The 268,462-nt window shown below is 32.2% G+C and overlaps 9 protein-coding genes and 1 long non-coding RNA gene across 17 annotated transcripts; 3 read left to right on the top strand and 7 right to left on the bottom strand.

Annotated features, from left to right (window-relative positions):
* Window positions 1–42,895: 42,895 nt before the first annotated feature.
* su(f) (cleavage stimulation factor subunit su(f)) lies at window positions 42,896–99,601 on the bottom strand. Of its 2 annotated transcripts, XM_067264810.1 has the most exons (23): window positions 99,469–99,601; window positions 81,466–81,513; window positions 80,541–80,651; window positions 77,327–77,422; window positions 51,716–51,748; window positions 51,521–51,618; window positions 50,805–50,906; window positions 50,609–50,735; window positions 50,380–50,538; window positions 50,080–50,161; window positions 49,887–49,996; window positions 49,426–49,542; window positions 48,663–48,737; window positions 48,438–48,581; window positions 48,262–48,364; window positions 48,121–48,190; window positions 47,157–47,210; window positions 44,118–44,214; window positions 43,943–44,047; window positions 43,717–43,870; window positions 43,480–43,574; window positions 43,345–43,408; window positions 42,896–43,271 (listed from the first exon to the last, which is right to left on the bottom strand). In XM_067264810.1, the coding sequence occupies exons 1-23, from the start codon at window positions 99,481–99,483 to the stop codon at window positions 43,060–43,062; spliced, it is 2,271 nt and encodes a 756-aa protein (XP_067120911.1). In that variant the 5' UTR covers window positions 99,484–99,601; the 3' UTR covers window positions 42,896–43,059. The 2 variants fall into 2 exon arrangements, with proteins under 2 accessions (XP_067120911.1, XP_067120913.1); XM_067264812.1 differs by lacking the exon at window positions 47,157–47,210.
* A 6,955-nt stretch (window positions 99,602–106,556) lies between these two features.
* Window positions 106,557–116,495, bottom strand: Hn (phenylalanine-4-hydroxylase). The gene is made up of 13 exons (XM_067264809.1): window positions 116,337–116,495; window positions 115,405–115,530; window positions 110,685–110,859; window positions 110,393–110,487; window positions 110,245–110,312; window positions 109,828–109,878; window positions 109,618–109,763; window positions 109,062–109,197; window positions 108,853–108,979; window positions 108,684–108,779; window positions 107,700–107,833; window positions 107,511–107,626; window positions 106,557–106,854 (listed from the first exon to the last, which is right to left on the bottom strand). The coding sequence occupies exons 1-13, from the start codon at window positions 116,388–116,390 to the stop codon at window positions 106,811–106,813; spliced, it is 1,368 nt and encodes a 455-aa protein (XP_067120910.1). The 5' UTR covers window positions 116,391–116,495; the 3' UTR covers window positions 106,557–106,810.
* A 4,155-nt stretch (window positions 116,496–120,650) lies between these two features.
* Window positions 120,651–125,420, top strand: LOC136970373 (synaptotagmin-C-like). 2 transcript variants are annotated; one of them, XM_067264808.1, is made up of 8 exons: window positions 120,651–120,964; window positions 121,065–121,099; window positions 122,412–122,563; window positions 122,634–122,803; window positions 122,869–122,982; window positions 124,248–124,604; window positions 124,734–124,848; window positions 124,929–125,420. In XM_067264808.1, the coding sequence occupies exons 1-8, from the start codon at window positions 120,959–120,961 to the stop codon at window positions 125,267–125,269; spliced, it is 1,290 nt and encodes a 429-aa protein (XP_067120909.1). In that variant the 5' UTR covers window positions 120,651–120,958; the 3' UTR covers window positions 125,270–125,420. The 2 variants fall into 2 exon arrangements, with proteins under 2 accessions (XP_067120909.1, XP_067120908.1); XM_067264807.1 differs by having other exon boundaries at window positions 120,652–120,964; window positions 122,412–122,569.
* nclb (no child left behind) lies at window positions 124,528–151,592 on the bottom strand. 2 transcript variants are annotated; one of them, XM_067264806.1, is made up of 16 exons: window positions 151,461–151,592; window positions 132,979–133,037; window positions 132,776–132,903; window positions 131,472–131,557; window positions 129,405–129,507; window positions 129,213–129,320; window positions 129,017–129,138; window positions 128,873–128,931; window positions 128,707–128,803; window positions 127,195–127,256; window positions 126,856–126,967; window positions 126,689–126,779; window positions 126,496–126,617; window positions 126,307–126,418; window positions 126,051–126,231; window positions 124,528–124,596 (listed from the first exon to the last, which is right to left on the bottom strand). In XM_067264806.1, the coding sequence occupies exons 1-15, from the start codon at window positions 151,521–151,523 to the stop codon at window positions 126,053–126,055; spliced, it is 1,503 nt and encodes a 500-aa protein (XP_067120907.1). In that variant the 5' UTR covers window positions 151,524–151,592; the 3' UTR covers window positions 124,528–124,596; window positions 126,051–126,052. The 2 variants fall into 2 exon arrangements, with proteins under 2 accessions (XP_067120907.1, XP_067120906.1); XM_067264805.1 differs by having other exon boundaries at window positions 124,528–126,231.
* A 4,641-nt stretch (window positions 151,593–156,233) lies between these two features.
* LOC136970391 (glutamate receptor ionotropic, kainate 5-like) lies at window positions 156,234–164,489 on the bottom strand. The gene is made up of 10 exons (XM_067264830.1): window positions 164,416–164,489; window positions 160,653–160,723; window positions 160,490–160,587; window positions 159,824–159,923; window positions 159,590–159,748; window positions 158,262–158,418; window positions 157,970–158,184; window positions 157,789–157,894; window positions 156,669–156,834; window positions 156,234–156,598 (listed from the first exon to the last, which is right to left on the bottom strand). Exons 1-10 carry the CDS (start codon window positions 164,483–164,485, stop codon window positions 156,301–156,303), a joined length of 1,440 nt encoding a protein of 479 aa, XP_067120931.1. The 5' UTR covers window positions 164,486–164,489; the 3' UTR covers window positions 156,234–156,300.
* Window positions 164,490–166,118: 1,629 nt separating this feature from the next.
* On the bottom strand, window positions 166,119–187,806 carry LOC136970368 (uncharacterized). Its single transcript, XM_067264801.1, has 5 exons — window positions 187,608–187,806; window positions 168,217–168,297; window positions 166,830–167,032; window positions 166,509–166,759; window positions 166,119–166,412 (listed from the first exon to the last, which is right to left on the bottom strand). Exons 1-5 carry the CDS (start codon window positions 187,663–187,665, stop codon window positions 166,235–166,237), a joined length of 771 nt encoding a protein of 256 aa, XP_067120902.1. The 5' UTR covers window positions 187,666–187,806; the 3' UTR covers window positions 166,119–166,234.
* LOC136970371 (uncharacterized) lies at window positions 177,957–234,005 on the top strand. Its single transcript, XR_010879974.1, has 3 exons — window positions 177,957–178,106; window positions 206,743–206,891; window positions 233,890–234,005. It is a non-coding gene; the product is annotated as an uncharacterized lncRNA (long non-coding RNA).
* Window positions 196,687–233,907, bottom strand: ktub (Tub domain-containing protein ktub). 4 transcript variants are annotated; one of them, XM_067264799.1, is made up of 13 exons: window positions 233,735–233,907; window positions 229,160–229,207; window positions 208,892–208,982; window positions 206,674–206,842; window positions 206,466–206,591; window positions 206,147–206,361; window positions 205,839–206,072; window positions 205,559–205,671; window positions 205,348–205,462; window positions 205,174–205,272; window positions 204,991–205,078; window positions 197,570–197,653; window positions 196,687–197,497 (listed from the first exon to the last, which is right to left on the bottom strand). In XM_067264799.1, exons 3-13 carry the CDS (start codon window positions 208,949–208,951, stop codon window positions 197,364–197,366), a joined length of 1,437 nt encoding a protein of 478 aa, XP_067120900.1. In that variant the 5' UTR covers window positions 208,952–208,982; window positions 229,160–229,207; window positions 233,735–233,907; the 3' UTR covers window positions 196,687–197,363. The 4 variants fall into 4 exon arrangements, with proteins under 4 accessions (XP_067120900.1, XP_067120899.1, XP_067120898.1 ...); XM_067264798.1 differs by lacking the exons at window positions 229,160–229,207; window positions 233,735–233,907 and adding an exon at window positions 228,756–228,828; XM_067264797.1 differs by lacking the exons at window positions 229,160–229,207; window positions 233,735–233,907 and adding an exon at window positions 211,520–212,018.
* Window positions 234,006–235,444: 1,439 nt separating the features above from the next.
* Window positions 235,445–244,952, bottom strand: LOC136970365 (BAG domain-containing protein Samui-like). Its single transcript, XM_067264796.1, has 2 exons — window positions 244,700–244,952; window positions 235,445–237,584 (listed from the first exon to the last, which is right to left on the bottom strand). Exons 1-2 carry the CDS (start codon window positions 244,838–244,840, stop codon window positions 236,025–236,027), a joined length of 1,701 nt encoding a protein of 566 aa, XP_067120897.1. The 5' UTR covers window positions 244,841–244,952; the 3' UTR covers window positions 235,445–236,024.
* Window positions 244,953–257,718: 12,766 nt separating this feature from the next.
* LOC136970369 (ras-related protein Rap-1b-like protein) lies at window positions 257,719–259,664 on the top strand. Of its 2 annotated transcripts, none has more exons than XM_067264802.1 (2): window positions 257,719–257,956; window positions 258,742–259,664. In XM_067264802.1, the coding sequence occupies exon 2, from the start codon at window positions 258,797–258,799 to the stop codon at window positions 259,478–259,480; it is 684 nt and encodes a 227-aa protein (XP_067120903.1). In that variant the 5' UTR covers window positions 257,719–257,956; window positions 258,742–258,796; the 3' UTR covers window positions 259,481–259,664. The 2 variants fall into 2 exon arrangements, with proteins under 2 accessions (XP_067120903.1, XP_067120905.1); XM_067264804.1 differs by lacking the exon at window positions 257,719–257,956 and adding an exon at window positions 258,433–258,539.
* Window positions 259,665–268,462: the final 8,798 nt, after the last annotated feature.

Genomic DNA, 268,462 nt, shown 5'->3' with positions numbered 1-268,462 from the left:
TTTCATCTTTCCTGCTTATACGTTTGAACGGTTTGGAAGAAGAAGGGGAAAAAATATATAAGAAGAAAAAAAATAAACGGGAGGACATTGAAGGAAATGTCACTTCTTTAGCTGAACCTATCACCTGGCAGCATAGTGACCTGCATCGACATGTAGCAGCTGCTGCGAACTGCTCTGATGGAAAATCAATCTGCTCTTTTCCACCTTCCATTTTGAGTGTTAAAAGTTTAGCTACCTGAAGGGAAGAAATACGTTTGACTGTTACTTTTATAGAAAAAAAAAGGGTAGAAAAAAAACTATTTCTAAACTAATTTTATAACTTTCCTTGCAATTTTTCAGCAATTAACTTAATTTTATGTTTTTATCCATAAATATACCCTAATTGGTTAGTTTAAAAAATCTATCACGCTTGATTGGATCATTTTAAATAACGTAAGCCGTGAATTGATCATAATTGGTTAATTTAAAACATTTGTCACACTTCATTGGATGATTTTAAATTTTTTAAAAATAACGTAATAAATGAATCGATGTTACTTGGTTAGTTTAAAAAAATTGCCGCGCTTCATTGGATGATTTTTAAGTTTTCGAAAAACGTAATAAATGAATCGATCTAATTGGTTAATTTAAATTAATTCACGCCATTAATTAAATACGCTAGCATGTACTGTACTGTAGTGTTGACGTGTTTATTATCAATTTATGATTGGCTAATTTCGAAATAAATTTGGAAGTGTCTTTTTCAAAAGTTTCTATACCTCAAAAACATGAAAAAATATTTTTTCGCGCATAATTCAGGAGATTTTTTCCCCCATTCCTATAAATTAGCCATTTTCCCTCTCGTAGCTCACCCCTTACCTGGTAAAAATGTTGGTGGAAGTGTGTAATGATTTGGAAAAAATATTCAATAACAGTTTGTAAATGTAGCCCTCATATTACCTGATTAAGTTGCAGGTTGGCTTCTGGGTAGGTAGGGAGACGTCTGCACCAAACCAGGCAAATGTAATGGGCCTCTAATTTTCCTGCAGGTCTAGTTTTCCACGAATAATAAAACGATGTTAAGGAGAACGTAAAATATGACGTAGTGAACATTATGGCGTTAACATTGATGTAAAGTGTCTGGATGAATGTAACCAGATTTTTGTGAACATCAAATGTACTCGCGCGCTTAATTCCCACTGTGTTATTAATAACTATGCTATAAATTTAAGATTAAGCCAAATTTGTTGTTCGTCCAATTCTTTTAATTATTTTACTCTAAAAAAATTTATTTTTAAAGCTTTTAATCGTTTTAATTTGCTAATAACTTCCATTCTCCTGGCGTTCGAATTTTAAAGCCAATTATTGGTCAGTTTGAATTTCGAAATTGAAATTATTCTTCCTAATTGGTTAGAAGTTTGAATTTTTAAAATTTCCTGCTCTGTAATTGGTTCATTTAAATATTTCAAGCTTTTGAAAGTACTTAAATAGATTTTTTTGTTTTATACTTGTCCTGGTTTTTTTGCAAAAGTCTTTTATTTTATTAAAAGAAAATAGAAAACATTTATTACAAATTTAACCGACTTTGATTAGAATTGCTTTGAGATATTGTACAGTACAATGGATAATTTGCCGTTGCAGCAATAATAAAGCTGTAGTAACACGCAACTATAGTAACAATACAGTTCAGTAAATGGAAATAGGCTAACAATCGTCAACAATGTTGCGGCATACTTATTATTACTGCGATAAAGCTTTGAACAAGTTCAAATAACATATTTATCATCAAACAGTAAAGATGCAAAATGGCCGAAAATTATACATTAAGGTTTGTTTATAATTATATACTTGGCATTCCGAAAATCAAGCACACGTCTGAAAATCAATACTGCTAAACTACAATCCATAGAATCTTCTACAAATCTATAAAATGGCAGGGAAAAAGTAAGAAATTCAATCGTGACAAACGCCTGAAGTGACAGAGTACAAACTAGCTAAGAAAAAATAAAAAAAAAGTGAGAACAGACTTCATATCTGCAGTAACTCTGTGGGGTGTATATAACAAAATCAAGATTTTTCGACAAACCCTCATGATATAATTTAAGATATAGAAGAAAGCTTACTGCCTACTTTGGATGCAATGCTTTTTTAAACAATTTACTGTATGTAAAAGTAGTTTTGACTACCTTTACACAATGAAAATTTATATTATTGTGAAATATACTGACCCTGATATATATATAGGAATATATATTATAGACTCACGCACTCATATATATATAAAAGAGTTAATTTTAGAAGTAACTGCTCAGGCAAAACAATTAATATTAAGTCTAAAAATTACAAAAATTGAATTAAAAATAATGTAAAATTTATCCTTCCTTACTTGAAATGGCACTATATTTGCTCAATTTTTCTTGCTTGGTCCGCAAAATTTCACCGAACACGCTACATAAGTCTATATAAACTACAAGCGCGCACACCTCTTTCAGTGCTGTCTACACCTCCGCACCCATAACTATACAGTATACTTTATAGAGGGTCAATTTTGTGAATGGCCGACCACCTTTGGAGTCTGGAGGGTGGAAAGGAACATTTATAAATGGGTGTTAAGTTTTGGGTGGATTGTCCTTGAGACTTTGGGTCTGCAGCAAACTATGCAAACCCACCTTTCCTTAAGAACAAAATATATATAAATCTCTATTAATAACATACTTTTAAGCGAAACGTGTACAGTACAATCGATTAAACAAGAATTTTTGATGCAATAATTTCCTGCAACTTCTACTAAAATAAAACTGATAGCGTGCGAGAAAAGAGGGCGGTTTAATTAAAAATAATAATAATTATTATTATTACAAGGTATTGGTAAACAAGGAAGTGTAACCTTAATTATTTGGTCTCACCTCTGTCTGGTTCTTAAGTTGCGTTAAGGTGAAGGTAGCTTGCTTAATCCTATCACCCAACATAGAGATACTACTAACGTAATATAGATGTAAAGGTGCTTTTAACCACTAATTCACCGAACCTCGGCGAAAGTCACATGATTTCCGCCTACACCGTGACGTCACGGAGATTCGGTGCGTGACGCGATCACCTGTCTTTTTTATATCCTAGTATTATTCGAACTCTAATGAGCATGCGCTGAATGTATTTACCTGGAAGGTAATTCCTAGAATAAAATACAAAGAAAAACGAATCCGTGATTGTTAAAATGTCCTCGATACGTTTAATTAGTTACGAGGTTTTTTTCTGTTATTGTGACATGAAGGGTGACGTCAACATCTACAACCCCTGAGAAAAAAAAAACACGGATATTTCGCTTTTGTTGCGTGCTTATCTCAAAATTTTATTGTTTTCCCCCTAGCTTAGTTGAAATTCCAGTTTTTTTTATTAAAATTTCTTCCGTTAAAACATATTTCAAATTTCCTCTTATACTATTGGCACTTTTTAAAAAATTTCTCGTCTCTCATTTGTTAATTAACTACTGACGTATTTCGAATCTCATTCCTGTAATTGGTAAATTATGTTATGACGAAATTTAAATATTAATCATTTCATTGGCGGCTTTGCTATTGAAATTTTTAAAATAACTTTCTACAATTGGCGGCGTTGCATTTTAAATTTTTGAAGTATTACCTGTCATTGGTTAATTTTGCATGATGCAATAAATTTAAATTATTCGAGTCATTCGTAATGATTTAACAGAGTAAATCACTATCGAGAACATTAAAGCAAACGACTGCAAATATTCTGCATTAGGAATCGGCTGTTAATTCAAGTTTTATGGGCTGTCGAGCCAACATATTTTAAAACAAGTAAGGTTTCTGGTCGACTAGCGATGCAATTCGACTTCCCTGAATATTTTTCGTGTAAACGACAATGCTCACGTGATATTGACAGTACTTCCGGTCGTGTAATGCTTTCTAATTCCGCTCGTAACAACAGCAAGACTCGACTTTGTTTACATCATATATCAGCTCAGATATTACGTCTTTCGTGTTAGCTATCATAAATATTTTACATTATTATTAATAATCTGTTAATGGAAAACTATAACACAAGCTCCATTAAATGAAAACAAAGCAATTTTATATTCATCCACTGAATGTTTTTGAATAATTTAGACTTAATAGTTCTTTCGTTCTTCCATCTTCATTAATTATTTAAAATTTTTAAATTTTAAATGCAATTATTGGTCATTTCGAATTACGAAACTGAAATCGTCTTGCCCGATTGGTTAAAAATTTGAACTTTTAAAATTTCGTGCTCTACGATTGGTTAATTTAAATATACATTTCAAAATGCGAATACAAAATATTCAAGTTTAATAATACTTTCACGTTATTGGTTAATTATATTACGTAAAAAAATTTTAAAAATTATTATTGGCTTCTCTCTTTTTTACGTAATGGATTACTTTACGATTATTGGTTATTGGAAGTTTTCGAAATGTTCTCTTGTCCTATTTGATAATTTCAAATTACGTCACAGTAGTCTTTTTTCTTTCCTGTTTTGAATTCGTTATTATGAAGTTTTTTGAAAAAATTCTTAATTTACCAACTCGGAATCGATTTAATTAAGTAATTTTTTCCACGTTTAATGGAGTGACATTTCATAATAAGTGAATAATGCGATAAAGGACGAAACACAAGAGTTAATTCTGTTGAATTTACTTTTACTGCATTAAATTTAATGAAAGTTGTTATGCTATCTTCGTACTTAGTCGACGATAAGAGTTCGTGTTTAATTTTTAGCCATGAGAAATCTTCAGTCACTTTAATTAAAGAATGTATTGTGGCAGATAAATTGCGCCTTTGGGAAGATACAAAACCATGAATATTTAACACAATAGGAGGTAAGAAAAGTCTTAACCTCATGTTATTTGAACACCACAACACAAATACTAACGACTTTCTTGTTTACTTTGGTAGAACTGTAAAATTTAAATGAAGAAAATGAAGAAACTTTGTTCAAATACATTAAAATAATCACGAATTTCCACTTAAAATATTGAAAAAACAAGAAAGTAATTGCTTAGCGTCTTGGATTTCACTTTAAAATTCAAATTATTTAAATTAGCCAATAACGAAAACGATTTGATTCAAATTATTTAAATTAGCCAATAACGAAAACGATTTGAATTCCATCTTTCCTCTCATTGGATATCGAAATTTAAAATTTGTGTCGATTGAATAAAATAATTCCAATTTACCAATAGTACATTGGGCGTAAACAATTCTAAACTAGTTTAATATAAATTATTTTCTGTTTTAAATTAAAAAAAAAAAAAAAAATGTTAAGAATTGAATAATTGGAATTTAAATATTTAAAATTCTAAACGCTGATTGGATAACGTTTCAATTTCAATTAAAGCCATTGGTTAATAAGAAAATTTTGAGTTTAATGTTTTGTATTGCAGTTTGACTAACAATTCGAATTTTATTTATATTTCACTGGTCGAATGTTTTATTATTTTTTCTAACTAAACTTAGTCGGGATTTCGTGTCTTCAGTTCAACTCCACCCAATCCAGTTCATACAGGTAAACAAGGTTCCTTCATGAAGCTCACGTTGTGTTGTGCGTGAAGACTTTCATTACTACTTTTTCTATAGGGGGTTGGCCTTTTGATGATTTTCTCGTAACAAAACATCTGTTTATGTTATTGATCTTCACTCGCACGTACCACAAAAAAATCACGTAACAAAATCGAATTTATCGCATGGCTCCGTCCCAAATCAGATAAAAACCATGCTGCTCCGCCCGATACCATATAAAAAAAATACTGCAATAAATGATAAGATAGATCAGTCCTAGAGGGAACGACAAGGAAAAATGGGAATAAAATTGGATGACGAATGTCATTCAATTGGGATGATTATGGAGCGTCAGAACGTCTGTCATGTGGCTGGACACATCATTCCCGCATCTTCTACCATAATTCATGTTGGTCACACGTCACACCATCGACTTTTCTCCAGTTCTGGATGTACAGTACAGTACACTCATTACTGTCCGTGACTCACGGCGCGCCTTTGACTGCATCTTCACCTTCTGGCCTCACTGCCCCTCACTGAAAACCTGTTACAGGTTTCAGGCGTGATGCGATTCAGTTAAGGCTGTTAGATAATTGCTAGGTTAAGAGATAGTAAACCAATGATTTTGAACAATTTAATCGGCGATTAAAGGTCGTTAGGTCACTCGAATTAAGAGAAATAAGTGAAGACACTTAAACTGAACTAATGATAATGCCACTTAGCTAAGTAACGCTGTGTTAACTAATCGATAAGAGGAGTTGCAGTAACCTTATTTCTATAAATAAATTAATCTATCATCGTTATGTGACGATTGTGTTTTTAGCCTCCTATCCTTAAGAAACGGGGTGTAAGGTCGTGATGATAAGTAGAAGCAACTTGCAATTACACAATCCTCATCATTATGTTAACATTATTTAACACGAAAAAATATTTCGAAACTACCTTACTACGTTGTAAGATGATGATGATGATAATGGGGAAGAAGAGGAGGAATGTAGACGATTAAATTATAATTAAAAATGGCTTTTTTTTTATAAACAGTCCACGTTTAACAGAGATAGAAAGAAAGTAACGTCAATCACCTGTCATACGATTAAGAACACAGCTCAAGAAGAATCACACAAGCTGCAACATCCAGATAGAGGAGGAGGGAAGAAAAGGTATTACAGGAAGCAAGGCAAAACCGTTATCCCCGAATGGTATCTTAAGAAAAGCAATTTTTGTCTGGAAAGATTTATCGATTGCGGAATATAAGACGGTGCAACACAAACTGATTACGTCGCTCCGCATCAATCGATTCAAGTCGGATGATAGGTAACCACAGGTCAGTGGGACTTCCCACAAAAGGCCCGGAGCGCCCACATTCAATGTATGTTGAATAAGTTCCGCTTAAACATGGCCCCCGTCGCCCCGAGGAGTTTTCTGCCAGATGTCATTGACACACACATTCACACTTGTGTGAAGCTTATGGTCGTAATTGAGGAAGCAGAACGTTTTCATCTTTCACCAAAAAATAAATTGACTTGTTTTAAAGATTCCTCTTTCACAAACTCGTTTTTTATAAATGCATCGATTTCCTACCCCCCTTTTTAATATTCTTTTCTTTTATGTATTGTTTGTAAAACGACAACTTGTCGATTCCTTAAGTTTTAACCTCGTGTTTAGTGAAACTGAACAGTAATTTTTGTTATTCTTGTTTCTTTTAACACGTTAAATTTGTTAATTTCCAATTATTCAATTTCACTAAAATTTTAACCACGTGCTATACTGAAACTGAGTAATATTCTTAATGAAAAACAGTCAATGCCTGACCACGTGTTGAATGAAACCGAACAATTATTTTAAAATAAAAATAATTAATCAATTTCTTAAACATCGATCACGTGTCTAATGAAACTGAACAATAATAATAAACAGAAAATTAATCAAATTTATTAAATTTTAACCACGTGCTTTATTTAAAAACACGAGTATTTTCTTTTCCTAATTCACAAACTGATAAAACATAAACATAATTATTATTATGAACTATATTACCTGCACGCAAAATTTATGCATTTTCCACAGTTTGCGCCAAGTTCAATTAGCGTGACGAACATTTTGATATATATTCAAAGTATGGCCATTTGCTCGTATATTAAAGGCTATTTAATTGCAAATTTAACGTATGATGGTGGCATATAATATTCGGTAAATTCGTCATAATTTGCAAAACTTGGTAGGATAATGCCAGGAAAATACTTTAAGAATAACAAATCGACATCATTGAGAGATGGCGCATTCTCTCTCTGTTTTTTTTTTTTTCTTTCAGTCTGTGTGTCTGTACGTTTGTAAGGTTTCAAAATAATTGCAAGGTTTCATACCAGTTCGTGAGGTTGTTTTTTTTCCCGTTGCATTTTGGAAGGCGTTTTTTGTGGTCGTTTGTTTTTCTAATTGCTCATTCCAAGATTCTGCTCTCGTTCCTGAGAGTTTAAGCGATTGTTTATGCATTTTTTAAGCTTCCTTCGTAAGTTTTCCTGCCTTAAATTGATGACTAAGTTGCTCTTACAATGTTGTTTTTTCGAATTAATTAAAATAAATTTCTAAAACACAATTTACTAACAATCATCGTAATTATGTTTTGGAAATGAAAAATAATTACCTGGCAAAATAAAAAAATAATTAATTTTCAGTTGTATATCATTAAGAATTTCTCAGATATTCTTAAATTGTTGTTGTTTCAAGGGGGTGCAACTTCTGCTTAAAGTTATAAACAGCTTAATTAGAATTTTTGCGTTAAGTTGCAATTAGTGACGAGATAAATTTAGATGAAGTCTCTTAAATTACGTTGCAATTAAACATTTGGATAAATCTAGTCACAGATTAAATTAAGCAAGTAATTAATGCTCACACTTAATTACGGAAATCCTATATATTTTGGCCACTGCCGAATATCTTAATTTGTAACAGAATATCAAATGCTGTGAAGATGATTTAATGTAGTTTTAGTCGAAGTGTATATGATTTTAGATCAGATTTACCCGCAATTCTGCCCCTAAAACTAGCACAGGAACTCGTAGAATAATAAAAAAACACGGTTTTTTAAATAAAATATACTATAATTTACTAAAAAAAAAAAAATTAAACAGAGCAATTAAATTTGAAGCTTGCATTTGCATAAAAATGCAATTTGTGGAGGAGAGAATGTAATTTGCACAGAGATACGAAGCCATAACGTGTGCAAGTACGTAGTTTGTAACGAGATATATGCGAGAGAAATAAAGTTTGTACGAAAATTTAGTATACAAGATTACATTACATCAATAGAAAATGGTGTTTTATACCAAGAAACACGGATTGCGGCTATAAAAAGCTGCATAGTTTGCACAGAATGTAGGTTAGTATAGTTTACAGAGAGCTGGATTACAGAAATAAAAACTAATATTTGTATAGGGATGTAGTAAGAAAACATGGTTTTATAGAAAGTAATTTAGATTGCAGTAACAGAAAGGCATATGGTTTGTATATAAATGTACAAAAAATAGCTTGCATAACATAGTGAACGTAGATTGCAGCGCGTTAGTTTGCACAGGGATGCAGATTTTATCGACATAAATGCAGAATTATAACAGAAAAACGTAGTTTGCGCAGAGATTAAAGAGAGGAAAATGCAGTTTGCAAACACCTGCAGTTCATAGGAGGAAAAAAAATCAGCTGTAGAGGGAGAGAAAGAAAGATCTGCAATGAAAAACATGATCCAGGTTGCAACATATGAAATTTTTTACAAAGGTAATATGCAAATTGTGGTGAAGACGTAGTTGCAAAAAGCTTAAAAAATGCGTGAACTGGGTCAAACCTTACAGCAGCAATTGAATCAGATAAGCTGGATGATGCGACTGCTCGCGTTATTTAGTTAACAACGAGCAGATACAAACGTATCAGAATCGTTTACTGTAAATCGTTGATCTTTGCACGATCTGTGACGATAATGTAACGTGATATCCAATGAATGAAACATTTTAGTACAGTGGAGCGCAGTTCAAGGTCATCCGGGAAGTGGCACCCTCCCAAAACAAAGACTTTTTTTTGCAGGGCTGATACACATCTACTTGACATTAGCAGCTAGGTTAAGTACCTGAGGTTGACCAGATACTCGGCTTTGCAGCCCCCACAGCAAAATTAGCGAATATTCTTCAGTGTCTTCATCGATTAATCCTCCTCCGTGGCTCTTGAGGATCAATTGCATTCGTCCACTAATTACTTTGCAATTCGGTCTGAAGTGTGGTTTTGGGGGTTAAGAATTTCTAAAAACTAGAAATAAAGTCGCCAGCGCATCGACGTCCCTCCATTGCTTCGGGCATTCTCTATACGTAATCGAGTTAAGATATGCAAATGAGAGAGAAAACTAGTTGCGGCGCGAGTAGAAAAAAACCGTTCCTACCTTTCGCTTCCAGTTTCTAGCAGCATTGTAATGAACCCTCCTATACAAAGTAGATGACATCTGTTGAACTACGACCTGCCCTTCCTGACATTACTGGGATCGAAGCGAAATGCCTCACTTGTGATCAGCCGGACTGCTTTAGCGTTTGACGTGACATCATTCATCCAATAACGTTCAATAAGAACTTTGTTCTAGAAATTTTCTCTTTAATAACTCTACCAGGATTGGTTAAAAACGGGGGACGACTACGTCATTCCCCCTGTATTAATAATAATTACCTCTCAAGAGTCCATTAACAACGCTACGTTGATTAGTGTTAAACAATTGATAAGTTTTTGATGAAAAATGCACATATTTGAGGGTGATTAACGTTATTTTTTTTTTACATGGAAGGACCAAGTAATGAAGATTCTGTTGAAATTTATATGAAAAATCGACTGGTAGGAAGATATGTATTATTAATGGAAAGATCTTTTCTTAGAATTATAAATGATCTCTTCGGGTTTTTCTGTACGATGATATCTTCAGGTTTCCTGCAATGTTTTCTCGAAGTAAGAGTAAATTAATAATTAAAGATGTACTTTGCAAGGTACGATGCTGCGTGCTGATAGAAGAGAAAAATTCAGCTCTGAACAGAAAAATATGTATTCTTACAGTTAAATTTAGCATTTCGAGGCAATAAAATATGCAATTGTAAGAGCAGAAACGCAGTTTTCTTGAGGGGAAAAACCGAAGGAAAAAGATGCAGCTCAAGAGAAAACAAAATGCACATCTAGCAACAGAAAAATGCAACTCGCAAGGGAAAAAGATGCAGCTACCGGGGAAAAAAGACGCAGTAACGGGGCTAGCTGGATCTCACAGGGGAAAAGATGCAGCTAATAGAAAAAAATGCACTCCACAGAAAACAAAAGATATATTCTAACAGAAGAAGAAGTGGAAAGTTTCAATTTGCGGAAGAAATAGGGCATTTTATAAAGGAAAGATGCATTTTTACCATGGAGCAGAACCATAAACCGTAATTCATGGTATCAAACAAGAAAATATCCGACTTTTCGGGCAATGAGATGCACTCAGCAGGGACAGAAATGTATAGAAAAATGAAATTTTACAAGAGCAGGAAGCAACTCATACACACGACCCGTTGAAGGAACTTTGCAATCTACGATTTAAGAGCCAGCAAGGATCTCTTCCCTTTCAAGAAATTTGCAAATGAAAAAAACAAAAAAACAAAATTTACAAGTTTGTAATAATAAAATATGGCAGAATTAAATTAAAATTTAAGAATTCTTCATAGATTTAAGGCATTTTCAAAGAGCCGCAATCAGAATTTATGCGTTTTTGCAGCTCGTTTGCAATAATTCAAAAGAAAAAGTAAATTAGTACAGATGAGAAGGAAGAGCAAAATGAAGGAAATATATAATCCCCAGTCGGGCAATCGGTAAATCAAGCAAAAAGCTTTAAAGGAAGATAAGAAGGTACCATCTGCCAAAAATCACAAATCAATCCATCGGTTGTCACGTGACGTTTCTATTACACTCTAACAGACATTGTAATGAAAAATAAATGCTTTAGTAATTGCTGTAATATTTCATAACAGATCATTCTTTGCTCGAACGTGGCAGGGAGAGCAAGCGGATGCACAGAAATCAATTTCCTTTCTATCAGCTGATTGGACGGAAACGGGGGGGTGGACTGCTGAAAGGAAGGGAGGGTGAGCGGGCGCATTTCCCCTCTCGAATCTTAAATGAACAAATTTCTCATACTGTTGATTTGTACTAAATTACTTTTAAAAATTATAATTTTTTCTTTTTTTTCGTCGAGGAGGGCTTTACGCGGATCGGAAACCTTTTATTCCAAGTAAACCGGTGGAAAATCCTGCAAGCTTTTATATTCGATTCAAAATTTTCTAAATTTACGCTTAAAATTATTTTTAAACGTTTTTTTATCGTTTCAAAGTTGCAAGGAAGTTAGACGTAGGGAAATTACAGTAAAGCGCCACCCAGCGGAATTTTTTAAAACTTTTTTGTAGGCGGCGCTATATGTTAGAATTTAAAATTTTAAAAATCGTAACATATAGCGCCACCTAAAAGAAAAAAATATATATATACAGTGCCATCTAGAATATTAAACATTTAACTTTTTAAAAATTATATTTTATTAACGCCATTTACAAAAAAATAAATAAATAAAATAAAATAAAATTCCTCTTGGAGGCGCCTCGAAGCGATTTTAAATGTTTTAGTTCTTCGAATTACAGCGCCGCCTTTAAATGCAGAAGCGTTATTTTTTCTACGGATTACGGTTAAAATTCTCAAATATTTCTCGTAGGCAGGTGTGAGAGACCGTAAAGTTAGAGGATCAAAATTTCTGGCATAACACTTAGATTAACACTGGAGCATATTGGTGTTAAGCAGCCGCTCAGATTACCCTTACGCTTGAATTGTCGCAGGGATGGAGAGAAGCGTTAAGCCCTATGGGTAAAAGGACGCATGTGGGCTTTGCAAAGCGCTGGCAGACATATAGATAAATGGTTACAGAATAAAAGTTCAGCCACACGGAAGGGCGTGCCACCCTAAAGATCCTCTGTGGTCATAACTCAAGGATAGTTCCCTGCCCGTGGTAAATTATGAAGAAGGGAGAACGGTAAATAGCTCGTTACGATTTCAAACGTTTTCATCTTCACTCCTCTATAGTACTTGGGACATCCTCGGTTTTTAAAGTATAAATATGTTATAAGACAAGATTGATGAACATTCTTCGGTTCCTCGGCGACTGAAGAATGCAGTTTTAGGTGTCGAAACCGGAAATTATGTCAACTGCCACGCGGATGGGCGAGAGCATTTGTGCCATCTAAAAGTAAGATATCTTACCTGAAATATTTTAAGGCCCACACAAATTCGATATAACTGACGCAAGCCGGAAATCCTCTGTTCATTGGCAGGCACGCGACATAGCTTTTCGTTATACCGAGGGATTATTTCTCTAATCCCGCGTTTATTTTTCAACTTTCTGGCGCTGTTCCAGGATATCAAAGAGCATCCGATGGGATTAAGATTATCGAATATTGTAAAATAATATGGAGAATCTGGGAGTGTTTGGAAGTAAGAGAACAATTGAATCTTAAGAAAAACTCTTATTCAATTTCACAAGTAAATATTATTATTCAATGGAAGAGAAGGTTAGACTAGGATGTAGCTAAATATATCAAGATAAAAACTAGTGGCGCGTTATCCTATAGGCAATTACCTGGGCCCCACCAACAGGGGGCTAAACCAATGTTTTATAAGAAAATATTTCCCCAAAAAATTCCCCAAGAAAAATATCTGAAGACAATACTGTACACGGGACCCTCTAATTCAAATTCGCCTGGGTCCTATAAAGTTGTAATGCGCCAGCGATGAAAACACCACTTAATGCGCTCCATTGGGGAATGATCTAGTAAAATGTGGATATCAAAGAAAAATATTGACTAGTGTATCTCCTGGAATTAGAATTACGTGACAATGACAGCGGGCAGATACCCCACAACACTGAAATATTATTCTACTGACAGTGGATATATTTAATGGAGTCAGAATATGAACCAATAGCATTAAAGGAATTCAATGAATCCAGGATATCCGATAACATTAAAGAATCTACTAGCATAACAGGTATTACTCTATTGGCATAAGGATATTAGCCTACCCTATTGGGGTATCAAATGGCATTACTGCTATAATAACAGAAACATGGCAGATAATTCTAGGAACGTTGGGGTGAGTATCCTTAGGGGAATCATCCCAAAACCACCGGAATGATCAATTATACTGTTAGAGCCGTCATAATCGAGTGTAATATAAACAATACACGACGTTACCTGAATTTCGTTTCCGACAAGTGTCTTCCTCCCGTCTTGAACCATTGTCAACAAGATAACATTCCACTCGACAAAGTGATAAAGGCAAAATAACGATAGTGATATCAGCTAAACACGTGAAAACAATCTACACTTGACACATCACTTCAATAACTGAGTCACAGGAAAAAGGAGTTCGTAGGCACAAGTGACGTCATAGAAGCCAGAAAGGATGATCTGTTTGGCCAAGGTCTTCTTCTAGGTAAATCGACTAAATTATTACGTACACACAAGGTCACGTGCTGGTTCCCTAGTGATGTCATTAGTTACTTCCGACGTAACTTTTAATTACAGATGATCTCATTAGTGATAAAAATTTAAAACAAGTGGAATATTTTTGCATATATTTTGGTGTCGTTTCAAGGGTGTAGTTAGACTCGCGCCATGTTTTTTTAAAATCAATTTGCGGGTAATTTCTTTATAAAAAAATTATGTTTTAGTTAATTGAATTAGAGTTTAAATTCGAGGAAATTAATTAATTTTTCTAATAATTAAACTGCAGAAAATTACAGAAAAATTTCAAGTGTACTTTATTACTGTGTTGAAATATTTATTTATTTATTTAACAGGAAATTATTCAAATAATTTCTCTTGGATAAATTTTTTTAAGAGGAAGTTTTTAAAATTAGAAATATTTTAATTGAAGGTCATTTTATTATTATTATTATCAAGGATCATTGGCCATTTTATGAGATATCCTGTTTAATTAAGTGAATTTTAATTTTAAAATTGCTTAAATTTATTTATTTTTAAATTATTTTTAATGAGTTTAAGGAAGTTAATTTAATTATTTATGAAATAATTATGGAAATTTATATTTTAAAGCGGTTTTAAGGGTTACTTTCTCGAGGTTACGCTTATGTAACTTACTTAAAATTCTATTTTTAAAATAATTCTGCAGCAAAATTATAATTTAAAATGAAAGTATTATGTGAAATATGGAGTAAAGATATTAGAAATGTTATAAATAAAAACATTTGCTGCTTCTAAGTCACAAACAGCTTTGAAAATGATTCATTGGTCAATTTAAAATGCTTAATTTATGATAAAAAAATTCTATTGGTTAGTTTGAATTACGTAATTTCAGTGAGGTAACGTATTGGTCAATAATATATTCGAATAATTTGAAATTATTAATTGTGATTTCTTAATTTATGAAGGAAAATTAATTTATCAACGTAAATTATAAAATTTGTAAAAATAAAATTATTTTATTGGTCAATTTATTGTGTAATTTACGATGGAAACGTTTCCTTTTCTCCAATAAAATTGTAATTTATAAGGGAAATGTATGAAATATCAATAAGAAATTTTTAAAATATTTAAATTTATACATTTTTCTAAATAAAAATATCGATATTCAGTTTGATTTATATTCAAACCTAAGAACGTAGTTCATTGGTCGATTTAAAATACGTAATCCATGATCAAAAAGTTTTATTGGCTAATTTGAATTTCGTAATTTCTGATAAAATAATATATTGGTCAATTTAAATACGCAATTTGTGAGGAAAAATGCTAATTGGTAAATTTGAATTACGCAGTTTATGAGCAATAATATAATTGGTAATTTCGAACTACGCAATTTATGAGGAAAAATGCTGATTGGATAAATTCGATTTACCTAATTTCGAATAGAATAAATCTATTAAATATGCAATTTTAATGCTAGGAAATACTTTCAGAAAGCTGCATTAAGCAATTTTATTCAGAAATAAATATAAAACCGACTGGAGTAAGATCCAAGTTTAATAAAGACAGGGAAGTACACAAAGATGTACAGATGTTTAAATAATATTCCCAACCAATAACCAAGATTTTTCCAACAATGCTTGCTCTTTCTTATGCAAATACTCCAAACTGAATGAAAATCTAGAATGTTTTTCCCCCTTATCCCGCGTTTCTGACATAGAAATCAATAGGTTGGAGGTATATTAAAGAAGAGAGGGGGAGATCCAGCGTAACGTTATATTGCTGGGGTTTGCTTGAGGTAGATATATAATTACCACTAGATTGCCAACAATATGATCATACTCTCACAATAGCAACCATATCCTCCTTCGGTTTAAGGAAGATAGCAGCTGTGTAAACAAAGATAGTATTGCGCTTTGTTGTGGACTTGCCGCTAAATTATGTACAGAAGTTGTACAGCAGTCGGATAAAGTATCTTTTTTTAAAATCGACATGCAGGAATTCCTGCAGAAACTTTTTCCTTCAAAGCTTCTCTATGCAAATCTATGCAATGGGATTTCACGTGTACAGCATAGAGACTATAAATGGAAGAATTTATTTTTTTTTCCGCTTCAGGGCTCGTAAATTATGAAACTAAAATATATTTTATGATGGTGTAAACCATTCTGAGTCGTGTTGATAATGTTATAAGTTTATACATATGAATAAAAGATAAATTAAAAATTATCTATTTAAATTTTAAAAAAGTTAATATAAATTAAATTAAATAATGTTATACCAAGAAAATAAAATGTTCATGTAATTATCTTACATATAAACCGTAAATATAATATTTAGTTTTCATTATTCAACAAGAAAACAGCCATATTTAATTCGAAATATTCAAATAACTTTTAAATATTCCGTTTGTAAAATTCTTAAACATTATTGGAGAGTTACGGGCACGTGATCTAAGAAAATGAAAATTATTAGTCTATTTGAATTTTGTCACATCGATAACAACCAATAATCATCAGAGTTTAAACTATCGATTATTGGATATTATAAATTGACGTAAAACATACGAAAGATGATATTGCTTAATTTAAAACACGTCATTCACCAAACAGGATATTATTGGACAGTTTAAAATTTAAATTAACTGATAAGTTTCGACTTTATTATCACGAAGTTTTGAAGAGATAAAGGAATGTAATAATTTGAAAACAGTTTTGTGAGAAAATGTTTAACGGATAGGTAAGAAAATGACGTAATTCGGGAAGCTCAAAGAATATTACCCATTCAAAACCCGTAATTTGCATCATTCGTTTCTACATACATCTTGTCAGAGATATCAAATGTCATTAGTAACTTGGGAGTAATTTTGCTACGTTTTACCCCCCTCCCCACAGAAACTCGAAATTACCATTTAGCATTTCCTTAAGCAGCGATTATGGTTCATTAACCAAGCAAACCTCCTGTGCCAGAACTAAACTGTTGGAGATTTTTTTCCCCTCCCTTCCTTCCTCCATTTTGAAAACGTCCTTCGCTTTACTAATCCATCATGTCACGTCTGTAATCGTTACTTATGCAATCTTCTCATTCAACACGGAAAACAATGAAAGTAAATGTTTATGATGAATGGATTATCTCATCCTTTATTCTTGTTTTTGTTCGGAAACAGCTTTTTTGTCATTTTTTTTTTTTAATAAATTTTTTTAACAGGTAGGCTGTATGATGAGTGTAGAATGTGGTATACAAGAGCTACATCAAGTTGAAGGATCACGTGAAGGCTCTTCAAGGAGTCTTGCATAATTGAGGAGGTTTATAAAATAGTTAAAACTTGAAGAAGTCTCTCGAAAGTTGAACGAGAGAATCTTTCTTTGGTGATAAATCTCCTGCTTACTTTCAAAGACTTTCCACAGGTTTTACCTTTAGGGAGAAATCGCCTATCCAGTTCCAAAGACTCTTTCCACGGGGTTTTACCTTTAGAGATGAGCATCCTGTTGAAAGAACTTATCAGTAGTTGATCAAGCTTAAAAACGTCTTTGGATAGGAATAGCAGTTTCAACTTCAAAGCCGAATCTCCCGTTGAAACATTCCTTCAAGATTATTCATCTCAAAATATTTAATCCCAATAAATCTGGAAGAAGAGCAGTTTAAAATTCCGGAACCTTGTGAAGCTCCTTCAAGATTCTTCAATTCCAAATGCTTCAAGAATATTCAAAAGCATCAACAAAATTCCAAAGATCCTTTGAGATTCTGAAAGCATTTGAAATGTGTCAACTTTAATTACAAGAAACAAAAAAAAAAAAACTTTATCAACATTTTGTAATAAGGCTTTTGGACTCCGCCCAAAGTTTTATATTGCAAAATTTAATGTTATAATTAAATATTTAAATACTTTTTCAGCGAAATATTTAATGAAAATGTTGCAAATTTCTTCATATTTTTTTCTTCATGATGTTTATATTAGTATGGGCATTATGAGGCAATACTTTACATTTCCGCTCAATTTTTTAAATTAGGTTATAATTGGTACTAGAATTCTGCAATATTAATTAGTTACCCTTTAAAATCTCCACCCAATTTATTTATAATCGTCACATAAGAATTTCAAGAAGCTTGCGAACGAAGTCATACGAAACTAAATGCAAACTAATGTATCCAATACTTCAAATTTACATAAAACTCCTCCCAATTTACGGCAAGAGGAAACGTAAAAGAACAAGCTCTGCCCAATTTACGGCAGGAGAAACCTTAGAACTCAATCAAACTTACAGTAAAAAACGTAACAAGAGCTTAAACAGCTTTGAAACGAACAATTCCATTGGTTCCCTTACTTATCCATTATAAATTAATTTAGTTTGTAATAAAATTCAAGAAAATGATTTATTGGTCAATTTAAAATGCTTAATTTATGATAAAAAATTCTATTGGTTAGTTTGAATTACGTAATTTCAGTGAGGTAACGTATTGGTCAATAATATATTCGAATAATTTAAAACAATTAATTGTGATTACGTAATTTTTACACAGAAGGTAAATTTCCTCCATTTTTTATATATACTTCTAAACAGTGGGAGGGAGCATCCATCACAGGCAGCAACACAGTGATTCACATAACTCAATCAAAGCGACATACATATTTACTTACGTAGCAATGGTCCAAATGACTCAAACTCTAACCACATTAAGGAGTGAATAACTCTTGAGTGACAAATGATGCTGGGCCCTTCCATTAGTACCACCTGTTAGGATCGAGAACAATTAGAAAGATAACTTTCCTATCTTAATGGCAGCCATCGAAGGGGGTGGTGAGAGTCGTGTTGGTTCCTCCGCGCGTTATCTTCACTTAATTCTATTATCTACTTGGCATTTACTTTAATAAATACTTTACTCAATATTGGGTTCGAGTTCCTTAAAGCCGATAAGCAACTTTCTACTTTTTTTGGGGGAGGGAGGTCTTAAAAAATAAGATTAATAGAATGCAACGTAACGATTATTGGAAGAAACTGTCAAGTGCAAAAGGTTTTTTAAACAGGACAGATGATCTTTATTAAGTTTTTTGGAAGCGTATCGGCGGTGTTTTTGAAGTAAATAAGTAGGGAAAAAAGCGTACAGACATACGCACGCACTCTTACCGCCAAGATTAACGTTGCCGCGATGATCAATTGAATGTCCATTACGATAAAGAAGCGAATATTGTGCCACGTGGGATGATAAGTTCGGAGGGGGTTTTCCTGGAAGAAAGTTAAGTTAATAATCTGCAGATTTTTTAGTTTCCTGAAAAAAAATCCGGACTTCTCTGTTGGCATTTGAAGTGTTTTAATGATGTGTATTGATTGGAATCTCAGGAAACGAGAGCCTCGTATGCTGGTGTGTAGATGAAAGTAAACAGATCAGATGTTTATTGTTTTCGTGAAATATTTTTAAGGGAAACACTTTTGACATTCGATACAGAACACGTGGTTGTATACACGTGAAAAATGCTTCGAACAATGAGTCATGTAGGCGCAATTCAAGTGTTTGTACTTATGCTGAAGAATGTGCAATTTGAGAACTTTTGATATCTATACAATAGTGGGAACGATAATGTGTTTGTTTAACTGATTGAACATGATTTTGAAACAGTTGCGGTTTGCTGGATGTGAAACAGTAATGAGCTTATTAACTGTGGAATATTAGAACTGTGAAAGAATAGTGAACTTACTGGCTATGGAACAGTAATGGACTTTCCGGCATTAGAGTCTGGAAATTCATTAATATCCCACATTCTATCAAACTGTGAAACAAGAATCGAGTCAGCTTTCCTTTCCCGAAACTAAGTTGAGGCCGCATTTATAAATTTTAAAAGGGAATTCTGTCGATACAGAAAACACAAACATCCCACCGAATGCGGCAGTAAGACATTACTAGAATAAATGTTTATATGGTTTTATATTGTGACATTTCCATTACTGTAAAGTAGTAAATATTGAGATATGAAAGTGTTTATTTCGGTTTCTATTTTCAGAAGAAGACGTTAGTAAATTTACTTTCATTTTTCTCGATTTTCAAAAAAATGGCACTCGAAGCGCCAACTTATCTCGCAACCAGGAAAGGAAAGAAAATATTTTTGAGTAAAGTCACGTCAAAATCGGATCGTCTCTTCTCTGACATCTGAAACACGGATAAGATATGACTTTTTCTTTAGAATTTCCACCCCCAATCTAGAAATCTTATATACACCGAAGTATCGTAAACAAACTCCTTCGAAGAGTTATATAACACCAATTTTTCGTGATGACCTGCTGACTGTGAAACAGTAATGAGCTATCTAATGTGGAATATTATTGGGCTACTGACTAAAGAAGCCTGGCTTACTGGCTGTGAAACAGTAATGGATATATACTACAGACTGAGCTTACTAGCTGTGGAACAGTAATGGGCTTACGGGATGTAAAACAATGGCTTATTGGGTGTGGAATAGTAAAGTGCTTACTGGTTATAGAACAGGAGCTTATTGGAGTTGAACAGTAATGGGATGTTGAGTACAGAATGGGCTTACTGACTGTAGAAAGTTAATACGCTTTCCGAGGATTTTCGAGTAAAGTGTCATCAAAATCGAGTCGTCTTCTCTTCTCTGACATCTGAAACACGGATAAAATATGATATTTTTTCTTTATAATTTCTATCCCCAACGTAGAAACATCATTGCACTAAAGTACCATAAACAACACCCCTTTAAAGAGTTATACACCACCATTTCTCCAGACATTTCTTGTGCAAACAACTAAAATACGTGGGCAGGTAAGTGCTTAATCCGCGAAAAGTAGATAATCCCGGATAAAAGAAAAATACTTTATGAGCACCCCCGAGTAAAAGAGAAAAAATGTTTCATTCCTCGAGAGACTTACAAGACCACAACTTCGTTCATTGATTGTCGGATGGAAGAAAGAAATACGAAGCTGTAACGGGGGGAGGGGGTGGAAGAAGAGGGACAAACCAAAAATCGTCTAAACTTAGCTTTTAAATCATTGGATCCACACCAGAACGATAATTTAGACGCCTGATAAAATTGCTATCTCCTTAGGACGTTAGAGATGATGCTCACTCCATCCAAAGATCAAGTGTAAGAGGACTTACAGTGAGGTAAGAGAAGCTCTAACGACGTAAAAGGAACATTACAGAAGTGAAGTAGATTGACCACTTGTCTGAACAATTTTCTTTCTAGTACAATTCACCTAAGCCTGTGTGCCTCTAACAAAACATCACACCCCTCTACACAATGACCTCTTCGATGTATGTAAACACGCGCCTACTTCACTCCTTCACCCCCAAACACCAGATGTAGTGATACGTGCCTTCTTGCTGCGCGCTTCTTCCCTTTAGTGTGGCACGTAATTAATGTGCTAATTCGTTACTCCTCCTTAATTGTTGCACATTAACCGAATCTATGCGTTAATTGCTTTACTTGATCAATAATTCATTCGGTTTACTTCCTTTTTTCGTTACCAACTTAATCCAATTATTGTAAATATTAATGTTTTTCTGGATTTATATTGCCGCTTGTCACCTTTTTATGACCTCCCCATATTGCAGCTCACCCCATCTTTGATGTATTGTGTTTGTGCATTACGTCCTCGTGTATTTTCGCTCCCTTTTCTCGCTCGTTCCTCCCCCTTCTTTTAGCATAACAATTAACTAAGCGATGACTCTCACTCGATTGTTACTTCCAGTGTAATTCGAGACTCTTACGCAATGTTACGTTAGGTGTAATAAATAACTCAAAATTGATTGTTACGTAGTATATACATTATGTTTCTTTACTTGTAATTTCACTTAGCAAATCATTATTTTTGTGTTAGGAAATGATAACTGTGTAAGTTTTATTCGAATATACATTTGTTACGATTGTTACGTTGAATGTAACATAATTTTATTCTGTTTTGCTGTTTGTAATAGAGCATTGTTACGTTCGGTGTTATATATGCCTTCACTCGATTGTTACGTCGAGTGTAACAGATTCGATGTTAAGTTGAATTTAATTGATTTTCTATTAAATTGTTACGTTGTTTGTAGTAGATGATTTTAATCAATTGTTACATTCAATGTTACGTATGCATTTCCATGATTGTTACGTCGAGTGTAATAAATAACTCTATCCGAGTTACGTCGAGAGTAACAGATTTTCTATTGAATTGTTACGTTATTTGTAATAGATGATTTTAACCAATTGTTACGTTCAGTGTAATATATGCCTTTATTCGATTGTTACGTCTAGTATAATAGATATGTTACGTTAAATTTAACACAATTTTATTCCATTTTCTTCGTAATAGATAATTTTAACCAATAGTTATGTTCAGTGTAAGGCACACTTTTATTCTTTCGAGTGTAACAGACAATTTTATTCGGTTGTTACGTTGATATAATAAATGACTCGATTGTTACGTTGGGTATAACAGATGATTCTTAATCGACTGCTAACGACGGGTGTAGACGACGAATGAGACTGAATTTTAAGTCGAAAGTGAGTGATGAGTTACACATAACTTTACTTTCACACGGCGACTCTAGCTGAATTGTTACGTATGAACCCTGATTCCGCATCTCAATATACTAATGTATTTTCTGTATCACGTAATCTAATTAAGTCGCATCTAATTGAAACTTCTTTAATGAATTCTCTAAAAGTACATGATATACCCTTCAACACATTAACTGCTTAATTACTCTTTTTTCTCTTATTTGGTGACGCCAAGAAGAAACGTAATAAACCCAATTAAATCTTCAATAGACTTAATAACATGATAATTATCTAATGCCTTTCTTAATTACCTTACATTAATTATAATTAAAGTGCGAGTTCTATTTTCAATAAACCTTAGCAGGGATACGATCGTACTGTACATTTCATCTGTCTGCGCTAAGCAAATTTAGGAAAGATGCCTCGAGGACGACGTGCCCATTATTGAAACTTTCAAGTGTGATGATGTCTCTCGTCTTTATAATTATATTAGAAAACAGCTAAATGTTAAACCTTCAAAAAATCCCAAAGCCTAAATCTTTAGGGTTTTTCATCATACTACAAAGTGAGGCGTTCAAAAAAATCCATCAAAATTAAAAATGGGTTTTCTTTACACTTTAAAATGACCCCGCACATAAATCCTCCAAAACTAAGAAAGCCTTCGATAAGAAGCCCAATTTTGAAGCCCACACTACAATATGAGCCTTCATAAAAATCCCTTAAAACTAGGAAAGCCTAACTTCGAAGGAATTTCATTACACTTTAAATAGAACCTTCTATAAAATTATAAATGCCTTAGACTAGAAAATCTAATTCGGAACGGTTTACATCACATTTTAAATTCAGAAAATTTAAAAATTGAAAATAAATCATTAAAAAAGTAGTTAAAGTACAATAAGAATAGGGTGACGAGAGGACGAGCATCTTGTGTAATCAGAAAAAGTCGAGACTTTCATGCAATAATTCTTAAACTGTCAAAGAAGAAAGGCAATAAAGCACTTATTATTTCCCGTAGACTTGAAACAGAGGAGGAAGAAAGTCATGGCGAATCGTAAATCTGTAAAAGTTAAGCAACCATCCTAATGCCATTCAACAGCTCTTATCGGTCCAATGGAAAGAATCTTCTCTTTTTCTTTTTGGAAATGGCAAAGATAACCATTTACCAGTTGTCATGGTTACGCAACAATTTCTACGGCTAATGTTGGCCCCGAAGATGGTCAAGAGCTTTGTCTAGGAGTTTCCTCCATCCAAACCATTCTTTTGGGAAAGGCAAGGTTATTAAGAAGTTTCCGTTTTTTGTGGCCCCTCCATTCCTTTTTATTGCTTTCTCTTTTCACTTTCTCTTCCAGGAATTCCATCGGTATCAAGCGATTAACAGTGGCGTAGTGTTAATGATGGAGTGTTACTCGCAGGGGGGGTGTTTTAACAAGCCAGTTTACACGCTCCCAAATTTGCCTGGCGGCCTACTACGGATGGTGATTAACAACAAATATCATTATCAGATTAAACGATACTGATGCAAGGAGTGAATCAAAACCTTTGTTTATATATACAAAGGTGTGATTTATGTTGATAGACCCTTAAGGTTTATCACATTTTTAGCTCCTTTGGTGCTCTCTTACCCTAGAGTGGATCAATAAGATGCTCTTTCTCTTTTCTAATAATGGAAGAAATCCCATTATCTCGTTATCTTTTACCCTTATTCCTGTGTACATTGAGCAAAGTGTCTGGATTTCTGCTACTTTCTTCTTCTTCTTCCCACTTTCACTTTCCTCCTCCTCAAAATTCCATTATAACTTTTTAAGAAGATTAATAAGGGATACGACGATGCTACTGTAGCAATAAAATCGCGTTACGTATGCACTCGATCCTCTCAAGTGTCCTTTTGAGTGAAGAGGGATGAAAAATTTAGACGAGTAATTATTAAAGATATTCTTGGAGACGAGTGGAATGCCGAAGTATACCCCTATACAGATCAATAAAAAGATGCTGCGGAATTCATAAAAGGGACAATTTGTACATATTTTTTTCTACCAGAAGCGTTACGATTTAGTGGGGGAGGCATATAGATCCTTAAAATTGTATCAGAAACTTTTGTAGGGTCGTCACGTGAGCGAAAACACCCCTCTTGCAGTACGTTCTATCCACCCTTCGTTCGAATAATCCAGCTTTACTTTTGCCAAAATTTTATATAGTACAATCATCTTTAAGCATATACAACATAACAAGGACCTTTATCTAAGACCTCGCGGTTTTGTGCCATAGATAACTCTTGAAATTCCAGTAGGATCCAAGGCCTTGTACAGTATCAAATCCTGCGATACAGGCTTAATTTTGCGTTTAAAAAAGACCTTATACGTTATGCATGCCTAGGTAGGGCCTTGCATGAACTGAAATTACCACTGCGTGCAGCATATATATTTTCATAGATAAATGCTCAATCCCCCACACACACACGAAAAGAGGTTCGAGTACAACAAATCGATAGAACCTCATCAGAAGGAAAAATTCTATATATATATAAAATCTCATTATGTGAGGGGGATTACAATGTGGTAGATGCAATAATAGAACAATCACTGGTTCAATGGAATGGACGTTATAATCCGATTTGACTCTGTCTAACTTTCACTTTGTTCGATTTCCGTTTCGTCTTTCACTGATCTTCAGCAGGATTGTCAAGCTCTGTTGATCTTCTGCACTGAACACGCACGCTCCAATATTTCAACCCACTGTCAAGTTGTTGATTCGAAGTCCTTTTCCTACCCCTCTTAAAGAACCACCCCCAATAACTTTATTAAATTAACTCCAAATTAACTTACGTCTTGATTAATATTTATTTTCAATTCTCATAAATTTAATTCATTAATTTTGTACCCTATTTACATTCTTAATCTGTTAATTCCACCCCATCCACAAACTGATTTTTTAAAAAAATTCAAAATTAATCACATGACAGAAAAATTAAACTTTCTGACCAATAAAATTCAAAATAAATTCGCTACGTCATTGGCAAAACCGAAATTTAGCCAATCGACGAGCGGTCGAAATGTTTATCGAGCCGATTGGCTAAGAAATCGATTTTAATTATTGCGTAATTTAAAAAAAATAGCTGATGAAAGTCGAGTACGGTATGACGTCATGGTAAACAAACCAATGGGGAGAGATAAGATGATTTAAATACGTTACATTTTATTACGTGGTCACCAATTCAATTAAAACTAAGCTCGTAACCAATAAGAGACAAATATAAAATTAAGTCACGCGGTTAGCTTAATTAATCCAACAATAATATTATTTTAATTTGATAATGACGTCAATAAAATGTAAGGATGGCGCAATCAATATAAGTGACGTAAATTCCAATAATAAATTTTTGATAACGTCACTGATTAAATTAACCAATTAGTTAATTAGATTATAATACGCAATCACGAACGTAACAATGATAAATATTTCTATAACAGTGACGCAAAATCAAAATTATCCAATAAAGATCATAAGATTTAACGATTTATAAATTCAACAAATGAGAGACGATTATATCAATTTTAAATTCAAATTTAACCAATAATGCATAACAAACAGTTTAAAAATTTAAATTTAACCAATAATCTCCACAGGTGACATCTGACTTAATTTAAAATCGACAAATAAGAGACGATTATGCGCATTTTTAAATTTAAATAGGCCAATAACAGTAAAGTATAGCTTAAAACGACGAAAATCGATCAAAGAGAGAAAAGAATTAACAGTTTGTAAGGCAATTGATACTTTTATCGATCGAAAAGTGTTCTAATTTGCCTTTCTTTTTTAGTAAAAAGTCTGAAAAAATGAGAACTTTTTCTCCAAGGGAGGAATTGTACAGAAAATAAACTAAACATTTAATTAAGTAAGATGATGTTGATTCTGTCTTAAGTAAATCCTATAAGATTAATTAAGAAAGATCCAAGTGACGTGCAGGATCAACGTAGAGCGCTTTTGACTCCTTGGAAAGTGCAGCCTAACCGAGCTTGATTTATGTCTCTCGCTAAACTTGTCAATTAAGTTTAAATCCTTGTCATTTATCTCGAGTTAGAGAACTGAATTGGAAAATTAGCGCTAACTTTGTTAAAGTAAATCAACGTCTCACCTGTAATTTCTTCATAATAATTTCTGATAACAGCCCTCTTCATCTCACCCCCTCTAAGAAAGAAGTTCCCTGTACAACATCTTGGCTACTCAAGGGATAAATTCTCTATCTAAATTTATTTTTCCTCCCTCCTCATCTATCCATACTCTCTCCTCCACACTACCTGGAAGAGTGATGATATAATCAAATTTTATATATATATATATATATATCTTCACCTACCTTAGTTGTTCTACTCGGACGTCGTTGCCATCTGGTTTTAGGATCACACATATTCGTTGATACGTCACATTCCAACATCCATCCTGACTCACATCAACCACGTGACTGCCCCCGACTTCGGGGACAACACGTGAAGCAGCGATGTGAGAAGCAACAGAGCATGCGCCTCTCTCTCGTCCACCTGTCCCCTTTCCCCAACCCCTGAATATATTGGAAGAGGAAGTCAGTCATTGGGACAGATGCTGCTAATGAGGATAACTGCTATTATCACGTGACGAACGAATGTCACGCACATGCAATAAGAGCTAGAAGGTAAAGTTGTTGAATTTTTATAACACCCCCCTCATGATGAGAATTTGAATCTCTTTTACATTCTAATTAGTTAATTATTTCACTTAATCGACCAGGCAGAGAAAAAAATACCACGCGACGTTCCTACAGTCGAAATAATGGCGCTATTTGAATTTTAAATTGTAAAAATATCCAATAGAAAGAAACAACAACAATGACGCATTCGATTAAAGCAATTAAGAATTACAATTTTTAAAATTTAAAAATGACCAATCGGTGGCGAGTAACGAATTTCAAATTAACCAATTAAACTGTAAAAATTCAAAACTAGTTAAAAGACGTCATGAATAATTTAACCAATCATACGGAAGTGAATTTCTAATCTGCGACAGAAACCAATAACGCGTGAGAAACGTCTGTAATTTGAATTTAAATTAACAAATAGGAGAAGTTTGTTTAATAATTCATTATTATTTGAAAATAAAAGAAAATTTTCTATTGATAAGGCCCATCTGAAGTTTTAATTAAGTATAAATTTTGAATTTCACTGGTTGTAGCTATCATGAAAGCGATCAAAGACTGGAAGGCAGTTAGAGAAACTACAGTAAATCTTTTATGAAATCCACTATATGCTAGCTTGTGACAACAAAATAGGCTTATCTCTCACTAGAGTTAAACACGATTGTGATTGGTAGATACTTTTGTCATGTGACTCTCCCAAGAGTGAGTGTAAAATTCAACAGTATTGCTTTAGGGACAGAATGTCTTTCAATTAAGGAAGCAATATGTTTCATTATAAGATGTTGCAGGAAAGCAACATGCAGGGGGAGAACAGTAGCTCACTCGGTGGTCGCTTTTTTCTTCTACCTTTGGGATTTTTCTTTCATGATCGAATGACACGTGATTCATCAAGAGTCGATTGTGTTTAAATTTATTGTTTCCTACTAAACTTAGGTATGTCAAGTGTTGGAAAATTTACTACCATCCCATGTATTAATGCTATTCAAATATAAATGAATTTGGAGGGAAAATATTAAATTTCTACAACTAATTTCTGTCTAAATTCTGCTGTAGTAAGTATACTAGATTGCTTTGTATCAATTTAAATATTTAAATTAACCAATTAGCTTTTAATATTCGATCAATTTAAAAATCGTCTCTTTCATTGGTTGGATTTGAATTTCGTCATTCTGATATTCAAAATTAACCAATAATTGTTATTATTGTTTCTGACGTCATCAGTCATTTTAAATACGTTTTCTTTATAGTTAATAACATTTCTAACGTCATTATTAATATTTAATCAATTTAACGATTTCATTAAGGAACCACAAAAGTAACGATGGCAATTAAATTAAATCAAACGAAAAAATTGTAATTTATTTAAATTAACCAATTAGGACGGATATAAATTTAAATTGACCAATTAAAGGGCTTTTTATTTACGTTTATTAAAGATCGTGAGAAAAATAGAGCCACACACATACACACGTATTACGTCACTATTAATTCAAAAAGTAATCAAAAACGTCACCGTTAATATTTATTAACGTCACGAAAATTTTAAAAAATCACACGACCACAGCGTCACATTAAATTACAACGAAATCATACACAAAGTTCGAAGAGACGTCACAATTAATTTTAAAAGAATCGTGACGCGTCGGTAGACGTCACGACCGACGAATTTCCTCAAATAACCAATAAAGAAACAACAAAACAAACACGTAGTAACGTTTCTAACCAATAAACGAGAGAAGTCTAAACAACGTCATCAAAATTTAACAAATCGGAGTAACCGAAAAATTTAAAAACCGGCCAACGGCTTTTTTTAATTTTGCAATTTAAATAATAATAATAATAATAATAATAATGATTTTAAAAATATCCATTCGCTCTCAATCTCGAATTAAGTGGAATTAATAAATTTTAATGCGACGAATATAAAACTTTTTCCCTACTTTAAGGTGTACGAATCGATTTTAATCCATATTCATGCGTTAGAAAAATGCAACAAATCTATTTCCTGGGTACCATTTCCATTTTCTGAAATGGCACACACGATATTTATTTTTAGGACAAAGGGGGCACGGGGGAGGGGGAGAAGGATAGAAAGGAAACGGTTTTCCCGGGAATGAGTATTGTTTTACAAATGGAAATAGAAAAAATAGATGATGCTTAGGTACATATATATTTCATAACGGTGTTTTCTATATCACCCCGCGGGGTTGGGAACATACATCATTATTGACGTCTACTACACAAATCACTGTTTTCCATTTAACCCAACAACACCAAACTCCTCCTTCCGGAGTCACGCAGCTATATTCTCCTCCTCCTCCTCCCCCACCGAAATTTCGCCGGGGAGGCGAGCAAAACTAAGCACCAAACCGCCCACTCGGGTTGCACTCCCATCGCAGCCAGACGGCTTGGCTTCTCCTCGTCACTTAACAATCGAACGAAGAAGCGACCTTTACAGGGGCTCTCCCCTTCTCTGCGGCTATCCTACGCGCGACTATAAAAGAAAAAAAAAAAAGAAACTGCGTGCCGCCGTTTGCACGCGCGGTTCCATTTCCGGTCGGATGAGGGTGCACCCACTTACCTGTACCGTTTCCGTCGTTTGCTTATTCTTACGAGCTTCCGGATCGTAACACTCTTCCATTCCGAACAGGGGCACCGGACGAGCGTCATGCGACTCGCTCACGGACGTAACAGAACAAAACAAGACACTAGAGAAGTTATCCCATTCAGGACGTATATCTCAGACGCAGGAGCTGGTCGGCCCCTTACACAAAACTATCGATTACGTAGTTCCGGTGTCCGACATTCCACGACACGTTGCTCTTCGCCTCCAGCTTTTGCACCCAGCGACTGCGTGGTATCTGGGTCACGTGACTGGCGGCGCCTCGCTCTGGTTTTCCGGTCAATTGACCCTTTAGGCAACTTTATCGCGCGCCGACCTTTGACCTTACCGTTTCTCTTCGGGTCGTAGGGAAATCTCATCGATTCCTATTTTCCTTTCGAACAAAAGCCCTCGTGAACTTTATCGATTTTCTTGTTGAATGTTACGCTTAATGAATACCGCTTATTTTGTGTAACGTGTCGTGTTACTTCGAAAGCGTTCGACACGCTAGATCGGTTAAGAGACGAAATATTTTCTTTAATTTTCTTCCTTTTTTCTTCTTAACATTTTCTCGATAACGCCGACGTCACGGGCGTAACACCGGCACTGTTACGAAAAAGTTTAATTAAGAAGATTAAAACTAAAGGAGGATACTTTATTCCTATTCAAATTTATTTTTATCTCTTTCTGCTTCTGCATCTCCTCCACATTTTCTTAAACTAAACAGTCGGCTCTTTTCTTTTCATGCATTTTCTTTATGCAGCAGCTTAACAAGAGTGTTCTTTGATTGTTGAATTCCTAAGAGAAATCATGTTCTTCGAAAATAAAAAGAAAAAAGACGAAGAAAAACAGCAGAACTCTTCCTTTTGTAGCATTTTTCTTAGCGAGGAAACTTGTGTACGTCGTGACATTAATGATTGTATTTTATAAATTTACTTATCTTCTCTACGTGTATGCATTATTTATTTATTTATTTTTTATTTTTAAACTGTATACTCTGATGTGTTTTCTCCTATTATATCTTTTTAAAACTTGTCAGTTTTGATTTATTTTATTTATTTATTTATTACTTGAAATTACGTTAATACCTGAAAAAAATTGAAAAATATTCAAAGGGAAATAGAAAATATAATCAGTCTTTATCTTGTTTTTTAATCAATTTCTGAAATTGATATATATTTTAAAACGGTCTTTTTTACTTGTCATTGTTTGAAATTGATTAAATTACTTTTTATATTTTGTTAAAATTTAATTGTTGTTATTTTTTTCTTGAAATTGATTGCCATTGTTGAAATTGATTAAAATATACACGTGTTTTGCTTTTTTATGAAATTGATTAAATTTTTTATTTTTATTTTTATGAAATTGATTAAAATAAATTTTGTCTTTTTACGAAATTGATGAGAATAATTCTTTGCATTTTTATGATATTTAACAGTGATTTTTTAATTGCTTAAAATAAAACTGATTTTTCTTTTAATAATGGCGATTATTGATTTTTTTTTAAAATAAAATTTTCGAACTGATTAATTAAAATATAACAAAAAATACAATTATTACTATTTTAAACGGTTATAGATGATTAAATTCAAATAAAATTAATACATTTAATGTAACTATTTTTTTAAATTTAATGTAACTTTTTTTTTTAAATTTAAAAATCAGTTAAAACTATTTATATATGAAGTTAATTTTTAGAGTTAATTAAAACAAATCGAAATAGGAAAAAAGTGCAAATTCTTAAAAATAAATGTTATTTCCGTGTTCAAAAATAACACACACACACAACACACACATCACATATAGGCCTATATATTAGAACAGTACTTTTTAAAAATAGGACACAAGCAATCATTACTCATCGCGATTAAAGGGAAGGATAAAATTTACATCACTCGATAAGAAAAATATGGAGAATTTTTATACTTAAGAGGAAACAGAGATTCGATTAGAGATAAATATTGTGTGGGTGTGCGCGCGCGCGGTTTTTCGGTTTAGTGTTAGGTGGAAATCATTAAAGAAATTAGAAAGAAGGGTGGAAGAAATATGGAAGTGTAGCGGGTTCTGCATTAAAGATATTGGCCTCATATCGTGGAACAGTAACCGAGTTACTCCATCACTGGCATCTCGTAAAAATCGCAACTTGGCCCTACGTCTGAAGGCGGGAGAAGAAGTCGTTTTAAGAACTGTAAATCGTTGGGCTTGATATTCTATGTCAGATTGATTCGATTTAACATTCGAACATTTTGCATGGCAGCACTTTCCCATCTATAATTGAATAGTTTTTATCCAAATCTCTATGGTATACCTGACAGTGTGGTACGGTACCGTACGTCAGCTTAGGCTAATACGATAGTACTTTCTTGTCACTACTGTATTTTTTTTATGCCCCTTTCTACTTACTTTCTTATCAGTAGCTCCTGTGCTCTCTGATGGTGTACTGTACTGTAGGTAATTATTAATATTACACGACTGACGTTGTGACGTCGCTGTTATTGTTTATTGTTATGGTCTCTCTATCGTAATGGTTAACCATTGCTTTTAATATTGATGATACGACTTGAACTATTGCGTGTTGTCGTAATTAACGATGCTTTTGTGTTAGAACTGCTGTCATCGTTCGTCTCGGCTGCCTTTACTGCTTCTGTTTCTGTTGTAGCACTCCCCATAGACTCGCAGGCGATATTGAACCCCGGTTTCTACCCACCGAGGCACATCTTCATCACTTGTTATTACCGTAACAGACAGCAGATCAGTATAAAGTCAGCACGCGCGAGGTGTGGGTTCGAACCCCTATAAGTAAAAGAATAATAGATACTGCAAAATCGATAAATAGGGGGAAACTTTATCAGCCGATCGATAGACCTTAATTAGGAGCAATCGAGCGCTGATCGGATTGTCATTTCTGACTAACCAGATATAAACGCGATCACGTGACAGGGGCAGCACTCCTTTGACCTACTCAGTTAACCGCAAACCACCAGGGACAGCCACCAGTATAAAAAAGGGGGCGAGTAATTGTCTGTAAGAGCGCATGGGAATCTAATAAACTGGAAACACATGGACACGAAGATGATTAAATTTTCTTTGCCTGAAGTGAATTTCCGTCCCCTTTCTTAAATATACTTTTTTTTAAAGGTTTTGATGGGATCGATGACGAAAATGGGATTTTAAAAAATGCTGTTTTTAATACAGAATTTTAAGGGGAAAATTCAAAAGTGACAAACAATTGAATGCAGAAAAAGTAATCCATTTTGTCCTGTAATTGATCTCTTTCAGCTTGAAAGGGAAAATTGATTGATTTCTTAAACAATCGATTTTAAAATGTACTCGATTTCTGTCTGAAATAGACAAAAATCGAGTACGTTGTCGAAATTCATATAAATTATTAAATAATCGATTATTTGAAAAGAATCTATTTTTTACATTTAACTCGAATTTATATGATTGTTGTATTTATAGTATTTTATCGATTTTACGAATTAATCGAGTATTCCGAGAAATGTGTGAGAATTATTAAGAACGTTTGCTTGTGTTATAATTCTTCTAACAATAATTCGTTAGCGCCATAATTATTTAGAATAATTGAATAATTAATCGATTATTCTAAAGAATTATCACGCGAAAGCCTTTAAAAATACAATTTTCTAAGATATTTACGACTTATTTTATAAACTTACTGATTGATTATCGATTAAATCACTTCTAAATAGATTATTCTTGCAAAAATCATTACATTCTGACTTATAATAAAATCGAAATTCCTCCAAATAAACGGCAACGTCATTAGCCGATTAAAAGAGGAATGAAAAGGACTTAGTTAAGTAAATACAACGAATTAACGACCGAGGAAGACTATAATGCGAGTTTTTGGTCGTTACCGTCGTCGCAGCAACGAAATTTTAAGTTTTGTAGAGAAATTTATCTCTTCTCATAACAGAATTAAAAGAACTTCCTGTAGCAGACCGAGCAGAGTTGGAATACAAAATGAAAGAAGTAAATGGGATGTAAATCAATCTTTGATACTCGTTAAGTCTCTCTGAGGAAACTCAATCAGTAAGAAACGTCTGACCAATTACAGAAGTCATCTTAAATCTTGATAGAAGATGCACGTTTGCTGTACTAAAACATCACGATTCCCCCTTTCGGACGCTAATAGCTATTTTTTTTTTTTGGCGTGTTTTTTAAAATTATTACGTCGAGTTTTTGAATTATAAAATGTATAACTGCGGTACCATTTATTGTTAGGCAATTAAATGCAAAATTCTAGCATATTAACAAGAGGCGCATCTGCAGAACGAGTGAAAAGAGATGGCCATTGAAGTGAAATGTCCTACATTTTAGTTACTTGTAAAAGTAAATTTCTTTTGATGCCAGCTTGAAACGGGAAGAGAAGAGATGTGTTGAGTTTTACGTCCTTAAAAACAACGAGGAATCTCATCATCTTCCTAGATTTAAAATAATCTAACCTTAGTGTGAACCTACTTTACAGAAAATGCTTAGTTATACATTTGTCTTTAAATCTGGGCGTGAATGATGTTTGTAAGTGCAGAATGGCCCAAAAGCCAGTTCGCTCGGTTAACCGACGTTTGGGTCGTTTTGTGCCTTATATTATGCAAATATCATAGGATCGGTTCGTCCCACAGAGGAGCAGAAACGGTAGACACGCGATTGATTTCAATAACGAAACTTCTAATCTCTTTATTAATAAAGGGGAAAAAATGGATGGCACATTCACATGATCGATTTATGTTATTATCTCTCGCAGGATAATATTGTGTTATATTTATGAGGCGTTTAATAAAGATATCGAATCGCTAAACACGTTGATCATTACCGTAATTGAAAAAAAAAAAATTCATAACTTAATCGAAAAAATTGCCGCAAATCTTTCAAATTTTATGGCTTAAATAATCGATTACATCGAAATTAATAAATTAATCAAAAATGTACTTTTTAATTAACAATTGATGTTTTTCTGAATTAAAACTGAAAACACGTCATCAATTACTTAACAATTATTCTCGAAACCACGTGTTTGACACGTGTTTATTTAAAAAATAATCCCTCTCTGAAATTGAACGTTTCATCGAATGTCAATTCCATCAATTAAAAATTATTTTAAAAAAACAATTAATTAATTTCGATCGACACGTGCTTATTTAAATATCAATTTCGGAAAGCGATATTTAAATAACTATGTGGCAATTGAAATTGAAATATTTATATTAAAATCGATACGATCTAAACACGTGTATAAGTAATTGAGTTTTTTTTTCTGATTTTAATTAACTGGAAGCCAAAAATATCAATTTTTAAAATTAAGGATAGTAAAAAAAATTAATAAACGTAAATAGTCAATTATTTTATAAATCTTTCGATTATTTTTTTCGATTAATAGTATCGATTATTATCAGAAAATTGCAACGATACTTCACAATCATCATTCGAAGTGATTAATCTCTGTTAGAAATAAAACGGGTTGAATGATGAGTGTGAACAATTCTACTCGACAACAGATGTTACCCACAAGAGAATTGTGTGCGACTTAAAACCAATCGATAATTGAAATCGTATTCGATACCTCATTTTAGAACTTGTAGTACGGTGGGTAACAGAAGAAATCACGAAAAGGGCGTATCGAACAGGATGTTAAACCGTGTTACTCTTCTATATTTTGTATAAGACACACACACACACACAAAAAATGTCAGCCTGACACTAATGACACTTCTGATATTCTTACACTAGACTAATTAGAGCGGGATGGACACAATAATATTTCTTGCAGCGTCGAGTGCATAAATGGAGACAATGGATGGCTTCCGGGGTTGCATGACTAATGATGATGTAGGAAGGAGGATTCGTTTGCCCAACACCTTACTCCACGTCCACAAAGAAAAATTGAGTTTTCTTTTTATAATTCAACATTCCTTTATGTAAATGATCAATGTTCGATCGCTGTGATCCTCGTGGGATGATCGATCTTCCGAGTTGTTTCGAACGGCTTTAGTGTTAACGCTTTCTACACCTTTGAAAAGTATCTTGAATGCAAATACTCTTATTGATCAAAAATACAATTTAAGGCGTTGTAAACACATTAAAAAACATTAAAAATCTATGAGTTGTGTTGAAAAATTTAAATTATCAAAAGGTTTAATTGAAAGAATGATTTAACCAATGAAATTGCACCGTTTTATTCACGTTTGTTCTGTTTAAATTTCGTCACACGTTCGTGTGACGAAATTTAAACAGAACAACAGAAGCAGAAAATAAATCGTCCGTTTAAAGCGTTAACAGAAAATAATCTTAAAATAAGATTTAATTTTAAAATAATTAAATATAAACACTTTAAAAAGAAACTTTTAAACTTTTTGCTTGTTTAATATTCAATTAAATTCCAATAAATTACATTTAAAACGTTTTTAAAACTCACGAGTATTATTGGATAATGAAAACAAACAACCCTCCATTGGTAGCATTTAAAACACGTAATTCAAATCGATTCCAAATATGGAAATTTATTCCTTACCGGTAAACATTACGTGAGGAAATTTAAACTCATTCAACTTAACGCTGACGTCAATAAAGTTAATGAATTCTATTGGATATTTACAAATTTAAAAATCGAAAACGTACGCTCTAATTGGCTACGATAATTCAATTCGTTTCCTTTCGTAGATTTATGGATCCGGAACATTCCGATAGGTCGGGATCGATCGAACAAAAATTTCTGATCGATACACTATCGGATCTTCGAGAATTAGCCATGATAATCGGGATAAGAATCGCCATTTATGACAGATATTGATCGTTCCAACAGGAAACATTTAAAGACCATTTCACCACTCTTCTGTGAAGAATTTCGAGTTATTAAAAAGAAAATAAAGAAGAAAAGTAGTTGGCAATCGATAAATTTTTGAAGATGAAACGATAATATCCAGTGTTGAACCTCATTTACTGTAAACTCTTTGACTTCATCTATCAAGAACGTTTACTTAACGCCACATTGTGTCTGGTAACATCGATGGCAGATGGAGTGAAGAGGAGGATGAATGAAGAAAATCGATAAGAAAGGGAGTGGAACAAAAAGTTACAGCTTGCGGATTAGATCAAGTAAACACCGAGTAGAAAGGTGGACTTTAAAAAAATGAGACAAGGACGCCATTTTTTTTTAAAAAAAAACTTAAACAAGAATATCAGAAACATCAATTTGTTACTTTTTTTCCCCTTTATTTTTCTGTGACTTGTATCGATTTGTGTCTTGTTTTATTAGACTGACTTAACGTGACTGGAATAAACTCGCACTCTTGATAAGGGAATCGTCGATGGAATTGTAAAAATTTGTTCGATCGTATTCTATCTATCTCCAGTATTATATTTTTCTACCAGGTTTTTTATAACCCCTGGCACGAGAATTACGTATTTATACTTAAATTTCTGTAGGAGGAAAAAAAATTCAGAAAAATTAATTCGATTTACCTCTTAATAAATATAATTTTCTCTAATTAAATTAAGGAAGGAAAAAATAACATTAATTTGAGTTAAAATTTAAATTAAAGTCACCTTATTAGGAAATCATTCGAATTACTTCGAAGTTAATCTAATCAATAGAAGAGAGCCATTTTCTAATTGAAATCTATCATCCAATAACATTCGAAACTTTTAATTTGCGTCATTTTGACTTCATTTTAAGGAAATGACTTTTAAATTTGACCCTATTTCGTTTCAATTCGAATAATCTAACCTAATGATTCGAAATCCGTATTAAAATACGTCATCTCTGCTTTAGCCAATAAAAAAAGTATACAGGTTTTTTAAATTTTGAATTAACTAATCAGAGAAACGAATTTATTTCAACCGAAACGAGACACGAATGCATTAACCAATTAAAACAAACGTATAGATTTTAATACAAATTTAGTATTACACATTTAGTACACATCATTACAAAAACTGATAAATTTTTTGAATTAAATCTATATTTGCAATCATTTTAAAATACGTCACAGATCTTAACCAACTAGAGCTAACAATAATCTTTAAGCGTCTAATCATATTTAAGAAATTCAATGACGAAACAATTACAATTCCATTTAAGGTATTATTTTAAATTTCGTCATTAACGAAGGTATAAAATTAATTACGAAACCAGAGTAGGTATTTCCCCCCTCTACTTTTTAATGAAGTTTAACCAATTTAAAATTAATCTCGAGTGATTTCTTCCCCCGTAGTCAATCGAAATCAATTTTTCGAACAATTTATGCACCTGGGTCTTATATATCCCAGAATTCTCTCTTGCCAGAGACTATTTCTGGGATTGAAAAAAAGGGAAAATCTCACCCCTGAGACAGACTGATCTCTATTAAGCTGCCGAAAGCTGGTGTAAAAAAAGGGGAATAGTAAATTATACCCCTAAAGAAGATATATCCAAAGCATAGCAAAAATTAAATTTAGGATACAATCCGGTAAGAGTTACCGGTATTGCGTGTTAAAATGCCATTAAACCGGGGTCTTTTATGTTTCAAATCGCTTCACTTTGTAAGTCTAACATCATTAAGTGAGTAGAAAAGGTGTTTGACATCAAAAGTCGTGTTTTAACTGCGTTTTATTTCGTCAGATCACACTTTCGACGATGGCTTCATTCTTTGGAGATAATAACTCATAATTTCCGTTTACATAGCGCATATCGGAGAAGTTAATTACCTCCGTTTTAATGAAACGCGTCAAACTACACCAAATTTATAACATTTGGGCGAAAAAAAGATTCTAATATTGTCAGCTAAGTCGTTGGCATTTAATCTTATTAATTAAATTGCCTTTTTTTTTTAAATAAAATACTCACATTATTATTTGCTATCTGTTCAAAGTCGCGTTTTTTTTTTACGTTTCAAATTCATCGCTCTCAAGATTGATTAATTTAATAATGAAATATTTTAAATTTCCCGCAATTAAAACACAATTGGCTCGTTTTACGATGACGTATTTTAAACTTTCCATAATTAGCCAATCACGTTATGAGTATTGGAAAATTTGAAATAACGTCATTTTAAAATTGTTAAAGTAACAAATTATATATTTTTAAGTTTTCTATAATTGTAATTTCATTGACGGTGATGGCAATATTAAATTTTCATACCTAGAACGTCATTGGCTAATTTAATTGTGACGTATTTTAAATTTTCTACGATTTAAAACGCGTTTGGTGAATAAACGAAACGAATTTTAAACATTTCGTAGTTGCAACGCGATTGGTTAATTTAACAATGACGTATTTTAAACTTTTAAATCAGTTACAAATTTCAATGATTGAACGATTTGAAACGACCGTTTTTTTTTTTAAACGATACCATATAAGGAGATTTTAAAAACTACAATCACTTCCCATTCGCTAATCGTATAGTACGTCAGGATAATCGCTTCCTTATATGGAATTATGTAAATATTATAACGTAGTCGCGCCATCTATTAGACGTTTGGTGGATATTTCGAAGGAAAAGTATATTTTTGCTCAATTCTGGAGCTTTAAGTAAACAGACGAGTCGAGTTTCATCTGGAGACGTTATGTATTTGTTAGAAAATTCGTTTTATCACAAAGATACGAGTCGCCTGTTTACAGAGCGCGTTTAATTAACATGAAGAGTAGATTGCTATTTTCGTTAAAGTGGATGCACTTGCTCCAGTAATTATCTAATCCTGATTCTCTCGAGTTGTATATGAAGATACCTAATAGGAATTACGACTTAATTCATTCTTCTCTCGCCGGATTCACTCCATTATATTGCTTAAGACGGAAATAATTAATTTCCGACCATTGTCTTTATGCAAAACTCATGCTAAATTCCAAACCGGATTTACGAGTGCGTCCATTTCTAATTTGATAAAAATCTACGAAAATAGAGAATTTCAAGAGTTTGGCAAACGAAAAAAAGGTTAATTAAATGCCGAACCGATCCAAAATTCGGCTAATTTTCGGGGAGCGGGGAGTATAAACTTACTTGATAGACAAAGAAAGGATCTGTAGAACGGCCGCCATTCTTTTTTATGATGGCAGCAATTTTTTATCGTTAGTAGCGTAAAATGACCAATTTTTTTTTTTCTAAAGCTAAAAAGACCGGGCCATTTTAGGCAATTACTTTTCATAATGGCCGATTTTTTTTTCAGTGCAACACTGAAAAAATGAACACAGCACGGCCATTTTGTACTACTATTGTGTTTAGGTGTCGGTGAAAAAAAATTAAACAATGCAAGGGCCTAAAATAGCCGCCATTTTGTTTAGTTTGCTGTTGAAACTAAACGTTTCGTTACGCTTTATATCACGCGCAAAATCGAATTATTATTCAAATTTTTGGATTGTTACGTTTGCAATTTTCCTAATTTTTATGTAATTAAATAATAACGCATGTGACACATATTTTGGGAAGATTAAGCCCTGACGTAAGCCAAATTTCTATTCAAATCGTTCGAAATACTTTGTTTCCTGTCAGTGTAGAGAATTTCACAGCTGCCATATTGAAACAAAATGGCGCACTTAATGATTCGTGCAAAAATTACACAAAAAAAAATCTACAAATTTTAATAAAAATATTCAGAAGTAACAGAAATTAACTTCTTACTTAAGCCAAAGTCTGAGGCCTCACACTAAAAAGGCCTTCAGGGCCTCGCTTTTAAATTTATTATTATTTGGTGAAGGTAAAGGCCCTTATATACATTACAGCTGGTGACTGCTATAAGTGTAAATTTAACCCACGAAAAAACAGAACTTTGTACGTTCAAATAAGCTTACAAAACCGTTCACCAGGGGAGACCAGGTTCGATTCTGCTAGTTCCATTTGAAATGGGCGAAACTACTTTAAAAACTTGAAGAATTTTAAAAATGTGTAGTAGTAAACACTAAAAATCGGTGTTTACAGGGTGGAAGTTACGCTTACTGAATACTAATCAAGGCAGCTACTGAATAGGAGTGGATAAGTAATGGACAGATAAGTAATAATTCATACAGATGAAAAATATTTATTTTTTTATTCCGGAAATAGTAAAAAAATCTGCTCTAAAGACTCGAATCTCTCATGAATAAGAAGAAAAACGGAAAACTTTTCCGAAGTTTCGCGGTAGAAAACTGTCTTTTGTGTGTTTGTAAGGACAAGTGTACCAGGCATAAAAGTAGTTCCCCAAGAGGCATAAAAAAAAAGATGTTTTTGACATCAATCATCGACCCGGGCAGCCTTACAATAACAACAATGCTGCTTTTACAAGAGCACTGCTGGCAATTTAAATAAAAATCCTCCGCAATTCACCATCCTCGGCGCGACTTGTCTTAAAGAAACCAAGCCGGTGACGTCACACGGTATCCAAATTACGTCAATATTTGACCGAGTGAATAGAAATGTCAACGTTTGCTTTAACTAGGACGGTAAACTCTGCCCAGATACATCGAGATAATCTTTAAAGATAATCTTGATGAAAGCTTCTAAGATTGGGTATCTTGTTTATATAAAGAAGACGTGGGTTCAGTTTCCGCTTTATCCCGTAAAGTCTTTAATGTACTGCGTCGTAGATACTGTAAATAGTGTGGAACCTTATCTATATCCTCTCAATTCCGCCAGAGATTGATAAATCCCGTACTTTTCACGGGGCGTAAAAAGTGGCACGTGACTAATCTTAATAAATCTCGGACACGTGGACATTTTTTTTTGTTACATTTCGTGTGAGGAATTCGCGAAGAATCTTTAAACTATTGATCACAAGTCAGGAAAAGCGAAAAAATCTAACAGAAAAGCATTATTTCTAGAACACAACTTCGCAACTCTCACCCCCTGATCTAGATCAATATTCCGCGTGTGAAGTGGAACCTTTTAGATGGTCTCTCTTCTTTTTTTCATGTGGAAATCATAGATCAGAATTTCTCCTTTAAATGTACCAATTCGGTAATTTTGAAAGCCAGTCACGTGACTCGGGCGAGACCGGGCTCTCTGCAGTTACAGCCCCTTTAAAGAATTCTTACAGGGGAAAAAAAAGAAAGAAAACTGCGTCTGATTTCTCCTGGTGTTTGCAACCTCTGCTCTCTTCAAGGTTGATCAATTATTTAAGGAGTATCTTGAAGAGAAAGAGGAAAAAAATCTGGTTTATTTTCAAATAAAACTTGTTTCTTCCATTTTACATGAATTGAGTGCTTTGTAAATAAGAAAAAAAGGTAAGCTGCTTTATCCTATATTTCTTTCAAAATTGCCTTTTTTTTTTGGTTGCAACTTGTTGCAATGTCTGAATCCCTGTGAAGGTGAAGTGTGTTACATGCTGATTGTTTCTCACTAAGCTAAACTGTTAAAATTTAGAGAGGTGCTCGGAAGATAGGGATTAAAACTGCAATCTTATATCCAATTACAAGAAAGGTTTGGTCGGGATCGGAGCCTTGGTGCAAACTGCTGATTAATATGCAACAGTCAGAATGATATTGGTTTGTTTCTCCTCTTCAGACATCTTTTGTTACCTATAGTACTATAGTATATTGTACACTACTTAGCCATATCATTTTGGCCATGACAAAATGATATGGCTAAGTAGTGAGGAATGGGTTGGTTTGATGGGATATGGTGATGCAATGTTTGGGTGATGTCTCCCAGGAGGACTTTCTATGGGAAACTGGCATTGTTTGAGTGCTAGACGCATGAAGAAAACCTGGAAAACTCCACAGGACAGCTTGTTAGTTGGGTGCAAGTTTGCACCCAACTAACAAGCTGTCCTGTGGAGTTTTCCACACCTGTTTTAACCAGTGGGGCATAGCCCGCTTGCACTTAATTTAACGCACTCTGTCCCTTGCCTGGGTGAAATCATCCAAGGAAATTTGAGAATTTGACCTGGATTCAAACCTGGTGATACACTGTCTTTACTCTTTGGCCATCTGCAAGCAGCAAATTTTGTGTAGATTCAAATATCACACAATGATCTGTGGATCTTGAAAATTTAAATTATGTAATTAATGCTAGGTGATATTTGGATGTATATGAACTTTTAGTTTTGGTTCCCATCCCTTTGGTACCAGATATGCATCCATCAAATTTATAAGTTAGTATAGTTACAGAGGATTTTTAACATGTAGAGAAGAAGAATTGATAAATATACAAAACCTTTTTATTTGTATCATTTTCAAATTTTACCTATACAGAAATGAAAAAATGAATTTACAGTAGAATGGAAACAATCAGGATGATTCAATGTTATCTGTCCATGATGATATGGTGCAATAAAAGCATAAAACTGAATAGTCTCACTTCCATCTATTTAACTCTTTTCTGTTGTCTGCTTCTATAAATATCTTTGATGGGTGGCACCATGCCTCCGTCTTCTTCTTCGCTTTCTTCATTAGCGCCGTCCTCTCCCACTTTCCTCTTCTTGGTTGCACTGGATGTGGAATTTCCCATTGCTTGAATTGCATGTTCAAATAATTTTTCTCCATCTTTGATTATACCATTTTCTGCAGGTATGGGAGCTAAAAAATTCGAAAATTTCCATTAGAAATCGTTTGCTTGCATGTAAATTTTCTCATTGGATCTCATACTTACGACTTTCTGGAAGAGTGCAGTTCTTGAATATCTCTATAAGGCTATCTACACCGACAAATGGACCCTATGAGATGCATTGTAAAATATCAATATCTAGTATTTACAATGGTATAAAAACAGTAAGCATAAACTTACGTGAAAGCATGTTGGTGGAGGTAAAAGAGTAAGAAGATAGGAAGCTGCTGGAGGAACAGGGAAAACACCTCCCGCGACAGGATGAGCTAAGGTAGCTGGAATATTCATACAAATGAAATTTGTTTTATAAGCTTGTCTACACTAACCAAAGTAATCTTTATACTTCTATATGGGTGTAAAGTTTCCATAAACCCAATTTCAAGTAATGCAAATAAACTTTTGTAAGAAAAAACTTACGATATATCTGCCTGGGTTTGAAAGGAATCATCTGATTAGTGTCGGGACGAGGGAATGCCGGCTTTCTTCCATTCTCGTCGTCGTCGTCCAGAATGGCTTCTCGTTTTACTACTGACGTGGCCGGTAAACTAACTACGTGCTGCTTTGCTAATTCCTAATAAGGAAAGAAACACTGCATCGTAACATAATTCAATAGTAAAGCTCATTCTAAAATTAATATACTCACTCTATAACCTATCGCTTTTAATTCCGACGGAGAACAGGGGTAGAGGTCTAGAAATTTATACCTGTCGACGAGAAGTGCAGTCTCTTTGCCTTCAAACTCTTTCAGCTGGTAGATTCAAGTGGTAAATTAGATATACTTTGAATTGTAGTGAATAATTAAAAGTCGGGTTACTTACGCTTTCAATTATCGCAGCCCTCCTCTTCTCGACTTTTAATATACTAGACAGATCTCCAATGTTAGATTCAAACTCTAGAAATTTATTCCATATTTCTCTGAAAATTAATAAAAAAAACATCTTTAATAAGTTACAAGAATTTATTGGAGAACATGGAAATTAATGAAAATAAGTTCAAAATTAATAATAAACAATAGAGAAAAACTGTTTCCTTCTCATCATTAATTTGTCTGCACACCGGACTGGTCAAATTTCACCAAATTAAATCAATTAGTGTTGAGTAAGTGTTTGCCTTTTTCCTAGTTAAATCATAAACAGTCTAGTAGTTGTACAGTACAGTACAGTACATATGATATAATACTACTTTAACTTATTAAAAGTAGTATCATATGTACTGTACTGTAACAACTACTAGACTGTTTATGATTTAAGTAGGAAAAAGGCGAACACTTACTCAACACTAATTGATTTAATTTGGTGAAATTTATCAAAATGTCTACCAGTAAGTTTTGACGATATATGACCAGCCTCAATTTTCACCAATTGTGGATTAGTCCGACCGACAATGAAGTTGATTATCACGGGCAACAGAGGAGAATGATACTAGTAACCAAATTTCTCATAATACAGAGTCCATAACAGATTTAATCTGGATAAAATATGCTTTGATTGATCCATCAGCAACAATTTGGAGGCTGTCCATAAATTACAAATATAGGTAGTAGTGAGTGGGTGTTCAGGTAATCACTATGACGTGTTACAAAGGGTGATGAATTTACAAAAATGCTACATAATGCTAGAGTCTTGACCTGGGGTAATGGAACATTATCTGGGGTAATACATCATTGCTTTGTACTTTATACCCATAATTAATAAAATAATGTAATGTGTATTACTCTGTGTTGTATCTGGCCTTTTTGTGCTCTCTGAGTGGTAAATGGCCTAAAACCACAAATAAAAAAAACTCTGTGTTGTGTATTATTCCATAGTATAATTAAATGGATTGCTTGACAATATGCATTGTGTAATTTTGAGGGTAGATGTGGTTGGCAGCATCACAGAACATTATAGTGGTATTGAAAAATATAAAAATAGTGCTCTACTTTATGCTTTCTTAGATAGAATAAGAATATCTATGAGCAGGATTCGAATTTATCAAACACTATTTAGATGAGAGAGACTCATACCTTCTGATATAAAGTTAATTTATTTATTTTAGATATTTAATATTAATGTAATTGTCAAAAGCATATTTTAATTACTCCAAATTGATTGATATATATTTACATAGCCTTATCCTATCAATCAATCAATCAATGGGATTATTACGTGACACTACAAGAAGATGACTGGCCTCATTTGCACACAAACACGTTCTTAATTTGCTGTATTCGGCTTGTCGATGGACTTTGCCGTGGTATTGCATTTGAAAAACAGAGATCCATCAAAAAATTTTCACTGTGTTTTAAGATGAAATTACGTAAAAATTTCACAATTTCATTCAATTTACCACTCTTTAACTTGGTTCAAACAAGAAGTTGGCTTACGTCAAACTTGTAAAGAAATATTAAGTTACATCTAATAATTTTTTTCAACATTAATTGATTCTACTTATTATTTATATGATATGCTTTTAAAATTTATGTTAGAAAACTTTAACATTTAGGAGTAGGAAATAAACTCCCGCTGTAGCTACACACACTTGTCTGAATTCATACCACTTGTCAAAGCAGTCCTAGAAGTTACATTTGCCTTTATAGGCTTTCTTTGCTGCTGTTTCCATCTTCATTGCAACCCTTCAAATTCTTTTTCATTTTACCGAATGGATAAAAGTCTCGGAGGCCAAGATCGAGAAATAAAAAGGTCGAGGAAGCATGGTTATGCCGTTTGTAATCAGATATTCACAAACTGAGATACCATATAAATTTTATGCTGCTTGCCTTGTTCTTTGTTCCCCCTTTCTCTAATTGTTCTATTTTTTCTAAACTTAGTGACTGTTTTGGTTTTGGTTATATGGAATATAGCAATGAAATATATGGATGATCAATCTGAAAAGGGGAATGCCTCCCGGGAGGAGTTTCTTGGAAAACTGACCTCTATTTAGGTGTTAGACATGTGAAGAAAATAGAAAACTCCACATGACCAGCCCAATTGGTGAGGTACAAACCTGCGACAGACTACTGGCGTCCAGTGGTTTGATATGCTCAGCCATTGGTGGGTCTAAACTTGTTGACATCTTAAGAGGAAATTTAAAAACCATGTATTTATATATTGTAAGTTATATCAATTCTTACGTACTAAATACACTGTTTGGAAAATTAATTTAGAAACCAGGAATCTTTGACTTCGCTACACAGAACTATTTGGGTTATAGCTAACAGATATTAAGTGTATGTTCCCACAAGTAAATGAGATAAATAAGATAATAAATTAAACATCTATTCAAAACTATAAGCTAAATTATCAACCAAATTCATGGTTGATTTTTATACATATTACCACAAATTACAGTTGGAGTCAATACTGTAGAAGGTTATGCTAAAGTCTAATTTGTATAGTGAAAATATAACTTATTTTGCTTTTGATTCAATTTTAACCTCCCTCTTACATACCGCATTTTACGGACTATAAGACGCACCTTAATTTTTAAGCAATTTTTAAAAAAAATACTTATAAGATGCTATGGACTATAAGACGCACCTCAGTTTTGACCTGACTCAGTTTTGACCTTTCCAGACCTGAATTTTGGAGGCAATTTTTCGAAGAAAAAAGTGTGTCTTATAGTCCGTAAAATACGATAATTAAGAGAAACAGAGAAGTCTATTCCGAGTGCAAATATACTATAAATCTAGTCTTCTTTGGTAATTAGTCGCCAGTTATTTACATATTTATACAAACGACTTGAGACAAAGCACTTTAGAGTGTTCACGTTTATACAAACAGTAACGTAACAGGTTTGGCTATATAATTATTCTAAATTACTTAAATGTCTAGAGAAAAGATTGGTTCGAAGCTCGGAAAGCGTAACTAGTAACATACCTGACGGCCTGCGAGTGTTGCAGATTGGAATCCCGGTCCGAGCCGATCTTCTCTCTAGACATTTTCAAAGTTATTAATTAAGAAAATCGACAATTCTAGTTATTAAATTTTTCACGAGATGGCAACTTTGTCCACCAAATTTTGTTAATCAAGTAATTAAAAACAAGTAAAAAAATCTAGAAGCTTTGGTTATGTAACCAAATTTAAAGTATTCATGTGTGTAGTGTGTACAATTTAATTTAATTTAGCTCATTTGCATAAATGTTAATTACTATATCATCATATTTCTGAATATTGCATTGAACTTTATTAGAAGTGGCTTATGGGATAGGACCGGCGTGTTTGCACGGAGCTCCACACTTAGAGGAATCGAGGTAACCCCATTCAGTAAATGGTCCTTGGTGTCTTGAAAAGGTTAAAATAGTAGCAATAATAAAACTATTTCACAAAAATATTTGATTCTCTAATGTGTGAAAACATAAAATATACACCTTAGGGTGTGTAAAGGGTAAATATGGTCACATATATATGTACAGGTGTACATTTAACTTTAAATTTTGTATATTCTACACTCGTTTTTGTTCTCCAACCAAAGAAGATCCATTAAACGGAATCGAAAACATAGTTGAAATCACTAAAATTTAATTGCTGGAGTGATATAAAATTGTGTTTTGTGTTTATAAATTCTTTTCCGCAGTTGTTTATTACTCCCTCAGGTGGCTGGGAAACATTAAAGAAATATTTTGTGTACTATCGTCTACCATTTTTGCTAAAGAACATCTACCAATCTGGCATAGAATAAGTTAATGTTTTGTTATCATTTTGCAGATCACAATGAATGAATATTGCAGTTAAGAAAGTGTGCTGTAGCATTTGTGATATTGTGCTCAATCAAAAGTTTGAATGAAGAGTATAAAAACTATGCAAGATACTACACTATTGTAGATTTAAGAACCAAACTTACACGGAACGTTCTGCTGCTAGACTCCCCGAAGTCAGGACACGTTCAAATAATACCCTCGTATTATTATCCTCTGGAATAAAGATAATCGTTTGAATAAAGTGATCACAAAATATAATAAACTGCATACAAATGCACACTTACCATTTAAATGTGAAAGATAATCAATATATGCAAGAATGTAGTCTGGATTGTCTGCATACTTTTTTAATCCTAGCTCAAATATTTTGAAAGCGACATTCTTATCCTGTTAGAAGAACACCATGCCGATGAAATATTTTAAAAAATAAAACGAAATTATTCCCGGTGTATCTATTTACCTTACTGCAATAATACTCCATGAGTGCGGCAGAAACGAATATGTGATACTTTGTGCGATTTTCTTCTCTCGCTTTCTTAAACACCGCTCTCGCCGCTTTAATACCTTCCGCCCTCCTCGCAAACTTCATATACTGAATATAAGCCTGTAAAATGTTACATCATTTAATTAAATGTTCTGTTTCCATATTTGTAAAGTCACATTCCACAAAAGGTACGCTACCTACCAAAGTCGGATCGATGTCTGGAATGTCTATAAATTTATTATAAATCTGGTGAACTTTATCATATTTCATTCGTCCCTGAAATTCACAAACATATTTGATTCAGTTCTTCATTACTGAAGTGAACATGTTATTGAAGACGTAATGTTTTGTAATACAGGGTGTCTGAAAAGTTACCATGCAGTGGAAAAGATTTAAGTAAAACTCTTCAGCATCATGTTGCAGATCTCAAACTTCTTCTGAAATTGAGGGCCTACCAGTTTGAGGAGTGTCTGCAACACTGTCCATTTCACAAAATTTGGCTATCAAATTTGGCGTTACTGTGGGGGACTCGTGCATCCGGAAATTGCCGAAACCTTTGTTGCATGGTATCCGTGAAGTTCCCATCATTATGGAACACAAGCTCCACAGGGAATATTTGTTGCTCAATTATCAAAACCTCCATCACTTGGCCAATATGGGCTTGTATCTCACTCTCAGTGAACCAAGTCTGGGCAAATGTGGGTAGGCAATTCCAGTAATGCCATCTACTGCAGAGTAAGTGAACAGTAACATCATCTACTACAAAGTGGAAATGTAGGACATACAACTTACAGATCTTGTACGCAATGCTACACATATAACTTTAATGTCATTACAAATTTCTCACTGCACAGTAACTTTCTGGACACAATGTATATCTTCCAGTTCTACAAACACAGGTAGAAAAGTATTGCAATGTGTGTTCTAAACATAAGTCAATACTTCTGCCGCAAACAAATCTTACCTCCTCAAAATCAGCATAGGCAAAGTACAAAAGTGTGTTTTTCTTAAGAAGTGTAGTCGTCGCTCTTTCGTATATTGCAGCAGCTTCGTCGCTAAACAGTTTGCCGGCATTCATATCCTTTAAAAGACATTTTCAAATATTAGATTTATCTTAATGTAAATAATTGAATTTATAATTTTACAAATGAATGAGATTCCTACAAATCTGCTCTTGTACAGTACATTTAAATACAAATTGTAAGTCAAATTCAGTCAGAGAGATGATTTTGTTAAGTATTCCAAAGGAAATAAAAGTTTAAAAATTGCTGTAAGTCTGAATGTTAGAATCATTCTGTGTGTACATTAAAGTGTTTACAACCTATACATTCGTTAAAATTAAAAACATAACTATAACTTAACCACATAAATATAAATTATAGAAACACGGATCTATAATGAAAATGATTTAAATGTATAACCTACCCCTTTTTCTATTAATAATTTACTTGACATTTCTAGAAAGAGTGCAGCTTCATACCAGATGTCGGGATGATGACCCAAGCACAAAAGGCACTGCTCGTATGCAAACATGACTGTAATAAAATGAACAAACCTATTTATTAATGAACGAATTGCTAGAAATGATTTTCAAAATTGTGCAAACAAAAAATGTTACCTCTTTTAGTAATTGTTGCATGATCTTCTGTTCTTAGAGGATTACTTTTCTCCCAAGCTATATATTTTTTCCATAGTTCAACCTGTATATAGTAGATGGGCATTTCAAAATTTAATAACGAAAAACAAGATACTGTTGTTACTTAGCCAAATTAATCAATACACCTTTATCATTGGATTGAAGTTTAAATAATGCTAATGTTTTTGATCCGCGTATTGGGACAGCTTCGGGCATGGAACGGTCAAAAGCGGAACCGATTAATTTAACTCCAAAATTTGATAAATGTAAGGAAAAACCTACCTGTTTGGACTCTTCGGGAATTCCCTGGGGCGGAACGGAAGGAGCGTTACGATTTAGTCCCCTCGTCACCGCCTCGTATTCCTTCGCCACTCTCCTGGCATTCATGTAGTCTCTACTTCTGTCGGCAACCATCTTATCGGCAATGATGGAATTTATTCCCTGAAACACAGTTTAATTTTTAGGCATGTAAGGTTAACGAAGCTTAAGATACAAAACAATAGGTGCTCACCTGCTCGTAAGAGACATAATCTTTCCATAATTGCTCAATATTGATCATAGGGTTGATGATGCCTCTTTGATATACTTTTCTGACAGCCGTAATTCTCTGGTTCTCGGCATAAGAACCGACGGCTTCACTGAAATTTAAGCAAAGTTATAAGATAATCATTTGTACATGATATTTAAAATCTAAGTCGCATACTTACACACTCTTTAGAAAGTTAACATAATCATTCCAAATAGGATAAGACATAATATCCATCCCCATTTTGTCTAGTGCGAAATCGTATGCTTGTGCCATTTTCTCTCTATATGAAAATTAGTTACAATTAATTCTGTTATTAGTTTAATTTGACAGTTCTTTTAAATCTCCATAAAAGATTCTAAGGTCTAATCATTCGTAGACACAAAGAGGAAGGAGATTGGTTCTCTTAACCAATCTCCGAAGCCTAATGAGAAGTTACGAAAGATATTGTGATCCCAAGAGACTTGTAACTGGCTTCTAAAGTGTATTCATTAATTATGAGAGATTTTGCAGCGGGGACACAACTAGGAGGCAAGCAGTGCATCTGCCCAGGATTCCAGGGAAGGGGTATGTGATTACAGGGAATACGGATGATAACTTATTGGAGCCAGGTAAGAGAGAACCAAGAGGAAAAGATGTATAAGAAGGAAGGCAAACTAGTGGTTGCACGAACCAACTCATCACGTGCCATCAACATGCCAAGATGTTTCTGGTGGTGATGTCAAGATGCAACTAAACTCTGTCACCGGGTGGACCCGGGCAACAGTCTAGGTTCACCCATTGCTCTGTATGCACAAAGAGTCTTTCTCGGAGATAGAAGAACCGTCGTCAGAAAATTCTTTGCGATTAGATCGCAACTTTAAATTCAAAATTCACTACATTAAATCAATACGTTACCTGTACGAGGGTAGAGACATCTTTGTCTCCTTGACATATCCCAAATAGCAACGCCACAAGTCAATGTTAAGCACTCTCATGAGACATCTTTGAAATAGCTGAATTTTATATAGAACACGAGTTAAAAAATGTTATAAGGACGAGGTTTAGTGTTTTATAAGTCAGTAAGACAACAAGAATTGTTACAGAACTTACCTTCTCTACTCTATCAAAATTCCGAGACTTCATCTGTAACATAAAAAGTTTAGAATTAATTACAGATGACGATGATAAATGAATGCACAATCAATTAAATCAGTAATTCTGTGAATGAGGGATTATAAGATACAATACAATAATTTAAAAAGTCCAAAAATTATTATAAAAAATTCCTTTAAAGCTTCCCTGCAGTTACTCTTACCACATTTTTATAGAAGAAAAATAATTTTTCTGGAATTTAAATAAAACATTTCAGCAGATGAACAAACAATTTCCTTTCTAAAACTGGTTAACGAAGCAGAAAAGTCGATTAATTTAACTAAAATCGACAGGAAATCGTCCATCCTCCGATTTTTAAGCGCAATTTCAGCTTTAAAGATTGATATTTTAAATGAAATGCATAAAATAGTCACATCGGCAGTCAAAAATCATATAAAACTTCACCAACACGCGAAACTTTCAAGGTTATTGGAGGAATTCGTCGATGGTTAGGGACGTGATTCAATAGAGGATGCATCGCAGTGTGTAGATAGTGGCAAAACTTCTCCAGATAAAGCTACCCCCCTGTAGAGTCGTCACATCAATCAATCCACCAATAAATCAAAGTAAACTTTTGCTTACGAGGTAAATGGGGAAACACGATTTTCCACTTTGCAGTGATTTGTTATATACACACGTTTCCCCCTTAAGATTCCTCTCCGAAATATGTCAAATAAATCGCCAGAAATTTGATATTATCACTTATCAAAACATAACCTTTCATTATTTCTAACATTTATGCGTCGTCTGACCGTTACCGATAGCGGAAATCCGGTGGTAACCTCGTTCGTCCGGAAATTCGCCGCCTTTACCTTGTATAATGCGTACGTCTCCTTTGCTTATAAGCGAGAAATTCGTGTGATAAATTGCTACTTTTGTGCGGGAAATGCTTCTAGAAAACTGCGTTTTCTATAAAAGAATAAAGATTTCAATCATTTGTTTAATAGTTTATTGATAAAACAGTGTTCTCGCCACGTGTTGAATCTATCACCTCGGAGATGAAAACATTTAACTGTATTTTACACAGTAAAAACACAGTTTCTTTCGAAAATTCTCGGTAATTTTACGTGTATAATTACGTCTGTACAAGTGTATTAATTATCTACACACTATCTCGAACGTAGCGCGTGTTCGAGATAAACAGATCATCCTAATTAAATGTTAACCCCAATTAAAATTTAGTTAAATAATTCGTAAAATTGATAAAAATAACAATAAAATATTCAATTAAGTAATTGCAGTTTGAAGTTTTAATAGAAATTTACATTCGTCCATTGCGTTGGATCCACGTTCAATCACACTCAGTTATATAAGCTATACAATTGTTATGCTTGAGTAAGTTGATGAACACGTTCACATTATATTCAATAGATACGTTCAATCAGTAGTATAGTACACCATTGTTTTACTCGGAGTAACTGGAGCTCAGATTATGGGATCATCTTTAGTGCAAGACGGGTGTTCAATGGTCTTTGAACTCTTTCTGAACAATTTTGTTATAGATTTTCTTCCTAAACGTTACACTTTCGTGCTAATTTCCTAGTAAAATATATTCTGTAGAAATATATACACCCTTAAAGGATATACGCGAAGTCTTCAACAGGCTCTCGTGATGGTCATCATAATCACCATCAGTTAATTATTAAAATTAAAAAAAAAAAAAAAAATGTAGTTTTTAAATTTTGAAATGTTAGGATGATAGAAACCGTTACTACGAAAATTACGAATATTTTTGACACCAAAACCATTATTTTAACGTGTTTTATTGTTGTGGTAGGCACACTGAAATCAATCATGGACACGATGACCTCGATTTAAAGACATTTTCAAACGAACGTGTTAAGATTCCTTCACGGATGATAATTATTCACGAAAGTATCCCCGAAGTGAATAATTATGGGTAAGGTAATATAGGATAAGATAGGATTGATGGAATAAGGCGATCTGTCAAGAGAAGGTGCCTCAAGAAAAGACTGGGCCCCATTTAGGTGTTACACACGTGAAAATATCCCGGAAAACTCCACGTGATCAGGTGTGAACTGCAACTAATACCCCAAGAGTAAGGTATGAAATATCCACGAACGTGAGAAAATTAATTTAAGAATGGTGTTAACTCGGAAATTCCAATGGTGTTACTCATTAAATGTGAAAATTGCACTGTGGGATATTCACGAATCTTGTTGGAGATAATTTGATTTCTTAAAATTCACGACAAGTAGCGAAATTGTTTGTGTAAGAAGCTTAAAAATTCGAAGGTCATCATTCTTTTACTATGTTTTAACATTAAGTGTCATGGATAAAGATGTATCAAGCTATAATCCTTAAGCACTCTGCATCAATACGTAATCAGCACACGAGCTTGACTTCGGGATCATGAGAAACAGGCCATTATTCCAGGATTCAATTGTGTGTGTAGGCTTATATTTACGAATTCTAATTTAAAAAATAAAATGCGCCCGAGAGCCTCAACAGGGAATTTTATCTTGAACAATAGCAAAGATGTAGGCCTATCTTGTTCAATTAATCAATGATTTTTATGTGAATAATTATACAACTATAATTATTTAGCCGTGTCTAGATTATAATTTGTCATCACTGATGAAGGAAATATCGATTAAATTTTTATTATTTTTTCGTGTTACTCCCTTTGCAAAATAAGCAAATAAGTTGCTTAAAATGTAACTAATGATACATTCCGATATATTAGGAATATTTATTGGATTAAACAAAGAATTTGATGGTTATTAACATGAAAAATACTTGTTTAGTTAGTGATGATAGAGGAAATGAAGCATTCATCTTTTGAAAAGGTATCTTCAGTCCATGTATGTTTAAAAATCATATAACTATATGTTATGTTATGCAATTACTTCTGTACCATAGCGTAACAACATGAAATGTTCTCAAGAAATTCATGCATCAGTGTACATTGATCGTAGTGGTACTATACATCAACTAAGACTGTAAATAACGAAACTGTAAATCAATTGAATCTATCTTGCCCTAATTTTTCTCATTTTTTTATCTCCACGGTAAATTAATAACAAAATGTTTTGTATATTACCATTTCATTCTGTCTTCTATATATTGTATCCCCAGGAAGTAATTCTTTAACATATTGTTAGGATTCTTTCCAACTGTGTCTAATCATTATTTTTCTTTTCATTTTCCTCTTTTTTTTGCCCCACGAGCAGTAAGAAGACCTTTAAAATCATACTCGTTGTGGGTTGGTTGAGACACGAGGGGAGTGACCGAGTGGCTGGGCCCAACATACGTGGATAGACCCTCCTCAAAAAATTCCCATTGCTCGTCGGATACAATCCTGGAGCCCGAGGCCGTAGGCTGGCAATTTGTTCCATTAAAACTGAATAAGTTCTACTATATTACTTTGCCAGTAGGTTCAAATGCACAGACTCCAATTACTGATCTTAGCGTTTTAACATTAACAAAATTCAATTGGCTCGAGACATTTGCCTTTCCATTTGCTATAGCAGCTGGATGGCCAAGGTGATAATTGCAACTGCTTACCATTCTAGATGACTTGAGTTTGAGTCTGGGTTGGCTTAGAAATATTCTTGATGGACTGACTTGCATATATGAGGTCCCCTTGTTTGCCACCAGATGCTCTTGTTATGGGTATGACTAAAACCAAAATCGGCTCTCTTGGTACTCATAAAGTTGAAAAATGAACACCAAAAAATGTTCTCAATTATTTTTAATGCTATTATTTAACTCGCATTGTATGATGTCCTCAAAATTTTCATCTGCTTCTAATTAAAAATGAATGCTGAAACTTTGGGGAATAACTGATCCTGACAGCAATGCATTTTAATGTTTTAAGGGAGAGGCCAGACCCCAAAACCCAATAAACAATATGCAAATGCCTGTGTGTAAATGCATTGTAGTGACATAAACAATGGAGCGAGGTCACACCACCATTCCTCACCTCCAATCTTAAAAAAATGCTTTAGTTGGTCATGTTTTTCAAGTTTAAATATTAAAATTATTTCTATTAGTAGTTTAGTTTCTGTTTATGGATTTACTGTATGTTATATGAGTCATTTTACTCAGTTCATTAACATTTATTTATCACACATACATTCCACGTCAGTCACTAGCAGCCCACAACCCTTGAAGCATTGGCAACATAATTTTATTTTCCCGTTTTCTGTCTTGTGCTATTATGCAACCCTAAGTCAATATTCACGACGAAGAACACTCAAACTAAACTTGACCAGTGAAAACACGAGAATAAACTATACATTACTAGTCTGAATATACTGTATTATTTTAATACCTAGCATACCAGAGTTATGGAGGATGTTGTTACTCGGCAAGCTTAAAGACTATAACTCCATAACAAAAAATATATGCAACCAGCGTCGTAACTAGTCTTTTATGCACCCGGTGCGAGCTTCTGTAACTACGCCCCAAAACTATGATATAAAACTTGGTCCAAGTCATTTCTACGCCCTGTGCCCGAGCACCGCCCTAGTTACGGCACTGTATGCAACCCACCTTACCATCAATCTGTGTGATTGTTTCAAGCCTTCTGATCTCATTACAGTTTCCCTATTTCGTACGATAATCTCCCTTCTGTGTCTTGAATAATTATTATACATTAAAATTGTTATTAAATAAAATATTTACAATGTTCACAGAATGTTCTTGTTATAGAAAATTTTGAAAGTTTCAATGTAATTATTTAACTGAATGATCTAGATTGTTTACAACTAAGAAGGTATCTTTTAAACAAAACTGTATTAAAAAAACTGAACACGAAACATCCAAATTAAATGAATTTAATGGACTAATGGTTAATATGACGCATTGGCTAATCAAGAGTGTATAGCAGATTGCAATTTCATTACAATCTGCTATACACTCTGTTTAGTTTGGGTGAGAGAGAATGGTATTTTGATTTATACTCTTCGTAACATATTAAAGAGAGTGAGTTGGATTAAACTTACGACAACCATTTCTAAACTTCCAAAAGGAGGGTATCGTGATCGTATCAACAAACTATTACATATATCAGGGGTGGCCAAACCTGGTCACTATAAGAGACATATCAGAAATATGAGAACTGCAATCTATATTGGAGTATTTTATATATAATCTATATACATAGAGAAATAGCAACCCCTATTAATGAAACCCCTTTATTACCTAGAAGTAGGGATCCAATATAAAGAAGCTGCAGTTCTGGCCACCTTAGACACACACATTACCCAAAATATAGATTTTTCAAATTCCTTGTTAGTTTGAGTATTTAGGATTCAGACAAAATTTATTCAGGGCACTCTATGCCTTACCACCATTGTCATAAAGCAAGTACCTTGCTGCATCACTAAATTCCTCCTAGTAACTACCCAGTATAAAAGACTAGATTTTGCAGATTTTTCTCATACAGATGGGTGTTTCTTGACAGGGAATCTTGCTCTAAAACCACTGTCCTCCTGTATGTTTCGTTTAGTCAAGCTATTGAAAAACTTTAACTTACATGTAATTTTTTTTGATATGCTACATAATTGTTTTCAGACAGACCAGGAAAAGGAAGACAAATTAACTTCAACTTTGAAGTGCCACCCAACAGAGGAGAGAGGCCTCAAAAACCAGATTTCTTGCCATCCTATTTGGGTGTAAGCTTCCCACACCATTAGGCCGACACTCGTGACTAACCGATTTGCATGGATTTTTAGTTTTAATCAATCTAAAATTTATCTGAGATAATTATAACAATTGTATTTGTACCTTTCTTTATATTTAAACAGTTACACTTTTATTTGTCCAGTTAATTTAAATACAAATTTATGCTGTAACTTTGAAAGTAGTCTATGCAGATAAAATTAAACAAGTTCAAGTTACCCTAATGTAGTTTAATGTAAAATTAATTCAGAAATTGATACAAAAGTAACAATCGATCGTAACGGCCTACTTAGTATTGGACAAAACACTTGCCAATATTTTTCTTTTATCATATTTCAAGCCGACAGTGTCCATAGTATTGGATTTGTTTGTATCGTGTTGAATTTCAAGGGGCTATATTTTGTCCATTATGTGCAGACATGACTTGCATGACTGGCCTAAGTGAGAAATGAAAACAATACTTTTGGCCAAACTGCCCGTAAAAATGAGCATGGCATTTCAAATCGAGCCGAATCTGAACGAGAAAAACACCCGAACTACTCTCAATGGGTACTATACCTTAAATTGAAATTAGGAAGATCCACATATCCTAAATCTTCCAATTGAAGAATATCCTGATAAATTCAATAAATCACAAACTGAAGATTGACACGATGTGACTTCAAAAAGATTTAACAGCATCGATAATAGTAAAAGACTAAAAACAGCTATTAGGAAGTGCCTTAGCAATTTATAACAGTCGACACCAGAGACAACATAGCGGAGAATATAGGAAATTAATGGAGAGAACGAAGGAGCTTCACAAGATAACTTCCAATTAACACACAGAGATGCCATGATCATTTTGTACAGTACATACAATACAAAGAAAACATTTTTGAACTTTCTAAAACTGAATTATTCTTTCACCAAAATCATTTACTCATACAATGCTTTCCATTTCTGAAATTAATTTATCTACTTTGCCTTCTTTGAGAAAAACTAAAGATAAATTCATACAACTGATTACAATTGTAATGATCTAACACAGTGCAAAGAATTATAGTCTAATCTGAGCCGAATCAGTAGTATCAATAGTTAAACTAATGCCCGAAAAATAAAAAAAAACATTAAATTTGACTAAAAATCAAAAATTTGTGTAGGCAGGGAGATAATTTTTAATGCTTTTATCTCAAATGTATTCTATAGTTGTGTGTTATTTATCATTAGACTGGGCTAGGACTATTTAATTATCTTAAGCATTAAGAAGTCTCTCAAGTTATCATCAAGTGCACTTAAACAGATAGTAAAAGTATGTTAGTGTGCTTTAAGAATGAATTTTAGCAATGTTTTTTAATCTTTATAAATTAACATTATCGTCCAAACAAAATGACTACAGTCTATTTATTCACTGTAACTTTGTGCTTGAAAGAAAACAGTGGACAAAATGTATCTTTTCACACTACCCATCTCATTGTAGAAGCAACAGTAGCGTTCTAATAAATAGGTTAATATCGTTAATCATTATAAATTTAGTCTCAGAGACAAGCTGTAGCAAAGAATACTGCTTTCGCAAACTATTTCTTGCACAAGTTAGAGCAAATAGACTGTAATTTCAAAAATATCAGAAAGACTACAGATAATGATGTTATTCAAAGACAATTCGCTAGATACGGTTGCTTGACTTTTTTAAAATGGAACTACCATAAGATACATATTTGATGATTGTGAACTTGGGAAAAAGTACAAACAAAAAGTTATACAAGCAAATGAGAACGAGTGTATGGTTTAATGTTCCTTAAATATAATACACAATGCACTGGTGATATTTAAACATACCTTTTATTACACTTTAACCAATCAAAGATAATGCTCGATTTAGCACAACCTTATTTCACCATCCTTTCGCTTTATTATAGATAGAAGAAATTTTTGTGGTTGCAGTCAGAATCATCATCTGTTCTTCAACTAGAAACCTGTTTAACCGTTCCAAGTCTGCATTGTGGATAGTTTCCTCTAAGATGTGCCAGATACTTTGCACAGGAAATAAATTGAGACTGCAAACAGGTAATGGGAAAAACATTTATTCGGTTTTCCTCATAAAATGGGACCCAGAATTATACCACCAAAAAATGCTTGGGGCACATCCAAAGACTTTGACGGCAAGGACGGGACACAGATTTAGACATTATGCATTGAAATGTACAGTATTGTTGCAGAAATGTAGCTGCCTCATTCTGTGTGTTCCTGCAGTTTGTGAGCATAACGATCTGGATGGTTTTGTTCCGCATTGATCCAGATTACATATCTATTTTTCCATATTTAAAATGAAACTTCCTACCATAAAATGCAATTCCATTTTGCTAATGCTCACTTCAAGAGGTCTCTGGGTCACAAGATGCAGTGGCACTTATGAGGTTTAGGTATGCATTCTTTTAGCTTTGTAAATTCTGAACTTCAATCTTCTGACACATCTTCATACTGTACTTTAAGATCTTTATCAAACCTTTCTTTAACCCAAGTGCAAAAATGCATATGGTTACTAGAATACAGCAATGCAACTGGCACATTTTGCATGCAGTAATAATCTGTTTCTTGCCTAGAGTCTTTGCCAGATGTATAATTCAAGTTTCTCTTAATGCTCGATAAAATTTCAGATTACGGACTTGGACAAATGCAGTTCAACATTGACGGTGTGCTCCGATGCCCCTTCAACAATGAAGTAAACGTTCACATCTCTCTACACCAATCGCTCTTTCCACTTGGCATTTGAGTGGCAAGATTATATTTTGTGTTCTGTTTTTTTTTTTATACATAGCACATCTAGTAATATGCAAACTTTGGATAAATTTATATATTTAGATGTGCTATTATATAGACAAACACCCCCCACTGCACATGACCAAGTCTAGTGAAATGTGTCGGGACAGAAATAAATTATGTTTATGTTAAAATATCACCCAAAGTGCATTGTATTCTACATTTTTCATTCATATCTTTTCCTCGCAAACATTGGAATGGTTGAACCAGGATTGTAAATAATGATTTTTAAGAGCGACTGAATTGGATTAACGGAATAATGCAACTCAACCTTTGGGCAATTTGCCACGGGAGGATACTTCTAGGAAGGATTTTCTATGGGAAATGCCAAAGATGATGTCTCTTGAAAGGATTTTTTATGAGAAACTGGACCTAGGTAGGTGTTAAGCAAAAGAAGGCTGGGAAAACACCAGTGGTGTAGCGAGGGGGGCAAGGGGCTGTATCATGCCCTGGGCGCCACTTGCAAAGGGGTGCTCAAACGGTCTCCAAGACAAACTATATGTGTTTCTGGAGGGGCGCCAATAAAGTGTTGTGCCCCGGGCACCAGTTATGTTCACTACACCACTAGAAAACACAGTGAAGTGCAAATCCACAACCAACTACCAGCATTCGGGTTTCATTTACTCAAATTTTTACGAGAGATATTTTAAAATTTTAGTAGTAGTATCAGTATATTTTTACATTATTAAAACTTAAAAAGAAAAAAAACTGAGTCAAGACAGACTATAATAGACCAGTTAAGTAATGCTAAAATCCCAAAACTTTCACTATGGTGCTGCCCTCTATTAGTAATAACATAAACTACCCATAGAAATTTTAATATATTATATTTAAAATTTATGATTATATTGTTTTTGTAAAACTGCCTTTTCTTTCTATAACAATTTAAAATAATTTGTAATTCCAAAAATGAATTCAAAATAAAAAACCGGCTGATCATTTTAAATTTATATAAAATTAAATATTCACGTAAGGAAAGAAAATTTGTTCCCCAAAACTTGGGTGAAGCGGGTGTCAAGATGATCTGAAATTCTGAAAACTGAAGAACTTTCGCCTTTTAAATTTATCATCATATGGGTGTATCAAAAATTAATGTTTCCTAATCTTTTTTTGGGGACGATGCAAGGATTTTCGAGATTCCGCGGGCCCTCTGCACAAGCTGGTCCTGTCACTTAACAGCTGGCCCGAGCATAAGATTCATTCGTGAAAAGCACGCACGAGTGATTATGTCTAAAGTGATTACCGAATACTCAAAGTATGAAGTGTGATTTGAAGCAGGAATCATATGAAATTTATTGAGAGCTGGCAACTGTGTGTGGAAATGCTGTAATGCATGTGTAGCAAGTGTGACTTTAGTGAAAATTTGATTCTGAATGGCTAATGTGTGATAAGGAAAAACGTGGTCATCTGTCAACTTCACGCAAACGCATTCCCTGTGTTCGTGAAGCTGTTCAAGCAACTGGAAGAGTCACCATAAACAAACTGAAGGATATGTTCAGATGTTCGTACAAGATGGAGCGGAACATTATCCATAAGCTTTAAACTAATCTCGTCTACTAGTACTTTATCAATTAACAGGACTTATTATACTGGATTTATGGATGCAGCAATTAGGTCTTACAGATCAGAAATAATATTGTTTATTTAAATCACATACACTTTAACATTGTGTTTCGGACCTGTTTGTCCCTTGTCGGCAGGCATTTAAAAGACATTTTAAATTCTGGGTTTTTAAACACGTTCCTAATTCCGAGCATATTCAAAATTGATATTAATCAAATAATTCCATACGTATTCATCATTGATTGTTCACGTTCACATTCACTTAAACTTCTGAAGTTTAACTGCACGTCGAACAACAGTAGCAACAAGTTAACATTATCTCTGGGTCTAGGAAGCAAACCATTAATTGACCGTTGCTACACACTCAATTACATAAGTGGATCTAATTCTTGCCGATCTTGTGCAAGCCAGACTCACAACAGGGTCAGCTAGCATGGTGAGAAGTAGGTAACTCAAATTATTCATGACAAACTTCACCATGAGCTCTACAGTTGCATTACGTATATTCTTCCTTATCATACAGGCATTAATAACAACAGTGCAAAGATTAGTAAATCAAATAGTAGTAATGTACACATTGTATCTGGCAGCTTTCTATAATATTATGTAACCAGATTAATACAATAATAAGTGTCATTTTTTTTAATAAAATAAAATCTAAAAACCTACATCATGGGTCAGAAGCTTCAAAAACATCAATATTTTATATCCGAACCATATATAATTCTGTTCGATAGTTTGTTAGGAGCCGAAAATATCTTGACTTTTGTCTAACTCAGTACATTCAATCAATTGACTCTTTCCATAAAATTGATGATTGTCAATGAAAATTTTTTGATCAATCATATTCTAACTCTATTTCTGTCACAGAGTATGACAAGGACAACATTTCCCTTCGGTTAATATTCATTTCATTTATCTGTAGTAATTTGTACATTAATGTAAACCTAACTTTAAAATTAACTTTTCCTTCCTACTTTACAAAAGTCACACAGGTATTTTGTGCTTAGTGGCAGGTATTTCAATTCTACTGCACATATATTAGTACATTCAAGAATAAATCAATTTTTCTCGTAAATAATCAAGTGTAAAAGTGAAATGCCAAATGCTATTTTGTCAAGTATACTCTAAATCTAAGGGTATGTCTCATTGACAGTGTCTGGCAACCACAGGCATGAATGTGCTTCCAAGCGAAGGGGGACAAACTGATTGAAGCAAATGTGCATGGCTGGAGTAAAAGCATTTAGTGTGCAAACGTGCAGGAAGCAGCTACCAAGCAAGTTGATCGCCACTTCCAAAGTAGAAAATAGCTGATTTTGTAGATGAATGAAAACAGAATGACAAATTGTGTATACACTTTAATAATGTTTTACATAATTTAATAATTTCTGATTTTGTAAATGCAACATTTTAAAAATAAAACTTTTTTTAAAACTTATTCTATGAAGATTCTTTATATTTGTTGTGTATCTAGTTAGTGATAATATTTACCTTTCTCAAATTTAACATTTTAATGTTTGTCATATTTTCCATAGCAAGCATTTGACAAAGTCATCTTGCTGCCATTTTGTAAACACGTGTCCACCCCGGACAGAGGTTGCTCGCAAATTGGAAGCGTATACAAAGATTCTTTCTGCTCACAGTCTCTGGATGTTACCATGTAGGACATACCGTAAGTCTAAATTGAAATTTTCGACCGAGAAACCAATCTGTACCGAGCATAAGAAATATACTTTAGTCTATTTCTAAACGTGCTTTTAACTTCGAGTTTGGACTTCTTTTCCAGATCAAACATGGCAGTCCGATAAGTGACAAGAAATGCCATATCTGCTAAAAACTTGACCAATTTTGACCCCGAGTCAGTTGGAACAGCAGGGCAAAGTCTTTACTGCATCATTCAAATTATAAATCGGTTACTGAAATTGTCAATTTTTATTACTGAAAAGTTTAACTAAGGGGTAAGGGACAGTCAGTAATTAATGTAACGAAAATGTGGGTGTGTGAGCTAGCAGGTAATCATTATAATGTGATGAGGGATGGGGTGTTAATAAAAAACATTATGTAATGTTAGGGTCAACTGGCATTGTTTCTTAAATAGTTAGGGATTAAGTTACTGCTAACTTAGCAATAATTTTTCAAATCTGGCTATAACAAATACAAAAAGTATTGCATAGCAAATTGTACAGTTTATGTTATCACTTTGTATGTTTTATGTATATTTAATTAATAATGTAATGTTTGGTACTTGATGCCACACACTATCCCCTAGTATAATTAACACGTAACTTTGAGGGCAGGTATGTGTAATGGCATTAGGAAGCATTACGGGAAGGTGGGATGTAGTCGAAAAGCATAAAAATAGCATTACGTAATTTACGAACAATCCCCTTAACGATAAAATCAAAAGCCATGCTATAATTAGAAAACTGATATTGATAATATAGTTTAACAAAGTAATTCTTGAATACAATGATTCAAAAACTGTGTGTTAATTTGTTTAGTTGTCATTACATTCTTAATTGTTTGACTATCCTTGACTATCATAGACAAATTTATAATAATGGATTTGGTCTAAAGTATAAAATCTACAGCTACTCAATAGTGTAACTGAATAAGCACCAATTACAGTTACTAACAGATATAGTTGTTTGATACTTTTGTTAGGTTATATAATTCTGCAATAGGCAAAGTTAGATAGCAAAAGCTATATACTCACAGCAGTTACTTCCTGTAAAACTGCCAGGTATATGGAAAATACAAGTATGAAAATGAGAAGTAACAATAATAGGGAAATCAGAAAATAAAAACAGTTTGTGAAGAAATTTTGCTACCACATTTTGAATTGCTACCTTTTTTCTTTACCTTGTAGTACAGGGTGCCGTAATTAGTTTCCCTATTCTGCTCAAAACTTCTGCTAGGGGGTGCTTTACAGGAAAATACACAAAACAAAACAACAAAGATGTGAAGAAAATGCATTTGTTTGTTTCACAAGGGACGTGTCTTCTGCATAGGCTGTTTACTGACATAAAGAACATGGAAATAAGACAGTTTGGCAAACTGAATGACAAGTCTGATGGTTAAAAATAAATCATTGGAAGATGCAGAAAGTGTGAATTTAGTATGTTTGGTCTTGAGCAGTATTATGTGATATTTTCTGGTTGTGTTTGACATCATACCGTGTCCGCAAAATCTTAACCGCTATATTTTTGTGTGTATAATCCACAAGTTATCTGCACAAAAGACAATTTGAGAGAGGATAATGGGCCAATTTTAAATTGCAATTAGGAATTCGGGCCTACAGAGTAATGGCCGTTCTCATAGGCATAGGGTACACCAGGAATGGGCAACACATGGCCTGCATGGCATAAAATATGAATAAATATACCAAATTTTCCAGCTTAAGGAAGTATTCAACAAAAATTCAAATGTTATTTTCTACAACTTATGTTTGTGAATAGTTTTTTCGCAATGAATTTAGTAAAAATTAAAACAAGAAACTGGCTAACAGACACATCAAAACTAATTTAAAACTAACAGTGACTAATATTTAACCAAATATTTCCGATATATTGCGTTTAGATCAGTGCCAGAAGCCATATTAAATATACCTATGCTAATTTATAATTATATGTGAATAAATAATTGTGATTAACCAACATTTCCCCCCCTCTTTTCTCTTGTGTGTGACCTGCGTCAGTTCAAGTTTTGAAATGCGGCCCTTACGTAGAAAAAGGTTGCCCATCCCTGGCATAACGGTAGGGTGGGGGTTTATGAAAAGTTTCTATTTTTGTTCTAGAAATTTCCTATGGATTATACACTTCTATAAGCAATGAGCAAAACTTATTCTGAGCCGGGCTGCAATTTTCATTTATTTAATTTAAAATATATGCTCTTGATCTCAAATTAGTAGTGTCTTGTCCCTGTCATCACCTTTTTCCCAACGATAACAGTCATTTATCTAACTCTTTTCACAGAAAAATTTTTGAATGGAAATCGCATAACTTCGAGTCTATACCGAAGTCTGTATATAGTTGATTGCCGCCTCCTACCCCTAATCGTTCCATATCTGGTCTCGACTTTCATCTAACACCATTCTCAAGCTTAAGGAAGGACAGATAGGACGGCAGTGAGAATTTATAAGTCTACAATTTTTTCAAACTGCAGTTCAATTATGCACAGAAGTATGGTATTTTACTTTTGAAATATTTTTTGGTAATGCTAACCATTCTTATTGCTTTCAAATGTAATATTGCATGTATAATTTCACAATTTTATGTCTAGATCAAATGTGGATATTACTGACTTATAAAGTTTCACAATCAATTTTGGATTTGTAAGTGAAATGAATATAACCAAAAATATTAAACTAAAAGTATTAATTAACTGAACAGTTAACACCAAGAAATGCTAATTCATATACAGAAATTTTTTTTTTAGTTCCCTTGAATAAAATGCTTTTCAAGCAAGATCGACTCTGTCGGATATCTTCCTAATGTCGTTAATCGAACAACTAAACCAAAAGAACTTCCAGAATAACGTTCTATCGTTCAAAACAAATTTTCTATAGAATGTCAGAACAATTTACACAACTAACTTTTTGAACATTTAAATTCCAAACACCATTACGACAAACATTAATTGATCTTTGAATTAATAACTAGTTGCAAAAGAATAAACAAATACCGTATTTTACAGACTATAAGACGCACCTTAAATTTTATAGGTATATTTTTAAAAAATTGCTTAAGACGCTACGGACTATAAGACGCACCTCAATTTTGGAGGCAATTTTTCGAAGAAAAAAGTGCGTCTTATAGTCCGTAAAATATGGTATTACTTGCACGATACAAAGCGTGTCTTGTAATTTCACGTAACATTACGGTAAGATTCACACGTCTATGTCTTAATTTGAGCTATGGGGCCAGAGATAATCTATCTCTGACCCCAGTCTGTTAACAGTGTTAATTTACATTATTATTATGTTGGGTTAAGTTAGATATACTCGGTTAACACCGGTGGCTAAGTACTATGCCAGACCAAAGTCAAGGCATAGTAACCAAAACAGAAATTAAAGAAGTGTATCAGTGTGTGTGGTATGACACCTGTAGAGGAGAGAACAACAGATACAATAAGCACCCTATCCATCCTCCACAGATGCCTTATTTCCTGGGCGAGTTCTATGTACTTGCTAATTTTTTCAGTGCATGCGTTTTGTATATTGTGAGTGTTTGGAGTGGATATGTCTATAATGTATGTGATTTTATTGTGTTTGTCAATGAGTGTGATGTCTGGTCTGTTGTGGTAAATTGTTTTATCTGTGATTATGGCTCTGTCGTAGTACATTTTGTGCGTGTTGTTTTCCAATACTGTCTGTGGAATGTATTTGTAGTACGGTTCGTGGATGTCTACTAATTTGTGTTTCTTTGCAAGCTCTTGGTGTATTATATTTGCTACTTGGTTATGTCTGTGTAAATAATCTGTCTGTGCCAAGAGCTTGCAACCAGAGGTGATGTGTTGTATAGTTTCTGGCATGACGTGACATTTTCTGCATGTGTCATTTGTGAGTGTTGCATCTTTGAGTATGTGTTTTCTGTAGTTTTTAGTATTTATGACCTGATCCTGTATGGCAATCATGAATCCTTCCGTCTCCCCAAAGAGGCATCCCCGAGCTAACCAGCTGTTTGACGCAGTTTTGTCAACAAAATCCTGGGCCAGATCGTAAGGATGCCTGCCATGAAGTGCCTTTCGAGCCCACGATTGCTTAATGGTGTCTATGCTTTTTATATGTTGCGTTGTGTCCATATGATATGAGTGTAAGCTTAATGGTGTGTTATTTGAGTCTGCTAGAGTTACTGCTTTATGTAATTGTGATGTTTCTTGTTTTTTGTAGAAAAACTCTCGCAGTGACTGTATTTGTTTGTAGTGAAGGTTAACTATGTCAATCAGGCCACGTCCGCCATCTTTACGTGGAAGGGTTAATCTTTCTGTGGCAGATTTAGGATGATGTTGTTTATGCTTAGTAAGTGTAGTTCTTGTTTTCCTTTGGAGTTGCTCGAGATCAGTGTGAGTCCAATGTATAACTCCAAAAGAATATGTGAGTACTGGGATGACATATGTGTTTATTGCTTTAACTGTGTGTTTTGCATTTAATTGTGTTCTGAGAATAGCATTTAACCTACTTTGGTATTCTTTAATTAATCTTTGCTTTATTTGTGTATGTTCTGTTAGTTTGGCCTGTTGGAATCCTAAATACTTGTAGAACTCGCCCTCTTCCATGGATTCAATAATGTCTCCATTTCCAAGTGCAAAATCTTCTTTCTTCAGGATTCCTTTTTCTCTGTGAACTGTTTTGCATTTATCTAGGCCAAATTCCATTTGTATGTCCTTGGTGTATGAATGTGTGATTTGTAGGAGTTGATGAAGTTGTTTTTGTGTGGATGCATAAAGTTTTATGTCATCCATGTACACGAGATGTGACAGTGTAAACTGTGTTGTTTTTTTGTGTCTGATATTGTAACCATATTGCGTGTTGTTTAACATGTTGGATAATGGGTTCAGGGCTAAGCAGAACCAGAGAGGACTCAAGGAATCTCCTTGAAAAATTCCTCGCCTAATAAAAATTTGCTTTGTTTGTATGGAAGTGTTACTAACCCTGAGATGTAAAGTTGTTCTCCAGTGCTGCATAGTGTTTTGAAAGAATGCAATGAGTGATGGATGTATTTTGTACATGTGTAGAATATGTAGCAGCCAACTGTGTGGAACACTGTCGAATGCTTTTCTGTAGTCTATATATGCCATGTGTATGTTTCTGTGTTGTCTGTGTGCTTGCCGTAGAATGACTGAATCTATGAGTAACTGTTCTTTGCATCCCTGTGGTTTCTACGACAACCTTTTTGTTGTTCTGTTAGAATGTCGTGTTCTTCAACATGTTTGTATATTTTGTTTGCAATACAGGATGTCAATAATTTGTAGAGTGTTGGAAGACATGTAATTGGTCTGTATTGTGTGGGGTCCGTGGTATTGTTGTTTTTAGGTTTCATGTAGGTGATGCCCTGAGTAAGAAAATTTGGCATGTCTTGTGGATTGATGATGATGTGTGTTAGATGTTTAGCTAGTTCCTGGTGCAGTGATGTAAACTTTTTGTACCAGAAATTGTGAATGTTATCTACACCAGGTGTCTTCCAGTTGTGTGTTCTGTTAACAGTGTATTGGAAATCATGTATGTTTATTTCAACACAGGGCATAGTTGGTATGTTGTGCAAGTTTCTGTTCTCCTCCTCGATCCAGCCTGCATCAGCATTGTGCGTGACAGCACTGGACCAAAGAGAAGACCAATATGTCGTGAGTTCTTCTTCTGTTGGTGTGCCACTGTGCTGTGTATCAGTGTTTGCTTTGTTATTAATTTGTCTGTAAAAGAGTTTTTCATTGTTTGTAAATAATTTATTTTGTTGTTTTCGTAGTGTACATGTTTTGTATCGTTTGAGTCTACGTGCTTTGGCAGCAAGTTTTTGTTTTAGTGTATCAATGTATTCTGTAATGCGTGTGTTGTGATGTTCATGTTTTGTGTGTGTTTTTATTTTCTTGAAAATGTTTTTGAGCTGTTTCCTTAATTTGGGTGTTATGTTGTTTTTAGTGTATTGTGTTAGCCTGCCTAATTGCTGTCTAATGTCATTTATTTGTGTTTCTATTCTTCTCTGCCAGGCAGGCTTGTGATAGAATTGTGTTTTCTGTGTATTTGTCTGTGATTGTACTTTCAGTCCGTGATGTGTCACTACTGTGACTGCCCCAGCATAAACTAATGTATGAATGTCTGCGAGTGTAGAAATTGAATGAATGTAGTGTGGTAGTAAGTGAGTGTTTACATAATTTAGTGTTTTTCCTACTTCCTTCGATGTGTTGATTTTTGGTATTCGTGGTCTTTGTGTGGGATCTGTGTCTGTATATTTAGTGAGTGTTTCCTGAAATATAAGTGAGAGCGTATTAACTAAATCCAAGTCTATGATATCAGTGATGGATGAGGAAGTGTCTGTAGTATCATTAGTGGTAATTGTTGTGTGTGTATTATTATCAATGCTTGTTGCTGGATTATCCTGACAGGTTATATGATCTTGATTAATGTTAGATGTTTCTGTCTGTTGATGTATTTGATCAGCAACCTGTTGTTTGATAAGTTCAAGTGTTGTTTGTGAGATAAGGTTGTTGTGTATAATTGTTCTTTTTTGATCAACAACCCTTTGTTCGGTAACAGTGAGGTGAGGATATTGTTGTGTGAATTTATGATGTAGTTGTTGTCTGTATGCTGTCATGTTTGTTTCGAGTTTTGTGATAATGTAATAATTACGGATGATAAACTCGTTCATTTCTACTGTCCATTTCATCCGTTGGCGTGGTTTTCCAGCCTTTGTGGTCTGTGGATGCATTGCCACAGAAACACCAAGGCTGGGTTGGTTCCTCACATTTGTTGAGGGCATTGCAGTAGCCATGCTTGGGCCGGTGCTGCTTTCGCCACCGGTAACCAGGGGAGACTGTGGCCTATTTTTCGAACGTGAGCCTCTGCCTAACTCATGAACGCGGACCTTGTTAACCCGGGTGACGTCCGAGCCGGTATCACATTTAGATCTGGTTACTACCATGATATATATCTCCACAGAATGTGGGTGTGTGGTCACTCTTAGCTTCATTTCTCCCCATAGACCTCACTGGCATGGGTGTCCCTACCAGGAGCTTGTGCTCCAGCCTGCATTGCCCTATGGATCAGTAAAATTACTGGGCTCTCCCACCACTACCAGGTGGTGACCACAGGAGAGTTATTATTATTATTATTATTAAGACTATGAAAATTAACAGGATGGACAACCTAAGTTACTTCCGACACGTTATACTCTTGCTAATCTGCATCTCGGTTATCTGGCATAGCATCACATCATCATCTGTGCACTTCTGTTTCCATTCATCCCATTCCCGTTTACTTGGTTATGTTTCTGTGTACAATATTGCACATCAGCAATACATATTATTTCCCCATTTAATGTAATTAAGTAAAATTGTTATAATAGTAGGCCTAATAAATCAATAGTGCACAAATGAATGTGCTATTTAATCCCAAATTTAGTTTTCATTGTCATTAACCTTTATCTAATTATCTAATGGATGGAGGATCTTTCACCCTCACTTATTCTAATCTAATCACACCTCATGTGTGATTCAAACCTGCAACCTACTGACAAAGTATGATTTCCCCAAACAGCCAGACAATAATAATTTCTAAAATATGGCTTTGTGAAGAATTGGTAATTTATTACATTGATTATTAATATAAAACATTTATTCTGGAGTGATTTGTAACTAAGCAAGCATAAAGTATTGTTATCAACTTACAGCCCTAAGTTCTGTGTGTTACAGTTTAAGTAGGCACCACAAAAATAGTGGGTTTGTGGCAATGGTTATAGTCTGTTGCAGTGACGCTTGGCAAAGTAGATGACAATCCAACTTTTGCAGCTTGACGGCCACTAGTAACATTGATTCATTAAGTGCAATCTGACATTTTACATTAATACGTGCGACTTGCCAAGCAGGTGACCACTCTCCCGCAGGTGGCATTGTGATTTTAATGCCCACTTTCCCTTTCCTTGGTGCATCCTCCTTTACACCCTTTTTGCCATAAACTACAAATGAACATTGAAAATATAGTTTATTGACGACTAAAAAGTGATAATATGGGATACAGTGAAAAAAATCACTATGTCAATAGTAGTAGTAATACTGTATGTATTTTAATACTAAACTATAAATTATAATTATTAGTAAAGATATTATGTAATTTGGACTAACGATAGACAATTCTGCCACATTATCAGTATGATTTGGGCTCAATTTTTTACATAGTAATATATATTGCTTCATTACATGCAGTGAATAAATGTAAAATAACATATGCAAAAAAATTACTATTTCTAAGTTTTAGATAAAGAAATGTTTCTATAAACACTTTCATATACTTCTTTTATCAGATCAAAATGTTTTAAAATTTAAAAAAAATATATTGTAAAGTTTTAAATAGTAAGTTCTGTTAAAGGATTGGATTGATAAAAGTTAGCAATGCAACACTCGGGCAATCTGTCGAGGGGTAACCACACTTCTTTGGAAAGACTTTCTACACGAAATTGGCCCATTTAGTTATGTATGTGAAAACACGCGTGGCTAGCCTCTTTTTTGGGCATAAACCCCCAACCGACCACCAATGTTCCATTAAAGAAACAAGGATTTTATGACAATGGAAGATTACCATTTTAATCGAGAATATTTTGTGAAATTTGTACTTTTAAAAACTTCTAGATCATTTAGTTTTTCTCATTATATTTAATAAATTTTTATTTTAAAAGTAAAGCAAGTTTTAAATGTTTTTACTTATATACTATTATGTAATTCTATAAATTTGAAATGTTTCATAGCATGCACTAAAAATTGCATTTTATAATTTTTGTTTAATAACTCCAATGCTCAAAATCAACTTGTAATAAATTGATGTTAAATGTTTAGAATTGATATCTTACTTTATAAAGAGCGAGAATTCTTATTATTGAAAATATTTGTATAATTATACTTTGGGGTATCGTCTTAATCATTTTTAATAATTCATTACCCCTCTCCTACCTTTTCTGTCGTTTCAATTACCAAAATATCACGAGCACGTAAGCCTCTCCTCAATAACGTGACAATAATTAATGCATGCTTAATAATGGTATATCTGTCACCAAATACCGACAACGAAATCAATATCGTTGCCGATCATGATGTCTCGATCGTACCGGAAATATATATATATACACATATATATATTTTTAATACATTAAATTCAAAATATATAGCGAATTTTTAAAAAATATTATCTCATCAGTGTTTCCGTTTATTGCCGATAGTTTTTGGCATCCGATCCGTTTGTCGAGATCTCTAAAACACTTTAAAATATTTTTCCTGTTTACTAATCTAACAAAACACGAATCCTTTGTAACCCATAAGAATGGTCTCGGATAGTTTTTGATCAAATCTCGTGTCTTCAAGTAAAACTTTCAAGGAAGATTTACTAATTCTATACAGTTTTACAGATTTAAAGCAGTGATAGCTTACATTTTCTGAAATATTGCAGTGTATTAAGATGATTCATTAGTAAATATGTAAGTTAAAGAAACAGTAAATTATCATTTAAACATAGATAACACTTTTACAACTAAATTTGTTTTGACAGAATCAAGAAGCATCACAAATTAGAAATTTTACCTGATTTTTAGTGATAATCATTTACATAATTAGACCCGAACCGAAATGAAATATTTTACACGTAAATTTATATTGTCGTCATCTAGAAATTCACTTAAATTTTAGATCTCTCGGCCAAAGCGCAAATCGGAGTGCCAAAATTCAATTTTCGATTCGACCAGAATTTCAAAATGTTATAATTAATGTTAATACTTAAAAACTAAAAATAATTCACACCAATAATGTACAAGCCACCAAACAAATTACATTGCAAGCAGCTTTTATTTATACTGCCCTGTATGAGCAAAAAACAAAGAGACTGCTATTAATAACAATTTCTTTTTTTATTTTACACACTCAACCTTAATATGTATGTAATACAATAATTCAAACAAGATGAGTATTTTTTTTTTAAATACCATATTTATTTTAATTTATCCATAAATGAAAAAAAAATCTTGTTTTTGCATTCATTCCTCACACGCACACATTACTCACTCCAATCTGCACACAATCAATCACGAGTGGTGTGTGTTAAGTATAAATTTTGATAACTAAAAAATTGATCGTCAGTCCTCAAATAATTTAATATTAAATTTTTTAAAGCTGAAAGTTCCAAGTATATTAATACAAGTAACTTTAAGACAGAATTCTAAAGTAGCTTAACTGTGTATAGAGTTTATACCTAGCTCCTTGACTTACGTGTAAATTTACGGAACAGAATGTTTATATACATTGAATTTCACCTAATTCAAAAGCATTTGTAAAGAATATATTTGGATTCTTAGTGTAAATTACTCTCTAATATGAAGCGTTAGATGAAAAAAGTAAGAAAACTGGCAATACTGTAAAAATGCTGATTAGTATACACAGAAGAAACTCCATTAACTGAAGTAATGATGAGGTAGTGTTTCCAATTGAAAAATGTGGATTATAGAGTAGGCCTTTACATTACTGTATTTTCAATTATATATAAGTTATAATTGATGTTTTATGAAAGAGAAAGCTGAGATATCTTTTCATTATTTTGAATAATGCTGTAACTGCAACTGCAGCAAAATCAGAAGAAAAAAAATTTTATATACTGAATTCAAGAAACTTTTCTTAATGTTCTCATCTTCATCCATTGCACAATTTATTAAAGACATGTTTTTGCTGTAATAATCATATAGCATAAATCATAGTAGCCATTCTTCCTAAATGAAAGCGAAATTTGAAGAAACTGAAGAAAGGTGAGACTACATACTGTCCTACTATGAACACTAGTCCATAATGACTAAATTTTTCATATTCCACATTACTATATCGTTTAAAATTTATTTACACGTAATCCACACTCTCTCTTTGAATATCAAAATTCTGGCTTCAGTTAATACAGTTTCTACTGTGTTTAGAGCATTGACATCTATATGCATTTTTATATTATATATATGCATGTAGATATAATCAACAGAGTCCATGTTATTAACTCTCTATTTACTTATCAAATTAATTTATTTTAAGAGAAAAGATTTTGTGTAAGTGTGAATTTGTGTGTAGGATGTCTGTGTGCATACTTTATCAACATAAAATAATAGTAGTAATAATTATAATTTTTAAAATGAGAAGAAATTAACTTTGTGTTCAACTGTAATTATGGAAAATTTAAAATAGGATAACATGAAAAATTTGTATGCATGCATTTTATAAAAATATAGTAATCTATCAAACCCAATAACATCAGCTCTAAGTTAATAATTTGTATTAGATTCTAGTATTAAAGTTGTATTTTTGTAGTATTGCCCACAGAATATAAATTAATATATTTAAGAAATATGAAGCTAAAAGTTTTTGAACACTTTAATTCATATAAAAAAATATTTGAGTATTTATAATGTGCAATTCATTTGGTTCATTTATGCAATCATTAACTCAAGTACACAAACACTCTCCAGTACTTAACATTCCATGTCATTGATGAATATCAGAGGATAAGCCAAAGATTACTTCAAAAATTGGAATGCACGTGTACTTTTTTTACATTAAAATTTTGGGATGCCCATTCTGTAGAATTCTCAAAATTATACAAATTTTGAAGTCATTTCTTCAATAAAATGAAATTTCTATAGTTATTTTAAGATCTTATGATTAATTACTACTATATTTATTAAAAAAATTATTCTTAATTTTTGATTTATCCTCTTGCCCATGCATTCAAAATCAAATATTACTTAAAGGTGTGGTAATTTGTGCTTTCATTTTAATATATAAATGCATTTAGCTTAGAAAATTGTAAAATTCAATTTTACAATTTTGACAAGCATATAATGTTCAATTAAAAAATTTCAATAAATTTTAATCTAAAATAGCATCATTCTTATTTGATGATGTATTATTAATACTATGAATAATATCAGAAGTTTCATAGGTTATATATTTTTCTCTCTGTTTTTTATCAAATTATGAGTGTTTATGTTAAATTGAAGAATGATAGTATGATCACATCAATATTGTACAAAATTTTAAATTTATCTGTATCTTTTGCTGTCTTTGTAGTACCACGAGCATTAACAAATGACCATATTCCCAAACTGATAAAATAATTGTAAAGAAAATTCTTCACTATCTACTGTAACAAATATTCAGAAAATAATAATCTGCCCTTTGCAACTATTATTATGATGATGTTAAGAGATTCCTAAACCTGAGGTATGAATAATCTTTTTAGAATTACCATATTTCCTCGACAAGCACAAACTATGAGCTTGCAATAAAATTTTAAGGGTTTTCAACATAAGGAAAAAGAATTAAGTAACAATTTAGAAAAACAATGTAGCCAAACATCTGTTAATAATGTATAAAACATTGTATAGTCTGCTTGCAAGGACTGCAAATGTAAGATACATTTATATTTTGTAAAAGCACATCCTAGAATTCAGGAAATACGGTAAAAGCATATAATCATAAACTAACAATTTTTCTTCAATCTTAAAGATCAAACTAATTTCAACAAATATTGTCACGTATTAGAGGCAAACATTAAACTTTATTAAATATGGACAATATAAAACAGCAAAAGATTCAAGATCATAATTTATTACAAATACTAGTAGATAAATTTCAGCCACTGTTTCAATTACACATACTTTTCATATTTCCTATTTTTCAAACAAAAATTTCTAATATCATCATTTATATACATACTACTACACTGGAAATTTGTTCTGGTTAAATACTGTATGTATAACATACCATAACCAAATTTAATCATTCAAAATTAAGGTTTAAAAATTTATTTTATTAAAAAAAAGAAGCCAGTTTAAATTATGTCGTTAATATAAAATGTTTGCCCATTAATTTATTTATAAATAAATTAACAAACAAATATCGAAAACATCTTTCAATCTGTAAATATACACGCAAAAAACTTTTAACAAAAATTAAAACTTTTTTTGTGATGTTTGTGAAGGAAATTTTATCAATATAATTCAATAATTATGAAATTTATTAGCTGATTACTACATTCTACTGAATAGATATTGAGAGAGAGATCTGATGTAGTTAAACTCATTTACATAAGCAGATAAAAAGAAACTGATAATAGTTGTCGGTAATTACAGCATCTTATGGATAAGATAAAACTGCATCTTTCATGATTTTTGTAATTAGAATATTTTTAAAAATCTAATCTGTAATTGAAGACAGGAAAGCTTTTCAAACAGGTTTAAGAATTTTCTTACATTCTTTAGAAATGTACACAAAATAAAAATAACTATCATAGTTCAATTTATTTTGATTTGTGTATCTTGATTTCATGTATGCGTTCACAAATATAACAACTTAATTGCACGACTCGCCACTCTCACACTTCACACTATCATTCAATCATCATATATTCGATCAAAATTCATAATGGAATAAAGAAATAAAGACACTGGACTCAAATAATGAGACAAGACACCTAACCGTTATATGTTGATTCACTATGAATTAAGAACTTGATTTTTTAAAATATATTTATTTCAGTTTTATGCTAATATAAAAAAATTCTAAAATAAATATGATAACACCCAATTAACTCCCCCCAGGCAATAAATATTTTTTATTATATTAAAATGATTTTATATATAACAACAAGAATATAAAAATTTCATCACATTTTTAGGAAAACAACACGTGTGTGTCAATATGTGACCGATGTGAAGAAATGTACCTTTCTAATTTACAATAATACTTATAATATAACAATCCTATCAAACTACAATGGAAATTATTTAAAAATAAACCTAATATGGTCAGGATCATATAGTGAATATACAAAACCTCATGTTCTATGTATAGCTTCCAGTACCGTCCGGCATTAGGAAATTGTGCCACGAGTTTTTCGTAAAACGGTCGAGCTTCTTCTATCTTCTTATTCTACATTAAAAATGAATTATTATTACTACCAATGAAACTTTGTAAAAACTAGAAATATGATAAATTCTGATATCAATTTTCATTCATTTAAATAATCATTTAGAAAATATAGAATTCATCACTTCACTATGAAACCACTAAATCATAAAATAAAGATTACATTTATAAAATTAATTTGTTCAATTTAGAAGCTGTATTTAAAATGACTAGCTAATACAGAAACGTAAAGTTCCGAAGTTTCCCTGCTACAAAAAATTTCATAATTTATCTTTGTTTATTCTTTCTTTAATAAAATAAAATGTCTTTTTTTTATTAATGAAGACAAAAATGTTATCAACAATTTTAATTGTCATCAACAGACTGCAGAACTGATTTATTTCTGTAAGAAATTCTGTTTGTAGACAAGATTAAGAAATTAAACAATAAAACAAAAATCACAACTGCATTCAATACAATAAAGACTATTCTTTTTATGATGAAATTAGATGAATTTTGAATCCAATGTTACAACTTAAACAACAAATTTAATTTATTTTTTAACATAAAGACATTTTTTAATCCCATATTAATGGCTACATGGCAAGCCACAATTTCATCCATTCTAACAAACCTTGCAGTGAGGTCAGCCAGTTTGCACAGTTTGAAAGGGAAAAATGAAACCCTAATCCATACGCCATAATAAATAGTAAAGGTGTGGATCAGATTCAAGCATAGATCTCCACAACAAGCCAATAAATTGAGTCAGATAGCATTAATTCATCACAGAAATTCGATCATCATCATATTGAAACAAATAGCTAAAATAATACCACAGTACAGGAAATTTACTCACTACTTTTTAAGTATGTGATAAATTTGTATAGATGCTAATATATTTTATTTCTAGAAAACAAATAACATGCATTGCTGTAGGGTTGAAGAAGTCATAAAATGCCAAAATTCTCTATTGAAATGTAATGTAAAATTTAACGTTACTAAAGAATGTAATTTTTAAGTAAATTATTCCATTGAAAATTAACATTAATAACTGATATGACAAATGTTTTTGAGCAGTTTGCTTCAAGTCAGGGTGGTGGTCAAGTTCCTCAAAAACATCTGCCATATTTATTAAGTTGCTAGAATAAAGAAAAGATTATGTAGCTGACTAGTGTATTATAATAATAATAATTTTTATTGAACATATTAAGTATATGCTTGTTATAGAGATTAGTTATTTACGTAAATATATTGGTAAACTTTTTAACATCAATCTATCAACATAAATTTATTAGTAAGTTAATACTAGTGTATTATAAATTGATTTAAGTGATATTTTTGGTTATAAAGTCTGACATACTTTTTGATTTTTCTTGAAATGTGGTAGAATTATTACCTGGAATCATTTTGAATATGTATTATAATCTGTTCTAATAGGATATTTCAAATAAAATCATTTTTTAATGTATTACTTTGTTCTAAATTTGCTTGTATTAATTTTGAGCAAAGTAGTATATCAAAATAAGAAAATTTCTCTTCTTGCTGCACTTAAATACTTAAACAACACCTAGAACTAGCTAATAATTAAAATGACAAGCACTAAAATAAAGACTGCTCAATTTTACACAATACCTGACCTCAGATAGAAATTACTTGATTCTCAAAAGGTTTAACTTTCCAGTTGGAGAAGAACATTAATAATCTCTGGTACAATATGAGAAAAGGGGCATATCTTTTTTTCCTGAACTTGCATTGAACTTGAAGTATCAATGCCAAATATGTTATCCATAAATAAGGTATTACTACTATAAATTTATCAAACAATTTCTTTCAGCATTATTATTTTGTCTAGACAAAAACATCAATCTATTTTCACAATAAGAAGGTAAAGAAAAATATTAACTTCTCACTTACTTGACACAATGTTAATTCCAAACATATTGATTGAAAACAAATAATTATATGTCCATTCATTAATGTATAATTATGAAAGATTGATATTTTAACCATTTAGATACTTGCAGCATCAAGTATATATAAGATTGTTTCGCCTTCAAATTGTATGCTATCATATCTGATGCAACCTCAGAGAGATTTCTTTAACAGGGATACAGAAATGCCAGATAAATATTAATTAACCCTTTCCATGCGGGCAATCTACAGCAAATAATTGAGTGGAATTCGTCATGCGGCGCATTTTTTGCAGTTTTTGGATGATTTTTAAATCGCGATATTTCGCTTTAAAATCACGTTATGTTTAATCTGTTTTTTTTGCGTTTGATTAAGAACATATTACAGTTTACGATTGTATAATTTTTAGTTTTATACATATTTAAAATAATATGAAGTTTACGAACAAATTTGAAAGTTACGAACAAAAAAAAAAAAAAATTAATCTACAGAGAATCGCTGAACATTGTCGAATTAGCTAATTTAATGTCTAAGTGCATTAAATTAGTTAATTAGAATTAAAAATCGATTTAAAAAGCTAATTTACAGTGATTGTTTACATTTTACTTCGAAGGTTGGAGGCGGGGCTTTTCGCGGCAATTTTTTCGTTTCATAAGTCTGTGATTAGTTAAAGTAACGTCAACAAAGACAGAAGAGACTCAATAAAACTGTAGAAGGAGTTTCCCTTTGATTGTTTTCAGCCAACTGTGTAGTTAACTGCAAAGATTTACTGTAGAATAGTAGGAGATGTATTTACCAAAATATTTATGGCCCAGGGGTGGTAACAAAACGTTTATTGGCTTAAACAAAGTCAATCGACCTACAGAATAGCGAATCAAAGCTAAGATCGCTGGAAAATCGAATATAACGCAAAATAATCGAATTTTTTGATTAATTACGCCGAAAGGCATATGCCGCATGGAAAGGGTTAAAAAGCATTTTAAATATTTTTCCATCATTTCCCTAAAATTTAGTAATTAGTGCATTTGTCATTTTCAATAGATAAAATTTTATAAAGTTTTCACTGGTGAAACTTTATTTGTGATCAAATTTGAATACATTATCCTATGTAAATTTTACATTGATATCCTAAACAAAATGAACCTTTGTTAAATTTTAAAATATTTTATAATGTTTTACCATTATTCAATATAATTCAACATATAATTCATATGCTACTTAAAACGAGTACCTGTGCATCTCGAACAAGCACGCTCCACGCTTCTACGTCGTAAATGTTCTGTTCCAATCTTTTCTCGGCCTTCTTAACTCTGTCTGGAATATATCCTTGTTGTCTTGGATCCTACATTATTAAAATAAATAAAGTAAGTAAGTAATTAAATTGAAAATATTATTTAAATAATTTATATATATATATATTTATCTTAACTATGTTTCCAACAAATGTAAAAAGAGTTAAGAGATTGATGTTCAAATGTTTTTATTAATACAGCATACTCTTGCTAATCTGGCCTCTCAATTATCTGGCATACCCTAGTGTGACAAATCATTGCCTAAGCACTTCTGTTTCCATGAAAATGTTATTCACACCACACATCTCATTTTCCTGTTTACTCAAGTTTTATTTCTGTTTACAGTATTGCACGATGGGTGGTACCATATTACCCACCCACTAAAAAAATATAGGTACCACAGAATCATGTCATTCATTCCCTTAAGAAGGTTTTCGGCCCATAAACACTTAATCTGACATCTCTGTACCAAGGAATGGCTGGAATAACAAGAGTTTAGTGTGTTTAGATTAATTTATTTGCTAATAATTGAATGCTATAATCTTTTAATAGGATAAAATAATTTGCACATGTATGATTAAAAAAATAAAATTGTTGTTTAATTCTAATAGTCAAAACTCAAAATAATTATATTTATATCAATTAATAATTTACATAACTTAGCATTAAATAATTTGTATATATTTAAATTTTAAATAGATTTAGATTTAATTTACAATATAGACTTATTACGTTAATTATAATCAGGAAAGTCTGCATAACCTATAAATCAATTTCAGATTAACAATTTGATTTTAATTCATTATAAACAACAAATATGCTGTATTAACGGAATAAATTTTACATTTAAATAATATGATTTACCTCAAATTCACCATGAAATATTTGCTTCTCCGCAAAAATCTCGCTAACCTGAAAGAAAAATAAACGTTTATTTATTTTATTTGAAAAGAATTTTAATATCTTAAGACATCAAAATATATATGAACTTCATTTCTGACCAGGCAATGTCAAAGTAACTAATTTTCTGAATATCAAAACTTGAAGTCAAAAACAGTCAAACCTCAACATAATGCAAATAAATATGTACAGTACAAATGTATTGTCCTCTTAACTACTTAATAGAAACCGCTTCTGCCTCTGTCAATTATTAAATGTGCAACTTCACATGGCAACACGCATTTTTATTACCAAATCGGGTGACTTTCGGACTTCAAATCTGTGCACAGACCTTGTTGTTTTATATAATTCTTATCGTTCGAGGTCCTTCTGTTTAGCACCCGATTTGATCCAATGCCATTTTCGGTGGCAAACAAATGGTAACTTTACATCGAGGTTTGAATGTATATTTAAGATATTCCTCTTAAATCTAATTAATTTTTAAGGAAATTTTCCATTAAAGGCATTTTTTATGAAATATATATTTTGTACAAAGTGTAAGTATTTATAACTCAAACACTTATTTAATTATTATTAATAAAAATCTAGCAAAATACAAAAGACAGCAACAAGAATTTAAAGTCTATCAAGCTACACGTGCAATTTTAAAACGCCATTCAAGATAAAATACAATTGAGATTACTTAAGTATAAGTGCAAAAATAAATGCGATGCCTTATTAAAAAAATATTTCCACTTCATATTTTTTCTAGAGAACATCTTTTATAAACAACGGTTCTACGAAAAGAATATAAAAATATTATATTTTCAAAATAATTGCCACCGTAACGACAATCAGATTTTGCTATATTTAAATGCGAATGTTAACGTATCACTCAATTATATCAGAATTATTTCTAATAATATAAATACTAAACAAACATTTCACTACACTAAATTAAAAATGCTTGCAATGTGATTATTATTATACGCATTAAGTGATGTAATTGTTACATTATTAGATATTTTTTGTCTAAATCACATTATCTTAAACTCTGAAGCAAAACAGATTTAAACTGACTACTTTATGATATGTTCAAAGCATCTCCTAATCAATTGCTATACTTGATAAATGTAGGACTTGCCATACAGAATATGGTTTTAAAAGAGAACAACCTAAATTAATTGCTTCAAATTGACTCTTTTTTGTATGCATTTTGGGTCCGAACAATTCTTAAAAACCATTCCTGAGTAAAGTCACAAGCAAAGTCCATTTTTAGTTTAAGAATTGCCAACTGCCAAAGAATATATACAAAATTTCGGACCCAGAATGTATACAAAAAGAGACAATTCAAGGTAATTAATTTTGCTGTGCTCTTTCAAAACCATGACCTGTATGGTAAGTCCTATATTTGTAAAGTTTTAAAAAGTGCATTGATTAATTTGGCTGAGTAACCACAATGACTAGTTTGTCCGTATCGAAATGACTTATTGGTAAAAGAATCTGGTCCGACAGACATTTAACAAAGATATTCGTAAACAAACAGAAGTTTAAAAGTAACATTAAAATATTAACACTTACAACTTTAATATTTACTTAATCATATCAATATAAAATGTTTCCTTAAAAATTATCCAGTATGGTAAAATCTCGATTTAATGGACTAATATGAGGAAGGAGGTGTCCATTATGGGCAAAAGTTTGTTACATAATTAAACAGGTAATTAGGACTTAAAATATTTGAGATTTTAAGCCAAGGATGGTCGGATTTTAACTGAAAACTTTTCTTTTATTTAATAAAATCTATCTGTTTGTTAAATTTGCATAATTCTGTATCCATACAGAGTAATAACATCACATTAAAATAAATACAATGTGCAAGTGTATACAGTTCGCACATACAGATACCGTCTGAATTCCAGATTGAATCTCTTTCTAATTTAGCATTCAAACTCCAGAACATTCGATATAGGAAACATCACCGTATGCGATATCGAGCCTGTGATATGATCAATGAACTAATAAGGCTCTTCCTATTAGTATCGGTCTGATAATGCAGATTGTCCACTGTATCAAAATATTTATTATAAAACGAATTTTACACGACATTCCACGCACCAACAACACAATCCAACATTCTAACACACTATATTTTCATTCTAACAACTTGAAATAAGTGTTTCTGAAATTCATTATATCAGGGTCTATAAAATTAAGGACCGACAGTATACAAGTTTATATTATTAGCCAACATTAATAATCAGTCAATAATATAAAACTTACCTAAAAATAATATGATGTATTAAATGTGTAACAGAAAATTAATCTATCTCAACTAATTGAACTATAAAACTTACACTGATATCAAAGAGAAATCTATTGGGTATCATAATTTTCCATTCTCGCGCAAATTCTGACATTCTGTCACCATTGGACATTCTAACATTGGAGATAAATTCAGTAAGTGTTACTCAATTACTATGGAAACTAAACTTATCATGAAACTATGTGCATTAAATGAAAAAAAAACATTTGAACATCCACTACTAGAAAGTAATGAGTGGGTAAATGAGATTAAACCCTTGGTAACCTCACTTGTTTGTAAGTAGGGGAGCACTTGTTCAGAGTTATGTTTTACCCAGTTGTCTTAAACTCAGTTTAATCTTTTACATTAGTAATCTGTTCCATATATTTAAAATTTATTTTGAAATATATAAAAATAGACTTCTTATCAATGACGACATTGACCAACTTCCTAGACCAGTGATGAGTTTTTCCTAACAAGGGTTAAAAATGAAACAAACAGTAAGTAAAAAAAAAAAATAAATAAAAAATGATGATAATTTCATTAAAATGGAAAAACGTAACTTGTTTAATGGAAAATATGATTTATTTGATGATTCTTCTTCTATCCAAGGTTCACAATGACCTTTAAGATTTTTCACAACAGCTTTGTTCTCCGATTTGCCGACAAGTAGGTAAAGCATTTCTCCAATTATGTAATTTTTCATACCATCATTCTTTAATTTTAAGATCTGCTCCACAATAGCAGATCTTAAAATCATGAAATAAAACAATAAACCAAGTGAGAGAGAATGTTTACTTTGTCCTGTGTACTTAATTCAATCCTCCTGCTATCTCATCCCTACCATGCATTGTTCTTGAAGTCGTGTTAGTGTGAATGGTCAATCTTATGACTACATACAGTAAACAAGGTTGGTACTCTGGAGAACGAAGACCGAGAACTACTGTTGTAACATATTTTGCACGCTAGCATACAAAAGAAAACATTGTACAAAGGAATTAATAATAATTAGTACATAGTTTGAAACATTCTAATTAAACCATGCAAACATTTAAAAGGTCAATTGTACAATTTTTTGCATTACATTAAACTGATAAATAAATGTAAAAATTTTTTAAATTAAAAGTACTCGATTTAAGCACATCATCATACCGATAGGATAACATACAGAATGTTGTTGATGGAAATAAAACAAGTGGAACACAACAGACATTGTCCCGAATACCATGGATAGTCTATTCTTGGCATGGAGCACTAATTAATGGTCTCCTTAAAGTCTAAAAATGCAAAATTTATGATCATCGTGCAATAATTTCAAAATAATTCAAAAGTAATTTTTTACTGTGAATTTTCCTGGGACCTCTTTAATTTCCCCCAACCTCATTAGCACATTCTGCATCACTGGAGAATATGCCCAACACCATCAAAAACAATACCAAAGTACAGAACAACCTGAATTTAATAACAACAAACACAGCAATGACAAAAATTAATTTTATAAATTATTCATTCAAAAATTACAAACATCACTGTATCTTAAGATTTCCATCAAGGTATGATTATGCGTTTTCTTAAAATTATCAAATTAACTGCTTAAATTAACACAAATTACAAATCCCAACAATTTGAAATGTAGTCTCAAGCATATTTATTTAGAGAATTGGAACTACATAGTTAACTCTTAAAAATTCAGCAATGAGTTGCATGACTTTCCTGGCAAAACACTTAAAATTGTGTGTAGTGACATCTGTTATGAGATTTTATTCAAAAAGTTTTTATATTATTAATTATATTAAAATTTTTAAAAGCTTAATTTTGAGGATAGAGAAGAGTTTCATAAAAAACTGTAAATGCTAATAAAATCTTCATTAAGTCCGTCCCCACTCAATATATGATGTACGACTCCCCTTCTATCTCCTCATCACTCAACCTCTAACTATCAAAACTTAATAAAAAAAATTCCCCTAATACACAATCATTCCTGCAAAACTTCAGATATTTTCAACAAAAGACACAGGAGTTATTAAGTTTCAAAGTGCATGAGCAAAATTGTGCCTACACAGAGATACACACTAGGAACTGTGTGTGGACACAATTTACACAAACCTCCCCAAAAGATTTTTGGCTTTTCTCAACATTTCAAGTTCTCAAATCTAAAAATTTAGAAATCTCGGAAAGGCCATTTTTTGACATATTGCCGTACTTTCCCTCTGTTAAATAAAACAGCCAGGAAAGTAATAAATAAATACATTAAAAAATATTTTATACTAAAAATTTCAGAAATATGTTCATATCCTTTTGTCACAATCCCAAAATTTAATTAACTTTATTTATCCAACATTTGTGAATTTGTTTCCGACATCTCCATTTTAACATTGAATTTGGAAATAAAAGAAGCATTTATATAGTAGGTCGTCCTACTCTAATGACTGGTATAAATTCTATATTATGATTCATCAAATGTCTTTAATTTAAAATTGTTGTTTGAATATGTATCAAATATATATCTGTCTTTTTCTTTCTTTTATTGGATATATTTCTAACAATTTCTTTTAAAATTACTGGCATGACGAGTTTGACTTAGCAAGTATTTTTTCATTATTACTCAAGTAAATTCCTTTATTACATTGAATTTTCTATAATCTGAAGAGAATTAGATTGTAAATTATGCTATTGAATGAAACTATTTTTAACACAGTTAAGATGATTAAGATGACAACATAATTTAAGCATAAAATAAACATTAAGAGTGCACAGCTGTATGAAAAAGTTCTAATACCCTACAATAGTAAGAGCACTGTCTATCAGAAGATACAGCTTATTTTAAACTGAAAAGTTAAGTTTATTCAGCATTGTTGCTCTTATAGTATGTTGAAGGGAGTGAGTGTTGCATAGTAGTAATAGCAAAAAAATCACCAGATTTATTCCATAATAGTTGCCCTAAAATACTTTTGTTAAAGTAATTTGGTTTGTTTGGTAATTATTGGTGGGCCCAGTTCTGTTCCATAATGACCACCCACCACCAACATTAAGCGAGGTTGAGGGCGAAGGTTTAAATGCGAAAACGTGTACGTCGGACGTTCGGCGCCTCTTTCCTGTTTGCCTAGTAGTTTGACAATGGCATTTGGAACGTCGAGCACGATTCTACCGACTTTCCAAACACCATTGTCAAACTTCTAAACTTACAGGAAAGTGGCGCTAAATGTCCGACGTACACGTTTTTGCGTTTAAAACTTTGGCCTCAACCTCACTATCGACCGTATTTTCTTAGTTAAACCAAATTATCAAAAAACAACTTAACTGACAAGTCTCCATAAAATTTAATACATTTTATTTAGCCATAACTATTTCTCAATTTGATTCTGCTGAGTAATCAAAAACTTTTTTTCAGACCTTATTTTAAAATTAAGATATAATAATAATAAAGTGAAAAAATGTGCCAGACCAATAAAATTCTTTATACTAAGTGAGTGATTCTTAACGTACATTCAACTTAAATTTTCTTTATAGGATTCTACTTTAACAAATTAATAAAAAGAAAAAAAAAATCAACAGACTTAAAAATATAAAGCTTATGATTATAAAACATCCATTTAATATTTGAGGAGAGAGAGATGAAGTTTATTTTCTTTAAAATTTAACAGTAATGTCTATTTGACACTTCAACCATAATCCTCCATCACTTCCATAACATTGTAAATAGGATCATTTAGTTGAAAGCATTCAACATTAAAAAAATAACAAGAACTTAGGATTAAAAAAAATCAGAAAAGTCTTTGTTAAAATTTTGATGTCAATAACAACAATTAATTTGCTTTTCCCTCCTCTTCAAATGAATGTTTTATTCATAAGCTTGTGTATACAAGAAGTCTTCAACATTCAAACAGATCATTCTTTTGTTGGTAATCCTTTTATACACTTATATCACATTTCACACATCTGGTTGACAGACAAATATTTGAACTATTGTGTAATGGTTGCTCAAAATGTAACAGTGCTGCATGTTTTACGTTTGGCAACAAAATCACATGTAGACACCAAATTTTAATGCCTGTTTTCTGTTTAATCTATAGTTTTAACAATGTAAGAGTTTATGCAATGTTATACATTCACTGTAATACTTGTGTACTTTAATAATTTTGCTTTTTTAATCATCTTGTATGAGAACAGAACTTCTTTTATAACATGCAACTCTATACTTCATTCAATGTTATTAAACATTTTTAGGAATGCATTATGCCTAAAAGTCAGTGACTGCCTACAGGCCTATTTTTATTGTTTGAAATTAGCAACGCTTAGTAATTTATAGTTATGAAATTAGTTTTGAATGATTTATAATTTTTTTTAGATCAGCAATAATTAATCAGGGTTAAACAAACTAGACCAAAATCTATTTTATGAAAAGTTTAAGAAGTAAACCTTGCTATGTCAGTAATAATTGAGACTATTCTTCCAAAACTTGTCCGCAAACAAGCTTTGTAATATTTTTACTTAATATATTATGATTATCCAATAAAAAATTGATAACTGATACATAAACGACAGATTCTATCAGCAAATAAATTAAAATTAATTAGCAGTAGGAAAACTATAATAAACTGGTTTGCCGAGAATTAATACGGTGACTTGCTCGATCGTGACCTATTTACACGCAAACTGAACTGTAGCAATTGCTTTCTTTAGCAACAATGATTATATCCTCAAACTATAATAAAATTCCAAACTTATGTCTAACAACAACTCTCTTTGTCCTAAATTAGAAGGATTGTCAGGCTTAACAAAAAATATATCTTCGTCCTATAAGTATAGACTAATATATTAATATATAAATTTGAATTTACGCTTATTCTAACTTACAATCAATTTTTGTCCGTCATTCTATAGCTAGCTGCTGTCTACGATAGATCTATGGGGGGTGGTAGCGAGCAACTGTCATTAAACTAAAATTTTTTAAAGACAATTTCTAGTTATAAATCATTTTACAAACATTCAGACTGACTTGCATTGCTGAATAGATTTATATGATTAAATTTAATCAATCCTATACTTTTTACTGTTTTTAGTTGTCAGTAAAATAAGATCACCCTGTTCGTAAAAGTTTTACCCGTTAAGTCCGAAGAGGTCCTCTTAATTAAAAATGAAAACAATTGCCGAGATTAAAGGAAAGTCTTAAATTTTTATAATTTTTATAATTGCCATTGTGTTAATTTTATCATAACTTACTGCAGATTAAACAGTTTACATCTACATAAAATTTCAAGTCTAACATTTTAGTAATATAGCCAAGTTGAGCAGATAATGTGATCAATTTTCTTTTCAAAAATGAAAGTTTGCTCATACAAGATGCATCAGCAGTAGCAGGAAGTTTGAAATGCTGCAATATTAATAATGTTAGTTTTATTTATATGAATTAGATATCAATTAATAAGCCTTTGCATGGTTTTTCCATCTCGCGGTCAACCTATGCAACACCAATATTGATGCACACTTGAAACTATTTTTGAAGTGCTCCACAGCATTTATAATATTGTACTATCTATAACCATGTATTATCTAATTTGATTTGTAATTTATTAATACAATCATTATTTTAGCCCCGACAACTGTTGCTTAAAAAAGTAAATAAACTAAAACATATCATAGACTCAAAAATTGTGCCATTATTGTTAAGGGAGATAATTTAAGTTTAAATTAGAGATTCAGATTATCAGAGAAAACAGAGTTCAAGCAATTTTCCCAAGTTGTATTCCAGATAACTTAAATACTCAGTAATTTTAACTTTGATATTTCTGATCTTTCAGTCAATTAATAGCCCTTCTATACACTCAAACCTGTTTTTGTGCAGTCTTTTTTTGTGCGATTTGTTTTGTGTGCGGTATATGAATTTCAATCAAATTGGTGTACTGCACAAAACACATTACACACACAAAAAATCGTACAAAAACAGGTTTGAGTGTACAGTTTTTAATACATATTTATTGTTAAATACTTCAAATTGAAAATAATAAATAATGATTCTAATTGATGACTAACCAAATAGAAACTTCGAATAACCCAAATCTTGATTAATACCAAACAATCTGAAATATGGTAGGGGCTAAATTATGGCTACATTTAATAATTAGATATGGAGTAATTTTCCCAAGAGGTAAGCAATTAAATAACCATCTCATAATAAATTTAATAATTATAAATAAATCAGTATTTAATGTTTAATTTATAAATTTCTGGAAGAAAAGAATCGACCCGGAGTAATAATTCTGGAGGCAAAGATTAGACCGAGATACAGGTAGCATAACTGGAAACGCATCTGCATGGTAAGAGGGAGTTGACAGTTTGAGTCCTGCTCCGGACCAAATCTTTTCTCCCAGAACTTTCTGTATTAAATATTAACTTATAATTATTAAATTTATTACAAGATGGAAACTTCATCACCTACCTCTAGGCAAAATTACTTTATATCTAATTATTAAATGTAGCCATAATACAGGACGATACAATCCACTAAATTGTTTGACATTAAAGACTAACCACAGGTAATCCTAATATATATAAAAAGAAATGGTATAGAGATTGTCTAAACAAAGAATTATGGAAGTTGTTAGGTAATCAAGTAACAGAATATATTCACATGAATAACTTATTTGATATCCTGACATTAAAGAATAACTTACAAATTCACGAATTCTGGTATAAATACTATATTTTCATGGCACATAAGATGCAATTTTTCTAAAAATCTTCATCTTCTTTGTGGAATTGCAATCTCCTGTAGATTAATGAATTCCCTGAATGGCCTTTAGTTGGCTACAGATAACTTCCTAACCCAATTCAAATAATAATATAATGTTATTGTTTAATTAAACATATTTTTACTTTCATTAACCAGAATACAGTAAAAAACTTTGGGACCAAGCGTCTCTAATATGCTGTAAAATAAGGTAAAATTTGTATTGTTTTTATAATGCAATCAATTAAGCTTTTGCTTTAATTTTGTAATGAGTAATGCTAATAAATTCAAATGCCAAGTTAGTATTACAGTGCTGTTTTGTTAAGTAAATCATCATTTTGTGTTCAAAAAATAATGTACTGTGAAATTATTTTCCTTAATGTAACAGAAATTGCATCATTTTCTTAAACTCTTGATCTGAATAAATGTCCATAAAATAAGTACAGTAGAACTCCAATTATCTGAACCGATTCATTCTGATGATTTGTATAAGTGAATTAACAGGTGAATAATGAAACTGCAGTGTAATAGCACAGTATTGTACTGTACATATACACTGGATTGGATTATTGTTTAATGGCATAAGGGCCTCACATCCGACGTACACGTTTTTGCATTGAAAACGTCGGCCGCAACCTCGCTAATAACTTTAGTTCTCTAATTATAAAGAAAATTTTATTAAAACATTGGTAAAGTATGGATGTATTTCCATAATAAAAATCTGAAATCTAGTTTTCCTAGTTAAACTATATGGAAATTAACACCATGAAACACAATATTTAGCAGCAAATAACTTGTTTTACAAAAAAACAAAAAATTATTTGATTGATGAATTGAAGTATGCATGATCATCTTATACTAAGAAATTATTCAGAAAAATCAATAAAATTTAATAGGAAATTATCATCAAAGCTCCACTTTGTCTCGTCTCCTAAGAATGCATTCAAAGCGTATATGAACGACACACGACATAGAAGGCTGCTACATCCAAATGAATAGAACAGTTCGTGTCTACTTAACTTGTATATTAATGAAATTGAATGAAAAACTAAATCAAAATTTGCCACATTTCAAGGATAAAAAAGCTAATAAATTTTGGGTTAGACAATTAAAATGCATTAGCATAAAACATTTCTTTAAAAATGTTAACTTTAATTATTTTTTTAATGTTAAAAAACACACATTTTCATATTTTAAAGAATAAACTTGACATATGGGCCAGAAAGTGAGGTTAAACTTTCTTACTTTATTCAAATAATAAAATTTTAACAATAGAAAACTGAATCAAAACTTACTATAAATATTACATAGTATAACAACTCAACAAATACAATAACAACTAAATTAATATAATTCTGATCATTAATTCATTTTTTGGATTATTTGATATAAAAATACAAAAAAATGTCATTGTATAAATATTTATTAATTTTCTTTATGAAATCCAATTCGACCTTATACATTAAATGAATCCAAGAAAATTATTTGAGAATACTGTTAAATTACAGCGTCTTTATTGCTACTTCAAGTGCTCTGTTTACTTTATCTTCATTGACCAATGAAGATAAAACATTTTGTCTCGCACCGAATTTTGAGCTAGTGTAGAAAACTTTACACCGACGAATCAGACCCGCGCCGACAGATCGAACTTGGTGCAAGAGAGAAATCTGGAATTGATGTCAAAGCTTATAGTTATTATTTAATTTTCCTTATTAAATGAAAAGATTGTTTCATTAACTGTAGTTTATCAAATTCTTATCGAGGAAGAGGAATTATAGTAAAATATTTAAATAAATAACTCCAAAGTTCATAGAAACAAAATTAAATGAAGTCTAGTTCTAAATCAAACATAAAATATAGTTCTTTTTGTTTAACTGAGTACAAGGACTGTTTAACAGAAAAAAGTCAAATCTTTTAACTATATTGTAGTGAATTAATAAAAAAAACTTTATTCATTAATAATGTTTAAAATTTCTAAATACTTTAGAGTTTGACACACCCATCTTCAGGTGTTGGTCTCAAACATAATGGAAGTTTCCAAAATAAAATATTTAGAGCAAGTTTTTATATTGAGTAACTATTATGCTATTTATTCAGTTCTGTAATATTTTTTGAACAGTTTTTATCAGTTTAGTCATAAGCAATCCTAACATTCTTAAAAATTATAGTCATTTTTACTTTCCTGGTTGTTATGTATACATAACAAAGGATATTGGAATTGTTTCAAATTTGACCCTCCGAGTTTTTTGCAAATATCCACATTTGAAGAGCTTCTGAATCCAAAAAAATCCGTGAATATGTATGTGTATGTTGGTGTCTATTTTGCTTAATATCTCAGGATGGGGTAAAGATTAAGAAATGAAATTTGGCATGACGGCTTGTATACGAGGGCATCAATGCTATTAAATTTTGGTGGCGAAAGATTGAAAGGGGTAGGACTTAAGATTTTATTCATTATTAACATTTACACATTTTTTTTTTTTTTATAAAACCCACTCCTACCCTCAAAATTAAGGCTTTTGTCATTTTATTAAAATTATAAAAAGTTTTCATAAGAAGATCTGATAACAGATGACATCACACACAATTTTATGTTTGCTTAATAACATAAAATTTTTTTCTAAATAAAAACTCAACAGCTGAGAAAGTTATGCACCTCTTGTTACTAGATTTTTTTGTTGAAATTTAAATGTTCCACATTTGGAAACCAAGAGGAAAATTCCAACTAGTTCTAGCTGTGTTTGAACTTTAGTATTAAGTGCAGACGACACACTAAAAAATCTAGGAATGAGTTGCATAACTTTCCTGGCTGTTATAAAACTTATTTTCTGCATAAGATCTTGTAACTTTAATTACAATATAACTTAATAAAATTGTGTGTGATGCCATCTGTTACAAGTTTTTTTTTTTTTTTACCTTTTTAATTCCTATAAAATAGCAAAAAGCTTAATTATATCCCCACCCCTTCGACCTTTAAACACCAAAATTTATCACCCCACTGCCCCTCATATACAAGCCACCATGTCACATTTCGTTACTTATCTTTACCCCAGCCTGAGATATTAAGGAAAATAGATGCCAACACATACACAGAATACATTTCCCATTATTTGACTTTTTAGATTCAGGAAGTCTCAAAACGTGGAGATTTGCAAAAAACTCTGAGGGGGAAATTTGACACAATTCTAACACTTTCCCTTGTTGCGTATACATAACAGTTGGGAAAGTAAAACGCAACAAACCTAAGCAATATGAAGGGCAGTATCTTTTAAAGATAACTCTTTTTTTGTCCTGAAAAGACTCCATTTTGCATTTCTTCGAAAGGTCTAGTATTATTTTTTTTTTGTGAAAATTACTTTTATAATACCACCTCTTCACAGATGGTAAAAAATATTTCACATTCTAATCTAAAGTAGATTAATTCTATATTCTTGTTTCAAAATTATTCAGAAAAACTATTAAATTCTGAATATAGTCTAAAGAGATTTGGTTATTAAAATAAATAATTTAATTTATTTTAATAACCAGAGCTTAATAATTATAATCACATTGCTTAAATGATCACCACTTTATTAAATTTCATGAATGAATAATTTAGTTAATTATAAGTATTTTTTATGATGGAATTTTTAGACCTAACTTTTATACTTAACTGAATTGTGTTTACTTTTAATTCATAAGGTTTTCTAAGAATATTAAATTGCATATATCTTTGACTTTTAACTCAAATTTTTATTAAAAAATTGGTCAATATAGTATTTTCAGGTCCAAAATCATACTTTGTATTTTCAGTACACTAGGACAGTGAGCATAAAGACATTAAAGAAGAATAAATACAAAAACTGTATACTTCTTGTACTGTATTTGTGGTAAAAACATTTTATTTTTGATTCAGATAATTTTACTTAGTGAAATTATTATTAGTACTACTACTACTACTGACAGCTAGTTTATTTCTGTTTTGTCACAGAACAATACAGTGCATAAGGGAAAAGAAATAGCTTAAAAATTATAGTACACATTGGAAAATGAGAAGTTATCTTAAAAATGATAGTAGTAATATTTAATTTTCAAAAAACAACACTGCAATTACAGCATGGTTTTAATTATATTAGAAAATATAAGAATATTCTTACAGGTAATAACAATTATACACATTTTTTCATTGAAAATTTACTACAGTAATATGGAATATCTTTAAAATCAATACAACTTACATATTCATTAGCTGTAAGCTCTTTTCATTTACTTAATTTCTATTGAGGTAGTAGTAGTTGTATTTGTTGAAGTTAAAAATGATATCACACACTTTCAAAGTAATTTTTATTAATCAAATAATTTTGTTTGGCTACAGTTTCACTTCTTTCATTTCAACACAGAATTCATAAATTCTAACAGTTTTCAATGATCATTTGACTGGAAAATTTCTCTTGCTGCAAGAACTGCTTTATTGATATTCATGAATAGATAGTGGGCAAGAGATAAGGAATACAGTGAATGAATGTTGCAAATTTAATCTCCTGAAATTTATGATACATCATTCACACTACATGTTGTATATCTCCTTTTCTGTTGATTAAAAATGACTGTTATTTGCCAATTTCAGCTTGACTACATCAAGTACCAAACAGTACTTTTCTGCACTGATTGATTCTTTATTTCCAAGAGGATTTATGTGAACCAAGTCTTGCATTGTGTATTATGCACAGTTACTGTGATCATTTTTGTAATATGAGTTTTGTTTTGACAATTTTGAAGTCTTAGAATGATCTCAATAACAAAGTGACTGAGATCATTCAATCACATTAATGAAACATTTATCATATAGATTAAAATCTGATTGAAAAATGATTTACATTCATTACATATAAGCAGAACACTTAAAATGTACCATAATTTTCACCACTTTATTTTGCATAAGTTGTCATCTCCAGCAGACAAATTGCTGGAGATGCCTGTTTTATCCCTGTAGAATGAGTAATGAATATCCGATAAAAATGATAATACATGCATTTGTGACAGAATGTCTCTATACAAGTGTCTATAATGTGCAGTACATAGATCATTATAGACACTTGTATAGAGACATCATAAGATTAGTTCTAACCAAATAAAACACAATTTAAGAAAGCATCATAGAAAAATGACAAGCCTTAAACTAATACTTTATTGTAATTTTTTTACACTATGTTATAAGGATAAAGCTGTAGCTTTTAACAGAATAATGCATTCATTATTATACAAGAAATACTGAATGCATTATTCTATTTTTCATTTTTCTAAACTTATAAAATAATTTATAATTTTAAATGTAGCTTTATATGTTACTTCACAAGTTAGGAAAAAAACTTACATCACTAATTGATATAAAATCATATTTTAAAAATTAAACTTACATCCAATGATATTTGTCTTGTACATACATTCATGTAAAAAAAAAAAAAACTAAAATTATGTATACATTAGAAATTATTTTTCATATGTTAAAATTTGCCTGGAATGACATCTGTAAAAAATGACTATCTGCCACTTAAATCTAGACTTTGTATTATTAAATTATAATAAAGCAAAATAAAACCATAACAAACTTTTACCTAACAATATAAATCTGACATTAAATATTCTTAAAGGATTTATCTAACACAGTATGGGTTAGACTTAATTATCTAACAGTTGCTAACTTTTACCCATTCTGGTGAGATATTCTAACTGATCATATTCTTAGAGAAAGTGAAAAATGAAGAATAAATTGTAAACATTGTATCTAGATGAGCTTTCAAATCTGGATTATTACAATATCATCCCATTGTGTTATCTAGTAAAGCTGTATAAAGATGGATTTACACTAGAACCACTGAGCTGTCATATCAGTGAGAATCATCCAATTGTATTTCATAGTGCAGACTGCAAAAAACCAAATGGCCTGATCTTAATAAAAGACCATCACTGATGCCTCACCAGTGCAAACAACAATTGAACAATTGTGTTCATTCTTCTGTAAAATTTCATTAAGAAAACAAAAGAACTCCTTTTGTTGATTATGACATTTACAGTTTCACCAATTGGCTGATTTCTTTAAGCTATCTACTATAATGTGAAAAAGTTTGATAAGATTAATATCACCTTTGCTTTATGTATTGCTTGTTATCAACAGTGGGTTGCTAGGCAACCCAACTGCAATAGAAGACCATATAAACTTCCACTGTGAATCATCTTTAAGACAGCTTTCTTAAAAGACTTTTGAGAATTTTAGCAACTGCAGTACTAACATAGCAACTTCAGAAGAGCATTTAAGACAAAATTCAAGATGTACACAAACAACAAAGTAATTGTAAAATCTGTTAAACTAAGTCATCAACTGCTTGCAATATTAAATTTTAAATCAGATACAATTCTGCCTTGTCTCTAAATATTGATTTATATAATATCATCAAAGCAACAGTGTATTTCTTTCAAAAGCAGAAATAATTTAAAGCAACATCCAGTAGCATAACTAAAAACAGCTTTACCAGGAAATACATCCAATGCCTTAGTTTTTAAAAATACGACAAATATCCCTGGATGACAATTCAATTTCACATTATAATACACACAGCATGTTAAGGGTCTATCTGGAAATCGGTTCATTTACCAAGACCAACATCATTCAAAAATATTACCTATAGAATTTCCAGTAATTTACCAGCTGCTACCAGACTCACTGATCTTTGAGGATGTGTTAGAGCAGTAATTCTCAATGTTTCTGAGGCTGCAGAACATCATTCATATATTTTTCATCACATGGATCATTAGCAACAATATCTTCAAAAATCCATAAGAATTCTATATTTACTATTTTCACAAAACAATAAAGCAATACATTAATAAACTTTATTGTATTGAATAAAATAGTAAACATGGAAGCATCTACAAATAACCTAACATAGAGATTTGCAATAAAATCTTTTTTAATGGAGCAGTTGGGCAAGTTTACAGAAGACCTACATTCCATAAACCACAGTAGTGAGAACCATAATTCACTACTGTGAACATATCTCCCTTTAAGCCAACTACACACGTATTAATATACCTGAACACGTGAATGGCAGTAGAATTACACCCCGGAATGAGACAGTTGGGACCATGTCAGAGCTATAGACCATATCATACTCATAAAAACAAAACAAAGGAACCATACCTGTAAATGTGACCCTTCACTAGATGTAGCCCCTAAAATCATGTTGCTCTGCCTCCACAAAGACTACTGCATTTAACTACTTAGCCCCATCCCAGAAGTCCCACCACTCCCCCCTTGCTGTACCTGCCATAGGCTTACTGGCAAGCCACTTCTTATTCCTCCAAAACACCATTTTACAAACAATTTAAACATCAAATATATTAACATATACGATAAACATAATATAGACTATACATAGAATCTAATCTAATATAATCAAGATGGGTTGATGATAATAAGTGCAGAGCCTAAATGATTAGGAGTTGAAAGTTGAAATTTGGCACACAGTTAGGGTACATCATGAGAATGCACACTAAGGGATTTTTTTGAAATTCCCCCTGCAGGGAGAGGAAGAGGGTTAACAATTATCCTGAAGAACCTACTGTACTATTTTAGATACGATTTTTTGCATTTTTGTGGAAAATCAAACATTTTTAGATCCATCTAAAAATTCTCCAATTAGCCTCGAAAGAGGGGTACCCAATTCTTGCATCTGGTGGAAACAGATAAGGTTGGCCATGTAAAATAACCTTTGTAGTTATATAAACCAAATTCTATAATATAATACAACGTAAGGGTTAGAAGTATAAAATTAGCCAATTTTAATGTTTCTTATTATTTTTTGCCTGGGCAACACCAGACTTACCTGCTAGTTAAAAATAAATTAACTATTTAGCACATGAAACTATGCTAACTTCAAGTAGCCCTCTTGACTATAGAATACTTGATGTTATTTAGTTTTAGAGGGGGTGGGGACTCACCCCCCACATGGGCACAGAGGTGCAAGTGACAGCGAGCATCAAAGTGCACGACTACATGAGAAATGTTGGTCAAGGCAAGAGATGGCAAGCTTGGACAACACGGAGCACAAGCAGTATACCGATACATGGTAAAAACTAACCTTTGGAGACAAATTTCTAATCAGAGGTTGCATACAGATTTGGTTCCTTTGACTTTTTTGCTTGTACAGGGGCCTACAACTCTAGGGGTGAGAAACCCCTCATTTAGAGTTCACATCTTAAGGTGTGGATGAAACACTGTTGGCTTTTTCATCCACACCTTCAGGTATACCAATATGCATACAGCCAGTTTTAAAATGCTCACTAATCAATTGATTGGAAAGCACTTCCAAACAGACCTTAAGCAACAACTAAATTTATCATAATTTCACTCAGAATCAAACAAATTTCAAATAATACAAGCACACTATTTTATTTTCAAAATACAATAAAACTCATTAATTTATTTCATACTTTATTTCTAATTTTACAATCTCTTACAGTACAACCGATTTATTGAAAAAGTAAGCTTTATAAATGTTTATTATTTATGTATAATTTCAACATAATTAAAGTTTACAATTAAAATTAATGTTTATATAAAGTACACTTTCCATAAACACTAATTCATTGTTTTTACAGCAGAAAACAATAAAAAAAAAACCACGAGAATCACGTGTATTAATTATTGTTTTAGTATCAACATACAAAACTGAAAAATGTTAACATAAATGCTTAAATAAACCATTTTTTAATAATTAAAACAACGATTTAATAGGCAATTAACTTAAAATTTGAATATTTAATTGTATTAATAAGGCATTTATCAAAACACAGAACGGAACTACTAGGACTCGTTAGGCCTAATGTTAAAGACAATAACAAGACTTTTGACGTCTTTTTTTTTATTAATTAACGTAATGAAAGATCGTTTCGCAATCTTCGGCCGAAAACTCACCTCTTTCGCAGCCATTATTTATTAAATACGAAAAGAAAAATAAACTCTTATTGTTCCTATCTAACTAGTACATTACCGAACGACAAAATGGCAGCCAACTAATATTTGCGCGTGCGCATATCACACTACATACGAGCAGTGGCGCCTCCTAATGATTCTTTTATGAGGAATATTTAAAAAAAAAGAAAAAAACAAAACATTAATTTTATATTTATAAATGATAAAATTTCTAAACATTCTTTAAGAGTAATAAATTTTATTGCGTTTAGAAAATCAATATAATTTCAAATTAATACAATGTACACGTGATTATTACTATTTTTTTTAAAACTCTTTCCCCCATGTAGGCACTAAGAGGACCTTTTTTTAACAAGCCCATTATGGGTTCGGTCAGGGCCACAATGGGACAACCGGGTGGTGAAGGAAAGGCCTGACATATCCGGACGGACCATTCCCCGAAAAATTCCTGGGGATTTTTCGACCCGGGTTCCCAGAGCGGTAGGCTACCACCTCGACCGCTCGGCCATCTGGCCACGTGATTATTACTAGTTGATAGCACCGAGTGGTTAAAGTAATCTGCCCCTCTGGAAATCCGGAATCGAATCTAGACAGGGCGAAAAGTTCCAGGAATTTTTTGAGGTTGGTTATTATATGGATATTTCTAGTCTCGTCCTTTCCATCTAATCGCTCCATTGTGAGTCTGAACTCATAACGGGCTTGCTAAAAGGCCCTTGCTATAACTATTAGTGGTTGAATATTTTTATCCACTCAACCACTATTACAAACAAAAATTATAATTTAATGTTTTTGTTCAGTTAATATTGTTTATTTATTTCTGTTTTTAGAGAAAATAAACGAAAAATAAAGAAATTCACTCATGGTACTGTAGGTACAGGTACATAATAATGATTAATATTAAACATAGATTCTAATACATATATTGATTTTATTCTCTACGCTTGAACAAATATGTAAACAAACATTAAAATTTATTGTTTTAATCATATTTTATCTATATTTATTCCAACAGACGTTGTTCTGTTTTGGCTAAACACACATTATTCTTCCATTATATTATTCAAAGTATAGGTCCAGCAAGTGTCATCAATAAATTAATAAATCCATTTACTTTATTTCTTAACACTTAAGTAGGGGCCATTTTCCATAGAATTCTTCCGAGAGTCATTTCCTTCTTGGCACATTATCCACGTGTTGCGTGCCTCATACCAAGCAATAAAGAGAAGTCGGTTACATTCAATTTACATTGAATGTAATTGATATCTCTGTTGTTTAAATAGTTCAAGGTCTTACAACATCAGATATGTAAATTTATTCAATGTAAACATCACATTTGTTGAACATACTTTATTTATGTCCAGTAAATACGCTTAGATACTGGTTACGTTAGCATTTCTTGCATAATTTTGGCACGTTTTCCTATTGCTGTTCCTCAATTGAATTAACGATGATAAAATGGAATAGAAACTTTCTAACATCTGCAAAAGTAAAAATATACGTTAAGTTATAACTATTATAAAAAATATCCTTAATAATAGCAATTTTTTATTTTAATAAGGCTTATATACACTAGACTTCCGATTATCCCGAATAATGTAGATCGGGGATGTCTCGATTAACAGTGACAAAGTGGTCGACAAAGTGTATGTACTCCTCTATGCTTCACTTCGGATAATGCGGAAATTCGGTATAATGGATCTCGGTTAATCGGAACTCTACTATATTTTCAATATAATATTAGCTCATGAATCTTTTAAGAAAGAAAGAAGTATCAAACAAAGTACCCTAATAGGAAAATTTTTCTTAATTGAAAAGAAACCTCCAATAGTAATTCCAATCGGAGTTTTTCCAAATTTTTTCATAAAATTCAATAACTGTAAAAAATATCAATTTAATAAAAATGACAATTAAAAGTAATTTAGGGTAATCGTAATTAAAGAGCGGAATCCTCTGTAATTAGAACAATTGGGTAAATCTCAACTAAATTTGGCATACACACAAACTTGGCTCCCGAGTATCCGGGAAAATATTTTACTTCAAAATTCAGGCGGTAAGGATTCAACAGCGCCAAATTTTACCCTGTAGCTGAATTTTGAAGTACAATTTTTTCCCGAAACTTTAAACTGCATACTCGGGGCAGTTTGTATGCCAAATTTGGTTGAGATTTGCCCAATAGTTCTTTTAACCGACAGCTCTGAACACCTACTCTTTAATTACGACTGTCTTGTATTTCAACTTACCTTCAGTTTAAACTCTATTGGTAATTTCGAGGAGGAGAACTTGTTCATTGAGTTGAAATTATCATATAACTGTATATAAAATAGTTACAATGATTAAAATATATACCTTATTATATTGATTTATAACATATATGACATACCAAAGAAGTAAATCTTGACAATTCAAAAGCGAAGCAAAATGCAGAAAAGGTTACCATAAATGCGAATATTGACAAAAGGAAAAGGTAAATGGGAGGAAATTCAAAAAATAAAATCGTAGAAATGCAGAAGCACATTATATAAAGGAAAAAACAATACATGATAGGAAAATATAATTTTCCTTCATCGTCGACAGACCGAATATACTCTAGAATGTCGGCATGTTTTGTAACGATATCTTCAATTCTTTCACGCAAATTACTACAGGCTAATGTAATACAGTTGAAGCTGTAAGACAATTGATCTAACCTAAATATTATTAAATAAGCTAAGGTGATGAAAAATGCTACTATTGAAATCGAATGACCAATTATTAATAATGCCAGCAACGTAAAGTCTATGTTACAAATTAGAATTTCGTGTTTGGAAGCTCCTTCTAGTGCCGGATACAAGAAAAAATCGTAAAAGGTAACAATTGACAAATAAAATGACAATAATATATTCAATTGAATAATATAGAACAGCTGCAATACTTTAAATTTCTTCATTTCTCCAACGTAACTGCTTCGGTTGTTGGGAAAATGAAAATTTGCCCTCTTCAATAAGCTGTATTGAACAGTGAAGAATGTAGAAACGACTAACGTGAAGGATCTCACATCTAGTTCTTTTCCAGGAAACATCCTGATCCATCTTTCGCAGATTATACCTTGTTTAAATATCATTAACAGCATAGAGAAGTTGTTAATGTATAAAAATACTTCAATTGTACTGGAATACAACTGGAACAACTTGGCTTTAATTGTGCTTTGCTCTCCTTCTCTAATTAACCTTAATCCGTACACTCTAATACTACGTAATACAGGTCGTATCATACTAACAGATGTAGAGAAATCTTCGTGAGACATTGCAGTTTTGTTATACCGTTTTTAAATTTAAAACAGCAACGTCCAGTCCTTCATCCAGTAGAGATCTCACATAAAGAGAAATGACACAACGTCTAGGTTAAATCATATTGGCTGATTGCCGGCCAATAGGATTTAACTGGACGCCATTATTGCCCGCGGCAGTTATTTTGTTTTTTAAATTAAATTTTCGATTAATTTACATTTAAAGTTGCCATTTGAGACAAAAAAAACTTAACTGTGGTCAAATTATATTAAAGTTTTCATGATAAAATGCATTGGACGCATGGAAAGTGAAGTACAGAATCGTCTGACTATCGATTTATACTTTGCATTATTTTACTTATTCATACGATCTTGTGTAAATGTTAAAACAAATATACTAACGTTTATACAATATCACATGAATAAGTAAAATAATATAAACATTTCATATTTCTATTTTATTCCTTTTGCATTTGCGTATAATAAATACTAAATTATTTCGTTCTGTTTTGAAAACAATAAAACCACGAACCAGTGGTGAATGAAGAAAAACAGAAGAAAACCACAAACCAGGGTTCGCGCCTCACTAATGGGCTGATCACGTGGATTTTTCGGATTTTCTTCACGTATCTAGCTGTTAAATAGGTGCCAGTTTCCCATGAAAATTCTCCACGGAGGCACCTCCATGGCTTATCACCCATATATTGAGTTGCCTTATAATATCAAACCTTGTTTATTATTTTGCTCTTGATCCAAGGAAGTACAATTTACTCGTAACGTGTATCATCCAATAGATGATTTGAATCGTATTTATTGATAAAATTGTCCTGACATACAAGTTATTGATTATTTCGTTCAATAACGTGAAAGCTTAATTAAATTCCACCAATTTCAATTAGCTTAATGGCAATAGTACGTACGAAAATGTTTTTTCTATAATAAATAATTCCGAATTAATTGACTATTATAATCTATTAATATTGATGGATAAACCAGATTTATTGCAGTTTGCCCTTGTGACTATAAACTTAATTTATTAATGAAAGTAATGGTAAGCAGCGATGCAATTTAAATAATTGTTTCCCGAATTTATATTCGAGTTATTTAGATTTTTTAATAAACTTTTTGTTCTGTTGGCATTAAAAGAGCCTTTTTAAATTATACTCATCATAAATGGGGGCCTGCAGAAACTTTTCCAGGAGCCAAGCCTTGGAGACAGATAATTAAATCAATAAATGTTTATTTAATTCCTTTTTGGGGGTTTCACGAAAAGATTATAGAATACAGCATTGTACCAAAGCGTTCCATGGTCGAGAGTGTACTTTGCGCACGAGGAAAACGTTATAAAAAGGTCTGTTATAACGCACCAGAATAAGCATAAGAAAAGGTTCACGTTAGGAGTTTATTTTATAAAATTGTGAAACTGATCATATTTAATCCTTTATTGACGTCAATGCATCGCCATCATTACGCAAACCCACATAAGAATGCGTTTTTCGGCCATACTGCTTTTATTTCGGTACGTGTGTTTGCAATCTTGCGTTTAGTTATCGTTTGTTAATTATTTAATTGTTAATGAGACGACATAATCTTCGATATCCCCGAGAGAAAACAAAGCGAGAGTTTCAATGGCGCCGTGTTTGTTTTTACAACATAACGTTAGATGGCGTTTGCGCATCCGAGCCCGTTATGTGTTTATAATTATATCGTCGGTTAAATATAATGTAAAATACGTCGTGAGCAAATTCTGTAGTCACTTTTACGATTTATAATTCGTGGAATTTTTATTCGATTCCAGGGGAGGGCAAGTAATCCGTTTGTTCCCCTCTGCGGACGCCCATGATGACATGGGCGTCTAAGTGTGTAGGCGCTACATCAGGCCTACAATGATGGCGGTTGGGTGGTAGGATGGGCTTAACATATCTAGGACAGATTACTACTGAAAAATTTCTGAAAGTACCAACTTGAACACTATCAGGTCACTAGAGCAACAGCTTGACAACATTCTGTTCATCACCACTAGTCCAGACAACGTTCTGTTCATTTGAACTAGTGATTCAAATATCTCCCTTGTACCTTTTTTACATTTTTGACTATGTGCTGTAATTTGCTAAGGCACTAGAAGGACCTTTTTCTTGTCCACTTAATGCCTTAGTTCGTCCAGGCTTTTTAATGGGGGCAGCTGAACGATGAAGGATTGGAACCTGAAGTATCCGCGACAAGCTGACCCATGAAAACTTCCAGGGGTTGCTCGCTCGAATTCGATTTCAGGCCCTTAGATCAGTAGGCTGCCATCTTAATGGCGGCCATCCTGCCTTCCACTCTCAAATATTCACAAATGAGACCTTTTCCGGTTTAAAACTGCTAAGAGGCTTTCTTTTATGCGCAGGGACGTATATAAGGAATATGCAGGGCGCAGCTGCATTCCTTCTGAGAGTTTTTCCCGAGTAAAGCTAGGGATCTTAGGTAGTAAAAATCTTTTGTGAGAATTATTATTTCTTTTGTACATCTTCCGCTAAAAATTTCTGGATTCGCAATTGTCTACGCCAGTAATTCTCAACCACTGTGCCGCGAAATTTTTGAAGTGTGCCGCCGCTGCAAATACTCATGCATAAGCGACATCAGACGAGTAGTTCAATCGGTTCTACTAGAGAACCTAGCTATCGAGAGTAGCGACACACGAGTCATCGCCGCCATGTTCTGTCGACTGTCATCACGCGGTCTATGGGTTTACATTAAGAAATGACGATTCTTTTTAGTTTAATAAAGCATTTTATTCGTAAAAATGCTTTATTAAACTAAAAAAAATCGTCATTTCTTAATGTAAACCCATAGACCGCGTGATGACAGTCGACAGAACATGGCGGCGATGACTCGTGTATCGCTACTCTGATATCTAGGTACTTTAGGTTCTACCTTCCTAGGGCGAGTTTGGAAATTGTAACCAGTGTTACCAGTAACTGTCTGTAGTTACTAAGGCGTTTAGAAAATGTGACCTAAATAACCAACCGGTGACGTCATAACAGTGATTTAAAAAAAACCGTTATGACGTCACCTGTTGCCCTGCAGTATTTACTGAAGTAACCGTGTGTGCTGACAAATTTTTAAATTATTGAGTGTATTGTGACCAAAAAAAAAATTGAGATTCACTGGTCTAAGCCTTGTGCACAAAGAGAGACACACAATAGACAATAAAACTATCTGGGGCAGTTTACCTATGCAAATTTCTAAGCTACACCGATTTGGTTTTATCGCATAGTATCTATGCAAGAGGGGACGTCTTGCAAAATGAGAATTTAGGCCATCTTTTTTAATATCGCATAGCAAACACCCTCCATTTTGACTTAAAAAAATGTCCCCTCTATTCAAATACATGGTTCACTTGCAGAACAATTCGTCCTCCATTTATTTTCATAATTTTTCGTCCGGTAAGTTTAATCCTGACTCGGACCCCGATCCTCCAGAATTGAAAATAAGGCTTCTGTGGAGAATCCAGAATCGGCTTATTATAAACATTTTAAAGCCGATTCGGGTCCGAATCGGCTTTAAAATGTTTATAATAAAACAATTTTATGGCAAAAATTTTATTATAAAACACAAACAATTTTGATTGAAAAGAATTTTTAATACAAAAATATAAAGATTACATACAAAAAAAAAAAAAAAAGGAAAATTACAGGTCATATAAACAAATCACAATGATAATCCATTAAGATAATATCTTTATCAAAAACAATAATGATTTTACAAGCCAACAAGAAATCGCTCTGTTGATGAGTCCGGATCCTTCATATTCCTCATAAACAGTTTTGATTGTGGCACCTTCCCTAAACTTCATCTACGTTAAAGATGTGAGAAACGAGTTATGAAGCCGAAGCCAAATACAATTACGAGTACAAATCGTATATGCCATTAATGGAAAAGTTATTAAAAAAATATAAATGTACAAGCTTCTACACAACGAAATACACGCAGTGATATTAAAAACTTGAATTAAAACGAAGCATAACCCAAATATGCAAATGTGTGGCCAAAATAGGCTGACATATCTGTCAGAAGTTATTTGAGTTTTTTCAGAGCATCGGTCAGTAGTTGCATTTCGGCTGAAAATACAAAGAATATACAATGTTATATTTTGAATTTTGTATCTTTTTACACGTAAACTACTTATAATGTATAACTTTGATTTCATTTACACATGATCCATCAATGGTCGTCATAGATTGCCATACAGGCTAAGCCCGTTTCACACTGCACGAAAATCGCAGTGTGAATGAAGCTTTACTGAGATGCATCAGATTTCCATTAACAGATTGGACTGATAGGATGAGGAAACGTAACACAACAATGCGCATGCGATCTGCCAAAGTGGGTTAACTCCCAGGAGGATTTTCTATAGGAAACTTGTCCCTATTTACGTGTTAGACACGTAAAGAAAACCCGGAAGACTCCACGTACTGTACAACTCGTTGATGCGGCGCGAATCCGTATCCAACTACCAGTGTTCAATGGTTTATCCATTCGACCACAGGTGGGCAAGCGAACACTTGGCATTGAAATGTTACAAACGAAAAGCAAACAGCATACAGAGTATGGCTAATTGGGATAGAAGAATGGCACGGAGCCATCTTATACAGAAACAAGAAGACATGGAGAGAGGTTATAACAAAGGCATCAGGGACATAAGGGTGCTGAGCTCAAGGTTACTGATAATCACTCTCTCAGAAGCGTTTCTTTTAAAATTAGAAACAGAACTTACCTTGTATATCCCTAGCCAGAATTTCCATCTGTGATTTCGTATCGATGATTTCCACACTTTGAGTGTAAGGATTGTAACGAACCGTAAAAGGCCGTGGTATAGATAAAGCAAATTCTCTACAAATAAAAATACAAAATTTATTTTATTTCAAAAACGTTTACTAATTATTTAATTATATTTCCATCACACCTCATTTTTTGCTGAGCATCCTCAAAACTCTCTGCTAAAAAGTATACAGGTTGATATTCTGTAATTGGGTACTTCTGCACGCCAGTCGTGTAAGGATCAAAGGGTCTTATGTCTGGTTTATCACTTAAACAATACTGTAAATATTGTAAAGGTAAATATTTGAATTTTTGATAAAAATACAACAAAATATATAATTTTATACAATATTCTTAAACAATACAATATGTTCTTAAACACGGAGAGTAGAGAAATCTATACTTAAGTTATAGTCCAGAAAACGTTTTCCAAATTTTAAATTACATGTAGTGATAATAATTAATACCTGAAGTATCAGTCGTGGTTTTAGTTAGACAAACCGGGCTTTCAGGGCCTCGCGCTTCCATAATTTACGCTTGTCAATAACCAGAGTTGTAACTCTGTACTGTTCGATAAAAATATGGCAAGCGCGACACATAGGCAATCTGCTAGGGGAGATGCCTCCAGGGAGGACGTTCTACACGCAACGTAACGGCAGAAGCAACAGTTGTCAGATACGTAAAGTTTACTTTACGTATCTAACACCGTTTGATCAGGGCGAACCCACGGCCACTACCAGTGTTCAGTGGTTTTTATCCACTCGGCCACTAGTGTGCCCTATCCAGTACAAGCTCGGATAGTAGCCCTTATAGAGTATCATGTATTGGCATTATATTATATAAACTTATATAAAGATGGGCCTCATAATTTAACGCTTCTAGAATCGCGCATAATCTAAAATTGCTTTTGGACATCATGACGAAAAAAATGAGTACCACCCGAAAAGAAATTTTTAATCATATTTTAATCTGTGAAATCCATAGTGTAATTCGATTTCAGGTTGGTTACAGGTGAGATTCACACATTAAAAGTCAATTATCAGATGTAAACAGTAAATAAAACGAAAATATAAATCACAACTCTAGTTTTCACTTAACACATGAAAAAATATCAGCTTAAAGTACTCACTTCAAGTTCTCCATAAGAAGAAAGAAGTCCAGCACCAAACGCTCGAATCTGCCCATGCTGTTTGCATAACCCAAACTCCACAGTGAACCAATAACACTAAAAACAAAAGAGAAATGGTATTATTTTTATGTTCATATTTAATAAATTCAACTTTAATTTAAAAAATTACCGTGGCTAATTTTTCGATATATTCATCGGGTGCACCTAACGATGCTAATCCTATTTCTTGAGAGAATCTGGCAAAACCGGGATCTGCAAAGAGTGGTGCGTGGCCCAATAACTCGTGGCATATGTCTCTGCAATAACAGTATTGACAAACTCGGCTTCGATGTATACGAAAATGGAAAGAAAACGCGTGATTTATAATGGTATACTAACGGTTCGGGAGTGTACAGGGGTTTCGACGGATGCCTGATGTACTGGGTAGAGTGGAAAACTCTAAAGGCCAATCCTGCCAAAAAGTCTCGAGAACTCAGAAGACCAGCAACGGGACGTAATTGAAATCCTGTACAAGCTACAAAATGAGATAAATTCGTTATTTATCAAAGAACATATTCAAACAAATAAGAGTGGATCTATTGCAACGACGAGTTTCTCTATTTACAAGATCCATTTCCATGGATTTTTGCCATTTTTTAAGTTAACTATAAAATTTTGCATCAAATTTTTAAATTTATGTACGTAAACTCGTCAGAATTCAGTGGTGTTACCCATTTGGTCCACTGGTAAACGAAATTTTTATCGATTCGTTAGTTAAAATATTATCTACGAAATTAGACAGGGTGGCCCAAAAATTAATTAATCGAGAAATACTCTAATAACAGTTGGAAAACCGGTTTCGAACTGGTGCATATTTAAAGTTCTTTCAAACCAGTTTTAATTGTTTTTAACCGACTTTTGGACCGACGAATTTGCGAATTACCGCAAGATTCACCTTTCAAAAAGTTAGAAACGTCTTCTAATTGAGGAATATTATCTTCTCGATAGCCACAATTTTCGATCATCAAACGGAAAATATGATTATGTTCTCGACAGGCATGAGTCGGGTAAAGTTTCGTCACTTCTTTAAAAACAGTTCCCCTGCAAGAAAGAATTGTTGTTACGTAAAATAATATAAGATCATAAAATTATATATTAAATTTACCAAGTGCTGATTTCTTCGGGTGTATATTCTACTCTTGGAATGGGTTTCCCACTGAAAAATTAAGGTAAAGTTATTCAGTCATTCAAAAACACATTGCAACCCTAATAAGTTGATTAACCGTGTTTTTTTTTCAAGTAATTTTACAATTTGGACAGCCCACCGATAACCGGTTTGATAAAACCACAAAAAACTAGTAGTTAGTGGCGGCTTTGCTACGGCACTTGCAGGTTTCTGGGATGGACCTTATTCACGTGTCTAACACGTAAATAAGGGCCATTGAAATAGAAGTAGATCGCCTGTGTTGCATTAATTCAATCCACTTTGAAAAGCTTGCAAGTAACAAAAGTATTTGAATAAGGAACCAAACAGCAGTTAACCGGCTTTTTGGCAACACTGTAGACACGAAATGTCACTTACTGTCGATAAAAGTACGCGATATCAGCGAAATATTTCCTTCTGGCTCTGTAAGTTGCATCTTTAAATCCCTGAAAAAAAATTTACGTCCTTAGTTCGGTAAACTGTAACCATAAATGGAAGAGGTGATGAATTGGGTTTGGTTACTCACCGGATGATCCGCGTCGAGCTCGGAACCATATGACAAAATGTGATTAGCAAATTTATCTAAATCGGCTATTTTACCTGGAAACCATGGCACAGTATCTGAAAGAAACAGTTTGGATATTTTAAATGGATAAATACGGCGGCTCAAAACTAAATTTCAACACGTTACACAGTTTCACATATCATTAAATTACTTATAAACAACCCGGTCAATTGTCTTTTGGATCTTTGCCAGATATTTCACAATATTGGCAACATCTGTAATGTCCTTTGAGTAATTGTTTTTCTATACTCACCATTATTTTCCATTTGATCTCTAGCGATGACTTGCATGTACTGAGAACTCTGACGAAGGCAATCGAGAGCTTTCGTTATGTCTCCGGTATTTTCGCATTCTACAATGCATTCGTATTGGTCTGCCATTCTTTTCGAAGATCTCGATTCGATGTGATTCAAATTGACTTTATTTTCCTGCCAAACAAAAGTCGCGGTCAAATTAAACGCGACAGGAAATTCGAAACAGAAAAAATGAAGTACAGAAAACATTTTCATTCCTCATAGGTTTAGAATACGGACACGAGTTTTATACAATACGAATACATAGTTCAAAGTTGCCAACTTTTTGTCGTGAAAACTCCTATTAGTCGCTTCAACACTGCTAATCAATACGGACAGACTTTACTTTCCCCCTATTAAATTAAATTTCACCCTATTCTATTTCTCCCCAAATTTCCCAATCTTAGGACTAAAACACCTAAGTTGGCATCACTGAAATAGTGTTGTAAAATTAAATATTTGTATAATGTTGTATAATTTTCAATATAATTTCACGTAATTACAGTACCTTCATCTACGTCATAACTATATCCTGACATTAATTTCCTATCAATTCTATAATAATATATTTTTATCCTGTTATTATAACATACGAAATGTTTAGCTTATATAAAACTGTAATCAAAGAAAAAAAATCAAATTTTATTTTATTGACCATAAATTATTATTTTATTGTCTTGTAATTGCGTGAATGACGTTTAATTTCTGTACATCTCTACTCAATGTTTATTAATTTCCGTAAAAAATTAAATTTACTTGTTAAAATACAATACTTTTCCCGTTTATAAGTACAGTGTATTGTTTTATCGCTCATTCACCTCATTTGCATACAATAGCGTAACATATGTCTATGCAAATTACATGAATAGACGTCACACTTTCTGATTGGTTGAGATGGTAAACACTTTTTACCTAAATTTGACGTCATTTTTAGAATTTATTATTATAAAACGGAAGAGATGACGTCAAACTGATGTAAAAATTCCAAACGAACATTACAAAATACTTATTTCTGTATCCTGTTTTTGGTATTTGGTATATATATTTAACCAAACAAATAATGATCAAACTACTAAGGAGTGTGAGATGGAGTCCTCCTGACCCGTGAGAAATGCGAGGCCTTCCTTCCTCCCTCTAAAGTCATAAAAATAATAGATTTTACACCACAACAAAAGAAACTTTGTCTTACACCATGTTCCTATAGAGTGGTTTAACTAAAACAAGGACCCCATGAGCAAGGTACGCCAATCATATACATGGGCATCCGCAAAGGGAAACAAACGAGACACGTGCCCCTTACTGGTATCGAATAAATAGTACCACTAATTATAATCGTAAAAGTGATCACGATATGAAACCTTAAATCCTTCACCGTTTATCTTAAAAAACCCCAAATTAAATATTAAACATTTATTGGTATAATTATTTGTCTCCAAGCGTTGCCCCCATCAGGAAAATTTTCTGAGGATACTCATGCCCACATAGTTATAAATGGAAGAGACGACAAAGACTTGTATCACGAATCACCTTAAAGGCTATATTTTGAGGAGTCCCAAAATTTAGTTTGGTTTAATTCGTATTAGGCAACGCGACACATGGGCGATCTGCCGTGGGAAGATTCTTCCGGGAGGACTGTCTACGGGAAATTGGCTCTTATTTAAGTATTACTAATGTGAAGAAACAAGGAAAACTCCACGTGAACAGCCCGGTGGCCAGGCGCGAACCCACGACCAACTTCCAGAGTTGGGTGGTTTTATCCACAAGGCCACTGGTGGGACAAAAAACTTAATTTTTATATAAAAACAATTGTGGGCCCAAATAGAGAGGTCCACCGAGAACAAATAACCATACTGTTCTTTTTTAGCGGGATCTGTAAAATTACAAATCTCTGATGTGCCAATACCATCAAGTAAAAATGTACTTTCATTCCTTAATTTCTTTGCCTACTGAATTAATTTTAATTTTAGTATTAATTAAACAAGTATTTCAGTTGCAGAAAATTCAAAAATTTTAAATTTACACATATACAAACACAAGAAGTTGCTGACACAATTAAATACAAGATTGCTATTCGAAAATTTATCTATCATTTAATTATTGCATCATACTAAAAATTTACTTTAAATTTATATGAAAAAATAGAAAAATCCACAAAATCCTTTTTAAATATTAAATAAAATTCAGACAAGTAATGGCCAGTCTGTTGCCCTGGAGGACCCGGAATCGAATCCAAGGATCGAAAAATCCTCAGGAATTTGTCAGGGGGCTGGTATTTACCGAAAACGGTTTAAAAGGCCCTGTTAGAGTGGAGTGGAGTAAGAAAAGTTTAATGACTTAACGATTTAAAGACTGGCCGAGCGGTAAAGGTGGCAGCCTACCGCTCTGGGGGACCCGGGATCGAACCCGAACGGGTCGAATAATCCCCAGGAATTTTTTTCGGGGGGTGGTCCGTTCGGATATGTCGGGCCCCGTCCCTCACCACCCGGTCGCCCCATTGTGGGCCTGGCCGAACCCATAATGGGCCTACTAAAAGAGGCCCTCTTAGTGCCCACAGGGCGGAAAGAGAGCGGCCGGATGGCCGAGCGGTCAAGGTTAGCAGCCTGCCGCCCTGGGGGACACGGGATCGAATCCGGACGGGTCGAAAAATTCCTGGGAATTTTTCGGGGGGGTGGTCCTCATAAGGAAACTCTTTTCCCCTGCTCCGCCACCAGGCACTACAGGGTTCGAGAGACTATGCCTTAATCATGGGCCTTGGTCTCTTACCCGAAGGTAGTCACAGACTCTTTTACTTTTAGTTGGGGCACCAACGGCTTCTCCTGAGCTGTCATCCGCCCTCTTAGCCCCAACTCACTAACTTTGGCATAACTTTTATGTGTTTGTGCGGTTTACACCGCATAGATCTTGCTCTGTCATGTAGTGTTGCGGCATCCACCTTTGCCGCGACCGTTAGCTCGTACGGCCTAATAATAAAGATATTCCCAAGCATTAAATAGGGCACCCTTCCCTACAAGAAGGGAGTGCCCAGCCCAATGCGTCCATTGGGCTCATAGATCGAAAAGATCTGAGACTTTAACCATCAATTCCTTTAGTTTCAATAAGTTTCCTTCACTTGCTGCTAGCGTTCGAAGTACTTGTTCAGGCGGCTTGGACCAGTCGACTTGGTCAGCCCCTCGGCGGAAATCCTCTGTAAGAGGACAGTCAAGTACATAGTGTCTCGCGTCACCGCGAGGACACCCACAGGAGCAGCAACCATCTCCTTGTCCAAGAATGGACTTGAAATGGGGAAACCTCCCGTGTCCGGTCAGTATCTGCGTAAGCAACCTACAACAACTCACTGGGGTAAGGCCAACGTCAGGCACGAAGGCGTGGGTCGACCTACCCACCGTACTCTGAGTCCAGCTCTCTTGCCAACTCCTCATCGACCACTGCAGTAGAGTACCTTTTATGTATGTTGCCGAGGGTTCTACCGTCCTCGTTACAAATGGGCCCCTGGCCCCCGCCTTGGCCAGTTGGTCGGCACGTTCGTTGCCCGGGATCCCGATGTGGCCTCGGACCCACCGCAGGGCAACGTGTCGCTCGTGCCTCGCCCTCAGTACCCTACCTCTGATCTCTCGTACCAACTCATCTCTATGGTACCCGTCGCTTAATGCCTGAAGCGACGATTGGCTGTCAGAGTAAACCGTGACAGGCTCAGGACCCGGATGTAATAGGATCCACTGGGACGCCCCCGCCAGAGCCACCAGTTCTGCCTGAAACACGGAAGCCTCCTCATTCAATCTGACTGATTGAGAGTACACATGTACCCCACCAGAATAGACACAAAACGCAGCACCTACTAAGCCACCGTCTTTAGAGCCGTCGGTGTATATTTCAACACCGATGCCTGTCGGTTCACTGACATCCCAGTCTAGTCCGATCCTATGGGCCGGATGGACTTTCAAGACGTCTGCCAAACGTCTCGGTCTGGCTGGGCACATCTGATTACAATGCTTTGCCTCAATGCCCTCCACAGTTGTCCTGTAGAAGGCCGCCTCTTGGCTGACGACCAAGGGCAACGGGAGCAGCCCGGCCAAGACCAGGGCCGCCTCCGTAGACACAGTTCCGTACGCTCTTGTGATCCGCAATGCAGCGGGTCTCTGAATCGAAAGCAGCGTCCTGCTCTGACAGACGTTGGCAGATTCCGTCCGTCCGGATATGTCGATCCCCGTCCCTCACCACCCGGCCGCCCCATTGTGGGCCTGGCCGAACCCATAATGGGCTTGCTATAAGAGGCCCTCTTAGTGCCCACTGGGCGGAAAGAGTTACAAAAAAAAAAAAAAAAAAAAAAAAAAGGCGGAAAGAGTGAAAAAAAAGATTTAAAGACGACGCATTAATCAATTTAATCGTCTGTAATAAAATAAATAATTTATGCAGCTTTCGTGAAAGATCAACGATAACATCGGCACGATAAATGATAAATATTATCATTACTTTTACAAAAAAATTTTGATATTTATATTGCGGAAACGTATGATGCAACATTGACATTCAAACAGGTTTTTTTTTGTCTTTACTTTAAAGTCAATCGGAGCGATTATTCTCTCTTTAACTGCGACCTTGCTCCATTTATGCAAATGACTACACGAGCAGACACAATAGAAAGAAAGAAATAACCGAGAAATTAGCATTTCAAGTTCATACCTTGAAGACATTCAAGGCCTCAGCCAACGCACCGACCTCTTCCTTCAGTGAGAAGATGACGCAAATGCCATTTTTCTTGCGATCTTCGTCTTCCATCATGCGATGCTTTCCGGAATGAATTGAAAACTGCAAAAAACAATAAAGACGTTTGACACTGAAACGAAACACTCGGCGGCATAAGCAGGATCGTTTATATTTATAGAGAGGACGTGCCGCAACAATCTGTAAGTCATCCAATTTCATATAATTTAACGCGCGTATTGGGAGGAAATTAATTTGACATTACTTTCTACCTTGCAATAAATTTTATTGCGTAGAAATGAATTTAAGTTATTTTAAAGTAGAAGCAATAAAATCTCGTGAAGAAATTAGCATAATTAAACCGGAATCATTGCTAAACACGCGAGGAAAAAACCAAAAAAAAAAAAAAAAAAACAATGCGTTTTTAGATGTCAATACCAAGCCGTGACTAGCGGAAAACTTAGATCTTGCAAACGTTAATATCAATTTAATAAATCTGAACAAATATTTAATTTATTTCTACGGTTTTAAAAAGAGAAAGCTCTGTTAACCATGAATTCCACTTGATTTCATTAAGAGAATTAGCACGTTTTAAAGAGGAATCCAATGGCAATCCGATTGGAGTGGAGTGAATTGCGATCCGATTGGAGTGGAATTTTTATTAATTTATGCGCGAATTAGTGTAATTATCAGAACTTTACAGGTCCTACACTTTGCAAAAATTTTCGTTAATTTAAATTTATCAGGGGGTGTGAAAGAGCAATGCGCGTAACTGTTATCGGAAAGAGTGCGCTACGTCGTACAAGAAATAAAACTTTAAAGGTAATTTTACGGCTTTTACGAACAGCGCATAGTCTAATATAATCAAGAAAAAACATTTAAGCGGCAAGAATTTATTTGAATTTACTTACGCCATCTCCATCTTGCAATGCGGTACAGAACTGTTTCAGATCAGTAGCTTCCATTTCTCCTGGTCGAGTGCTCGAGTATTATTAATTTAATTGAAGTAAATTCCCCGTTTCTTATCTTTCAGAGCAATTTCCTTTCGTCCAATAAAAGTTAAGTGGCCAGACTCGTATCTGATGACACAAGGTCAAAGTATTGCCTCAGCTCAAGACCCGATTATTAACATGAACTTATTATCTTTGTTTTATTTAAATTCGTGTCCTGATATTTAAAAACTTCTAATTGAATATATTAAATTTTTATTACCAATAACACGGATAATTAATTTTACAAAGGGAGTAAAAAAAAAATTATTATATAACTGTGACTGTAAAATATTTCCAATAGATGGAAGCATAATAGAACTTTAACCGAAAATAATTTTTTTAAATTAAAATTTAGGCTGTTTTGTAATAAAATACTAAAAATTAAATACTTTTGTTAAGAATTAAAACATTAATTTTGAGTAAATAATCATTTTTTTTTTTAGCGATAAGACTCTGGAATTTATACACGTTAGACCCAAAATGGCGGATCTAATGTTAATCTAGTATAGACACATGAATATGCATCAATTGTATGATTATTGAAATTCGCGTGAGTTTGTACATTTGATAGATAACCTACATAAAAATTGTTTATTCATCATCCTGTTTTTACTAGATACACAGTTATCTACTCAACTAATCCCTTATCAAAGTCTTGGAACAGTATAAACAAATTACCGTGTTTCCATACTTCTTCCGGGTTATCACAGATTCATCTTCTCTGTCCTTGTAAAGTGATGTTTTCGCAAATTGTAAACTCTATTACAATGTATCTCTCTTAATTAAACGCGGTTTTTTTATTTATTTATAACGTGTAAAATTACTATTGTTTTATGTTTATAACATATTGCATCACTCCAAATTTTTCTAGTGTCGTATATCGCTAGTAAGGTTATCAATTTTCAGTTGTATGCATAGTTTCTATGTAAAAATATATAGTCTACAGAAAACATAATAGAATTTTCTCAAAGAATATTCTAACAGAATTTACGAATTGTTCTGTATGACTGACACAAAGTCGATAGAAGTTGGGGCAACGCTCTCAGAAATCATGAAGGGAATTTTATTTTGAAATTAAAAAGAAAAGAAAAAAAAAGGTTGTTTTCCATCAGTAGAGCATCTACTCTGAATACTGTTTGTTTATTAACAAAAGTGTATTATTTATTTACTAACAAATAGCGCACTTTGTATAACATTCTCCTATATAAATCACGTGTATTTCTCACATAAATCACATACAACACGTGTTTATTCAACCAAGGCATTCAAGATTCAGGCAAATATTTGGCCTTGATCCAAATTCACGTCCGGAACACTTAGATCCGAGTTCGTATTTAAATATTCAAAGTGTGGAGAGTTATAAAATACTTTTTAAAGTCACCCCATAGAAAAAATACAATACAACAACTGTTAATAGGAAGGTGTGTAAAATCAACACAGCTGTAACAAAGTAGAAGGGTGACAAATCGAATTTGGATATTGTAGCTCTGTTTTATGCGAATCTGTCCTTCAACTAGAGCTTTCGATTTAGAGGACCGGGTTTCAGGAGGGTTAAAATGACATATAAATCTATCTCCACCCTCATCACTAGATCGACCCGATACAACAGACTATGTGATCAAAGTTAACTCTAAATTTATATTTTGTCAAAAGTTTTTAAAAGTAACATTCTATATATACACAGAATTATATAAAGTCTCACGAACTTTGACATTTGAAAAATAGTTTTTTGAAAGCTATCAAAACAATATTATCAGTTTAAAAATGTTATTAAAAAAGATGACTCGATTAGTCATCACGAAGAATTCTATATATTAAAGCTATATGGCTCATCTGGACATATTTGATACGAGTTATGATAATGATATGGGCAGATTTAGGGGATGTGGAGGGTGCAGCTGCACCCCTTCTGAGGGTTTTTCCAGAGTAAAGCCAATAATAGAAATTTTGCAAGGCACATTGTTTCCTTTATGCATCTCCCTCAAAAGATGTCTGGATCCGCTATTAGAGGGGAAGAACAAGATTTGAACCGAAACCTTTCATGGTTAAGTTGAAATTGAGCCACTTATTAAATAAGAACACATTATTCATTTCTTCTTCTGGGAATAACCTAAGATACATAAAAATTCGTGGCATTCTCAGATATATAGACCTAAAGTAACGGCTCTAGAGAACGTTTGCTACGTTATGCGTCTAATTTTGTAGGCGGGACTAGTTAAAATAACTGAACTTTGCATAAACTAGCAAAATATCCCAACACCATACGTAATGGCGATTACTTATAATGTCTATTATATTTATACCAAGATGAAAAATACAATTATAAATTCTGTATTAACGGTTCACCTACACGGAACATTCTTGGCTAGTGCCAATAATACATACCTTTTATTTTAACTGAATTTCTATGGAACTGATGATATGATAGTTTTTTCACAAGCTATGGTACATTGGTATAAGCGAATTATAACACCGAAGAGAGAAATTTCGTGTGTAACAAATTATGGGGTGAAATTCTGTTAACATTACACCTATTATATAAAGATTACAATTATAAACTTTATTTGTTAAGTGTCATTATTGGAGAGGTTAATAGGAAGATTATGCAATACGAGTTGCCTCAGATCTGAGAGATTTACAAATCCATAAATCCACTTTTAAAACATTTCCAAATATGTGATTTCACAAAGTTCCAATATGTGATTTTGAAATGATTAATTAGGTAAGGGGCCGTCCATTAATTACGTGTACAGTTTTTGATCCAGATCTGATTATCTCTCTCTCCTAGTTGTTTGCAACGATGCACGTTTGGTAAACCCTCCTTTAATTGCGTGTACAATAGTTTATAGACCCGACATTGAACAAATGACGTAAACAAGCTCTGTTACGTTACCCACGTGACTATTACGTTCGTATAACAGAAGAGTATGCCACTAATACCACTGATAATCCACGTAGACATCACTCCTTTCCTTGAAACGTGCACGTTATTATGAGCAGCCCATACGCGCAAGATTGAATTATTAGGGTCGAGAACAGTGTAATGGCTTCAGTGGGTGCGGCTATGGTTGCCCAGAATACAGTTTGAATATCAATAATTTAAACTTTAAAGGAACAACACAGGATCGAAAACCTCCTCAAGACTTTATCGGGTGGTGGTATCTCACGGATATGTCAGGTACTCTCTCTTATCCAGGTCCACGATGGGGACCTGGCCGAATCCACGATTAGTAAAAAGGCCCTCTTAATGTCTACAGAAGAGTGAGAGAAACGGAAAAAAATAAATAAGTTGCAGGCACCAACTCCACCAAATCAGACTACTTTAGTCAACTTTTACTTTGTTAATTGGGATGTGTTACTTCTATTTACTTTCACAACACTCAATTGAGATTAAATCCAATTACGTTCAATTTTACTAAATTACAACTCGACTATAAAAGCTTTTTACTTCCTCCGCAACATGTCGGTAAATTCTCTATTTACGACCACCACCCCCGCTTTTACTCCTGGTAAACATTTTCTGACGAATGCCACATTTTCCTGGATCATCTCTATACATTATGTATCATATTTATTCGAATACAACACACCTTAATTTTTACATGCTCACCTTTTTCCTGACTACGAAATTTCATTAAGAGGGTAGTTTGAAAGTTAACTAAGGGGCGTATCCGGGAGAGGTGCTTATGGTGCTGCAACATCCTCTTAATAAGAAAGCAGTTTTACTTTAAAAATGTTTATTTCTGTTTATTATAATTTATGAAATCTTCCAAACTAAACACCGAGTAATTAAATATAAAATGCATTTTAAAAAAAGCAATTAACCTTAATAGCTCGTAACACTCGAAGTGAACGTAACATACACTTCATGTATTCAAGTACTGTTGTACTGTACCTTAGTATAGAAATAGGCCCATTTTTCTGTCTAATCTTGGCAATGTACAGTGTAATGTGCAAAATTTAGTGTCCCTGTGTATGGAGCAGAGTTTTTGCTGAATAAATTAGTTTTTATGTTAATTTTCTTCATTAATCGCTGCATAATTTTAATTAATAAGTCGGTGTGTGTGTGTGACAACACGTGCAATATCTGTTCGACTATAAAAGAGCCTTACAGGACAATTTACGCCATCATATTCTAATTATACGTGCATTAAAGTGCTGTGATTCATATAATTTTTCGAAAAACATATGCAGGATGTGTGTGTGTGTTTGCAGCAACGTCATCCAGAGCCCCACGTGCTTTATACGTCCCACCTGTCGATGCTATAATGGCCACTTGCATAGAACGGAATTGCTGTTTTTAAAGTCTCCGCAGACATCACGATTTAAAATAATTTTTTGTGAAATTTCGCTTTTCCGGTGCAAAGAAGTCCCTCTATTTAAGTTTAAATTATATTTTAAAGTTAATATTGTTCTGGTGTCCTTAGTTATATCCCTTCTACACGGCACCATTTCAATATGTGATCTTTGTATGGAAGCTGCAGCATGAAGACGGTACGTCCCACATTATATGGCTGTTTGACGGTTGAAAATGGATAATTATGAATGTAAGATAAGTTCTCTCTGATCTAAATCATACTTTAAATCATTAAAACAATGGTAGATTATAATTATTGGTCTTGATATAATTGGAGTACCCTTTAACAGGCAACTGAAGTTACTGAAGACATAACTTCTGGAGTGTAAGTTACATTCTTATAATTATTCAAACTAATTCCTATATAAAATTTCCTGTATAGCTATGGAGAATTACACACTTAATATGATTCTAGAATATGTATAAATGTTTTCTAAATTCTTATTTTTACAAAATCTACGCAAACATAGAAAGATTTTAGAAAGACGTGCTTGCTGCATTTGCTAGACATCTGATGACCTAAAAATGCCAAACGTGGGTTGATGGATTTACACTTAAACTGTATGGAGTTTTCAATGTTTTCTTCATATGTCTAACATGTAAATAAGGGCCAATTTTTCCCATAGAAAATCCTCCCTGAAGGTACTCTCTTGGCACCTCATTGCATTGTGTTATTCCATGTGATCAATATGTTTAAAATTACACTGCTGCAACAGCATTGCAATTCTCCAAGATCCTCATCACCACGATCAGGGTCAAGCAGAATAAAAAAAGTAATGATTTTTCATGAGAAAAACAATTATTTTTCCAAAACTGCTCTTCACAATAACTATTTTAGTTCATAGTACAAATCTTAGTATCGCTGATGACAAACTTTACATTTACAGACATTAGAGGTAAACAGAAGGGTGCCAGATTACTGTATGTACAGGCTAGTCTGCACATAGGAAATGGAGTGATGTGACTTGTCACCCTTTGGTACAGATTCTTTCTAGAGGCAGGCAAATAATACAGTGCACTGATGTGTAACACAGTACATAGAAATGAAAATGCATAAGTGATCACACTAGAGGGTATGCCAGATAATTTAAACTTTACTAAATTAACTTTGTCTCTTATATGATGACTTAATTCAATGACTACTGGATATTTTTTGATTAATCTTTGTATAGATTACTACTTTTTCCTAAGAATATTCAGATTATTTTATTGGTATTATTAAAACAGCTTGCTATATTTGGGTTAAATACACCAATTTTGTAACACTTTCAGTTACTGAATAATAAAATTAAATTAATGTATTACTGTTTTATGTCGGGTCCCTTCTGTCACCAACTGGGTGCCGTGTTGTGGACCTGGCTAAACCCAAAATGAGCCAATAAGGCTCTCTTAGTGTTCACAAAGCAAAAAAGAAAACACAACACTAACACGGCTCAAAAATATATATTACTTATTATGAAACGAGTGAAAAGTCTTTTATTATACAAGTTATCACAAATGAATAAGAGCTATGCAAGAAGCATCTTCATTCATAATAATGTTAAAGATCATACAAGTGATGCTCAAAAGCTTGGGTAGACTCAAACTTGTATAAAAGTTTGTACAATTTTATACTATTTGTCGACTCCCGTTTACAGATACGAAGGAAACTTTCACTTAACGGAAGAAGAAAAACTATTAATAATAATAGTATGTGGATCCATAGTGTTGTTAGTAACATTAGGCACAGTGTTTGTTGTGACCGAATGCTGCTGGTTAACTCCCTCCTCACCTAAATCTTGTCTGAATGGTAAATGTAAGTAGCAATAGTATTTGAAAAATTCTTAATTAGATCGGTTAATGATTATTTAATTGTCCAGACGGTAAAGATAAACTGAAGATAACGCAGGGCAGTAATTTAATATCCGTTCCGCCTTTACCTTATTACACGACGGGCTTAAATTCGTTCAGGGATCCGTGTTCCAGAAGCACCGACAATTCTATCAACAGCAAATTTGACGTAATTCAAAATTTGGATTCGTTTGTATTTGTAAGTACAGTTTTTATAATACCCTTACTTGACAATATTTGAGTAATTTGTCAAATATTTTCTAGCCTGAAGAAGATAAAAACGTTATTGTTGACATTAATTATGGACAGATAACCTTCTCGCTTCGTTTCATGACAGAAAGTAAGGAACAAGTAGGACAACTGGCTATTCTCTTAAAGGTAATTAACAGAATGAAAACATTTCATACTTATAAATCAAAGTAATAAATCGGAGTTGTATAACATTAAACTATGCTACAATCAGAGAGAATTTAATAGTTATCTTTGTTATAGATCCATTTGCTAGCACAAAATGAAATTAACATTTATCTAGAATTAAATCATTTCTATTTTAATTATGTTTAACACAACTAGAAAGAACTTGTATAGTATTCTGAACATAATTTAGTATGTAAGAATATGGGATGGATATCAATGCAAGCTCTTTTGTAAAATATTTAACAAAATACATTTCATTTACTTGAAAAATAAACATAATAGACTATCATTCTCAGAATAGGGCTTCATTTCTAAACTGACAGAGTTGTGTAGCAAGGAATGTCATGAACATCCCCCAAGGAATCATCACCACTATTCAAAGCCATGGTCGTAATGTAGTGGCAAGGTACACGTCATGGAAGAAGTCTGGCGCAGAGTCTGTTCTGCCTTGATATCCATTTGAGAGAACTAGCCAGATGCCTCTTTAAAGATTAAACAATCTCTCACCCAGCAATTATCATTGAGCACAAAATCTGACCTAGAGTATTCTAGCAATATTCCTTGCTATATGTTAAAACCGAACAATTTGGAAATAAAACCCCGTTCCACGAACAAGTTCTTCATTTTTTAAACAAACCAAATGTTTCCCAATTATTTTCGAGTGTTATATGTAGAAACCTCAGTTTGGCTACCTATACAATATTATATACAGATGTCTTTACTACCTCAACCAATGGCAGATTACAGAGATGGCTGACAGATGAGACAAAGATGTCGGCTTAACTGCTCTGAGGGATCTAGGTTTAAGTGTAATTTGGACTTGGAAATTTTCAGGAAGCTTAATGTATATATTCAATACATTTCTTGTATTGAATATATACATTAAACTTCCTCGTATCTTCAGCATCTAGCTAATTTATTTGGGTGTGGCCAAATCTACAGTAGGTACAAACAGGCTGTTAGTGATCATAGTGCAGAACTTTAAGGCTTTGTTCAGCTCATGAATAATGGACAACTTTTAAAGGCAACTTCTTGTAAACTAAACTATCAATCAATTATAAATTCTATTTAATACGTTTATAAAAATTAACAAAATGAATGTGTGCATAATGCATTAAAGTTCTTTCTAATTGTAATGATAACAGAAAATTAAGGCATACATTTATCTTAACATTTTCTTTCATACTGTAATTCTCACCATTTATTTTTATTCTAAATTGCCTTAGGAAGCTCAAGACTTACCGGAAAAATTGTATGGCGGTGTCTGCAACCCTTACACAATCATTAAGTTATATCTCAGCAGGGACAGGTGTGTGAAGATAAAAGACGGCACCATTCCATTCTGTACCTTTCAAAGCAATGTAAAAAGGAAAACAAGGCATCCCCTGTTCATGGAAAACTACGTCACATCTCTGAGAAAGGCCGACTTAAAGAAATGCATAGTGAAATTTTTAGTTTATGATCACGAAAAGTACGCAAATGATACAGAATTAGGAGAATGTACAATCTATTTGAAAGATTATAATTTATTAAAGAATATTCAAATACAGGAACACACAGTTGATTTGACAGCACCTAAAGAGGTAAATCACATTTTTTTCAAAGTTAGATACAATACAGAATCCATCTGATTAGAAATCTAACTCAATTATTTATTTATTTACTTATTAATTTTTCAATTAATAATTTGAATTTCTTTTTCACAAATCAAGACAAATGGAAAATTATGTTTTGGATTAAGTTACTTGCCTACGGCGCAACGTCTAACGTTTACCATATTTAAAGCCTGCCATTTGAGATTAACTACGGATGATCCAACAAAATTCGGTAAGTTGACAAACTCAACTAATTTAAATCTTACGTAGCACTAATTTTGTTATGATTGAAAACAAATTTACGCATTACAGCACCGTACGTTTCCGTATTGATGTTAAAAAATGGCAAAGTCATCCAACAGAGAAAGACAAACTCCTGCCAAGGATCCAGTTTTCCGGTATTCAACGAAGTACTCTCATTTGACTTGCCACTGAGCGATCTGGAAAATGTTGTGCTGCTGACGGTTGTCGTAGACAAAGGTAATGGAAACAGAGCATCGTCCGATAACTCAAACTCCAAACAAATCAAGAAGAAATCGTACGTTGGAAAAGTCGCTCTGGGAACAAATACGCAAGGCAGGGGTCGAGAACAATGGAATGCAATGAAGCAACTACCGAGAAAGCTATTAACGTATTGGCACACCTTGAAATGACAAGAAATGTATTGAATATATATGTTTAATCATATACATAGCAAATACAGTTCTCAGAAGCGAAAATGTGAAGAATTTTGCAAAATTTTTAGCATTTTCTTTCGTGAAAGTATGTTTAAATAAAATACGAATATAGTTATTGATCCACAAACTCGATAATTTTAATATATTCATATACCGTAAGAAGTGACTCGAGTCATTTTCGAACAAACAACAATCAATACTTTTCTTACTTTCCAATATATAGAAACACCATTTATAACAAGCTTTGTTTTTAATGCCATTTAAACACCATTCAAAAACGAAATTTTATATCGATAAATAGGAAAACAATCGTGATTTAAAAGGTATTACACCTTAAAAATTTGAAAGATTGTCTGATAATTATTAAATGTGATTTATAGACAGATACAACAACATTTTTTTGTGTGTGTCTGACCAAGCCTATACAAAAGGCTTTCACAAACATGTACAAGTAAACCCTGTTAAAATCTGGTCGAACCGGCAACACGGCGGTCGACGAATGACAGCTCAACAATGATTCCCTGTATCTAGGGGCCGCAGCATCCCAGAATGGAGTCAACTAGATAAAACGGGAATCCAGATTGGGGAGATCGTACAAGATCTTTCCAATGATAAGCCGGAACAAATATACCACACGGCCAACATGTAAAAGTTGAGCAACGATGAGTTTTTAAAAGTTATGTATGAAAGTATCCCCCGAAAAAATAACAAGAAATATATATTTATTTATTTTCAAAATTAATATTTAAATATTTACAGTTATTTGGGTTTTATGGATTTAAACTGTCGAAATTTCTTTTTCGGTTTGATTCCCATCTCCATGTTATTCAGTCTAAGATTCTGCATTTCGTCTGTAGTTAGATCTGTTTCCATTAGTTCTGTCTCGTTCTGAGCTTTTGAGAGATTTTCGTTTATGTAATGAGCAAATCTCGTCGTAACTGCAAAGCACAAATGGCAATTGGTAGATTTATTTTTGCAATTATTTGTCAATCCTTTAATATAAATAAGCTTACCAGATTTCATATTTCCAAAATCCCAGACGGTGAAGTTATTTGAGCGATCGTCACCACCGGCAGCAAACAAAAACGGCGAATCGGTAGACAATGCGAGGGCGTGTATGGATCCCTTTCAATACAGTTTATTATTTTTCATTAGTGAAACATTTATAAAATTAAATATTCAATAAGAAAACTGAAACATACCACATTTAACTTCTTTTCTTCTATAAAATCTGGATGGTTATTGCTGATGTCCCAAATTTTGATTGTACCATCGGTGGATGCGGTAACAAGACAACCTGCGCATTGCGTACTTAAAGAAAGCCCTATAAAAATATAATTCAATCCATAAACTTGTTTATTGATACTGTCGAATTTGCCAAATCGACCAACGTACCTGTAACAGCCTCGAAATGAGCTTTGATCACATAAACGGGTTTATCGTTTCTTGCATCTAAACAGTATACAGAACCTTTATCTGTGCTAGCCTTGAAAAACACATGTAAAATTAAGTTGTAGTGATTTATTGCACTATTGAAATCTGCAAAAATAACGTAGACTTACAAGGAAGAAGAAAGGATTAAAGTGATCCCAGATAACTTTTTCTATTTCGCCATCCAGCAGCCAGCATTTGTGAGTGTCGTCCTTATTGCGACAGTCAAACACTCTCACTGTCCTAAAAACAATAATAATTATTATTCGCACATAACTTTTCCCATGCCTGAACTAAAGCAGCTTAAAAACAAAGTTCACGACAGGCTGTAAAATGGAAAAGAAGAGCACATTTTCTAAATTTTAAACGTTTTTAGATGTGTCTAAGATATACAGTGGCTATTTTATTAGATATAAAATAGCATTACAAAAAAAAAATAAAAAAAGATAATTAAAACAATAATATCTTACTTATCACAGCTTCCAGTCAGCAAAATTTGACTTTCAAAAGGATGCCATTTAACAGATTGCACCTAAACAGATAAAATTATAAGAATTTACAGAAAAAAAAAATTTAATCCCATTCAAAAATATGTTACATTCAATTTACATATAAAAACAATATCCAATCGTCATCAAGTAAATAAATAAGCTCTCTTAATTGCAGTAAGTCCCACACTTTAGAAATATTTATTTATACAGTCAATATGACATTTCTGCGAGAAATTACATAGTTCAAACTGTATTTCAAGCGTACAATCTATTTTCTTTAAGTTCACTGTTGTAAACAGAGATTACCCACTTGAAAATTAAGTGAGCTGTTCTGTTTTCCCTAACAGAATGGCTCACTTAATTCTTGAGAAACTATCATTACACCACAAAATGGAAAGTTTACTGTATTAGGAAACTATATTTGCATTTGGGTTAATGTTACCTTAGGTAGCCAAGATGGCAGCTTGTCTCTGAAACAGTGGGGACGCACGTACTAACCTAACCTATTCTAATAAATTACCATAATTATTGTCAACCAAAATATTAGAATAGGGGTAATTTATTAGAATAGGTTACGTTAGTATGTGCATCCCCACAGTTTCAGAGACAAGCTGCCATCTTGGCTACCTAAGGTAACATTAACCAGCATTTGAATTGTTAGGTTATAACACTACATTTTTTCCACTTATTAAAAAGTAAAAATTAATTAATAAATAAGAAAAAATGGCCAGGACAATAAATACATTTTAAAATTCACCAATTGTTGATTAAATGTCAAGCAATTTGGGCCTAGAGGTAGGCAATGTAATCTGGCAATTGTTTGGCAGTAATCTAAAAATCAGGTTAATGGATGTTTATGGTAAAATTCACAAAATATTCATAATTGAAGATCATCCTGACCATTTTTTTATCATTTATTAATATACTTTTATAATTGTGTCACCATCAGAAGAAATTTTTTAGTGTTTTACGTAGCGAAAGAGACGAGATACTTCAATAAAAGGTCAACTCTGCTGTAAGAACGTCATGTTTCTGAGGTGTCAAGGACAAAACAAAAATACTTTTTTTTTTGTATTCTTCAATCATTTTGTGAATTTTAAAAATTAATTAATTAATGAAAACACCTGACTATCAACAGGCAGTGGTTCCATCTCATAACTACTTTATTTTCAATTAATTTAAATTTGGTAATTTTATGTCTCGAAGATAACACCATTCCGAGACAATCTTATCTTCTACAGATTTCTAAATTCGTTAATTAAATTAAGAATGACTTATTATTACTAAAATAGTGATGTCGTCTACTTAAAGTCTAAATTTTATTGTAATTAATTGACAATCTTGGAAGATCCTGTAAAAAAATCCAACAAAAATTAATTGCTGTTGCATTTTTCTAGGATTTTAGCAGAATTTAAATAATCTATTTGTGTTATCCTTAAGATAGAAGCATTATAAAACCATTTTAATGTCACCACTAGAAATTTTATTCACCTTTTCTGTATTTTTCTCAAATTTCGTAACGGGTTTCTCTTCTGATATATCCCATATGAGAGTTGTGTAATCTGCAGAGCCACTTGCCAAATTATGTCTGTTTATATACCAAAAAATTTGTCATTATTTAAGTATTTTGTAAAAGAGAAAAGAACGAGTATTTTACCTAATGTGCTTATTCCAAGAAATATCCAAGACGGCTTCCGAGTGACCACAATATTTTGACTAAAATTAATAAATAAATAAAAATGCAATTAAAAACAAACATAACCACACAATTTTTTCAAAATCGAATGGATTTAATGTTAACTTTAGCTTTCTTCTTCTTCTTGGCAGTCTTTCCGAGAGTGTAAGCCGGCTCGAGTGCATCCACCACGTCGATATCCCAAATACGTATGACTGGCGTCATATCGCCAACGGCAATGTAGTTTCCTGAAAAAATTTTTAACTTATTATAAGCAAATTGAACTTTGTACGTCAAAAAAATAATTTTCCAAATAGCCTACCTGGAGTTTCTACACTCGGATCAAAATTCAACCATTCCAGAGCTAATGGATATGCAGGCAGAATTGTATCGTGATGAACGTACAGATCGTCCTCCTCTTCATTATAAACTAATAGATACACAAAAGGAAAAAAGCATCTTGGGTAAATAAGTATAAAAAATAATCTATTAATAACAAACAAAATATACTTACCATAAATTTCTAACACACTACAGTCTTCATGAACTCTACCGACGGCAACCAGGTTATCCGTCGGTCGAATATGAAAATCTTCGTCGTCGTCGGTATCATCCTCCTATCGTAAGTAAAATAATATCAGAAGCAAGCCTTTACTAGTAACGTTTGATATCACAAAATCTGTAATTGATATAATACTGTGCAATAATCAACAACAGGTAATTGATATTGATTTTGACAATATTAATTGCAGTATTAACCAACAAAATTCTGTATCATAAGCAACTATGACAAATTAAACAGCTTTATTTCTAAAGCATACACTTACTTAAAAGCTTTACATTTGTATACAAATTAATTGTGTTAATTATATTTTAATTACTAATTGTATACTTTTATGTTTGCTTAATAGAAATTTATAACAATCGTCAGATAACTTGAGAATCTTTTTCATTTTTTATACTTTAGCATTTATACTATTGGATTCAGTAGGCATCCAACAGCGCATCTGCAAACCGTAATTAATATGTTCTGATGTTCACTAGTGAGTTTGTTGTGTAGCAACTAATGTAAATTGCACTCATCGAGCTGTGGATGTGGTACTTATGTATTCTTCTCAATGGCGTAGCGTAGTGGGGGCAGCAGGGGTGGCCCACCCTAAGCAACACTTTTAGGGGGCGGTATTTTTTCACAATAAATAATAATAATATATTGTAAAAATTTGAACCATTTCATCTCATATTTTTTGTTGCACCTATGATTCGGACCGATTGAAATGAGCACGGAATTTTTCATTACTTATTCTGTGACAAAACTGGGGAATCCCCTTTCTTTAAATGAATGTATAATAACGACATCTTGCTTATTGTAGCGACTGACAACACCATCTGTACTGACTTGTAGAAATTCCCCGTATTTTTCTATTTAAGGGACAATGAAATTTTCCTCCGTCCTGGGCAGCTGACACCCACGCTACGACACTGATTCTTCTTGTCTTGTTTACATTAGTTAGGCTATTCTGTCTCTTTTATGGCTCACTAGATCAGGTTGTATAGTTTAATGTTAGTATTAGTTTAAGCCTCCAGTAATATCCACTTGGCACTAACCCTACTCTTGTCTAGCTTTTTGTAGCTACACTGCATATTAGTGTATACTACAACTTGGATTTTCTGTTAGACCCATTGGGAAGATGGCCTAGCAGCCTAAAAACTGCATGCCGACATTAAATGTAGAAGGAGCAGTAGCCAAATGTATAACACTCGGAGGGATTCTTCCTTTCTCACCTGTCCAGCTCCGCTCCTTCCCTTTCTTCTGCCAGGTAAATACCTCATGTACGGCTGTAATCCTTCATAAAAGTGTGAATACAGTGAGTTCTGATGAAGTAATATGGCCACCTCTCCAATTATATTATTAAAACCATTTTTACTACTCTTCTGTATTAACCCACAAATATTTTGACCAAATAAGTCTGCAAACATAAATATAGTCCACATTCACTCTCAACATCTTGTTGGGCTGACAGACATTCCAGTAAAAGCTTATTAAATTATTCATTTGTGTATCAGTTGTGGCTGGGACCGATGCATACCAGAATGTACCCATCAACTGATATTCGGGCCAATACAGCAAATAAAAAATATAATACAATATGATAAAAATGTCAAAACCTAATAAAAAATAAAGATAACAATTGAAACTGCCTAATTATACAATGAAATTTGGTGGTAATTTTAATTTCAAGGTTCATTAGCATTGGACACTCTCACTGAACCTTTATCTCCGGTACTGCTTAACTTTCGGAATATCAGAGATTCTAAAACTTTAGAATCTCTGATATTCCGAAAGTTAAACCTGCAAAAAGAAAAATGAGATTGAAATTATGCTCAGCAGTGTTTTTTTTTCAAGTATCATCAATATGAACATTAATAATGATAACAGCCAGCATTCATGTTTCTACCTTTGATACTGAAAAATATAGTCGATTATACAATAATATTGAATGCCACTAGCCTTCACTTATAATTATCCAATTAGTTATACAGTAAATGTTATTTTCTATTTATTATCAAACAGAAATCTTACCTTGTCTTTCAATGTTATATAAGGGTCATCTTCATTGTTTGCAAAAACAGTCAAATCTGCTAGGTTCACCATAGGATTGGAAGAATCTAAAAAAGTTTTCAACACATCATGATTTCTGTTATTTTATTAGATATTTAAACTAAATTAAGTTAAAGATTGAAGAATAAAGGAAAAAAGAATGTTTTTAACAGTGTGATTTTGATGAAGACAGAAAAAAATGCTGTTTATAACAAATTATTTGAACAAACAAGTCGACGACTCCATGCAGTCAACCCGTTAATTGGGCACAAACTCTCAACCAACTGTCAGCATTCGGTGATTTTATCCATTTGATCACTGGTGGACATGGATAAAATGGAAGTAGCACAATTATACATTGATTTACTGACAAATTAATCACGTTATATCACAGGTATTTGAGTTAGAAAAATAATCTACATTAGATTATAAAAATACTATACAAAAAGCTAATGATGATGGTACTTACAGTACCAAGTATCAAATAGTCTATAGTTTGGAATGCAGCAAAGCCGTAATGGAATGAACTTAGACAAACTACAGTTGAATATGAACTGATCTTAAGTGATGAACTACATTAACACATTAAAATGTTAAATATTTTTATTGAGAAGTGACTTTTTAAAGTTCAAAACATTGTATGAGAGACTGGAAAGACTTCAACTGTCAGCAAGGAGACTTTTAAAGTTCAAAAACTTTCATTTACATGAATAGTGTATAAATAAGTATCTACGTAAAATTGATTTTCATTGAAGATACTTTAAATGTGTATTTGTATAACTAGAAAGGAACAGTTCTAAGAAAACACCTCAGAAACTGGAAAATAATATAAATAGAGACACCTTCCGTACTAATTTCAGCAGATACATTGGAAAAAATGAATGTTTTCAATCACTTTCATAGACCTTTGTCAAATTATTATACATTACATGTTATCATTCTTAGAAGTTGTATATCGAAGGTGATATGTAAAAGCTTAGCTTTGTCCCAATGTAATAACACGATAAAGATCTCTGAAAGTCATTGAGAACGTTAATACAGTACATCGTATAACTAAACAATTAATTGACCAAATGGACTTTTAGTTTTAAATATAAGACAAGAAGCATAAATTTATTCTAACTTTGCAAATAATTGCGAAATTTAAGATCTCACAATGATTATAATGAAAAGGCATGAATATGGTATGTGTAAATTTACATTTTTAACAAGATAATTAATATCATCATTAATTTTTAAAACAATTATAAGAAAACCACAAAATCAATTTAAAATTATATACTGACCATCGACGTCATAATTATCCAAGTCATACTTTAACGATATATCTTCGTCGTTCAGCGCGCACTCTTCTTTAAATGACGACTCGTCCACGGACTGCACCGTCGGATCGCCATTTTCATTCTCGACATCTCTGTAAAATAGGAAAAATGTCGCTGCTTTCATTTATTCAAAATGGCAAGACAGCCAAGTACAAAAAAATAATTACTTAATGTCCTGTTTTGTTTCATTTATCAGCTTCTTCAAATCATCTTTCGAAAGATGCACCTGGAAATCAAATCACACAATTAATAATGAAATAACCACTAAAACAGAATCTTATCTTTCAGCATTCAATAAATCCTATTATTTTAGTTCTTATCTTAAGAATCATAAATCAATTCTTATGAATCCAATTTTAGTGGAGACTATTTCTATTGTTTTGCATGGATTCTGATAAAACCTGATATTTCTCAGGTTTTAACAATGATTATCATCCATGCAAAACAGTAATTAGTCTTTTAAGATCTAAAGGCAGTTCCAAACAATTGGTATTTGACAAATGCCAAGCAAACGTTTGGTCAAGACCGAGTAGATTCATCACCTTTGATTCGACACGATATACAATCCGGGAGTCAAAAACGGCAAATACCAAATATTTGTTGACTAAAGTCGCAAGTAAAGCACCCACCCTACTTGGTATTGGCCAAACGTTTTCTTGGTACTTGGCAAATACCAAACGTGTGAAGTCACATTAATATAATGTTTTAAAACAAACCGAAGCAAAAACTTCTCACGTCTTTAAATTAACTTTACATTTCTACCATTTCTACACCCACTCAACCCTATTTACATACTTATAACAATTATTTATTTTTAGCAATCTTATTTGTGTGTCATGTCATCACCCTCACGTAATTTTCTTTTTAAATTTTCGGTGACAGTTTATGTGCGAGATCATTCTTTTAACTTTCCTTTGGAAGTCTCCCCCGCGATGTCATTTCCGGGTCGACGATGTATTTGATTCGCTCTTGGCAGTCGTCCGAGTAAAGCAAGTTTCGTTTTTAGTTTTAGAATTTTGTCCAAGTGAGGTGCAAGAAAAATTTAAAAAATATTAAAATAAAAACAAAAAGAACAAACTGACAAAGCAGAAAAACTGGCGTCGTGGTTAAAAAACAAGTCAGACATTCATATTTTCATACGTTCATAGCAACAGCAATACATTCACATTTTGAATGTATTGCTGTTGCTGTTTTGCTTTTATCCAAGAGTTTGTTATCGAGTGAGGGTGATTCTTTCTTTCCCATTGGACATTATCTGTATTAATTTAAAAAAATAAATAAATACATAAATCTGCAAAAGACTTTTTTGGAATAATTCTAATAGAGATTTGTGATTTGACAAGTCGTAATACATAATTAAAACGTTAAAGTAATACTTCACATGTAACTTGCCTTATTATTTTGTGTTTTTAATCAAAACTTACAAATAAAGAATAATAAATTTTACAATCTTTCCTGCAGGCAATCACCAGAGCCTGATTTCTTATCGTCCTTAGGATGACAGCTCGGGCTTGCTCCAATAATTGCCTGCAAGGTAAAGTCCACTGCTTGTAAGACAACTGCTTCCTACAAGTGCCTACGAGGAAATATTGTTGTAAACTTATGTAATTTTCTCATTATAGTAATGGATTGTAATAAAAAAAGTAAGACAAAAACTTTTTACACTTTGTTTCTAACAGTTTAATCACTAAGTACAAACGTTTTCGGCCGTTTTGAATGGCCTTCTTCGGGTACACTAAGGACGGGTGGAACGTCAGTTATTGACACGTTACAATTATAATTTTTAATAATGTGTTTAAAATTCTACTTAAATTTTAAAAGAATAATTAATTCGTATCTATAGTATATATATAAACTGGGTGGCCAAACTTTGTGATTATAGGAGCCATGTATAGCATATCAGAAATATCTGAGAGTCACATTCTCTATTGGAATAGTATTTTATATTATTGGTTAAAATACTGTAGTCATCACTGTTATTTTATTTTACTGGTACCCTTTTTTTTACTCATTCTGTCCCGTGGGCACTAATGAGGCCTTTTTCAAGCTTATTATAAATTTGGCTGGGTCCAGACACAAAGGGGCAGCAGATTGGCGAGGGATAAAATCTGACATATCTGGACCAATTACCCATCAAAAATCCTACCCAGATTCCATCCTAAATCCACTATAGGAGTATACTGGCACCTTAACAGCCTCAGCCATCCAGCCAGCTAATAGTACTTTATGACTAGCTAGATAAACACACACCTAACTCTTTTGATTTTATGAATGTACCTTAATCTTGAACAGACAACTGAAAGCTGAACTTGAGAGTTAGGCTAAGTGCAAGCTATTCAATATTGTAGCAAACTGGTGGGATAAGACAACAGAACACACGGGCAATCTGCCAAGGGAAGGATGCCTCTCGAGAAACTGGCCTCTATTTATGTATTAAACACGGAAAAAACCATCCAGAAAACGCCATAACAGCCGACCTGTTGATGGTGTGTGAACATGAACTGACTAACACTGTGATTGCCACAGGTTCATCCTGTGGAACCGGTTATCATCATAAAATGTAGTTCTTTAATAGCAACAAACTATACTTTTCATGTAAAATTATTTAAAATATGGTATCCATTTTGCTCAAAATGATTTATGTCTGATATACAAAATAAGAGTTGTTATAGAAAACTACAAAATACTTGTTAAAATCTGTAGAATGTAATCGTTCTCATCCAAAATTGGCTTTTAATCCACGATGTGACGCAAACTTAAACCACCATTTTAACAATCTACCATCAGATTAGTTTAATTACAGTATCTGTTTTGTGTAGGTTTAAATTAATTGACTTTTTATCTATATAAGTAAGAATAAAAATATTAATTTCCTCAAACATAACTCTCTACAAACAATTTAATAAGTGACAACGATTTAAACATCATTAAACATTCATTCGCGCAAACTTGACATCAATATCCAGGCCGACGACATTAAATTGCAACATCTTATTACAAACAAATTATAATTCAAAACAATTCATTTAATTATGGAATCGTTTTCTGCGGCACGACGGCCGAACGTTACTAGAAGCCAAACCCATTTTACTATTCCACCTTTCTACTTGACACGTGACAAACTGGAATGACTTCTTTCAATGTCTATTATAAACTGTAACCTAGTAATTTTTTTAAACAACTTTAACCTTTATCTAGAAACAAAACAAGGAAATGAATGTTACTAAGTATCATCAGTGTGTCCTAGTTTCTTTTTTTTGTAAAGAATTTAGTATCTAAACCTTTGTAAACTTGCAAAGTTCCAATCGGTAAATTAGACGCTTGAAGTTAACTAAATTTTGTATTAAATGTAAAAATACTTGTTCCTAATTTTATCTCAACGCTTCTAAATCTTGCATAACGTCAAACAATGAATAAAACTGTTATGTAACACAATTTATGACAGTCAAAGTGATTATCTGTCGTTCGTCAATAGAGTGAACTCTCCATTGTTCTTCTTATTGCTTAAAATTGGCTGTACAAAGTAAATTATACTCGAAGTGCTTTTTAAAATTACGTTAGATTCATTGCTTCGATATTATTTTTAAGGAACTATCGTCAAAACATAGAAAATTCTTCACAGATTACTTACTTTTGTTTGTGCTTAGAACAGTATTATATTATAATTTACAGGTTGCAGTTGAGCCGTTTGTTTACAGATTATCGTTACTATTTACTTTTCATACTTAGGCTCTTTATAATGTTGTAAAAAAATCAGATTAGCTATTTCAGAAGTAAAAGTTTTATTGTAAACACTTTCAAGGTATTGAAAGTTCCATCTTGTGCAAGTCTAAAAAACCAGTTCGGAAGATTTTTTTCCTTAAAATTAATTTAATACTACAGCAGTGTGATTTGTTAAATTCGTTTGAGTTAACTTCAACAAAATGCACCTTACATTTTGAAGAGAATTTTTCTCACTTTGAAATATTTACATTTATATAGTTTAACCAATAAGCATTTGTTTCTCCCCAAGTCTCTCAACCAGCTTGAAAAGTATATAAAAGCCTTAAACTTCCGGCAATAAACGACTAAACAATTATCGTAACGAACTGGGCTATTTTTCTGCTACTGTTAGTATTTAAATTACATTAGAATTTCCTTATTAATAGTAGCGAAAAAATAGCTCGACTTGTTACGGCTATCACTTGGCTTTGAGATGTTTATATAATAAACAGCTTTAATAGACTAATATTTTTAGTAATTTTAACCAACCGTCATCTGGTTAACCAAATCATACATTAGAACGTATTTATGAAAATACAGGGCCAAAAAGTTACCGTACAATGGCGTGATCTGTTTGATGCACTGGGTAATTGCTGTCTTCAGCTACTGTAGGGTGGACAATTTGTTCTCGTACACCCAGCCTTCCAGTGCACACCCCACAGAAAGTGGAGACATGGGACGTACAACTGATAAATCTCATATGCACTACCACACACATAATTTAAATGTCATTACAAATTTCTCACTGTACAGGAACTTTTCGAACACACCACATCCATTCTTCTATGTTTTCTTCATCTAATTATCAGTTAAAACGACTGAAAACATTAGTGTGCTGTTAAAGCTGTCTATTGCTGGAGGTTTAAACGTCAATATATTTCGTTGACAGTTGACAGAACTACTTGCCACATTCCAGTCAGACGAGTAGTTCTGTCGACCAGCTTAGTCGGAGAATGCGAAACAATGAAGAAATACGGACAAGACTGAAGGACAACTTATGCTAAACAGGAGTCACTGGTCGATTAATGTGACTTATTAAAATTCTAACTTTCAATCCTGAACTCAAATTTAAGCACTAGTATATTAAAACGCATTCAGTTTACTATTGTAAATCACTTTTCACGATCTCTCGGAAATTAAAATCTTAGTTTATCGCAAAATACGGTTTCAAAACAATAGAGATTTTGTGTTCAAAACAATTCCTACATCTTATGAGGCTTGCAAGATAGATTATTTATTAAAAGCAGTCTATATTTATACTAAGATATAAATAATACCAATATAAAAAGCTAAACTATACTTTTATGAATATAGAATGCAAAATATAACCTTGTTATAAATAAGATATGACAAATTATATTTGTATTAATATTTATTGTATCAAATTTCTAAGTTTGCTGCATATGCATCTTAGTTTAATTCTGAATTAATACATCTAGAACTATTTTAAATTTATTCTAGAATCATTTCAAGCTTACGTCGTCACACGATAATGTTGATTTACCTTATATTACAGTAATCAAATCATATTCTGCAGGAGAAAGATTTCACATTTAGAACAAGCTATGTTCTAACAGAATAAAGCAAAAATAAAGCATTTTGCCCTTCAGAATATGTGATTATACCACTGGTATAGTTGGCATAATGAAAGATTGCATTTGGTCAATACTAAGAGTGTGACTACACAGACGCAAGCAAGCAAATTTTCCGAGCGAGCAAGAATATGTAGCGAGACGCGATAAATATCAAAACCTGTCAGATATGTGCAAGAACCTGAAATTTGCTCTCACCAGCGTTATTTCTCGCTTCTCGCTTGTGCATGGTTTTCCTTTGCGAAAACTAAATCGCTCACTCTAAATTTGTATCTGCATAGTCGCACCCTAACTGTGCCTATTTTAGGAAAGATGAGGCAACAGAATGGGACAGAAGGGAAGCCTGCATGTTCAAGTAGTTAAGGGCTGTCCATAAATTACACCTGCATTTTTCTTAAAATTTTTACTCCCCCCCCATTGTCTCACTTTGTCCAAGTTTCTGTAACCCACCTCTCTTTGTATGTCTGATAAAACTCAAATCTCCTCGAAAACTTTATCGCAACCATTTCGACGGAAATGCCGAGAGATAAACGGGAAGAGGATACGGAGAGGATCCCTCTCACTTTTAACCTGCATTTAAAATCATTATACACCACAATTGCCAAGAAACAACAAGTCAGCATTACGTACAGGAGATTTATGAATAAAATGCATAAACTGTATAAAATTTAATGAAATAAAAAATGGACAGCCACTGAGGTTTAACCCCCTTCCCATTCAGTTTGGATGTCATTTACGCATTTATGGACAGCCCCTTATGCTACACGAGTTTTATCAGTTATAACACATCTTTTCCCTCAAAAAAGAGCATTTGCATAAACAACAACTTCTATAGCCTAGGTTATAAGGTTATAATTGTAAAGTTTTAACACAGAGAATACTACCTACCTTGTCACCCAATCCTCCCCTAAAATAGGCACATTTAGTACCAACAAAGTGCAATCTCTCATTGTGCAGACTATACACTGATACAAGTCTAATCACATTCTAAGGGGCAAAATGTTTTATTTCTGTTCAAATATAAAATAGTATTACAACTCAGTGTCAAGCAGTCTTTAGGAGAAGTTAAATGTAGCTTATTTTTATACAAATTTCAAATCTTTGAAAGGAAAAAAAATTGTAAAGTTCATTACAGTATTCTATATTTATGAGGAAGAACACCATAAAAACAGGAATGTCATCTTCAAAGATATCATTTTATGTAATTTTAGTTTATTTTTATATTCATTTTTTTAACCTTTTCCTAGAATTCTATTTAGAATTTTATACTTTAAATAGTTTGGTACCGGTTTCAAACAAGGTTATACATTACTAGCCATTGCAATATTTCCACAAAACAAGTGTTCTTGTTCAAAAATGTTAGCATTTTAAACATTTTTCAACCTTATTGAGCAACTTCTAAGGTATTTCTGTGAATTTAAAGTTGTTTAAACTTATAACTAATAGCGTTTGTTCACTTCTTCACTTGTTTTTCTCTAACAATGAAATACATAATGCTCAAAACTATTGATTATTATTCATTATTTGTACTAAAATAAAGCATTTTGCTTCTCTAGAGTTTGTTCTTCGAGATTTCCTAATTATATTCAAATTAATGTCAATGGTATTAAAAAATAAAAATTCATTGTATTTTCAATAGCTTGTTATAGATATTGTTAGTAGCGTTAATAAGTGTTATTTTCAGCTATGTTCAACAATCAAATCTGAAGACGGCAGCCAAAGACGGCAAATTTTACACACAAGAACGGAGACAAGTAAACAAAATTATTAGCCATTTGATAATCATAATTTACTTAGTAGCAACAGGTGTCAATTTTTTTGTAATAAATTCCAATATCCGAAGAGCTGTTTCCATTTAAATAAACATCACTTTAAATGCAAATGTCTATAAGTAGACAGTGGCCTCACTATTGGGGCGGAGGGAATGTCGACTGCACTGAGTGATACCTTCCGAAAGAATGACGGATAAACGAATCGCTATTTAATCTCTATATAAAATTATTATGCAGTGTTTCGGTAAATATATAATCAAATTAAAAGCAATGGGATCAGTAATAAACTTCTTAAAAATGTACATTCGAAAAATAAAATATTTCCAGAGTATTAACGAGTAATATAAAGTGTATATTACTTGTTAATACTATGGAAATAGATTTATGTTACGCATGGTTCCAAGATGGCGGCTCGTCTCTGATTCCAGCAAATAGAAGAAGGGAAACAGTGGGGATGCATGTTCTAACCTAACCTATTCTAAATAATTTTGTTGGTAATAATTATGGTAATTTATTAGAATAGGTTAGGTTAGGTTAGAACGTGCGTTTCCCCTGTTTCCCTTTCTATTTGCTGGAATCAGAGACGAGCCGCCATCTTGGAACCATAGGTAACATTAATCTATTTCCATAGTATTAACGAGTAATATACACTTTATATTACTCGTTAATACTCTGGAAATATTTTATTTTTAGAATGTACATTTTTAAGCAGTGTTTCAGCTGAAGTTTATTATTATTTTTTAATATTCCTATAATTAGTTAACAATATTTTTTGTAAGTTTACCTTAAATAATTTATAGGGACTTGTTGTCTGGCTTTATTTTTTATTTAGTAATCTTTTGGAGTGTCTCATAACATAGCTTAAATGAAAAAATGCCTTTTTTTTTTACTAGTTTTAAACTGTTTCCTGTAGTTCCCCAAATGAAACTAGTACCATTATATTCCTCTTATCATAAGCTTTAATTTCACATACATTTTGGGCTATCTTTTTCTCTCATTCTTTCCACCCGGCAGAGGACCTTTTCTCCATGCCAATCATCATTTGGCCAGATTCACAATTGATGTAGCCAGATGGAGCGGACCATTTTTAATTTTTACTGCAATTACTTGTCAATTAACCTGAATAGTGAAAAAAACAACTGCCATTTCTGACACTCAAATGTGTTTCGTTACATCAAGGATGCAAATTCAACAATTGTATTATTGCAATACAAAATTAAATGTAAATTGAACATGACTACTTATATTAAGCTTACTATGTACAGTACAATAATAACCACAGTATATACTGCTTCAAATAAACTGCAATAAAACATGACTACCATCAAAATCAATCAAACAACTAATTAAAGTACAGGAAGAGATCGTAAATAAAAATGAAAACCAAAAACAAGCAATACTAAGGCGATTAATATAATTGACCACTCAAAGACATACCTAGCGAGATCATCGGGCCAACTAATACGGATGCTTGCGACAAATTAAACCACACCATCTACCAACAATTGCAGACTGACAGAGATCGATAAAACCCATCTAAAATCCTAGGGAAACAATTGTCTTAAACAAGATTCTAGTTTAAGACAACACCTCGTTTTCTCGTTTCTTGCTTAAGACAACACATTTGGCACCACAAAGGGTTAAATGAGAGCAACAAACTAGGACTTTAAACTTGGGCATAAGGGAACATGAGTGGAACATATGGAAGAGCATCCAAGCTACTATGTTAGAAATGATTGTGACAGTATTGGGAATACAGGTCGACTTACCTGTGGCCAAAATTAGCTAATTGACTCGAGAAGTAGATTCCAGAACAATTGAAAATATATTTGTCTTGAAAACTGACAGATGATTAAGCTTTAATGATAAAGTATTACATCCAATGTGTCAAAGTGAATATATGAGATTCCATAACCAATTACATAGACACTCGGCTCCCCACTTTATAGATAATACCATACATAAAATTGTATAAAGACTTTGGTTAATGTTGTTTTTTAGCTTATAAAATGCATTTGCTTGGATAGCTTCATTCAATTGGTTATCTATGTACTGTACAAGTAAACTATTGTATACATTTATTTGTAAATATAAACATCTGTAAGTCGGATAGTTATATTATAACCAAACAATTGCCAGATTAGATAGGGCTATATTACTGCCACTATTAATAATTAAATGCTGAGTAATTTGGACTAGAGGTAGGTGTTAGACAGCATTTCTTATTAAATTTAATTATATATATATAGTGTATCATGCATTTGACTTATAGAATACAGTAATCCTACTAATTACTAAGTAATTTGGCCTAATGACTAAGTAAAGACCAAATTACTTAGTAATTGGTAGCATTACTGTAGCTCAATGTAATCTGGTAATCACTTGGCATTAATGCAAGAAATAAAGCAGTAATTAACCAATCGCATCTTACCTTAGTTTGTGTCAGGTGGTGCAATGGAGACAATATTTTGTTTTTAGTGGTGTTTGTTCGTAGTGGTTCATATGAGAGTGTAAACCGAGCTTTAACTTTTGACTCGATTTATATTTTGTAATATATTCTACTGAAAGCCATTAAGCAATTTGATTCTGTATATAGCCTGAAGATGACCTTTACATAAGGTCAAAAACATTTGTGATGTTTCAAAGAAATGTATTAGTTTGTTCATCTGATTTTTTACAGAGACTATCCTCTATCTTTACTATTACATCTGTAACAAATACATATGTAAACATCTAAAAACACAATCTTTTGATTAAAGTCAAATGATAGCTGGATTATGTCATACTATATAAATAATACTATTAATAATTAAATGTTAAGTAATTCGGCTCAAAGTATGAATTAGGCATAAACATTTAACTGTTAATAGCAGCATTAATACAGCCCTTCATTTGACTAATGAAAACATATTATTATACTGCAACTTACAGAAGTTACATTCAATAATACATGCCATTTAATTTTGTATTATATCGTCATAACTTTAAATAATATGAAAAAGATTACTTATCAAACTATATATACATAAATTATTGTCATTTGACACATAGGAATTGCAACAGCTTATATCCATTTTATAAATAATTTTTATGGTCATACTAGATGGCTCATTGTTTTTATAAACAATGAGTTATCCTAGCAACAAAATCCACTTTACAGTAATTGTGCATAACAATTCATTGTAAACAGGCCTATCCCTTTTCTAAATTCTCATGCTCTGAAACCTCCAAACCTCTCTTCATTTGCCTCGTCAGTAATAAATAATAATAAAAAATGCATAATGTTTTGACACAATTCAATTCTGTACCATCTTCTATACAATGGTAAACCATCCAGACAACAAATTCATAGTAGAATAACATTATCCTGGCCAAAAATGAAGAAACTGGCATCAACAGAACATACACTATATTCACAAAAGTGTTTAGACATCAGATTCTTTTTGAAAAAATGTAATTTATTTTCCATCTTATTATCTAGTCAATCCACCCTTTGGACTGTAGGATAAAAATGTTTCATGTAAATCTTAACTGGACTACTCTTCCATTCTTCCTGCCACAACCACATTTCCTTGGAGAAAAGCTTTCATTATCGAAGATCTGATTTGACATTTCAATCATTCCAAAGTTGTTCTGTTGGGTTGAAATTGGGACTGAATAACCAGTCCAACTTTACTACTTTGTTCTGTTTGAATCAGGCCTCTGTACTTCAGCATGGCATAATGCATTACCATGCTGGGACAGACACAGGCTCACACTAAAGTACTGCCTGCCATATTGTAGGAGCCTTAGAATTACCAGAATGTCCAAATAGATACCAGATGTCTTTTTAAAACCTTTCTATTTCCAGTAAAACATAAAAATATTAACTTGTTCAAACAAACGTTTTCGTATCTCTATCGAGAACTGCTTCAGGTTCTCGATAGAGATACCAGATGTCATGGTTCCAGGTTTTGGATTCTATTCAACTGAAACAGCATTAAATCATTACTGAATAACCAAATTTAACAGTGAAAACAATGCTTTTCTTAAAGAACCATTCTTCCAAAAATTATTATATCGAAACATGTTCATATAATTAAAATATGATATACTGTGATTCATCTTCCAGTCCTTTTAAAGGCCACAAACATTGAGCATACCTCCAATAAATGTTTTCGGACATTAGAAGAAATGATATTTGGCTTGCAAGTAGCTGCTCTACCAAGAAAGAACTACTGCTGTAACTCTGCAGGTTGTTTTTTATTTATAGTTGTTTCTACAGCACTTTCCAGACCAACTGAGAGTTCTGTTGTAGACAATATGTATGATTTCTGAACATTCCTCCTTAGATTTCTTTGGGCTCAGTCAGTAAGTTTTCAAGATCTTCCAGTGTTTGTTTTTGCTATAGTGGCATCATCATTCTTCCATTTCAGAATTACATCACCTACTATTGACTTTGCCATCTTCCACGCGGAAAGATTATAAATGTGACATCAAATTAGTGTTCTGTGTTCAAACTCCACAGATTCTTTTCTACTCAACACAGTCACTGAAAATGCACAATGCAGAATAAAACTATTATTAACAGTAAGCCTCAAATGCTCCTTGGAAGTCACTGTTTTGAAAATTCTTAAGCATCTGTTGCAATTCAGACTGAATCTCTTCAACGATATCAAAATACCGTATTTACTCGAATATAAGACAACTTCGCATATAGGACGAGGTGTAACTTTAAACATCAAAATAAAGAAAATTAGATTTATTAATACAATTCTATTATTATTTTGTTTAATCTCAAGTAAAATATCAAATGAATGTAAATTCACACATTATCTCGCAAAAATTACTAGCATTTTAAACTTTACAGAAAAATCTTGTAAAATCGACAACATAATTTGTTGACTTAAAGCCGGACAATCAGGAACTTTTTTTTTGCCAATTCTTAACAGTCGAATCCACTCTCCATAGATTACACTTATGAGTTTCTCCGAATTCTGATTTCCGAATAATCATGTTTTCATGTGGGAATGAATTAAAACTCATATTGTGCTCCCGTGTGATTCTGGAATTCAATTCAAAAGCTCTGCTTTTCCTATTGCTGTTCATCTTTACTCCTGACAATACACAAGAACAATTCAAACAACTCAGATAAAATACTTATGTTTTTAAATACAAGAGGGTAAGCATCCGGTAAAAAATGCAAATACATGGTTTAAAAAGTTATCTGCAAAAAATCTTTTGCTCCTAACGTATAGGGTGACCTAGGAATTTGGTCACCCTATTCCTAGGGTGATAAATGTGATAAATGAATAAAAACCTTGTCTTATATGCGAGTAAATATGGTACCTCTTCTTCAGCTTTGATTTCATTCTATAGAATAAAAAGAAGTCACAAGAGACTAAATCTGGCAAGTAAGGAAGATGAGGGATGATTGTTATGTTGTTTTTTTTTGCCAAAAACACTTGCATTTTGAAGGCTGTGTTCGTAGTGTTTATAGGAGCATTGTCGTGATAAAAGAGCTACATTTGGATGCACCACAGTTCAGGACTTTTGTAATGAATGTCCTCATACAACTGCCTCAAAATGTCATAGTAAAAGTCTGTATTCACTGTCTGACTGAGAAAAACAAATTTCCAGTAAACAATCCCCTTATAGCCAAAAAGTGATCATCATCACATTTTTGTTGTACTTTTGATTTGCAACAGGCCAAACAACTACAGGATTAAATCGGGGTACTTCTCCACAATTATTTTTAATTAATTGCTGAATAATCTGTCACAAAAGACAAGCAATTATTAATATGTTGGGTTTCAAGACGTTGGTATATCTTAATTTGCATTAACTTCTTGGGTCTTGGAGATTGTGGCATTGCCAATGACCTCGTTGCCATAGCTCTCCAAAGTGTCTGTGTAACAGACTTCCCAAATTTAATGCAAAATTTAACATTTTCTCTTTGCTGAATTTTTAAGTTCATTTGCAAACTCCAGCACAATACTAATACAATACAATATAAACCACATTTAGCAAGCATTTCAATTTGAAAAAAACTCAATGCCAGTTGACTGACCGACTCTCAAATATCCAAAGCAGTATTACTTGGTGTGAAAAAGTCTAACTCACTAAACCCAAACAGCAACAACAGTCTGATTGTAGCATGTACATCCAGTCAAATGTAACTTTTTATTTACTTCAATCTAATTTTAGTTTGTTCTGATACAGGCAACAGATATAAACAACAATTATTACAAACCAAAGGAAGATTCTTATATGCATAAGAGGACGATATAATTTCTCCTCTGTGCTTTTTTTTTATTAATATCTAAACAATATATATTTGCTAGCTTATCTGCTCTAATTAAAGCCAAACTTACCTTATCTAAAAATATTGAGCTAATTTCCTGCTTACTAATTTGATTAATCAAGCAAGCAAAGATAAAACTTTTAGAATTATTTTAGTTTATTTGCCTATTTTAAATGTATTAGTTAATAGCTTGTGCATACAATAGCTTTTTCAACAAAAATTGTTATTTGATATTCATAATTGTTCCTCCTCTTGTTACAATTTATTTCTTATCTATTTCACCTAATAAATCAGTTTAAAATGTAAGAAGAAATGAAAATTGATCAGACGAAGAACAGAAACAGATTATTACGTTGCTTCAAATAATTTTCAAAGCACAAATCGTAAAGTATGACTTATGCAGCTTTATATTGTTGTATAATTTTGTTTCGTATCAAATATCATGTAATATGAATCAGAATGTAAAAAAAAAAGTTAAGTTCAATGTCTTTAATTGGACCTACATAAATTGTAATTAAATAAATACATTCGGTTTACAAAAACTTCTTTTAAGCCTCTTAGCTTGTCGTCGGGAATGTCTACTCGTCACAAAATATAGGCCTACAATCCTATAAAGTAGATATCTCTGACAACAAACCAAAGGTTCAAAAATACTTGGGACTTATGTTTGGCCCCTTTGAATGGGTTCCTCTGTTCTAGACGCCTTCATGCCTCGCCAGACTGCCTGCATTGTGGCGCACAAGAGACATCCCACCATTTCTGGCTTATGTGCCCACAGTATAGGGAAGCATGCCAAGACCTCGGCCGCACTCTGACGATAGACTTTACCGTCATCCATAATCTCACACCCATCTACTGGGCGAGAACAGACCTCCCACCTCGACAGCACCTGGAGGCACTCAAATGCTACATATACCGAACACACCGTTTCGCCTGACCGCGGAACGAAGCGCATCGGAGAAAAGGCAATCTGGCCAGAATCTCCATATTAATGAACGAAAATAAAGAAAGAAAGAAAGTTTGTTCATTTCTTAAATGTAGTTCACAATTAAAGCAGGTTTCGAATATTTTGTAGAAGGTGAAGATCAGTCTTTAACATTTTCAGTGCGTGCTGAAAATGTTTAAGTTGGTCGCTCAGTTATTCCTATTTTCCTTCAACTTTACAAGAAAACGCAAACAGAATCTTAATATCTGGCAAGCTTGTAACTATAATAAATTAGCAGTCATTATAAATTAATACTTATTACTTTAAAACAAATCTAAAATAAAAGGAAACAAGTCTAAGTAGGAATTAATTACACAAAGCTTGAGATGCTATCTCAGGATAAAAATTACCGTATTAATACAGAGGACCACATGTTACGGATGGAATATTTTACAATAACATTAAATTTTTTCACTTTAATACTGCAAAGAAATTAATTGATAATTAAAAGCGTACACATTTTGTTTTAAGCAGTAGAAACTTTATGTTCTAAGAAAAGATATTTTATTTGTATTATATACTAAATTTAAAAAAATGTATAATTTGTAAATTAACTTTGAATATATTCAAACCGTAAAATAAATTAATGATACCTGCGTCCAAAATGCAATACGAAAGCATTAAATTTGAATTTTTGTACAGCTGCAAAATGACATGCAGACTAAATAGAACTGTTGTAATATTTTTTTATACAAAATATGTTTTCAAATAAATATGAATTTAAAAACCCAACTCAATTACGTATAATAATGTACTTTTGGCGAGCCCCTTTCTGCACTTAAACCGTATACTTAATTAATTGAAGGTCCTACGGGTTATAAAACTCAAAAGCACTAGTAGAGTGAATGTTCACTTATTATAATCCTTTAACAAAGGAGAAAAGTAAAAATTTTTTGGTTCGTTCATAATAGCAAACTGATATTTGAATTCTGCACTATTGTTTATGATATCAATTCCCGAAATATTTGCCTTATCATTTATTTTTGATGGACAAAACAAAATATTGGTTTAAAATATGCGCGATTTAGTTTTTACGAAATCGGGAATTTCAACATAAAAACGAAAAAAAAAATTCTTTCTACACTCCAGTTACGAAACAAATTATCATTTTGTATATTAAAGTAGTTTAATTTAACAAAATAATCAAATTAAATAATATCAGACTAATGTTATTTTGTATTAACGAAGCGTATTAAAAATATCTTTTTAAAGTACTTAAAGATACTATTTCAATCGATGCAATTTATTTTTAAACTGGCTATCGCTCAAATTCTATTTTAAAACCGTAATTTTTTAAATTACGTGAAAAGTGTGGCAATAATTGAAATAAATCAATCTCGTTAACTTTTTCTGCGACTGGCAATTGTTTTGTAGATTAAGCAATTATATAAATTGGTATTTCACTGATAAACAGAAAATTCAATTTTATTTTATTCTTTTTAAATTAACGTTCTAACTTATCGCTATTTCTTTCGTATGCACAGCTGCCGACTCAATATAGCAGAGTAATAAAGGAAGAGCCAATCTGATAATGCTGAATGATTGTTGTATTCAAAGATACAATGGCAACTACAAAACAATCTTTATGAAAATTATAATAAGAAATGTAAACAGCCCACATTGTAGTAAATATACGTGAAATAAACGTCACACTTTTAAATAAGAATGTAATTTTCCTGACTCCACGTTACATACATAGAAAAATAAATGCCATTCCGATAATCTGGGTCTATTTATTGTAGATATATTGCAGGGGTGGCAAACCTTGTCTTGATAGGAATCATATATTACTTACTAGAAATATGCATTACATTATATAATATTGTTCCAATAGAAAAAGTTCAGTTTATAAGAAGAAATTGTATTAAGTAGTCTGTATGGGAACCACAGTAAGAGTTTAGAAGAGCTGCAGCTTGGCCACTATGGGTATATTGTATCTGAAGATGAGCGTGGAAGACTCAAAACACCTAAAATACACAGAGGATGTAAACAATAGTTGCCGACGTTCTGTCTAGCAGAATTACTAAGGACTATTACAGTCTATTATTTTCAAATACCGCAAGAGAGGATGATCAAGCTGGACTGATTGTGATAGATAACTGGCCAACACCATTGTTGTTTTTTAATTGTTGTATTTTCGGTAGCATTCTTCCATATGTGATTTGTCATAATCTAATTTGTACACTCAACAAAAATAATATAAAACAGATATTGTTTTAATGAAAAGTTCTGAAACTTTCATCATCAATAAAATGATTCAAACTAATTTTTATACCAAATTCATAGATAATTTACATTGTTGAAAGTGTTGTGAGTGACAAATTGGCAATACATATTACAGATTTGGATAAGTATATTATTTAAGTATGTTTCATTCTTACAGGTTAACTTGGACAAATGCCTTTGAATCCGACCCACTGTTTCATATATCTATTACACAGAATCTTTTTATGGATTCCATGTAATTTAACTCAGTTAAATATAATAATTTTAACAAAATAAACTGCGAGACATGTTGATATATGCAAGGCAAACTTCCAGATTAATATTAATTACACGAAGACTAATTTAAGTAATTATTTATTAGTATTTTGTTTAAAGTAGATAGTCACACTGCTATCATATGTAAATATTAATAATTAATAATAATAATTATATAATTAGAAAATCCTAGAAGACAGGCCAAATTCAAATAGTTAATTAAATTAGCCTTAATACAGCCTAAAACATAATCCAACAGTTTAGTCTTGTATCTAATAATATCTTAAGGCTACCGTTATATTGTATGCAGTTGTCAATCTAACAAAAACTTTAAATTTAGTAAATTACATTTTGCATGAAATTTCTTCCTTCTGTTGTTTATTAGGACTTTTTTTTAGGTTTTATTACTGCTAGTGACTATTTTTTTCAAATTTATTTTTCATAATCCATAAAACTTTATTTTATTGGAATGTTTTATGGATTATAATGCTTTGAAACTGGTTAATTTTTATTCTTTTTTTGTAAGAGAGAGTCAAAGAGCCTTAAATCCTTTACTGTTCATTTTTGATATCAAATTCATTAATTCAGTGATAGTAAACAGTTAAGCACTTTAACTATGACAGTTAAGTATAAGAATTGGCACCATTTATAATACTTATATCATAATTTCACTCATAAACATTTATAATAATCAAAAATAAAAACTACATGTATGTCTGGAAGAGATCAGACCCAAGTGTGGGTAGCGTAACTGGCAGATAAGCAGAAATTGCAAGTTCGAGTCCCACTCCAAGTCGGATTTTTATTTCGGAATTTTTTAAACCACTCATTCGACTTTAGTTTCCAATTATTATTATTATTATTAATACAAGACGAAGACCCAACTAGTTACTTTTACATCAAATTTATTAAGTTAAATCATTATTATTACTAAAACCCAAGCTTAAACTGATTAAACTTTATAACATACACAAGCAAAAACAAAACTTATCCATCCATTCAAAAACTATAAACATACATAACTACAATTCGTTCCCGTTAATAACACAGAACAGAATTTAAAAACTTATATAACAATTTACGGCTCTCAAATTCACATTTTAAAATCATTAGAATAAAAATACACTACAAAAACTATGTTGTTTCTTTTTGTATTGTTTTTATATCAATAAAAAATAAAAACACGCAAGCACATAAAATTGTGTAGAGATACACATGATTAATCAAACAAGTAATTGCTTTCAGGAAACAATCCTGTCCACTTTCCTTAAATGATTTCCAAACTTAAAGAAAATAAAGCTATAATTCTAAAATAAAAGAATTAAATAGATATATAATAAGAAAAAAAATAATTTAAGTAGGTTAAACTATAGCATTGAGTGATAAGAACTTGTATAGATGCAACTTAAACTCTTGAAGTATAATGAAACCCACTCATGCAACTTTTTGTCAATATCCTGTACAAGTTCTTTCCACTGAAGAAAAAAAAAACATGTTGAAACTGCAAAATTACTGGTTACAAAATCATCTTTTTGTGATTTATCTGTCGACTCATTGGTGTTGAGCCAGATTTTGTGTATTATTTTAACGAATTTACGTGTAATAAAGGAAACGAGAGTATTTTTGATCTGTTAAACCACTACAGTAACGATGAAAATGAACTTAATATCAAATAACAAACTCGTGCCATGATGATGCAGCTGATACTAAATACCACTTGCTACATACACGTATACAGCGATGTTTGTCGTTACTATAATTATAGAATGCTTACTTTTTCGGGTGTTGGTTTGGCCACTCCCCTTTTAATCCAAGATAAACACGAAATAAAATTCATTTTTCCGCAGTATTAAGTAACACGTGTGAACATGATCAGCCTTTTCCAAACTTTGAATTTAGTGTTGCCAGCTTAGAAATGAAAATTGATCGGTGGTTGGCAGCACTTAATTATTTCATGTATTTTTCGTTATTTTTTTATTTTTTTCGATTTAAAATTTCTCGTTATTATTTCATTATTTTTTTAATCTTTAAAATAATTTTTAGTATTAGATTTATTTGATTTGTAAATATAAACGAATTTATATTGTCAACATTCCCGAAAATTTGGATGTATGATGACGTGGCAGATAATGACTATCTGATTCACAGTCTTCTCTTCGTTTTTTTCTGGAATAAATCTCTTTTCTTAAATGCATAAGAACGTACTTTTCAATATACTGCAATATAATTATTTAAAGTAAATTTGCAAAGTTAGCCACGTGGAACAGAGCCGCGCTTTCATCTAAAAGACCCGCGTTTACGGAGTGTTCGCGCTCTGGACGAAAATGATTTTCTGATTATTTCTATCCCATGGACACTACTAAGAGGGATTTGCAAATCATATCAATTATGGATTCCGGCAGTCCTACCGTTCAGAAAATCCCAGGACTATTTCTTGAGTAGTCCATTCTGAATACGTAGTGCCCGGCCTTCACTGTCTGACTGCCTTCATTGTGAGCTTGGAAAAACCCGCCAGTATCATAAATAAAACCCCTTAGATAACATAGATCAGAAAGAGTTAAATATAAAAATAAGAAAAAACAAAAGTGATGATAAATTGGTAAGCCATGTTTTATATTTATCAAATTTTCTGTGTCTGTACGACTGATATTTCTGGTTTGGTTTGACGGGATAGGACGAGACATGGACGATCTGCTAAGGAGGAAAAGCTTACCTTGAGAGCATTCTCACGGGGAAAGGACCTCTATTACACGGGCGACGATAACCGAAAAACTCCATGTGCACAACCCCTTGGTGAGGGAGGAGACGGCCGGATGGGCCGATCGATCAAGGTAACAGCCTACCGCTGTGGTGAGCCGGAATTGAATCGAGACGGGTTGAAAAGTTGCCAGGAATTTTTCGGGAGTGATCCGACCGGATATTTCTGGGCCCGTCCTTCACCACCCGGCTGCCCTAATGTGGGCTTGGCCAAACCCATAATAGGCTTGCTAAAAAGGCCCTCTTAGTGCCCACAGGGCGAAAAAAGAAAGAAAGAAAAAGTATATTAATAAAGTAGAACTTTATTAATTCGAACTAATTGGAAAAAAGCCTAGTCCGAATTAGGGAAGTTTTATTGTAATTCACATTACTTACAAAGAAGAGCAATACTAAAAAATCTACATCAGAGGACCATTTATTAATTACGTGTACGGTATAAGGGAAGGAAAGTCGCGAAAAGTACACCATTATACATAATGAGAAGGGAATGATCAAGGGCACGTGGACTTTTTTAAATTGTATTAGTGGCGAACGACTTCGTTCTTATAAACCTATTTACTTGTCACGCGAATAAACTACTAGAAAATACTTCCGAACTCTTTTAAGTCATTTCTCCAAATGTGAATGTTCATAAACTATTGTTCGCGTAAATAAAGGAGAGGGGAGTTTACCAAACATACACCATTGTACACAACAGGAGGGAAGAGACTCAAATGTTGCTAAAAAAAACGTACACGTGTAGCGCTCCAGATTAAGAGAAAAACATGATAACACGTTGAAGCGTTATTATACCTTTTCCTTGATCCCTCGGTTAATGTTGATAAATTACGAAGACGTAAGAGGATCTTCAGAACAATGAGTAATACACGAATTCCAAATAATAGAAAGAATAAAATTTTGATACACCAATCTGTTGGTTTCTACCCATTCTAATTGAGTTTTTATTATCTGACGGTAGCAATTTACTTACAAACCCGAATGGGTGATATCGAAGAATTAGTAGAAAATAATAGTTTGTCAAATAACAGCAAAATATAATTATTAAGTTTAAGATATCAGGAACTAATCAAACATTGAAAGAATCGTTTAGTTTGTTATTTATTAAATAAACCATAAGAAGGAATTCCTGAAAGAAGAGGTAAAGATCCATTTATTAAACAGATAATTATATCGAATCTTCAATCTATTTAATTGATATCATTATTTAAGACCAATACAGATTTTATTAAACAATTGATAGTCGACGGTAAATCAATCTTTGAAAGTTAACAGTGCATTTGGTTTCATGTATAACGAGAAATAGAAAATCGGAACTGGCTGTATTATGCCTTTTAGCAATTGTATGCAAAAAATAAATATTCAGCATAATACAGCAAAACAAAAATCTATTGTCGACGGCCGGATGGTCGAGGCAATAATCTACCATTCTGGGGGATCCGGGATCGATTCCGGGCTAACAGCTGTGGGAATTTCACAGGTCGGACCGCCGCCGTTGTGGGCCTGGACGAATTCTTAATGGATATTGAAGAGAGGCCCACAAGACGGAAAGATAATTAACATAAACTTTGGATGTTCAATGTGTTCAATACCGGATTTTAAAAAAATGCGTTCGATTAAAATCAAAAGATCTTTTTATTTAAGTATTTATTAATTATAAAAGTAAGGAATTTCGTAATTAAAATTTACAAATCGAAAATCTATTTGCTAAAATTAATAAAATTCGACGAATAAGAATTTTACAAAAATGTTTTGTGGCCGAAATTCTTAACAATTTGAACACGCAGAAGAATTCGTAGTAAATTGTCAATTCCGTTAAAAGTCTCGCAACATATTTCTGAATGTGAACCAGACTTTTTATATTACTTCTTCGTACGACGTCCCCCTGATTTGTTTTCAAGGTGACTATCGTGTGATTAAATTAAAATATTACAGCAAACAATTCTTCACACTTCTCGTATTTGTGAGAAGTTCGTGCAGAACCAAAGTTGGAGTATTTTCAGTAAATGGACCCGTCATTACTTTCTCGGGATTGGTATGTAGAATATTTAAACATTTTTATTTAAATTCTCTTTCTACTGGATTTAGAACTTCTTCTATAGTAAGAATCCGATGGATCGTGTCTCTTAGAAATCGAATTCGGACAAAAATCGTCGTCGACTTGGTTCAGAATGCGACAAAGTTCTGTTGTAGATGCGATTTCCATGACATCATTTTCGTCTTCGCTGTAATAATTTGCGATTTGTTCGTGGAAATTTCTCTTGCAAGAATCGTCAGCTCCTGGAAGATTAACTATTTCTGATGTTAATGAATTAGAGCTGTCTCGTGAATTTGCATCTTGTACGCCGGATTGTTCGGTAGCGTGAGCAGAACGCAAAGATTGATCGGATTCATTCATTTCCTGATTGACAGATGAATCGATTTTCATTTGGTTCTTTAAATAATTCAACAAATTTTCCATCTCTCTTAATTTTGATTCTATATCATTCACTCGTTCGGTGATTTCTGTTGACAGAAAAACACAATTCTTATTGGAATCGGCGTTTCGATTTTCCGTCGATGAGTGGCTGGAAATCGTAACTTCGGGATTTTCCACAATTATCGAATTTTCTATTAAATTTGTGTTTGGTGTGATTTGGCCTGAATTTTCGGAAGAGTCGTGTGCATATGTATTGAATTTTCGCATATTGTTATCATTGCCAATTTCTTCGTATCGACTCAATAAATGTACAGTTTCTTCTTCTACGTCACTTCTATTCTCTTTGCTAATTGAATTTCTTTTACGATAGAAAATAAAACAGAAGAGAATTGCACATATCAAGACAGTCAGAAGAGTGCAAAAAATGATCAAAGCAAGATAAACATTAAAACATTTCATTTCGTCCCGTATGCTTCTGTCTTTATTTATGAAGTTCTCTCGTCTAGTTTTGGAATTACGAAACAAATGTTTTCTTTGTCGTAAATACAGTCTATTGTTAAATTGTGGGCTGGAGTCCGTCTTTCGAAAGTTTTTATTCGGATGGTAAAGAGTCTTCTTTCGATAGGGATTCCAAATTGTCGTGTGACTGGGGATAATTTGAGATTCCTCGTTAATCTTTTGACAACAAACGAGGGAAATTATTGTCATCGTAAAGACGATAATTATCGTTAAATACATCGTATACCTGCCAATAAAGAATATAGTTATTAACTGAGTTAATCGTTTATTGAATAATCTAAATATAATCAAAATATTGTGACTTACATTTTATACTAATTAAAGTTCAGAGCAATCTGAAGAAAGCAATCAAGTTTTCTCGCATAAAAAAACGCTTCCGACAATAGCAGCAGGAAACAATAAACAAAGTTATTTGTTAAGTTTCATTGTTTCCTATCAGAATTAATTAAATTTTCCTTGTCAAATTTTTCAAATTAATTTGTATTGCTTTAATATGAATGTCATTTATTGTATGTATTTATAAATATATATATATATATAAAGCTTAAAATTGTTAACTACATCTGATTAAGGGAGTTGATCGAAGCGTTATGTGATTTTAGGGATGGGTATGTGCTACGACATTACGGAGCGATATAGGAAGTGAGATGATAGTTGAACAGAATAAAGATAGGTTTACATAATATATGGACGATGGCTGAATATATCACAGATATAATTGAATTTATTGTAAATATTTGTTGCACATCACGCTGCCGAATCGAATCTTTTACACAGTCTTTTGCATTATTTAATATATAAATATTATATAAACCAACTTTCGAAAGAAAGTATTCATTAAATCCTAAGCACTCAACGTATTCATAAATTCCAATTTACGTATTTACTTATAAAACACAACTTATTTCACATGCACGGCATTTCAGTTTACATTTTTTTCGGAGTCCGTTTTATTCGAACGTTTAGTATTAATAGTATAAGATTGACTCCGAACCGAATTTTTCTTTCTAGAAAAAATAAATATCTCGCACAATAGAGTAATAAATCCTAAACTTAATCCGGCCGCTAATAGATAGAAGGCGGGCGATAAATTCAACAGATTCAATTTCTTGTCTTCCGCTCTCAGAAACAAATCGCTGGACAAACGACAGACGTCTGGAATTACCAAATATCTTTGGTTCCATTTTTGAATAAAGCCAGCAGCTTTCAGACAATATATTCTAGAAAATATCAAACAATAATTATTATTGTTTCAGACACGTTTGTACAAGAATCTTGTACTATACTTACAGAGCATTTAGATGCTGACTGTAGTTGTTGCCCTTAGCGAAACCAAATGCCAATTTATTATCGAAAAACTCGTAAGACGATTTTATGAATCTGCATCTTCCTGTTTTCTTATAATCGTCCAACATAATCTGTTTTAAAGACGTGATTTCTTGAATGTACACGTGACCTGAGGTAAGAATTGAAAGGGTAAAAGGTATATTTCTTTAACTTTGTGCCAAAATTTATGGTAACATTTTGACCTCTGGATTATCTTTGATACCAGCGAGTTAAAAACAATAATATCAATAATTTCTGAAAGAATTGCACATTGCAGCGTGTCAAACTCCATGTGGAAAGTCTTCTGATCAGGACTGAACCACTATGTTCAATGGTTTTGTTTATTCAATTTTTGGTGGGTCTGTCGAAAATAGGAAACGTTGTAAATATGCTTTAAAACGAAATTTATATAAATTCACTCCTGGATGTCTAGTCTAGAGTTACGCGAGTAGCCACACAAACGTGTTGAGAATATCACGTGGTATCAACTCGTTCGGCAAGACCATTCACTGAACAAGTTAGTGACACGTGACTAAATGGCTAGCCAGAATTACATCTTTTACAGACAGATGTAATTCTGGTTAGCCATATAGCCTACGTCTTAATCAAACGATCGGTTAATGTTACCTACGGTTCCAAGATGGCGGCTCGTCTGATTCCAGCAAGGAAACAGTGGAGACGCACGTTCTTACCTAACCTAACCTATTCTAATACTTTTGTTGGTAATAATTATGGTAATTTATTAGAATAGGTTAGGTTAGGTTAGAACGTGCTTCCCCACTGTTTCCCTTCTATTTGCTGGAATTAGAGACGAGCCGCCATCTTGGAACCATAGCTAACATTAACCAAACAATCGTTCCCTATATTTCACGTTATCAATGATGTTTTTGCTCATTGTTACCAGTCAATGCTGTCTGAAATGAGCAAAACCTAGCCTACTCTTTTTGCTCATAGTGCGTATCCGTAGTTTCAAACCTACATAAATCCTTTGACTCCGGGCTTAATTTCTCGGAAAACTTATAGCTATATAAATTCAAAGTTAGTTCAGAGGTCAAAAGTAGCCGAATATTTAGGAAAATTTAACCTCCTTTAAGCACTAGAGCCATAGCTTCTTCCGTAGAGTTCACTTTGATACCAAATCCTTTCTTCATAGAAGTCTGCAGCTTTTGAAATACACTAGAAGTTGGATTCTATAAATATTTTTAAAATAATTTTTATAGTTTAAATCTAAAATAAATTTTAATGCGTCTGAAATCATTAAAAACCTGAATAAGTCCATCAATGGCATGTCCATACTGAATAATCCATTTCAAACTGGGATTTTCTAACACGGCATCCAAATTTTCTATGATGTGGAACGAAGGCAAGGTAAGGTAAGCTGCCAATTTAGCGGAATATATACTTGTTAAAAGGAGCGTGAAAAACCACCAGGTAGCAAACAGTATGCGTGCCAAGTTAAATTGAGGTAAACGAGGGGTTCCTATTTAAATAAACATATCCACCGTTTCGTTTATACCGTGTTTAAATCTAATTATGCATTTTGATAAAATGACTCACCTTGCTTTACAAGACCAGAAAACACGAACCAAATGCAATCGCTAAACGTAAAGTAATGCTCAGGATTTGTATCGTTTCTCATATACCTATCCATTCTCAAGCATCCGTATATAATGGGTACCATGATGAACGATGTGATAATTAATATTATCCAAACCTTCAAATAATCTCAGTAAATATCTTATAATTGATTTAGTAAACTGCATACTAATTAGATAAATCAATACTTTAAACGTTGTAAGTTGACCGTGTCGAGCCTATTCGTAAAATCTGTATTTCTAGTCAGCATCTAAACCTGTATCTTTACAGCCTGTTTATGAATCTGTATCTCTATATCCTGTATCTGAACTAAAGCCTGTCGCTGTAAAGATACAGGTTCGAATCCGGCACAGACCCATAATTTATCATTGACAGTTTGCAGAAGATTGCTCCCCCCTGTTGGAGTCTGTGTAAGGATAGCCTAAAATATGTCAGGGCGAACATTTAATCAATCAAAGAGTTGTAAAACATATATTTCTGCGTTCTATAACGGATGTTGGGTTTAGCTGAAGAAGATAAAACTAATATCGTGAATCTTCAGGCCAGCGGAATAATAGATATGCCACTTCCTGTCCCTCAACTTTCAGATAGTACCAGCACAATGGGTCTTAATACTAAAAGGCCTCCTTACAAGCAATATGTGTTCAATTTAAATATATTTGAACAGATGCTTAACACCAAGATTAAAGACTAATATTCATCAATTGTCAAAGTCGGAGTCGGATTTCTAGAAATTTTCGTGGATAGTTTGTCATGGACATATCGGACTCCTTTCCTTATACAATCGCCCCATTGTGGACGTAGCCAAATCTATGATACATCTTATAAATCGTTTTAGTGCCTCAGGAGAAAATAATTAAAAATTTCAGCGTTTATGATTATATCACAATTTATATAACTGATTTTTTTAAATCTCACGATGTGTATGAGGAAAAAGTCCTCGTATCGTGAAAACAAAGAGAGTTTTTTGCCATACCCTTGGCTAGGCCCAAAATAATGGCGCCTGGATAAGGAGGGACAGAACCCAACATATCCGGAGCCAACCATCTATGAAAATTTTCTGAGGAAATCGTTTGCCCGGATTTGATTCCGAATTCCTCCGAAGCGATAGTTATAACCTATTATTGAATGAATCAGTTATATCAGAATATAAAATTTTAATGCTATCAAATTGGCTCCAAAGAAGTCCAGAAATTTACCCTAAAATTTATATATCTGAATTCAATTTTCGAATGATTACCATTCAGAAATTTCTTTATAAATTAAAATCTTAAAAATAATAATCTTACATTTTTGTCAAAAGGAGCGTACAGAGCCTTATAATTTCCAGCTTCCTTAGGTGAAAGCGTAATTAATCCCATACGATCGTTTATAATTGGAAGTGAAAAGTCTATAGCTTCTTTGCGCTCTTCGGTTATAAAAAACAGACCAGCAGCTAAATCTGCCTCCTAAATAAAGTAAAAATATTACTGTTTTACGTATATAAAGTACAAATTATTAAAAATTTATCTTTCAAAATTTACTCCGTTGGCGAGCATTTTGATCATCCCATTCCAAACGACGGTGCCATTGATGATTTCTTTGATTCCAAAAGTATTATCTTCGGGTTTTACCACCTGATAACTGTAGCAGCATTAAAATAAAAAGTTAAACTTTATATATAAAACTACGGGCTGTTCCATAAGTCTGGTTCCTTAGGAGTTGTGTTGATTTTGTTTATTCTTTTACAGGCAAAGCATGTTGCCGAGTACGAACGAGTTCAAGTTGTTTTAATGGCTGCATCTAGGCTTCCCACCATCGGAGATTTCTTGCTGGCTGCGGGTCCCCTACCATCAAAATAACTTGAACTCATTCTTTTTGACTCGGCGCCATTCTTTTTTAAAAAACTTTTTCCGTCTTGTGTGCACTATAACGGCCTTTTTACAAGCCAATAGTGGGTTCGAGCGAATGGTGAGGGACGGGATACAATATATACTAGACAGACTACTCACCGAATAATTACTGGGGTGTTTAGATCCGTTCATACTTGATCCTGCTCCAGAGCATGATGCCTTAACTGCCTCAGCCAGCGTCATGCTTTACTTGTAAAATAATGATCTAAGATCTAGACATAGACCCCATGGACCAGAGTTACGGGACAGCCAGTATGTTATAATTTATTTTTTACATAATTAACCCATTGCAAATACCTGAAGTTAAAAACTTCTGCCAAGAAGTCGATGGCCGCGAAAGAAAATCGAAACACTTCACAAGATTCGGTACAATTGTAAAATACCTCATCAGATTTCTGAATATAATTCGTATTTTTATTATGTTATAATGAAAATATTTTATAAATTAGCTGAAACTTACCGAAAGGCTGGTCACTCTCAGAGTTTTCGAGTTAAAATCTGATTTTGGTACCGAGCACAAAGTGCTGTATGCTAAAACAATAAAATTGGAATTAAACAGTAGCTTATGTTTTCGCATTAAAACTTGCGATTAAGCAATGTCGGCTCGTCCATAAGAGTTGCGGGCTGCACCCTTTCCGGTATAAAATGAAAGTTCCCGTTTTACTATCGACATTCCTAAATTTTTATTAATTTATCATCATAAGTAAATTATGTACATAGTACATATTTTAGTTTTATTAATGATATAGTTTTTCCAATCCATATTGATTTTTTCTTACTTTTATTGCTGCAGCCCCGATAGTACTAATTCGTACGAGCCGCCACTGCAAAGGATCCACGATCAATATCGGGTAAGTAAACAAAGAAATGCCATCAAGGAAAGGCACTCTGCATTATTTCTACTAAGTTTTACCACTATTGCAACAATAGATTTTTTTCCTACCCAAGATCTAAGTTAAGTGTTTCAAAACTTTTCTGATTATTTCTACCAAATACGCTGCTTATAACATTGCAACTGCTAAATCAGAGGGCTTCAATAAATACTCATTGTAGGGCTTTCTTGGAGGTTATCCCGATTATTGACCGTTCATTGTTTGTCTGGCTACAAGCCCCAATGACAATATCGAAACGACAGGTCACATGACATTTTGGGGGTGTTGCTCAACAGTTATTAAAAGCACAACGCTCAAACCGCCAAAACCGTATAGAGAGTTACAAAACCGTATGTGTTTGGACCATGTTTTCATCAATATAGCATAAATTTAACACCTAAATGGGGGCCAGTTTCTCATAAAAGTTACGATCTACCAAAGGAGAGCCATCTTCCCCTTGATAGATCGTGCGTGTGTCGCGTTGCCTTGAATCACGAATTCAATCCAGAAGGGGGGAAAAAATCATAAAATTATCATAAAGTATAAAGAGTACACTATAATATAACACAGGGATGGTCCGCAAAGCATGCATTTCGCAGGTCATCATATAAAATTTATAGCAGTCGTAAAATTTGGGTTATAAAACCAGCAATCGTAAAACTAGGGTGTACTGTATATATTTACAGATCTGTTTATACTTTAAAAAGTGTAATGAGTTCTATTGGTAAGCACATATGCTCGAATTAGAGAGACGGGTTAAGGAGTCAGCTTACCGATTTGGGGGACCCAGAATTGGGCGAGCAACTCTAGAAATTTTCGGGGATGGTCTGCCTAGAATGTGTTGGGCCCCTGCCCAACACATTCTAGGCAGACCACCCTCACCACTATTCACCATTTGTGTCGAACCCATAATGGGTATGACAAAAAATGGGCCCTCTTAGTACTTACAGGACAAAGAGAGATTTTAAAAAATTAGAGAGGGGCAAGTGACTTTCAGTCAATGAATACAAAATATTTATCACCATTATAAATTATCTTTCAGTTTAAAAATACACGCTTAAGTCATATTTCATTAATACATTTCATGTAAAGTGTAAACAAGTCTTTTATATATTACAATATTGCATGCCCTCTTACAATAAATTTACTATAAAATAATTCTATAATTTCGCTAGAATAATTTAAATGTTCGATACCTGTACCCGTTAATTGTATATAAAAAATGACTTTGATATATTATGAATTATTCCTTAGAATCAAATTTATGTGCATTATGTTTGTGTATAGTAAATATTGACATTTAATTTTAAAATTAATGTGCAAAAAAGCGTCATCAGAATATAAATACTGTTCATCCTCAATATAGCGTAGGCCTACTAATGGGGGAGCGACTATTCAATAATGCAGATTTTCCGCTGTTTCTTATCAAACGAGTTTTATATCAGAAATAACAGACACAAATATTCTTATTGGCATAAATGCTAGGAAAATAAATACTATATTTTTTAGCAGAGATGTTAACAATAACTGTTGGCGTATCGCCTGGCGTTAGTGCGTTTCGCGTACTAACGCCTGTATTCTGTTTTCTCAAACACTACAAGTTCACTCCTGAATATTTTGTAACTCACTACCCGTTCGCCCCATTGAGGGCTTGCTAAATAAGTCCTATTAGTACCACAAAGTGGAAACAGTTTAGGAAAAGGCATCTTGGAACAAGTAGATTTGGTTCACTTTTCTTCGTTTTCCTTCATTCGATATTAAAGATCTGGCAGGATTTTTGTCTCTTTCCACCCTTCAGACACCACTGTGGGTTCGGCCATACCACAATGAGTATTGAAAGATAGTGAGAAATGGGGTCCAACATCTCCGGAACATATAATCTGTGAAAAATCCCCAGAGTTACTTGCTTGGATTTGAATCTGGGTCCCCCCGAACAGTAGGCTAATTGACACCATAACTGTCTCGAAATTAGAAATCTCAATTTTGAAGTTAAAATTTTAAAAAAATCAAGCGATTTTTTATCGTGACATCGTCACAATGCCGAGCTGTAATTGTTAAATCATATTTTTAATTTATTTAATTAAAAATATATCCTCTCCGCCTAAAATTAGTAGTGTCTTGCTCTTGTGCATCATACTTTTCGTTTAACAACAGAGTCGTGCCAATAATTTATTAACTGCTTTCATGGGAATAATTTTGAATTGAAATAACGTAACTTCCGGTTCGAACAGGAAGTTCATATACAGTTAATCGGGGTCTCCTGCTCCTAAGATTTCCATATCTGCTGTCGACTTTCATCTACCTAATTTCGTTCTGGAGATTAAGGAAAGACAGACTGACGGACAACGGACGTCAGTGGGAATTTATAGGTCTACAATGTTTTACAAATTACAGCCCAATTAAATTTTGAATTTGTTTAAATTCTGGACTTAAAATTAATCAGAAATGCTTAGAACTTATTTAAAATAGCTTTTTAAGAATAGGAAATGAACATCAATGTGAAAAATTAACTACAATGTTTCTGAGATACTATTGTACAGTACAAATACTTGTTTTGCGTGCCAAAACTATTAAAAACATTTTTCTCCTAAATTACGATATATTTTTCTTTTTACGCTCAAAGATCCTTCTCAAATAAGTAAAAATTAACTAAGAAGACCCAAAGTCATGTTGTCGGCAAACTGATTAACTGAATTCTTGTTAAGAATTAAAGCAATAAAACTCAAACTGTTAATCAATCAATCTTCGTAAATGCTGAAAGAACTAACAAAAGTCGCAAACAAATGTTATTGAACTAATTCTCTGACATAGACTGGATGAACATTAATAAACAAAACGGGCTCTTATGATAATCAATAAAGTTACACAAGGTTTCAAAGTAGCCGATCAGAGTTGCGTGCGGCGAAGTAAACACGAGTAGAATGAAATTATCATAATATGATAGACCTAATTTTACAGTTAAATCAATAAACACGATAAAATATCTTTTAATTATGATGACATTTAAATTATAAAAATGAAGCGAAGTTCTTAAAACAAGCCGTTATGGACAAATTAATAAAAAGCTCAAATTAGTATCAATTAGAGTAATTAATTTTAATTTTTTAAAATTAATTATTAAGGACACTTGTTTTAGTATATAATCTATTTTGCCTTTTTAAAAATTAATAAAAATTTTTAATATTAATAATAATGTTATTTAATTAAATAAAGTTAATAAATAAAATGATCAAAAAACACCATTATCGATGGACCAAACGGTAAATGATACTCAATTGAGTTTAATTAATTTAATTAAAAATTAATCGGAAAATCAATTAATGTATTAATTTAAGATAAATGTTAACTTACAGTAATTTTTATACTGAGCCGTTAATAATCTTATAACGTTTAAGAAAAGAAGCAAGGAGAGCGCCTCCATATTGAAGTTTGGATAACCAACAGGTGTCATGTGATCGATGACGTTTGTGTATTATGTAAATAAAATTTTAAAATTTTCTATTTACGATTATTAAAAATAATTTATATATAAATTCAGCATTATTCGTGAATTTAGATTAATTATAAACTGTTTAATAATTTTAAATAAATTGTTGAATTAATTTATTTTATAAATTAATTTAAAGATGATAAATATTCGTAATGATCAAAATAAGCATATTATTATAAATTACTAATAATTTATAGCATTATAAATACAAAATTTTGCATTTTAATTATTCAAAAATTCGAATTGACCAATCATATGTCTTTCTGAAAACGTAACAAGTGGCATTAACGGAATTTAGATTTTAAAATGTATATTAAAAAAGTCTATTATTATTAAATCAAAACAAAGAAATATTCGAATTTTTTTTTATAAAATTTAATTGTAAAAATGGAAAAATAACTTTAGAAACAATTCGCATACTTATAAACACAATTACTTGTCATTTAAAAAATTTAAATTGTTTCCTCGTCTCCTATTGGTTATTTTTAAAATATTCTTCTCCTTATTGGCTTTTTCAAAAACATTTATATATTAATTCTTCGACGGCTGTTTTGTGTGATATTCGTAAAATTTCCGCAATTTCTAACAGAGTTATGTGTTTACATGCAATAATAATAATAATACAGGCAAAATTTACAGGAAATCATGATATAAGCGTCATACTTATCATCTATACAAAAACGTAGCTGCAAACTTAAATTATGTAGCTGCATTGTATCAAGTGTACAATGTATTGCACACTAGAAGTATGTATTTAAATACTGTTACGTAGATAGCCAGTGGCCTGACGTTAATGTTATCAACCTGATATTCCGAAGGGCCCGGATTTGAGTTCCATTAAATCTTGGAAATTTAATGAGTCCCTCATTCCTTACTATTCGGCTGACTTTTTATAGGCAAAACTGCTTTCTGGCCTACAAAAATGGGCCTTTATACAAAAAATTTGGGCATTTAATTGTATAAATGTTATACAACAAAACCATCATTAAAGTAGTTTTATTAATGATTACTATTACATGTTTTACAAAGAAAATTATGGCATATAATTATCATCATTTTTTACAATTGACTTCATTTTTTATTTTTAAAACTGAGAATTACTTTTAAGTTTTTCTTTCCTTTTTTTTTGCATTCAAATAAACTGTTTTAAGCTTTCTCTAGTTAATTAAATAAACATAAAATAACCATTTCTTGCACACTAAAACAGAATAATACTTGTAAAAATCAATAAAATAGCTTAATTTTGAATAATTAGCATAAAAAACGTGAAAATTTAAACATTAATTCTCTTTAATTAATGTAACCATATTAAAAAGTGCATTTAAATTGCCTTAAAGTATGGAAAAAAAGTAATTTTATGAAAATCAATGGACTGTATCTACTTAAAAGCATAATAAGTAGCATAAAATTAAAAAAAAACATTATTTTTCTTTGCATGAATTCTGCAAAATGTTACATTTCCAAAATTCCATGGAAGCGAAAATGATTTTAAAGTAATAATATATTTTCCGTAAACTAGAGAAAGCTTAAGAAATCATTTTAAAAAATCACGAATAACCACAAGCAAATGTTCAAAATGAATAAAATTTCAAAATGAAATGACGATTTTGAAATTTAAAAGTTTATAATGCAACTGTTTGAAATATTTAGTCACAATAAAAGTAATGAAGACAATATTTATCATAGTTCTGGAACTGGCATATGGACTAGTTGAGAAAAATGGGCAACTTGAGTAATCTTGCATGCGCAATGGTGAGGAGCCGCAACGTAACCCCATTGGGGTACTCGATCGGGATCGTCGAGTCTTCGATAATACATATACATCCATCCAAATCTCTCTGTGCACTCACTGTAATAACTGCAATGGCATATTTTAATATTTTCAACGTTAATGAATGCAATTCTTCTGATGAACCCCTCATAAAATAGAATTATATCGTTATAATATACTTACGAAGCTGATATTCCTTCACAGGGTTTTCCTTCGTTCTTGCAACGATATGAAAAAACGTATTGTTGCACATCATCTTGAACCACTTCCACTTCGTTATCGTAAAAATCTTGTGTTTTGTTAACTTGTTCCCACTGCCTGTTGGTTTTGCAGATTTCTTCGGAAGGAAACATTAGGGGTCTGTTACGTTTCTGCACGTAACGCACGTCCTCGGAGTCGATCATCTTTGCTCTGTCGAATCTTCTGTTAACGTTCTACAAATTCCTCTATTCTGTTAAAAATTATGCTTTAACAGTTAAAAACTAAATACATGTCTTACTTTACCTCTTCAAACCCATAATTGCTTTTGTCTGGATCTATAGAAGGCTTCCCTTTTCCCACCCATAAGTGGCGTTGATGTAGCGCTGGATGATGACGTATGTGATCGTACAATTCGGTCATTCTTTGACGAAACAATTGAATCTGTTCTTTACTAAAATGGTTGAAGGGATTGGACTGTAACTCCCTCAGAAGTTTATCAGCGTAACCTTTAAGAAACAAAGTAATACCTATTTAATCTATAGTTTTATTATAACACTGCATCCCATAATCCTGTAAGCTTCTGTCATTCTAATTTAAGAACGACAATAATCGAAAACTCGCCTTCAGAATTGTCAATTTTTTTTTCGTGTACAGAAATATCAGATAAAGTTACACTCCACGTATTGGTGGTATTTTATAGAGACGGGCGGGTATAGAGAAGCAGTAAAGGCGTCACTTTTGAGGCACAAATCTGTAAGGACTCGTCTCTCACCACCGAACCTCATTGTGGGCCTGGTTGAATCTATAATGGCCATGGAAAAAAGATCTTAGTTTCCCGTGGGTGCAGCGCTGTAACTAGCTTTTTACGCGCCCGGTGCGAGCATCTGTAACTACGCCCCAAAACTATGACCCAAAACTTGGTCCAGGTCATTCCTGCGCCCCTTAGGGTCTACGCCCTGTGCCTGGGCACTGCTGACACCGCCCTAGTTACGGCACTGCGTGGGCGGTAAAATTTTTAAAAATATGTATATTTTAGTGTTCTATAAATACAACACTATAAAATATGTTTTTTTTTTTCGAAAGAAAAATAATAAAATACGTCATACTGAGGAAGGGAAGAATGATCCCAAAAGGCGTCTATGACAATTTATGAAATAAACATGTTTTGACAAGGTAAGCTTCGTGTGGTTGATGCTCCATCCTACAAAAGAATGTCTTTTCTTTTTTTTTTTTTGATTCTTCTGTACTGTGATTGTCACGAAGAGTATGGTAAAAGGCATTAAGAAGGTATTTTATTATGCCCATCTCGGGTTCAGCCAGACCCTCAATGACGACGGCGGGTATTAATCCTCCAGAGGTTGCACCAAAACGGGAACCAAAATTTTTCCGAAAAAAAATGTTTGAAGTCAACACTGCACATGGGGCTTCCTAATTTAATTTTGCTTGGGCCCCATGAACTTACAAAGCGCCACTGTCTAGCATCTAAATAGGAATCAGGTTCCCACAGAAAGTCCTCTGGGAAGGCATTTCCATTGGCGGATCGCTCTCGTGTTGCGTGTCTTATCCCGAAAAAAAAATATCAAAAATTATGTAAATGCAGTAGACAATTAGGCTAATTAAAGTTAGTAATTCAATACAAATCATTAACGAACTTAGTAAACTTCCTGTAAATAGAAAACAAAATAATTACCTTGAATAATTAGCTGCATGACTCTGTTACCTGAATGGAAAGTGTGATGATGGAAATTCCTAGAAGAACTAAAGGCAAAACCTGTAAAATAATTAATCATGTGAATAATTTATTAGTAAAAATGAAAACGTAATAATTAGAATATTAAAATAAAATTAATATTTATTTTCCCAAAAGATGGCGCCGAAATCTTTAATGAGATTTGCTCCCTCTAATGAAAGTTTTTCGTGTTTTTATCTTAAAATGTCAAATTTAAGCATATTTAAAAGGTCAAAGTGTGTTTTAATATATGAAAAAAGTTGATAAAAAAAGGATTGGATCACTTATCTTCCTTAAAGAAATATGCCTAGGAAATTTTGAGAGTAAAATATATATATATTTGAAAGATCACTGGCGAAAGAACCAATTTTCTACTGACGTGGTTTCTAGAAGGAAATAATAGTTCTTCTATAGAATTAAAGCCTGGAAGCATATACACAGAAAGAAAAATACTCACCAAAGGGTAGAGAACCCACAGAAAAGTGATTTTAATGTATGTACAGTACTGTACATGAGATAAGCTAACTCTCGCCTACTTTAAAAACTAATATTCACTAAAATATCTTTAAAAATCATAAACAATTTATTAAGGATGCATTTAATTCGAAAATAAATCATTTATATTTTTTTTATTAAACAGGAAAACTGCGAAAAATCTGATATGAAAGTCAGGATTAGCTATTCCAAGTGAAAAAACACTCCAAAAATATAGACATCGTATTGCATTTTCCTGCAAACCGTTGATGATCTGTTATATAAATCATTAACTGAAGCTTAGAAGTTATATTATCCCCGAGATTCTTGAGAAAAACAGGAAAAAAATTAAGATTTTTCGGATCAAATTATTTCTATGATCATCACGTCTACGAGTCGTGTCAAAAGGATAATCTCTGTTTGATCATTAGACACGTGTTTTCCATCTTTCAAATCAACTGGATTAACTTTTGATATTTGAAGATAAACTTTGAACTTTTTTGGCTTCGTTAATGAAGCGCTCTCATCTGTAAGAAATGTTCACACGCGTGTTTTCACGTTAATTACTAATTTAAAAAAATTTTCTCTGTTATTGGTTAATATTCACCTTACGTAATTTAAATTATTACCTTATACGGATTACTTTTCATTTCTCTCCATTGCCATTGATGAAATTTAAATGACGTATTTCAAAATGTGTGACGTGGGGAAATCTTATTGGTCACTTTTTTTATTTCGTCACGGAAAGCTGTTTAATTGGTTAATTTGAAAATAAACTGTTTAAATTGTTTCTTTTCGATAATTTTGATTTACTTTCTTAAATTTAATTATTTAAATATTGCAAATTTACTTAAAAGACATGAAAATTATAAAAAGTAAAAGATTTTAGAACATTTAAATGCTATACACAAACAAATTAACTAATTTTATTATTTATAAACAAACTCGTAAGAAATAGAAGTATACAAAATTAAATTATATAGAGTTGTTTTAACGAATTTCTTGTTCAGTATTTTGAAAATTGAATTGAATAAAAAAATCTTTAAGCAAATTCATAAATTTTGCAGCTGAATTTCATCATTTAAAGCAAAAACTGCCTTAAGATTCTAAAATAAAATCAGACGAAAAGTCTGGCGATTGGTGATAAAATGACCCTCCCATTCCGAAGATTTTTACATTTTTTGAACTCAGGGACCTTAAAACATCGAGAAATGCAAAAAAATCGGTTTTTCCCCCTGTATATACGGATGTTAGTTTTGTTTCTGTGTGTATGTGTGAGGAGAGCACGATTTTGTTCAGCCACTTTAAAGCTTAAGAACTCCTGTGCCTTTTATCGAAAGTTTCTGAAATTGTGTTGGGAGGTTTGCATATTAGGGGCATTGATGCTATTAAATTTTGGTGGTGAAAGGTCGACGGGGTGGGGAGATAGATGAGGTCTGGTGTAATATTCCAAGTGAGGCCGACTTATTACTCGTTTTTGGCATTTACATTTTTTTTTTTTTTTTTTTTTTTTTTTTTGTAAAACTGGTCTCTATCCTCAAAATTAAGCTTTTTATTATTTTATATATATAAAAATTTAATAAAACTCATACCAGATGGCGCCACACACGATTTTAAATTCTTTGCCGGGAAAATTACAAAACTCGTTGCTGGCTTTTTTAAAATGTTATTGTTAATAAGGGTCTGTCCATAAATTACGTAATACAAATGTGGGGGTGGTATGCGGGTAACAGTTACAACAAGGGGTTTGCGAAAACGCTATGTAATACTATAGTCTTTAAATCGACTGATTTTGTTCGTTAAATATGTGGAGATTAATTGTATTGTGTATTATTCCTCCTTGTTCTCTGTGTATTATTACTCCAGTACAATTGGGAGGGGGGTTAATTAAGGATATGTGTTATGTAGGTTAGGTTAGGAGTGTACGACAATGTTATGGAAAGTTATAGGGGGTGGATGATAGTTGAAAAGTATAAAAACGTTACGTAATTTATTAATGATCCTATAAAATTAGACATTTGTCTAAAATATGATAATGAAATTACATTAAAAAATGTTGTTCAATATAAATATTAATAACACAACTTTCAAAAGTTGATACCCCTTAAGATAAATTTACCGTTATTGAAAAATTATCACTTTACGAGAGCTTGTTGAAGGTTTTTGAAGTGATTGTCTAAGGGTACTATGGAAACATAAATCCTATTGACAATTGCCTGTAAGTCTTTTTTGCTTTCTTTTATAGAAAAATTACCTCCAAGAAAAGGGAAAGAATTTTATTTAATAGAGAAAAATCGCCTCGTGGAGACAAGAAATTGTTATATAAAAGCAATAAATTGCATCCGATCTTTGTTGAGAAACAATATTAAAATGCGCATTTACCTTAAGATTTTTCTATAAATTTTATTGCACTTTTGATTTTTCTTACTGCGTGTTTTCTTCTTTTTATTTTATTTTTTCTCCTTTAGTTATTAATATTATAAAAAAATATATTAATAACACTCTCACTTGTTTTACCAATATTTATCATCATTTTGTATTATTCCATTAATTAAAACGTAATAAATTATTTACGAGTGAAACAATAATCGATTTATAAATTAGAAGCCGTCCGTTAATTACGTATACAGTTTTTAAACCATTTCTGATCCCCTTTCCCTTTTCCTATTGTGTACAATGACGTACTGTACGCGACTCCCCCTTAAACTGCACACGTAATTAATGGAAGGCACTAAGTATATGAATGAAATAGGAAAATTATGCACGTTGTATTGTTGAAAAAATGAATAATTTTATTCATATATTTGGCAATAAAATTATAACAATTTTATATTTTTAATTTGTAGATATTTATTTTTATATTATTATTAATTGTTTCCTTCTTCACCTATAATTATAAAATAACAATGAAAATCTGTATAACTAATTATATTTTAGATTTAATTATTTAAATTAAAACATAAAAAAGCTTAATACCATTTTTATTTTTTAGCCTTTAATTTATAAACGAAATGGTAAAAATTATGCGCGTGATATTATTAAAAACAGACAATTTAATTCATTTATTTGGTAATAAAATTATATTTTTCATCTTTAAATAATATTTTTAAAATGTACGTACGTCTTCGTCCATTTATTTAATTACTAAATTAAGCAAATAAATGGAAATGTATATTAAAAAATATGCAAAACTGTTAATTCTATGTAAAACTGTATAATTAATTATTTTTATTTGTTAAATAATAACAATTTAATTATCAGTTACACTAACGAACTTTATCCTGATGTTTTGATTTATATTTTTAATTAAAAATGATTTTAATAACCTATATTTTTTATGTAATGAAAATTAAGAATAATCCTTAGATGATTCTTAAATAATAAATGTCAAATTGCCTGCCTGTTTTCTATACACTTCTAAACCTTTTGATCAATTTTTTGTGGTTCCTCTCTAGTACCCTGTAGTAAATATAAGCTATCTTGACGTCTCATTCCTCCTCTGATTTCATCCCCATGACACATAATTCTCTAGGACCCTGTAGTAAATACAGGCCACCTTGAAGAAGCCTCCACACCTTATCCCTTCCCTGATATCATCCCCTCGAACTCTGATAAACATTACAATGGTAGACTAAAATAACTAAATTTTTAATGTGTTTCTCATTTCAATGTCTGCCCTTATTATCTTTCGCTAGGGCTTATCTTCTAGACACTAGTTGTTTATATTATTTATAATAATAATAAATATTCATTAGCTGAATTATTTACTGACGTAAAATAATGCTGAGAATGCTTTCTTAGCTTTCAGTATGCTTTCAGTAGATTCTAATTAATGTAAGAATGTAGATCTTTCATTCATTTAATAATGATGATGTAATATCAGTTAATTATATAATCGTCAGATAGGATAATGTATTATATTATTAAATGTCTGTTCAACTTGTAACTGATATAAAATGTGTATTTATTACAATATTTTGGTAATAATCAGTTAGGTCACTAGCATGCAACCGATTTAAAAAAATAGTTATAAAAGATAGCTTTATGGATAATAAAAATAAAATTGAGTATTTTATTAAAAAGTAAAACGAATGAAACAACGTGTAACAAGGTAAAGTTGATTGTTTTATTGTTGTAAGGAAATAAAATGAATGAAGCCACGTGCAACAAAAGTGAAACTGACCATTTTGTAATTGATTAAAAATTCAAATGAATGAAGTCACGTGCTCTAGTATTAAATAACATAAAATAATCTTTATATATTTATTAATACATTTTAAAATAAACATTTTATACATTAACTAAACAGTTACAAGACTCAATTTGTTTTATTATTTCTAAGTTTCCTGTTTTTATTTCTCCTTTTAAATTAATTAAAAATCTATAAAATGAAACAACTTTTCATCCTCAAACGGTTGAAAATTTTAGAAGTTTCGTTCGTAAATATTATTTTAAACTCTGGTCGCTTAGCAATTGCCATGCAAATTTAATATGGCGAAAATCTTACTTTAGTTTAAAAATTTATTACTATTCTTATTATTTTTAATAAATAATTGGCCTTTGAGAGGAGGAAATCATATTTATAATGTAACTATAAACATGTTTTATGATTTCAAATAGTAAAAAAACTTCCCTTCCTGTTTTGTAAAAACATTACAAAAAATAAGTCTGAATGTTTGTTGCGAATAAATATTTTGCATTATTTACCTTGATACAGGTGTAATACACTTACTTTGATTCGTTATCTTTATACATTAATACATTAATATATAAAATATATTAATTATTTAAGTTAATTTCAAAGTCTAGAAATTTTAATTATTTGTTTAACCTGTTTGAAATAAATTTTTTAATTTTCTTTTCTTATAAATTAGATGATGCTCCTACGCGAGTGACGCGTAGGAGAACGCTATTTATTTTCTATGACGTAGAATGACATTATGTAGTTTTTGTGACGTAGAAATTTTATCCTTACGACGTTCGATTCGTCGTTATACATCACAATGAATAACGTGTAGTTTTTCATTAATTAATAAAAAAATAATTAGTTGAGTTACTTATATCTATTTAAACTATTTTATAATTAAGAAGCGTCAATTTTATTAATATTTTTATAGGAAAAAAATTATTTTATTTTATTTTATTCATTTTAAAAACCCCCACCGAGTAAACATTTTTCTAAGCAAAAAAAAAAAAAAAAAAAAAAAAGTCTTTAAAAATTTTTAGTGAATATTTAAAAAAAATAAAATTGTGTATAGAAAAATATTTCGATTATTTGCACACAATAAAACTGATTTTTGAAAAATTATTTTTTAAAAATATTTAATTTAAAAATTTTCAATAAATTTCTAATATTTTGCTTTTATATTAAAAAAATTGATAAATATTTCCTCTAAAATTATTAAAATAATGTGACTTTTTCTTAAAATTGTGCTAAAATTTCTCCTAACCAGGCCCTACTTTGTAGCTTGTTAAACTTATGTGCGGCGGCGTAACTACATGCGAGTAGGCTCCTGTGCAATATTTACAAAACGGGTCCTTCACTGGGCTTTCTGCAATTTTTTGCAGAAAGCCCAATGGAGGGCTCGTTTGCAAGGAGGGATGCCTTCCGGGAGGACATTCAATAGGAAACTTGCATCTATTTAGGCGTCAGACACGTGGTAAATTCCACGTGGCCGATTAGGCCGAACCCGCGACTAGGTACAATGTTTTTATCCATTCGCTACTGGTGGGCATAGTGTAGGGCCTCGTGCTATTAATGCATATCTAGAGGACTAAAGCTTAAGGTTCTAAAATTAGTAGCCTAGATTGCTAATGTTTAAATTATTACTTAAGAGAGATTGGATTGCGAATAAGGCAAAGTAACACAAGGGCACTCTGCCTTGAAGGCGTGCCTCTTGGGAGACCTTTCTACGGGAAACTGAAACGTTGTTAGACACGCGAAGGAAGCTCGGAAAATCTCATATGGCCAGCTGTTGGTGAGGCTCGAACCCACGATCAGTGCGAATCTACCACAGGTTGGCCCATCCGAAAGGATAAAATCCATTTTATGTCATAGAGAACAGTATTGTTTGTGTCACCGCATTGTACGTTATACACGTAATAAAATAACGTAACGTTCGGTACTACTTGTTGTGTGTTATTTCTTAGTACAATTAAGGGGTGAGCGAGAATTTGCGTTAAGTGACTTCGAGGGTGGGTAAGTGCGAAGAGATTACAGTGAAGTGGGACCAGTGACGCGTTATAACTTCATGGGGCCCAGGCAAATTTGAATTAGAAGGCCACGTGTATAGTGTTGACTTCACACATTTTTCTTCGGAGAATGTTTCCTTAAATGTTTTCTTATAAACAATGGGCAAAATAGGCAATTGTCTGGGGCCCCACCAACAGGGAGCCAACATGCAATTGCTTATTTTACCTATAGGATAACTCGCCACTAAATCGGGTGGTAGTTAAAAAGTATAAAAATAGCATTACGTAATTTATAAACAACCTATAAAAGACGTATATACGATTAGGCTATACATTAGCACATCGTTTACTTATTCGTTCGTTTCTTCTTGTGTTAGGACTTATCTTCCAGGCTCTAATCAGAGGTGTATTATTTATATCAGTTCTAATGAGAAATTTATTTTTTATTTGGAAGAATTAATAAGATTTTTCTAGCTTAATAACTATATTTAATCTTGTTGATAAGCATATAATGCTTCAACTGTAACGTACGAGCAACGCATCTATGTATTGATAATATGTTATTAATTATTATGTAGACCCACATATTATAGAAAATCGTGGGTTCGGTTCCTATTGCTTTGACTTTTTACATTTAAATTTTAATAGGCTGAATAAAAGGTTTAAGTAATAAATCAGATTCTGGACGATAGTTATTTTATTTAGACCTATTATTAACACTTATTAGTTTAAACAAGATAAAATATATAGATGAAGTGTACTTCGATAATCCATATTTTTCCAGAAGCTTCTCGGAAAGCGTGGGTTCGGATCCTGATTGAAATTTGAATCGATATTTAAGTGTAATTTTTCATTCTAGATGTAAAGATGATGACGAATCGGAAATAAAGGGAACGAGCAATTATTTATTGTGACATGGTCAGAATGCCGGGCTGCAATTTTTAATCATATTTTAAATTTATTTAATTTAAAATATATGCTCTTCACCTCAAATTAATAGTGGATTGCCCCTGTACATAATACTTTTCCTGTAACAATAGAGTCGTGACGGTCGTCTAACACCTGCGGGAAAAAATTTTTTAATTGGAATAACGTGACTTCCGGTTTGCATCGGAAGTTCTTATATAGTTAACCGGGGCTTTCTTCCCCTGAGGTTTTCATATCTGGTCTCGGATTTCATTCATCTAACTCCACTTTCGAGATAAAGAATGGACGGACGACAATGGGCATTTATAAGTTTACAATTTTTACAAGTTGCAACCAAATAAAGACGAGTCAAAAATAAAGCCAATAAAGGTGAAAAAGACTTGAAAATGAAGCAGATAGTGTGAAAAACAAAGCAGATTAAGATGAATATAGAGTGAAAATAAAGCGGATAAAACTGAAAATAACCCGAAATGATGAAGGTGACGATGAATCAAAAGTTCAACAGCTGATTCATAAATCACCTGTTGAATTAATGAGTCATCATCACCTTTTACTCCTTCAAAATACAAAAACAAAAAAACTTTTTAAATCTTTGCCCCTTTATATAACACAAAAACAGTTGTGTGTTCATTTAACACTTCCGTACTGACGATACATAAAAATATTTATAATACTTTTTAGTAAATATTTACAGCAGTCGTCATCACTTCTGAGTTTAGTCTAGAGTTGGAGGGTCTTTGTTTGCATTGATCAGTAAAAAAATAAAAATAAAAAATATTATAAAAACAGTTGATTGAACTTAGAATAGAGTAGAAAGAAGCTTATTTTTTATATATATATTTAGGCAATAAAAATAAATAGCCTAAAATTTTCCCGTTTGTAATCACAGTATTTGTAGTATTAGGCTGTTTGAATAGAGAAAATGTAATGGCTTTTATGAAAGAAAAACAAAACATTTCTGCTGATTAACTAAATTTAGACAATGTGTGAATAAATAGAACGCAACATATCGCATCTCATTAGCTAGAAACAGAATGGAAAATTAAATTAATGAGCCATATTCAAATCTGATCAACAAATAATAGCCGCCGGGTAGAAGCAACCGCCGATTGGTTTACCCGGTCACGTGATCCGCCATGTCGATTAAACGGCGGAATTTGATTCGCGTCGACCCGACGATTAGCTTTTAAATTGAAAAAAATTTAATTTAATTAACGATATCGATTACGTTATTTAGTAAATTAATAATAAATAGTATTTGATTAAAATTAGTATATTTGATTTACTCGAAAATTCTTCTTCCGTAACGAAGTTCGTTTTTAAAATATGAGTATCACGTGATCGTATTTCAAATTTGAAAATCAAAAATTCGTTAAATAATATTATTGCACGAAAGCTTATTTTTGAAATAAATTATTATTTATATATGAAATTTTTGAATTATATAAATATTTTTATTATTTATTCCGATTATTGAATTTTTGTTTCTGTGGCCAATATAATCCCTGAATCGAAATTTAAAAATTTAAACATGTTTTTAATTACAGAATTAAAAGGCAAAAATTAGTTTTGCTTTCTTAAAACATTCTTTAATTTATAATAAACAAAGTATTGATACTTTAATAGAGATCACGTGGTAAATTTGCCGTTCGAAAGTAATAATTATGTACAGTACACAGATATGACTTTTAATTTATTTTCTTAAAAATAAAAAATAAAAATAATCAAAACGATATTACTAACATAGAATGAAAATATTTTTAAAAACTTAAATATAAATTTAAATTTTAAAATGGCTACGTAACGTCACGTGATCGTATTAAAAATTAATTACATTTTTTTTAAAATTTAAAATTTAAACGTAATAATTTAATAATTGCAATTAAATAATCAATAAATTAGCTTTCGTTAACTTAAAATAAGTAAAATAAAATAATAAACAAGAACAATAAAAAATAATGTTAATAAAATGACATAGATGTAAACATAACATAAAACAAAATCAATATAAACATTACAAGGCAAGTATTTATTACTTCTCTAACTAAATAATTAAATAATATATAGACTTTGTAATTTTTAATTAAATACTTTTTTTAAGTGAAAAGCCAGACGATTAATTCATCTAATGACGTCACTAGTAGTAGTAAACTTGTAGCCGCCATTTTTTACATTTGATTCTATTGTTCTTATAATTTATATTAAAATACAAATAATTAATTAAAGGTTTGATTGGAAACTTTATAACCATGTAAGAAGTAAGTTTAATATTTGTAAATTTATATAACCTAAATTTTAAGAGTATTTATCACACACTCAAGAATTAAGTTATTAAACTATAAAATTGCTTTATAAAACGGTTTAAAAATGTTAATCCGAAACATCTTATAAACGAAAAAATACTACCACACAAAAATATAGTAGCCTATAGGTCTAATCCCGATTATCCGGCAACCATCTACAATGTGGCGGATAATCGAGGTTGTATAGAATTTTGTGTATATGAAGAAGATAGTTTGCTAGTTTGGAGTTCTTAGTTTCACTGGTAAATAATTTATACATGCAATTTCAATAAGTTGCATTCGTTAATCATACAAAACATAAGTAAGCTTTTATAAAAGCTTTCATATGTTTTGTATTATTAACGAATGACGTACGATCCACGACATTTTATTTGGAAGTAGAAAGTGCCAAATACAATGTTATTTAATTATTGCTACTAAAATTATTACTGTATTAATTTACAGAATATGTGTATACACAAGTATGATACATGTGATGTTCTTTCCATATATATATTTATTATACATTAAAGTTTTTCGTTCTATAGTTTATTCCTTCGCGTATACGATAAAAACGTGGTTATATTTAAAGGACAATCACACCACAGGTCGTAGGTTGATACACTGATTCTGACTTAAAGTTCTACGTGTTACATTAAAAACTTATATAGAATTGACAGGACTATCTGTTTTGTGATGTAACACAATGGAAAAAGTTTTCCTCAATGATAAAGTCCCTCTTCAGTTGGAGTGAATGCTAAGTCTGAAATATGCATTTTGCAGAAAAAAAGAGTATCAGTGTGTCAACATACGACCTATGGTGTGATTGTCCTTTAAATATAACCACATGGTTATTGTACGTATGAAGGCATATATACAGTATTTGTATATCTTGTGTGTGTTGGAAGACCAAAATATAATCTTAACCATGATTAGGATGAGATAGATTCCCAGTTATAAATGTGGGACCTTCTCTGAAGGTCTATAAAAATGTATATATTAATAAAATCAATAAAAGAAATAAAACCTTTCGTTACTTATTAAAACAGAAATATTAAACTCTAGTTTCCATAGTGTCCTGTTCTCGTATTTGTAATTCAGATTAAGCACAAATTTGCTTTAAAGAACTTATCACACAGGAACTTCCGACAAATGGAATTTAGTAATTACAGGAATGGATAGGCATTTTACCCGTTATCGGCCCTCTCTCTTACAAATTAAGAAATAAAGATTTAATTTATATCGCTTTTAAATCGGGTTTTTTTATATGAAAAATTAAATTTTGCAGCTATTTTGAAGCTAGTGTTGAGTGGTCGTATTGGTTCTTCTCGCTCTATTTTTGGTCATCTGCAGGCCAGATACAAAGAGCATTATATATTTATTTGATCATTATTAATTTGATTTAAATTTGTAGTAAATTTAGAAATACTCAGCGTATAAATTGATATAGCCCGGTTTTTAATTTTTAGATAAATAAGCGTCTAAATTCAAATTTTTATCATCGTGAAGGTAATCAGACATTAAAAGCCTATCATTAATCCATTTAATTAATATAACAATAAACTGAAAATATTTAGAATATGAATTTTTTTTTTTTTTTCATACAGAATTAGAGTTTGCGGATTTAATGAGATATGGCAACGTGATTGATCTGCCTGTCGGGAGGACTTCCTATGGGAAACTGGCTAATATTTAGCTATTAGATGCGCGAAGAAATCCAGTTGCAGAGGAATAAATATTAAACATCAATTCGGTTCCTCTGTTATATACTGTAGCTTTTTATTAGCTTATATTTTACAAAGTATTATAGTAGACACTTGATAAGCCGAGCTTCCTTAACTGGGAGTTTTATTTTTGTCCCAACTTAACGCCCAACAACTCAAAGCATTCTGTACGTCTAGAAGTCGGTGTAGTTTTGAGGCTCCAATTTTTAGTCATATTTTTAACTTATTTAATTTAAAATAAATGTATTCTACCTCAAATCAGTAGTGGCTTGCCCCCGTACATCATACTTTTCCTTTAACGATAAGAGTCGTGCCGTTCATCTATCTAACATTTTTCGAGGAAAATTTTTGAATTGAAATAACGTGATTTTTGGTTTGCATCGGAAGTTCTTATATAGTTAACCGGAACTTTCCTCTTCTAAGTTTTACATATCTGGTCTCGTCTTTCATCTTTCTAACTCCATTCTCGAGATTAAGGAAAGACAGACGGACGGACAACAGTTAGTTTAAGTTTATAGGTCTACAATTTTTTCAAGTTGCAGCCCAATCACACGACTGTTTACGAAACTAGCTGATGCACACTTCCATTGTGAGTTTCTGCATTGAGGCGATGGTTAATTTCAGTTATATTACAGATTTAGTTTCTATAAAAGGCAATATTCACATATTATTAGCACTATGTGTTATTTTAGTTAACATAAGAATTAAGGAAATGACTAGTACTTTTGGGAAACACGTATCTGATTAAGTACGAGAATTTTTTTATTTTCGTAAAATACGATTTAGAAGATCTGGCAATGTTGATATTGTATAAACTTCACTTTAAAATTTGAATTTCATGTTGATATTTCATCACCAATAGTGTATTGATCATTCTCATTCTGAAAAAACAAAAATGGCCAACAAGAGAAAAGTAAAGATTTTTGTCGATGCAGAAAGATGTCTGTTATAAGGACTGTGTAGGAAAAAAGTCAGAAATTGTGAGACTTTCACATTCCATTGGGTAACCGCTCTACGTATCCGAGAAACAAGGAGACGGTTTTGAAAAGCTTCCATTTACAACAGAATCAGAAGGCCTAATCATAAATGTGAGTATCCAGACGCTGAAGTGAATTGTGTAGTGTAGAGAAGAGAGACAAGAACATTCCTGTCGTTGGAAAACTTACAAAAAAGCTGAACAATTCGGACAATACTTGGCAATGTCAGATTCAAATTGAGCTGTGGTTGAAGAAATTTAAGAAAAGACATAAAAGAAGTTTGCCAACTCTCCCGAAATTTAACTAAAATATTTAAATTTTTCCACTTCAGAATTGAGCCCTATTCCTCCTGTGCAGACGAAACAGGTTTAAGTTTCAAATGCATGCCAAACGAAACAATGGTGTTGAAAGGTGATTCGTGTCACAGATGAGAAAAAGCGAAGAACGTGTAATTCTTTTAGAAGCGAACAGTGATAAGAAACTGCTATTGCTATCAATTGGGAAATCTTTAAGGCCACAATGTCAAGACGTTACCTATACGATCATTCAAAACTTTATGATATAGAAAGCATGCTGCATTTTGTTAACGATAGATCAGGCAAGTGAAGTAAACCTGATAGATACAATGCGAATGATTAGCAAAGCTTGGAATGAAGTTATACAAAGCCTTATAGCAAATTGCTTTACAAAAACAGTTTCCTGTCAACAGTAAATAGGAATTTCCATCAGAATCCATCGACTACATCGAGTGATGAAAATGTGCCATTCGAAGATTTTGTTAACGTTGACAGTAATCCAACTACGTTCGGACTTGAAGACATCTAGACAAAGAACCAAGCGCAAGAAATAAATCCTGTCAAGGACAAAAATCTCCTAGAAAGATTCTTAAATGAAAGTCTCCTTGAAAGAAAATATACTGGAAAACCCTTTTAAAGTTCTCCTAGAAAGTTCCTTGAAAGCTCTTGAGCTTTCAAAAGGCTTTCTACAAATCAAATCTCTCATAAAATAATAACTTATGCTTTCGAGATGGTCGAATCGAAAACATTATATTTTATTATTTTGTAGATCATGATTCATAATGTATTTAAATGTATATTATATTTACAATCATATGAAAACAAGGTAATTTTCCTAACTAGAAATTTTATTAATTCGATAACTTTTCTGCTCTTTTTAATACATTACACTCGATAACTTGAAATAAATTTTTAAATATAAACGGCAGTAAGTAACAACAACATTTACTTAAAATCACCAAATACATTAATCTGTAATTAATTAATTATCTAAAAATAAAATGTATTTAATATGGATGTTATTGAATGGTAACGTTATCTCTCTTGCATGGTTATTGCCACTTGTTATAACAAAACCACTTAACTACGATAAAGACAATCAGATAGAAGGATTGCGTAACACTCAGATACGGTTATTATATGATTAAACACCGGGAAAATATTTAGAATAATACAATAATAATCTACACATTCGCCATTTTAAACAGTTAATGAGATAAATTTTACGTTAATCTCATCAAGAGCGCGATATTTATATTAAAAATAAACCGTAAAATAATTGCAGTAAATTTACAGTTTTCTTTATTGTAGTAAACTCTATTTGAGTTTCAGTTGTTCTGTTTATTTTGTTGCTGATTATTTGAAAACTTTTAAAATTTTATTTTATATTTTCCTTAACGATTTAAAAAGATGAAATTAATCTTTGTTAATAATGAAACAAAAATAATGATAAAGGAACAAAATTCAATTATTTTGAAACTCGTTTCAGATAATTGAACTCCCCACTCGTGCCCCCCTCTAGACGTCCCTATATGTGTATACAAGGGCCGTCTACAAAGGGAGCTGATGATTTTTTTCGAGCCCGGAATAAATTAGGAGCCCTTCGGGCCTGGGAAAATAGAAATTTTATAAAAAACAGTGTGGTTCAAAACAGTTGGGCACTGGTATTATACATCGAGTTTAGGATAACCTTTAGGATTGAAGGATAAAAATATGATTAAATATTCGAATAAGATACAGAATTAGGCTTTATAATGGTTAACTGACTTTTGGACTACCCTGTTTTAAATATAGCTTTGTACTTTATATAAATAATTATAATAGTATTATATGTATTACACTGAATATTTTCATTATTTCTGGACATATCTGGACATATACTTTAATATTTTAGTTCTGAGCGATTGTAAATTGATAGAATTCCGTAAATCCTTAATAATTTAAAGCGATTTTAACGAGATCGTGTAATTTATATGACTATAAATAATACTAATAGTATTATTGTATTATACTGAACATTTGAATTAAAATTTTTGATTTTAAATTGTTCAAATTCCTTAAATCCTTTACAATTTTAAGCGATTTTAACGAGATTTTGTACTGATAAATCTGAAAAACTACCAGAAGAATCTATTAATAATGAAAATATGCTAAAATTATATATCCATTTTTATTCTACATTTAATAATTTGTTTATTTTTTCATCGTAAACTATAAAAAATTTAAGAAAATTAAGTCAGAACGTGAGGAAACTAAAACTGTTATAAAATGGAAATAATTTAAAGGAAGTTCAGCCAGAATACGAGCAATTATTTATTGTGACGTCGTCACAATTCCGGGCTGTAATTTTTCGTCACAGTGCTCTCGATTTTAGTAGTGTCTCGCTCCTGTTCATCATACCTTTCCTGTTAACAATATAGTCATGCCGATCGTCTATCTAACTCTGTTCCGTAGAATTTTTGAATGGAAATAACGTGACTTCCTGTCCAAATCGGAATTTCGTATGCAGTTAATCGGGGTACCCTTCTCCCTCAGCTTTCCATTATCTGGTCTCGACTTTCATCTAAGTCTGTCCTCGGGATTAACGAAGGACAGACTGACAGACGAATGCTTTATTAAGCTGCAATTTTCAAATTGCATCCCAAAAACGGTAATATGTTTGTATACAACAATGCGACACGGGAACGATATGCCTTACGAGAGAACTTTCTATAGGAAACTGGTCCCTATTTAGGTGTTACTACGAGAAACTGGCCCTTATTTAGGTCTTACAAACGTGAAGAACGTGGCCAGCCCATTGCTGAGGCCACGACAAACTAACTAATTACTGAGGTTTTTATTCACTCGGCCACTGGTGGGCGTAACCGCAAAATGAAGGGAACCGCGAAGTACATAATTAAAAAATAAAAGGCAGATAAAATATCAAAAATAACTCGAATTTTATCACATTTTTATGCGATTATCCTTACTTAAAATAAAAACAATAAAATAGCCATAAAATAAAAGAAAATATCAGAGAACATTGGAAATGGGACTCGATATTTGTTCTTTTCTTTTGTCTCTTTTAAACTTCCAATTATTAAAATGGTCGAGGAGTACATTTAACAAAATTCTACCCATACCTTTTGTTTAGAGAGGAAACGAAAGAATTGTATCAATGTATATTAAATCACCTATATTTTATTGATTTATTCATCAACTGACTCAATTACGCCAAGTCTTTCTTTTGTTGTAGCCTTTCGTCTTATCGATGTAAATATTCTTTTTCTTTATTTTATTCTCATTTCTCCTCAACAAGTTCTTTAAATTTTTATTTTTCACAATAATATGCATTAAAAAAATGAAAACTTACAAAATGAAGTTTCCTTCATGCTATTTTTAATACCGGATTGTCATACATAATGCTATTTTTATCTGTCTTCGAAGAATAAATAGATGCTTGATGTAGAAGTTAGAAGACAAGAATTTTCTTCTAAGCCGTTTATATTTTAAAATGAAATTATATTTTCTTTCTTTTGTTTTTTCTCCTTTACATTTTTCTTTTATTTTAATATAATTGAATTTAATTTTTAATTATTAGATTGAGTTTGAAAGCTGAATCGTATTGTACAGCCTGGTCCAAAAATCAGTTACCTGTGTCCTTTATTATGTTCCAGGTGCAATTGCCAATGTGGAATTTATGTGGAAACATAATGAACATACGAACAGAAGTATTTAAATAAGAGAACAATTTAGTCTTTACAATTTAGTCTGATTTTTGAGCCTCCCTACATTTAAGTCAATATTCTAAGTTTTAATAGCATTTTCTGAGTTTATATTATGTTATATTTAATAATCCAGATAATAAAGTCTTCCTAGTTTTCTTTCGGACAACTTTAAAACAGGAAATATGAAGTTCGAACTTTAAAGAATATAAAATTAATTAACCATTGTATAACTTAATTGTTCTTCATCCAAGTTTTTAAATGATTCAAAGCAAGATTTAAAATATATATATAATATATATATATATATATATAATCACTTCGAAAAAATTATTCTAAACTCAAAAACAAAATGCGGTTAACTGTCCTTTGGACCACCCTATATTATTTTAGCCAATATTTTACTTTTGAGTAGAATTTTTTATTGTGTTTTATTATATTTAATAACATATTAGGGTGAGTTTACGACGAATAAACGTTTAGTTTCTATCAAAATATATTTAAAACAAACACAAATTTTACAGCAGAATAGAAAAGTAAATTATAATTAGTCAAATGATTGGGAAGGGATTTCACAAAATTCCTTAATTGTTTTGTTATGATTGTTAATAACTTATTGCCTGTAGATATAGCAACTAAAACTTCTATTTTACTTATCATTTTTAATTTTCTCTGTTCGAATTAATAAGCAGTGTTCTAAATAAGGAACATAAATGTGTTACATAAACTAATTTACGTGTAGGATGCTAACAGAAAATACTTTACGTTGCTAGGAATCATTATTATTTACGAAACAATTTTAGGTTATTAATTAAAATTAAATTAAAAAGGAATTTCGAATTCAAATTATTTACATTATAATCTGGAAAAATCATTTTTATATTTATGTCTAAAATGACTTTTTATAACAATAAATGTGGAAAATTCTTTATTTTTTATAGAAACTCATTGAGCAAAATAAACCACTCCTATTTACTAAAAAAAAAAAAACACAATTAAAACCTATAAAAATAACAGTAAAAACGAAAAATATTCATTTAAAGTTAAATTATTGGCGAAATTTTATATTTTATGCAGGAATAAATTCAAATTTTAATAACCAAATGCACTAAATACTTAAAAAATAGTGAATTTTACAAATTAGATCTAAAAGAATATGGATAAAAATACTTAAAGTATCCGATTATCTGTGGATCAGTAATTTATCAATTAATTTAACCATATCCATAACCTATATATTAACATAAATAGGCAATGACCCTGTTATGGGAATTATTTATTATAATATTTAAATAATTTAAACATTGATTGATTCAGTTTTAGTAAGTATTAATATGATAAATATGTAATTAATTAATTTATTTGAAACGAATATAAACAGCCTCGAAAATTGACCAGGTATTTAATTTCATCGAAACAAAGGAAACTTCTAAAATTAAATTTTTTTAGCATTATTTCTAATATGGAATTTTAATTAATTTTACACTGCACGTCACACCCACAATTTAAGTGTTAATTAGAAAAAATACATTGTATTTCACACGCGTACCTCGATATGTATTTTATAAATAATATAAAATAACTTTAAAATTATAACATGATTTTTACATTGATACATTTAGTAAATAAAGATTATTTTGCTAATAATAAATCAAGTTTTTGTAAATTCACTTAATGTTTTTCGCTAATGCACTGTAATAACGTAGAACTTTACATAATTTATACAATTCTATTAATTTTAGATTAGAGAGAATGATCTAAATTACGCTTTATTGTGTAAACAGATTCGTCACAACGATACAGATTTAGTTTTTTTTTAATAATTAATTTACATCCTTTCATTTACGAAATTCGTCATATGTAAAGCAATACGAATGCAAATTAGTAACGTAAAGATAATTTCATTGAATCTACAGAACTTAATTAAAATAATAAACTCGATTTACTCATATATCCACCCTTGTTATTAAATATAAATCTTCAATCTGTGCTTTATAGATGCATAAATTTTATCAAGACGACGAAGAAACTAGTAAAATTCAATTCAAAATAAAGTTCCGTGACAAATTCCCTCCACGAATTATTATTATATACGTGCTTTCGGCCACAGATTTAAACTCTCGAGAGAATATAACAACACTATAATTAAATGACTGCTCGTATTTAATTTATAACAATGTTTATTCTCGTGTCGTAATAACTAATTGTCGTTAAATGTTTTATGTGTTAATTAATAGTAATAAAATTAAATATAAACATTTATTTGGGTATTTTAATTAAGAACCAAAAATATAGAAGGGGTGGCTAAATTAATTAACACAGCTATACTTTTTTATGGTATATAATTCAAAATACGTTTAAGAATTTTAACATTGTTTACTTTATTTTAGGGTGCATAGGTATAGGATTTTCCAAGTTAGAATTGTTTTAAAAATATATATAAAAAGGTAAGGATTATTTTCCTTTGTTACTTAGACTTTGTGTTCTATAAATTGTGTCAATTCTATAATTAAATAGAAGATATCTTTTAAAATACACTACATTGCTTTAACTGATCTTATCTCAATATACACGTCAACACGATTAGGGGGGAAACAAACGAAACAAAACAAAGTGATGAACTTCGTTTTTATTGGAAACAAAGTTCACCGCTTTCCGTGCATTTATCGCTCGAAAAATATTCTTTTTTACAGTTTAAATAAAATTTAATTCAATTCATTTGCATTAATTATAAAACGGAGGAGCGAAGCGGAGGGGAAAGAAATTCGTGACTTACCTGGACTCGAGTAAACGGCAACGAACAAAAGCAACGTCAGGCGACTTCGGTACCCCATCTGTCAGCAGAAAGTATAGGACACGTGTAAAGGTGGCACCGTCTGCTTGAACTGCAGGTAGTTTTATAAGTGATGTACGCGCCTGCCTACCAGTTGAGTAGTGTGGGAGTAGTGCGGATTAACACTGACGAAAATTGGACACTCTTTTTCTTACTGGGCTGCAGAAGCTTCGACTGTTGTTTTTCTAGAGTTTTATGAGCAAAACTGTAGCTCTTAAATCGGTTTATGTTGGCCAATGTCCAATATGTTTTATAACGATCTTGATAAAGAGCGTTCTGCCATATAAACACCACCGAAAAAAATAATATATATATAATAATATATATATGTATATATAGAAATAAATCGATTATAATATCCTCACCTATAGAAAATTTTTATTCTGATGGTATTTGTCGCGTCGGAGGATTAATGGCGAAATCCTTTAATTACGAATCTCGAAAATTTCGGTTATAAACAGGATAATTTCTCGAGTATCTCTGGGATTCGTAAATTGATTTCATAATCTTTAAATTACATCAGCGATTGGTTTATTATAAACGAGCAAAATTGACTTAACGTCTTCGGATATTAAATCTAATAAGAATTTGGTTCGGGTGTTTGCTTAATACATTTATATATATAGAGTGACTTAATTGGTTTAACAGCGTAGGGAGGGAAACGTAAAATAAATCTTGGCATAGCCTTTAGCTTTTGGTAGCTCCCTGTCGCTTATGCCCTCATACAGAAGGATATTTATCATCAAAAATAAATACAGGTCCGAGATAATCATCCGGTGAGCTTTTATGTCAACATGTATGCGAGTCATTAAACATTGATGAGAGACCTTATTGACATTTTACTCAATCATTAATAGCCAAGAAAATGCAGCCTATTTATAGTAACAAAGTTGAATAGTAAATGTGACTATAACGACGTTGATATCGCGATTTTCTTTTATGTATTATAGAAGAAAATTAAATTGAGAATTTACACTAACGGCGTATTTAAAATTTATTTCGTAATCGATTGGAGTAACTTTAATAACTACTCTAACTCAAAAATGGTAAAGATACATGCGAAATTTGATCTATTTTTGTAGCAAATTAATGATATTCTCATTAAATATTTAACAAGTTTAACTTGACAATTTAATATGTTTATACTGATACTCCGGAGTTTTACTAATTATCGAAACTTTCCGAGTGTTTGTGTACAAATAACGATAACAACAAGGAAACTGTATTTAGAACCTAAATTATAAAGTTTGTTTTCATATATTTCCATAAATTATCTAATTGAAATACAATGCTTTGAAGTCAATAATAAGGAAATTCAATTGTAATTAGGCTAAAATCGATATTTTATCCGTACATTTTCGATTATATCAACGAGTTGCTTGCCTTCTTGACATCTATATATAACTTATATTTAGTAGTAACAGATATGTGAGTTGCGACAAATATATAACATATCTGTCCCAACTTACATATGTGTGTATATACATGTATACATATAAGAAACACAGCTGATATATATGTATACTGTATTTGCATTTGTTTGTTAGCCCTATATTATTTTTAAGAATTCTCTCCAATTAAAACTTGCTTTAAAAAAATTAGAGACAAATATTATATTTAATGACCTGCTTAATTAATTATGATTTCAGAAAATTTTATGTGAATTAAGCAAACACATGTAAAAACCTTTCATTTGGGAGAATTTTATACAGTATATACATTTGAGTTACCATAGTGGTTCTCAAACTGAGGCGCGAGTACTTAGTGGTGTGCGAGATCTTTACTAGGTGGCAAAGAAATAATCAATACATATCATTGTTTATTTTCAAGTATAAATCTCATACGTATTCGATATTCTATACAGTACAGCATCAAAACACAGGTATTATTTTATTGAAGTTATTGTAGTTATGACTACAACCTACTCATTACTGTACAGTACATCAACATTTGATTTCATTTTATTGGTATCTCTATGTATTGTTTTACCTTTTTTTAAATATAATTGTATATTACCTAAAAATATAAGAATACCTTATTTTTATTTGAGTAAAATTGTTTGTTTGTATACAGCATCGCGACACGTGGGCGATCTGCCAAAGGGGATACTTCCCGGTAGGACTTTTTAAGAGAAACTAGCCCTTTAATTAGATGTTACAAACATGAAGAAAACCCAAAAAACTCCACGTGGACAGCCCGTTGGCGAGACGCGAACCCACGACCAGCTACGGTGTATTAGAATAAAATGCACCATTAGTCTTTATAGAAAGTGTAAGAGATGAGAAAAATATTTTACATGAAAGGGAGAAGTATCTTTAAAAGTATGAGAAACACTTTCATAGGAAATCCAAAAGGAGGCGGTTTCCTCCATTTATATTTTAAAAAATATAGCAACGAGTTGTCTGACTTTCCCGGCAACTTATAAAAAGTTTTTAAATAAAATATCGTAACAGATGCCAAAGGTGCCAAGCGCAGTTTTAAATTTTTAATTATTATAAAATGGAAAAAGCTTAATTTTGTAGGGACGAATTTTATATATATATAAAATTCTAAATGCTAATAACGAGTAAAATCGTCATTAAGTCCGACTCTACTGGATATACGACACACGATCCCCCATTATCTCCCTACCTCTTTGACCTTTAACTACCAAAATTTAATAGCATTAATCCCCAATACACAAACCTCCTTGCAAAATTTCATAAATTCACCCCCCCCGTAATTTTTCATACAGTAAGGTTAATTTAAACGATGTGTTTACTACTTAAACTCCTTCTTAAATAAATAAATAAATGATAAGTTTGCTTTCAATAAAGATCAGACAATAGAAATTCAAATCACTAATAAAATTAGTTTCGTATTAATGTAAGAGGATAATTAGAAGGGATATATCAAAATTGTTATTAACATAAACAATATTATATGTATTTTCTTACAATCTTGAAATCTCCAGATGTTTTGTTATATTTGAGTAATTGTAACTGATGTTACTCAATTCATTAACATGCAGTAAAGAAGCAAAAACGCCGTTAAATTTTCTTAATGCCTTTTGAGTCACTTTGAGTTAAATTTGTTTCGATTAGTTGTGTTTTTTTTTTATAATTATTAAATTTGAAATCAAATTTCTCTTAAGAGCGCAATTAGTTTATCGACTTCTTAAAATGACAAAGTAAATCTGTCGCATTTCATACCTAGATCTAAATATAGTTTTTTGTGAGTAAATGGGCAAGAAATAAAGTAAAATATACGACTTAATTTTTTCCGCATCTATAATTGAATAAATTAAAGTTTATAGAGTAAAATAATCTAATTAATCAGTACAGCCAGGTCTCTAGCGTCCCACAATAGTTTTATTATATTGTGTATGACAATAGTTTTGTTATATTGTAATAGGTTCGTCTGAATTGCATTAAAAATATCAATTTATAAATTGAAATATTTTTAGAAACAAAATTTAATTGTCATTTTTCTAAATATAAATGTCCTTTCAAAAATACATCATGTATAATTGTATATGATAACAATTATATACATTAATTATAAATTTTATTGTAAGAAATAGTCTATTGGACAATAACGTAATATAAATTCTCTTATATTACATTATTGCCCAATTGGTTGATATTATGTTAAGTTAACCCACAAAAATTACGCCATAGGTAACGATTATTGTAGCTGGACACATATTTTTGTGTTGTTTTACCTTTCGATGGCTATTCGGGTGTGTCGGCATCTAAAGCCTGTACTGCTTAAAGAGCAAATTAAAAATATTTTTTGATACGTTGTAAATAAGACAATTTCAAAAGTGAATAATATTAAAACGGTTTAAATGTAGAATTAATTATGTAAAACCCTACACCTTTTACATATAATTATTTCTCCGCTCTATTCTGAGCCTAGTCACGAGGTTACCCCTAGGTCCAGAATAGGGAGGAATTTATTTAAATCTTGATATTATTCAAGCCAATTTACCGTAATTTAAAACCCTTTTCATTTTTACATTTAAGACGTACAGTACGTCTCGTCTCGAATACAGTTTATATCGATAATTTTAGTGTGTAGGAATGTCAGTAGAATAAGAATTTGGTATCAAAATATAATTAGCAGATGAGCCCGGCGTTGGTCGGGTAAAGGAATCACAACACCAAAGATTAAGATTAGAAGTACGAAATAATCTATTAGATTATTTCGTACTTCTAACTATTTTGTTATATTACATTATAGTATTTTATTTATATAACTACAAAGGTTATCTTACGTAAGGGTTTATCACACTGAGTGACCAATCTAACACATTTTAAAAATTCTTTAAATTGGTACAGTAGAGGAATAAAGAATTTTTAAAATGTGTTAGATCAGGTACTTGGTGTGATAAATCTTTACGTAAGATAACCTTTGTAGTTATATAAATAAAATACTATACTGTAACGAACATTAAAACGAAAAGCATATAAAGAGTTTGGTTATTACAGCTTATTATTGTCACATTTATCGTGATACTCGGATGGTACGAAATGGTACAATTTTATTGGTCGAATAGACACCAATTGAAAATATATCTTAAAAAATTTAAGATGTGTTTTTCGTAATGTTAATTTTAAGAAACTGTATCATTCAAATCCGAATATCAAATGGTAATCTGCCAACCAATCAAATTTCGCGAAAAACGGAGCAAATTGTTAAACTCGGCACCCTCGAAAACCTCTTAAAACATATTTTCTGCTTGCCTGCAACTTTGCATTATGTAATATTCCTATTCGAAATGCCGTCACACCGCAGGTCCAATGGAAAGAAGGGGCTGTTGCGGAAGGGATTGAAGTAATTCGACCAAAAGTAGTTGTTGACCTCCTCCCGGAAGAGTGGATGGTCAACTACTACTACTTAACACTGGTTTACTATTAATACTTGAAAAGTGATCCGTGTTAGATAGGTTTGTTTAAATAAAAAAAAAAAAAAAATGTTGTAAAATTGCGAGAATAATTGCTTTTTTGTGAAAATAACGTGTTTATATTTTGGCAACAGATGTACGAACTACGTGAAAAGTACATTCTCGTAAATATTGCGTTTATGAAAAAATTATTGTGCTGCAATTGAAAAAATTATAGCCTATGAATTTCGCTTGTCTGACTGTTCTCCCTTAATCTCAAGAACGAAGTTAGATGAAATTATAAACCAGACATGGAAATCTTAGGGGAAGGAAGCCCCAAATAATTATAGACGAACTTTCGATGCAAACCGAAAGTAGGTTACTTCAATTCAAAATGTTTCCCTGAAAAGAGTTAGGTAGATAACCGGCACGATTCAATTGCTAACAGGAAAAATATGATATACAGGGGCAAGACATCGCTAAAAGAATTGAGAACATCGTGACGAACAGTTGCAATCTGGCATCGTGACGATTCACAATAAATAATCGCTCGTTAGAATTAGTTTAGTTTTGGCAACGCGACACGTCAGCGCTCTGCCGAGGAGGATGCATCCCAGGAAGACTTTCATAAGATGTTGGACCCTATTTAGGTGTTACTAACGTTAAGAAAACCTGGAAAATTTCTAGTGGCCGGCTGGTTGGCCCTGCCCGAACCCACGACTAACAAACTATTAGTTTTCAGTGGTTTTATCCACTGGGCTACTGAAGGGCACTTATTAGAATTAAGAAAATGTGTAGAAATTTAAAAAACCCGAGTTGTTAGATGTGGAAAATTAAATACTGGCGGTATAGGCTATTCACAGGGTAAAACAATTTTGATTCTATGCGGGCAAGTGCTATATGCTACATGTCTCAGTAATGATATAGCGCGTCTATTTTGCGCTATATCATTGTCGCAATAATTAAGTGAATATAATTCTTACAAAAAGGAAACAATTTTTAAAAATTATATCATTTTTTGTAAGAATTATATTTAGTTTATTATTTTGTCAATTTTCGCCAATAGATGGAGCTACGTGTCAGCAAATCGATATTTTGGAGCGGAATTAACGACATTACCTAAGTTAGAAATATTCGAACGTAACTGCAGAGTCTCGTAGCAATTGATCGAACGGCCTAAGAGTATATAGCGAACAAACAAACATTCTCATTTATATATACAGGGTGTGGCGCGGAAACTTCCTTATTTGAAACGCGCGCCACACAGCGGCCGTTACTCCTTGGAGAGTAGATTGGGCCATTCAAAAGGGCGGGGCCTAATGTTTTTTGTACGGTTAGTTTAGTAACGATCATGCAGTGGACGAGAGAGGAGCGTTCTGTGATGATGTTGCAATTACTTCATTATCTCCTTTATTTTGTTGTTTATCCGAAAGAGCATCGTCCATCGATGAATTTCTTTTATTTCTCTGAAACAAATTCTCTGACATATTGATGTCAGTTCATCGTTCCACCGAAAGAACAAAACATGTTGTCCCAGACGTTCGGTAGTGAATATTCTTCCGGTCTACTATATTCTTTCTTAAGGAAATTAAAATGTCCGATTTTCTTATCTGGCTCGATCTTTAGAATTTGTTTTGGTGAGAAAACTCGATCCATTTCATTGGCGTTTCCGTTTTCTTTCGATTGCTGGGATCGAATCTGAATTTTTACACCTTTTCACTCGTCTGCGAATGTTGTCGCGTCCGGTCCAAAATATTCCTTTTGTATTACTTTCACTCGGAAATAATACGAAAATAATCGTAAAAACAACGAAAATCTTAATCATTTTCTAACGAATTGCACAAATCGCCTCGAAATCACTTCAACAGAGAACCTCTCAACAATTGTGAAAATTGAATTGTTGACGTCACAAATCTAGCAAATATTTTATTCTAAAAGTATAAAATTATTAAAATTAATTTTTATAAAAAATATAAATTTTCATTTTCTATATCACCGACACAAACTGCGAAAATAAATGTGAAGACCATTCGACACGTTTTCTCTTACGTTCTATAATTAAGTGCCCTTTAAATTCCTTTTAAAAAATAATTTTTTACTATAGAAAGAAGAAATGCAACAATTTTGCCGTACCGTTTCACTTTATTTCAGAAAATGGCATGAATTTAATTTGTATAATCGAAACACTCTGTAAGAAGTGTCAGAAAAAACATTGCTCCATGCCTATCGGATTATGAAAATTTAATTAGTGTTACTTTGATTAGGAAGCTATCGTATAAGAAATTCTAAATATGTTATTACAATAATAATAGTAAAGGCCTTGATATATTTCCAACCAGTGGCCGATTTGAAACTTCCGCGATGCATCATCCTTGGAAGATCGCTCACGTGTCGCGTTGTCGTAATCAAATAAACCAAACTAATTGTAACCAGCGGTTATTTATTGTGACTTGCAACTTTTCATCACAATGTTCTCAGTTCTTTTAGTGGTGGTCCTGCTATACTTTTTTCTGTTAGCAATAGAGTCTTGTCGGTCATATATCTAACTCCGGGGAAATTTTGAATCGAAGGTAACATTATTTCCGTTCTAAACGGGAAGTTCGTATATACAGGGTAGTTAATCTGGGGCTCGTGCACTAAGCTTTCCACATCGGGTCTTGACTTTCATATATCTAACTCCTTTCTCGGGATTAAGGAAGAACATACAGGTGACGACAGTGGGAATTTATAGGTCTACAATTTTTTCAAATGCAGCCCAATAATTTTCCCATAAACGCAACATTTACGAGAACACACTTTCCATGTAATTTATAGTCTGTTGCCAAAATTTAAACACTTTATTATCACGGAAAAGCAATTATTCAAGCATTTTTACAAGATAGTTTTTATTTAAACAAGTTTTATATGAAGTCTTTTAGACGTTAATGTTAGCAGCTTCGATCGCATGCGGGGCCATTACTTATCCAACACGGATCACTTTTCAAATATTAATAGTATACCAATATTAATGAGTAGTTGTTGACCATCCTCTCTTCCGGGAGGAGGTCAACGACTACTTTTGATAGAATTACTTCAACTCCTTCCACAACAGTCCCTTCTTCTTATCGGACCAGCGGTATGCTCGCATTCGAATCGGAAAATTACGTAATACAAATTTACCGGTAAGCGCCGGTTTTTTACATTTATCAATATAGAAAACCGCGAATTCTCTCTCCAACCACTAGAGATTACGTCACCACCTAATTTTCACGTTGAAACTGCGATGATGCGAACTGGCCCTAATAGTTAATCCTCCAATTCATGGGAATTATTTTCAGACAATTCTATAGGAAGATAAGTAAACAACGGATTCTATATTACATCATCAAAGACTCACCCTTCCTCTATCATCGCAGATACAAACGAATCCCTCTTTCCCATAAACTACTGATGTAATACTTGAATGGTCTCTATATGTGAAAATTAGCAATTTAATAAAATAAAAAAATGATAGCTTTGATCAATTGGTGCTTATGGCTGAAGCCATATTGATGATATCTTTGCTAGATCATTGATTAAAATGAAAATAATTTTGAATTTCTATTGCTTATTTGTTTGTAATACATCCAGCCATCTGTATAACCAAATTAAAAAATTTTAGTAAGTTGTAAATAATTATGACTATAAACTAATGATGATGATAATTATAAATTCCCTCTATTATATAAGAAAATTAATTTTATGACACACTTTATATAAATTCATGGAATTTTTGAATCGTATGTTTTTGGATTTATGGATAATGCATTAGAAATTATAATTTATATTGGTTTTGAATATCATTATCATACAAAATTTATTTCATTGCATAAATAGGGTAGCAAAATCTTTTGTTTTATGAGTAGTCTGTGGCAGACCAGGACAAATCTCTAGCTGAAAATAGAGTGGAAAAAATAATATACAGTTGCTAGCAGCTCAGCAGAAAGTACATAAAAATTACAGAAATTTTAAAAATATGTATTCACAATATTTTGTAACTGGTGAGATTGCAAAGTAGGAAACTTGTAGCAATGATGTATTAGGTTATGAAAGTTACTATTGGATGGTTTGATCAAGATGTTTTAGGCTGTGTAAGCACCTTGATTTGATTGTTTGCAAACAATAGAAATAACAGAATCAATTATTTTAAATATTTTATTCTATAGTCAATCAATACAATTTCTTAAGAATCTCATAAGGTGTCATGCAAAGAATATACAAACTCTAAAAATATTTACAACTTTAAAAAATTATCTAATATAAATATAAATTAAAGCTATAACCATAATGTTTTGCTAAGGCTGCCATGCTAAAATGTGCATTAAACCTGTTTCCATAAATAGTCAAATGTTTCTTCTTTAACCTTCTCAATTGAAATGGCACAATTTAATGATCATTAAAGTTCAAACTATTTACAATATTGCACAAGAATCTGCAGATAAGGGCAGTTTTTTTTTACAGTTTTAAATATCTAATAACAAATTTTTGTATTATTCTGTACAAATACATTAAATCTAACTTTGAGTGTTTGTAATTCATAAAAAATTGAGTTTTGTGCAGTTTCCTCAATAAAAAGAATTTGTTTTTACAAACAAACATTTTCATTGCCTTGTCTTATTTACAGATAAAATTAAAACTTGTGTTTTCGGATAAAACTAAGAAAAAACTTTATAAAAACTGACTATTGTCTTAAGTTTTCTTATTATAAGGCTCAAAATATGTAAAAATCTGAACATGAAAGACAATGTGCAAGTGATATAAAATGTGCTTCTGCATGTGATTATCACAGTATGCAATAATTGATATGCTTTGTTCTATTCGCATGCTAATTTACTATCGAAACTAGATAATGCTACGGCAAATGCTTGAAGAGCACACATCGGATAGCTGTAGTCCATGGTGAAGTGATCTTCTGCCACCCGTCCAAACTGCATCACGATATAATCGACTGAAATCAGAAAAATTGGAATGTAATATTAAAAAACCATTGTGGTTTAATGTTTCCTTGTTTTACACCTACCGTCATTATCGTGGACAATTTGAAAGTTCTTAACAGAAGCTTGTGTCACTCTCCCATGGAAATTTAAGACATATGATTGTGTTTCTGTAAAGAAATTATTTAAAAATTTATTTTTAGATATAGTGTAGTATGTAAGTTTACATTTAAAAATAAATGATTTTATAAATTACATAAATGAAATTTAATTTATTGAAATGAATAACTGAATACACTGAGTGATACAAAAATCAATTAACTGTATCTGTATAATTTTTGCCTGAAAGATTACGAAATGCAAAGGTGTGTTAAATCATTCCAGTTTATGTGACAAGAATGATTTCATTTTGAACAACTGTTGAAGTTAGTAAGTAATAAAATATTTGAATAAGACAATAGTTTAGTTTGAACAATAGTTAATTGATCTTGTACTTATAATTTTGAAATCACAAAATTATTTATTTAATATAATTATACAATGATTTCAAAGTTATTAATTACTAGGTAGCCAGATATTCAATCAATACTAACTCGTTTATAATTAAAATTTTAAAAATTTTTTAAAAACCTGGCAAATTTATAAAACAAAAATGAATGAATTTACTAAAAAAATTAAATAAATTTAAATTTGATTATCTTTTGTGTAAAACAATGTTGAAACAATTCTTTTGTGACATAACTATTGAATAAAAGAGTTGCAATTAATTAAAAAAATTGTAATTAAGGGTTGAAAAATGCAGGCAAAATTAAATAAATAATAGCAAATTAATAATTATTAAAAATAATTATAAAAACTAAAAGTAAATTACTACAAAATAAATTTAACCTAAAAATTAATGAAAACTAAAAATAATAACATAATTAAAACTCTGGCCTTTACACTGAAAGTGAATTAGAAATAAAATCAAATTAATTTTTAAAGTTATGTTATTTGTGTGTGATGGCTGAACATTTTGCTTTTAAAATATATTCAGATAAACGTTATTAAAAATCAAACTTAAAGAACAGTTGTTACAGCAGCAAACAAATCACTTTTGACTCAGACTTGGAGTTGAAGAGAAAGCTAAGTCTTTTTGTATCTCCTATCCCTACAAAAAGACCTTCTTTCCCCTTTGTTAACCCTTTACACAAATTCATGCTGAGTCCACAGATGAAGTTAACAGGTGGTCCTTTTGAGGAATGGATTCTAGACCTCACCTGTGACTTGGTGTGACCTAATTACACACTGCTTCTTTGTAAAGTGTTGGGTTTCAGTTTCGGTGGGGATGAGACATTTTACTTTTAATATATATATATATATAGATTTGTTTTATTCCTCAGAGCAGAACTCAAACTGGATAGTTTCTAAATTAATTGATGTGTAAGAGAGGATTAAACAGAGCATAGCTGGCAACATCTTCATGGTATCGTGAGTTGTGGGTAGAATCCCATCCTGGATTGATCTCTTCCAGAATAATTTATATTAATTAACTTATTTCTAATTATTAAATTTAACACAAAATGGCAGCTTAACTGTCTTTTTTTAGTCCGGTGTTTTCAAAATGGGTGTTACTACACCCCAGGGAATGGTAGAAATGCTCTAAGGGCAATAAAGAACAAGGGGGACTAAAGAAATTATGAACTATGAGGCAATAGCCTGAAAAGTTTGGGAAACACTGCTCTAGTCCAAAGTAAATAATATTTTTATAATTGTTTATTGTGACATCGTCACAATGTCAAGCTGCAATTTTTAATCATATTCTTAATTTATTCAATTTAAAATGTATTGTCCATCTGAAATTTGTAATATCTTGCCCTTGTACAGTACATCATACTTTTCCTGATGATAACAGAGTCATCTACATAACTCCATTCAGCAGAAAATTTTTGAATTGAAATCAAATGATTTCTGGCCTAGACTGGAAATTCATATATAGTTAATCAAGACCTCCTGTCCCTAAGCTTTCCATATCTAGTCTTAACTTTCATCTATCTAACTCCGTTCTTGAGATTAAGGACAGACAGTGGATGACAGTGGGAATTTATACATCTACAATTTTTTCAAATTGCAGCCCAATCAACTAACCATACTATAACCTGATTACAATCTTGTGATATTGTTTGTTTATTACTATGTGGGCTTGGTTAATACATTATTATATAAGAAATTAAATTATTTATTTTTTTTCAATTTCCTGAAATATTATGAAGATAAAAAATAAATCAATTTAATTAAATTTTCTCATCATAAAATATTAATTGACTGAATATAATAAATAAAGACAAATCAGTTTTATATGATAAACAGATAAACTTAATCACATTAATTTGAGGAGAAGTAAATTACATTAGAGTAAAATCTGAATTATACATCAAAATGATATTATTAGAAATGTTAATTATATTAATATTCCATTAAATTTATTATTTTGTGAACTAATTTATTATTATGCTATACATACAGTTTTCTTTTATAGAGATCAAGACAAAAATCCAGCAACGAGTTGCTTGACTTTCCTGGCAACAATATTTAAAACTGCATATGATACCATCTGTTACAATATTTTATAAAAAAAAAACTTTTTATATAATTATTATAAAATGGCAAAAAGCTTAATTTTGAGGGTAGAGACAAGTTTCATAAAAAATTGTAAATGCTAATAATGAGTAAAATCTTCATTAAGTTTGACCCTACTGGAAATACAATACACAATCCCCCGTATCTCCTCATCCCCTCAACCTTTAAACACCAAAATTTAATAGCATCAATCTCCTAATACACAAACCTTCCTGCAAAATTTCAGAAATCTTTCACAAAAAGCACAGGAGTTAAGCTTCAAAGTGGACTTGTTCACCATCTTCAGGCCTCCTGTCCCTAAGGTTTCCATATCTGGTCTCATCTTTCATCTATCTATCTCTGTTCTCAAGATTAAGGAAAGACGGACAGATGGAGGACAGTGGAGAATTTATAGGTCAATTGCAACCCAAAAATTTTATTTACTGTATTTACTTTTCCAATATTATTATTATATTTAATATTGTATTGAAATTTGTTTAAAAATAACTTTTTTACAAATGACAATTAGTACATACACATGAATAATATAGCTGCCCCTTAAATGAGGATTCTGTGTCTGGTTTGTCCATAAAAGAAAGAAATTTCCAGTAATATGTTTCATTTTTAGATGAGCTCTTCAAAAAACATATAACTAAGGTTTTACATTAATGAATATTCATTTCTTTTATTATTCTATACAAAGTTTTAATTTTACGGTTTTCAGGTACTTGGGGATAAAATATGAGACAAAATGAATTCTTCCAGAAAAACGCCAGGATGCTTCCAAGTGAAAACAGGGACAATTCTGTAGACATGCAATGGATATGTAATTTTTACTCTGCTAGTAACAGAAATACATTTAAAATGTGAAAAATGCAAAAGATATTTTATTCTAAAAACTGTTCCTACAATTACAGAAAAAAATTGCTAGGATTAACATTCTGATAAAGTTCTTTAAAGATGAGTGCACGTGGGTGTCAAAATTAAGGTGATATTGAATGTTGATGACTGCTGTAACCAATTGTCTCTTCACCTTGACAGTTATAAGAGATGATTAATTGAACCCATTGTCGACATTCAATGTTGCCTTAACTTTGCCGTCCACATGCATCTGCATTAAATGTCTTTTTAGTGAAATATCATTGAAATAAAGAATATTCTGTACTCATGACCTTACAGTAATCCTTTATTTATGGCACTTCATTTTTTTGTTACAACACTAATATTTTCTTCTTTCATGATTTCTAGCAAGGGTTATCAATGAAAGCAAAAGTGAAAATAGTTACATAACAATACAAGACAAAGGATTAAAATAAAATAACAAAGAGTAAGGAAAGAATGAAAAGTTGCAATCCTGTCTCTAGTTGGAAGAATGTATAAAAGGAAGAACACATACCACAGCCTCAAATTAGTCCAGCAATACAATTTAAAAGTTCTATAAATGTTTTTTTGGCCTACTCTTAAGATCTTTGTCAAGTAGAAGTCCTTAGGGGTAGACCAAAAAATGTTTGTAGAACTTTTAAATTGCACTGCTGGACTAATTTGAGGCTGTGGTATTTGTTCTTCCTTTCATACATTGTCCAGTTCAATCAAGACAATTAATTTTGGATGCAAACATGGCAGCCAGAAAAATTCAAAATAGGCTGATAAATAATGCCAAAAACCAGGACATTTGGCATCCCTATTTAACTATAAAAGTCATAATTAGGTCAGATTTCAAATATTATGCAGAAAAATTGATAATCAATAAATAGTATTATATGTAATATTTCTATTTGTTAAACAAAGAAAAAAAATTTCAATTTTTTAAAAATATATAGATATGCAATATTTTTAAAAATTAACTAGTATTATTTTATATATATATTAAAATATAAAATAAGTCCAAATAAATGTCAAAATTATACATAAATTATAATCACAATCTATTAATAAGTCTTATTAATATTTATAAATATATTATAACATAAAATTTAATGTTTATACAGCTGTAATTCTTAAGTTTTTTTGATAGTGATTGCATTGGATAAAATAATGTTATTTGCAATTATTCTATCTTTTTCGGCTGCTACTTTCAAATAGACTTATACATTCCCACTGTCGTCTGTCTCTTCATCCATCTGTCCTTCATTAATCTCAAGAATGGATTTAGATGAAGATCAAGACCAGATATGGAGAACTTAAAGGCTGGAGTCCCCAATTAACTGTATACAAATTTTTGACCTGGACTGGAAATCATGTGATTTCAATTCAAAAGTTTCTTGAGAACAGAGTTAGATAAGTGAAAATTGAAACCAGATACAGAAAGTTTATTTTTAAATTAAAATATAAAAATTACAGCCTGGTTTGTGTTGATGTCACAGTAAGTAATTGCTCGTTAGTATTTGATACCTACTGCCTGAAACAATCAGCTACAAAATCAGCAGCAAAAGTAATTGGATGTGTCAAGAGACAACACCACTAATGACTTTCTGTCATTTTTGTTACACTAATTGAGAAAAAAGTTGTCTGTGTTGATTTTATTGAATCAAGAAAAACTAACAACATTGTTTGAATATTTCTGATGTTCTGCAATTTTATTATTAGTTTGAATTAAAGTAAGTTGAATATATTATTAAAATTAGGAATTTTAAGTATTTTAAACATTTTTGTTCTTTCTTTACTTTAGAATAACATGGATAAAACAGTAGCAAAAACACTTAAATGACATAAAATTAATTTTATTATGGGCTTGTTTTATCAGTAATAAGTTAATTGGATGATTTCAAGATCAGTAATTAATTAGAATTTGAAAATTTAATTTCAAAAAGTGATGAAAAAATAATTCTGATAGTTCAGTCTAACAAGTTATTTTCATGTTCCTAATTAATTAAATTTTCACATGGGAAATAGAATGCATGTACAGGGTGGCTAAAATTAAACTCTTCCTATTCAAAACACACTGCAACTGTAACTGATAAGGAAATTGGCATCAAAGTTTGTATATAGCTTATACAAAGAATATAGAAATGATTTTGCTTTAAAAAAAAGTTCAAAAACTTCTGATCACGAGCACTTTACAGGTAAATACACAAAACAAAACAATGAAAACACATTTATTTGTTCTGTGAGAGACATATCTCTCTTGCAGAGGTAGTTTACTGTGTAAGCTTTTTACACATAAACAATCAATGGGGGTATGCTCAATGCATACCCCATTGATTGTTCATGTGTAAAAAGGCAATGAACAATGTGTTCTTCAATTCACTACAACTGCTCTCCAGATTGGTCTTCGTTATTTACTGTATTTTCCCACAAAGTGCCCCCCACAGAAATTTTTGAACTGAATTTGTTTTTTGCAAAATCCTTTTCTGCACTCTTTGTGCAGTCTGTATACAAATTTAGGTGTCAATCTGCTTATTGGTTACAACTACAGTGTGCTCCAAATAGGAAAACTTTAATTATGACCACCCTGTCTACAATAAATTCTATGAATATGTAGGATAAAGTAGTCTGCTACCATCTTATTTTCATAAAAATTATACTTCCTAATATATATATCTTATTGCATAGCTACATAAAATATAATTTTATTAAAAATTAAATTCTGAATAATTTGGTACTATAGGTAGGCTTTAGGCCCTATCTCATATCAAATTTAATAATTATAATTAAATTAATATTTATTAAATAATTTAAATATTCTAGAAGAAAATGAGAGATTTTGAGAAATGATTAAACTTTTACAATTTCCCTCCTGAAAAGCCAATTTAAAACATCCAAAACAAATCTTGAAATCTGACTGCTATTATATTGATAGTTTGCATTTGTAGGTATTCCATAATATGTGTATTACAATTTTAAGCTCATTAAATGCTAAAATATTTTGTTGCCATTTCAATGTATGACTGATTTTTATGTAAGATATGTCAATTATAAAGTTCTAAACATCGTATATAAGATGCATATGAATCACAAAATTTAAAAAGTTAAATTTTTTAAGGTTAACAGATTCTTAATCTATGTCAAATTAACTAAATTATATTTTATATTTAATATTATTTTAAAATAAAATTCATTAAACATGCTATAAAATTATAAATAATTCTTTTTCTTCTGTAATAATAAACAATTACAGAAAAATAAGAATAAATAATGATAATTTTTTTTTTTTGATGGTAGATTCTGGAAAACACTCAAATACAATCAAATAATTTTTGAGGCATTAAACTCAACTATCATCATTATTGGTACAAATAAACTTAGAAATAGAGATTTCAGTTTTGAATGAAATATCATAAATGTAAGTGTAGCAAGAACAAAATATATCTTAACAGATATCATAGGGACTCCATAATTCTTATATTTAGTTCATTGATCCCACACAAATGATCACTGCAGATGCACAAGATTATTTTCATTTAGAGTAAATAACAAGCCAGTTTGCAAATACAATTCCACCATCTATTGGTAAATTTCAGAACCTAATACAAAGATATAATAGATCATTTTCTCCCTGCTTTCACATTATTACTTATTAAATAAATTCCAGTTTATTGCTGGTCAATAATTACTTTTGCACATTGTAATAGCCAATGCCATTTGCATATCTGACAAGATGGTTTTAGCAGCGGCATATCACATTTTAATCTTTCCTTCTGTTTTCAACCAGAAATTCATCTTGGCCATCTCGAATTATTATTTCAGTTTTCAGGGAAAGGTAAAGAGCCATGCCCAACTACAAATGTTTAGTGGTTTTATCCACTTGGCCACTGATGGGCACTACTTGATATTTTTATCATCTCTTAATTTAAAGTCATAAAAAGTGTTCTTTTGTTATATCTTTTAGGAGAGAACACTTTATTTATAAAATAATTTTTGCACAGTTTACTTTTTACAATCTTAATAAAAAGTAAATAATAATAATTACCATCATTCCAAACAGGTGTCTTATTATGAAGTTCTAATAAATTTTCCATATTTTTGTTTTTATACCTTTCGATTAAGGTATCGTGTTCCTAAAATAGAAGTATTTTAAGTTCTTTTAGACAATAGGAATTAAATTTACAACAATATCCAGTAATAAAAATATAAATTTTTATAATCAACCTACTGATATGGGTTTAATATCGACTCGTTTATGATCAGGTGTCATAGCTGGCAGAATTACTGTCATTTTACGGGGTCCTTTAAATCCTAATACATTAGTTTCCTGAAATCATACAAATGTCGATAAGTTACTATACAATGTATAATATTTCAGAATTTTAAAAGCTTAAAAACTAACATATATGATAGCTGCAACTTCACAACGGTTATTAACTCTTTCCGAAAGAATTCCGGACTTTTTAGGATTTTCACCGGAATCGTAAACTGTAAATGCTGTTCCTAACAGATTTGATCTAAATTAAGTAATTTAAATGTGATTTACTATTAATTAAAACCAATTTTATTTTATATTTTAATGAATTTCTGATATGGAATGTGACAAATATTACCGTAATTTCCCAACAAATGCTTCGCCTCCTCGCGACAGATCGGTGGGATCCGTGGAAATTAAATAATTGGAAGTTGTGCTCTTCTTTCTTTTCCGTGCCGCTAGTAGGAATACCTAAATGGATATTTTATTAAATTTGATATAAATGCTTAAAGATTAATGATTTACTTGATATAAAATCAATATTCCAAATTTAGTATCAAGTTTATTTCAAAAATAGTTCTATTCAATAATATAGTTTTTAAAGCAACTAATTATTAAATATTTATACATAAAAATACCTTTTTTCCTTCTTCTCTATCAAGCTGTAAAAAATAAGTGGGATATAAACCTCTGTCCATTCCCTTTTTATCTCTAGTGATGCGGCATCTCACTGTCACTCCCTGGGGACACGGTTCCATCACAAATGCAGTTAGGTTATCTAGCATTTCTTCTAATTTGCCGAGACCTTTCTCTTCTTTTTCTTCGTCTTTCTTTTCCGTGCTATCTGACGTAAAATCTGATGCATCGTGAACCTGTACAAATAGTATAATATGAGAGATAAACAAAAGTTCTTAAAGAAAAGCAACTCCTTTCAGAAAAAACTAACTAGAGCAAGAGGTGAATCTCTTCTCCTTAGTGTGTTATCTCCATTGATATTCTCTTCGCTAAACACGGGCGATAATAATTCTTCTTTTGTATACTTATGAGACCATATTTCGCTTGAGGAATCAGGACTGAGGCCACTAGAAGGTCGGGAATTACTTATTGGTATGCTTTCCTGATCTTCCTGAATTACATTAGAATTTACTTTCTGATCTAATTCTGTAAATATTTTATTTTTATAAGTTTTAACTGAATCAATTTAGCCATGTTTAATAGCCAAATAAATAAATAAATAAAATTAAAAAGAAATTAAGAATAATCACCTGAATTGATAATGAGAGAATTCTTTCTATCTTTCTCTTCTGGAGAAAATGCAGGAGTAACTTCAACGGTCGACATGGCATCAGGATTTCCAGGCACCATTGAGTATTGTAGAGGTCCATCATAACCTATAAAATGACGGTTCACTCAATAAACTTAGCAACAACAATAATTTTAATGCAATTTACAATAACATACAGTAATGCTTACAATGTAATATATTTTGGTTATTATTCTGTACATTATATCCCGACATCAAGGGTTTAATTTCTTCTCTAGAACTGGATCTCCAGTTGGCAGAAGCCGGACGAGCATCCGAAGCCTGAACGAGACCCGGAGTCTGCCTCTTCAAGCGTTGTTTCTGCTCCAGAAGCTGCCGCTGAAATCAGGCAAAAGTTTCTACTTTTAATTCATCAAAATTTTTAAAGGTACTTTATTAAAATAAAATATGCAAAATGATTACTAAAATATTCTAATAATTAAAACATGCATTAATATTTTAGTACTTAAAAAATTAATTTATTAAATTTAAGCAGAACACAACTAGACATATGTATAAGTAGAATTCCCATAGGTTAAGATTAAATGACATAAGCAGATATAGTAAATGATCAAAGTGCATAGTCATATATATAAATAAAAACCTGTATTAAATAATAAATAATGAGCAGTGATTTAGAAAATAATCCATCGATTTCTCAAGATTTTAAACATTAATAAAATAACATACTTATTTTTTAAGTAAGAAATATTTTCTTATCTTTGTCATGTACAAAGAATAGAATGTTTTTTAAAAGATAAATTCCAAGGCATGTAGGTTAGAAAAGAATGCAACAATTCTGTAAAATATTTCATACCCCCTACAGAATGGAAGATATAAAAATTCTAGAAAAAAGACATTTTTCTTTAAATTATAAATAGATTTTTTTTAAAATTTAATTGTTTGCCTGAATGCTGTTGAATGCTAGATAACTTCTTACACTACTTTCACCCGTTATTGTTATATTTGAGGAATTTTAAGAAGGAAAAACGTGAAAAAATACCACAATGCAAAGTTTTTAAAATAAACTTTGTAGTTGTAGTTAATGTGGGGAAAAGTATTCAAATCCAAATATATTTTTAAAGGGAAAAAATTAATTCAACTTACCATCATGATCAGCATGAGAGGCATTATTGCTAGTGGTAGTGGGAGTGTAAGTAACTGAGTTGAGTGTATGAGGTTTTTCCTTTCCTTTCCGGCCGCATCACGCATGTGTGCTAAAAGTAGCGTACGTTTTCTATCCAAGCGATTACTACTCGAAAAATTCGATTCGATAAAACTTGTGATGTTAAACTCAAAAAAAAAAAAAAAACTTATATATTTCTAACGGTTCTCTAACAGTTTCCGTTTATTTGACGTTTATGTGCGAATGGAAGAACCGTTTATGGGGGCGAGTGCACTCTAGAGAGGTTAATTCGACAGTCTCGAATTAATGAATCGCGTAAAACTTTCTTCTCCACTGATTTACGTCACGTTTCTTTCTTTTTTTCTTTTTATTTCACAAATAAAACAGTAGGGCAAATCCAAAAGCGGATAATTACTAGAGAATTCCCCCTTAAAAACTCCCAGGTGTATAATTATGCACAAGATTACTACAAGTCCACACGCAAATCTATTCTAAAAGTGATTTAACTCCCTGCCAATGTTTTCATCTTCTATATAATCTCCTGGGTCATATTAAATGGAAAATGAAGCGAAAATTTGAATCTTATTGTAAATCAACCGTGTATAATCCGCACTTGGTAAAGGAACAAAATAAAATTTCACACTCTCTTATACAAAATTATAACGCTTTCTTTTATTATTAAAATTTGCCTCCCTGGCTGGCTCTTATTAAAAGTGCTGATCGGCAATTTATAGAGTAAAAAAAAAAAAGAAAAAAGAGAGCAAAATTACTTTCCGCGAAATAAAATTTACTTTCTTACAAGAAATTGTAATTTTTCTAAACTTATTCAGATTAATGCGCATCTTTAATACTGATAGCTTTTTTATTTTCTTAATAAAAATATTCTAGTTTATAGGAAACAAAATAAAATTCCGAACACGCTCGACGCAAACTTCCTTTTCCTTCCCCCCTTAAAACACTCGTCGACAATTTATAATTAAACTTTCTAGAAATCCTTTTTTAAAAGTAAACTCCTTGCTTCAAATTGAATTTTTCCTAAACACTTTCCCAATAGTTCGGTATATAATCAACTTCAAGGTGATTTATCTGTCAAAGTTATTTTTTATTGATTTTAATCTTTTTCTTTTAAAAAAAAAAATGAAAACGAAAGGAAAATCGATAGGAACTTCTGACGTAACTATTACTATCAAACTTTTTCCAATTACTTCTGGAAACTGTTTACAGTCTGGCAATACACAAAAACAACTTCATGAAAGGCTTACTTGTCTGTCTATCTTCTGTTGGCGAACCGTCATCGATGATTTCGATTGCTCTTCGTCCATACCACCGGGAGGAACGGAATTCCACTCCGAGCTAACATAATAAAAAACGGAATTTTAAACATATTAATATTAATGTAAATGTTTCTCGATTGTACACACACAACTACGAACAGCTCTTCGTCCATTTTTTTTTATTTCCAGCTAACGGAAAAACATAAAATTATGTAAATTATCCCGTTTTGCCATCATTTAATCCCCAAACACTACATCTATCTGTAAATAATTATGAAGAGGGAGGAACGTAACGACGTTAATAACGAGAACACAAATTAACACACATGTATCGTTTCGTCACTATTTTATCCCCCCCAAAACACTACATATATGCACACAAAACTGAACAGTAGCTATCTATTTTTTAAGGGCCAATGACTTCAGGTAACCCGTGTCGTGCTGAGAGTGAGAATAAAACACCAGCTGATTAAACGATATCGGTGTGCATCCATCATTAAGATGTCCAGAAATTCGTGTGTTTAAACTAGAATAATAATTCTTCCGGAAAGGAAAGCATTTCCCGATATTTATAGGAATTTTAGTCCTCTGCAGGACCGTTTCTTATAGGTGAAGCTGTCGAGTGAAAAGAAAAATCAATCATAAAACTATCGGAACAACTTCGCTATCAAGGCGAAATGTTTTTTAGTTTCTATAACTGTAGATAGATGGTCGGGAATAATAAAAAAAAATGTCAATGTAAAACGTGAGGGATAAAATAAATGTGTGGATAGCTAATAAACCACGTTGCTCCCATTACATCTGTACTTTTATTAGTATAAATTACGAGGTAAGTTTCCATCTGGGTGGAGAAAACAACCCAAAAGTTTGGGTCGATAATACAATGGATATATTTATAAAATATACCGTACGTGAAGAGGAGGAGAAGTCTATAATGTATCGATTAATCAGATCCATGAAAATACTTTTGACTTTTATGAATCATGTATCTGAAATCTGTCTCATCTGCCAACGATTTATATTTTTATTTACTGAATAACTCCATCGGAAATGGTTCGATCGTTTTAGCGATATTGCTGTACTGTAATTCCTGTCATCCTCCTTTCACTTGCATTAGCGAATTCGAAGACTATTTTTTTCCCCCTGCCTTTTGTGAACGTGAGAAATGTGAATCATACTTCCGAAGTGATAAAAAGTAACTGTATAATAATGTAATAAATCCCGAATATGATCTATGCTAAATACAGCAATGAGAGTAATATTTAAATTCGTTTAATTTTAGTATGAACTAATTGAGATAAATTCAGATGTGTCGAACAAAATACACATGATAAAAGTTTAAAGTGTAACACTTAAGCATGGGTATTGCCGTTTCTACAACTAACATGAATTAAATATAATGAGAAATTAAGCAAGCCTGTCCGTTATCAGTTCACTGTTTCTTAACTTGGATGAATAATCGGAGAAAATTTGCAATTAGCTTCATAAATCGTAATATTATTAAGTTATTGCTGTGTATATAAATAACAATCCATTCCAACCCAGCTCCTATTTTAATTAAATATAAAAAAAATACCTTACCACCGGGATATTTAAATTTTCTTTATAAATGTTTTTCGGCTCTATCAGCCTCGTCAGGTAAATTGTGTTCGAATTCGGAACAACATCGAACATTTCTTTTCAAATTTAAAATGGAATTAACAAGAATAAGTTAGGATTTTAAAGTTGAAATCTGACTTGTAGTCCTTAAGCTTACTAATAATTATATCGCTTAAATATTTATCTCTTATTTATTGCGATATTAATTCACTAAAATTTAATATTTAAACTAATATAAAATAATATTAAGTGAATTAACATTCTCTAACTCGTAAACCTGGTATCACTAAAATTCACAATCCAAAATAGTCTCTGGTAATAAACAATATTTACGAGGAATCCATTACGAAAATTCTATTAAAAATGCAATAATTTAAAAATTCACGATTCAATCGAATTTACACAAAGTGTATGGAAAAAAGTAAACGGTAGACAAAATAAATGAGCGAATAACAGAGTAAAAGACAAAGCACATGTATACCGATACAACACAAAACCGGATTAAGTGGATCTTCCAATTTTATCCTTACCGTCAGTAAACGCCTTTACGACTCGACTTAATAGCTTATGATCAAACAGTAGAACGTGGATTCACTCGGCTTCCTATCATTAACCTTTGCCTTTATACCAGTATATATACGCATACAGTACATACAGAAGCCGTGCGTTCGGAAAGTACAGAACGAATTAGTCTTATAAAGAGAATCGAACAATAGACAGACGAGTGCACAGGTGTCAAGAAAATGGGTCGCATAATCGCTGTATTGACACAACCCCATAATGCTCAATTAATATAACTGCGAAGAGTATATTAACTATTGTATATATAATTATCCGAGAGAACTGCATATAGTATCTATGTAAACAAATCTTTTATAGAATACAGAATAATTTATCTCCGCTATATACCTCTAGATAATAAAGATTAAAAATTAGCATATCGATCAGATTCCATAGTGCATTATAAAACAGCGCAATGTAATAATTTTCTTGATATTATATTATAGAACATCTTACCTGTTAAAGGCGCGCGACCACATGTGAACGTTACCGCGGGCGACCATTATATTTTTTTCCAAGTCTTAAAAGTCTAAATCGACAATTATAAGTCGAAAAGCAGATTGTGTGACGTAAACACTAAAGTATGGCATGGTTACTATGGTAACTAGAATGGCAAACAATCTGAATGGACGAAGATTCCAGATAAAAATCCAACCACCCTCTTTCTTAATTGAATCGCCTTCCTTCGTTGAAAATTAATTCGATTTTATTTTATTAATTTTCCCCCCTCGTTATTTTACTCTTTGGTTAATTTTAATGAGGAGGAAGCGTTTCCAGTTCTTTAGCAATATTTTAAAATGATTACAAAATTCGGGAGGGTTCTCTAACCAATGAGCGTGAACTTCACTATATCATTTGTGGTAATCGATAGCGTGACTGTTGCCTGCTGTAGCTTTTGATTGGTCTGACGTTCTTGAACACCAATTTACCACTTTTTCATTTTTTTCTTGGATGTATAAAGATTTTCTTACTTATTAAAAATTATTCATTTCTTCCTTCTAAAATTCCAAATACAGTAGGAAGTATTTTTTAAATGCTCTACGCACTTTCAAACATGACTTATTTAAGATATTTTTAGGGGCAGAGTTCACATTTATTTAATAAATAAATATATTTAGATGGTTGTTTTTCTAAAGTAATTTCTTCTAGCTAAAATTAGACATTTACTTAAAGTTTTGAAAGACGATAGCCAAAGCAAGAGTTGAAAAGATACATTTCTCAGAGATAAAACAGATGGCCAAGTTTATATTAATTCTCCGAGGATTCTGGAAGATTGAACTGATATCTAAAATTCTCCAAGATTTCTACTTGTCAGGAGCCTTTAGGGAAATCGTAACAAAAATTCTTAGATGAATTTACTAAGAAGCAGGAAAGAACAGATGAATTTTTCAACTATTCCAGGTCAAAAAGAAGAAGAAAGAAAAAAAAAAAGCATTACTTGGTCTTGGAGTTATTTTAAGTTATAAAAAAAACAACTGGATAATTTGATTTTGCTTAATTTTCTGAAAATTAATAAGTGATTATTTTGAATGTTCCAAAAAATTTCATTACTAAAGCTGTAAATATTCAAATTAGCATCTTTAAAAAGAGGGTGGTTTTGAAAGTGATTTATTTATCTGGGTTGTAACCAAGTATTAATGAGCTAGAAAATTTATGCATGTATCCCTGTTACCTTATTTTACAAAAGAATTATAATGAAGTATCATTAAAAGCTCCAGGCTATCAATTGAATTTAGGTAGTGATACTATTTGCTGTGAATTATACTTTGGAAGTTTTGTTTTAGGTACATAATTACAATATTTGAAAACTACCTAATGACCGTTTGGCTAAAGACTATTGACTAAATTTATTCTGATTCTGATTAATGCTTTTGATTTTGGCAATAAGAGCATTGTCGTCCTCTTCTATTATTCGCAGAAAGTTCCTTTACATAAGCAAATTGTTATTTTTTATTCTTCAATCTGCTTATCAGAGAATTCCAAAATATGATAAATAATATACAAGCATTTAACATATTTTCCAAATAGATTATAAAATTGTATCCTATAATAACAAGCAACAATTTAAATTTTGGTATGCTAAAAATAATCATAAAGGCAAATTTTGAATGTCAAGTATAAATTCTCTATTACTAAATGCCTATATTTGGAAAGTTCTATCATTATCTGAAAAAGATAAAATAAAATAAAGGAGCCAAGTTTAAATTTAGTAATAAAGCATTCCTGATGATGGATGTAAATTTGAAAGCATTGAAATTTATAATTTTAAGTACTGTTTTATTTTATAAACTTTATTAATTAAAGCAAAATTTATTTAAAAAAATCTATATTATGAAGTCTCTTCAAAGTAAATTCAACAGTGAATTATGCATTATTGCTTAATTTCTACCACTTTTTATATTTTATTTTTTTCTCGAGATTATGAAGCTTACATAAAAGTATTGTACTGCTTTCTTTTAGTTTGATTTTTACCCTAAGATATGCATTTACTGTATAAGGATGTTGGTCATAGTAAAAAGAAACACGAGTGCTGTTTCGAACTAGTTGCAAATAGTACAAATTAGGAAACTTGTTCCTAATTTGTATCTAGTGAGATGATAATGAGAAAATTGATCATTTAATATCATCTCATATCGTGAAGCAAATTAAGGAAAGAAACACATATGGTTGACTAACATTTATGTTTTACATATATTTTACTACAAAAAAATGAGCCTGTACAGACAATGAAAATTCATACCAAAATAAATAAACATATGAATATGTATATATAATATAAATCACTTAGTTTGGCTGATGATACAGTAATTTGCTCTACAGTAGACTGTATCATATTTATTTACTTGTCAGAAATAGCTGCCAAGTCAGCTACCAGTGGGAAAATGGAATTAGTGGTTTTCCCGAGTTGTGCAAAAACGATACTTCAAAACAGTGATTAACTACTACTTTTCCTCCCAAATTGTCTTTCCAATAAAGTGCACATTTTTATCTCTTTGGTCTTTCAGTTTTAAAAAGATTCAGTATTGAAGAACTGTTGGTCCTTGAGAAATTTCCACTTTCTTATATTCTGATTATCAGATTCACTATATTTCTTCTTGTCACTTTGAATACTTCAGATAAGTCTTTTTTTGCATCTTTTTGATTCTATATTGAAATGACAAAGTTAATACAACCACTTCTTTTAATACATCTCATTTTTGGGCCTGCAACTTTCAAATTGCAGACTTACAAATTCCCACTGTTGTCCATCCTTCCTTAATCTTGAGAATGGAATTAGATAAAAATTGAGACCAGAAGCTCCAATTAACTACAAGCTCTAATTCCACTCTGGAGTGAAAGTCACATGATTTCTTAAGTTAAAAGATGATCAAATGACTTGACTTGAATAATGGTGCCACCTCAATTAATGTCTCTTAAAACAATGTTTCTGACTCTAAAGCATATGCTCTTTCTTTCACAGAAGATCTACTTGTTATGCATTGTTCTGCAAGGGTATCACCTAAGGCAGGGGTCCCCAAACTTTTCAAGAGGAGGAGCAAATTACTAATTTGGACAAGTAGCAGGTCGAAGAGATTTAATATCCACACCAAATATATACATATATTTACCAGAGACTATTGGAAGAGTTTATTACCAGAGACTATTTTGGATTGTGTATGATATATATATGTAAATTAAAAAAATAATAATCATAGAACTTTATTAAAAATTAGGAAAATTTATTACAAATATTGTAAGTAAAATACTTTTTTAAATTGTCCAGAAGCAACACAGGCCATAGTTTGGAGACCACTGACTTAAGGAATCAACTGTAGCAAAGTTTAAAAATGTCTGGGAAGCTACGTTATGAACAGTTATCATTTGTTCTACATGTTGCCTCAACCATTTCTCTTCAGCTCAGATGTAATAATTATTCAAAAACTTGAAAAAAGCAACATTGAGCAGTTGTATCCTGTGAATATTTGTGATTGATAATTAAAGCATTATTATTCCACTTCCTTGGGTAAAGTAATGCTTCTAGATTTTCACTATAAGTGGAATATTTGTTGAGAAATAAGAGGCCCTTATTTTTTTGCATTGCTTGTACTTGTGATTGAAGCATCTTGAATCACAGTACAGACTTGAGAAATTACATATCTTGTATCTGAAGAAGTAAACACCTGTTCCCATAGATGCTCTGATAGCAAGCTCTGGGTCATGCTACTTCCTCTAAAAATGATCATTGAAAGAATGATGCTACTTCACAAATAAGAAATGGTACTTATGTATCTGGTAAACTTTTTTCTTTATTGAAGGCATTTGTAATTCCATAATGTTGGGCAATCTCAAAAGCCAGTATCCTAACATCTTAGATGGTCAGTCCAATATCTTCTCTTCAAACTTGAGAATGTGGGCTGTTAGTTCCTTTCTCATTTGTTTGCAAAAAAACAATCGACTAAGTGTTTAACTCTCGTCCATTTAATCCATGTGCCATTTGATTGTTGGTTTAGGCACTCCAAAAATCCTTAAAACTGCTTTGAGCCTTATTATTGCTTTTAATGGCATCAATTGAAGATTAAGTTCACCTTCATCTTCCAAAAATATTTGTTTTGGCATATCACCTGAAATGACACAAAAGATAATGTAACATATTTACTTCAAAGTGTTATAGACTGTTTCTGTAAAGTAAATAGAAGACAAATGAAATAACAGTAAAATCTAATTCTAAGTATGAAGTGAGGCCTGCAGAAACTATGCAACTGTTAGGACCCAATCTGATGGGCTCGTGAACTAGTTTGTGAACTTTTATCTAATTTAAATTTTAATTTACATAATTAGTGAACAAAGTGAATATAGTTTCAGTGTATTAATTTTATATTTTCATACGAGTATAATAAATAAAATTGATCTTTCTTTTATGGTAAGAACCTCGATTGCGAATTTTGCATAGGGTCTGAAAGTTTCTACTCCAACCTGCCTAATTCCCTAAAATGTACCAGTACAAATTTAGGAATCTAGTAGTGGCAAATTTAGAAAATGGTGACATTTTGAATATAAACAAAAATAAAAGAAATTTTATGATTTACTTCATATCAGAAGAGAAGGATATTAAAAAAATGTAAAATGATATAAAAGTATCATAATAATTTATAAGATTGGTACCATTGTATCCTCTTAACAATTGAAGCTACCTGTTTAAGGAAATCAAACACTGCTTTATTGAAAATCATTTTTGACTACTTTCAAGCTACTTATTCAAGCTTAACTACTTATTAGTCATAACTCATTTTAAACTTCTGAAAGGAACAAAGTATTCTGTTATATTCATTCCAGAACATTGTATATTTAAATTCCATCTCTTCGAAGTAAATTCAAATTCTAAACCCCATTCGGTTTAGAATTTAGAAGAACCTTTTTCTGCATTAACTTTCTGTTGTTTTTAGCCTATTTTCATATTGTGGCCTAATTATAGAAGTTGTTTACTCTATGCTCCCCTGAATGCTTTTAACTAACCCTTCTATGTTTGTTTTACTTAACAGAACTTTCCAATTGCTTGGCAGCTCCATTGTATCATTTTTACTTATTATATTAATAAATAAAAATGATGCATAACTTTAATAAATTTATTAATGTGTTTTGATAAACAATAAATGTATATTTGTTCTAAGATTCTAATTATCTTCTTTTCTCTGGATTCTTGTATTATGTCTAGTTTTGCCTGTTTTACTTCCACTTCTTGTGACTATGATAACATTTTGTTCTCCTTGGTACTTTCTTTCTTTATTTGTTGTTTTGTAGCCACTTTAATGGTAATATTGACCACTTTTTCTGGAAAGCCATGTTCTAATGCTAAATTCTCAATCCTTTTTAACTCTATAATTCTATCTTGTACATTGTTTGAATGTGTTACTGCTCAATTTGCTAAAGCTTTTGGGTTGCTAGTTTGTGTGCCATTGTCATCAGAGTTCTAGTGTATATATGTGTCAGTTACAGTCAAGACCATTTCAAAGTTGACAACTGAAAAAAAATTTTTTTTTAAACATTTTAAGGAAAAAAAATGCATTTCTGATCTGTTAACTACTCTGCATATTGCTATAGCCTTGTTAATTGGAGTAAAACAATAGATAACTGATTAGTTTGTTTCACCAATAAACAATTGAAGAGTGACAAGTAAAATGTTGTATAAATTGAAAGTTGACAACAAGGAAAACATTGTAAATACAGTAAGAAATTAATTTGAAATTGGTTATAACACTAAATTTAATTCCAGAGTTGTCAATTAAATAGTTTTTAACTTCACTTAGCACAGCTCATATTAATATAATTTATTGTTTCTAATAATATGTTGAGTGCTTTAAAAAGCTGGATTTGGTCCGGTGAAAAGAAAACTAAGAATTCTGAGGAAGTCATAGTTCCAGTTTCTCCTGGTAAAAATATACTTGAAAGTCCTGATGCAATTAAGGCAGAGTCTAGGGAGAAAGGAGAGGAAAGAAAAAAAAACTTGGATGCTGGAAACATATATAAATTAGCGTCATGCGTAAAGCCAACTAAATTAGCGTCATGCGGTACTGACAAGGCTATCTGTCTTGTCAATGATGAAGCATGGCATGAGTTCTTTTCTACTACAGTTGCTAATGAGAAAGGACAAAATAAGTATAGGTATAATTATAATGGTGAATTTCATTATAGACATGAGCATAAGCATAATGGCAGGTGTATCGAAGGCAAAATCTCTGAGCTAATTATAAAGGAAATGTATGAAAGTATGGAAGGCAGCATTATAAAAATAGGACTCAAAGAAAGCAGAAAGGAAGGTAAGCTTTTGCCTGCAGCAAGGGTTGTACTGGACAGCAGTAGAAAAGAAGTGAACATGGCTAACATTCTAAATGGTGATATGTCCAAAAAATACGGCGTAAAATCATGGACAATTTGCTTCTCTAATTTAGAGGGTACAAGAGGGATACGTTATAGAATTGATGAAGATGAAACAAGAATTTATGAAGTGGCTAATGGATCATATGAGATGGATCCAAAGTGGTACGTTGAAGGAAAGGAATATAAAGTGAAAATCTTTATTAGTGATGATGGTTCTATAGAACTTCTTGAGAACAAAAATGGTGTTGCTTGGGAGCAAATAGCTGCACTTAAAAGAATAAAAGTAGGAAGGCAATACGAAGCAAAGTATTTATATGATGCACTCTCATACTTACAACAAGAAGCCTGTGAAACACTGTGTTTTGCCACAAGAAAGCTCTAAAATAAAAGACCTTGTGGAGAAAAAACCCAAAGCAAAGCCTGCACTTGAAACATTAGGGTTACAGATGCAACAAGAAAGTCCTACAGAAGAAAGAAAATAAAATGGTGATTGTCTAAAGAATTTTTAGAAACGACTGTGTCCTTTAATTAATTTGTAAATTAATTAACAGTATGCAAAGTCGACTTCTTCATATAATTCAGGCCAAAAGTGGTACAACAAAGTTCTGATTTGACTCTTTCTGAATGTTTTATTTCGTGTCAACTTGTAAATTTGTGTTGTATGGCAAAACCATTTCAAATTTGTAAAACATATGTAATTTTCTTAAATTTTATGATGGATTTATTAAAAACTTAAGTCTTAAAAGTAAAATTAAGGTTAATTTAATTTTTAAATATTGATAAGATGATGATAAACTCAAAAGTTCAAAAAACAGGTTATGTCAACTTTGAAATGATCTTGACTGTACATCTTTGTGGAACACTTTTGTACTTATCTATTTGTAAGAAAGGAACAAAGTTAAGTCAAGGAAATCAATGATGATGTAATTACTGCATGCTAATGGAAGTGTGAACCCTGTTTATCTTTTGTATTAGCACTGTGGCACTTCCTTTTCTTTTCCATATTATTCATCAACATATCCTGCCATGTATTTTATCTCATTCTTCAATTCCTTATATCTTGCCCATTTGAATTTTGTTAAAGAAAAATTAAAAAGATATATACAAAAATTAAATCAATCCATATACAGCAATCAATTTGTACTTAGTGAATAATACAATAGAGGATGTTCATCATCTGCCGACTTCAAACAAGGTCCTCCGTTCCTGTGGTGTGAAAATGAATGATGTTTAGTTTTATTTAAATAAGCAGTTTCAATAGTTAAAAGGATATAAAGTCATTCTTTTACATAAAGAATTAATAGTAAAATTACAAAATTGCTAATTCAGATTTTAAAAAATAGGTGCAACTTACCTTAAAATAAAAAAAAATCTCCTATAAACATTCTTCCTCAATGAAATAAAGGCTCAAAGGAAATAACATGTCATACGTGTTAGTTTCTTGTTCTGACAGCAAATTAAAACCAATTTTTATATGCTCTTTGGAATTATCTGGTGGTACAAATTAGGCAATCATCCTTTAATCTGAAGCATGTTAAATATAATTAAAAAATAAAAAGTAATATTCCAAGTATTAAGTTAAAAATTTTTAGCCATAGTTCTTTTTGACTATGGCTAAGAACTTTAAATCTCTTCAGTTATCACCATTGAGATTCATCCAGTTTCCATACAGATTCATCCTTTTGAATGATCTTTGACTGCAGGAGAAAATGGCCCCATGTGATGACTTTTGAAAGAAATACTCAAAACAGTTGAAGGAGTCACAGCTATTTAATATAATTAAATGCTTTTTGGGATTCCTCAACAATCTGGAATTTTTGTACTAACATATATTTTACTAGAAATAAGCTCTTTTTTACCCACTCCTTTTTCCAGACTAAAGGTGGGAGATCCAGTTTCACTGCTGAAACTGAAACTGTTAAAACTGATCCAAGTGTAGAACTGTTCTAACAGAACAAGTTCCATTGGAGCCATTAAGCTAGATAGTTCCTCGGAATCATTATGTAATATTAGAATTGCTTAGCTGTTGGACTAGACAATCCCTTTTAGGTTTTATATAGGATATAAAATGTTTCTCTCTCTATTCTTTGTTTTTTGCTTGATCTGCTCCAGATTAGAATCTGAGAAAAATATAGACTGAGTTAGACAAGAATATCACAAAACCTGGACTCCTTGTCCCTTCCCTGATTTGATCTCCCCTTATTAACTCCTAAACCCTATGTCCAATCTGCACTAAATTTTTCATGCCTTATTCTCTGGGATTCTGGGAAAATATAGACTTTCATGAAATCCAGACATCTCACTCTTTCCAATTTGATGTTATTGACACTTTGTGATAAACATAACAATAACCATAAACTCAAATAACCAAATTTGTAATATGGTTTTCATTATAACATTTAGCCATTTTCCTGTTTGGACTATCAATGCCAGACATATCTGTTTGTAAATATTGGTTTTATTAGTAACAAACTCCAAAAAAATTATAAATTTTTAAAATATCTGGAGTATTTTAAATTTACAAAAACTAATTTGATTATTCCTAAAAACCCATGGAACATTTTCATTAGTTCAAATCTAGATAAAGAATTTACCATTTGTGGAAAACCATATTTGTAAAAGTACAGAATGAAGAATGCATTAGTAGTTCCAACTAGAACTACCCACTCTATTCCAGACTATCAATTTATAAATGCAGTTTCTTTTGTACACATCAAAAATCCATTGTCAAACACAGAAAACTTACTATATCTCAACCACCATAAAAGAATATTATATGTAGGCTGTTTGTTTTAGAGATTGTCAGAGGTTGAAAAAAAAGACAAGTATACATAAAAAAAAATGAATTTATTACCATAAATTAGGTACAGACGTGGTTACTTTTGACATAATTACCATGAAGATTGATGCATTTGTCTATCTGTGGTCAAGCTTTGAAATCCCTTCTTCATAGAATGTTGTCGCCAGTCCAGTGACTTGAGATGGGCCTTAATGTTGTTTTGAAGATCGTCATTAGTCTCAAACCTCTGTCCTCCTAACCACGTTTTTAGTTTAGGAAAGAGGTGGAAGTTGCTTGGCGCTAAATTGGGGTAGTAAGCTGGGTGTTTAAAAAGTTCCAAGCTAGGTAGAAGTCTGAAAGGTGACAGTCTTCACATCTTTAATGTGTGAAGACTTCCATCTCTTTCCTGAAGTGAAAATGTTACTAGGAGGGCAGAGATTTGAAACTAATGATGATCTTCAAAACAATGTTAAGGCCCATCTCAAGTCACTGGCAGCAACATTCTATGAAGAGGGGATTTCAAAGCTTGTCCACAAATAGGCAAATGCCTCAATCTTCACAGTGATTATGTTGAAAAGTAGCCTTGTCTGTACCTAACTTATGGTAATAAATTCATTTTGTTATTTACATTTACACTTGTCTTTGTTTTATGGACCATTGGAGGTTGAAAAAAAATACTACTCTCATATAATACTGTTGAAGAAATATTTTGTGTATTTATGATTTATTATTTAGACCTCAGATGAGGCCGAAAACATTTGTTTTCTGAAATTTAAGCAGTACTGGAGATAAAGGTTCAATAAGTGTGTATGAGTTTGTTATTTAGTTTTATACTTGTTTTTATGGGTGTGTCAAATAAGGGGTAGCTACCATTTCCCATTTAGCATAGTTTGAAATATTTAAAATAAATAAATTATATTTTTTTTATAAGTTTGTCAATTCTCATGAGTTAATATGAAATTAATAAAAGGAAAATTCATAAAACTCCTTTTCCATTTTGCCAATAAATTCATGGTCTCCAATTTTCCTAGCTTTTTTTGTGACATTTTTGAAAGTGATGTTTCAATGCAAATATCTGACTCAGAGAAATTATTGAGTTGTCAAGCTCTGATTTAGCTTGCTGTCTTGAGAACCCAGATATGATGAAACCAAATCAGCTCAGAAACACTCATGTAAAGGCTGATCCTAATATTGGACTTTGCCTCTTTTATGCTACTTTATTTGGAATGTAACCTCTGCAGTTACAAAATACATACAGGTATCTTTTGCCAAGTTTCTTAACATTGTATATTCTCTGACCTTTGACAATTTACTTTGACTCAAGATACCATTTATAATGGATCAACTTTTATTTAACAGAAATATTAAAAGAATATTTTAACTTATTTCTGAAATAAAATCTTGGTAGTATTATTGATATGTGTGACTTTTGGATATGCTTGCCCCAACAAAGACTGTGCATTGCAAAAAATATATACACATTTCGATAACCCCAAATTCAAACAAGTTTTTTTTTTAATAAGAAACATTAGGTATTTGAGAATTCAGTGAAAATTCAATTGAATTTGAATTGTATCAACTATTTATTGAGGCTGTTCTACCTTTCAGTTATTTCATCACAAAGATATCATAATTTTGGACCATACAATGAAAGGTGTGTGTTTTATAATAAATCTTATTGCAGTCAAGCCATTTGAGTGATATTTTCTTAGAAAATCTAAAATTTTGTATTGCATATTGACATCAATGTATATATGAAGTGTCCAACAAGTTACTGTGCAGTGAGAAATTTGTAGTCATGGTCTCTAATGCAATGCTGTACCTATAAGTTGTACAACCCACATTCCACTTTGTGGTAAACATCATTACCACTTGCTCACAGGCTTTCTGATTTACACACTAAGATTTTTGGAAGACTCAAAAATAAAACTTTGCTCTTATTAAAACTTCACTTAAACCTTTTCCACTGCATAGAACTTTTTATACACACTGCATATATTTATTTTTGAAAAGTTTTATAATAAACAATTTTATATAACATTTCCTGTATACATATAAAATAATCTCCATTGCTCAACTAAAATACTTAGTTTTTGAAATAAATTCATACGCTAACATTTGCAAACTGTTTAAAATTTAAAAAAAAATAAAATACTTTAATTTATTTAGAAAGTGCATTTAAATAATAGAAATAAATTGTTATTTAAATATGAATAAACCTTCAAGAAAATCTCTAAACTCTGCACTAAATTTAACTAATGTTTTTTCTTTCTTTTCAAAAATTATCTTTAGGTTATGTCAACATATAGTATTTATACACATGTATGCCTGTATTATTTTCTTGGTTTTAAAGATATTTTGAAGATTTATTCGACTATAGATCCAGTAAAATATTACCTTTAATTCAAATATGAGTTTATATCTTTCCTAATGTAACTACTCAGATTTCAATTCATATCTGGATATAAAATATTATATCATTTGCAACATACACTAATATAAATCTAGTTGATGTTATCATCAGAAAACAATGCGAAATATTTTAATCATTTTTTTTTATCTACATTTTATAAATAACATTTATTATTATGAGCAGATTCAATAAGTAAGGTTAGGCATACAAGGTTGAGACTAATAGTTTTGAAAGAATATATAGCACTATAGCCCTGTATCAATAGTCATCCCTACCAGTTGTCATTTACATTCACTATGAGGTTTACAAAATGGCATTGCTCACATCAAACTACCAGAACTTACCAGAATTGAACAGGAAGCTGAAGTATAGCTGAAAGCATTATACTCAGAAGTTAGTGAGATCAGTATGGAGAATTAGGAAAGGAATGTGTGAATTTTAGTATTTAAGACAGGTTATAATGGGTATAAGGGAAAATAAAGAATACGTAAGTAATTTATCAATGTAAGTTCTTACAAACATTATAGAACAAGTTTATTTAAATGACAAATCATTTTTTTACAAAAAGTGTTTGAAATGGTGTCCATCAGCTTGAATATAGACTTCAGCCCGTCGACATAAGGATAGATGTTCACATGCTCCTGGGTAATGTTTGATTGAGTTACAATCATTTTTAATTCTTTACCGGAGTTCTATGGGATTCAGAACCTCTGTGCCAAACACCATAGATTTCAAATGGCCCCAAACAAAAATTATTCAGGGGATTCAGATCAGGTGACCATGCAGGCCAAGCAACTCTCCCACTGTAACCAATCCACTGTTGGGGATAAATGGTGTTGAGGTAAGCTCTGGACAACAGGCTGAAATGTGTGGGTGCACAATTGTGCATGAACCATGTGTCCCACTGGGTTGTTAGAGACACATCTTCAAGTAACTGTGGTAAAAAGTCTACCAATTGAAGAGATGGCAACCAGAATATTCAAGTCTTGGATATTCTGGATGCTATTTGGTGGTTGTCCTTCACTTTTAGGGTATAACTGCCCTTTTTCTCTCAGATGTCCATCTACAGCAGTGAAAGTTTGGTGACTGTACAAGAAACTTTCTCTGGCAGAAGAGTGCCAGTCATCTAGCTTCAAGTGCATTCCCGCAAACTTGCCCATACATCAAATGCATATCAATGTATTCCAAAAACATAAATTCAGACATAATTTAAAAAAATCACTTTGGCCAACACAAACTAATCACTGTTGACGAACAAATACAAATAATGCAAACAGTTTCGACTTCAATTTAGTAAGTCAAAAGTTCCATATTATTAGAATATGGAAATTAGCATTAAAATTAGTAGTGTATTTAAATGTTTAACCCCTCTACAACCCCTCAAATTTTTTACACATCTTTCTGTTACACCCTGTATATTCCAGGGCCATTCCTGGATAACTTAGAATGAAAAATTTTTTATTGCATAATGTAAATGAGTCATCATTTGTCACGACTGACCAACTAAATATATAACACAGGGAGCTCAAAACTGGTTAAAGATTGACATATCTAGAATTTCCTGTTAAATGATAATGTTTTATGGATGATATTACCACACCTATGGATCAATGTCCATATGCCTTCTATATATTCGGGATGAATTTCTCCACAGTGGCATTCACAAGTTTTTCTGCTGTTCTTAATTGGAAGTTTTCTATCAAATAAATAATTCTTGCCTGGTCACATCCTGTGGTTGCCCACCTGTCTGTTAGCTCTTTTGCCAGTGTCTTGGACAGTTTTTCCTTTTCTCGGGTCTTCTTGATATTTTGCTAGTATGGTTTTCAAGGGTTGATACATGCTTCTCATGCACAATTATGTTTCCTGGCTGCCATTTTTGGTGATTAGTGCCTTGTAAATTCAGCCACTTATCTTTGACATTATCTGTATAGCAAGTCCCAAAGTGATTACAATAAGTGGATTCTACTACATATGTTTAGATAAAAAAATCAAGATGAATTGCTTTACTGATAACATTCTCATACAGTACATATGTAATATTTTCTTGCTTCAACCCTCTAAAATATCAGCTGATATCCTGATGCTATACCATCTTTAGTTTATCATAAAATTTATCAGTAGTATATTTTTTTCAAATTAAAACACAGATGGTGATGTATTTATTCCTTTCCAGTTGATTTGATTTATTGTATATGCATAATATGTATATAAAATTTTAAAAGAAATAAATACCAAATAAAGAAGTTGCATGTTACTCGAATGAGGTTATAGACTATAAATGGTTGTGACCTGATCTGTGCTTCAGTCATTTAAATGCATATAACCTATACCCTTAACATATTAAAATAGACTCAGCCTTACTATATTGCACCATAGCAGTCCAGCCAAGATTCACAAAATGTACTTCATTTGGAGGAAACATGCCATTTTGTGGCATGTGTTATATTCACTAATAATAACTTTGAGAATTTGGTTCTTTATTATGTAATATTTATATATACAGCGGAATCTGCTTATTATGATCAGTTTGACACATGCAACTTGGTGATGAAATAATAGGTTGATAACATCAATAATAAAAATTTTTTAAATAAATAACGACTAACCCGTTACAAAGCTACACATCCACAAGAGCCGAATTATCGGGCTAGAGTTGGCTATAATAAATAAATAATTAATAAGACAATTTGGCACTAGAGCTCGGCGTTAGGCGCCATCTCTTACTAAACTTAATAATTATAATTAAATTAAATAAATAATTTTAATAATTTGGAACTGGAGGAAAAGAAATGTCTGCACGGATAGCAGAAGTTGCGGGTTCGAGTCCCGCTTCGGGCCGATTTCTTTTCCTCCAGTTCCAAATTATTAAAATTATTTATTTAATTTAATTATAATTATTAAGTTTAGTAAGAGATGGCGCCTAACGCCGAGCTCTAGTGCCAAATTGTCTTATTAATTATTTATTTATTATAGCCAACTCTAGCCCGATAATTCGGCTCTTGTGGATGTGTAAAAATTTTTTATTTTCTGTTTAAATTCAATTTATTACAAATAATTAAATTGTACACATTCATACTGTATATTTATCACAAACTGTACACTTAAACAGCATTATAAGAAATGCAGCGTATAAAAATCTGTAAACTACTGTTTTTAACTCAACAACTCATAAAATTAAAGTAGAGAAATCACAACAGGAATGTTAATTCCCAAAAGTTAAGATCCACAGTACATGTTTTTTCTAAGAATTTTTGTCATACCCTTACAGTATGTAAAAGATAAAAGGTATGCTTCAGTTAAAAGTAAATTTTAAAGAAAGAGTCCATTTAGTACAAATTTTCTAAGAAGTCTTATCCCCAAGCATAATTACCATAATTGATAACAACGGCCAAAGTTTGATTGTAACAGGTGGATTACTTTTAACTATTGATTATACTGATTACGATAACAATAACTAATTGATAACTGGATTCCACTGTATATCAAAAAATAGTATGTATGCTTAGGCTGTTGACCAAGAACATAATAGAGTGATGTAAAGCCTGCATATCACATAGACTGATATAATTAATGGACTTAAACATACTAAAACAATGTTGTTTTTGAGAACTCAAATACTTTGCATGTTGCATAAATTTACTACAAATGGCAAGTTTGTTTAACTAAATTTTTGAAGTTCTTGAAATATCAAATGCTCTGGAAAAAGCTATTTGAGTTGACCTTTAATTTAAAACATATTTTCACAAAGAATAACTGAAAAATAGAAAAAAAGAAAGGACAAGTTTCAATGAATAAGAAGAAAGAATGATTAATAAAATATAACTTCCAAGTAGGCAACATAGTAAATCATTCCAAAGGTCTACAGTCAAGTCTGCATCAGATAAAAATTCTTTGCATGTATGTAAGTTCAGTATGCTAGGCCCCATTCTTCATCAACTAGTCACTCTAATTGTGGGCCCAGCTTTGACCTAACCCACAATGAGGTAGGAACAAAAGGAGTTAAAACCTCTACAAAATGAGTAAAATAATGAAACTGATTTTAACTCCGATTATATTTTAACAAGCTGTATATAACTTAAAAAAAGTTATTTACTACAGTATAATAGCACCAAAGCCTTGTATTGGAATAGATCATATTGTAGTGGTTTTTTAAAATTGATATATAAATTTTAAGACAATCATTGCAATCTTTAGAGATATCGTAACACTTGTCACATAAAAGAAAAAAATTACTGTTTAGTTGATAGTTAAGATTGTATCTGTGATACATTACAAGTAAAATAATAAAATACTTACATGTATGACTTTAATTAATATTAAAAGATATCAATTAGTGTATAAAATTATTTGGTTTTTTAAGCAAATACACAAACTTACAGAAAGGTCCTTTATAATCATTAAAGTAATCTGAATTATTTAAAGAATATAAATAATTCAGTAATAAAACCTTCCAGTAATTTATTAACCTAAGATAAGAACATTGCAATCTCTTGTTAATTTGATGTGTAGATAAATTATTAATGGAAATAAAATTAGTTAACGATTCTGAAAAGGAATGACTCGGAACAACATTTTGATTAATTTTATGAAATTCATAGAATTATAATCTAATGATATCTTTGAAATTTATTGAAAGCGATCTAAGTGAATTATCTTGTCCAACATAGTTAAATCCTTAAGTAAACAACATGTGAATGCACAAATACTCAAAATGGAACAGTTTGGATGGCCATTATAGACTTGTATTAATCATGTTTTTGACTATTATATTATTGTAGAGAATCTGAAACTTTTGGTACAGATAGTACATGGCCAGTCTATGAACATATTGTCAATGGTCAAGATCATACAGTCACACCAAATCTGCACACAAACGTATTCAATATAAATTTCATATTACTAATATAAAAGCTGTGTATAGGTCCAAAATACTTAAGCTAGAGAAATCAGAAATTGTTTATGACATTTTTTGTTGATTAAACTACGATTTAGAAACATTTATATGATAAATGCTTATAGTTCCATCACCAGATTTTCAACACAACTCAATTATGTACATTTTACATGTCCTTGTAAAATGTACATGTTCTTGTGTGCTTAGTGGTGCATAAAATTTGAACATTTTTGTATATTGGTGGTTTGGTTTGATGGAGTCTACTACTGTATGTGAATTTTTATGGAGCAAAAAATACTAATGCAACTTAATTCTCACACATTAAAGATATACAAAGTTTGAACACTCAGAGTTAAATTTATTATCCTATTTCATGGTTGCCATTACATGACAGTTCTATGGAAGATCTGACAATGGAAGAAAAATACTTATCCTTGAATAAATCATCTCTGGCTTCTTTATACCTTATTTATATGTGTGTTTGTAATGTTCATTTTCTTAAAAAAACAATAATTTTGATTTAGCCTATTATATTTATAAAGAGTTTTACAAACTATAAAAGTGTTCCTTTGAAATAGAAACAGATTTATAAATTTTAAAAACATTAGATAAAAAAAAAGGTTATTAAAACTTTTAATCTTTCTTTTTTACTCTTTCCACCCTAGAGACACTAAGAAAAGCTTTTTAATCATATCAATTATGAGTTTGGCCTGACCCACAATAGAGGTGGCCTGGCGGTGGGATACAGTACCTAATATATCTTGGACAGGTCATCCCATGAAAAATTCCTACAATTGCTTGTCGGGATTCAACTGGACTCCCCAGAGTGGTAGGCCAATTCCTTAATCACCTTGGCCGTTTGTCCATTATCTAATAAAATGTTACTTTTGAATAAATATTATCTATTTTTTTATTTGATTTGCTTTAATCCAAATTTTATTCCAATGAATTCATTTTGGATTATATAATAAAATACTGTAGTGAAAATTGCTAATTAACAAGTTACTTCTATTGTATATTTTCCAGTTAAATACTTGATTTAAATATTTTGAATTCTGCAACAACAATTGTTCCTCCTCAAATAACACTTACTCAATTTATATTATATTTTCACAACTGTTACTCAAATATAGCTAATACAGGAATGTATCTTACCATCTAAGTAGAAGCAATGTAACTTTTTTCTTTTCAAATCATTTTCACCTGTAAAAATAGAAGAAAGTATTTTAATTCTTTAATTTTCAAATATAAAATTATAATTGTATATATAAATAGTACAATGTGCCGTGCAGTGAATTCACTTAATGTGCTGCTTTTGAGGAAGTATCTGCTGTTGTAACTTTGTTTTGGAACTGCATTATACCGAAGTGGTATGCCATGTAAAAATTTTTTTTAATTAATGGTTGGTTGATTGATTAATGTTTATTGATGCAGGCACCATGCCATTTTAATGAACTGTTCTAAAATGAAGATTTGTTAACTGAACAATTACTTATATATGTATTTATGCTATTAACACAAATGCAAATAACATAAGTGAGTATTCTATCATAATTATTAGAATAATTGTAATGCAGTTAGACTTAGGTTTCAGTGTAAGTATATCAAATATTGCAAAGCCCTACATATATATATGTTATGGACAAAGTGATTAATACGGGCATTATGAATAATGACCAACAAAATCGCGCATTGTAATAAATTTCAATAATTTACCAAATTGACCGGTCATTATGAATATTGCCATCACCTAGTCAGGCAAAGTGATAATAATAAGTTGAGGAATGATCATCTGACATACGCTAGCTAATCGGCACTCAGTTGTGTGTGCATATTGCGCTTAGTACCAAATTTGGCGGCAGTTGTGACTGTTTGTGCTCTCGACAGATTCCTCCCGGAGGGTAGCCGCCGTCAGGCTGCCGATTGTTTAACGTCACTAGTTATTTATTCACAGTAGTTCTTGAACACACGTATCAATAACTAGTATGTATCAATATCTAGTAACGTTAAACAATCGGTGGCTCCCTTCTGGGAGAAATCCGTCGAGAGCACAAACAGTCGCGACCACCGCCAAGATGGTGCACATAGGTAAAATTTTGCCATTTAATTAATATAGTTAATAGTACTTAGTTTTAAAAGATTACATGCTCTTTTTAAAATACTTTGAAATAATTCACAAAAATAAATACAGTATTTCTAAATGAAATAAGTGGAGGTTTTTTAATCAAATTTTAAATTCGGTACTAAACACGACGTGCACATGCAACTGAGTGCCGATTAGCTAGCGTATGTCGGATGATCATTCCTCTACTTATTATCATCACTTTGCTTGACTAGGTGATAGCAGTATTCATAATGACCGGTCAATTTGATAAATTAATCAATATTTATCACACTGCCCGCCTTTTTGGTCATTATTCATAATGCCCGATTAATCACTTTGTCCATAACATATATATTTATATAGAAACATAACCAAACAATGCAAACAATTGCCTGAAATTACATTATTATTCTAAATTATTTAATATATTATTAAAATTATAATAATTCGTTTAGTTACGAGATGGCACCTTATGTCTCTAGTAGCAAATTACTTAGTATTAATTATTAAATTAGCAGAGTTATAGCCTGATTATTTAAGACAATTGTTAGGTTATGATTCTCAGGTTTCAGTCTTAAAACTTTTTATCATCACAAACTGAAAATTGAAACCTAAGTCTACAGACATTTATTAAAAGTAAAATAGAAATTAAATATAATTAAAGCAGGGTTTATTTTAATGCCCTATGGACACTAAAAGTGTCTTTTTTTAGCAAGCCCTTTATGGGTTCAGCCAAGTTCAAAATATGGTGAATGAGTGTGAGGGATGGACCACTCACAGAAAATTTCCAGGTTTTTCACCCCTTCTGGATTCGATCCTGGGACCCCAGCGTGGTAGGTTTCTACCTTAACTGTTTGGCCATCAAGTAAACAGAAAGACATAATTTTAATGGTTTTTTTGAATAATATAGTTTTGTATATCAGTAAGAAAAATCCAGTAGAGATGTGTAACGTTCCTGGCTGTTATCAGAGATTATTAAAAAAATAACCTCTATGTTATTAATTATAATAATAAAATGTGTGTGGCTCCATCTGTTACGAGATTATATTATTAATTATTATAAAAAAGCAAAAGGTGTAGCTTTGAGGACAGCGATGTGTTTTTTAAGAAATTGTAAATGATAATAATGAGTAAAATTTTCATTTACTCCCATTTCACTTGAGATACAAAATACAACCCCTCTATATCGCTCCATCCTGTTTGCCATTTAATAGCATCAATGCCCAATATATACAAGTTACCATGCCAAATTTCTTCTTAATCATCCTAAGATATTAAATGAAATAGATTCCAACACACAATTTTTCTCCCACTTTTTGACCTTTCTGGGTTCATTTGGTTTCAAAATGGAGATTTGCAAAAAAACTCAAAGGCTCAAATTTGACACAATTTCAATACTTTCTCGTTATGTATACATAACAGCTGAGAAACTGATATGTAAATTTTTTTTTGATGTGTTTTATACAAATTAGTTAACTCAGAATATTTATATTTTATGATGATAATTAAAGTGGTTTAAGCCAGTTTTGATTGCTGTTAAATGTATTAAAATGTTCTAATTTGTTTATAAAACCCAGAGAGTTTCATTTTGAACAGCTTTTATAAACAGAGTTAAAATCTTTTTAACTAAAAATGCATCACTGACTTTAGAACTACTCTGTACAAGTAAATTCAAATAAATCATATTCAATTCTTAAAAATTGATTTTGTAAATGTGTATATTAATTTTTTTTATCAGTTTCATTAACCGGTTGTACCAATTACTAAATAGATAATAATGTGTCTGAAGAGTATATTGTCACCTTTTTACGATCTCTCTAATTGGCTAATGCACTTATGCAGCGTAAAAATATTCCAAAGATTTCGGAATCTTCCAAAAGGTGTTTTGATTATCTTTTAGTATTTTAAGATATTTTTAGATGTTTTAAAACTTTTAATTATAGGAATTTTAATTCCTTTATTGTTATAAACTAATTTATTATTGTCAGAAAGAACAAAAACATATAAATTTATATACCTGTTAAGGAAGCTTCTCAAAATTCAACTTAACTTGCTTTTCTTGGAACAAAAATTTTCAGAAATTTGTGTTCAAGTGTGTTCTAGCAATAGAATAATCATTAAGTAATTAACTAGATGCCAATCATCGTCATCATTAAAGATAAATAATGTTTTCTCTACTTGCTTCTGATGGATATAAAGCCCAGAAACAAACTTGAGGTTTCAAAAAACTTTTACTCCAAGAAACAATTTGTATTCTTAGACTTGTAACACAAAGACGTGTCTTTGTATCACAGTTTTATATATAGAAAATATTAAGAATATGTTTTATTATTTCCTTTAAAAATTAATTGTGTAAATATTTATAAGTTTTAAATAGAAATAAAAAACTGCTTATTTACAAGAGTTGGTCAGTCCTAGCCCATTTGCTGCTCTGGGCACGATTTAAATCTGCCACCCTTTGACTTTAACCTAACCAATCTGACATTTAAGGGTCGATTTACACACAACAGTGACGTGCCGGCACAGTGACTGTTTGGTGCATAAACATCAATAAATATCACACATAGCCAGTCAGAGTTTCATCTACGACACGCGATCTGTATTCTGTCAATCATATAAGTGTCGTACATGAAATTCTGATTGGCTATGTGTGATATTTATCGATGCTTACTGCACTGTGCTGGCACGTCACTGTTGTGTGTAAATCAACCCTAAGTAAAATAAAAAATGTGCAGCACCTCCTCTCTTTACATTTCTTTATACAAGTTCTTTTACCTTAAGTAAAAATGTACTGTTATATATACATTTATTTTTCCACCCCTTAAAGCTAGCAATTATAGGTATTGTACAGTACATCTCAGAGAACCTAATTGAAAAACCAGTCCTGTTTGCATCATAAAATCATAACATACAAAAGATAATGTAACATTTAAAGAATACCAATTCAAACAACTACAAAATTCACTTCTACAAAATCGTAAAATTGCAGTTCTGAACAAAGCAGTCGGGACCTCGTCGGAGCCGTCACGTAGACAGTCGGTTCCCACGACTTTTTTACTCCCGTGGGCACGGTCTACAGCTCCGACATTTTAACAGCCTCGTCCGGAGCCACATTTGCACCTGGAAGGTAAATGCACGGCACCCAAATAAAAAAATTATATATATATATATATATATCTTATTGAAACCAGATTATCGAACTTCACGACGCATTCTTCAGTATAGTTACCGAAGCACGTTAATTGAGACAACCTCTTATCGATGGAATAAATTACAAATATATTTGTATGTTTATAACAAAAATAAAAACCTGATAGGTCATAAAAACAGTCATTCATTTAATTTACTAATTTAAAATCTAATTAAAAGTGTGCATCTTAATCAGACAACTAAGTCGTTGCCTAATTAAGGCCAGAATACCATACTGGAAGGCACGTGTTGACATTTAAGTAATACAAATTAGTCACGAATGAATAACTAGAACAATAGATAAATTCCATTCTATTGTTAATGTTAGAAGCTACTTAACTGGTAAATTTATCGTGACGTAACAACGTGTTATGCCACCGAACGTTATCAATTACAAAAGTTAATCAATTTCGTTTTGGTACCTTCGTTTTACTTACAATTTGGTAAAGTTTAAACGAGATATTTCGTTTCAGACCAAAAATCTTCATATTTTATCATGTAAAAATGATCACTCGACAGTACATAAATTCGCTTAAAAATAACTCTTGGTAAAATTAAAAAAAAAAGAAATCCTTTTGTTTTTTTCTCTCAGAAAGCTCGTGAGATTGTTCGAAAAGTAAACAAGAGAGTCGCCATCTTAACTGCGAACTTTGAACCTTTCAGCGCCATCTTACGACGTTCGCCGGTAATTAAATTCGTAAAATTATTTGTATTTTAATTAACGTGACATTTAATAATTTAGTTATAAATCCGACATTTATAATTAATATCTTAACAACAGTACGCTCTCTCGCTTTACGACCGGAGGTTTTATAGCCCCCGCTTTTACGACGCGTCATAAATGACTTATTTACTGACTAACTCGTAGTAGTATTATATAATCCAAGCTGTATTTTCGGGAGCGTAACCTTCATTTATAACCGTAATCAGAATTCGACTTACGACGGTTCTGTAGTAACCGATCCGGTGACAAAGGCAGAGTTGTATCAGTTTTCACGTATTATTTATATCAAACATCTGATAAGAAATGAGTTGCAACAATGTATTGCAACTTAACTGAATAAATCGGTAGAAGTCAAGATTTTTATGCAAAATACTTCTTAAAATTTGAAATTTTACGTTATTTTACCGTTCTCCTGTAAATAAAACAATTTACATTTGTGTTACTTTCAGCATAATTTTTAGAAGGAAATTCTCGGCTCAACGTTACGAATAAAGTTTACTTTAACTCTCAAAATCAGTATGCAAGTTTAAATATTTATTAACTAACTTCTGGTTCGTTCTGTATTAACTTTTTATTGTGTTCCAATTATAACGTATCTTTATCGTCAGTTTTGTAAAAAAAATAAATAAATAAAAAAGAGAAAACAGCACTTCTGTTCAACAGTACCTGACACAATAAAACACGATTGGGCAAGCGAGTGCGCTTAATAGAATATATACTAGTAGTTTAATCTAATGGCAGTAGGCCTATACTTCCTCACTATTTTATAGGCTTACTTTCATGAGATTTCCATTAAATATGCGATTCTTCAGTTTCGATTAAAATATTCGATGCTATCCCAAACTTTCACAAAAAATGCAAATTAATCTTCCGGGTGACCGGGCTTTTAGAGATTCGTCGGTAACTATTGATCATAAAGTCATATTTCCCTCCAGGGTTAAGAAACGCGAAGACGAACGACTAGCATGAATAAATCCGATGATTCAACATAATCAACACTACTGTACACTGCATGATATTATTTTGTAATATTAATACCCAGGTATATCACCTGTAGTAACACCAGTAAGAAAATCACTTGGAAGTGATAAATTGAGGGTTTAGAGACAAATTCCCTCAATTAGTTTAAACTAGTTATTGTAACAAGAGAGCAATATGGTAAACTTGTATGAAGCACACATACAAACTCGAAAAGTAAGATCATCCTTGTTCTACAACTATCTTCCCCATTTTCGACAATTCAAAATCAGAGATTCGAAAACAGAAAAACATGGCCAAGGTCGTCGTTAATTTAGTGTACTGTACATACACTCCCAGTTCTGAATTTACATTTATGTTAATGAACCTACACTTCTTGATATGGCAAATTTTCCATTTTATATGGGAGAGTCTTTGTAACAAATTTGGACAACCACTTTACTAATTAAGATTTGTACAAGAAAGTTTTATTGATATAGTAGTATGGGTAGCAAAAGACGATACATGAAGCAAAAAATGCATTTCATCACAGCAATTCTTTTGATGGGTAAATGCAAACAGTTAAACATTTGTGATAAAATTAATTTATTTTTTTTTTCATTTAACACTATTTACAAAGCAATGTAAATAAGACAAATTTCACTGACGGGAAAAAAACCACTAAAATACTATTTACACATTTCTAAACTTTATGTAACCTTTGGCTCGATAATACTTTTGAGTTTACGATGCAAAAGAAAGGTGATTTACTTCCGACGATCCGTTATACAGACAATTAAGTAAACGTTTAAATTGTGCAGATCGACATAACCATTAGAAATGCGATTTCTCCTTCTTAAATTAATGAAAGACGAAAAATTAAATTAGTATTTTAGTTAATGTCGTACTAGGAAATGGTATAAAATATGCGAAACAAAAATAGATCTTGGTTATTTAGTGCAGAAGTTAATATATTACTTTTTTAAATATTGCAAAATGTAAGAGAGCTTGACAGTTTTTTCATTTTAAGTTAGACAGGAAAACCACTATTGTTGAAATTCCTTTTGGGTTTCCGCCGATTTGGAAATGTCGGATGAGGAATCTTGATCTGTTTGTACTTCTGGTCCTTTGGTGAGAAGATTTTGAGAATGCTTATTGTTGGCATTCTCGACTTCCATTGTTTGTTCCGTGTGATTAGTTTCTGTAGTGTCAATTTCCATCTTTTCTGCTTCTGTTCTCTTTACTAATTGTCCTTTGACTTCAGTTTTGTCTTCTACTTTAATTTTTTTGTTATTTACTCCAGGAAGCTCCATTTTTCCTTCTGTGGCCACTTTTGATTCCTCTGATATTTCATCTCCCTTCTCTTTTCCTGAGTGCACATTCTCTTCGGTCATTTCCGAACACTGAGTATTCTGCAAAGTGTTATCAGTTATTTTGTCTATTGATTCATTCGGTTCCATTTTTTCAGATGGAATGTTGTTTGATGACTTGACTGAAACTTCTTCAGACTGCTTACAGACGTCCATAGCTTCCTGAGTGATGGCCTGATTTGGATCCTCGGATTTTGAATTTTTACGAGTAATTTTTGATTCTAACAACGATATACATGTTTGTACCTCGTTAATTGCCACTTTTCGAGCCTTTCTGATTTCATCCAACCCTCCTGTATCTATATTGTCCAATTTCAACATGCATTGTGTAAGCATTTCATCTAAGTAACGATATTGTTTGTCTTGAAAACATCCAGTAAATTCTTCGACTTGTTTTTTTAATCCTACCATTTCATTTTTTACTTTTGCAATCTGATTCAGAGCAAATTCTGCTGGGTTAGTCTGGTTTACTTTCATCTGGGGTGGTTCATTAATATTTATTGGTACTTTTGAAACATGTGGTCCAACATTCTGTTTAGCAGTCGGTTTCTTTGGTGTTTTGTGCTCAGAAAGATGGGGAGCAGATTCGGTCTTACGAGTACTAAATGATGGTCCTTCGAACGGTTGACTCGAGCTATTACTGCGTGGTGGAAAACTCTGAAAAGGCGAAGTCTTTTTAGTAGTAGTTTTGTCAGGCGAATGAGAACTCTGTTCTACTCTTGGTTCTACCATTATAGGAATATGACAAACACGGGGTTGATGACTTGCATCTTCCGATGTATCGTCAGTAGTTGGCTTAATGCTTTCTTCACTATTCAAATGCGTTTTAGTAGAAAATTTTCCTTGGGAGAGTTTTGATCCCACAGAATTTTGCATATTTTCAGTTCCTACATTAGACTGATTTGTCTTAGAATGTTCATTACCTTTGTTACTAATGTGACTAGAATTTGAATCTCCCCTAGGTTCGACCATAATGGGAATATGATGAACTCTGGGTTCACGAGACTGTTCGGAATTAACGGAAGGACCACTTCCCTGAGAACTAGCCTGTCCATCTGAACAGTCGGAACTACTATTTTTTGAAGACTTCTCGTGTACTACTTTAATTGGAATACTTCCTTCGGGCCAAGAAGACCCGGTAGTGTTACGGTGTCTAGTCTGTGGACTTCCAGGCATAGAAGTAGAATTCCTGAATGGCGGAGGATTCCTCCAAGATGGTTCGTCAAAATGGCTCGTCTGAAATAAATAATATAAACTATTAGCATAATTTCTATAGTAAGATAAATATACTTGTGCAACATACAATTATAAAACAAAACAATCATAATTTGTCTACTCATTCATGTACAGCTTTCTTAGCAAATCTCTATAATTAGCTGATATCAACATATAATCCAATTACTTTATAATCTAAAAGGACACATTTTGAAGATGCTACTTTTATTTGGATCAACAAATGGTTCTTAAACTATGTGTGTTTCTTCAGATCTGCAAACACTTAAAACACCAGGTAATCACAGTTAAAGTTGTCCCATTAAGAGGACTAACTCCAACCAATTAGCTGATTAGCATGTACACAAATTTTAGTGTAAATCAAAACAAGGAAAAGAATTTTGCAAAATAAAATTTTAGTCCAAAAATTGTCCACTAAAGAATAAATTTTACAGGAAAATTGTCCGCATTTATTCTGCATTATTTGTAAATCAAAACAGATAGATTCAATCATGTGCCACTGTGATTTCTGGGTATGGGGACCATTTAAAATTATGGTTTAAAGATAATGGAATCTGTACAAGAACGTAACATCTTGTACAGATTCCATTATCTTTAAACCATAATTTTAAATGGTCCCCATACCCAGAAATCACAGTGGCACATGATTGAATCTATCTGTTCTACAACAGCCATGGTCATGTCTTCAATGGTTTCGGTAGTGATGAGCTTTCACTCCCTGCTAGGTTGGCCTTTTCCAGGTTCCCCTCCTAAGGATTCAGTTGCCTCAATCATGTTATCATTTTTCCAACAGCATGTGGAGGCATTGGTCTGTGGCCTAAGTTCTTAAGATGGCAATATTCATGAACAGTAACCACAGCAGTACACAATTTTTGTAAATGAGCTTCACAATTAATGCATATTCTCCAGCAAAGCAATGGCCATCATAACTGTAGCCAATACGAATGGCATGCACTAGTTGTCAGCAGTTTTTTTTATACCCAGTCTTGTTGCTGATACATGCCAAATTTCCTTGATTTAAGCACCCTGTACCCTGTAGTGAACAATTTTGTAAGTAAAATTTTTCTTTGTAAAATCTTTTTCCCACACCATTTGAATAATGTGTACACAAATTTTGGTGTCAATCAACTTATTGGTTGGAGCTACAATTCCTACAAATAAGAAAACTTTAATTATGATAGCCCTGTATCTGAATATCTAGAGAGGAAGCACAGACAGCTCAAACAATTTAAATACTAAAAACTCTGTCTATATTAATTTTAATACATTAGAAGCATAATACAATTGATAGCACTTTGATATAAACTTAAATACAATTAGTACAGATGTTCCAGAATGCAAACAGAACTTTTCCAGAACATAAGTTCTTACTTTTTAAATTTTTTAATTTTAAAAGTTAAAAAGAATATCAAACTTTTATAGTAATTTTATTTTGATTTGTATGTACACTAAGTTAGTAACACAGTGTTCACAAGTTTTTGATCCATATTTGAGGCACACTCACTAAAACTAGTACACTTAGAAAAATTGGCCATTTGCTACGCAAGTTATCTTCAACTTCCATTTAAGCAACATAAACCTGTTATATTTCAGACTTAATTTAAGTCACGAGCAAGTAAAGCTAACATCCAAAAAGAGGTGGATGAAGCATGAGTAAAACTTAAATTTCATATTACACTATTTGTCCCATTTTGTATAAAAGCAAGGAAAAGTTTAGGGTATCACTTAAGCCAAATAATACATGATCTTTTCAATGCAGATCAGATGAGTAAAGAAGTACAGGTATTCCTTGTACAACAACATTGTTTGAAAATTCGGGATATCCCTATTCACAACACAGCTTCTGATTTCACTCTAACACATTTTGGAAATCTCCATATAAACTTTTGTTATTCAATATATTTTTTTAAATTCAAGCACGCATGTGCATTGTCTCAAATTTGCCCATGGATTTTGGAATATTGAAATTTTCAAATTATTTCGCACTTTTCATCAGGTTTACTTTAATGAAAGCATAGGACAAAGAAGAAAAAAATTGCACTAATTTTCCTATCAACCAAGTGTTGCTGTCATTGCTTTCAGACGTCAGACTGTCACAGAGTTCTCTTTTTATAGATTAAATAAACTTTATTAAATATGAAGAGTAAACATTTTTAGGCAAGTGTTATTAACCTTTTTTTAACTGTAAGTATTACTTACCTACAAATGATTACTTCATTCATAAAAATGACAAATGAAATACAGAAAATACCTCAGTACTTGAACACAAATTCTGGAAAAATTCACTCAGTACTCAACCAAACAAATCCAGCCTGCTAGAATAAATTTTTGACTATTAAAATTTTTTTTATGGAGAATAAAACAAAAATGTTATTATAAAAATAAAAGATATGAAAATGTTGCCAATACTTCTGATCAAGATGATCAAAAAAGCCAAGATGACTACAATACTTTGTAAAAACAAAATTCCCTTGTTTAATTTAAAAAGAACTGTAACAGTCACAATTAAATTAATATTAATTATCAATTGCTTTAATAAACATATTTCTCTTAGCAAAAGTGTACTATTCTTTTTCATTACTAACTTCTGGAATGCAGCTCTATGTTTTGCATTAGTCCTTTGTTTTGTATAGCATGAATTTGCACAACATAATAACATTCCAAAAAAGTGCCAATGTATTATACAAGGGATACCTGTAATTTTCTTTTTAAATTCTATTTCTATAAATTATCATCAGATTTAGCTAAGGAGGGAAATTGTTACCTGCTTTAACCAACAACTTGGATAAAGCTAATTCTAGCTTTACTGATTCACAGGCTTTAGTCATGACTAAGGTCCAGATTTTTGGGTGCTTTTAAATGCTGTATTATTAAGACAAAAACCGACAAGATGTACTATATTTACAAACTACATAATTGTTTATTGCAATTTAGACATAAAGATGAGTATTGTAATTTACAACAGTAACCATTTCAATGTTCTTAAAAGTGAAGTTTTCTCGTTTGGAGGATAGAATGTCTTTATATAAGAAAACAGATTTTTTTATGTTGACCGAGACTAAGGGGACATGTTTCAGTTTTACTCAGAATTCTAGTTAAGTGCAATCCAGAATATTTTTCAAATTGGGATTTTTTTTGATAAACTAGATCTGAGTTTGTCCAGGGTAAAACCATCCAGTATATCAAGTGCCTGACTTACAACATTCTACTGATCCTGCATTTCAGTTCCATGTCTTTCCAGCTTGTTGATTTTATCCAACAATAACTTGTACGAATGCACAGAATAGAGCTCTGTGGTCATTACCGGATCGGCGACCAGTTTCTCGACACTGTCGACAGCTGCAGAATCGCCAGGAGGAAGTTCGTTGATAAATGCATTAATTTTCTCGAAGTTCTCACAGTAGAGAATATCACACTGTTTATCAAAGACCCCCAATGGATGACCAGATATTAGAGTTCATTGAGTTCGTATTTTTATGTTGGTACATTTTGAATAACACTAGTTGTACAGTACATAGCACCTGGTCAGTGGTGCAAGAAGAATGTTCAGCACATACCATTTTGTGGAATCTGTTGTTTCTTCCAGTATAAACACTACAGGATTGTCTCCAACAACATCCAGGTGCCCCTATAAATATATGCTCAAAATTTCTCCTTTTTGTTTGCCTTCTCTATGCTTTTTCAAACTTATGTGTCGCTTGATTTTTGTTTCTTGGTGTTTCACATCAACCGAAATCACAATCACAAATGGAACAGCAAAGAACTTTTCCGTCTGTGCATATGCCTTCATCTTTAAACTTATTTGCTAAAATGTTCAGTTTAGATGCGGACAATTTTGCCATTTTCTAATGTCGCCGACACTGAACAAAGGAAATTGGAACGGTTGTGCTCACAAGTCAGGGTAAGGTGACCTCAATACAGAATTTTCTAGATTTTCAGTGAATCTGTTTACATTCTTAAAACAACCCTAAGGCTTAGTTGTTTAGTCCAGAAAATTCCACTTTACCCCCATTTTTCTCAACAAACAAGAGTAAGCTAATTAATCATTTTTTTTCCTCATCATGGCTCTAGTTTGATAAATTTTTTCCCCCTTCAAGTGAATGAATGAAAACCACCAAAAAAAAAAAAAAAAAAAAAAGAGATAATTGTCAATGTATTCTTTGAAAACGTAAAAAAGAGGGAAGCTGGGTGCAAAATATATAGTTTGGGTGCTAGTTACTGTTTTGGGGCAGGTTTGCAATTTGCATGCATTTGGGTGCTAAACATTTGGCAATGAGTGGGCCTACTGCACTAAAACCAACTTAGTTTGTCTTTTTACACTCTGTCCCTTTCAAAAATCGAGTGGGTGCGGCACCCAGAAATCCAGACCTTAGTCATGACATACATACCTATACAGCATATAACTAATTCTTTTCCCCATAATCTAAACACTATAGGAATTACATCCTTAAAATTTTATATTAATTATAGACTAATACATATACAATATTTATTATCACAATAACTAGGGATTTCTGACCATTCTACATTATGAAAAGTAGTTGTATAATTTGAGAGAACATTAATTTTTTAAATAATAGTTATTGTTACATTGTAACTCTTATATTACACAAAACTTTCAGTTAATGTCAAAGGCAAAATTCTACCATATAATATGTTAATCTACTTGAAAGCTAACTGAACGTTTGAAGTTAAATCATTGTTTTACCACTTTCTTCTCTATTTTCTATTATATGTTGATAACATTAATGATTAGATAACTGAACTCCCATCTGCAGTGAAACATTACTCAAATTTGCCAAAGTGATGTGATAATACCAAAATTCACCAGATAGTAAAGCAGCTCTGGTAGTCCTCTCACTAAATTAATATAATATTTATTCCTGTATGTCTATGCTTTCCTGCAGGTTTCTGTGTATATGCTGTCTACTAGGATCTTATTTATTAATGTCTTATTATATTAGTGTAGTTTCTGATTAGCAAATATAGGAGATCTTAGTCAAAAATAAAAACAAAATATCAGGTGAAAATAAAGATATTTTGTTTGATTTTTGACTAACATCTCTCTTGCTAATCAGAAGCTGTACCAGTATAATAAGTCCTATTAATAAACAAAGTCCTAGTAGACAGCATATACACAGGAATTTTATTAATAATGTATAGGTTAGAACAGAGAATAAAACCACCATTTTTGAGTATTAAAATAAAAAAGATGTTAAATAATAAAAGTGAATACATAATCTAATAACAAAGCTTGTAATGTTGTACAATGCTAGATATTTCTGTAAAAATTTAAAAAAGTTGAAATATTTTTCCTAATGAAAATCTCTATTTATTTACTAAGATCAATATCAATATTCAGAATCATAAATAATATAAAATGACGAGTAAGACAAAGTTTGTTCTTATAGATAAAAACTGCTAGAAACAAACTTTGAAAGGTTTTGTCTTACTTATTTTAGTAATTCTAGCTTTTTTGTGCATGGAAGTATAAAATGATGATGTAGAACAAACCAAAAGGATATTGCTATTCTCAACCTACGCAAGGAACATTATTCAAATTTAAATTAAATTTATTATCATTTTAAATTGTTTTTTTGTAGGAAATTTATATTAAGGTATGGGCAAATGCGGCTCTTGCTGAAAGTGCTATCCTTCCCAGCCTTACCATACTATCTGCCACGACAGTACAGAACTGCGGCTCCCATGAATTTTGCAAAACCTACATTTCGGCTCCCACTGAACTCTTGCTTGCCCACCCGTTATATTGTTTTAAATATATCTTTTTTCCAGCAATTCAACTAGCAACCTCCTCTTGCTATTATTATTTATCTACAATAACAGAAAATTTGACTTAAATTTAATTGACAATTTATGAAGTACGATTCCAAATAAATGTTTAATGGAACCGAGCGAGCACGTTTAATTTCTCTGACATGACCTCGACATAATCCTTGACGCAGTCTTTCGAGAAAATTTTATCACTTTGTCCCAAAATCAATAAGATTCAATTCTACCTCAATAAAATTTTCATCAATATTTTCTATTTTTATCAATTTCTCAAAGAAATTCATTCTTTTAATATTTTATGTCACTTTTGGGTCAATCCAAGTCAATGGTCTACTAAAAATCACCGAATTAGTTACAAATAAGGGATTGAAGTAATTTTAAAACTTTCACCTTATAACTTCTACATTTTTCGGAATCACACGACACGCACTCTTCGACCCACTTTAATTCCCTTTTATTTTTATTAACGAGAACGGACTAAAATCTAGTTATGCAAATTTGGCGACCGTCTGGATGACCAAGAAGGAAACGAGAAGAAAATCGTCACATTTTAAGATTCTCCGCACGACAAATCTAATCAGCAAGTACAAATTCTCAGAGAGATTGCCAAATCAAAGTTCTAACAAAAGAGTATGCAAGATAAACATTACCAACCAGATTATCTACTAACTTATCTACGAACAAACTGGCTTGGTTTGTGCCTTTCTGGCAGAGTTCTATAATTAGATTAATTATAACCGAAAGATAAGTTAATGGCAGGTTAAACGTCCGGTGTACCTAACTGTGTTAAAAATAAAACAATTAACAGGATTCAGAACACACTCAACATAACTAAAACTGCCAATTCCCGCGCCGATGATTTTCACGAGACATTTCGAAAATTTAGTGCCGCAGAATAACTAACGACGATACAAACAATACAGAATACAGTATTTAGAGATCCGCACACCTCAGCATAATCAAATTAGCACACTAAACACAATCACTCTAGAATCAACAGAGCATAATAAATACACAATGATATCCACATTTCCAGAGCTTACATAGCTCTAGAAATTGTGGCATATGCTACATACGATGCATGCATTGTTCAGGTAGCATCTCAGTGTATAGGATATAATTAACCGGTCTCGTAAGACAGGAAACAAATTAAAGAATGTCAAAGCTAAATAATCGATTCCAGCATGTTTCTAGAATATGACGTAGGCACGAAATCGATTAATAAAGCGTAGAAACGAGGTATGAAGCGTGTCGGCGTAGGAATGCCCGCTATTACTATTTATACAGAGTTCAGGAGAAAGGAAAAAAGAATGAATGATTTGGCTTACGGTGGTATCCAGATCGTTCCAGTAACTCCTACGTATAGGAGTAGTGTCGTAGAACATATTCCTGTCCTCTTGAGATCTCGTATTGAACCTTTCGAACGGCGACGTGTCACCTACTTGAAAAGGGAAACGTCGAAAACTCATCTTTTATAAACCTGCAGAATGTTCCCGAACGTTCCGACTTTCTAGATTTTTCCGGAATGGAAGATCGCACGATCACGTGACCGAGTTGCAACCCGGCTCAAAACCCGATACGAAATGGCGGAAGCGTTTTCGTCGATCTTCGAGCGAAATTCGGGAAAATATTTTAAACCCGTTAAGTTTTAATACGTATCAGATTTATTTATTTACTTTTTTAATAATTTAGAGATGTGTTTTTAGCGTCATTCGGCAGTTAGACTAACGGGCGGTACGGAATTTACGGACGTTAAATGGCGCGTTCGGGTGCTTCTGCGTCGTTGTTGGATATTGTTATTGATTTTGTGCGACTTTTTTTCGCACAAAACAACTTACACTCCCGTCTGGATAGAGGAAAATCGGTTTACTTTTTGGTGCTTCTTACAAAAAAAAAAAAAAAAAAAAAAAAAATGGAGTCGGTTGGATGCAATTTGACACGTTGGCCTCTTTACCGAGTTTATTACACAAAACAAATATAATTATTAATTTAATGTTTTTTAAGTAGGATAGCTTTATAACGGAAGGGGAAGACCGGCTACGTAACGTAACCAATGAATATTTGTGTTTTTGTTAGTAAGATGTTTGTAGCTACATCATACATCACCCCGTAAGTCGGTTTACAAGCAAATAAACAAGTTTTCTAGGGCATTTTGGTGAGTAAAACGCCATTACAAAAGAACGGTTAAAAATATAGGCGTATTACTTATTTGTGTAACAGGAACTAAATGAGCAGCAGAAAGAAAAAGAGAGGATAATGACGGGGCAAACTGTGCACACAATAAAAGCTATTGGCAGCTAAATGACAAATTGATGATGAAGATAAATATAACCGAGTGAATAAAAACATATTTTTCTTTGCAAGCCATATATAAATATTAGCTAACTTTAAGTGGAACAAATCCAAATATCCAAACTGGAATTGTTTATGATGATAAAGGGTAGTTGGATGAGGATGATAATGACAACAGTCTGGCAATGAAATACGGAATGTATTTGCAATGATTATTGATCTGTCTGCTAGTGTACACAAAGAAAATGCATCCTTGCAACTATTGATGGATCAATAATAATTACAAATGTGTTTGCATATGAAAGATGAGAATACAATATTTTTGCTTATTTAACATTTACTTATTTGCATTTACATTTTTCAAATTTTAATATGTCGAAATCCTGAATTAGACCAGGTTGATGTGTGTCACAGTTATGCAAATACATCTATGTAAATAAAGCAAATATTTTGTCCATGTTAAAAAAGTATAGCTTAGTTGTCTACTAATTTTAAATAAATGTATTTTTAGTATGTTTATTTCCAGAATTATGTTGAAAATAAGTTTACAGATCTTCCAAGGAACTTGGTCTTGCATTAAAATAACCTAATGCCTACTTTTTTGGGTTGGTATCGACACTTTAAAGCTTTATTGTTAAATTGCATTCTTCTAAAGATTAGTGCTATAATGTATTTATATTTATGGGCAATTTTAGCATTGTTGGCTTATAATATCTAAGGACTAAATGGTGAATTAGTCAAGTTTCTGCCATATAAAAGCCAAATTAATCAATGCACCTTTGTTGTTTCTATAGATACTGTAAATAGGAAATAATCTTATATAAGCATGTGTAGGGTTTTTATATTATGTAATTTGTTTCCTGCTGATTTGACAAAGTGAAGATGGGATTTTTTTTTGTTTAAGAAGACAAATTGTCTATTTGATTAATATTAACATTGAAATATGTGTTCCTTTGTGATGTTATGTGGCTGTTTCTATTAATAAAAATCAATATATCAACACAAGATTAAAGAAAAATATCTACAATCGATTTTCTGTTTTGACAAGACTTTATTTTTGATGTAAGTTGGTAACTACTTTTTTTATAATTAATAAAAATGTAACTAACACACAACATTAATTAAATAAAATATATAAAATTTTAGGTTCACTCACATGATATGTTAATCAGGAAGTTTTGTTATAGCATTTAAATTTTCTCAACTACTGTTACATTCTAATTAATTAGGAGCAATGTTTCCAATTGCACAGCTACATTATTCTTTTCCTCTAAATATGCCTGTGCTATGATGCGTCTAAAGTGGGATCAGATCTTTGATTTGACCATGCAGAAGCACTAATTTAAAACTCCTTCATAAAACCAGGATATGGCAAACTATCCGTGGGGTTAGATTTACACTAGCCAAATAAGGCAGAGGTCTACACACTTTTAAATCTTGTTATATGGCAGAAGGGAAAGGATTTATTTTACGTTATGCCTTATAGCTTAGAGCTGCATGTCTAAATTACAAATTTTTATCTATTGATAAGAACACATACACAGTAAAATCAATTCACAAAATGACCTAGAAAGTGATCTTTTCCATACTAAATGGTATTAGAATATACTGTGTTGTTTCCATTTTCTCTAATGATTACTACAGTTATTAATAAGGTAGTTGTGGGAGAGTTTTCAGAAGTGGTACAAAGATGTAGGGTACAAACCTCGAAAAATCCCAAGATACATTTGATTTATTGTAACGAAATCCAAATTTGCATCACAATACTTCCCATTATAGTTAAAAGGTGGATAATTGTTTACTCTAGTTTTTACTTCCTTCACATACTCCCAACACAATTTAGATGTATTTGAATGGCAAACAACAAAGGACGTTTTAGAGTTACAAATTTTATTTACTAGGAGGAAGAATACTTCGTTTAGTGTAGGCATTATATCGAGAATTAATTTTAATTTCATTAAATTCGAATACTTTCTACCAGAATCTCGCCGTATTTTTCCATTTCCGCCGTTTGTTATCGTCGTGTTTAAACAGTAGAGGGTGATGAATCGGTGACTCACTGTATTTAGAACCGGGCAAAGTTTAAATTGTTACGAAACAATGAAGTGAGTGGGAGTATATAAAATATTCCGTTGTGTTAGTCACTACTGTTTCTATTTTCCATTTTTTGTTGTTTATGTCAATAGACATCCTCACCGCAAACAACTCGGATTCCGGGTTTGGAAACTACATTCTAAACGTCGAATCGCTAATTAATTACAGATTTCGGGAAAATCACGTTTTATAGTCACCAAGCAAACGAAAATTCTGAAAATACCTGAGTAACGAATCTCGCCGTTCGGTTGATTATACCACGAACGAACTTCTGCCCTCGTTTATATCGATGATTGCAGGAGTTATCGAACTATAATATACATTCATTGAACTTTTATGTAGATTGTTAGGAACGTAAGAAATAAAACAAAGCGATTTTATGTCGTAGTACGTTGTTAGAGAGCGGACAAACAGTACCAGCCTTTCATTTTGGTGTTTTTATTTGTTTTCCGTGTTTAACCACTCGATGATGCAATGGTGGTGGGATAAATTGATCAAAGCGGGTTTATAAGACGGTTGTTTATACGAGTTCGAATTAAAATTATAAAAATTAATTGTATATAATAAAATTCATAAGTGAAAGTATATAAACACGCAATATATAACTATACTGCGTGAAATTTTAAATGATCATTTTAACAGTAAATTGATATTATTTCATAACATTTAAAGGAATCTAATGTATATATTGATCGGTGTTTACAGTAGTAAAATTTTGAGAAAAATGACCTTTGTAACTGTGCAAGAAAAGCCATAAAAAGTATCACGAATTCGCACAAATATTGTAGAAAATGAAACATATTCTATAACTAACGTATCACCTATCTAACGATCGTTAAAGTAGATCAAGATCATTAACAAACTATTTATATATTTTTTTTAAATCATATTTTATGCACCATTAACCTATTTACGCTCACAGTCCAACACAATTTTGATTTTTATATGGAAGTTGTCGGAACGAATTAAAACGCACGCTATTTAATCTGCATTACACGTGTTTAGATCAGTAAAGACGAAGTAATTACCGGGTTTATTGTAAAATTACATATTTTAAAACATGCAGAACATCGATGGCGCGTATTACCGCTGGGAACATTCGTAATCCGTGCGATGTATCAGAACAATAGGGTGGCTGTTGTTTAAGGAAATTTCAATAAAGATTAACAGATGGAGTTAGTGTCTCGTTCGTTTCGCATTTTAGTCACGTCCCCGGCTTAGAATTTGAATGAAAATAATTACTTATCTCGCATTATTTTGTGTGTAATGCATTATATAGTGATTATTTTGTTAGGAATTCCTGTTTAAAGATACATGACCCCTATCTTCGAAGCTACGAAGTATTTGTTGCTTGAAAATGATGATAATTCGGTTTCAAAATTCTGCGAAAATCATTGTAGTTATGATTTTTAACAAAAGATTTTGGAATTGTAAAAATAATGCAAAAGACTTAGAATTTTAACTTCTCAGAGGTTTATATAACGCCTTTCTCCTGTTATAGGACATTTTTTGAATTATTTGTTCAAATTCTATTAGATCCATCCTCCCTCAGTTGTCTTTAGAAGTGATAATTTTGAAATAAATTGTCATATTTTCACGAGAAGAAATATACTCAAGCCTCGATTTAGCGGCAGTTCGACTCCGAAATTTGCACTAAATCGAAGTATCTCGGATAGTAGGAATTGTGTATAATTATGAGGTCTATGCATATTGTAGATTTTAGCAATTCACGGATACCGAGAAGTCTCTGTTTAATATTTATGGGTAAGTGTTCATTGGTGCGTTACGAAGATGTCGCTATATATAGGTTTGACTTGTTGTTTCTGATATCTTTACTGTTGTTAAGTGTATAGGTAAAAGTTACTTTTCTGGTTCTACTTTTGAGGAAAACAACAGAAGTGGGTAGTTCTGGGTAGAAACCGTTCCGGACGTAGAACAATTAGGAATCGTTTCACGGCGAGTTCCAGTATAAACTACCAGTTCCAATACTTTTATGAATACGGCTTATGAGGTTATGCCAAAAGTACATCATTGTACGCAACAGGCGGGGTTAAAAATGAATTAAAAACCGTAATAAATGGATGCCTCTGTACGATACAAAGAATGCCTCATTGGAAAATCTCGCTCACTTGGGTATCTCGAAATAGAATAGAATTATGAATGTGTAATTATTGCAGATGTCATCATAAATCTATTGTCATCAGAAGCAGTTTTTTTCCTTTATCGTGTGTTGTTTTTGAGGTAATATCTTAGAAAATTAAGATGAGTACATCTTTATTTTAAATTGTTAGTTTTAATCATTATGTGTATAAACTACACATATTTAGCTTCTCATATCTGTTTTTTGTTTTATTTACAATATTTTGTTTGTTCAACAAAAAACGCATCACAATCCAATATGGCGACGAAGGATAATGACGCTTATGTAAACTAAGTTCAACAACCAGTGCCTTTAGATGATATTTCACCCGTTTCTTGTATTTTAAACAATACTAAATGGCGAAAATTGAGTAGACATAATAAAAAAAACCATAATTTCTAACAGCTGTTCCAGAAATACACAAACTAGAGGCGTTAGAAAGCGAAAATCTAAGACGACACGGACAAAAATGCAAGACAGGCAGGGGTGTAGAAACAGCAAATAATTATAAATGTGACTGTTGTTTTATGTAAATCTGTAAGTGAAATTATGAGTGCCAAAGTCTAACCTATATTCTATGACCACTTGTACAAATTTGTGTGTGTTATTTTAGTTTTCTGTTAGGTGCACGGCATTATCCTACCTTCCACCAACAGATTTCATCTTTTAAGTATTAAATAAAATAATTTCGTGTTGCGCGTGAACAAAATGTCGAATAAGATCTCGAACTTAATAAATACACTTAATTAGCATTATCTTTAAATATAGAAAAATATTGTACGTTTGTCATCCCGGGGTGAGGAGGACGAGGATAAAAATAAAATTTCTCTCGAATTAACACGGAGGAATTAATTAACATTTATATTTTATTTTCTATTCTTAAAGTATTTCCTACAATCACTTTATTCTTTGACAAGAGATTACCTTGTTTATCGTTTCTTCTGAAGCACGACTCGTTTATGCACTTCTAAATACATTTTAATTACTGTTCTTAACGTCGGATGTTGACCCGCGTTGCATTCATAAATCAATACACAATTACCGAGGTAATCTTTGGTGGATTTGTACCTGGATTAATTTTTTTATACGCCTCTGCCCCGTCCATCCTTTTAGAGGTGAAGATCCTGGAACTTTGACCTCTCGGCAGCATTTGTTCCTCCTCATTTTACTATTTGCGGGGGAAAAGTTACTATATGCCTCCACGTACGACGCCCCAAATATGCCGTGGAGGGACCTCTGTACTGTATTAGAAGCGTAATTCTTGCTTCCGAACAATGATATTGTTAACACTTCTAGGGGAATTCCCTACCCCTCGTTACGATTTATATCCCTCTCCTAATCTAGCCGTATTTTCTTTCATACACATCTGTAGCAACGCGCATTATGTACGACTTCTCTTTACAAATCGATCTAGAAACTTCGAACACGTGCCGGCTGCTTTCACGTGTGTCGCCGGTTAACTGTAACTAAAACACAGCTTTATATAGATCCCCTGTACGGGATGGCCCGTAACTCAGTTAACAACTAAAAGATGTAAATTCGTAACGCCGCGTTAGAACAACTTAAAACGGTTTTTGGACCACCCTATTCTACACAAACAGTACTTACAACATTATTAAAAATTTACTATTTATTCATTGGCAAAAATATTTAACACAAATAAACACGTAAAGGTTATTTATACGCGTGCCTCATTTCGTATACGGCACAATAATCGCGAATAAAACACGAACTTTTATGTAGGTCATGACTTGTTTACAATTATATTTAATTAATTATTTTCTAGTAAAAATGTATAAATATTCACACCCAGATCTAAATTATCTAAAATCGAGGATACCGACAGAACGGATGGGTTGTGGCAAAGCGCCGCGTGGGCGATATGCCAAGAAGGGATACCACCCGGGAAGAGCTTTATCTATGGGGAAACTGACCCCTATTTAGGTGTTAGACACGTGAAGAAAATCTGCAGAACTCCGCGCGGCTGACCCGCCGGTCACGTGCCCGTCGATCACGCGCGAACCCGCTACAGACTAACGTTCAATGGTTTGTGGATAAAACCATTGGCCATATCCACTCCTTTACGATGGCCGATCCCGAATAATCTTTTTCTGTTTTTAATTAATCAATCAGGCTGTAAGCTAGGTATATTAGTTAGATTAGGCTTAAATTATAGAGGTATAACGCAGGTTAGTTATATTTGTATATGTTACAGTCAAAACCCGTTTTTAGTTAGAACGCGTTTTAACTAGTTGAAACTCTTTGTTAAAACCCGTTTTGTCTAGTTAAAACTAGTTTTAACTCAAATTCATTTTTGACTAGCGGTAAATTCTAGTTTTAACTAGATAAAACGGGTTTTGTCTAGTTAATTTACTGCTATACATGCTTTGATTTTAGTTAAAACTATTTTTAGCTACATAAATACGTTTGGGGGAAATAAAGTGTGTAGTGATTCGGGGAAAGATGCCTAACATTTTGCTTATGAAGGAAATTATAGCGATAATTTGGGTTTTGGAGGCCTCTAACGAAAATATCATATTCTTGAGTATGTTTTTCAAATAAAACTTTGGAGTATATGAAAAATAATTGTATATTGTGTTTGCAATGACGACTTTTTCACTGTCTGGCATTTTAGGCATCTCACCCTAAGTACCCGGGTGAGATGCCAAATGCCATTAGGGTAAGATACGAAATATAATTGCATGAAATTAACTTTCGAATATCTTAACCAAATTTAATTTATTGCATATGTAGTACAAAGTACTTTATAGTAAGTATAACAGCGCAGTATAAGTATCGTTAAGTTTCCGCCCGTTCTAACGTGCTCTATAGCTAGCTGAAAGCTTTTTTCAGTGCAAAAACTTTTTTGGGAAGTCCTTATATAATTTCTATGCATATCCTGCAATAAAAATAGAAAACAAAAATTTATTAAAAATAGGCATATTGGAATTCAATTAACAAAAAATAGGCATGTTACCCCAAGAAAAATGTGGCATTTTTCCCATTAGACAGGGTAAGATGCCTAGTGGAGTCCCGTGTTCCAGCGTGTCCGATCGGGTAGCTCACAATGGAAACTTTAGAACCTTAACTGCATCACACATTAATTGTTTTTTGCAATTTTTAATAAATTATATTTTAACTTTTAGTTTTAAAATGATTCTAGAAACATTTCGCAACAAAAACTTCGTTCTTATCTTGCTTTTATTCTTCTCGGATGTAGAAAATGAGGTAACGGTAGCCAACTACAGCTTTCCGCACTCAATATTGGCCCAACGATTCATCATACAAACACATGACAATATCTGACGTAACCGTTTGAAAATATCAAAAAGTAGGCATCTTCCCCCGCATCATTCTATATGTTGCAGTCAAAACCCGTTTTTAGTTAGAATGCGTTTTAACTAGTTGAAACTAGTTTATACTGGATGTATTTGTTAAAACCCGTTGTTTCTAGTTAAAACTAGAATTTATTGCTAGTCAAAAATGAATTTGTTAAAACTAGTTTTAACTCAGACATCTAGTATAAACTAGTTTCAACTAGTTAAAACGCGTTCTAACTAAAAAAGGGGTTTTGACTGTAACATATATATTTACAAATATATTGACGGCCGGAAAGCCTATGGCTCTGGAGAAACCCGGGTTCGAATCTTGAATTTTTCATGGGTTGTCCGTCCCGGATATACTGGGCCACTCACCATCCTAATTGTAAGCCTGGCCGAACCCACAACCGGTCCGAAAAAAGCCGTTCTAAGATACTAAGAGGGCTTAGTATCTTAGAACGAAAGGAGCCAAAATATTAATATACCACTAGAAAGATCCGGGACAATTACTTTTTTAGAAGCCCCGATCAAATAGCTCTTCTGGGTGCCTTATGATAAAGCCCGGGCACAATACGTTACACAACACTACAATAAAACTACCAAGCTCGGCAATAAATTAAATTATAAAATTAACATTTGTACAAGTTTCTTGTACCGTCGAGATTGCACGAGGAGATTGGGAACGTTACACCGTGGGCGTTATTAGTTCTCTGTTATTACCATGCATTATTCACGGACAGTGAGTATCAGCGTGTACATAAATTATTACCGTAATTTTATGACAGGATAAAGGGCAAAGATGTCGAACGAGCTATAGATATGTAACAATAATTTACCGATTAATTTCGTAGAAAAACTGAAACATATTTGCAAAATATTACTCATTTTTTAACATTTTTTTTAATAATTTCTTGCGCAGACACAATACAGTGACAATAAAACCTAATATTTTATTTTTACTGGAAAAATTCGAAATTCTGGCGTAACATTTTGATGGGGTGGGGGTAAAATATCCATCGGAGAATTTCGAAAGGCAATCCGCTTAGTTTACATTTAACAATCGAAGTCATTAATTAGATATAAAAGCTTAAAAGGTATAAAAACAATTTCCATCGTGAATTTTAACGAAACAATTTAGAAATTTACAAAACAATAAAACCTCGTTAATTTATAATGAAGGAGAATTTTGTAAACACTTTTTTGCCACCGTTTATTCATGCATTTATCTGTAACAAATAATCGGTCTGCAATTCGAAAAAAATTCGACCTATAAATTCCCACTATCGTCCGTCCGTCCGTCCGTCCGTCTGTCTGTCCTCTAATCTCGAGAACAGAGTTAAATAGATGACCTCTCTATTGACTGACTCTATTATTAAAGGAAAAGTATAATGTACTGTACAGGGGAGAGACACTACTAATTTGAGATCGAGAGCATATATTTTAAATTAATTAAATTAGAAATCGTAGCCCGGCATGTCACAATAAATAACTGTTTGTTTCTTTTCAATGAATGTTAATGAGTTATTTTTTAAAATCAATCAATGTTTACACTTTTTTTTTTTCTCCAGAAAAGAAATTAAAATCGCTTCGAAGTCATAAAGTGATTTCTTATTTACCTTTTTAGTAAAGAAACACATTAATAATTTCATTTTAGAAATTAAGGACGTGTTTATGAACATTAAAATGTATTCGAGTAAGGAATTTTTAAGGTAATTCGATTAAGGATTTTATCACCTTTTACGTAATACTGGCGGCAGGCTTCTACACTAACTTAAAGGTCATTAAGTTTCAAACAAGTAAGTATTTGATGGTACTGTGCAGGACTTATAAAATCCTCATTGTTTCCAATTTCGGGCCAAAGTTTGATAATATAATTAATTAATTAATAGATAAAGTAATTAGGTATACAAAAGTCGGTATACCTTAACGTGTGGATGGCAGCACTGCAGTTGTTTTTCATCCACACGTTCAGGTATACCGACAATCGAGCCGTCAGGTATATCCGGCTTTAAAGGCATGTTACGATTCTTTTAAATCAGCGGTTTCCAATTTTTTTTTGACCAAGGACCACTTTGATTTCATTGTTGTTAGCAGGGACTACAAGGTTTAAGAAAAATAAATTGTGCCAATCTAAAAGTAAACTTTAATCAAAACTTTTAACATAAGTAATTGTTAAACTCAAGAGTAACATGCTTTAACAGTACTATTAGGCCTATAATAGAAAACATAACTATTTTAATAAAAATTAAATTCAGTTTGTATCAATGTGGGAATAATAAATTAAAATGAATAAGTTTTAAATCTTTCGCGGACCTTATTTTAGCTCTTGCGGACCACTGGGGGAACCTTTGTTTTAAATAAACTGTAACAAATTATATTTAGTCAACTGACGACGGAATAGATACTGTATATTAAAAGATAAAGATATCAAATTAATAGACGTAGAGAAAATCTAGTGTCTTGGAATAACACTCCCTCGTGGGTTACAAAAGAAAATAATAAGTCTCGGAGATCTTTTAAAGGGTCATTAAAGAAACGGATATGCTTTAAACATACCATTAACTCAATATAATTACAATTAAATTATTAATTAATATAGATTTTTAAAGGGTGACGTGCCTATTCTGTAATTATATCTAGAATAATTACACATTGTCGTTTTTCTTTAACGACTCATAAATAATTCAGTTAATCAATTATTTACGAGTTAAAACTCATCCGTAGCCCACGTACTAAATATACTCGCAGTCTTTTATTAGCATCCAGACGTTATATAGTGAGTTGCGGACAAACAAACTACAACTTAATTTTATTACATATAACGGTTATCGTATTTTTAGACTCTTATATGATGTGAAAAAACTATTATTAACCTACAAATAAAAAAATAAAGGCAACGAAGACGTCATATTAACAAACAGAAGGTTAGAAATGATTAATTAAATATAGAAATTGTTTACTTTTGGTAAAACAAAAGACATTTGTAATTACAAAATTAATCAAGAGCAATTAAATTACTTTGTAAGGTCTAGAAAATTCAAAATTGTAAAGTTTTATTGTTTTACTATTACAGAAAATTGAATTTTTCCAGAAAGATCTAAAGGTTGCTCTGTAAAAAAATCAACTTTTATGAAAATCTCGACGATAAAAGGCACGGTAGGTACTGTACAAGCTACGTTTCGTAACAGAATACGAACTGCATAAAATTCCCCGTCAAATTTACTTGTTAAATCGGATAGGGAATTTTTTAGATATTAGGGAAATCTCCGGAAGCGTAATTAAGACAGAATGTAAAATGGAGTATTTGTTTTTTTTTTCTTTTTTATATTTGTTTGTTACTTTCGGACGAGAGAAACGTCCTTGATGGATAAACATGAATGAGAATTGGAAAGGTCGTCCGTGGGAAGATAAAGCGCAGCGGGGTATTACTGTTTTGTTAGAGAAAATCCTTTCTTTTCGTTATCCTCACGTGAAATCTGCGTCACGTGGACGGGTGTATTCTCGATCGATACAAATCCACTAACTTTCAACGTCTCCCTCTGCCCGGGGTTCTTAAGAAATCCGCGGTTTTCCGGGTTTATTAACATTCGATGAGCATCTGCATTAATTCAGGAAGGATTTACTCCTACATTAACAATAGTCGGACAATAATATTGTTTCCATATCGTTGTGTCTTTACCGTTGTAAGAATTTTTTACGGATAATTAAATGCTATAATTTCATTAAAACGCAGAAATAAAAGTTTAAATTAGTAAAAATAAGGATACTTTTCAGTAAAAAAAAAAAAAAGAAAGACTAGGTTCGAATATGTCTGTACTGCTACAGATTGTGTTCGTCGTATTTTAATGTATATGTACTGTATAATAGATGTGCAGTTCATATATTCTTCGTTATTATTTGAAAATCGTTAGTAAATATTATATGTAAAATATAATATCTTATATACTTACCTGATGCTAACTTAAAAATTCACCATACATTAACTTGTATATTTATCCATATTATTTTGTATAACTTGCATTATCTTGTGCATTTGCCCAATATGATCTGCACCTTTTACCTGTACCACGTTTTATATTTATCCAACACTATTTTGTATATTTACCCTACAGTACCTTGTATACTTAACACTATCTTGTTTATTTATCTTAAACTATATTTTGCATTGAGAAAATCCCTACGTAAATTAGGGTAACTGTAGGGAAGTAGTTGCTATATTTTTGTACAGGGATTATCTTCTCTTGTTAACTCTTCTGTAGGATATATCTTAATATCTTCTATAACTTCGGTGCTGTAAAGTTTAAGTGACCATGCATAAAATAGTCCCCCGTGCCCTAACTACACTTCTATATATATAAGAAAAACAACGCAGGTAAACAATTAATTGCAACAGCACGCGTTGCTAAAGATAACATCGAATTTCTTTGTCTATCGAGTTAGCTAATAAAAATGTGGGAAGTAAAAATCTATTTCTATAGACAGGTGAGCAGAGGGGGGTCGAAATTCTTAAAATTTTCACAGTTCGGTTAGAATTTCGTAAGTATATTCGAGCAGAAATAGCTCGCTTCTCTTACGTTACCTAACGCATACCGGGACTGTCATCTGGTCTCGAAAGTCCACGTGAGCGGTGTAACATGATAACAAATAACATGCGCGCGCTGCAGCACGTGACACTTTAGCTTATATACAGGAAAACGCTCGACTGCTCCGAATCTATCCCCGGGACTCACAATTGTCTGGTAAGTCTGCTCTATATCGTTTATAATGCTAGTGTAAGAACCTTCCCTTCCCTTATAAATAATAATTCTTCAACACTTAAACTATCTATACGCTTCTAGAATTTTACTCGTTAAGTCCCTCTCTTGCACAAATATTTGTTTTTCTGGATAATTTTAATGTAGAATCAAAGAGCACCTCGCACTTTAATCAATAACGCTTCTGTTAATTGTTGATATTGAAAACTTTCTAGTAGTTTTCTTTCTTGCGAAGACACAATGCAGTGACAGTAGATTTAAAACACTGGGCAAATTTTCATCCTTTATTCAGTTGGACCAACCGAATAAAGGATGAAAATTTGCCTAGTGTTTTAAATCTACTGTCACTGCATTGTGTCTTCGCAAGAAAGAAAACATAAAACACGATTTCCTCAAGATAAAATAGAAGTAGAGTACTAGAAAGTTTTAAGTTTACTAAATCACAATTTTAATTAACATTAATTTATACCCGTGTTTTCCGATTGTTAGACGAGATTGTTGTTATAACTTTGCTCCCGATTGTTGCGTGCGCGCCCTATTAACGTATCACGAACACCCATGGGAAATGGTAATTTGTAATCATTAACCCGTATTTTTATTGAGTTTGGTAAATTGGGCCACGCATGTTATAGAATTTGTGCTCTTGATCGTTTCTCCCGCATTACAGTGAAAAAGATCAGCATACACATAAATTGCTTGCCCACCCGTCTTTGTAAAATTATTAGTGAATGGTCTAACACCCACCTAAACTAACTTTTCACCCATTGCAGATTCGTCAGCAGATGAGAACAGAGTTTTCTTCTAAGGCTCACTACAACTAAGGAAATGCCCAGTTCAGGATACACAATAACGACAGTGGAACCGGTGGCAGCGGACGCTTGGACCCAACAGGAGATCAGGGGCCAGTACAGATTGGTAATCATGGGGGCTGCTAAGGTAGGAAAGACGTCTATAGTAAAGAGATTTCTATACGACGAATTTAATTCCGAACACAAACCAACAGTAGAGGACGTGTATAGAGAAGAATATAATCTGGGCAATTACGGTTTGGTCCTGGACATCCTGGACACGAGCGGAAGCTACGAATTCCCCGCCATGAGAGATCTGGCCATATCCACGGGGGATGCTTTCGTACTGGTGTACTCCATCGACGACAGCGACACATTCGAAGAGGTACGAAGCCTTCGCGAAAAGATCTTGGACAGAAGGAAGTGTAACGTGCCCATTTTAGTAGTGGGCAACAAGTGCGATTTGGAAGATGGAAGAGTGGTCAAGCGAGAGGTGGCAGAAACTGTCATCAAAATGGATTGGGAGAACGGTTTCTTGGAGTCTTCTGCCAAAAATAATGTGAACGTATTCGAGGTATTTAAAGAACTATTGGTACAGGCCAACATACCCTACAATCTATGTTCGTCCAATAAAAAGAGGAGGACTTCTTTCCCTGATTATGCAATCAGTTCCGGAAAGCAGAGATGTTTCGTCAACAAGATCGGTTGCAACGTTTCTTAATTGTTTCATTGTCTTTAAAATTGGCATTTTAAATTCTATAAAACAAATCAGAGATGTGAAGTTGTGTATATATAAAAAAACATTGAAAAGATGTGTTTATCTATTCTATTTATAGTAAATTATATGCAGGCATTAAATTATAAATAGATAAATAAAGATATTAAGTGAGAATGTATAAAAAGCAGTTTTATTGTGCTTCGTTTTAATTATAAAATAAATTAAAGAAAGAAAAATAAAAGCTATTTTCTCCTTTCTGAATGGTGCTAAAGTACACGCGCTACAGACGAGTACACTTGTATCACGTCTGTAGCGCGACCGGAATCGGAAGTCAATTGCGTGTGCGTATCGTGTTTAGTACCGAATTTTAAATTTGATTAAAAAAGAAACTCCACTTATTTTATTTAGAAATATTTATTTATTTATTTTTTGTGAATTATTTCAAAGTACTGATAACTGATATTCTTCTGGTAACTTAGAAGTAACTTTCATTTTTGACTCTCACTTTTTGTATCATTGACAAATACGCTGATTTTGTAAAAATTTGATTGTTCTCACCTTTTTCTGCTATTAACTCGTTTAATCGGTTGTTGAAGTGATTATTCATGTCACTTAATGATTCCTCCATAGTCGTTACGTTTGTCAAAGAAGAAAGATTAATTACTGGTCACATAAATTTAAAATTCGGTACTAAATGTAAGTTCTGATTGGCTAGCATATATCGGATGATCACTTCTCAACTTATCATCACCACTTTGCCGGACTAGGTGATAGCAGTATTCATAACGATTGGTCAATTTGATAAATTAATCAATATTTATCCCACTGTACGCCCTTTTTTGTCATTATTCATAATGCCTGGTCATTATGAATAATGCCCGACTAATCACTTTGTCCATAACATATACATAGAGAGAGCAATAGAATAAACAATAATTTAGGTCACAATCCACCAATCATGGAATGCCATAATCGACGACGCATTCAAATATCAAAAGGGTATACAGTAAATAGTTAACAGAAGTAGGAAACGGCTAGCTTATTGGTTTGATTAGAACAACTATTAAAGGAAGTTATTTTAAATAAATGTTAAACCTGTGTATTTTTAATAATTTAATCTTAGTAATCTTTACTTGTTTTAATACAGAAAAATGAAATTATGCAATTCACCAAGACCGACACTCCCAAAGCAAATCTCTCCTATTGGTTCTACCACGAGGAGCCCACCAACGAGGCCATCCTTCAACAGATTAACTCCAATTCCTTATCCCCTAACAACCCGACATGCATCCTGCAAACGTAGAGAATGCACCCTCCCCTTACCGGTAAACGAATTTATCATCATTTCAAACGGACGCACAACAACATACACGGAAAAATATCGAACATTTCGTCCACTCGTAACGGAAAAATCTTCGTCACAGCGACCCAATCATTCGTCCCTCCATTAGTCACTCTTACCCATAGTGATGATATCCCAGTGAGTGTAAACCTCACCAGAGGCTCTTACGCGTATTCAGGCATAATAAAAGGCGTCCCTATAGAGTTATACGCTGATGAAGTATATCACTTACTCAAAGAGGACGGTCAAATCCCAATAAGTATTCAATGCTTCAGCCGTAAACAAGACGGTATATCCATTCCTACAAGCACAATCAAAATATCCCTGGTGGCGTCTGATCTCCCTTGTCATCTTCGATTATATCTGATGGCATTTCCCGTGGAACCCTACGAGGAATGCCCTCGCCTGTGTTAGCAATGTGGGAGATGGGAACACAAAAAAAAATTCTGCAGAGGTATCCCAAGATGGAAGCGCTGCGGAGAACAACAACACGATACAAAATGTACAGCGGAACAGTAGCGTGCCGTGACATTTGATGATAGGGAAGCTGTTTCTGTAAGAAGACGACTTACAGGGGCAATCAATTAATTGCGCGTCAGGGCCCGTTCGTATTCGTTTGTTCGATAAGCCAGTAAAACCGTATACTTCTTTAAATGTATTTTTAATAAATTATCTGACGTACTTAATAAATAAGAAAGTTTAATATAATCACCTCCGTTATTAGATTCAATAAATTTCCTACGCCCTCTAAATGCCAATTCTCGCTTTGAGAAAAAACATGTAACATCTATTAATTTAGATATATCTATTAAGCGTGATTATCTCGTTATAATTTTCAATATTTATTTTCTATTGTCTACCAATGTTAAATTCTATTCCGCTTCGATTTCCAAATTGCTTCAATTTTACGAAAGAATCTTCGTCATAAATTTTATCCTCAAAATGTCGAAATTTTTTTGACGACGTATTTATATTTAATTTAGGCATTGGTCTTTCTCTTTTAATAATGTTTTCTTTTTCATTATACGGTCTTGAGCCAAAACTTTTTTAAAATAAATTTTTGAATCACTAGCCACGATATAAGGGCTAAAATTAAAATTATCAGAAAAATTTTACTTGATAGAACAAAATGTGTGATGAATATACATGCCTAGTACAAAAAATTCTTCAATTGTATGAATATACTTTTAAAAAAACTTATAATTAAATATAACTTTGTGAAGAAACGTACATAAAAATAACAAAATATTCTTTACTTTTTAAATCTTAAAACAATCCACTTACAAGTTTTTTTTTTGTTTTTATAACTCTTTCCGCCCTGTGGGCACTAAGAGAGCCTCTTTTAGTAGGCCCATTATGGGTTCGGCCAGGCCCACAATGGGGCGACCGGGTGGTGAGGGACGGGGCCCGACATATCCGAACGGACCACCCCCCGAAAAATTCCTGGGGATTATCGACCCGTTCGGATTCGATCCCGGGTCCCCCAGAGCGGTAGGCTGCCACCTTTACCGCTCGGCCATCCGGCCGTCTCCACTTACAAGTTAGTGAAATAGCTCCCTACGAGTGGCTAATGAATGGAATCAGAGACGGTTCAGGTAGGTGTGTGCGTGCCAAATCCCGAGGGTGCCGATACCGGTCAATGTCAAATGCCTCTTTTGTCGCGTCACTAGTATATATCAAAGGACGCGACAGGGCTGTTGTAAATTTTAAACGTTTCTCACCGTAGCTGTAAAAATCTAAATATGTTAAACTTAACAGATTGTCCTTGGTTCGTTTTCTAACTAATTCGTTTTAGGACCGAGTGTTCACGGAAATTTCCAAAAATTTACAACTTTTCGGTCACTCTCATTGAACTGGAAAAATTTCTGTCTTTATTACATCTAATATAATATACGAAGAGATCAGACCCCACTGTACTCGGCAAGAGATTGGTTCGGTTAAACTTCTGTTTAAGTAAAATTTCGGCTCTTTCATCGGAATTTTACTTATGTTTCTAATTCCCTAATCGTTTAATTATTTAACTACTTCTTAAGTAGAAATAGGTTGAAACCGGTTACTTTGTATTTGAATATCTGTAGTCTTGGGAAAGAAGTGGAAAGAAATTTCTATGACAACCGATACATAAATTGTAAATAAAGGAAAATAAATTCTAGAGCATTTTCTGTACCATTGTATCGTCTCATTCATTAAATTTGGTTGTAAATGATGCTGCCAAAGTAACAGTTAATTTTTTAACACTGTACTAGAATTGTACACGTTTTTTTCTGAATCCCCTTACAGATGGGACACACTAAATCGTAATATCACCGGTTTAACATCGAAATCCGTAAGTAATATAAGATGGGAGAGCGGAATAAACGCGGAATAAATATATCAAATATTTTAATGAATTTTTTTTAAAACTCCTGTCAACTATACAGAACTATCATAAAAACGTGCCAGTAAACTCCTATTGGTTGGGTTAAGTTATAAATCTAGTCTAGGGTGGGCAACCTTTTTTATAACATGGGCAAGAATAAATTTTACGTTTTTTCCGCGGGCCGTAGTAGTCAATTGACGCCTTCTTGTGACTTGTAATTTTTTTAGTCTGCAAATATTAAAAAAATAAATAAAAAGTTAATTACTACATTTATTTCTTTTATCGTTTTCGAAAATTGCAAAGAATTGGAATAATAACTATTAATTAGTTACTTTTCCAATTTAATAATCTATTAAAGATCTCGTAAGCCGGATAGAAACTTTTCGCCAGCCGTAGCTGGCCCGCGGGCCGGGGTTGCCCGCCGTTGATCTAGTCTACTCACAATTCACATAATCGGGTGAGGGCGGCCGAATATCTAGCAGGCAGGCGACTAACAGCCCACAACCGGTCCGGGATATAAAATTAGAAGCTTTATGTGTGAAACATCCACCAGCTACACCAGGTGATGTTGGTGCTCTGTAAAGCACATGTGCCAATGCCTATAATCTGGCTGCTTGGAAGTTGACGGGCAGGCGGCTAACAGCTCAGAACCGGTCCGGGATATAAAATTAGACGCTTTACGCGTGTGTTGCTTCTACCAGCTAAACCGGGTGAGGTTGGTGCTCTGTAAAGCGTATGTGCCAATGCCTATAATCTGGCTGCTTGGAAGTTGACGGGCAGGCGGCTAACAGCTCAGAACCGGTTTGGGATATAAAATTAGACGCTTTACGCGTGTGTTGCTTCTACCAGCTAAACCGGGTGAGGTTGGTGCTCTGTAAAGCGCATGCGCCAATGCCTATAATCTGGCTGCTTGGAAGTTGACGGGCAGGCGGCTAACAGCTCAGAACTGGTTTGGGATATAAAATTAGACGCTTTACGCGTGTGTTGCTTCTACCAGCTAAACCGGGTGACGTTGGTGCTCTGTAAAGCGCATGCACCAATGCCTATAATCTGGCTGCTTGGAAGTTGACGGGCAGGCGGCTAACAGCTCAGAACCGGTCTGGGATATAAAATTAGACGCTTTACGCGTGTGTTGCTTCTACCAGCTAAACCGGGTGACGTTGGTGCTCTGTAAAGCGCATGCACCAATGCCTATAATCTGGCTGCTTGGAAGTTGACGGGCAGGCGGCTAACAGCTCAGAACTGGTTTGGGATATAAAATTAGACGCTTTACGCGTGTGTTGCTTCTACCAGCTAAACCGGGTGACGTTGGTGCTCTGTAAAGCGCATGCGCCAATGCCTATAATCTGGCTGCTTGGAAGTTGACGGGCAGGCGGCTAACAGCTCAGAACCGGTTTGGGATATAAAATTAGACGCTTTACGCGTGTGTTGCTTCTACCAGCTAAACCGGGTGACGTTGGTGCTCTGTAAAGCGCATGCACCAATGCCTATAATCTGGCTGCTTGGAAGTTGACGGGCAGGCGGCTAACAGCTCAGAACCGGTTTGGGATATAAAATTAGACGCTTTACGCGTGTGTTGCTTCTACCAGCTAAACCGGGTGACGTTGGTGCTCTGTAAAGCGCATGCACCAATGCCTATAATCTGGCTGCTTGGAAGTTGACGGGCAGGCGGCTAACAGCTCAGAACTGGTTTGGGATATAAAATTAGACGCTTTACGCGTGTGTTGCTTCTACCAGCTAAACCGGGTGACGTTGGTGCTCTGTAAAGCGCATGCGCCAATGCCTATAATCTGGCTGCTTGGAAGTTGACGGGCAGGCGGCTAACAGCTCAGAACCGGTTTGGGATATAAAATTAGACGCTTTACGCGTGTGTTGCTTCTACCAGCTAAACCGGGTGACGTTGGTGCTCTGTAAAGCGCATGCACCAATGCCTATAATCTGGCTGCTTGGAAGTTGACGGGCAGGCGGCTAACAGCTCAGAACTGGTTTGGGATATAAAATTAGACGCTTTACGCGTGTGTTGCTTCTACCAGCTAAACCGGGTGACGTTGGTGCTCTGTAAAGCGCATGCACCAATGCCTATAATCTGGCTGCTTGGAAGTTGACGGGCAGGCGGCTAACAGCTCAGAACCGGTTTGGGATATAAAATTAGACGCTTTACGCGTGTGTTGCTTCTACCAGCTAAACCGGGTGAGGTTGGTGCTCTGTAAAGCGCATGTGCCAATGCCTATAATCTGGCTGCTTGGAAGTTGACGGGCAGGCGGCTAAGAGTTGTGGTTGAGCCGCCCTGGTTGGTGGGGAGTGGGAAACCCGTTCCCAGAAGCCAGAACAATGAACAAAGGAAGTTAGAAAGAAGGGTTAAGAAAGAGAGAAAATTATTAAAACTAATTAAATCTATAATACATATGTACAAAAATATATGGCGTACAGCCACATATAGTCATGATTTCATTCAAGAATTACGAAAAAATTATGGAGAGCTTAGGTGCCAGAGGTCCAGTTAACTACGTACTAATCTCTGGTCTAGATTGGAAGTGACGTAATCTCAATTTTAAAAATTTAAATAATTTTCTTTCAGAATGAATCAAGTATAATTTTTTAAAAATTAAAATACGATTAAAAATTACAGCCTGGCATTGTGAAAATGTCAAAAAACTGTTCAAGTTTTACTTTATTAAAATAGTGAAATAAATTATAAATTAAATATTTAGTAAATTTTCTTTTCAAGAAATGAAACTTTACACACTTAATTCCACCTTTGAATTTTTAGGTACTTTTGTCTCAATTACGATAGAGTAACAAATAAATTCTCATTCTCATCTGCTGCGGACTTTTTATTTAAGAAAACAAGAATTCAGGATTTAGTCTGCTTTTGTTAGATTAAATCACAGATGCCAAAGAGTACTGTCTGTACCTAATAGGGGATACAGAGAGATACAATAACTTATTTGAACTACTAAACGTTTTTAAAAACATTTATGATGGCAAATCTGGTTTATTGAGTCATTCACAATACATTTGTTTTTGCACATGTTAATAGTTGTACTTATTTGACTTTTGTTACTCTTTGCATACTTTTGAATCTGCCACTATGACTTATGTATGGCATGATGTTAAAGGTAGTCATAGTACAGTATTTGTATTTTTTTTATCAATGTCATATTTCAGTATTTATGGGTAATAATAGTCCAGTTCTATTAAATATATATATACAATAAGCAGTTATTTATTGTGACATCATTACAATGCTGGGCTGCATTTTTAATTTATTCAATTTAAAATATATATTATCCGGCTCAAATTGGTAGTGCCTTTCCCTGTACACCATACTTTTCCTTTAACAATAGTCATGCCAGTAATTAACAACTTTCAAGGAAAATTTTTGAATTGAAGTAACACAATTTCTGGCTTGCATTGGAAGTTCTTAGATAGTTAAGATTTCATCTAACTCCATTCTTGAGATTAAGGAAAGAAAGAAAGATGAGTGGGAATTCATAGGTCTACAATTTTTTAAATTGCAGCCCAATAGCCACAAAAAATACAAAATGTGATTCAAAAACCACATATTGTATTTTTACCCGAAGATTCAGATTCTAAAATTACACAATAAAAATGTGTAAAAACATAAAATTGTTTTTATGCTATTTCATCTTTTCGTAATGTCAGGACTTTAGAACCATCTGATGATGATAAATTCTACATCATTTGCATATGTACAGAATGTGCAGGAAAAAAATAGACAATTGTATAAAAAAAAAAAATGTTTGTTATAGTAATACTGCTTATTTCATGAAACATATATGTTCGATAAGGAAAATTAATTTTTATTGTTTGAATTTGATTACATAAGTAATTTATATTTGGTTACAGTTTTTGTAGACTTGAATGACAATGTACTTGCCAATTTGTGTGCACAGTCGACTAACTACTCCATCAAAAAAACTTTTTTTTTTTTTTTTTCTGAGAAAAATCTCATTATTGACTAACATTTCATTACTACTACACTACTACACTCACTCATAATTATTGTTTTTATATTTATCTAAGTATATTTTAATTTCATATATTGCCATTATACAGTAGTGTCTTGTACTTTGAATTCAATTCATTCCAAAACATTTAATCAGGGACAGAGTAGTGATTGGAAGGACTAAAATAAACTTTAAGTTCCTTGCATTGGAGTCATAGAGTATGTGATTTATTTCTTTGAAGTTTCTTTTTGTTTTGTTCCTGCACGGGGAATACTCTAAAGATCGAGTACTTTCCCACAATATATATAAAATACAGAAGATACAAAAACATCTTCACTTCTGCCCTTTTAGACACCAGGAACTAACAAACAGTCTTTCTTCTCAGAGACATTTTATTGTAGGCTATGACTCATATGTAAAACACTTAAAAATGACCATTTTAAAATTAAGTATTCAATTTTTACAAGATTTTATGGCTTATGATCAGTGAATGTTTTTAGCTGTTTTGCATATTGTAGCCTACAATAAAAAGTTCTCTCTGCAAAGGAAGAGTTTGTTAGTCCCTGGTGCTGGAAAGGGCAGAAGTGAAGACGTTTTTGTATCTTGTATTTTATATAGTTTAAAAACATTGTTTGGAAACAATTCCATCTGAAAGATGTGCTAGAGACATCTGCTTGTTTATCATAAACTTTTTATGTTGAAGCTTGGTTCAGGTGTCCAAATGCAGTGGAACACCCTTAAAGAACAAGTCATTGAACGAACAAATTGGCAACAGCAGTTTTCCAGGTGGCTTTACACAAGTTTTGTGGCTATTTGTGGTATTTGGCTCCTGAGATAGTAGATACTACTTTGTTTGATGTATATGTGCCCAAGGAAACAAAACTGAAAATGGTTGTAGCTGTGAGATCTGGTTATTCAGAGAATAGTAGTAACAAGAGATAAATCATCAGAGAAGAATTTGAATATAAAAGAATTATTGCAAGATTTAAGTCAATTTGTTATCTCTGAAATTATGAATTTCTTTTTGAGATTTTAAGTTTCAGCAAGTTTTGAATTTGGATCTTAATAAGTGGTGAAACAGTCATAAAAAGCTTTTCATATCTTCTTGACTTTACTAGTAACAAATGATAGGGCAGAGCACGCTGTGAAATTAGTACAGGAATACATCATCTTGACCAAGGATGAAGGACAAAAGTTTGTTATAGGTAAATGAGTTCAAAATACCCATATACTTAGATATTACAATTACAAAGTCAATTGTAAATTTCACTTTGAATAATGTAGTGAATAGTATTCAGTGGAACCTGGTTAAC

The sequence above is a fragment of the Centruroides vittatus genome, unplaced genomic scaffold (assembly GCF_030686945.1).
Source record: "Centruroides vittatus isolate TY-2023 unplaced genomic scaffold, ASM3068694v2 contig_193, whole genome shotgun sequence".
Classification (NCBI taxonomy): domain Eukaryota; kingdom Metazoa; phylum Arthropoda; class Arachnida; order Scorpiones; family Buthidae; genus Centruroides; species Centruroides vittatus.
Note: the sequence above shows the minus strand (reverse complement) of the source record. Positions and strands in the feature narration are given on the sequence as shown.

What these genes read in the sequence shown, in the direction of transcription:
- Hn (XM_067264809.1), bottom strand. Translation starts at nt 116,390, where the DNA reads ATGGAAGCTACTGATCTGAAACAGTTCTGTACCGCATTGCAAGATGGA. An exon ending in AGCTCGACGCGGATCATCCG is followed by an intron (nt 110,313 to 110,392) that starts GTGAGTAACCAA and finishes ATTTTTTTTCAG; the next exon opens with GGATTTAAAGATGCAACTTA. An exon ending in CTTCTTATGGAGAACTTGAA is followed by an intron (nt 107,834 to 108,683) that starts GTGAGTACTTTA and finishes CAATATTTACAG; the next exon opens with TATTGTTTAAGTGATAAACC.
- LOC136970373 (XM_067264807.1), top strand. An exon ending in ATCTTGTCTGAATGGTAAAT is followed by an intron (nt 122,570 to 122,633) that starts GTAAGTAGCAAT and finishes TTAATTGTCCAG; the next exon opens with ACGGTAAAGATAAACTGAAG. An exon ending in ATTTGACAGCACCTAAAGAG is followed by an intron (nt 124,605 to 124,733) that starts GTAAATCACATT and finishes TCACAAATCAAG; the next exon opens with ACAAATGGAAAATTATGTTT.
- nclb (XM_067264805.1), bottom strand. Translation starts at nt 151,523, where the DNA reads ATGAATTTTATTTCGTGTTTATCTTGGATTAAAAGGGGAGTGGCCAAA. An exon ending in CCAAACCAACACCCGAAAAA is followed by an intron (nt 133,038 to 151,460) that starts GTAAGCATTCTA and finishes TTTGATTTCCAG; the next exon opens with GTGCATCTTTCGAAAGATGA. An exon ending in TTTTGGAAATATGAAATCTG is followed by an intron (nt 126,232 to 126,306) that starts GTAAGCTTATTT and finishes TGTGCTTTGCAG; the next exon opens with TTACGACGAGATTTGCTCAT.
- LOC136970391 (XM_067264830.1), bottom strand. Translation starts at nt 164,485, where the DNA reads ATGGAGGCGCTCTCCTTGCTTCTTTTCTTAAACGTTATAAGATTATTA. An exon ending in GGCTCAGTATAAAAATTACT is followed by an intron (nt 160,724 to 164,415) that starts GTAAGTTAACAT and finishes TTATTGTTTTAG; the next exon opens with CATACAGCACTTTGTGCTCG. An exon ending in GCAGAAGTTTTTAACTTCAG is followed by an intron (nt 159,924 to 160,489) that starts GTATTTGCAATG and finishes ATGCTGCTACAG; the next exon opens with TTATCAGGTGGTAAAACCCG.
- LOC136970368 (XM_067264801.1), bottom strand. Translation starts at nt 187,665, where the DNA reads ATGGGGTACCGAAGTCGCCTGACGTTGCTTTTGTTCGTTGCCGTTTAC. An exon ending in TGCCGTTTACTCGAGTCCAG is followed by an intron (nt 168,298 to 187,607) that starts GTAAGTCACGAA and finishes ATTATTTTACAG; the next exon opens with GTTTTGCCTTTAGTTCTTCT. An exon ending in TGTGAAGGAATATCAGCTTC is followed by an intron (nt 166,413 to 166,508) that starts GTAAGTATATTA and finishes ATGCCATTGCAG; the next exon opens with TTATTACAGTGAGTGCACAG.
- ktub (XM_067264797.1), bottom strand. Translation starts at nt 211,566, where the DNA reads ATGGTCGCCCGCGGTAACGTTCACATGTGGTCGCGCGCCTTTAACAG. An exon ending in AAGTTGCAGCTATCATATAT is followed by an intron (nt 205,273 to 205,347) that starts GTTAGTTTTTAA and finishes GTATGATTTCAG; the next exon opens with GAAACTAATGTATTAGGATT. An exon ending in TCGATATTAAACCCATATCA is followed by an intron (nt 205,079 to 205,173) that starts GTAGGTTGATTA and finishes CTTCTATTTTAG; the next exon opens with GAACACGATACCTTAATCGA.
- LOC136970365 (XM_067264796.1), bottom strand. Translation starts at nt 244,840, where the DNA reads ATGAGTTTTCGACGTTTCCCTTTTCAAGTAGGTGACACGTCGCCGTTC. An exon ending in GGAACGATCTGGATACCACC is followed by an intron (nt 237,585 to 244,699) that starts GTAAGCCAAATC and finishes TATTTATTTCAG; the next exon opens with ACGAGCCATTTTGACGAACC.
- LOC136970369 (XM_067264802.1), top strand. Translation starts at nt 258,797, where the DNA reads ATGCCCAGTTCAGGATACACAATAACGACAGTGGAACCGGTGGCAGCG.